The 287,281-nt window shown below is 43.7% G+C and overlaps 9 protein-coding genes and 1 long non-coding RNA gene across 21 annotated transcripts in view; 4 read left to right on the forward strand and 6 right to left on the reverse strand.

The window, feature by feature from the left end:
- Window positions 1-208: 208 nt before the first annotated feature.
- KIFC3 (kinesin family member C3) lies at window positions 209-33,674 on the forward strand. Of its 6 annotated transcripts, none has more exons than XM_081921098.1 (21): window positions 209-1,049; window positions 1,804-1,889; window positions 2,009-2,266; window positions 11,926-12,082; window positions 18,748-18,944; window positions 19,813-19,878; window positions 22,544-22,687; window positions 22,793-23,032; window positions 23,270-23,443; window positions 24,522-24,669; window positions 24,885-25,015; window positions 25,237-25,348; window positions 25,754-25,935; window positions 26,244-26,348; window positions 27,370-27,500; window positions 28,259-28,382; window positions 28,896-29,025; window positions 29,548-29,777; window positions 30,533-30,667; window positions 31,336-31,435; window positions 33,212-33,674. In XM_081921098.1, the coding sequence occupies exons 4-21, from the start codon at window positions 12,070-12,072 to the stop codon at window positions 33,235-33,237; spliced, it is 2,388 nt and encodes a 795-aa protein (XP_081777224.1). In that variant the 5' UTR covers window positions 209-1,049; window positions 1,804-1,889; window positions 2,009-2,266; window positions 11,926-12,069; the 3' UTR covers window positions 33,238-33,674. The 6 variants fall into 6 exon arrangements, with proteins under 6 accessions (XP_081777224.1, XP_081777226.1, XP_081777225.1 ...); XM_081921100.1 differs by lacking the exon at window positions 209-1,049 and adding an exon at window positions 32,421-32,453; XM_081921099.1 differs by lacking the exon at window positions 209-1,049 and having other exon boundaries at window positions 11,923-12,082.
- A 1,358-nt stretch (window positions 33,675-35,032) lies between these two features.
- On the reverse strand, window positions 35,033-52,402 carry KATNB1 (katanin regulatory subunit B1). 3 transcript variants are annotated; one of them, XM_081921122.1, is made up of 21 exons: window positions 52,280-52,398; window positions 50,776-50,897; window positions 50,251-50,530; window positions 49,733-49,863; window positions 47,878-47,995; window positions 47,222-47,322; window positions 46,778-46,819; window positions 45,690-45,773; window positions 45,421-45,536; window positions 44,033-44,104; window positions 43,617-43,767; window positions 43,103-43,290; window positions 42,115-42,245; window positions 41,294-41,344; window positions 40,873-40,949; window positions 40,114-40,236; window positions 39,194-39,343; window positions 38,005-38,081; window positions 37,439-37,513; window positions 36,390-36,506; window positions 35,033-35,785 (listed from the first exon to the last, which is right to left on the reverse strand). In XM_081921122.1, the coding sequence occupies exons 3-21, from the start codon at window positions 50,288-50,290 to the stop codon at window positions 35,653-35,655; spliced, it is 1,977 nt and encodes a 658-aa protein (XP_081777248.1). In that variant the 5' UTR covers window positions 50,291-50,530; window positions 50,776-50,897; window positions 52,280-52,398; the 3' UTR covers window positions 35,033-35,652. The 3 variants fall into 3 exon arrangements, with proteins under 3 accessions (XP_081777248.1, XP_081777249.1, XP_081777247.1); XM_081921123.1 differs by lacking the exon at window positions 50,776-50,897 and having other exon boundaries at window positions 40,114-40,233; window positions 52,280-52,402; XM_081921121.1 differs by lacking the exon at window positions 50,776-50,897 and having other exon boundaries at window positions 52,280-52,402.
- A 648-nt stretch (window positions 52,403-53,050) lies between these two features.
- SS18L2 (SS18 like 2) lies at window positions 53,051-55,856 on the forward strand. The gene is made up of 3 exons (XM_081921854.1): window positions 53,051-53,328; window positions 54,192-54,268; window positions 55,648-55,856. The coding sequence occupies exons 1-3, from the start codon at window positions 53,260-53,262 to the stop codon at window positions 55,739-55,741; spliced, it is 240 nt and encodes a 79-aa protein (XP_081777980.1). The 5' UTR covers window positions 53,051-53,259; the 3' UTR covers window positions 55,742-55,856.
- Window positions 55,857-60,066: 4,210 nt separating this feature from the next.
- On the reverse strand, window positions 60,067-116,948 carry GARRE1 (granule associated Rac and RHOG effector 1). The gene is made up of 14 exons (XM_081921097.1): window positions 116,810-116,948; window positions 84,261-85,582; window positions 79,628-79,834; window positions 78,637-78,777; window positions 78,239-78,334; window positions 77,961-78,122; window positions 75,591-75,749; window positions 72,754-72,851; window positions 72,495-72,620; window positions 67,552-68,582; window positions 65,913-66,078; window positions 64,823-64,957; window positions 63,459-63,537; window positions 60,067-62,507 (listed from the first exon to the last, which is right to left on the reverse strand). The coding sequence occupies exons 2-14, from the start codon at window positions 84,741-84,743 to the stop codon at window positions 62,199-62,201; spliced, it is 3,192 nt and encodes a 1,063-aa protein (XP_081777223.1). The 5' UTR covers window positions 84,744-85,582; window positions 116,810-116,948; the 3' UTR covers window positions 60,067-62,198.
- Window positions 116,949-133,294: 16,346 nt separating this feature from the next.
- Window positions 133,295-167,381, forward strand: GPI (glucose-6-phosphate isomerase). The gene is made up of 18 exons (XM_081921654.1): window positions 133,295-133,526; window positions 145,239-145,329; window positions 146,424-146,492; window positions 149,357-149,476; window positions 150,578-150,661; window positions 150,748-150,894; window positions 152,727-152,798; window positions 155,449-155,493; window positions 156,389-156,442; window positions 158,741-158,801; window positions 159,249-159,292; window positions 160,017-160,169; window positions 160,642-160,771; window positions 161,906-161,982; window positions 164,031-164,159; window positions 165,275-165,350; window positions 165,446-165,512; window positions 166,818-167,381. The coding sequence occupies exons 1-18, from the start codon at window positions 133,408-133,410 to the stop codon at window positions 166,939-166,941; spliced, it is 1,662 nt and encodes a 553-aa protein (XP_081777780.1). The 5' UTR covers window positions 133,295-133,407; the 3' UTR covers window positions 166,942-167,381.
- A 9,107-nt stretch (window positions 167,382-176,488) lies between these two features.
- Window positions 176,489-237,196, reverse strand: WTIP (WT1 interacting protein). Of its 2 annotated transcripts, XM_081922785.1 has the most exons (8): window positions 235,620-237,196; window positions 211,701-211,802; window positions 198,099-198,166; window positions 185,287-185,349; window positions 184,592-184,722; window positions 182,935-182,986; window positions 181,785-181,853; window positions 176,489-181,177 (listed from the first exon to the last, which is right to left on the reverse strand). In XM_081922785.1, the coding sequence occupies exons 1-8, from the start codon at window positions 236,740-236,742 to the stop codon at window positions 181,025-181,027; spliced, it is 1,761 nt and encodes a 586-aa protein (XP_081778911.1). In that variant the 5' UTR covers window positions 236,743-237,196; the 3' UTR covers window positions 176,489-181,024. The 2 variants fall into 2 exon arrangements, 1 of the variants encoding a protein (XP_081778911.1); XR_014171189.1 differs by lacking the exon at window positions 176,489-181,177 and having other exon boundaries at window positions 198,095-198,166.
- Window positions 199,164-202,731, forward strand: LOC309376446. The gene is made up of 3 exons (XR_014171196.1): window positions 199,164-199,230; window positions 199,756-199,857; window positions 202,406-202,731. It is a non-coding gene; the product is annotated as an uncharacterized lncRNA (long non-coding RNA).
- An 8,496-nt stretch (window positions 237,197-245,692) lies between the features above and the next one.
- On the reverse strand, window positions 245,693-258,500 carry UBA2 (ubiquitin like modifier activating enzyme 2). The gene is made up of 17 exons (XM_081922791.1): window positions 258,329-258,500; window positions 255,522-255,605; window positions 255,151-255,221; window positions 254,570-254,634; window positions 254,144-254,244; window positions 253,905-254,026; window positions 252,940-253,007; window positions 252,415-252,536; window positions 251,056-251,155; window positions 250,325-250,485; window positions 249,493-249,586; window positions 249,286-249,398; window positions 249,046-249,201; window positions 248,241-248,337; window positions 247,535-247,640; window positions 247,030-247,163; window positions 245,693-246,619 (listed from the first exon to the last, which is right to left on the reverse strand). The coding sequence occupies exons 1-17, from the start codon at window positions 258,467-258,469 to the stop codon at window positions 246,438-246,440; spliced, it is 1,917 nt and encodes a 638-aa protein (XP_081778917.1). The 5' UTR covers window positions 258,470-258,500; the 3' UTR covers window positions 245,693-246,437.
- A 1,915-nt stretch (window positions 258,501-260,415) lies between these two features.
- Window positions 260,416-267,935, reverse strand: PDCD2L (programmed cell death 2 like). Its single transcript, XM_081922661.1, has 7 exons — window positions 267,753-267,935; window positions 265,759-265,922; window positions 265,153-265,222; window positions 263,575-263,966; window positions 261,916-262,023; window positions 261,658-261,809; window positions 260,416-260,611 (listed from the first exon to the last, which is right to left on the reverse strand). The coding sequence occupies exons 1-7, from the start codon at window positions 267,879-267,881 to the stop codon at window positions 260,481-260,483; spliced, it is 1,146 nt and encodes a 381-aa protein (XP_081778787.1). The 5' UTR covers window positions 267,882-267,935; the 3' UTR covers window positions 260,416-260,480.
- Window positions 267,936-270,183: 2,248 nt separating this feature from the next.
- The window catches only part of LSM14A (LSM14A mRNA processing body assembly factor), a 19,292-nt gene continuing 2,194 nt past the window's right edge, over window positions 270,184-287,281 (reverse strand). The window contains exons 2-10 of one of the 4 annotated variants that reach the window (XM_081922788.1): window positions 286,299-286,462; window positions 283,380-283,512; window positions 280,820-280,939; window positions 279,346-279,522; window positions 278,566-278,631; window positions 277,192-277,371; window positions 275,543-275,705; window positions 273,499-273,739; window positions 270,184-272,065 (exon numbers count right to left, since the gene is read on the reverse strand). In XM_081922788.1, coding sequence (XP_081778914.1) covers window positions 272,042-272,065; window positions 273,499-273,739; window positions 275,543-275,705; window positions 277,192-277,371; window positions 278,566-278,631; window positions 279,346-279,522; window positions 280,820-280,939; window positions 283,380-283,512; window positions 286,299-286,462 — 1,268 coding nt within the window. In that variant the 3' untranslated portion in view covers window positions 270,184-272,041. Of the gene's footprint in view, window positions 272,066-273,498; window positions 273,740-275,542; window positions 275,706-277,191; window positions 277,399-278,565; window positions 278,632-279,345; window positions 279,523-280,819; window positions 280,940-283,379; window positions 283,513-286,298; window positions 286,463-287,281 lie in introns of all 4 variants that reach the window. The other 3 variants (XM_081922787.1, XM_081922789.1, XM_081922790.1) reach the window with 3 other exon arrangements.

The raw sequence follows: 287,281 nt of genomic DNA on the forward strand, positions 1-287,281 counted from the left end.
AGTATTTAGTGGTGGCGCGGGGGAAACCAAAGTACCCTTGCCTTGGCTGGCTTTCGCCGCGCCCAACCCACTTAATGGGGGAAATTGCAGGTTTCTTTTCCAAAAATACCCACCCCACCCCATGCCCGTGTGCTCGTCCCCGGCGCTTCCTCAGGAAGGCCGGAGCAGGCGGAGTTGCCATGGCAACCAGCGGCAAGTAGGCGCTCGTTCCTTGCGAAGGGGGCGGCGGCGACGGCGGCTCCCGCTCTGGCTCTGTCGGGAGCGCGCGCGCGCGTGCGGTAGCATGGGCTGCCTAGACAGCAATGCCTCTGCCATCGGAATCTCTCCCTGAGGCGCCTGTCCCGGGCCGGGCCTTTTTCTCCTCCTTTTTCTAACTGACAGGGTGAAGGTGGGCCTAGGAGGGAGGTCGCTCGGGGACGCTGTTTCTCGGCTGGCCGACAAGCCAACGACGACAACGTCTTCTGAGGGGGTGGGAGGGGCGGCCACGTGCGCGCGAAGGATCCTGACGAGACGCGAGTCAGCCCCGGCCACGCCTGCCTCGGAGCTCCGAGCGAGGCGGGCGGCGGCTCAAGAGAGCGTTAGCTTTTCCTTCTCGGCGAGGGCGAAGCTCCTGACTCGTCAGCGGCCGGACGCAACGCCAGGGACTAGCGCCGTGGCCAGTTTGAAGCGGCTCGCCGAGGAGGAGTTTCCGTGCGTATTCGCCGCCGCAGCAGCAATAACAACGAAGGAATTAGGGAGGTGCTTCTCGCCGGGCCTCTGGGCGCCGCCCGCGTTCGGGACGTGCTGGCTCTCCTCCGGCATTGGTGACCGCGGCGGCCGGCCGCTCAGGCTTCTTGGCACGTCTGAACCGGGCATCTCCCGATTAGCTTGTCTGCAGACCTTTATAAGCTGCACCCTTGTTGCCCATTTCGGGGCGTGGCTTGCTGTTGGAATGTGAGAGGGAGGGCGGCGGGGGAGGTTGACCCGAAACCCAGGAGGGGTTCAGCTGTCTTGGAGTCGAAGCAGGCTCCTGTTTTCGGAAGTCTCCGTCGACATCTCCGTCTGTCTCGGTAAATGTCAGGCTGGGAGGCTGGCATGACAGCCCCTTCCCTCCTTTAGTCAAACTCCCAGGAGCCGGCCCGAAAATTGCCCTGCTTAAAGAGACAGAGGGCTGCCTGTGCCTTCTGGCAGGAGCTGATCCTCCTCTTGTGCTTGTCACAGGGAATCGGCACATCTAGAGCCCAGGTTTGCGTTTCTGATCCCGAATGTGCTAGTCAATGGAGTAATTCTGCAGAGGAGAGAATCAGCAATCCTAGGGCCACCAATGAATTGCAAATGGAAAAGAACGTCAGGGAAGCCTCTGCACGATTGGTATTCTAAATTGAACTTGTTAAGGTGCCCTTTCTGATTACTGCCAGTCCCAGTAGGTGGGCAGAATAGGCACACAGGGCAGCGAGCTACGGTTCCGATGAGTGTTTTTTAAGCCTCCTCTTCAACCACTGACTTTGCTCACCGGAGTGACATCTCAAGCACCTTTGTGGTCAGACACCACAGAGTGAACAAAGGCTGCAACCAGCATCCCGCCCCGAAACATAGGTTGCTAGCTACATTTTTCAGGTGGGGAAACAGCCTTACTCATTTGCAAGTACAAAAGTGTCTAGTGGCAGGCATTGAGCGCTAAAAATGCATCTTTTGCAATCTACAAAAAAAGTAGCACTTAATTCTGGAGCAGCCGAGACATCTATGCATCTTGTCTTTGTTTACTAACTTCTGGGATTTTGGAACTGTGCCTCCTGTTGAAATACCTATTCTGTTTTCTTGCAGATGCCTGCCTTAGAATCCCACGTCATGACCTGGGACCTGCCTGAGTGAGAAACTTGCGGGGGAAGGCACCTCCTACCAAACACAGTGTGAGTGTTGCCTTTTGGATCATCCTCCATGCCTCCTCCACCCTTTTTCTCACTGCTGCTGCTTCTGCCAGGAGAGACTCAGTAACCAGCACTGCTGCATTTCTGGCATTCCATTCTAGATGCCACAGATGAGTGGAGGGTTTCGGAGGAAGAGAGACTAAAACAGACACCAACAATTAGGCAACTCCAGGGCTTGGCAGACAAAGGTGCTATTGCCAGGCTGGAGGACGGAAGACTTTTGTCCCTACTCTTTCCTCCAGAGAAAAGTTACATTTTAACAGCATTGGAAAAACAAATCATTAGCTTACATTGGAGAAAAGCACGTGGCCTCACTTTGTCCTTGTGGTTTTGTTATCTCTGGCAGCAGATAAAGCTGGGTAAGTGCATTTGATTTGATATATTTTTAAAGGGACTGGCTCCTATTGAACTGATGGTGGCTGTTTAGCTTGCCGTCTACACGGTGAGTCAGAACAGCATCCTTTTTCTGGTTCCTCTCTACCGTTGGGATTACTCTAGGGCAGACTTCTGTAACTTGATGTGCTCCAGAGGTTTTGGACTTACTTACATCTGCCTCACCTATATTGTCTACTCCAGCAGAGCTGGTGCTGTGAGAGTTGTGACCCAAAATAGCTGGCGTGTATCAGGGTTTGGGAAGGCTGCTCTAGGGCTAGATGCTGAAGCTCAATTGAGAGAGAAATAAGCAAATAGGGTGTCTAGAATTTTCACATGTATATTTGAACCTCTAACTCTTATGTTCCATATTCTCTCCTGTTTCCTCTCTTAAGTATTGAAAACGTATCACATACAGCAAGGATGACAATCCACTAATGTCACAATATGTCTGAAATTCTGGCAAAGAGGAATGTACAATTGGACCGGATTACCCTTGAGCTGTGCAGTTACCTATATCTTTTTCCATCCTAGTTCTGTGCAGGGCTTAAGCTAGAGTTCTCCAGAGCTTAGCACCAAAATCAAGTTTCAGTGCCAGAACTCAGTCCTGAAACATGTGAAGCTGTAAAGGTTAGAATGCCTTTGGTTACTAATGAGTAAACACATTTTGTCTGTGGACATTTGGGATTGGGGCAAAAGGCTTCAAGGTCAGAGACTACCTTTTCAGGCAAGTTTAGGGATGGCGTGCTATGGTTGTGCATTTCTTCACTGCCTCCATTACGGACTCAGGAGAGATCTGTGGGATCACTTCTCTGTGATAGAGAAGCAGGGAGGAACAGAAGGCACTGCAAGTGTGTTCACTTTTTCTTAATTATTCACATTCTTTTTTCCCTCCTTAAGGAAACTGAGTAAGATGCATAGGACCAACATGTGTCTGACTGGTATGTGTGGAAATAGTTGAGTGATCTGACATTGGGTTAGCTGTGTTTTCCTAATAGAAAGGTCAAAGATTGTCTGTACCTTTATGGCATATAATTTTTTTTTTTTACTTTTTGACAATTAAAGCATGCTTCAAGCAACTAAACTAAAATAATACATAGCAAAGCATTAATTCCATTCCTACTGGCATTGGAAACAAGAATTTTTGGTCATACACCTTTATAGTAATGCTATCGTTTTTATCTGTATTTCTAGCTTGCATCACAAACTGTTTTTTATCCTCACAACAGCCCTGGGAAAGGGAATTGTTTAATAGGTAGAGAGTGTCTGTCCCCTTGTTATGTCCCTACATGGCATGTTAGATGCCACCATATAATAGGATTGCCTACTTTAATTGATTTAATCAGTACAATTAATTGACTAAACTTTAACTGCAGATTGAAAATTGACTTCCTGTTAATCACTGGGAATAACAATGAGCAAATATTACTGAATTCACAGCAGTGAAAAGCCATTCAGCCATGGATGCCCCACAAACTTGTTCTCCCATCCCACCCTTTGTAATCTAATGGATTTTCCTTCCAGTTTGTATCCAAAGCTAGCAAAGAGGGACACTTATAGAGTGGCATCACAAAGGCTTATGTTCTTAGTAGCATTGAAGGCAACTGAAGATTGCAGTCAATGTCAAGGTGCCTTTAAACCTGAATATTTCATAATGCTGATAGTTCTTGACCTCTTTTAGTTCTCGAAACTATTGTGATTCTTTTATGCAACTGTTGTGGGAAGTATCCCATTTCCCTCAGAGTTTGATGAAAATTAATAGTTTGCTTCTGTCAAGATCCCTCAAAGGCAGTTTCATTGAGGTTTTATTAATATAGATATACTTTTAATCAGGCCAGGTGATTAACAATCCTAATAAGTTGCCAGTTCTACCTGATAACATGGAGCATTGATGGTAGTCACTGATGTCTGCACTAGTTTGTTCCAGCCTCCTATCGCAGTACCTTTCAGTGTTCCTTGAAAGCTGCAGATTGGTTTGTTGATTGTGATTCTTGGCCTCTGCACTAATTTAATTGATTAATGCTGGCATCTCTGCTGATATATGGTTGCAAAAAGCTGTGGTGATTATTTAGTGGGATGGCCTTTCTGCCATATTCATGTGCTTCAATAAATAGTTTGTCAGGGTGTTTCTCTTATAGCTTTCAGTGGCACATGCACACATTGTCTATCGTAAAAGTAGTAATTTGATTTCCAGTTTGGTTTCCCACCTATCCCATACAAGGGGAATTTTACTGGGTGGGGTCACTAATTCCTGGATTTCTCTGTGGAAAAATACAGAATATCAAACCTTCATAATACAGAATAGCAGAACATTTGTTTCTATTGCTTTTCCCTTTCAAGTTTGCCCTACAGATCTAGTAGTGTCCATTGTGTATAATATATCACTCTTCCCAGGAGCAAGGAGGAATTACCATATTTTTTGCTCTATCAGACTCACTTTTTCCCTCCTAAAAAGTAAGGGGAAATGTGTGTGCGTCTTATGGAGCGAATGAAGGCTGCACAGCTATCACAGAAGCCAGAACAGCAAGAGGGATTGCTGCTTTCACTGCGCAGTGATTACTCTTGCTGTTCTGCAGGACCTGACATCTTTCCGCAGGGCCTGCAAGACAGAGCTGTTCCACCAGGCCTTTGGTCAGGGCGCAGCCTGACTTCCTCCTCTGGCAATCTGCACAGAATTTTGCTTAACGGTTGCCATCAATTTGATTTTAATTAATTTTTATAATGAAATGTTTTTAGAATGTTGGATTATTTGGTTGTTGTTAGCCGCCCTGAGCCCAGCTTCAGCTGGGGAGGGCGGGATATAAATAAAATTTATTATTTATTATTATTGTTTTCCTCCTCCAAAAACTAGGTGTGTCTTATTGTCTGGTGCGTCTTATAGAGCGAAAAATATGGTATATTTGAGACTGATGTGTCTCTATGTCTCCTCTCATAAGAACATAAAGAGGAGCACTGTTGAATCAAGTCCTAACGTTATTTACACCTCATTTTCCATTGTGGCCAACCAGAACTCTAAGAGAAGCCAAGCAGGAGATGAGTACGATAGCCCTCTCCTATTGTTGTTCCTTAAAGACTGATTTATAGAGGCCCTTCCTTCACTTTCCATGCCCCACCCAAACAGCCATATCGGTGTGTGTGCCTAAGACACAAACATTTTGTAAAAGTTCTATGATCTCCCAGAAATTCTCTCTCTCTCTCTGCTCCCCCCAAGAAGGATAGAAGTAATATTTGAGTCCTATCAATTCAGCAAACATGTATTTATTTTATACAATTATAGTTTCAATGACTTCTCTAAAGCAATGTGGGGCAATGTCATTTGGAAAAAAACGCTGATAATTACCTATTAGCTGCATTCCCCTGCATGAGTCTTAAACCAATGTAGGTTTGTTGTGCCTCAGAAGCACGAGCAGCTTTTTCCTCTCAACAATGGAAAAGGTAGCTATAGATACATTTAAAGCCTTTGATTATATAGAAAATAGGTTTCTCCTGTATCGAGCACCACAAATAACTAATACCATTAAACCCACTTACCAACCCTCTACAGCTAAGGTTAGAATAAATGGCTATGAATTCAAATTCTTTAAAAAAATCTAGAGGTACTAAGAAGGGGAAAGAACACCTAATTAATTTATGGTTATGGAAATTATGGTTATTATGCTGTTTGACCCATTAGCTGCAGCTTCCCACTTAAAGCAACTATTTGGAAACTATCAAAAAGTGGCAGGTTTGCAAATTATTTATAATAAAACTGCATTTTATAGCATTCCTCCACTTAAAATACACTATAATAAATCAGGGATTAAAAGTTCAAATTCACCTGAAACACCTTTGGTTTTAGAGGTCAATATACACTTAGTATACAACCCTTATAATGAAAATAAGGGTAGGGGGAGGTATGATGTGGGAGGTGGGGCAGGCCAGGTAAGGGGCACACTACACGGGCAGTTAGTGACTGTAAGAAAACTAAAATATTTTTAAAGGTAGCAAAATTTCAACCTATCAGTTTTAGGGGAAAAAACCCCTGACTGCGAAAATCCCCCCCCCCTTGACCCAACTGATTTGCTAATAATCAGGCTTCTTCTGGATGTAGTGGAGTCTACTCCGACTGCTTGTCTAGGTTGTTCTCATCCTGAGCCTAGGGGAATTAGTGCAAACACACAGTCCCTTGTCTTGGGCCCTGGTGCTGCTGGGATTAAGAGTACGCCATATGTCTTGGTGAGAATGGACACGGCTGCCAAGATGAGCAAGCACTGGAAGTGAGGAGGCTGGTGTGTGAGGCCTTTCCATTTCTGCTGTCTCTGGGTGCCAGCCAGCCAGAGTCTTACGAGCCTTCCAAATGATAGCTTCCTTCCTCTCAAGTGTTGGGACCATCCCATTCTCCTGCCTGCTGTGCTTTCTTTGGGGATCTGGCACAGGTGCCTGACTTACACAATCTTGGACTGGTTGGGCTTCTTTCCTTGCCAGTATTTCTTCTGACTCTTCGGTCTGCTGTTGGATGACTCCTGATTGCAGCAACCTGTCTTGTCAGCATTATTGAGATCAGACACAACAAAAAATAAAGTTCTTCAAAGAGATTTTCTTTTCTGTATCTAGTTTCGCATCTGATTTGCTGCAGCCTTTTGCTTTATTTATTCAGAACCCTGTAAACTTGCTTTGCTTCTAATTAAAATGCATCCTGATGCACATAAAATGTTTACTGTGAATTAATGCTGAAATTCTTCAGTCTTCCCCAGGTGCTTGATGTGACATCTTTATAGGGTGATAACTTCATTTGCTGCTATTTTGGGCTGTGCTTTCAGTGAGCCTCATAGAAGCAGCTACTCTCACAGCCTTAGTAGTAGAGATAGATAGGTGGGGGCATGGAGTCAGGACAGCTGTTGAAGCTTGGGTGGGTGTGGCAAGCCAGGTGCTGAATTAAGCAGAGGATCAGGAGAGACAAAGACACAGGCTGGTTCTGTGTATAGTTTATGGTCATAGTGTTCTTCGCTGTCATGCATGCCTCAGTGACCTCCAGATTAGATTTTTGTGGTGCATTTTCCGTGGGACTGTGTTGCAGATAGCCTATAGACTTTGGTCTGCAGTGCACTTTCTTGTTTATTAGCTGGTGTTAGGTGGTCCAAACGCAAACTACAGAGCCCCATGCTCTCTGATTTACAAGCCCCAAGCCTAGTGTTAGTAAAGCTCCTTTCTGCAGGTATCTGCTGGGCGATTGAGTTCCTCACTGGAAACTAGGTTGCACAGCCAATCCTGCAGGCTTAATATTCAGTCCTGCTTTTTGCAGGGATTAGCTGCGTGATCCAAGTTTCTCACAGGGAACTAGGTTATGTAGCCGATCTAGTAAACTTGAACTCACCACCTATCAGCTCATAGGTTGTGTAGTCAATCCTTCCTTTTTGTAGGGATTACCTGGACGATCAAGTTCCCCATGCAGTCAATCCAGCTGCATTTCTACATGACTTCACATAGGACGTGAACCAAAGGTTCCTCAATCCTACTATAAAACTCAGAAAGTAAGGTAGACATTTGGGTTAAAATATGTGTTTGAAAAGGCAAGTTCCAGTTCATTTTATAACTTCTTACTTTATATATTCCTTCTACCCTTTCATTATATTTCACCAGATATGTCAATTTCACAATAAGCAACACTTTCCATATTTCATTTAACCATTCAGCAATGTATGTTCTTTCATATGCTAGTCCCTTTGATTCTTGCAGCTATTAAGTTAATTAGAAAGTTCTTGGAAATCTTTTATTACAGTACATCTTATTACAATGACACCAGTTGAGATGATAAATGATAGAATGAATGACTTGGAATTTGTTCTTCCGCCTGGTGAAATATTATAAAATACTCTTGCTGTCTTACTGCTGTCTGTGGATTTTTTAAATCACCTTTTGTCATCTTAAAACATTTCATCTGTGAACTGCCATGAGATCTTTGGGTGCAGGGCAGCATACAATTATTATTATTAATAATGATGATGATGATGATAACCAACCAACCAACCAACCAAAAATAATACTCAGAGGAATCCAATTGAAATTGACCTAAGATAGTCATTAATTTTAATTGCTCTACTCCGAGTGGAACTTATATTGGATACGACCCAATGCTAAGTATGAGCAGTATCTTCACTACTGCTATTCTTGCTTTCCATGACATTTAAATATTCTTTCATATTTTATTAGCTTCTATTTTTTATTCACAAGCAAGTACTTTCACCTGTATATATCTCCCAGTCTTATCATTAGATATTTATTTTCTTTTTTCTGTGGTGCTTGTATATCTGACATTATGTTGCACATTTGACTCCTAATATTATTCCCTAGAATATTTCTTTTCATTCAGCTTATAACCAGGACATTTTTCATAACATTTAATTTTCTGTAAACTTGCGCCTTGCAGCTAAGTTCATGTGCATGTGGTATCATCCACATATATTGTGAATTTACAGTATTGTGAAATATTGTGACAGGGCCTTCTCAGTGGTGGCTTCCCATTTGTGGAATGCTCTCCCTGGTGAGGTGTGTTGTTGACTTTTAGGAAGAAGTTAAATGAATTCTTGTTTCCCCATGCAACCCTGAAATTACTGGTAAAACTGTGTTTTCTCAATGTTCTTAGAAAAACATGTTTAACTGTTTTTTAAAATGCTTTTATACTACTCCAGGCTTCCTCAGACTCTGCCCTCCAGATGTTTTTAGCCTACAGCTACCATGATCCCTGGCTAGCAGGACCATTGGTCAGGGATGATGGAAATTGTAGTCTCAAAACATCTGGAGGGCCGAGTTTGAGGAAGCCTCTACTACTCTGTTTTGTTCTTAGGTTTGCTGCCTGGGGCTTCTTGAGGAGAAAGAGTAAGATATAAGTTGTATAAATAATAGAAAGGATATGTGTGAACTTTAGAATGGTTTCTGAAAATTTACAACACACTGTTTTTTCCTGTGACAGAAATTTGTATTGTGCTTCTCCATGCATTATTCATGCATCCTCTTGTGTCTTGAAATCCGAGAACTTATTCCGTGGAGTTTCCTAAAGTTAGTGCCTACATTTGAAACTGGGCCTGGTGTGTCCTTGCTGGGTCAGTAGAGAGACAAAAGACTTGTTGAATCTCTTCTTCTCTTCAGCTCATGAGAGATGCCTGTGTCTTGGGTTTCAATGGGAAACTTGCCATTCTTCCACTGACCTGGACTATTTTGAGCCGCAGGATTTGCAAACTTCAGAGAAATGTTGGCAGATTGCCAGAAAGAGGAGGGGCTTGCATGCCAGCTTCAGATACTAGAAAACATGGAAGGAGGTAGCTTTTTGACACTAACTATACTGTCTTTGTTGAGATTTAGTCAGATGTGCCTCTGAGATATATATTATTTTTTTAAATCTGTTGTGAAACAACAGGCAGGACTTGCTGTTTTGTGAGCAAAGAATCTTCTGAGGTTGCTATTTTGCTACTGTATGCCCATCTTCTGTGTGTGGAGCAGGTATATTTGGAAACCTGACCATGCAAGTGAGGATGACCTTGAAGGATTTCAAAGTCAGAGATGAAAGAACAAGACTACCTGTCAGGGAACTACCTTTTCTTAAAAATGTAGCAGGGTATTGTTTTTCCTCTACGGGATTGCATGCACCAGCTCTTAATGGAGCTTCCAGCAAGTATATACTTTACATTATTGTTTAAGAGGAAGTCTAGCCAAAGCGTTCTTCCAAGGAGTCAGTGGAAACATTGCTTGTAATTTTTTTCTGTGCCATTCTGAGTGATGCACTGTCCATTCAGGAAAGGAATTATAAAACACATGGGAAAAGTCTGCACATTCACACACCATCAATCATTGGTAGATTGGGAATGTAATACAGTACTGTAAGTGATATAAGTGGATTCTTGAACTGGTTTTTATTGTAGTGTAGTAGCCTGTAGATAGCAGTGGGAGAGGAATTGCACTGCCACAGTAGCTGAAGGAACTTGAGTGCTCTTCACTTCTGACAGTAGCAACATCCTGGAACAGATGGCAGTGAGAGTGAACAGACAGCGGTGAACACAATGGCTGAAGTCATACTTCTCTTCATGTGGTGGAGGAATTTTCTCCTCATGGTCAATGTCATAAACATTCTACTTCAAAAAAAGGCAGGTGAAATGGCACAATCTGGTATCAGTGTGCAGCTGCCCACTTCATTGGCATGGGGGTTGGCAGGCAAGGGAATGTGTTTGTGAAGAGAAACAACATTTTGGGTAACTGGGCCTGTGTCTCTAGATTGCTGCATGCAGTTTGGCCCTTGGTTTATGGGAAGAGGTTGCAAGAAGCAGGAGTTGCAGTAGGAAAAGTGCAGGGGGAGGGGGAATAAAAAGAATGTGGAAGCTGAAGTTGGGCATGTTTCTTGCAAGGGTGTTAAGCTGGTTTTCCATCCATCCATCAAATTATTCTAATGCAGTGCATAGAAAATTATCTTGTACACCCCCTTCACTGGGTTATGGTAGCAAAGGGAGTGATAGGACCAACACATCTGGATTCCCCGTAATCCAATGGATAGTGGTGGTGGTTTTTAAAAGTGGTGGGAAGTTCAATATGACATTTTCCCATCTTTATAGACCATCTTTAAAGTGTTCAGCAACTGATCTGCTTGTTTGATGGGTTTCCAGATTGTAGAGGGCAAAGTAAAAGACAATTCACCCTGGCAATGCTTTCCTCGGTGCCCATCATGTCCTTTTGCCCAGCTTCAGCGGATGCTTCTGTCAACCAAGACAGACAATCTCAAAGTACAATGCTGCCCATGTGTCTCCTGTGTGTGTGGTGTAGTGGTTAAGAGCAGTAGGCTTGTAATCTGGTGAACCGGATTCGTGTCTCCACTCCTCCACATGCAGCTGCTGAGTGACCTTGGGCTAGTCACACTTCTTTGAAGTCTCTCAGCCCCACTCACCTCACAGAGTGTTTGTTGTGGGGGAGGAAGGGAAAGGAGATTGTTAGCCGCTTTGAGACTCCTTAGGGTAGTGATAAAGCGGGATATCAAATCCAAACTCTTCTTCTTCTTGGCACAAAAAACCTCACAGAGGAAGTTGTAGCTATGCAGATAAATGTGGGTTGCTCTTGTTAATAAGCAGGCACCTCCCTGGAAAGTTTTAGACTTCAAGGGATGGGAGTGCATTTCACAATGTGCATGTGGCAGAATTGGATATGCCAAAGTTCTTTCTTTCGGTGCTGACAAATGGCAAGTTGAGACAATAGTTCATGCCTGACGTTGTAGCTAGTGTTCTACTCTGAGTAGACCCATTAAAAACAATTGATAACCAACATGGATTTCCATTAATTTCTATAGAAATAATTTAGCTTGGGGCAAGCCTTGATTCCCCCTCACCCCCATTAAACAAATAACACTCCAGACCTAAGCAAGGGCTGTCAACTATAGTGGCATAATAACTATTCTAACATAGTATTTTTTCTTACTGTGGATCTAATATAGAAAAAAACCAGCAACCATTGTCATATTTGTCAGGCAGAGAAGACGTAAGATATCATCAACAACTTTAATTGATGACAATTCCCCAGGCACTTGAATCATGAATTATTTGCAAATAGTTCTGTATTGGGTTGGGAGTGTCTTAGTGCTGTTGGTATTATTAGCATGCCTCCCATACAAGGGTTTCTATCTTCCCAGCAGGCTCTACAAGCTAAGGTGTGAGAGGCCAGTTGCCAGGTGAAGACTGAGGGAAGCGTTGGCTCCATCGCCAAGCTGGGCACAAGACAGAGGCTGGCAGCTGTTGACAGCTGCTGCGACATCCTGGAGCAGGAGGCTGACGTCAACATGGATAACTCAGGTACAGCAGATGCACAAAACCTGTGCCCGTCTTGGTTATTTGGGAAAGACAGTCTGGGAGTCGATGAGGAGTAGTGACTGGAGTGTTGGATTTGGACTGGGGAGGCCTGGGGGCTGATCTGTTTGGGCAGGAAGCATACTTGGCACCTTGGGGCAAGTCAGGAATTTTCCAATTAAGCTCCCTGGCAGAATAAAACAGGATTTCTGCCATGTGTGCTACTCTAAACCCCAAAGAGGGAAACAGATTGGAACCCAATGGGTTAGTTAAGTAGATATTTAAAATGTAAATGTATTTAATTTGTAATCACTTTTTGATTGGAGTCCCCAAAGCAACATTAATAAAATATGACTTTAAAAATATATATGAAAAAAATGGATCCATATGGATATTGGAAACAGAATGCTAAAATAATTAATTCAAAGAGAAAGCAAAACACAGAAACCAAGAGAAGCAAACACACCTTCCACATGTGGAAACTGGAGACTGTTTAGTTGCTTGGAACATGGTTGGGGAGGACAAAGTGGGTGGAGTTTTGAGCGGGGCCAAGACCTGAGCAGACCTGTGGTGGTGTCTGTCTGCCTCCTCCTCCTCCTCCTGGTTTTCTCTTGCGAGGCTTGCTATGGGGTTTATTTGGAGGCAGGGGTCTGTATGGAAAGGGACAGTTCAGCTGAAGTAGGATTAGGTGTACAGTATAGCAATGTCTTTGTCTGCTTGCCTCTCTCTGAATATTAACATATACATCCCGGTTGATAGGATAGGATACAAGCAGGGGGTGTCTTCATGTAGATATTAATGCTGAGCCAGTGACTTATTGCAGGATTTGTCATAATAAGGGTTTAGTGTCGAATTGGCAAAATCTGTTCCTCCTTTTGCTGTGAATCCTCACATAGGGTGTGGTGATCATCCCCCTCCCTCCCTGTCTCCTTAGCTTTTGGTTTTATGTTCATTGTCCCTTGATGGTGTATGTTGATTAGGAGGCAAGTGAGAAATGAGAGTGCTGAGAGGCTGTTTAGTTCTGCCACTCTTTTGCAGGAACTATGTGTTTGGTCCTAATGTTCTGGAAGTAAGTATTTTGCTGTAGTGTAACTGGCCATAATATTATTTTAAGATGTTACTTTAAAAAGTACTCTGTTTATCATATGAAAGAGAAAGAGACTATTTGAATAAGAGTTGATATTGTTGCTTTTAAAAAGCCTTTTTAACTACCTGAAATTTCCACATTTTCCACAGTATTTTTTTGGGGGGGGGGTGTCAACAGAGCAACTGGCTTTCTCTCCCCATGCCCTCTCATCTGAAAGGAAGTCCATCATTGCCCTATGAATTCTGTTGAAAGTTCCATGCCGTGCACTTGATATGCAGCTGCTTATTCTTCGAAAAGCCCATGTGCAAAAGGCAAAGGACATTCCATGTGAAGTTTGCAGTGGAAACTTGAACTCCAAACTATGTCAGCAGTGCACTAGCAAAAGCTAGTCTGAAACTTTGTCCCTTTGCTGGAGGGATTCAAGATGGTGTATGTGTGCAGACTTTGAGTCCCTTCTTTCAGGTTGAGTCATTGACCTTGTTCACACACCGTGTAAAGCCGTAAGCCATGGTTTGCTGTGCATAAGCAAATCACTCCTTCTCTCAGCGTACACTGAGAGGAAACAAACCATGATCACTGGCTTAAATATGGGATGCTGTGATGTGTGGGCTTCCTCCACCTATTTCACTCCCATTTTTGCTCCTCCGTTTTCTTTCAATGCTGAACTTGTGGTTTACTGGCCAAGGACTTTTTTAAAGTAGATTTTCCAGCTGCAGATATTCCCTGTCAGACATGCCACACCATAAAAGAAAAGCCAAATGAACACAAAGCATTTTTTTCTCCTATGTGCTGTGTTAGTAGTGGTTTCTCCACAGGAGTCAGTATTGATTATTCATTTATGAATTTGCCTTAGTGTAGTAACTAACAGATGCAAAACCAGGAGTACTTTAAGGGGATTTACAAGCATATAATGTAGTGTTGTTTGCCCAAAGATGAAGGTGAAGAAGAATAGGAGGTTCTGGCCAAAAAGAAGGTGTTTTAATATGGTTTGGCTAATTTTGTTTTAAGTATAGAAACGGAGTGCATTCCATCCTTATATAATTTGTATACATGCTGCTCGTGACATTACCTATCATATAAGTGCCTAATAAACACATATGCACATTGTCAGTTTTCTAATGGCACATTTTCCCCACATGTTGTGCCTTACTGCACCCTAAATACCCCTTGTTATTTGACCTCCCTCCAAAAGAAAGAATTGATGCCAGGAGAGAGTTACAGTTCAGCTCTTCTGGCTTCCCTTTCTCTGGTCTTCTGAGCCTTAATTGCCTGAGCTTGCCCAGACATATCAGAGTGAGGAGGTGCTCCCTGTTTTGTGCTGATTTGGAAGTTGCAGCGAGTCCCATTTCTCCCCTTTGTGCGGCCTCACAACAAAGTGCTTCAGTGAAGGAGTGTGAGGAGAGAGTTTGCACGCAAGAGAGAGCATTAAAGCAAGATGGCAACACAGCTTTGACCAGGAGGGGCGAAGAGCACTGCAGACAGAAAAGAGTGAGTGAGGGGCACGGGGTGGAGGGGGGAAAGAATAAGTAAGCAGAAAATGAGTTCTGCACAGAAGCTTATAAAGTGGAACTGGGTGGCATCTTCAGAAGATCCTTTGACTGAGACCAGATTGGTGGGGGTTGCTTGTCTGTTTCCTTATCAGACAGGATAGTAGTTAGAATGTGGACACGGGAAGCCTCCATTCAAGTCTCCACCTATTATGCAAGCAGCTTGCTTCTTGACTTTGGGCTAGCCGCTTTCTCTCTTACTATAGCCTATAGGGTGGTTGACAGGGGAAAGGCAGAGTAGAAATAAAAAGGTAGAATAAATGGTGTATGAGCATCAGAAAGAGTGTTGGATGAGCAGCTGGACATATTGAAATAGTTTATCCTTCTGCAGACATTCGCTTAAAAGTATTGTAGGGGGGAAAAGAATGTTTTAACAAGCCAGCTACACCTGCTGCTTGATGTTTGTAGTGGAACTGGAGTACTCATCCTTTTCCTTTTAATAGAACCACACAAGTGTAACATTTGCAAGGAGTTATTAACTATATTGGGTGCAGGACATACAATTAGGTGATGTGGAATGATGACTAGGAGATGACCCTTCTAAAAAAGGCTGGCACACCAGTTGACAACTCTTAGTGTTGGCCTTGTTAGAGCCCTTTCATTTTTATCCTTGGAGGTCTGAAATGGACTTTACATCCAGGTCAGGGTTGGTAAGATATGCATCTGTTTCCTCCCAGGTATTAGTTCCCAGGTTTTTCTCAGGTGTCTCTCCTGGGCTCAGCACAGACTATGGGAAATCATGAAGCGATGGGTGGGTATGTCACCTGCTTGAGACATGTGCAGAGAAAGCAGCACAGGGTAATTATAATCTGCTGTTACTATTTTGACTGGTTTTTAATTGGTGTGATTTTATCTTGATATTATTTGACTACCTGTCAGAAACTGCAGCGTTGCTATTGTTGCTGTTTTTAATCACCTTTCACATCTCTCAGGGTGATATATAAACCTACAATATACTGAATCAGACCCATAGACCCACCTGACTCCATACTGTCTGCACTGACTGGTAGTCATGCTCCAGGTTTCACACAGGGGTATTCCTTGGCTATTTCAGACTGGATGTGATGGCTGTTAATGAAGCAAGCGCCTGCAAGTGTAGTGCATGCATTGCAGAGATGAAGGTCTTGCCCTTGTCTATCTATTTTCTGTTCTGTAAGCATGTAAAAATATATCTGTACTGACAGAAGGCATACACTAAATGCCTTATCAATTAATATTCAAGCCATGGTCCTGTGATTACCTTAAGTCAGTCAATAAATAATTAAAATTTTGTAATTCCAACCCTACATAACAGTTCAATATTGATTCACCTGAATGTTCCACTTCTGTTTCTTTTACCAAACAACAACATGATCACTTTCAGGATGTTTTTATATGTACTTTGTATATATGTAACCACCTAGACTATATTTTATATAGAAAGTCAGGGCAGAATGTCAGAAATAAATATGAGTATGAGCTGTACCAAAATGTTGCAGTGTATCCTTAGTGTTTGTTTGGTGTACAGTGCGAAGCCAGAAGTTTCTCTTCCAGGCATTAACTTTTGTTGCTTTATTATTTTTTCCTTGTCTTTATGCCTTCAATATTCTGAAGCTCCCAGGGCTGATTGTTGTTGTTTAAAGTCTTTTAAAGTTGGGTGCTTGCATACTTTTTATTTTCTGGTGGCCCAGTTTTACCTGAAAAGCAATTAGCACTTGACCATCCAAGTTTGTTCTTTGAGAGTATGATGTGCATTGGGATTGAATGGCATTTTGGTTGGCTGTAGTGAGACAAATGTTAAATTAACAAAAATTAAACAACTTTCCTTAGCATAAAGATTCAGAAGTGTAAAAAACTTCATCTATGTCTCTCTGTCATACAGCTGTTAACAGCTCAGGAGCTCTTCTTGGAAGCAAAGGAATGACCCTGCCTATAATGCGCATTCACACACAAACCCCAGTTTAGAAGAGGGCATTAAGATAAATCCCTCCTCTGAAAGAGTACGATGTGTGCCTCATTTCAAACAGTCAAGGGCAGATTTGATGCTTTCCTCTTTTGGCCATTGCCTCTATTGTTAGGAGGCTGACCCAGATCTTTTGTCTCCAGTCTTGAGTGTGCTATGGCTGCAGAAGTAATGGAGGAAGTTATGTAAGGTAATCTAAGGAATTCTCCCTGCCCCAGCCTGCAAGGCAAGGCCTGCTGCCCAGCATTGCTTTTTTTTTGCCCTCTGACACCTCTTGGAGCTGCTGAACCTCTGGAGCAACCTGGCTATCTGGCAGTGGGATCTGGGAGCTCTTTCCAGAGCTATGTGCCTGGTCCAAACATGAGTAGTATCTAGCACTAGCAGCAGAGACTTTAAGGGAAACCTGCAATGCCAACTTCTTATGAACAGCTGGTGCCAATAATATGTGGTGTAGTGATGCTATCCTAAAGTTGTTGATCATATAACTATTTCTTAGATAGATATTTCTTCATCTGTCATTAGCTGTTTATTTCTCATATGTAGTGACCCCTTTTTGCTCTCCATTCTTTGCTCCTTTCACAAACCAACCAGCTGTTGGGTGGAGGGGAGGGAGATAGTATTTATTTTTAGTTGCCCACAGAACGACTTGGGTATTTTCGACTTTGCAGAATCATAGGTTCTGTCTTCTGTGTGTTTTTCTTTCTTGCTTATGGTGACAGGAATTCAGACTGCTGTGAGTGAAGAGCTCCTCCACCTGGGGCACAGAGGCAGTGTGGTATTTATCTCTTCTCCATGCTTGTGTGGTCATTGTGTGCATCCCACTTGCCAAACTTCTTCAGGGAGTTTTGGGCAGCAAGAAGTGGTGATGTGGCATCTCTGTCTTTTCTGTCTTACTATGCCATCTCCCCGAGATGCGTACTTACGTCGCTGTGCTTGGAAAGCTGTTTCTCTGTGCTTTTCTGTAAGATCGGAGGCCATTATTTCCATGTGCGAATGAAAAATGCTTTCTTAAAATATGAAACAACCCAGGCTTCACTCAGACATACTCATTTTTGTTAGGTAAAGATGGGAAGGTACAGTAGCTGTGCCTGTCCATTAAAATAATTCTAAAATCAAAACATTAGGGTAACAATTCTCATTATATCCCAACTAAAAAGTCACAAAGCAGTAATCATATTTTTACATTCTGCAGAGCTAGATATTCATTAAAAGGGGGGAAAGCTATTTTGCGGAGGGTGGGGAGAGAGAAAAGCATATGTCCCCTAGGGTATGTGGAAAATGTTGTGAAGTCTGAATTTTGCAACAGTTCATTTGAAGTACAGTCATACCTTGGATCCTAAACGCCCTGGAAATTGCACGTTTTGGCTCCCCAACGCCGCAAAGTGATTGTTCCAGTTTGCAAATGTTCTTTTGGAACCCGAACGTCCAACGGGGTTTCAAATGTTTTGGAAGTCAAACGGACTTCCGGAACGGATTCTGTTCGACTTCCAAGGTACGACCATACATGAGTGGTTATGCAGACTTTGACAACTTTGCTTATCTGGGAGTAATCTCCATTGCAATTAGTAGGGCTTACTTTTGAGTAGACACAGATAGGGTGATGATGATGATGATGATAATAATAATAATAGTTGCACAACATTAGGTGACAAAGCAGATTTCAAGTTGCCCCATGGGCTGTAAGGCCAAAGAGAGGACAATTTACCATTTGAGAATATAAATTTGGGCCAACCTCTTAGCAACTGCTGAGGGTAAATATCTAACATGCAAGGTAATTTTTCTTTGACTTCAGCAGCATCACAGCATTCCTTTCTTTGGTCAACATGCTAATGTTGGGCTTTGTTGGCTGATGGCTCTGCCCAGAGTTTTGGTGGGAGAAATAGCCCGTGGCCTCCGCATACCCACCAACAATCCTTCCTGCAATAATGCTTGGCAGGTGCATTTCATCTTGCATCAGAAGATCTTGCTTTGCAGTTTGTACTGTTCACGGCCCTTCATGGTGTAGCATTCCGCTTCATCACATGCTAATCTTCCCCTCATCTCATCCCTGCCTGGCGCCTGCTCTGCTTGATAATAATTTCCTGCTTTGTTGCAGAGGGAAGATTCTTCAGTGGAAAACGGCCCAGCTTGCCGGGGGCACGTCAGCTTCCCATGGTACAGAAGTTGGTGGACTCTTTGGCCCAGCTACAAGAGGAAAAGTTGCAGCTGCAGCAAGAGTTGTTGCTACTGCAGGAAAAGCTTTCTGCGCAAGAGAGCAGCCAACTCAGTCAGACTGTACAGCTGCAGAACCAGGTATGTTGTCATTCAGGCTCCTTGTAGCGGGACAACATGCATCTCTGCTAGCTATTTTTCTGGGAGCAGCTTGTGGAATCCTTGCCTCATCCTGGATGGCATTCTAGATTAGTCATCCCATCCCAGGAATTGTCTCAGTAAAGTAATTGCGTCATTATAGGACCCCCCCCCCCAAAAAAAAAATACATGGAGAGACCATGCTATGTGCTTGTGATGGTTTTTTCTGCAAAAGCAGTACCTGTGTGTAGTACTTTTTTGAATTCCCTAGTAAGAAACTTTAGAATGGACCTTTAAGAGCACTTCACAATCTGCTCAGTATTTTACCATCCTGAATAAGTTCATGCCATCCACAAATTTGGATACTTGCAGTTTTAGAACAAGAATAAGAAGGCTTAATCTTACCCTACCCCACTAAAAGGTAAACACCAAAACAGGCCAGAATCTTTCCACATCACGATTAAATTAAGATCCTTAAACAGTGAAAAGTAATGTTTCCACCCAGTGAGCTGACGGTGTTGGCTGCAGGAGGGTTTCTCTGGGGAAAGCATTCCACAATTGGGGAATCACCACTGAAAATGCCTTTTGAACTTGTGTTTCAAAAAAGACCCTTAGCATTCACTTTTTCAGTGTGGTTTTAAATAACCAGGTTAGTGTGGTTTAAAGCTAACCTGCAAACTGTTTTGTACTGTTTCTGCTATGGATAAATACTGTATTTATTCTTAATTGTTCTATTATTTTAAATAAGCCACCTGTATAGTTTTATTGATGGTCAGTCTTATAAATTTAAGAAACTTAACTGTCAAGTACATCTGTTTTCCTTCCAACGTGGAAGTGATATGTATTTAAAGCTACCTTTCTGCGTTGGTAGACAGAAAGTCTGAAGGACCAACTCCTGGAGCAAGCACAGGAAATGAACAGGCTCCATTCCGTGTTGGTGAGCTACATAAGCTTCTTTGCACTGCTAACATCTCTGAAAGACTTTCTTCCATAATACATGTATCATGAAAACATTTACATGTAGGCTAAACTATAAACAGAGGAAGTAACTGCTGTTGAACTCCTTTCTGAGTAGGAATGCATGTTACGGCAACAATACTTGTGTGTGTGTGTGTGTGTGTGTGTGCGTGCACACGTGCGCACGTGTGTACAGCTTTGGATTTCTTTACCCCAACTAGGGGATGGTGCTCATGTATGTGACTAAAATTGTTCTGAATGGCTTTTGCAATTATATGTGAAGCAAAACCCTGAAGGTGGTTTAGCACAGGGTTACAAGTTTTGCAAGTTAAATGTGGTGAATTTGACCCACACTGACCTCCATTTTTCCTGAGGTCTCCCCAAAAAAGCATTGCAAGCAGCCTGTTTGCTGGTGTTTGTGGAAATTCAAGATGCTCCTGTAAACAGCTGAGCTCATCACACTTTGCTTATTGATTTGGTCTAGGCAGGAAGGACTGTGGATTCTCCCACTCTTGAGTTACCGTATTTTTCGCACCATAGGACGCACTTTTTCCCCTCCAAAAATGAAGGGGAAATGTGTGTGCGTCCTATGGTGCGAATGCAGGCTTTCGCTGAAGCCTGGAGAGTGAGAGGGGTCGGTGCGCACCAACCCCTCATGCTCTCCAGGCTTCGCACACCTCTCCGCAAGCAGCAGGAGCCCAGCGCTGGGCTCCCGCTGCTTGCGGAGAGGTGCCTGCATGCCGAAGCCTGGGCGCGCTGAGCTCAGCGCGTCCAGGCTTCGCGGACCTCTCCGCAAGCAGCGGGAGCGTTCCCGCTGCTTGCGGAGAGGTGCCTGCATGCCGAAGCCTGGGCGCGCTGAGCTCAGCGCGTCCAGGCTTCGCGGACCTCTCCGCAAGCAGCGGGAGCGTTCCCGCTGCTTGCGGAGAGGTGCCTGCATGCCGAAGCCTGGGCGCGCTGAGCTCAGCGCGTCCAGGCTTCGCGGACCTCTCCGCAAGCAGCGGGAGCGTTCCCGCTGCTTGCGGAGAGGTGCCTGCATGCCGAAGCCTGGGCGCGCTGAGCTCAGTGCGTCCAGGCTTCGCGGACCTCTCCGCAAGCAGCGGGAGCGCTCCCGCTGCTTGCGGAGAGCTGCCTGTTTGAGGGCTGGGGTCGGGGGAAGCTCTAGCTTCCCCCACCCCAGCCCCGCACCTGGGGGGGAAATAATTTTTTCCCCTTTATTTCCCCCCAAAAGAACTGGGTGCGCCCTATGGTCCGGTGCGCCCTATGGTGCGAAAAATACGGTACTTTGCTGAAATCCCCCTCCTTCCCATTGGAAAGGTTAATCCTGTTATCATGCAGATTTTCCCTTAGTATTTATAATCCTTGCTTTACGCTGCTGCTGCTGTTTAACAAACCCTTCCCTTAACCTTGCTGAGGACCATCTCATCTGAGGAGATGACACCTATTTCCAGTAGTGATATGCTCCCCATCATAAAGACAGGACTTGTTTCTGTGCAAGTTCAGTTCTTTCCGCCTGATAAGAATTTCTTCTTGATGCTGGGAGTGGGGAAGCGCAGGGCCACTCCATTTGGAAACACCTGTGGGAGATGTATAAGCTTAGAGACCCTGCCTGGTGTCTGCTTTTCTGAAGGAAAAAAGAGCTGAAGAGGAGTTGCCCATAAACAGCAGGAACCAAAATGCACCCAGCATTGAAAAACACATGCAGGAAACAAAATGAATATGTAATAAGTACAACACAGATATGTTAATAATGAATAACAAAAGCAATAGTCCACACAATGCAAAATGCCAAGTGTACAAATTATAAGGGTGTTACCAGGATTGGTGGGTGTGAAGGAAAATGGCAATTAACCCACCCACACACAGTACTGCTAGATCAATTCAGCTAAATTTATTGAGAGAGTTTGCAAACAAAGTGTAGCCGGTGAGTCATTTTTCTGGGAACGTAGGGAGATGCCTTATGCCACAACAGCCTATTGGTCTATCTAGCTCAGTGTTGTCCACACTGACTGGCCATGACTTTCTGAAAGAAAAGCATGCGCTTTGCCTCTGAGCTATATTCCTTCCTCTGACTGGGACCCTCTAGAAGTCTCCTGGTGTCTTCAAAAGACAGTATTCCTGCATCTAATAGTCTAGATACTTACTAATTTGACTGCACCCAAACAAAAAATAGAGGCAACAAATTTATAATTAAAGCCAATTTAATTATAAGAGTGAATGTGGGATGTTAACTGCACATCCAATCAGATCTCATAGTAAGCATTCCTTCTCTCACTTTATCAATGAAAAGGGTTTTTTGAATTTATTTATATTAATTAGGCACAGGTAACAGTGCTTCTGTAGCTGGTAACCTATTAGAGGAGGAATGATCCACTCATATATTTATATATTGCCTGTTTGTTCTGCTCAAACAAATGGCATGTTTTTGAACATAGATACCTTTGGGAGTTGGTGGGGTGGAAACTTTTGTTATAAATCAATCAATCAATCAATCAATCACACTGTTAATTTTTTCAATGGAAAACTTTCAAGCTTTTCTTGTGATTTCCCTCAGGTCCAGTAGGTGTCTTGCTAGTTAAAGTAGTAAAATTGCTCAGAATGCATAGGTTCCTCTAACACCCTGCCTGCCTCCCATGCCCTTTTTTTAGGGTGGCACAGATCTGGAGAAGCACCGGGACCTTTTGGTTGCAGAAAATGTGCGTCTGAAACAAGAGATGAAGATGTGTGAGGCGCAACTGCAGGAGCTGAAGAAGAAGCATCCTGTGAAATGCGTGGACTGCGAGCACAGCCAGGTAAAAAGAGTTGCTTCTTCTTTCTGCTGGGGTGGGGCTGCAGGCTGCTCAGCTGAAGTCATGTTCATTATATGCTATATTCATTCCTCCCTGTTTACTACTCAGGAGAATGTGAAGTTGCAGGAAAAGCTGGCCCAACTAAAGCAAGAAGCAGAAGAGGTGAAAGGGCGCCTGTCGGAGCTGGACCTAGAAGTGGAGCAGAAAACCAACCGCCTGGCTGAGGTGGAGCTCCGGCTGAAAGACTCCCTAGCAGAGAAGGCAGAGGAAGAGGAGCGGCTCAGCCGCAGACTGAGGGATAGCCAGGAGACAATAGCCAGCCTCAAAGCCCAGCCTCAGCAGATTAAGGTGAGGCAGAATAGCTTGCTGTGAAGGCTTTAGTCCATGAGTTTCCTCAAAGTGAAACTGCTTGAAGAGTTCATCAGTCCCCAGAAGAGCTTCAGTCAAAGATCCAGAGTATCTCTTATTTTCATAAGCTGCCCTCAAGTAGAGTTGTAGAGCGGGAAAGGACCCTAAAGGTAATCTATAATGAACTGTGGCCGTGTCTCACTTCTGTAGCTGTGTTTCTTGCTTTTCCTCCCCCAGTATGTAATCAAGACTGTGGAAGTCGAGTCCTCAAAGACCAAGCAGGCCCTCTGTGAAGCCCAGTCCCGGAACCAGTACTTGCAGGACCAAGTTGGGATGCAGAGACAGGTGCTGAAAGAGATGGAACAGCAGCTGCAGAACTCTCAGAAAGCAGCAGTGCAGCTCAGAGCTCAGGTGAGCACTTTCTGAGTGTAGAAAAAGAGAGAGAAGCAGAGCTCAGGCAACTTGCTCAAAATGATGCAGGTGGAAAGAACAGGAAGCGCTAAGGGTGCTTCTTCATTTGTTGGTGCTTTCTTCTCTGCTTTTGGTCCCTTGCAAGAGACTTATGCATTCTTTAGCTTCCAGGTCCCCCTCTTGCTGTACTTCTGCAGCAGTATCCTCTTCCTCCTCTCTGGGCTCTCTACCTGCTGCTCCAGGGCCCTCTTTCCAGTTCTCTCTCTCAAGCCTCACTGGTGTGCCCAGGGAGGATCATTTGCAACCTGGCCCTGGGTCCTAATACCTTCCTATCGGCAGCAGAAAGCACTCTTTTGATGGATGTTAGAGGAGGGATAGGGGAGAAATTCCATTAAGTTTGCATTTAAAGGCAAACCTACCATATTCATGCTTCCTGAAACCATACATGAACTGAAACAGTTGTCCTTTGAAATTCTCACAATTCTCATATTTTTAATATGGTTCTCTAGCCAAGTAATGTGTATAAAAATTCATATACTAGGATAATTTTTGCACACAAATGCATATATCTCTGAAAATAACATACAAATATAATTTTATTAGGGGAAATTGCACACAAAAATGTGTGTCATAAGAAGAAATTCAGGTTAAAATGCTGGTGAATGTTCATAAGATTATTACAGTGGTACCTCAGGTTACATACGCTTCAGGTTATAGACTCCGCTAACCCAGAAATATTACCTCGGGTTAAGAACTTTGCTTCAGGATGAGAACAGAAATCATGCTCCAGCGGCGTGGCGGCAGCAGGAGGCCCCATTAGCTAAAGTGGTGCTTCAGGTTAAGAACAATTTCAGGTTAAGAACAGACCTCCAGAACGAATTAAGTTCTTAACCCTAGGTACCACTGTATTATTTTTAAAAAACTGCAAACCCATGTAGAAATGTGGGTAACTGAACATAAGATTGGAAAAATGAGAAACAGAGAGGAACTGATTGGAGAGATTTGCCTGCCCTAGAGGGGAGGGAAAGTGGTAGCCTGGCCTATTTACCCTGACAGGTTCCTTTGCTGTGTTTCCTAGGTTACGTTGTATGAGTCTGAGTTGGAGCGGGCCCACGAGCAGATGCTGGAGGAGATGCAGAACATGGAGGAGGACAAGAATCGAGCCATTGAAGAAGCATTTGCTCGAGCCCAGGTAGAAATGAAAGCTGTCCACGAGAACCTGGCAGGTGAGTATCTTCAAGCTGGCCAAACATTTCTCTCAAGGGCCTGGTTTGGCTTTTGAAGAAGCAGCTGCCTTTCAGTTCAGAGATCATTTGAACCAGCATCTGCCTTAATGGTGGTTTTGTTTAAGGAGGAGAAATGCTTTTTGCAAATGAAAATGGCATGGGAAAATGTATGAGTCTGTAGCATTGCCTAAATGTACATTTATTCATCTCCGTAGGAGTGAGGACAAATCTCCTGACTCTCCAGCCAGCTCTTCGAACCCTTACAAATGATTACAATAGCCTGAAGCGGCAGGTCAAAGAATTTCCTGTTCTTCTCCAAGAAGCCCTACAGAGTGCCAAGGCTGAGGTCAGTCCAGCAGCAAGATTGTCCTACTTCCAAATCTCAGGGCTGATTCCCGCCCTCTAAATGGTGTGGTGCTGCACCTTCCCTGTTGGTTGTAAAGTTCCTTTTTAATTATGAGTGGCTCAGTTGAGATGGGAAGATCTGGATGAGATGAGGAGGAGTAAGATTCTCCACCTCGCAGAGTGTGACATATTTCCCCTAACTCTTTTGCCCTTTCTTCAAAGATTGGCCAAGCCATTGAAGAGGTCAACAGTACAAATCAGGAGCTCCTGAGGAAATACCGCAGAGAACTGCAGCTCCGGAAGAAATGTCACAATGAACTTGTGCGGTTGAAAGGTCTGTGGGTCCCTATGTATGGGTTCCTTGAGGGCATGGCATAGATGCCACTTGACGGCCGAGGCTATCTGATAGGAAGCTGAGGTGGTGTTTTCTGGGGTTCCCAGCTTGAGAGTTGGGGGAGCCTTTGCAGTGGAAACATCTTGCTATCTCTTATGCAAGGGATGTTCATTGTGGCTCAGGTGGTTTTGCTGATGGCTGTCTGGATTTGCACACATTCTGCTTCACCAAAAACAAGGTTCTGGAACCTTGGCCTGCCCCTAAATGCCATTAGGAAAGATGGTTCTTTTGGAATATAGCCTAGTGGTTGAGATAACCATCAGCCACTGTGATTGTCTGTGGGGTGGCCTAGGAGCCTAGAAGCCAGCTGTTCTCAGATTTATAAAGCTATAATTTCCCTTTAAGGCAATATCCGTGTGTTTGGTCGTGTTCGGCCAGTATGTAAAGAGGATGGCGATGGGCCAGAAGCTGCCAGTGCGGTGACATTTGACCCTGATGATGATGCCATCTTGCATCTGATGCATAGAGGGAAGCTGGTATCATTTGAACTTGACAAGGTTTTCCCTCCTGAAGCAACACAGGAAGATGTAAGTATAGTCACGGTGTTCTCCTGTTAAGTTAGCAAGAATGTCTGCTGGGTGAGAGAAGGAGGAACGTAGCTCAAAGGGAAACGTCTCATTTGTTGAGTTACTTAACTAGGTAGGAATGTGTTTACCAGCAGGCAAATTAGACATGTTGCTGTTGCTGCAGTGTCTCATCTTCCTCCTTTACTCTATATGTAAAGAGATTGTGATTCATTTAGTTTGGACTTAGTAGTCTCATGGATATGTATGAGCCTGGTGGCAGCAGAGCAAAGTACTCTGCCAATGGCTTACGTAAACTTTGTTTTTTAAAGGTCTTCCGGGAAGTTCAAGCCCTGATCACATCCTGCATTGATGGTTACAATGTTTGCATTTTCGCCTATGGCCAGACAGGTGCCGGCAAGACATACACAATGGAGGTGAGCTGCTTTTCAGTTCCTTTTTAAACGATTTGCTGATTCTGCAGTTTCCATAGCCCTGTTGTGGGGTTGTTCAGCTAGTGCTAAATGCCTATCTATTTGGGGGGTGGGGACTGAATATAAAGCCCATATAACATGTCTGCGAGTGTGTTTCCAAGTTCAGTTCAAGGTGGTGGCTCTCACCTTTTAAAGGTATCCTTGGGCCCACATATCTTGGGGAGCATCTTTTCCCTTATGAACGTCCCCAGTTATTCACACCAACCCAGGAGGTCTTGCCCCATGGGATATTCATTTGGCAAGTCCCTAAAATGTGGCCCTGCAGCTGCTCAATGCTCTTCCAAAGGTTTTTCAGGCTGCATCGTTGTGCAGTTTTAGGTTACAAAAAAACTCACTCCTTCCTGCTCTTACTCATTATAGGGGTGGAGTATACAGGAAAGGGTTACCTCTTCTTTTAGAAGGCAGTGTCAAAACTAGGAGTCAATAAATCTGGTTACCTGTGGTCAACTGGAAAAGGAGGGAACCTTCTCACCAGTCTTGATTCCTCCTTCACTGGATGAGTAGGGTTAATCCTTTGCTCCCACTTGCTCTGCCTCAAGGGGTAGGAGTGGTCCAATTTCCTTTCATTCTTTTGAAAACACCAGTTGCTATTTAGGCTTTCTGGCTGCTGTTTGGGGCAGACTGTGTTGTATAGTGTTTCCATGTTGGCTGAGGGGGATTTGTGGTATAGAGTTCAAAATACTACCTTTTAGCCTTTATAAGGTTTTATTGTTTTTGCATTTTTACAGAAAAACTGTGTGTCCCCCCGCTGCTGGGGATGGCAGGGAGATGGATAGAGGGAAGGGAAATTGATGACTGCACTGCAGAGTGAGTCAGTGATGGTGTGCTGGACGGCCTGGCATGAGCGTGTGTGTGTGCGTGTGTGTGCGCGCACACACACACACACTCTTTCTGGTGTTCCTTTCTTCTTATGTAATGTTAATTCATTGAAGGAACATGATGTCCCTTCCATTTTCCTCACCAGGGAACTCCCGAAAACCCAGGAATCAACCAGCGGGCACTGCAGCTTCTCTTCTCAGAAGTGCAGGCAAAAGCCTCCGACTGGAACTACCAGATCACTGTCAGTGTGGCTGAGATCTACAACGAAGCCCTCAGGTAACCACAGGATGCCAAATACTTCTCAGTATTTGGGTTTTGAATGTCCCAGTAAACAATTTCAGTGGCAGTGGTGGAACAGCTTGTGCTTTCTGCAGGAGAAGCGACCCCGCCCCATATAACAAGGGAATGCTTCATGAAAGTCCAACCTTCTGGCTCCAGTGGTGTTGATGGATGTGCCGATAGGCAGTTTTAATATTCCTATTCAGATGCTCTGGAAACTAGCTCTGGTGTTGAAGCAAGTTTCAGAACTGAGCCCCGAGACAGAATTAGCTCTTGCAGTGGCAACTCTGTTCATCTGTTTTCAGAATTTAGTTCCTCTTGGGTAGCTGCACTCTTAGCCAAGGCAGTTCATTGTAACTCTTTAGAATTTGTTCAGCTAAAAAATTTCCTTTGACTGAGGAATACTTGTTCCATGGTTCTTCCCTCCTTCCCTCCATTAGCTGTTCTCTGCCTCTGTTCAAAGCACTTGGAATGGTGTTGGTATTGGACACTCTTAGGTTGAAGAACACTGTCCTCCTGCAATTTGTAACTTGGGAAGGAAGAATCAGCTCTTTAGCTAAGGAACCTGATCCTGCTGCAAGAGAACCAATGTGGGGGTTTTCTTTTAGCAATCAAATATTGGGTGCCTTATTTGTTACTGTTTCTTCGGCAACTGTCTCTCACCTACAGCACCCCTAACCCATCTTTCTATGCTGGAAAAGTGTCCTTTTGGAGCACATAGCCTTACAAAGATTTTACTTGCCTCTCTCTTTCAGAGACCTGCTTGGAAAGGAGCCACAGGAGAAGTTGGACATCAAACTGTGCCCGGATGGTAGTGGACAGCTCTATGTGCCAGGCCTGACAGAGTTCCCTGTGCACTGTGTAGAAGACATCAACCAGGTTAGAAAACGGGCAAGGCGGCTTCACTTTAAATAGCAAGTCAACCACCCCCCCAGTCTAGGTCCAGGCGAGGGAAGTTCAGAAAGGCTCACTTCTGTAAATGAGATTTACAGGAAGAATAAATGAAGAATTTTAATGAGTATTTTATGACACAAGTACCAGAAACTGCTTTGATTTATAGGATAGGATTATATAAAAATGTGATGTGGGCAGTATTGTGTGCGTTGCACTGTGAAGCTGAGTTTACTGTGCAGCCTGCATCTTTTTTCCTGTTTCTTGGGCTTTGAGTTTTCAGCTGTTTTCATGTGTAACAAATCTTAAGGACTTCCACTGACTATGTGGTGCCAGGGAAGTTCTGCAAAGGCACTCTCTGCTGCTCAGGCATCCTGCTGCCCTCTGAATGGGCACCAAGTGCCTGGGATGATGGTCAGAGAGGGAGGCCTATGTGAGAACTGGCTGCTGAAGACAGGTGTGGCTTGACCATCTCTCTCTCTCTCTGTGCACTTATTCTAGGTCTTTGAATTTGGTCATATCAACCGAGTGACTGAAAGCACCTACTTGAACGAGCACAGCTCCCGATCTCATGCCCTCCTGATTATCACAGTGAGGGGAATTGATTACAGCACAGGAATACGAACCACAGGTTGGTAGAAATTTACTCCTAGTTGTTGTCAACCATGAAGGAAACATGGTCTCCTAACCTAGGTTGTAAGTGAATCACATAGGAAACAGATATGACAATTAATTTTGTAGATGATAGCCAAATGACAATGTAGCTCAGGCCGGTTGATACTTGAGACAAGGTCCAGGAGAGGTCCATGCAGTGAGCCACCAGGTTTAATTGAGCAGAATAAATTGTAAGAAACATTACTGGGCATCACTTTGGCTGGTAGCCAGGGATAGTTCCTTTGCATTGTGTTTGCCACCGTTGTGGACAAACCAGTAACTGAACCCTTGGGTTCTCGACCACCAGTTTCTACATACAGTCAAGCTCTTTGGTTTCTTGGTGATCTTAGAAGGGTGCTTGATCATCGATGGCTCTGGCTGTTGTTTGCCAAGACCCAAAGTCTTGTTGAATACTAATAGCTCAGTCCTAAACATATTTATTAGCAAGTAAGTATGCTCAGGATTGTAGTTCAAGTGTGCCTGACTTCTTTCCTCCTAGGGAAGCTGAATTTGGTCGATCTGGCAGGATCTGAGCGTGTGGGGAGGTCTGGTGCAGAGGGGAGCAGGCTGCGTGAGGCCCAGTACATCAACAAATCACTCTCAGCGTTGGGAGATGTGATCTATGCCCTGCGTTCCCGCCAGGGCCATGTGCCATTCCGCAACTCCAAGCTGACCTACCTGCTTCAAGACTCTCTCAGTGGTGACAGCAAGACCCTCATGATGGTCCAGGTGGGTGCTTCCATAAGAGCCATAATGGAGGGGGGGGGGCTTTCAAGTGACACATAATGAATTGCATATTCAGTGTATTTGGTGCAGTGTGATGCGCCTACTTCTCCTTGAGAGCTATGTCATTCCTGGATGTTTTCTTTTGCTATATTTTTTTATTTATTTTCAATAATATCTGGATACGGAATAATAAAAACGTATTGAGCAGTCCAGATGCTTGTTATTTTAAAGTTAGTAACGGTTATTACAAATGATTGACAAATGCAATACATCAAGTAACAATAGAACAAATAACTATTTCCAGCCCCCACCACAAATAAAATTCTTTGTTAGCAATCTACACACAGTGTATCATATCGTATCGTATTGTCCAGAATAACACTTTAGCAAAAAGGCCGCTCCTGTTTTGACTGCCATGTGCAGTTGTGCATGCAACAACTGGTGTAAGTTCCCTGCCTGCACTGTTTGGATATTTAAAAAATGTTTTGTGTGCTTGGCTGTGTAATCTCAGCCCTGGAGCATTCCCCACCCCCGCCTAAGAAAAAAAGAAAAACCCAGCATAACCCAAAGTTGCAAAGGGCAGCAAGACTCCTTCTGTTTCTCTCCCTGCTTTCCATCTCATGCACCTTTGGGGAAAGGGGACAAACAGCATAGATCTATAAGCGGGAGGCATCAGCAGGAGTTCACCACTTCTCCCTCGGTTCTTTCAGCTTTAAATATGGATAATCATGAATGTTCCCTTTTCCCTCCCTGGTCAGGTCTCTCCTGTGGAGAAAAATACAAGTGAGACACTCTGTTCCCTTAAGTTTGCTGAGAGGGTTCGCTCTGTTGAACTGGGCTGTGGCTCTCGGAGGACAGAATTGGGCTCCTGGACCAGTCAGGAGCACTTAGAGGTAACTGGCCCTCATTGGTTTCATCCTGCTTTCTTATGCAGGAGTGTATCATTGGGCTTATTCTTGCTTCATACTTTGCCTACAGGGAAGTGCTTTTGGTATAATCTGGACACCAGGCAGGTGCTGGTTGGGTGATCTAGTGTAAATAATAACCTACAAGGCCTTTTTCACTTCAGATTTCATATTTCTTAGGTAAACAGAAATAGATATGAGGGGAAATCAGCCAAAACAAATGTATCATGATGTAGTATATAATACTTTTAGTTTGATAAGTTTGCTGTATTCTCTTATGACTTTGTATGTCATATTGAGGGCCGGCCCACCCATGAGACAAGGTGAGACAACTGCATCAGGCAGTAGGATCCACAGGGGCAAACCCCAATGCTGATCTTCCTTACCCCCTTGTTCCTGATGTAGATCTTCCCTGGTGGCATTTGGGGTCTACCTCAGGTGCCAAAATGTCTTGGGTGGGCCCTGGTTATATAGGCTTAACACCAAATCGGTTATTGTGTATGTTACTGCACCAATTTTGGTGTTTTACAGCTTCTATTTTGGAAATGTGATATTGGTTGTACGTAATGCTAAAATCATTCTCATATAAAAATAAAACCACAAACCTCCACAAAGTTAACATAAAATGTTGCAAACTCCTGTGGCGGCTCTTCTAGGCAGACTCATCATCAGTCACAGCACAGCCCTGCATCCGAAGTCAGTCTTCTCCTCGGACTCGGCGAGCGAGTTCACTCCGGGCAAGACTCCAGACGTCAGGTAAGACTTGCATAGAAGCCGGCTCTTCCTTTTGCTCCTCAGGGCACTCTGACTCTCCCAGAGATTCTGAGACACAGTGATGCTCTCTGGGTTTTCATGTAGAGGTGAGCTGAATTCCACAACTGGTGCCTCTGGACACTCAGAGTGTGTGTGCATGTGCATTTGCCAAACTATTGCAAAACTATTTTGAAGATGAGGCCTGCAACAGGGCAAGCCCTCTCCTCACTGCTGCTGTGTAATCATCCAGGGGTAGGAGGGAGGAAGAAGCAGCATAATAGAGGTATCAGGAAGGGTGAAGTAACCAGGAGGCTGATGTCTCATTTACCATAAGATGTCAAGGCACACAAATAGGCCTTGAAACATCCCTCAAGGAAGCAGATCAGACAACCCTCCTGTTCCAGCCACCCCTCCATTCTGTATATACTGTAGGTAGGGGTGGCAGTAGAGAGTGGGATTGATTTGGACCAGGATGGATGCTGGGTGCTTAGAAAATCTTCTGGCTGCTCATGTTCATGAGTAGTGGCTTTCTGCTCTTCCCGGGGCAAATCAGGTCACAATGGCAGGGGAGGGATGGGTGCATAGAACATCAAGTGTATTCCAGGAGAAGCACAGAGTGTAGGGAGCCCTCTATACAACATTCATCTCCATGCACCTTTGCTTTGAGATCAGCTATCCTCATTTACAATTAGAACAGAGATAGTCCTTTTGCCTCCAGCCTCAAATCCATCATTTGCCAGGCACACTCCATGTTCATAAACTTTTCTAGGAAGTTCAAGGATTAGAATTGCTCTTGTTGGATCAAATCGAAGGTTCCAGCAGCCATGCTGGACAGCCAGATGCTGTGAGTAAACTCATCAAGACATGATGGTGTCACCCAGCACCAAGCAGCTAATTGTTCATTAATGCAGTACACGCCCAGCTGCTTTTCCTCTTAATTTATAAATGTGGGGATGCAAAACAAACCTGTTGTCCCATTTGATTTCAGCCTGGAATTAAGAGAAGCTCTGTCTGCCTCCAGGTGAGTGTGGACAGGTGCTGGGTGCTGGAGACTAAGCTGCTTGGCAAGGTGAAGGGCTATGCTTTGGCCAGGGAGGCAGGGAATGGGCACAACCTCTCCTGCTTTCTTGGGGGTCAGGGCTTGTAGTTGATGGCATTTTCACATCTTCAGAATCTGGGAAGTGGCACTGGACCTTGAGAACTTAAGTTTCCACCTTTATTTTACTTTTTAAAGCATGTTTTGATTGCTTGTAACCATGGAGGTGTATTACGAAACCTCTAGCATTCTAGGGATGGAGCCTCAGGGCATTGTATGATAACTCTTCTTTGATCTAATTGTATACTGTACTTAAAGTGCCTGCATAACTGCCTGCTCCTTCATAGATTCCTTTTCTGCTTCAGATCTCCAAATCTGTCGCCAGAGGTGGCTTTCTGACCTACCCCTGACCAGCTTCTCTTTTCTGTTGCTTTAGGAAAGTGCTTCATATTCTGAAACTCTTCCTGTGCAAGAATCAGTAATGCAGTAAACATAACTTGAAGGATCATTTGCCATTAGATTATAGAACACAATTTGTAAATTCTTTTAGTTTTGTATTTTTAAAACTTTATTAGCATGACATTCTGCACAGAGGTTTTGGCTAGAGCCTGGCCAGCTGCCACTCATGGGTGACCTGTTATGCATGTAGCAAAGAGATGGTTGGCACTCACTGTGGATGCAGTGTAGGAATAGAAAGCAAAGTGCCCTAATATTTTCCCTTGGTTTTTTGTTGTTGTTTTTAGGGAAACTGAGGCCAATTCCTGTGTGAAGCAGCTGATTTGAGGAACATGCTTTTTTAAAAGGAGTTTCAGAAACCATGAATACTTTTTAAAGAGACTACTCATCTTCCTGCCCACCTCAGAGGCTAATAGACACTGATTTGGGAGACACAAAGAAAGGGAAGCCACAGCAAAAAGAAGGGTGGTGCCATCTGCCAGCCCTTGAATTGCGAAGGGTCTCTCCATCAGACACACTCCCATCCTGAGAGAAGGTGACATGCCAGCCCCCTGTTGTACCTCATCCGTTGCTGGCAATGGATGGACTTGGGCTTGGATGCAACTGGACTTCAGGAGATGGTTCATCTGCCTATTTGACATGAGGTGAATTTTACTATATTTTTAAAGGGAGAATGGAGGTCCTAGACCCATTCCCATCCTTTTGGCCCTCTGCATTGATTTTTTTAATTTAATAAACTCTTTGCACCAAGATGTGGCTTCCAAGCACCATGTGTTTCTGCTTTTTATAAAACGAACAACTCAGCGGTCTTCCTTGTAGCAGAAAAGCAATAGTGGAAGCAAAATTCAGCGGGACTAGGGCAGAGCTTAACCTGCAACACTAGTACTCACTTCACACAATGAGTAGTTGGCTGGGCCAGAGCAGCTATGAGAATAGCTGGGACTAAAGGCATTTTCTCTGAATTTCATCTTTCCTCCCGCATACTCCAGGTTATTAGAAGTCCTCTAATGAGCTCCACAGAAGGGATCATTGTCCCTGTAACATACAGAATTACTTATTTGCTCCTATTTGTTTTTATTATTGTATTTAAGGATATATCTGTTTATTTTCAGTCCATGTCACTTTTGTCTATGTTCCTTCTGTTTTCTCTCATTTTTCTATGTGTATTTTTTTAGAAGTCTCAAGTATGCATTTCTCTGCAAATTTAATTGTTATGAGGTGATCTATGGCCTGCCTTTTTTTAAAAAAGAAAAAAACACACCTTAGGTCTCCAAGGATCCCACCCATGATGTATACCAAGTGAATTCACTCTGGAATATATACATCAAATTCCTTGAGTATCCCTAGTTTTCTCACTTTCAAATAATAAACTACTCCAAATGTAAGCTCACACCACCCATCAATTCAATACAGTGCTAGGGCCGAGCACTTTATAGAATTAAATGAAATGCAGACATGCCATCAAGCGTATAAAATGAATTAGACAAAACACACAAAGGCAATCATGTAGGGAGATCAGACTAAAATGGCAAGTTGTAAACTGGCATTTACTAAGGGTGTTCACGAGCCAAAAGATTCAATTTGGATATGTATCTGTTGCTTTGTTCATCAGCCCAATCTGTTCTGAGTCAATCTGTGGTCTATCTGATGCTACTTAATTCAGATTCAAATAATATTTAACAAAGCTGTTTCCTCCCTTCTGCTTTCATAAACAGCTATAACATTTTCCTTTTGACACAAGTGGATAAAATTTGCCTCTGGGGTGGATTTAGTCTACAAATTGGACTTAACTTTGTCATTAGCGGACATCCAACACTAGAGGGCATTCACCCCCTCCGTACTTGACTCCACAAACAGGAGAAAAACCTCTGGGTATGTCTCTGGGCTGCTGGGGTAAACAGAGCTGGAGCTACCCGCTTCCTCTCTGCTTTTTCCTAGGTCACTTTGGGGGCCAAGGGTCACTTTCATTTTAAAGAAGAAAAGGGGATAATATATAAAGTAAAGCATTGTAAGACTTTCCTTTTGTGGGAGTTAGAATATGAATCTGTGACCTAAACAAAATTATGAGCTATGGAAGGGGAAAGACACAGAACTACTGTTTTTCAAAATAAAGTTACAAACGTTTTAATGAAATTCATCATAACTTATCAGTTTATGAACAGCAGACTGCAGCGTATTAACAAGAGATGAAGGGGAAAGAGCAGGCCATTCCTCAGTATTGAGCCTTTCCACCATGGAACAAAACAAGAGAGGGCAGCAGTGTGGGGCTCAACTCCTCCAGCCCAAGAAACTAAGCTGCACAGGCAGGTGGTCCCATCCCACCCACTCCTGCCTCTAGTCCAACCACAGTGAGGATGGAAAAGAAGCAGGGCTGGGCTCATCACTAGGGAGTTGGTCCCAAGCACTGTTGGTTGCCAGGGTCTAGAGATGCTGTCCATGGTTGGATTCTAACACAGCATTCCCATTTGCTGCCGCGCGCCCCCGCCCAAGGCAGCTATGTACACAGAAAGGCAGGGGGTCTGTGCCACAGCAGGACAGTCCAGTTTGCAATGTAGCCTGTAAGGCACTGAACATGGAGCACCCAACCCATCAGCCCCCTCCCTTACCTCCTGGAGAACTGTGGAGAGATGGACACCAAACAAAACTACCCGAAGTGGCTGGAGTGAGAGGCCATGGAGGGAAGACGAGCCTCAGGCGGTATGTGTGGATGATGAAGGGCACCACCCCATCACTCAAGGACAGCCATCAGGAGGTGCAGCTCACGGAAGGCACTGCCATGGCGGCCACTGAGTCCAGATTTGTTCTTGATGATGTTGCTGATGTTTTTCAGCTGCTTGTAGCACAGGCGGCATTTGTGAAGCCTGTCAATGGGAAAGAGAGACTGGGATGAAGGAACGGAGGGGCTGCCATGACTGATCAACATCCACCAATACTAAATAATATTATTTAGATGCCCTGCTCTTCTGCATTTCTCAACAAGAATACCGAACTGTTAAATTCAGAACATGCTCTTGAAGCAGCAGCTAAACAAATGTAAAAGAGCATGGTAGATAAACAAACAAAAAGGTTCTTGGAAAACAGAGAAGGCATGCGATCAGTTTGGCCCAATGGGAATATAAAACCCACACCACAACTAAAAAGGTCCAGCTTTCAGTGGATACCTGCTGATTGCTAGCCAGTGCAGGGACACACAGCAGCAAGGCATACAGGCTTTACTGGCAGAAGCCAAATGAGATTTCCCCCTTCTGCACGCCCCCCCCCCAGTAGATAAAGGCAGTTGTGTGGGAGGGAGCCCAGATATTTCCAGCCTAAAAGCAACAAACTGGAACTGTTCAAGATTCTGTGGGGCAAGTGTGACCGAGCTAGCTGTAGGATTCAGGTGTGCAAGGAGGCTTAACTGGTACGGGGGAAGGTTCTGATAGAATTTGCAGCATAGAAACGGAAGCAACAGGGATGCCACCCTACCTCTCTTCTCTGCTAATGTCCACCCCCACGGATGGCGGCGCAGCAAGGATGTCTGTGATCAGGGGCAGAAACCTCTGCAGGATCAACTTCAGAGAAGTGCAGCCTGTCTGGACGTAACTGACAAGAGAACAAGGAGAATCAGAATAGGACAAACGTTTTCACAACTAAACCTAAAATGCAAGTGGAGAAACAGGTGAAGGAGGAAGGGCAGAGCCACAGCAAAATCAGTTGTCCTTCCAGTTTCTTTTCTTGTAAATCTGGATGCAGGAAGTCTTTTCTGCTGGGCACCCTGCATCTGCCCAGCAGGCTGCTGTTAAAAGCAACTGATATTCACATGACCTCTTTCTCACCCAGTTCCTTCTTCAAAATGCAACCACAATTGTATATAAGCGTCAACACAAAGTGATGTACACATAGATGCTGCAACTACTCATGTTTTGAAGTGGTTTTAATATTGGGGCAGAGGAATCACTCCCTGAAAACCACAGCTTGGTGGTTAGTAAAGCAAAAGAGGAAAAACCTCAACACCCAACTTTCTTAGGAAACTCCTGCTTGAACTGCAAACTTCTCTTGTTGGATGGTGGGGCAGCCTGATTTAGGATGGGCCCTTCTCAGTCCTTATTTCTGCTGGTGACATCCCCTCATGATTTAAAGCTTCAAACATGACACCAAATTTGGGCAGAGGGGGAACCCTGACCAATATAGAAGTGCACTGGGACCATGGCGACAGCAAAGTGGGCAATGGTCCCCTTCTGTTCAGCACCTGCAAAGTGAAGTTGTGATAAGCCCAAAGCTGGCAGGCCTGCTTCCCTGCTGGCCCACCTCCAGGCCTGCTCTCTGCTTGGGCAAGTCACAACCCCACTCCCTCCAATAAAAATGCACAAGACATGAACACACACAGGTGTGCAGCAGCTACTGCCACTTCATCAGGACCATCATCAAATGCAAGTTGACAAAACTCTCAAAAGCTGCTGGCTACAGCTAGCCAATAAAGCACTTGATTGATCAGGCACTCTTACTCAAGGACATACATTTGTCAGAAGACTCACCTTTCATATTTGCTTTGCAGAAGTTTCTCTATCTGAGGCAAGATGACTGTGCACAGATCCAGCTTCCAAAGAGACCTGGAAAGAGAATATAGGCTCCAGAGAGATACCCCAACCCATGCCCTGCAACAGCAAACCCCTCTGACCTGCAGAACACTCCAGAGACCTTAGCCAGAGAGCAGCTGCTGGTCTCGGGCTAGATGGACCTCATTCAGGACAAAGAAGCTTCATTTGCTCACCCCAAGGCAGAAAGGAGCCAAAGGATGAGACAGCGGGTGACTCTCAGCCCAGTGAGTCCTCATGAGGGATCTGAGTTATGCCATGGCTCCAAGCTCAGCACAGGGCTAGCAGGTGTAAGCACCAGGTGGCACCACCAAGTCCCACAAGTTTTCATGGGGCAGGACATGGGGGCTGCCGAGAAATAAGGCCTGGGATCCTGTGGGTAACTGCTGGCCACAACCTCCACTCAAGAGGTGAAAAGGGACTTGTAGGTTACCCAAGAAAGGAAGAGGATCCTGAGCCACATGACAGAAAGCATTCCCTTCAGGCAGGAAAGCAAACGAACTCACGCCTTCTGGTTGACGATGTTTAGGAGGTCCACCATAACGGAGAGGTCATTGATGGCCACTGCGGAGTCCACAGATGTCTGAGAAAAAGCAAGAGAGGCAAATCAGGATGAGGGCAAGTCTCCTAGAGATAGACATCATGAAGGCAAGCCAAGTGGTGGTAAAGAAGAACGTCTTCCAAGGCTTTCAGCTACACCTGTACACAGCCTTTGGCAGAGGGGATCAGCCATGCAGGTTTCAGCCCTTCCATCGGACAAAAGAGTCTCTTTATACACAGCAGGCTATATTTTGTCAAGCAAATAGGAACAGGGTCACCTGCCATGATGATGCTCTCTTAGACAGGAAGAATTCAACCCAGGGAAGATCCTGCCTCAGGGGCTGTAAGAGCCATTTCTCATCCCAAAGCTCATCTCCAGGCTAAGACAAGCACTGGCTGAGAAGCTGCCAGAACACACCAAGGCCCCCCAGGGGGCAGCCAGCAGACCTCTTGAGAGGGAGCATTCCCTAAAAGCCACTGAGGCACTTGACAGACCACCCAAAATTAGCACAATTCTTTATGGGACTTCAAGGCTCATGCAAGTGACAGGGATAATGTGGCCATGGAAATGCCCCTTCTGAGTGGAGAGTAAGCAGGCAGCCTCCTCTAGTAGGAATGGCATCCACAAGAGAGAATGTGAATGCCTATTCTGAGTCTGTGTCACATCTTGAGTTACGGGGTCTCCTTGCAGGTCACAGTCCTGCCACCCACCCCACAGCTGAGAATGGTTCTGGGCTACCTCCTTGTCAGGTAGAGTAAGACGGTGTGGAAGCCCTCTCCTTCCAGCATGGGAAGGTGAGATGCTGCTGATTACGCCATAATAACCAACTTGTGGAATGTATTCCTACTGCAGATTCCTCACCCCCACCCTGAATTTCAAATATTTTGGCCAGAAGAAAGGGATGTGTTGGCTGCCTAAGGTCAGCAGGAAGAACAGGAGCCTTCTTAAAAGGCACAGGGCTTGCTCCCAAAGCAGCCCCTCTCCCTAGCTGGAGCAAAAGATGCTCATTCATCATCTTGGTCAACTGATAACAATCAAACTTCAAGCTTTTTGTATCCAAGCTGACAGTGGTGGGAGGTTTGAGATCTGGACCTACTAAGTCCAAAGCCCCTGGAACTGTACTGCTTAACAAAGGCAACGAAAAGGCCACTTGCCTTGATGTCTCCAGTGCTCCACACGGCCCTCACGGTGTCCAAGTTCTTGTGGCGGCTGGTAAGCACCACGCACATGGTCTCGTGTCCCTTCCGGATTTGGGACATGGCCTCTTCATCCACAATCTCCGCCAGGTTTTGGTTGTTCACAGCCTGCAAGGACAGAAAGGAAAGGGAACTTGGCATTGATGGTCTAATTTGTAATGTATTACAGACACAAACACATAAATTATACCTTTTTGTATAGTTTATTACAGTTTTACTTAACACAACTAGAGGCAGAAACATTACTGTTAAAAGAATAGAACATATTAGGTCTATCACTACAATTGGAAAGATGGGGATGCTGGGCTGTGAATTCTTTTCTACCGTCTCCTTGATAAGACTACCTTTGATTTGTTCAGAATCGCTGGCTGGCTCTACTTTTTGTCTTGATTCAATCATACTATTTACTACCCAACCAAATCACTAGCCATACAATTAAATTATTTGTACCCTAGCTGAGAAATATCTAAAGTGTTTAGCCAGGGAGGGGATCTACTACCATCCATGCTCTTGCTAAAGGCTAGTTTCTGATGTCCTTTCATCTAAACATTATCCCTTCTTTTGTGGACCGGTTTACCTGCGGGATTGCCTTACCCCATCTGTGACCTTTTGACCACTTTGATCTGTGGAACTGGCACTGTTACAAGGGTCACAATACAAAATTGCTACTTTAATGCAGCAGCACCCACACTTTGGAACTCCCTGCCTATTGACATAAAGCAGGCACCTTCACTGTCCCCTTTTTGACACCTGCTAAAAACTTCTGAAGCAGCCAAAGAGCAGGGTGTGCAGGACAGGCAAATGACTAGACTTTCCTCCCTGCCCAGGTGACAGCCACTTGTCGTTCCCAATCCCTCTTCTACAGGGAAGAAACTTACCGGCAAAAAGTCAGAGGCCTTCAGCCCGATAGGCTCATTCCTGGCTGCAGGGATCACAGATGGCTCAACCTTGGTCTTGGGGGTCGAGGATGCTATTGGCGACCTCTGAATAGGGTCAGGCTGCTGTGGGAAGTGGAGATGGAGTTAAGGATCAGGTGCAAGATAGGATCTGCTCAGGAAATCCCTGGGTCTCATCTTGCCCACCTCCACCACATTTGGCTGTAAGAAAGAAGCTTGCAGGGAATTCCAACCACCAGAACCAAGATCTGCTGGGGAAGGCCTTTCAAAACCACTTGGAGGTTTTGGCAATTAAGTGGTGTGTATTTTTTTTATTTATAAAAAATGATAGTAATTTTAAAAATCCCCCACTGAGCCCAGCCTTTCCCAATCTGGAGCCCTCCATATGTTTTGGACTACAACTCCTTTACAAATACTGGGAGTCGTAGTCCAACACACCTGGAGGTTGGCAATGGCTGGTCTGGACTTCCTTGCTTAGAACACAGTGACAGGCCACTGCCTCTTTTTCATGCTGCTAGAGCAGGGTTTCCCAAACTTGGGCCTCCAGCTGTTTTTGGACTACATTTCCCATCATCCCCGACCACTGGTCCTGCAGGCTAGGGACGATGGGAGTTGTAATCCCAAAAGAGCTGGAGACCCAAGGCTGGGAAATCCTGGGATAGAGGCACCATCATTTCTGGAGCCAGGGTGGGGGGGAAGCAGGAATAGGAGAGGACACACCAATGGATGCAAGGCACTTACATTCTCTTGGCTTGGCAACGGAGTCGGAATATCTGCCACTTGACTGAGCCTTGAGGCTTCTTTGGCAACCATGGGCTCTGGAGGGAAGAAAAACTATGTTTTCTTACTATCAAGACTGCACAAATAGTGGCAGCAGGCGAGAGCTCTGCCCTAGAAGTCAAAGACTCTGGGCTCTATGGCCCTGGGCTCAAAGGTTCCTGCCACTCCCACCCAAGACAGTCCATGGCTCTCTTGCCCCAAGGGCCGACACGCTGCCCTTTGGAGGCAAAGCTGAAGAATCCGAACTCGAGAAAAAGATAACTCATAACTTCCCCCAGCAACACAGACATTGTAAATGTCCATGTGAAGCCAGCAATACAGTAGATGTATGGAGATCTTCTCTGGTTCTTTCTCAATACTTGAAAAAGAAATTCCAACTCACCATCCTCTGGAGGTGCAGGAAAAGGTTCACTCTTGCTGGGTGGAGTTCGAGCTGAAAAAGACAAAAAAATAAAGCGCCTAACCTTGCACTCCATTTAAGTTACACAAGAAATTAGATGATCCTGTGGTGTCACCTTCATGAGTCTACAGATTGTTTCCACTATGGCAGTAACACTTCTGCATTACAGGTAAAGGGATTAATAAATATTTCTCCCTCTGAGGAAGAAGTGGGTACAGTTATGCCTCTTCACTCCTTCCCACATTTCTTTTCAAGAGACAGGAACAACCATTCCATGTGCTAAAAATGCATCCTGGGAATATTGGGTAGAATTCAGACTAAGCTAGTTGTACTTAGGTTCCACTGAAATCAGTGGGACAAGTTAATAATGACTTCAATGTGACTTACGTTCAGCTAGTTAAGTATGGCTCCAAATCATAGTGTTTTGGTGTGGGGCTTTTTAGCTGGTGGGGGCAGTGTTAGTTATATATTCAGATGTAAATTCTCACTGTGGACTGCCCTCAGATGTATTTGTACAAAGGATGGTGTGCAAATACTTTAACAAACACATGTTGCAAACTTAGATGCTAGTACTCTACCTCTAAATGACTGACCATGCCAGAACACAATATTCAGTAGCAAGTTGTGAACCTAAAATTGCCTCTTGAAGGTCTTTGGAGGCAACGATAAATTAAAACTCTGGGAGAGTCACATGCTTGTTCACAAGTGCCACACAAAGATCGAATATTACAAAATGGGGGAAACAGCGCAAGACACCTTGGTTTGCTTTGTGGCATCACACAGATTACTTCAGCAGCACTCACTTATGGGATTCTTTGGCTGGAAGATCTCATTGTAGTCTTCTGTGTTCTGGATCTCCGCTGTGGATTCCTTATCTTCCCTGTCGTCCTCACTGCTTGGACTGCGCCTCTCGCTCTCTGAGTTGTGTTTCATTCTGTCATTAAACCACAGATATAAGAATACCAGAACAGCCCTGAAGCCAATGGGGGCTAATAATAATAATAATACCCCGCCCATCTGGCTGGGTTTCCCCAGCCATTCTGGGAGGCTTCTAGTACATATAAAAATGTCAAACATTAAAAACTAGCCAATACAAAGCTGCTTTCATTCAGGTGTCTTCTAAAAGAAGAAGAGTTTGGATCTGATATCTCGCTTTATCACTACCCGAAGGAGTCTCAAAGCGGCTAACATTCTCCTTTCTCTTCCTCCCCTACACAAAGTTATGTAGTTCTTTATCTCCTTGACATCTGATGGGAGGGCATTCCAAAGGGTGGATGCCACCACCAAGAAGGCCCTCTGCCTGGCTCCCTGTAACCTCACTTCTCACAGTGAGGGAACTGCCAGAAGACCCTCAGAGGAGGACTTCAGTGTCCAGGCTGAACGATGGAAGTGGAGATGCTCCTTCAGCTATATCTGAAGCCCAGCATCCTATTTTCCCCTAAATGACCAACTGGATGTCCACAAGCAGGACCCGAGAGCAAGAGCAGCCCTCTCCCTTCTTAGGATTCCCAGCAACAGGTATTCAGAGGCATTCTGCCACCACCAACATTGCCACCATGGCTAGTAGCCATTGATGGCTTTATCTTCCATGAATTTGGCTAATCTTCTTTTATAGCCATGTACAATAAAATAGGCAAACAAGTTTTTCTTAGAAAAATCCCCCAGAAGCAATGGAGGGGACCACACAGAAACCATTGAGAACATCCCTTTGCTTTCAGTTTCCATCTCTAAATCCTTTGGCATACAAGGGCTGCCACCTCCCGCCCTCTAAGAGGAGTCTTCCTTCCTTGCCTTTGGGGTTTGCTGCATGTTGTCGTTGGCCTGTCATAGATGCGTCGAAGGGAAGAGCCCGCAGGCAAGGGCTGAGTGAGAGGCTTGTCATCCCGGATCAGTCCACGGGTGCCAGGCCCACATTTTGTGACTCGGCTGAGGTCCACCACAAAGGAAGAGACTGTGCTTTGTGTGAAAGAAACACCAATCTGTGAAGAACAGAAACGAAGTCATGTTCTGTGCAAGTCAACTTTACATCAGGTTTGCAGCCAAAGTGCTCTGGGAAGTCAACAAGAATCCACCTTGGCAACCATGTGAGGGGAACGGGAAGCAAACTCAAAATGAAAACTACCAGGAGACATGAGGAGGAGATGACTCAGGGTCCATTTGCAAGAGTCAGGGGCCAAGTGTGCACTAGGAATGGCCCTGCCATGCTACTGCCAGTGTCAGAAGCACAACTTGTGGCATGTCCACTTGTTGCACCCACTAGCAGAGAAGGAAACCCAAGTCCCTTCCTGCCCCTTCAGTCACTCACCAGTTGATTGTTACAGATAGACAAATCAGCCACCTTGCCCCAATTCACCAAGACCACATCAAAACAGCGCTCAGGCTCCCAGCCATACACTCTCAGGGTATCATGGCAGCCAGCATACAAGCAGCAGCCATCGGGGTTAAACAGCACACACCTGAAGGGGAGAGGGGAAAAGTGAATGTGCAGGTCATCCAGACACTGGTGCAAAACAAGGTGTGCCACTGACATTCTATGTCAGGAGATGGTCACAATCTCTGCTAGCCTTTAACTGCATGCTTTCCTCGCTTCAGCCGCTTGGCCAAACCAGAGCTTGGAACTGAAAGAGCATTAAGAGTCTGGGATCCCCATAGCAAAGTCACACAAAGCAAGAACATGCCCTCATGCCTCTTGACACAAATCACTGCCCAAGTCTGATGTACCTGACAGGAGTGGCCTCCTCTTCAATGCAGCTCACCACCTGGAACTTCTCCAAGTCCCAGAATCTGACTGTTCTGCAAGACAGAAAAAAACCAAACACCTATGTGATCTCCTAGGCCCAAGGCAAGGAGGAGCTAATCCAACACTTCATTATTCATTGGTCTTTGTTTCTAGCAACAGTCTGTAGTCCTAATAAAAATAAGGATGGAGCACAAAAAACAAACAGGTGCAGATGAGTGTCTGGGATTCCAGGCAAGGAACAGAGCACTCAGTTACTCACAAGCTTGCTCTAGCCATGACCAGCCATTAGATCTGTGATAATGATGGCAACCTCATCAGAAACTCCTGTCGTTCTTAAAATCACATGGCGGGACCTAAGAGCAAAGGTGTCCAGAGGCTAGGGCACTTTGGGATTTAAAAGGAAAACACAGCACTCTGAAGTGCCCAGAAACCAACTGGTAACCAGGGCAGCACTGTAACAACCACTCTCTAAGGTCAGTCCCAGCTGCTGTGTTCTAAACCAAATAGAACCAAGTTTGTGAGCTATGTAAAACACTTTCCTGTAATGATAGAGACCAAATCTTTTATCTTACACAAGATGGTGCAGCAAATATATCTGGTGCAGCTGAGAAAAGGCACAGCAGTAATGCTGGGTCAAATATCACCCCTGTGCAGCAAACCTGTTCCTTCAGAAGGGGCGGCAAGGCCATTCAGACAAATTTTACACCTACTCTCAACTCAACAGGCCCACTGTTCATCTACACCATGGGTAGGCAAACAAAGGCCCGGGGGCAGGATCCTGTGCAATCGCCTTCAAAATCTGGCCCGCGGATGGTCCGGGAATCAGCGTGTTTTTACATGAGTAAAATTATTTAAAATGCATCTCTGGGTTATTTGTGGGGCATAGGAATGCGTTCATTCCCCCCATATAGTCTGGCCCCCCACAAGGCCTGAAGGACAGTGGACCGGCCCCCTGCTGAAAAAGTTTGCTGACCCCTGATCTACACCTCCTCTGAACCTGCTTCAGTTCATCCAGCCCATTTATCCAGCATCATTTCAGAGACTCTATACTCTCACCAAGGTTCAAGGAAGAAGAGAAAGAAGATTTGAGAGCCATCAGCATATACCAAACTCCAAAATCTAGCATGATGACATCTACCAAAAGATTCAGGTAGGTATGACCTTGTTCTAGGTTCCAGAAGAGGATAATGAAGAGGCCAGAAGGGCCTCCCTAAACAGGAAATTCAAAAGGTAAGCTGTTTCAATCATCACCAACAATTATTCCAATTCCACAAATGAAAATGTAAGTATCTGCAGCAAATAATTGCAAGTTGCAGATGAGCCACATTACATGCTATTGTCCCCCACTTATTTCCCAACAAGAATTTACCTGTCAGAGCTACCAGAGGCCAACAGGTATTCATTGGGATGGAATTCTACAACGTTGACTGGCCCTGTGTGTCCTGTGAATTCGAACATGATCTTCCCAGCAGCCAGGTCCCACAACTAGATAGAGAAAGAACCTTAAAGTCTTGAGGTTGCCCAACCCCATTCCTGATTGTTTGGCACAAAAGAGCACCTCTTGGTGTGGCAAGCAGTCAAAACTGCCACAAGAAGGAAGGTGAGTGCCAAAGGGGTCTAGCAAAATCAGGCCAGTACCTTCACTGTGTGATCGTCTGCAGACGACGCCAGCCATTTGCCATCAGGGCTGAATCGGAGACAGCGGACTGCTTGAGTATGGCCCTGTAAAGGCAAAACAGACCCAGTTCATTCCTAGCAGAGCTTGGCACTCCCAGGATGAAATAATGGGTCACACACAGGAAACATCAAGGCTGAGCATGTCTCGCAACAACTGTCTTGTTGTGAAATTACTATATTGCAAGAGAAAAAATACAATCCCTTAGACTGTCTTTGCCAACATGGCACCCTCCAGGTGTGTTGGACTGCAACTCCCATCAGCCCCAGCCAGCATGCAAAACATCTGGAGGGCACCAGGTTGGTGAAAGCTACATTTAGACATAGCCAAGATACAGCTTCAAACATTGTAAATATCACTTTCTAGTAAGGAAGGAAAATGAGATTGGATAGGGAAGAGCTTAATGATTTGCCAAGTACTTGGGCTCCTTTAGGAGGGAGGGGAGCCTTTCTCAATTGCTGTGAGGGGCAGCTGGCATGTTAGAGACCAGCTGAGGGCTCCATCAACAGTGGAAAGAAACCATGAATTTTGGAAGATAGGAGTTGAGCACAGAAAAAGGGTTGCCCTGGAAACGAGTCTGAGGGAGCTAAAAAAACAGGAGGAGAAGAGGTTGTACTTTGGGAAGAGGTGCAGGGGGTGCTATAATTCAGTGAGCGAGTGCATGCTTTTTAACTGGAGCACCCTATTTTAAAAAATAATGCAAGGTGGCTGTGAAGGTCAGTACCAAAGTACAAAAAGGATGAGAAGATATTAACTTGCAAGATTAATGGCATCAAGCCTCTCTGGGCACCTTCAAGAAGCAGTACCCAATGGACCCCTCTCCCCACTGGCCCTTCCTTTGGTTGGGTGGGGCCTGAGGGCTGGCAATGTAGACCCTGTTTATGTAATAGACACTGGGAATTTTGTAAACTGGCCAGAACCTGTGGGTGGGATTGCCTCAATGAGCTCTCCAAACTGAAATACTGTAGCAACTGGACATGGAAGAACTCCCAGAGGCAGAAGGAGATTTGAGGGGTGCCCTGCAGACAAAATAATATGCTTTCCTTCTTACCTTGTACCTGAAGACGCAGCCCTTCCTTCTCACGTCCCAAAGCTGCATGAAGGAAATGGACAAAAGCTTTACAATGGCAACTTGGAAGTGTCTTGAAGATCTTCCAAAGCACCGGTCTCCAATTAAAAAAGTCCTGGGGTTGAGGGACATTTTCTAAGAGTATGCAACTATTTGAATTTCAAAAACAGGATATCAGCTGAAGTGCAGAACACACACAAATGAGGTCTTGGGTGCACGATCAGTTCATAGTTAAAGGGCTGGGAAGAGCTCTGCCCACGCCACTGGAAAGCGGCTTCTGGTCCATGAGAATATTGCTGGGCTGCATGAACAACTCCTCAGACTTAATAGAAAACAGCTCCTTACATCCACTGATATGCAGCGCTTTGGGGATCCTGCTGTTCTGAAATACACATGCAGGGAGTGAGGGAGACTCAAAAGTCTTACCTTAATGTTGGTGTCCATGGATCCTGAAGCTACAAAGCCTCCAAAAGGATGAAAGTCTAGGCTGCAGATATTCGCTTTGTGGCCCATTAATGTACGGAGAACTGGATGGGAAAGGGAGGGCAGGGAATTGAGATGCAAGCATGGTGTAAGAAGATGCAGGATTGATACAGTTTTTCAGTTCAGATCAGATTTGCTATTTCAATGGTTCAGTAAAATTCTTTTTTAAAAAAATAATCTGGTTTAGAATGAAATCAGAAAATCATACAAATGTTTTAACGTTTCCCTGTACAGTCTCTTAAAATAGAAATCACACGCATCTACCAAGCACATCAAATTAAAACCTGCTTTTCTATGAAAGTAATGGAGGAAAGATTGTTGACTGCTGAGGTTAAGCACTGTAAACATAATACAAATGGATAAATATTATTGGGGGAAATTATAAAGATCTGAGCGCAAACAAAACAGCTCTTCTTATTCATAGGGTTGGCATCTGAACAGTACCAACACCTCCCCCACCTAGATGGAGGAAGAGGTGCCCCTGCAGTTTTCAAATTGTCCTTCCTTGTGTGCTTTCGCTCTCTCTTTCTTTGCTCTTTGCAAAGTAAGGGGCTGCTGGGCAACCTAAAAAGTGGTAGAAGAATTGGCTCTGAACCTACTTTTGGCAGCTTCCAGATCCCAGATCCGAATGGAGCCTGACTGGGACCCCGCAACAATCAGCTCTTCATTTGTATTAATCTTCACACTCTCCACGGGTGTGGTGTGACCCGTTAGACTCTGGGCAAAATGAAAAAGCAGCAGTGAATCATCTGAAGGTGGCCCACTCCACAGGAAGGCATGCAACAACAAGGACAGCTAGGATGTTTACGCTCATCACACCACAAGTAGTGAAATGATTAGGTGAAAGCCATGGACAGACACTGAAGTTTCGGTACTTCAGCAAGAGCAGAAATTTGATTCCTTCCTATGTTTACCAGAGGCCCTCCGTCAAGTGTCTCTTTCTCACACACATGTCACCTGGTGCCAAACTGGACCTCCTTTATACACCCAGTGAAGACTTCTTCATGTTACATGGTCATTAATTGACTAATAAAATCCAGCAGAATATACACTCAGAAGCACTTCCCCCACAGAGCTTTGCTGCAATAGTGGGAAATCCCATGCCCCATTGCAGGAAGGTTGAAGCAAAGGCCAAGAACCATATAGAGCGTGGCCACCACATTAAGGGCTTCTTAATAGTGCACTAAGCACATCACCCAGAAATGCAGGTTTATGGCTAGACGTCTACCTGCACAAAAGTAAATTCCACTGAGTTCAGCAACTTACTTCTAGAGATGTGTATAATGAATTGCAGCTCAATCAGCTAGCATGAAATGAAGCTGCATCACAAACTTCCCACAAACTATGCAGTAGTACAAAGAACATCATGCTCTGTACTGCAACAGTCGAAATGCCCACTCTAGATTCAATTCTGCAGCACTAGTAAGTTACCATACAAAAAACGAGGGGCAGGGGTGGAAGAGGAGAGAAATGCCCCTTTGAAAAAGTGCAGGGGTTGGATCAGAAGAAAAGTCATTCAAAAGAAAAACTATTTCAAACTGGCCATTGCTGTGGAAAGGGATACCATTGCAGCTTTTTGGCCCTTCCAAGTCAAAGGATTACACACATACTGGGATCTACAGCCACAGCTCCCAAGGCAGCCACTCATACAAGTTTCAATAGCTCAACTTAGCTCCTCATAGGTCAAAATACAGGGGGCAAGGTGGTGGTGGAGAAAATACCTCCAGATCTGCATGAGAAACAAAGGAAGGACACTTGACTGAAACCCTGCTAATGTCAGATCCAACTACTTCCTGGTTTTTGAAGAGACCAGAATGTTATCTTTAGGCCTGGGCGATGTATTGATACATCGCCCAGGACCATTTCAAGGGCCAGAGTGCAATGGCGCCTTTACCTGGTGGTACAGTGGTATCTCTAGTTACGAACTTAATTCGTTCCGGAAGTCCATTCTTAACCTGAAACTGTTCTTAACTAGAGGTGTGCTTTCACTAATGGGGCCTCTCACTGCTGCTGCTGCTGCGCCACTGGCACACAATTTCCATTCTCATCCTGGGGCAAAGTTCTCAACTCGAGGTAACTTCCAGGTTAGCGGAATTTGTAACGTGAAGCATTTGTAACCTGAGGCGTTTGTAACTCGAGGTATCACTGTATATCCTGAGCAGCAGTGCCTGCAATATTCTGCTGGGTGAAGGTGCCATCATGCTCTGTCCCTCAAACTGAGGGAGGAACAATCCACGAGGCACCAGTCAATGCAACTTGTTCTTCCCTCAGCACTTTGGCCTTAACTACACTATACTTTGGCTCACCTAGGTGTATTTAGCCAAATTACCGAAAGCACAGATTAAAATAAACCTCCCATCTCCTGTATAGAAAGGAGGGTGGCTAAAGCTAATACCAGAGGTTGCTCCCTGACTCACATTGCCCACAAGCAAAGAGAAATTAGCCAATCCTTACCATAATGCAGTTCGGCTTGTTAATTGACCAGATATTAACTCGACAATCATCTCCACCAGTTGCAAGGAGCCGACCTGAGCTTTTGCCCAACACAAGTGAAGAAACATTGCTGCTGTGAGCAGTGATTTCCTCTATACAAAAAAAGCAAACGCAGACATGAGCACATTTTATCACATCTCTCTCCTATTACAGCCCCACACAAAAATCAATACATTTAAGCTGGCATTGACTGATGAGGTATACGTGAACAGGTACACATATCTGGTATGTATTGTAGCTTTTTAAGCTAATTATTCTATGTCCACTTGCCTGAATGTAAGCCCTTCTGGCCATAGTAAGATTTTTTAAATATAATTCCACACAAGACACTAAGTCATCAGCTAAGCAACTGGACCAGGTACCTGATGCTAGTGATCAGGAGAACACTGAAACCCAAGTTGTCGAGCAGGAGTGGAAGACAAAATTGCAGGCACTGAACACATCCCGTTTATAAAAGCAGAAGAGTGGAGTTCACTTACGCAGCTTCCAAGCTGTCTTGGTGGCAACTGCAGCTGCCATTGCAGTGATTCTCACACAGCTACAGAAAGCAGTCTTCTTTCTTCTCCCAAAGCTCTGTTTTCATCAGCATGTGTGGGGCTCAACCCCCCAGATACAAGGTTCACGTTTCTGAACTGTCCTGCAGCAGTCAAGGCGATGGCGCTTTTATTTTAAAAATACAAATATGTCTCCTAGGCTTATTCAGTGGCCTATTTCTTCCAGAATGCAAGCAAAATCTCAGGAAGCAGTCATTAAAGTTACCTAGGAGGAAAGTGTTCGGTTTAACCAGTTCAGCTAACACAGCAGAAAAACAAACTACATTAAAATAGAGCTTAGCAGGTTTCTTCATTTATCTTTTTTTTATAACAATAACTTAGAACAGGTACAGTTGTACCTCGGAAGTTGAACGGAATCCGTTTGACTTCCAAAACGTCTGGAAACCAAGAAGCTCCTGCAGCCAATCAGAACCCACGGAACCAACGTTGGATGCAAACCGAAATACTCACGTCCGGGTTTGCGGCGTTTGGGAGCCAAAACGTTCAACTGGTAAGAAGTTCGACTTCCAAGGTATGACTGTATTTCCAGAATTGGGCTGCATACAGTATTAGTCCTCCTCAAAGTGTACCCACTGAAATTGATGAACATGACTAAGTTAGGTACGTTAATTGTACTGGATATATTCCAAGTAGAACGTGGCTGGATACAAGCCAATTATGTTTTTTAACATGGAATGTAAGTGATCAGGAACTCCTACGGTACTTTTCTGTGTATCTTCCAATAACAATAAAAGGTACTTTTGTCATTACATCAATGATCAATAAATTAGAGCAGACTTTGACAACTTGGTGTTATTCAGTTGCTTTGGGATACAACTAGCACAACTATTGGGAGTAGTGCAGAGACAGACAGTGGGGCACAGAATCGATCCTGAAAGCAGGATCCCTAAAACTGACAGGTGGCCTTCAAAAATAGACTTTGTTCACAGCCTGCCTCCAGGAGGGAGGTAAAACTTGTCTGCATGCTCCACTCCTCAATTTACTGTCAAATTTCCACTCACACGTGTAATTTCCAGATTGAGGATTACCACCCCATTGTACAGAACTGCTGAACTGCCTCTGTTACAGGTGGCATATAATACTTATTCCACATTGGTAAGAAATCAATATTTTAGTGTGGTAGGGCCCACACTTTCACAGTACTGTTTTTGGCACCTGCTAATAACATGTCTGCTTAAGCAAGCCTACTCATGTATGCAAGATGCTGACACGTATTTTAATCATTTTTTTTGTTTTTGCTTATTGCCAACCTTAATTACTTTTCAATGTTTTAAAATATTGCCTCTGTTTACTAATAACTGCAATGCTTTATTATTTTTGTAGAACACTTCGAGCTTTTGCTTTTATAATCAAGCAGCATTTAATGAAATAAATAAATACATGTGTGCTGCATCCCTGCAGGTGTTAGGCAGGATGGAGTTTTTATGGGTGACGTAGGCAAGGTGATCTCAGCAGCTTCTCAGAAGAGCCCTGGATCAGGCTAAAGGCCTATTTAAGACCGAGAAAGATCTCCCCCCCCCAAGAACCCCACAAAGCAGGGCACGAGGGCAGCGTCCCTCTCCCAGTCAGCACCTCCCAGCAAGTGACTCGAATCTGAGGGAGCCACCCGAGCTTGTGAACTTTCCCACCCCCACCCCGCAAAGTGCTGTGGGCAGCAGATCCCATTCAGCCCCGAGGAAATCCTTTCTCTTAGGCCAGCCAACTCTTCCCGGGGAGAGAAAGATCCCACCCATCCACCTCATGCGGTGCCCGGAGGAGAAGCAGCCCTCTCTCCTCCGGCGAGGCCTGGCCGGGACCTCCGAGGCACACACCGCCGGACAGGCGGGCACCTGCTCGGAGGAGGGAATGTAAACAGGCCGGCCCGGCCCCGGGTGGCAGCCCGAAGGCCTTCCCGGGCCAGCGGCCCCTCCAGGGAGGTTTCGGGTGGGGGCTGCTGCGGCTACCCACGGCCTACCCCGACGTGAGGCCCGTCTCGGCCGGCCTTGCTTGTCTCCTACCCGCGCACTCCTCCGTCTGAACGGCTCTCAGCGCTCTCCGCCTCCCCCACCCGCTCCCATCCCCCACCCTGATTGGCTGCCGCTTGACAACCGGAGCCCTGGCAACTCACCTCGACCTGGCCTCGCCCACCTTTCGTGCCCCTGACCAATCACGTCCGCTCCTCGAGCCTTCCGGCTCGCCAATCAGCCCAAAGCCCGCCTTCCCAACACAACCGAGGCCCCGCCGTCGTAATTTGTTTTCAGAGCCCGCCTCCACCGGCCCGACTGGCCAATTGCTACGAAGGCTTCGGGGGGGGGGGGAGGGAGTTCTTCTGATACGTATACTATAGACTGAAGGAAGAATGTAGAGTCGCGCGCACTGCAGCTCCCGGGTTAACTTGAGAATTTTGGTTGCAGGCTTTGCTAGTCGGAGAAGCCGCGTCTGTGGTGCGAGTGAGCGCCGATTTGGGAAGAGAGTGGCGAGCGGGCCCCTTAATTAGCACGGTCTATGCTGCAGCCTGACGTGATGGAAATCCACAAAATTATGCATAGCGCGGAGAAAGTAAAGTTTTCCTCCCTCTTCCATCACGCTAGAAATTGATTGGCACACTCTTCCCTCTCATGTTGTTGTTGTTTAGTCGTGTCCGACTCTTCGTGACCCCATGGACCAGTGCACGCCAGGCTCTTCCACCTTCCCTCTCATATACACACATAAATTCTTTCACTGTAGTCTAACCCGTTTAACTGGTCGGAATTTTAAAGACTCGGAAGCTTCTTAGTCACACCGGGATATGGACTACTCTACATTTAATGATCTGCATTCATGTACGGGAGCTTCCGAGGCCGCACAGGGGCAGCCAATCGGTGCAAAGTATTGTCCTTTTGCTCCCATCAACCTTTGCGCCGCGGCCCACTTTTCGCGTGAGGCTTAGAAGCCGCTGCCGCTCCCTCCGCTGGCATGTCGGTGGTTTTCGTGCCGGAGAAACTCCGAGGCAAGGCGGAGGTGAACCAAGAGACGTTGCAACGGGTGAGCGAAAGGGACGGGCCCCATAGAGAGAGCGGAGGGGAGCGTCGCTCACGCAGACCTCTTTTTAACTCCCGTACGCCGCCACAGGAAAGGCAAGAACGTCGGGAGGCGTCAGAGCGCCGCTCTACCTTCTTCTCTCTCTGGTTTCCTGGCCAGGTTCTTTGTATTGGGTTAGTTAGCCGGTTAGAACCGGAAGTGTATTTGCCATTTCATTCCCCGCCTCTTGCAGGCTGCGTGAAGATGGTCCGCGCTGCTTAAAAGCTGAGAGCGTGACGTCAGTGAGCCTGGTCAAGGAACGCCCAGTCTGATCCGCCTGCGCATTAGGAAGGGCAGTGCACTCTGTACATTCTCAGGGTTGAGCGGAATCACTGTCGCTGCGCAGTTCGGCTCCTTCACTCTCCTCGATCATGATCGCTTAGCGAAAGGCATAACAAAGTGCAATAAAAAGCGGTACACCGCCAGAAAGATGACTAAAACAAATGAATAGCATAGTCTGCTAGAATATCCTATATCTTTTGCAGTAACAGTAAACCCTTAACGCTACCAAAAAGAAAACTCACCCTTTAATATTTAAGTCTGTAAGTTGACGACTGAAGTTGACACCGGATATTCTTCACTCACCACTTTAATAATCAGAAATCAGGGGTTATCAGGACACCTGCGGGCCCCATGGTGCTCTTAAAATTGTTCCCTGGTGCCTTTGAAGCCTCTGATCACCCACCCACACACTGCCTCCTTGATCTTGAGATGGTAGTTCACAGTCTATAAAGCATCCTCACAATTATCCAGTGTAATTGTTAAGTAGTTGTTCTTGAACAAGTTTCAGTAATATGCAGTTGATCCAGTGCTGTTGTGACTTTCAGCTGCTTGAAGAAAATGACCAGCTGATTCGATGTATTGTGGAATATCAGAATAAAGGAAGAGCTGAAGAATGTGTGCAGTAAGTAAATTAAATCTAAGAGTCGCCTATTATGCATTTTTCAGGAGTTCATTTTTGTATTTGCTTGATTAAAGCAAACAATCAAGTAATTGTTTAGAGAGCTTGCGTGTCTCATTGCGAGACGTGGTTTTGAATAAATCTCATTGGTCCTGAGCAAATTTACAGGGGAGGTGAAGGAGAACTGAAATCAGGCACATTGTTGCTGAAATAAATACAATTAGTCTGTCAAACACAACTAGACTGTGCAGGGCATTAATGAAAATCTTGTTTATTTTGCTGAATTTAATGTGGGAGGTAATAGCTTGTGGTAATGTGGGACGCGGGTGGAGCTGTGGGTGAAAGCCTCAGTGCCTAGGGCTTGCCGATCAAAAGGTCGGCGGTTCGAATCCCTGCGGCGGGGTGCGCTCCCGTTGTTCGGTCCCAGCGCCTGCCAACCTAGCAGTTCGAAAGCACCCCTGGGTGCAAGTAGATAAATAGGGACCGCTTACCAGCGGGAAGGTAAACGGTGTTTCCGTGTGCGGCTCTGGCTCGCCGGAGCAGCGGTGTCACGCTGGCCACGTGACCCGGAAGTGTCTTCGGACAGCGCTGGCCCCTGGCCTCTTGAGTGAGATGGGCGCACAACCCCAGAGTCTGTCAAGACTGGCCCGTATGGGCAGGGGTACCTTTACCTTTACCTTTAATAGCTTATAGATGTACTGACCCCTTCTTCTTGGCAGCCCTGGACTTCTGAAAGGCCATTGTAATAGTGGCAGTTTTATTTTTAATTTCTTTTCTAATAATCCCTAACATTTCCCCCTTTTGCTGCCACTGCACAAGCTTGATAATTTTATAGAGCTGTGTACCACAACCCCAAGATCTTCCCTGGTTAGACACTGCTAGTTCAGACATCAGTGCGAATGTGAAGTTAGAATGATGTGCTCCAGTGTGCATCATTGCCCACTCATCTATGCCTTTGCAGGAATTAAGTGATCATTAAACATGGACAGTGTTCTCGAAGCTACCAACATGAGTTTGACCAAACTGCGGGAGGCAGTGGAGGACAGGAGTGCCTGGCATGATCTGGTCCATGGGGTCACGAAGAGTCGGACACGACTAAATGACAACAAAACATTGACTTAATTAGTATTTTTTTAAAAAAAACCATTTCCTTCAATTTAAAAATAAAATACTACCAGGAACAGGGGAAAGTAGCTAAGAGGATTCAAAAATATCATTGGCTTCATATTAATTAACAACTCTTCCCTTCCCCCTGCTTTCTCAAGTATAAAGTGAGCAAAATAGAGACCTAAATCCTACTGTCACTTATATGGTGGCTGCCAGAGCAATTCTGTTATTTCAGTTGCCCCAAGGAATCTCATTCTTCTGTTTCTCTGTTACAGACACCAGCACACACTGCACAGAAACCTGATTTATTTAGCTACTATTGCGGATGCATCTCCCTCTCCAAATGCAGGGAAGACTGTTGCAGACTGATACTGTGCTCCTTGGCACACTTGTGAATCCTTGAAGGAAATGGGGAGTGAATCTGGAAGATCCATTAGTCCCCTCCTCTTTAAAGGAGAGGAATAAATCCAGCACCTGATGGAAAGCCAGCTGAATTGTGCTTCCTTAACAGAACACATTCCTGCCTTCATTTCATCCTCTTTGCCATCAACTAGTAAATGCCATTTGCTTTACCTCCCACCTTGGGTGCAAAAGGAAAAATGACATAGTGCACTGCATATTCCTTCAGCTACAATGTCACTGCTTAAAAGGTCAAGGTTGATGGGTATTATTATCAACGTTTGCCATTGCCTCAGAGCATCAGTTCTCCACGTGACATTACATTCTAGCCCACTGACCCATGAAGAAGGTTGGTAAAGAAGGGGTACTTAACATTTTTACATTAAAATCTTATTCCGGATATGGTGAAAAGAGCAAGAGATTATAACAATGTGGTGGTGTATGCAGTTACCCGTTAAGTGCTTGGAAGACAGAATTGTCATATGCCTACTGACAAAAGACCTCCTTTTGCCTCTTATTTGTATGGAATTAAACATTATCACTCGTAAAGGGCACTGCTAAGCTTTGATTACTTTAATGTGTATTCCTTTTCTGTAGTAAAAACCATATTGATCCTGATACATACATGCAGTAGAGGAAAAAATAAAAGATATTTCAACTGGCTGTTTTGAACCACTTAATATTTTCAGATCAATCCATATCTCCATAGTTCTCAGTGTGCTTTTATGAAATATTATTTTCTTTCCCTCCTGGACTGCTAACGTTCTAGCAATGTTTTAAAAGTTTCTTGCTAGTACTTACTGAAAGATTCTAGGCAGTGAACTGAGTTTTTTCCCATGGATTCTTAGGGAAAGGATAGCTGGTTTCGTAGCTTAGCATGAGTTGTTTTCCCCAGCCAATGCCCTCCAGGTGTTTTGGACTAAAACTCATTGGCTCCAGACAATATAGCTGTGCTATGCAGGGTTCATGGAGCTGAAGTTCAAACTGTCTGAAAGGCTGCAGGTTGGGTAAGATTGCCTCAGTAATAACACTTTATGAATGAGTGACGAAAGAGCACCACAGCTGCTTTGGAATGCAGAGGAGCTGGTGCATTGCTGCTTTTCACTTAGAATCATAGAATTGTAGAGTTGGAAGGGACCTCAAGGGTCATCAAGTCCAACCCCCTGCCATGCAGGAATCTCAACTAAAGCATCCCTGACAGATGGGTCATCCAACCTCTGTTTAAAAACATCCAAGGAAGGAGAGCCCACAACCTCCTGAGGGAGTCTATTCCACTCTCAAAACAGCTCTTACTGTCAAACACCCAGAGTTTGCTTGCTCAGTTTATAGCTCCCTTTTATTATTGCTTAAAACTACTTTCCTTGTTTGCTGTAGCCCCAGCTATCTCCCCTGACTAGGCAAAGTAGCTGCTGCCAGAGCACACAATTGTAAAAGAGGAGTGTTGGCATGGGGGATTTCTCTCCTTTTAAAAAAGAAAAAAACCTAAAGCTATACAATGTAAAAGGAACATGGTGAGTTGATGTGAAGTAGTAACAGCAGCTTGTTCTATCACTGAAGCTGGTGGTGCAAAGCCCCTCCTACTACATTTGCACTGCCGGTGGAATGGACCCCTGCCCTCCTGGACCAGGAGTAGTATAAAATGGGAGCTCTCCCCCAACCATGCTTATTAACTAAAAGTTTCTAAGTTATGTTTCCAGTCTATGGTAACAAATGACAGCATATTGATACAAAGGGGTTTCATGTTAGAAATTGTTTTTACTCCCAACTTACAATGAAGGCCACTACACAACACACTCGAGCCAGAGGCAAAGCACCTGTTAATCCTCTCCGAGATGAAGGGAGGCATTCTCTAGCCTCTGCCACTGGCCTCGGGGCCCTGGGAAGCTGTCCATGGCAGCTGTGCAGTTTTTTGCAGCACAGCTGTAGGATACAGCCACACAACAGCTGCATCTAGAATGAATGTACTCTTCAGCAATTCCATATCATTTGGTATCCTGCAAGTGGAGCAGATCCAAGTATTGTAACTTAAAACATACATTTTCAATGTTCTTTCTAACTTTAAACATTACTTTATGGAACTGCTGCTAAATTCACATCGATTGCACCTGATAATGCAGTGAGGTACCCCAGGCAGAATGCTGTATTGTAGCTGGGCAATCAGACCTGTTCTAAAGCAGAGTGAGGCAAGAAGACAATAGTACCTCACTAGTTAAGGCAGTGGGATCAAATAACATTCTGCCATTTTGAATCATGAATTTTCTAATAATAAAACCAAAACTATTTGTCGCAAGTCTGTTAAGCCTGTTAAATTTGGATGAGAACAAGGGCAGAAAGATGGTAGAAAGCGAAGACTTAAATGAACAGAATAGTTAGCGAGGTAAGACATTTACTGCTTACATGGTATGGAACTTAAGTGCTATAGATGCCCACATACTTAAGTGAAACATCAGTACAAGATGCTACACAGGACAGATTGGATAGGTTATGAGGATATAGAGTGCCCATATCAAGCCTTGAATGAGGCAGTGAGACTTCAAAGTGTCAATAGGAGTTCTAGACACTCATGAATGTTGGTCAAAAATTTCCTTCCTGAAGCAGAGACATCCTTCCTGCTCCAGGTCCGACATCTGAAAAAGCTTTGCCACACTATTTATAGACAGCTGTTCTTGCAAACATCTATATTTCTGTCCCTCACCACTTGTGCTGTTGCATTATGGGACCAGCTATAGTTCTGGTACCAACCACACTAGTTACCAATGCCTTTCAACTGAATGCCATCCTATTAGTCCCAGCCAGTCCATGTGAGCTGGCTGGAGTAGAGAGTTCTAGTCCAAAACATCTGGATGAGACAGACTGAGCGAGACCTATAGACAATATACACAATGTCTGCTAGGTAGTAAAGCTTGGGTTAGGAATCCAGATACATTTCCATTCAGAAAATGTGTCCACGTAGCATGTGTTTCATACCCTACACTTGGTAGTATTAAGACTGTGAGCCAGGCATGGCCAAACTTTGGCCCTCCAGATGTTTTGGGACTACAATTCCCATCATCCCTGACCACTGGTCCTGTTAGCTAGGGATGATGGGAGTTGTAGTCCCAAAACATCTGGAGGGCCAAGTATGGCCATGCCTGCTGTAAGCATAGAGGATGCTAGGGACTGAGGCTGGCTTGGCCTAGGTACCAAGTCTAAGGGCTAGCTCAACAAAGAAAATTGATTTTGGAATGGTGTAGGTGAGGTTTTTAATGATCTCTGCAAATGATCCCACATCAGTTCTACACCCACAGCAGAGCAGGAGCTACGGGACTTTTGGTTTCATGTGGCATTGTGAACACATGCTCCTTGCCTATGACTTCATACTTGGTAAGTTAACACTGAAAGAGGCACCTGAATGAAAATCACTGTTATCAAAGTTACACTATGATAGCAGGCTGGAACCCACATGCTTTTGAGAAATTCAAGCAAGTACTTAATCCTTAATGGCACAGGGAGGGGAGAAATCAATTGCATGTCAAGCAGAGGGAACTTCACAAATGCAGCAATGTTTTAAGGCACAAGAGCCTCATTTTTGTAAATAAGTAAAAGAATGAGGGATCAAAAGTGAGATAATCTAACAGTCTTTGTGAGGGGATTCCGCCCCCCCCCCCAATCTAGCCCGTGTTCTCTATCATGCTGTCTTGGTACTAGTGGGAAAAGAGCTGGAGAGCACTTTGTTCCTGCCCTGGAGGCATCTAGCGGCAAGGTATTTGTTTCCGTGCTGCAAGGTTCTTTTAAGCTCCAGAGCAGCCTTCTGCAGCCTGGTGTGTTCCAGCTGTTTGGGTCTCCAAGTCCCATAGGCCCCAGTCAACACAGCCAATAGGAAGGGATGTTGGAAGCTGTAGTCACCAGGTTGAGGAAGACTACACAGAGACGATCAACTGTTGGGTATTAGTACTGAATCAAAGGGATGGTGCCTGCTTTTGCAAGGCCCGGATTCAACAGTTCCTTGCAAGGGGCCTGCCTCTGTCCAATACGACTTTGGATTTTCTTTCCCTACCACCACACACACAAGACCCTCATATACCAACCACGATCCAGCTGCATCTAGAGCGAATGTGCCATCTTTTCAGTAATTCCACAATCATGCCTTATCCTCAAAATGGGACAGACCTAGGGGTATTTCAGCTCAGAGCACGTATCTATTTGTGTGAATGTTGTAATTTGGGGGCTAGCAAGGAAAACTCCACTGAAATTAACTTGCAGCTTGATGGTGCTCATTATCTTCAGCAGAAACCTTATTTTAACAAGATATAACCTACTATTAAAGGTATATCTTTAATAAAGCAAATAAGGTTATTTTTACTTACAGGAGCTTTAAAATTAAAATACAAAATGTACAATTCCAGTTCCAAAGCATTAGCTATTCACAGAAGTACTGCAATAAGGGTAAGTTAACTAAGCACCAAACCCCATGCACTTGGCAGTGTGAAACATCACATGGCAACATTTGGTTGCCAAGTGCAAACAACTTGGGAAAATTACCAGTGTTCAGCATAATTGGAAGCAGAGGATGGTGTAGCACCTACTAGACAGAAACTGACACACCTGTATTTCCACAATTCACTCCAATTTTAGAAACTGCCAGTGCTTGTATTTACCACTCATTTGCAACTGCAGTTTAGATGCTCTGTAGGGAACGTCAACGCAACAAACATCTGTACTTTGACCTGAAATCATTGTGGCATACAACTGCAATAGATTGTAGGGTCCAATATAAGTTTTCAATGGTGTACTCCAGGAAACTAAAAAAAACAAAAAAAAACCCCACTTGTTAAATTCACCAACATTTTTAGCAGAAGGTACAAAACATTAACAATTTACAGACAGAAGCCACACTGATTGTGCAAAGCACATGACTAAAGTTATGCACAGCAAACAACTCTGTAAACATGGTAAGGGTGGGTTTTGAGGAAACATGGTGACAATATCATAAATACAGGCAACATTGGCATCTTCGACCAGCACAAATAGTAACATTCTGGGCCTGCCAAGATGGCCCATCACCACACAAGCAGAAGGCGGGGAGGGGTTCCTCGACTCTGCCCACCCCAACGTTTAGTGTTGTGTATTTTATTTATATATATTTATATATAATTTGGTATCTTTAATATACACATGTACTTCGTTTGTAGAAAATGGGAACTTAAATGTGCTTTTATCTTCATCAAAAAACTATATGCATTTATAACTAATAACCCATTTTACTTGTCAATGTATTAGAATGATATGACTTAAGAAAATATAAAAATAATATTAATACTGTCAAAAACCTTTATACCAGAAAATATTGTGGTTTATAATTACTCTTTCAAAGATGAAATATGAAAATTTAAATAGGTTTTTATAAAGACTTCTCTCACCTCAATTAATATACAATGGGATAACTATACATATTTACCTTTTTTTTTCAATTTAAGCACCAGTCATTCCCCCAGATCCACTTTGGTTGGAAGGTTATTTCCTAATTCCACAGGTTCATTTATTTAATGGCACATATTGACTGAAAGTAGTTACTTTAATAGTTAGCACTACAAAAAAATAGTGTTTTTAAGTTCTCTCTCTTCTGAGCCAGCTCATGTTTTTACACACTAAGTCTAGCATTGAAATAAGACTTTAAATATTTGCAAGTAGTCTTAACTATTCTTTCATACATTTAAGGAGCACTGTATGGATAATGCCTTTGGCCAAATGTAAAAGTATCAAATTGTGTATTCTAATGTAGTGTCAGCCACAGATGAACACAATCCACCCCAAACTACTTTATGGATCTTGAGCTCAGGTTACAGGTGGATTGTGCCCATTAAGTTATGTCACAAGTTACCTGGGCTGGAGTGGTTCCAGCTATTTTTGCATGAAGCAAATAACTGGAAAAAGCTTTTTGCAGTTGTCTGTGCACCACTGTTGTGACCAGGAGCTTGTGTGGCACGTTAACAACTGATGCATTAAAAAAGCTACAGCAGCCGATGTCACCGGAGTGAAGACTTTTTACCTTGTCAATTAGAAATCTAAAGAAAAGGAGTGTTGAGCAAAACTGCTAGATTTGCTTAAAAATGTACTCAAATTTGTTTTAGCAAGAAATGGTAACTATAAATCTATATGAAAAAATAGCTATAAAATACAGTGTTTTCTGTTGTAATAATGTAGCAGTTTGTTAGCAGGGTAGTCCATATACGCTTTGAAAGCATCACAGTTTAGGGCTGTTGTGTGTACGTGTAACACCTTGGCACCATTTGCTCAGCACTCTACAGAGAGAGAATCACCACTAGAAGCTGTCACTCCACAGAACCACCAGAAGAGACAGCCATCACCGCACAACTGTAAAACAAAGCAAATGTTTGTCACATCAAAGACTTTGGTCCTCTGCGGCATTTCTTGCTAGAAAAAGCCGTCAGTACTGATGCATGTAAGATGGCCTGCGTTCGTGCTTGACTGGAAAAGGTTTAAAGCCCTTATTCATCGGTTTGTGCTGAGATGGCGGCGGCGGCGATTGCTGCTGCTGCTGCGCATAGGCAAAAGTGGAGGAAATCCCTGTTGATGGTGTGCAATCGTTGGCTGTGGACCAAACGGGTGACTGCAGGATCTGCATGGTGTCATTCCACTGGCTGGCAGGGCTACTCATCTGGTACAAAGACATGTTTTGACTGGGCAGTGTGTGCTGCCAAGGAGCTTTCGGAGGCCAGGTTTTGGTTTTGTTGTCCTGCAAGAGACCAATGACAACATCTGAGCTTCCTTCCTGCACATCCACTGCCTGGAACCATTTCTGGCCCCGCTGCAAATGTTCCTTAGTATACCACTTTCTTCCACAAGAGTGAATGACAGTCACACAGGAACATTATCAGAGTGCAAGGTAACCTGTCCCACTGATGACTTGAACTCCTGGGGCATCTCCAGAAATCTTGCCCACTGGAGCAGTTTAACTCTGTCCCATGTAAACCACTACATCCTGGACCAACAGCACACATAAGGGGCCCACTCATAGCCCCACCTCCAGTGCCTTCCCTAGAGAGCACTAAAGCCACAGAATCCAGGAGCAGGAAGAGCCGATATTCTTGTCTTTTACAAATGGGAGGGGAGCAATGAAGAAGAAACTCTCCCATAGTTCTTTCTCCTACCCTGGTTAGAACTTGGACTATTATTGCAGTTAGTACCACCTCTTTGCCATTTCTGCAACACTCCAAAAGCACTCCCTTGGGAAGGAGGAAGAGCCACCCAGCCATGTTGCTTGGCAGCCTGTTGGGGTCAAAGCCCTCCTACATAAATCACCACACAGAGCAAAACCATTCACCTGGGAAGTTCTCCCAGCAGCCCAATATATTATCTGGCTTTCAGAGAAGGGGGAGGGGGAAATGCATCTCCAATGGATCTACACCCCCTAAGATCAAAGTAAAAGTGAAACATTTTGAAGTCTCCAATAAATTCCATGGAGCATATTCAGTTGTTTATAATAAAAAATGAAGCAGTGCAGTTTTGCTGGCCATAAAATCTGGAAGTATAGTGAAATTGACTATTTAAAACTGGGCTGAATTCAGGGAACATTGTTACTGAGGGATTTTTTTTTTTTTAAAGAAAAGCCACCTGGAATCCCATCAAAGAGGCCCCCTCCACCATTAGCCACCCAAAGAGAGGCACTATTCAGCCTGATACTTGCCTGACTATGATCATCCACTGTAGAAAGGAGTGGCGGGGAAGGAAGTGTGCTCGGGTCTTGCTCCCCACTGCTGTGTTTCCTGTGGAAATATTTATCCAATGAGAGAAAATGGTCTGTTAGTGTCATGGCAGGGTCTTAAATGAGAAAATATTCTTCAATTCTGACAACACTTTATGCTGTATTTCCGTGGTCAAAATAGAGGGCAATAGGAGTCTTACAACTGAAGTGCACTTGTACTAAGGGCCTTTGCATCTAACCTGCTACTTTCATGGCAATTGAAGGTTTATGGATTAAAGTAAACTTTCAGACACCTAGCCAACAAGGCAGATAGAAGTCTATGGCACAGCAGCAGCTAGGCCGTACTGCAGCCAATAAAATCTGTGGACCAGTGCTTCTGATATTGCACCAAAGCAGAGTTTTGTACTTTTGCAATACTTAATATTTAATTGTCCAGTCCTGCTCAAATAGCTGTAGGATGGTCACAATCACTATTCATTAGGGACCACAGGATTCTTGTCCCTAAGAATAGCTTGGCTTATGCCTTGGGGAAGCCTTCAAGCAGGACAGCAAGGCTACAGACCTCCCTTGGCAGTAGCAGCTCTGCCTCAGCAGCATCTAGTTTTCAGAGGAATAGTATTTATGAACATGGACTCAACGCCAGGCATGCTGTTGTCAAAACTGTGTGACATTGGACTGATTAACTGGACTTTCAATTGTGGATCCTCTTTTCTGTCACTGGGCACTTTTATTAGCTTCATGGTTATTTCACAGCCACAAATCTGGTGCTTGCTGCTGGGTGTGCTCAAGAGGGAGTCACAGCCAATCCACACTTGCATTTTCAAATACCTGTTTGCCACATGTCTAACAATAATTATAATAATAATAATAATAATAATAATAATAATAATAATAAAGCACGCCTGTCACTATAGCAGAGACATAACACATGCAGCACGTCCATGTGGCTTTCCTAGCTTCCACCAATGCAGGCACGTACTAATGAGCAGGTATAAATCCCACAAGACACATTAAGGGAAAAATAGTCAGAACCACAACCAGAAATGGAAGATTATAGCCTATTCCCCAAACCCTCTGGGCCCCGGTTTCTTTTCTTGCTTCTTTCAAAGGGCTGAGACAACTGCAAGCTCAGGCAACATTAAAGGAGAAACAAAACATAGGTGGCAAGACAGCCAAGAGTAGTTCAGATTTCTTTCTTATTTCCAAACCTAGCTTGACCTTGTGACTCACACTTGGCACAGGAAAGTTTTGAAACAGCCTGGCCCTTGCAAGTTAAGGTGGCAAAATCTTTATCCACCAGCAAAACCAAAGATTTTGCCTATTGCTTTGTCAATAATTCAACTCACCTTCTTTGCTTGACTGCAGCAACAATATCTGGCCCTGAGAACATGGAAAACAGACTGTCTCCATTGGCAGAGGAAGTCTCATCACTGGAGCTGGCAGAGTCGCCCTGAGTACCTGACCAGCTGCTTGCCATCTCCCTGAGATGAGAGCAGGGAAGCAATCAAGAGAAAGAGACAAACAGTAGAGATGTGAGCGGTGGCAGGGAGGCTCACCACCTTAGTTGCTCTTAGAACGTTACTGAACCTTCACAGGGCAAGAAGAAAAATCTCCATGAACGCTAACACTAAAATAAAACTAAACTGACAAATTCAGCATCATCTTACAGCATTTATCCCATGGCTTATTCAGGCACTGCATATGGAATCCATATCCCCTCTAAGGACCCAGTACATATTCACTTAACAACCCTTTAAAACTGGCATTACTGCAGCTGCAGCCAAGGTGGTGTCCTGCAGATGTTGTGGACTCCAGCTCCCATCAGCTCCAGCCTGCACAGTTAATGGCTAGGAATGATGGGACCTGGAGTCCAACCGCATCAGAAAGGTGTTACCTTGGCTGCCCTTGCATTATGGCCTCAGAACCAAAGCAGAAAATATCCACATGCTGCAATCCTGAACTTGGAAGAGCTGCAGTATAAATATTATAAACAGGCAACTCCCTATTTGCACAGGGGTTCCGTCATTGTGCGCATCAGAAGTCACACGTAAGCTCATTCTGCCCCCACACCAACCCCTTCTGGGAACGAAAGCAGCACATGTGTTGACAGGTGCATGTCAATTGGGCGCACGCAAAGTGGTCACGCACACACACACTAAAATTTATATACTACTTGATTGTAAAAAAAACCAAAACCCTCAAAGTGGTTTACAAAAAGTTAAAACAATAAAATTGAGAAAAATTCACAACTATACTTTAAAACATATAAAAGTTTGAATACTAAAACAGATTAAAATTACCTCAACTTTCTAAGCATATGGGTAGGTATGTCTAAACAAGATATGTAACTGATGCAGCAAAAATCCCTAATTTACTATATTTTACAGCTGCTTGCAAAGCTGGATGTACACAAGGGTGCCACAGATAGCTCCTTACCCTTCTGTGAAATACTCTGGGAAAGGCCAGGTTCTGTGCGGGTCGTCAGGATGCGGCCAGTTGCTACGTGTGTTGCTGGGGCGACGGAAGTGCTGTGCTTGCCTTTTTTGTTGCATGGCCTGACTGACCCCAGCCACATAACGAGCAAACTCTGGATCAGAGCCAACTGGGAGTAAAAAAAGAAACCTGACAGTCAACTATTGACACACTTGGCTATTTCCATTGCAATGATCCGCCATCTACCCCTCAGACAGACAAACAGAGAGAATATGAGAATGTGTACACATGCATACAAACACAATGGAAGCTAGTCAGTGGTTGGGAATGCCTGTTGAAGCGCTGAAAATTAAGAACTTGATCAGGGAGCGATTTATGTGGGGGCAGGCAAAATATGCTACATAAATCCCTAACATTGTAGCCACCAGCAGAGTAGAGAGGTGGTGGTGACATCATACACAGTGGAAGCCCAAGAAATGCTTCGTCTGTGTGCCTGGCTATCTATCTATCTATCTATCTATCTATCTATCTATCTATCTATCTATCTATCTAGAAGCTTAGATCCTATTTTAGAATGCACATCCAATAGGAAGACAGATCAATACTACTGAAATCCATTCAGTACGCTTAAATCAAGAGGAGGATCAAAGAAATGAAGAATACAAGAAAGGGAGACAACCCAAAGGAAGAGTCAGGCCATACCTCTGCTCCCCTGTCGGGTCAGTCATTGCCTCCAACAACATTGTCTCCAACAACATGGAGCCAAAAAGCTGCCCATGTATATTCACATGTAAGTCCATCATCTCCACATATCATACTGCTATGGAACTTGGCAGCCCATCAGAACTTTGGGGAGACTAATTTCAGAAAGCCTTTGCTATTGCAATACTTAGCATTGCTATTGCTAAGAGAGACTGCTCTGCATCATAAAGATGGAACAGACTAAAGAATGTCTGAAGGAAGCAGATCCAAGAAATTAAGAGGCACAAAAATCCTGCTGTTAAGATGACTTTGTCCAAAGGAATGTTCCCCCTCTACCCAACATACTCTGAAAAACCTCAGCAAGGCAAATCTGTTCAATCCTACTAAGTTGAACAAAACTTGACTAGCAGGATAGCTAAATTGTGCTACCTTGGAAACAGGAATTGGTTGCCACAGACTTAAGTGAGCTAGAAGGCAGGAAGTGGCAGTGAGAGGAGGTGTAGGGAGCACACTTTCCCTTTTTACCCAACCCACAGAACACAGTAGTAGGGAAATTCCTTGTGACTCGTCAACTGTTTGAAGATCTGGACATGGGTCCCACCCACTAAATTAACATATTTGTGTATTTCATAAAATTTATACACCACTTGATTGTAGAAAACTTACAATAATAATAATAAAACAGTAAGATTATCAGTAAGATGACATTTTCAAAAATTACTGCCCTCAAAAACTATCTTTCCTCACCCAATATTTGGCAGACTTTTTTTAAAGGTACCCCTGCTGTTGTTTTTGCTCTTGTAATTCTATAATCTTTCCCATCACCTGCAGAAGACACAAATGGTTTGTGTCTACAGATGGGCAGCATTCAACACATTCAAACACATTACTCAATGAACATGTGGTAGTAGAAGGTTGCATTTACTTAACATGCACACACCTGCAGGATCAAAAGGTAGAAATTCTCCCAACATCCCAAAGATTCCATCACTTTGGTCACGGTTTGGCCACGTGTTGTTTCTAGGTCCTTGCTGCTTCTGCCCCAGCATCTCCGACATCACATTGTCCATGTAACTGTTCACAAGACCCAAACTATACAGGTCAGAGCTCAGGTCAGGAAAGGCATGACTGCTCCACTGAGGCATATGAGACAACCCCGGACCAACAGTCTGGGCTGACGGCTGGCTGGAATTGGTTGGCCACTTGCCAGGTGGACGCTGCTGCTGCTGCTGCTGCTGCTGGGACCCAATGGGCTGCAGCAGGTGCTGATAGTAATGCATTTGCTGCTGCTGCTGCTGCTGGGGCTTTTGTGGCTGCTGCTGCTGCTGTTGCTGTGGCAACCCTTGCTGGAGATGGTGCAAAGGCGTGTGAGACGAAGACTGGGACTGCTGTGGCACGGTGGCTGGCTTCTGCTCTGCTGCTGCCGAAGACGATGCAACCGAGTTTCTTCTTTTCACCAGCGGAGAGGTCTGCTGGGACTTGCCCATGTTGAAACCAGATAGGAAATCTATGACCTCCTGCATTTCTTGGTCGGTTGGTAAATTCATGCCTTTGGCATCCTTGCTGTCATCTGCTTTGCTGCCATTACGCCTGTCAAGGAGGAACCCATTAACAACCTGATGGCTTCCACTCTGTGCCATTGCCTGGGCCGACTCAACAGCCCTGGGGAAGTTACCAATGTTCAGAATACTCTGCAATCGGGCATCCATATTGTTGGGCATTTTTGCTTTATCCTCTGAGTTGTTAGCTATGAAAAGGTTTTTGGAAGGTGTACTAGGAATGGAGTAACTTCCACTGCTGCTTGAACTGGAACAGGATGTTTTCTTTGTAAATCGTGAAGTCAGCTTCGAGAAAGTCCTTTGCAATCCACCCGTCGATTTGCTTCCATTTCCAGATGGTAAGTCAATGTGACCCCCGAAGTCACAGATCTCACGCTGAAGCTGGATCTGAATACACGGCAAAGCCTGCTCTCTGTTTAACAAAAAGAACCCTCTATTTCAGGCAAAAAAAGCAACATTCACCAACTTCAAAACAACTTTACAGTAATTAGGACTAAGGCATGCAATCTGGAGGTATTGAAAAGTATGATAATGTATAAAACAGGGGTGCCTAACCATTTTTGAGTTGGAAGTTGCACTGACCCATGGTCAACACTGCGAGGTCTGTTTATCAAAGTGGGAGTGAACAAAGGAGTCATTCTGTTTTTTGAAAAAGGTCACAAAACTTTTGATATTACAAAATCACAGCAGGGCCTGCAAGAGTGGCCAGTAAGATGATTTTAAAAATGACAAATTTTAGCAGGGGGAACCAACAAAAAACCTTTTGACATCACAGTGGGGTACCTATGGAAGCAGTCATTAAACATTATTATTATTATTATTATTATTATTATTATTATTATTATTATTATTATTTTAAAAAGCAGCAACAACATCATCATCAATAACTTTTTTAAAAAAAATTGACATAGAGGTAGTGGGGGTCTTTGAGGGCATCATTGGGTGGCGTTCAAGTAAGTTGTACTCAGCTTAGACGTACTGAAAATAATGGACCTCATTAATTTCCATGGGTCTACTGTGAGTAAAACTTAGTTGAATACTACCCATTGTATCAAACCAGGGGACCTATGAAAGTGGTAATGTAGGAAAAAATGTTTATTTTTTTGAAATGGAAAATTTGGGATCTTAGAAGATGCCACAACAAAGTTTTGGCATCATGGCATTACAGCAGGGGGACCCACAGCAGCAGTCATTTAAAAAAAAAAAGACAAATCTGAGGGGAGGCTCAAAAAACTTTGTGAGCCAGATGTGACAACCTCCAGTATAAAAGGTTAACCAAGCTAAGGAAAAATCAAAGCATTCACAAAACTGTGGATTAGACAGTCCAATATTTAGTTCTTACTGATATGTGTGAGCTGCCCTATAACTTAGTTTTTTCACAATAAGATGTAAGAGTGTCAAGTATTTATTGATCTTAATTATGTTTTTACTAACCTGTAACTGTAACTGTAACTGTACTCTTGTATGTTGTATCCTGCCTTGTTATACAAGTGTGGATTATATATACTTGAAGAAATAAATAAATGTTGCCTCAAGAAATGAACCACTATAAATCTGTCCGGGTAATATTAAGCTTCTGAATAGGGCTGGGCGTTGTTGGGTTCTCAAAATCACAGTATATCACCAGCCAAACATCAAGGTTTGGCGATAAACTGTGATGTTGTAAAAAGCTGCATTGGCCCCAGCTTGCGAGGTGTTGGATGTAACTGCTGCAGCTGTCACCATGGGGGCTGAGGCGCTTTCACCTTATTGGCTGTGGCCAATACAGCTGGCTACGGTCTGCTGCTGAGCCGGGGGGGGGGGCCGGAAAGGCTCCTGCCCCTAGCTGAGCGAGCCCTGAGTCCCCACCGCTCACACACGACCAGCAGGGGGCCCGGGGTTCCTTGGCCAGGCTCTGCTGGGGGTGGGAGGGCACCTGCCCCCAGCGGAGCCAGCCCCGGTGTCCTTGCCACTCCCGCTACAGCAGCAAGGACCTTGGGGCTCCTTGGCCAGACTGTTGTTTGGTGACATGTGGGCAGGTGACCTACCTTGAATAGGGCGCAAAGCCACCCTATTCACGCCTTGTGGAAAGGGGCTGCTGGAGCCCCTCTGCCGCCTGGCTGCCTTCTACTGGAAGGGTGGGCTTTGTTTTTCTGGAAGGAAAGGCACAGCACACCCTCCCAGACAAAGCAGTCAGACGATAGCAGGAGCAGGGTCGGGGTTCTCTCAGCTGGAAAGGGCAGGCTTCCCAGCTGAGCAGCCCTGATCCCGCTTCTACTCACCAGTGCAGCTTGTTTCTCCCTCTGCCAGGGCAGAGTGCAATGGAAGTTTCACCATCATTGGTGAAACTGCCACCGCTTGAGTCCCTCTGCCTCCAACTCCCGGCTAGTTTGTTTCTTCCTCAGTGCACTGGGCACTGCAGGCAGAGGGACTCAAAAACAGTGACTTTCACCAGCAATATACTGCTGAGTGAAGATGTCATTGCAATCTCCACCCCCCGCCCCCACTACCCGTCCTGGGCGATATATTGATATATTGCCCAGTGCTACTTCTGAACATGGACCTACCTATGAAAACAGCACAACACAGCCAAGTAAACTGAGAAAATGTTTTGTTTAACAAATGCAGCATGCTCAGTGCTCAACTTTCACCCATGCCAGGAGGACACATCAGCCACCCAGCCTGCTGGGTCTATAGTCACGTGAGGTAAAGGAGGTGAGGCAACAGCAGGGAATACAGGCTGCTCCCCTGTGCATAGGGTTGAGATTATTATGTTTTTGATTAGTTCCCAGCAAAGGTTGTTGCTTGGAGAGGGCAGTTCCCTCAGTTTTCTATTGGGAGAGTGTGTTGCTTGCTTGGATTCAACATTATGAGAGGTGATGGGCGATCAAGAATGGGGTGGCAAAGAGAAGCAAATATTTAGTCAAAGCTGGCTTTGTGGGCAAGATGGTGGTGAAGGAATTTAACAGAAGCAGAAGGGAGCAAGACAAGCAGTGCTTGCCCCATTATCCTGCTCCACTGTTTTAGACAATTGTGTTTTTTTAAAAAATGGCAAAACGTTTGCTGTTGTTGCTGAAGTTTGTAAAGTCTGGTGGTAAATAAAATGCTGTTTCCTCTTACATGGCCACCAGACTTTCCTGTTTTACTGATAACTGTCTGGGTAAGGTATTCTTGGACATTTGGTATCACTGGGTATTGAGTTATGCCTCAGCCTAGGACTGAAGGCTAGAGAGGTGATAATCTAAAAAGGTGTGATAATGTTGCTATATGGTGTTGGAGATCAGTGTATTCTGCTAGAGTACTAGCAATCAGGTTATCCTAAAAATAGCAATATCTCCCAATTTTTCATTTTTTGTGTAACCTTCAGTATTTTATGTAAGTAATTAATGGTGTTTAACATTGGCCTCTTTCCAGTTTATGACTGGATGCTGCCTTTCAAGCAAGTTGTGTATCTAGTCTCACCAATTATTTTACAGGCCACATTTCTCAATTACATAAAGAGCTTGCATCAAAGTCTACTGAACTCACTACATGCTGATGGTCAAGTCTTAAGATCTGAGCTTAAACACATCTAGGTATGGACTGACCTCATTTTCCTCCAGTTGCTTATAATTTATTTGGCAATCTGATGGAACCTATTTCCAGCCACTGATCAGCCTAAATTTTCCAATTCCCCTGATCTGCCTTCCTTCCTTTGAAAAAGAGAAGGTCAGGGAATTATCCTTTAAAAAGGAAAGAGAACTGCACTATGCTTATTCATCTTTGCCCTACTCAGCCTAATAACAAGGCAAATTACTCAGTTTGTTCTGGCCTTTTGCTCACATTATAGCTGCTTTTTGTGAGCACATATTAACAAGAAGCAGCATTTCACCATTACAAAGTTTTGCAGCAGCTTTGCTCTGTACCCACAAGTAAGGTGGGGTGCCATCCAGTTCCTGGTGCCATCTGAATCTCACAAGGCCTCCCCTTTGCAGCCTCATCAGTGGTGGCAATCTGCTTCTCTCTCTCTCTTTTTTTTTTGTTTGTTCCCACAGTGCCCAACAATATGTCACTCTGGGGAATTGTGTGAATGTCAAAATGGCAGCTTCCTATCTACCCACTGGGGCTGTGAGGTGCCCCAGCTCAGTCCTCTTGAGGCAGTGGGGCTTCAGCAGATGCCCAGCCATGCCCAGGTACTGCTACCAGTACATTCCTACTACTTAACCTTCAATATTAAGACCTGGTAGCCTTGGCTGAAACTTGTCATTGCCATCTTCTCTTGTCACATGTGACCGAGTATTCCTGAATAAGGTTTCATCAGTGCATAACCCTTATGTGGTAAGAGTGCAGCACAAATCATACCTACCTTCCCTCCTTCCAACGATTTAGGTCAAACACTGCAGTATAAAGCACATCCACTAGTCCCAAAGTCTTCTCTGGATCCAGACTTCTCTGCAGCAGAGACATTGTTGCAGGATCTTCTTTCAGGCACCTAAGGAAACAATTTTTAATAACAAATCTCCTGTCAACAACACTCACTTTCATACCAAAAATTAATGTCCCTATTTATTTATTTGTTTATTTAAAGCTTGCCCGAGATTTCCAAAGTAGTAAGTCATAATTACCATGTTGATGGGACTTGAACCACAATTCTGGAACCTTCTAAACTGATTTGTGGCGCATATGCTTCTTTGTTTTCAATCTGTGCTGTATCCACAACGACCTATTCAAGAAGAAAAAAGCAGTAAGCGATAGAGTAAGACGTCACTCCCTAAAACTAGCAAAAGCACCACCCCACTGCTACAGGGGCTGGACATCAGTCTACTGCATTCAACCACTAGGCAAGCAAGAGGGGCACGTGTAGGGAATTTTAATTGGGGTGCGTGGGTGTAGAAGAATCGTTTCACATTTACTCTGATAAATCCTACAGTGTAACATCTGAAAAGGCCACTGTTAACTAAAAAGAGGAAGGCTTATCTAAAGATTTTTCAGCTGCACATGATCTGGGCCTTTCCTTTTGTCCTCCTTTTGGGAGGGTGGAACTACTTGATATCTAGTAAACCATTTTACAGTTCTACCCTCTCAATTTACTGCCTATGATTATAAAACAAGTTTTCATAATAAGATTATCCTGCATTCTATCTGGACAGTTAAGGTGCTGCAAAATTTGGAATGTTATAAAAAGGAACAGCTTCCTTGCTATCAGCATAGGACAGGGAGACACTGAGGTCTCAGAAAGAACAACAGAGAAATGCCAAGTTCAGAAGTCCTATTCTATGATCTAGTGGAAACATTGCCTGCACAATGCCCATACATTTAAAGGCTCTCCTCCATACCCAATGAAGCCTTGAGATCTTAAAGTTCAATTGTGGGAGTGTATATATCAGTGGTATTTATTTTCCATATTTTCAGGTAGTTATATACCACTCAATATTCAGGATTTCTAAGTGGCATTGTAGTATATGCCAACAGCATTTCAACGGATGAGGAAGCACGTTACCAACTCCTTGTGTTTCATTTATCTAAACAAGCTAATCTCACAGTACAGCCATTTCTCACGCCCAGCCTGGGAAATGACTCCCGACTTCCATTGTTCTGGCTTTACAGATGTTTCCTCCATAACACCCACCTAGAGGACAATCTAAACAACGGAAGATAATGTCTCATCGGTACACCAAATTAAAAGCAATGCAAGTAGAACATAAACATGCAGATATCACTGCTTCTATCCAGCAAAAAAGAGGAGTCTGTGGCAGTTTCTGTCCATCTAATTGAAGTCCCTGCTCTAGTCACATTATCACATGACTTGGGCCAACATCACATATCAAAAATGTGAATGAGAAGACTGATGGCAAGAGCAGATTTCTTAAGAGTCTGCACAGGCAGTGTTTTCAAAATGGCAAATTCCAGTTTAAAAGAAATCATAATTGTTGTACAGTACAAGACCACAAAATAGCAGCAGCAGCAGCACTATTTGGGGGGCCAATTCCTCGACTTCCCATCAACATGGATTTCTTCTCAGAAAGACAGCAAAAGAACACACTGCAATGATCTCTGCAGGTGAAGCAGCTAACTTTCTTGGCTTGGTACCCCTGGAGGCAAACCACCCCTTACCCCCGCTACTAGAACTAAGGCCCTACTTGCACTTATTCCTTCTTTTCAACCAAGCACTGGTACTTCTCATTTTCTTCTACACAAAGGCAACAATTTCAAATCTCAAACACTTGTTTTATTGCTTATGTTATACCTTCCTCCAAGGAGCTCTGAGTGGCATTTCCCCCCTGAATCTAAACCTAACACTCCAGTTGCTACAACAACTCAGCTCTTGGTTACAGTGACCAGAGTTACTTTGAGACTGAGCAGACAAAGAAAAACTATCCAAACGTTGCAATGCCTCTTATTCATTGGAGTCAAGGATCTTGTGCGATAAGGTAGATGGAGATAGTGATTTGTGTGATTCCACACAGGCAAATATGCAAATATGCAAACAATGAACTTCAGGTTGGGAATATTTTACTCTGTGGAATATAAGTTCCCCAAAACAAAAGGGATCACGGAGAAGTTGGTCAATTAATAGCATAATCTTATATACAAATATTGAGTGTGGATCTGTATGGAGCCAAATCTGCAGCATCCATGCACAAGAGGAAAGAATCAGCAGGCTGGGCCAAACCCCAAGCTTTGTAGAGGTACAAAAGCCTATTGGGGATGGGGATGAAAAATGCCCAACGTGAGTTGGTTGTGTTCAGTGGCCATGGGTTACTGACTGTTAGGAGGAAGAAAACAGATGGGGAAGGAGGGGGTATGGAATAGGGTATCCTGGAAAAGGACACAGGTGACTGACTGGCATACAAAACAAAGCACTCTACACAGCAACCATCAACTACAGGTTCCAACATATAGATGATGACCCATACGTTTTTCAGAACTAAATTATATTTGCCACATGTCAGCTATCCCCTTCTTTTTACTCTCCTCACATAGCTGTTCAGCCTGACTCCCTTGCCTCAGAAGACCTTCTGCCTGGAAACCGCTAGCAAAGGAAGATGGTTTCCATCCATGAGCTGAGTATGCTCCAACTGCTCAGTACCATTACCTGCCTCTAGAGGTTCTCAATGGGAGCTGCCACCTTGCAACTACCTGCTGCCAGCAAAGGAGACATCTCCCCTTCACCATAATGGGCTGAGTGAGCTCCAGGTGCTTGACCCGACTGCCTTGCCTCAGAGCACCAAAGCAGACTCATTACCTGGCAGCACCAGAGAAGACCAAGGATGAGGGCAGGAAAGACTGCCTGAACAATCTTGGCACCAAATCGATAAACACATTATTTGGTTTCTTAAATTATGCTTAAACGAGATTATATTGGGCAAATATTTTGGAAGCTGCCCCGAGATATCCTTGGAGCCGTAAAGAACGATTTAAGTATTCTAAAATCAACACTTGTGCCCTCATGGCTACTTACCAGCCCAGCTTGGCCAAACAACAACTGTACAGCCGTCTTACATGCGCCCCGCCATGTAGAAGGGCAAACTTGGTTCAGCACTTCAGTCACAGGAGAGTCATCCCTTGGGGTCACTCCATTATGGCAGCCAGCTTCTTTAATTAGTTGTATCATCGTGTGCTGCAAAAACAAGAACACAAAACAAGATTGCTATGCAGGAAGCAAGCAAGTCATGATGATACCCTTTCCCCACTCCCCCCACCATGCATGAAGGCACTTTGGTAATTAAGCCATATATAAACACCTTACATAAATACTGATGACTGCAGTTATTACTTAAATCAATGTTCAAGTTATGATGGTTCTAGCCCAACACTTCCCCCTGTGCCTGCTGTTTCCAGTGGTCACCAGCACCCTCATTCCAATGGTGATATCTCTGTTTCATACTATATCTGTGTAGATTCCCTGAATTCAGGAGGAAACACACAGCAACCAGGGCTGGGGTTCCAATGGCTTATTAGAAGTAGCATGAGATTATGTGGAATGATAAGAAAGGGAAGGCTGCTCAAGAAGAGAGGCGGGGGTTATCAGATCTATTATTACAAAGAGTGCTGTGGCACTCTAAAACATTTTTTTTTTAAATGATAGAATAGGTTTTCATGGATTATTTTCCACTTCATTGGATGCATGGATTTTCTAATATGCATGGTAGGTGCCACATATTGGAGAATGGAGGCTTAGATGGTCACAGTGTTAAAATATGTATGTGTATTTTTAAAACTTCATATTAGAACCAAATAAAGTCTTAACCCAACTACCAGCTTGCTCAAGAATTTTAGAGTTGAAGGCAACACACTCTGGCCACTGCCATTGGCCTAGGCCCTTGGGAGGTTGCTTCTCCGCAACTCCCAGAAAGGACATCATTATAAGGGGGAGTGTAGCCTGGTCTCATCCAGTGCGGAGGAAAAGTTTGTGTCTTCCTCCCTGCTAGACAGAATATTTGGGTCCCGCTGCCAATTGTCCTGGGACTGCAGAAGCAAATGGAAAGGACACTCTGGTCCCAACCATCGGCCAAAGGAACAAGAGTCACCAACTGCTATTCAAGAGAAGAAGAACAAGGGAAGGTCATCCTGGCCCTAGCTGGATTATAAATAGCTCACCCACTTCCTTCTGGCCTTAAAGAACTGGCCTCCCTGCTACACTATCTCTTCCCTTCCCTTCCATTGAGTGTGCCTTTGTAAGCCCAATAAGATATCCCAGCTGTTTTTAAAACTAATGTAAGGCATTTTGTAAGACAACTGTCTGAAAAGAGGGATAAAATGATAGTAAAAAAAATAATTAAAAAATTACCCAGACGTGATGCAAAAGATACAAAATTAGGACAATCCTGTTTGAAGCTAACTTTTTATGACACAATTCACCATGCTGAAGGTTCAAAACATATCTTTGCAGGAAACCTCTTGCACCAAATAGTGGACCAAATCCTCTATCATAAATCACAGTTCCCTTTTTTCAAGCTCTGAGCTGTGGCCGATTTCTTTCCATACTAAACCAGGCCAATCCATTCCATACACTGCAAAAAAATGTGGCTGACAAAGAACTAGATGCTCTGGAACAGGTAACTCCAGTGCAGAAAGACTGTGCCAACATCATCATCATAGTTACAGCAGCTTAGAACTTTGCAAGGAGAGACTTTGCTCTTGGTTGTGGCCATATGTGAGGATCTGTCCTCTGTCTCTCTTTCACCTCTTCAGACAGAAGTGAGGAGGCACTTCATGACAAGCAGAGTCAACATGTATATAGTCCTACCTCATGTTATGTCCGCTTCAGGTTACGTTCTTTCAGGTTACATCCAGCAGCGATCCAGAAGTACTGGAAAGGGCTACTTCTGGGTTTCGCCGCTCACGCGTGCACAGAAGCACAAAATGACATCACGCGCATGCACAGAAGCGCTGCGGGTTGCACTCTTTTCATGTTGCAAATGGGCCTCCGGAACGGATCCCGTTCGCAACCAGAGGTACCACTGTACACAAAACAAGCTAGCATGTGGAGGGGAAGGAGGAGCATTTAAGACAACTGCCTCTAACTTCTGGAGAATGCTACCAGTAAGCTTTAAGGAAACAAGACACAAAGCAGAAAAGATGCCTCACCGGGGCTGTTAGTCCCTTCAGCCAGAAGGGCTACAATTGGCTGAATGTGACCATTAGCTTTTGGAACACAGTTTCGCTTGCAATCCAGTATCTTTTAAATACCAAAACACTAAATATTTACTGAATAAACTTGCTAAAGTAGGACAAGGTTTAAAATGCTTGCTTTGCATATCTATCAACATGGAGCTTGCTACCAACAAAGAAAATATTACTGGGTTTGATACAGATTTGGGGTACTTACCGTTTTGAGCTTCAGGTTATCTGCCGCCGACTCATTAAAGGATATTCCTTTTAGGAAGTGGGCACCTATCTGAACAGGAACTGTGGGGAGCTCACACTGAATGGGTTGAGAAGGGGTCTGTCTCCGGCCAGTCTGCTGGGCTTCAGCATCACTGCAACACCCCTTTAGAGACAGAACACCAAAGCAATGTGTCAGGGAGAAATCCATATGTAAGCAATTCAGCTTTATCTACAGTAAACATCTTTGCTGGAAAAAGATTGGGGGGGGAGGGTGTTTACCTGCAAACTGGCTTCAATAGATTTTGGGTTCAAGTGGAAGCCAGCCTTCATCGCATATTCACAGTGACCCAAACTTTCCAATGCAGCTTTATATGCCTGATATTAAATAGATATATGTTTAATGCATCACATACCTGAATTTAAAACAACCACCACCCAATATCATCACAAAACCTTCCTAACCTAAAAGAGAAAATAACATCTTCCCCATGATCAGTCACACCCTCCCTTAACTGAGGGGGCAGCTAAAGCTTCCAGAATGTCAGCAGTCTCTGCTGTTGGCACAGAAGCTCTCATTAAAAAGGACTTGCTCAGCAGCAACCCTACTTAAGTCCTCAGACTGCCCTACATATTTTATTCCATACTCACCCAAAGGGTGATATAAAGATATAACTAACCTGCAAAGCACTGTCTATTTTCAAGTTCAATTCTTTTAGCTGGTGCTCAGGAATTGCCACACTCTGGGAGCAGAAGAGTTGCTGGACCTCGATTCCAGCCAAACAGCCATCACAACCCCTTTCTCGTAGCCGTGATGTGGCCTTCAAAGAGGACACAAAAAATGGATAAAACAAAATAGCAGTGGCTCAAAAGTGGCAAAATAAACTTTTGAGCCCCATAGTCACTATGGTGAAAGCAAACAGGAAGGGAAGTGGGTTATTTAATCTAGGTTCAGAATTTAGTTAAAGTTCTCAATTTAATCATCAGATTCGTATGACTGATTTTTCATTGCAGGGGGAGATACAGCAGGGGGACTGCAATCTTTTAAACAAACTCATTAATAAACCCTCATTATGGTAGCCAGCACTACTGTCGAAGTGGGAGGGAGAACTTTGTGTGTGTAGATTACTTTAATTAAATTAATAAATAATTACAGATACCAACACATTAAAAATACATATAAATGTTAAGATGAGTATAAGCTGGGAATTATGCATGAAGGTAACTGTACAAAATTCAACCAATATATGCGCATTCCCTAATGCAGCTAGAGATACCATTTGACTTTACGGAGTACATTATACTCCCAACCACTTGCTGGAACCTCTAGCTTATCATTCTGTGGCCAAAGGCCTGATTTTCTGTAGAATTCTTCAGTCTTTTGGTAGTTTTAGAAACCAAAAGGTTACCAACACACAAGCTACAAGTTACCACCACTATGAAAAGTAAAGCCACTTAGCCAGAACTAAATGTATGTTACCACTTTCAAGCCCTTGAGGTTTTTTTAAAGCTGCTTTGAGGTTTTTTCTTACAATCAAGCAGTATACATTTTTTATGAAATATAAATAAATAGGCTATGCTTGGGAGCTACCTAGCAGCACCTGGGTGGAGACAGAACACTGAATTTTGGACTGTTGACCAAATCCAGCAACACAGCAATTACATCTTTACCTCAGCTGCTCCTCTCCATGACCGCACAGCTTCTTCTAGCTCAATTGTGGGACTTGCACTGGATGTCTCAGCCATATTAGAATTCTTTCTTTCCTGAGCTACAGCTTCCGTAAAACATGAATGAGCCACTGGTTGGACCTTCTGCAATGCTTGGGATAAAAACTGAAAATGAACCTGCATCACTGTCAAGAAACATCGTCCAAGTACCTATGAAAATGAAAAAACAAAAGGATATTCTTTCATTCAGTTATTTGTAAGTGTGTTCTGGTGTTTGAACTAAATTTTCCCATGTGAAAATATCTGATTGACATTCATACAAATACATTATTACCCTACATCTAATCTAAAAATTAATAAAAGCACAAAATGAAGCACTGGTTACTTACACTGAAGGCTCCATCCTGTGTAGCATATTGAGGGATCTAACTGAGTTGCCACTCTTCCCACACAATGACCTAAGTTAGTCATGTCCATTAATTTCAAGGGGTCTACTCTGAGCAGAACTTAGTTGGCTACAACCCAGTATTTTGAGGATTCTGTGGTTAAATGCACTAGACACAATAACTGCAGTAAAGTACATTTGCTTGCCTCATTTTTGGAGTATGTAGCCTGCACAAGCAGCCGTTCAGTCAGGCTATAAGAGAGGGAGACATGGGCCTCCACGGCCCCTTCCATCTAAAAGACCAGTAAATTACAGTTCTCTGTAACTAATAGCTTGTTTCCCCACCCCTACCAATTCCTTTTCCTTTTGTGCCTTTTATATTGTATACCCAAGGACAGAGACTGTATTATCACTGATAACTTTAACTTGCTCTGCAGCCTGTTTCAGCTGAAGAGGGGGATTAAAATGCTTTAAATAAATTTAAATAAGTATTTCAATAAGGCAAATAGATATACGACTTCTTTTTAGAATACGTTTCCCCTTTTAATAAATTCATTTACTGGCTGAGTTTGTCAAAATGCTAACAGCTAATGCTACTTAAGCAGAACTGCTGGTGGTAGTGGCTCCCCCTCCCTGCCCATTCCATCTAGTCTCCCTTCAACATTCCTTTATGATTCGATCATTTCCCCTCTTTGTACAAAGTTTAAACTGAACAGTTTAGGTATGCCGACTGGCCTCTCCAGTGCAGTTTCCTTATTTTAAGAAGTATTCAGCTAGCATACACACACACACATATACGTAAAAAAAAATTGCAATGGTTAAGCCTGTCAATATGATTCTTATGGAAAGAATGACACTCTGATTCTGGGTTCTTACAGAATTCAGTTTATTTAGGCCAAGGGCTACTTGTCTCAAATTATTAGTAAATCTTATTTTAAAAGTTGAAACTGATGAGACTCCAGAGCACACTCCAACAGAAAAGCTCCTTTCTTCTGGGGGCCACTGGTTAAGGCAAACAGCAAGAAGACATTTTGCAGTACTGCAGACTATTTTGCAAGATTGCAGAAAGTGCAACTCTAAAAAAGTGATACAAATACAAATCTACTGTGTTGGTTCCCTTTCTAAAACATTATAACTAAAGGGGGGTGGGGGTGGCAGCAGCGGTGTAGACTGGTATGGCTTAAGAGCCAGCCTCTGTGCTCACCATCCACACCTAACACAGGTGAAGGGAGTTGTTCTCACATTTACACACAAAGCCTGGATAACATAATCAACAAATGGAAGAAACTGCTGCTGCTTCTCACCTCCACCAAACTGCAGCACAAGCAAGAACTCAGGGGCAGGGATGTAGGGCTAGGAGTCTCCCCTGTCTAAAATGTTGGGAAGCTGCTCTCAGTAGTAGAAGACTGAGCTAAATGCAATGGTCTGACTCAGTACCAGGCAGATTTCTGTGTTCCTGTGCTGCTGAACAAAGCAGATTTGTGGACACCAGCTAAAGCGTCCATTGAGTGTTTTATAATGTAACAATATAGAACTAGGATGAAATTCTCTCTGCTTCTTTTCCATCTCAGGGCCAATTTTATTATCTGTTACACAATCAGAATTGTGACACATGTGTGTTCACATACATTTTTGGCTCCATATGTAAGCAATGGATGTATCCTGGGGCCTGGATTCCTGCAGCATACTGATATAGTGCTTGCCTCAAACTTTGTGGTGTGCATTCTGGGAACAGGCAGTACTGATACTGTGTACCTGAAAATTTTATAACATGTCATGCAGCCCCAATTTAAAAAGACAACCCTGTAAGGGCTTTTGAATGTCATCATCTTGCTTACAACATGCTACCAAGAGAAATTAATAGGGAAGTAGGTGAACACTCTTGGGGGCAGCTTTAGACATCATGCAGGTCAGAAGCATGAATGACTTGCACTCGTGACTGTCATTCAAAGCTGCAAGATGCACGTCTTCCCGTATTTTGCAACACTACTTTCCCCCTCCAGGGGGTGGAGACAGACAGGGACGGAAAGAAAAACATACACATCTCCAGGCTTTGGACAAGTCATGGAAATGTTGTGATACAAGCGAGTACAAATGATCATATTTCTGCCTCATGCCACATTGAAATACTGTACACCCTAAGAAACAACAGAGGCTTACCAGGACAAAATCTGCTTTTAACAGTGTTTATCACTTCTCTCTTGTTGAGAAATGAGTGTGCCAATGTGGTGACTGAAGTGCTGAAGACCCATATTCAAAACCCCATTCAGACATGAAGCTGTTAGTGAACTCTACAATGTTCTCTAACAGCAAAAGCCCACCATCAGGTTGAAAAACTTGTATGTATATTTAGTTGAGCCAAAAGAATGTCCTGCATCTGACTACTTATGCGTGTCCTGTACAGATGGCAAAGTAGCACATGTGACACAAGCAACTGCAGCTATGCAACCAAAATAAAGTGGCACCTGTCTTTTTTACTTACTGCAGAAATACTTAAAGGCAAGACGATGTGACAGGAACACACACACAAAACCCCTCAAGATGTAGCTAACAATGGCAATCCTACTGGATAATTCAGCTAAGCTCACTTTCTTAAAAACACAAAATCCTTTTTCAAAACACATCAGCCAGAGCACAAGTCAGCTGATATGGGAGAAAGTGCTCTGAGATATCTAGGTTCAAACTGTTTGGGGCTTTAAAACGAAACACTAGGGCCCTAAATTTGGCTCAGAGGTGGACATGTAGCAAGCGATCCCCTTCTAAAACTTTGCAGATATGATTGGAATGATCTTCCCCAATTAAATTCCTAGCAGCTGTATTCTGAGCTGACTGTTGCTTCTAGGCAGTTTTCAAAGGCTGCCTCCAAAGGCATCCTGGCACCCTACTCTTCTAGAAGATTATGACTCTATCAATAACAGGTTGAAGCCACACACACCCCGCCCTGAACCAAAAACCCCCACATACCCACAGCACCTCTATCTTGTTGGGACTGAGTTGCAGCTTATTAACACTCAATTGCAAATTCTAGACAACAGCTCAGCACTTCCACTACCTCACCTGACTAGGAGAAACACAGCATACTGAAAGCACTCTATTCCAAATTCCCAGATGGCTTTCCCCAATGGCTTCATATAAATATCAAACAGCACTGGAGACAAGATGGAATCCTGCAGGACAAAGCCAGCCATGCTAACTAGAAACTTCCCAAGGGCATTCAGGAATACATTGGATTCTGTAAGCCTCCAAAAGTGTGTCATGTTCCTGAATCTCCATGCTTGTATTTTTAAACTCATTGCTCCTTTGAATGCCTAAGCTATCCATTAAGTGAATGGACTCTGCAGTACCATAGTTACATTTAGCTATACTCACCATGGTGCTTCAAAGATTAGATATTGGTTAAATGGGTTTTTACACCACTCTTCAATAAAGGCTTTCCAATCAGAACACAATAATCAATAGTGGTTTTTGAACGGTACCTGTGCTTATTTTATATACATTTAAGCTGCAATGTAATTCTCAAATACTTTATTTCCCTCTGAACTTACTATTTACATTTTTCTTTACACCTATGTATGTGTATACCTTGCCAACAAAAGATCACACTCCAGTCATCTGATGAAGTGGACTCTAGTCCACAGTTGTGTTTAAGATTCCACAAAACACTGTACATTTAAACGGCTGCTTCTCTTGTGTATATGAGGATTTTTTTCTCAGATTATTAGATAAGATATTGCAAGATACCATATCAATTCAATTTTTTGTTTTAAAAATATAAGGCTGTCACTGTCATTTTAAGACACAAGGCAGACAATAAGAAAGGTGCAGATGTATAATTAATACTTTTTCTATCTTCACTAAAACAGCACAAAAATGGAATGGGCTCCTCCACATGTTGTTGGACTTCTATAATACAACTGAACCTCTGGTTACGTAAACTTCGGGATGCACGCGTGGCAAACCTGGAAGTATTTTACCGGGTTTCGCCACGCGTGCATGTGTAGAAGCAGTCCTCGGGTTGCAGAAACCTTGGGATCTGACCGGACCTCCGGAACGAATCCTATCCACAACCAGAGGTACCACTGTACTTGTCCACTGGCTGTGCTCACTGAAGCTGACAGGAAGTGGAGTCCAACAGCATCTGGGAGGACCACATGTTCCCTATCCCTGGCTTAAACCTTCTCTGCAGGTCTTGCAGATATCAGGCAATTTAAGGAGATGGATAGAAAATCAGTGATATCAGTGTTAACTCACCTCAATGTCCTGTAGGCTGAATTCCTTTTGATCTTTAAAGTTCGCTGCTCCAGCACTCAGTTCCATGAGCATTTTTGCTATTTCTGGTTTTATTGCTGCTGTGAGTCGACTTGCTGCTTCCATGACATGTTCCTGCACGTCTTTCAGTTGCATAGCTGCCTTAGAATAGTGCGAGTTCCGAAATACACTGCTGAAAAGATCTGTAAGGAACGCGCTTGCACGGCAAAATACATTGAGTGCATCCAGATATTTGGAGATTCCCTGCTGGATGTCTGCAATTGGAGTCGCATGGTTGCAGCCGCCAGCAGCAGCCGGAGAAATCAGAGGGGATGTTGTGGCTGGAGATGCTAGAGGTGCACTCAGAGTCTTGCCTAGTTCTGGCACTTGATACTGCTGGTGTTGCTGCACCTTTTGCTTGGACCCGCCAAGCAAAAAGCGCCGCTTGTAGTCCATTTTACTTTCTTGTGCACTGCAGCAATACATAAGGAAGTACTTGACCAAAGGTTCCTTGAATTAACAATCCCTCCTCTTGAATTGCTCCCTTAGAAATAGATCTATGTGTAGCAGTAGTAGAGTATGCACATAATTTTCATAGGAGGCATTTCAAAAACAAAAAAGATAGGTAATTTGTGTCAGCAGTGAGAAAGGCAGCAGGTTTACTGTCTTTGTATTATTCAGTGTTCAAATGCAGCACTGCTGCTATTACAAACTATAATTGTAAAAGCTAGCTATGATAGTTTTTTAAAAATACTTTATTTTCCACTTAGCATTCTATTGTGTGCACTCAAGATACAATTTCAAAGCAGGGGGCAAAACAAAACAAAAAAACCAAAACAATCTGTTGCAGTTTTCCTGCCAACACATTTTTGACACCTGACGTTAACATTAATTTACACTGAAGGAACTTAATTTTTTTCAAAGTAATATAATAGTTAGAAACTGCTTCAAATAGTATTAGGAGGGGATGAGCAAAATCACTGTTCAACAGTGATTGTTAACAGAGACGTCTTTCTTTGAAGAACCACTGAGCCTTCACATCAGCAGATCTAACAGCTTCTGGGTTTGACAGAGCCCGTCAGTCAAATCCGTTTGAATTTCCCATCATAATACTGAAAAAAAATATGGAAATTTGTTTCCTGGAGACTTTGCAAGTACACATTATTCAGAAAAACTGTTTTGTTTTTATTGCAAGTCTTTCCACCTTTCCTTCCGTGTGCTGAGGTAGTTTCCTTTTAACATTAATGAGTAGTGCTTTCAGGGAGCTTCTCTCGATTGTAGAGCCCAAAGGATGCAGAAATGTATTTAAGGCCTCTAGGTCATTCCTAAGCAGGGGGAAAAACAGGAAAAGATTATAGGTAAATGAGCTGTTTTATTTAAGTGCTAAGTCCCAACTCTCTGGGAATAATTCTTTGGAAGTAAACTATTATGAACACATCTGAACATGTTTATTTTCTCTGTGCTTTCATGCAGTCCCTTTCACTTACAAACCAATCCATAGCTTACTTATTAAACCATTCATCTACTTGTAATATATTTAGTATATTCAAATGGGATGCTATAATAATGGATGTTAAAACAAAATACTGTACAGTTGTCTATTGTACTGTTAAGTACACAACCACTGAATAGTTTCAGTCCTACTTGGATGGTCGCTCCCAGAGGGTGGTAATACTTGGGGAGTGCTTTTCAACTCTGTGGAGCCTTCAGTGTGGAGTTTCTCAGGGCTCAATTTTATCCCCGATGCTATTTAACATTTACATGAAAATGCTGAGTGAGGTCATCTAGACCCCAGTGGGCTGTCAGCAATATGTTGATGACACACAACTCTATTACTCCTTACATCTGCGGGTAAAGCAGTGGATGTGCTGAACTGATGTCTTGCCTTGGTAAGAGACTGGATGAGAGCCAACAATTGAAGCTCAACCCAGGTAAGATTGAAGTACTGTTGGTGGGTGGTTCCGCAGACCAGATGGCAGGGAGGTTGCCTGCTCTAGATGGGGTTACATTCCCTCTGAAGGAGCAGGTACATAGCTTGGGGGTACTCCTGGATCCTCTGCTGTCACTTGAGGAACAGGTGGCCTCAGTGGTTCAGAGAGCCTTCCATCAGCTTCGGCGGTGGCCCACCTGCACCCCTATCTGGGCCTGGATAGCCTAACTTCTGTTGTCTATGCTCTGGTAACTTCTAGGTTGGATTACTGCAGCACATTATAAGTAGGGCTGCCTCTGAAGATGGTTCAAAAGCTTCAGCTAGTGCACAATGCAGCAGCCAGGTTGCTCACAGTGACAAGACAGTCTGAGCATATTGCACCAACTGCATTGGCTGCCAATTAGTTTCTGGGCCTGATTGAAAGTGCTGGTTTTGACCTATAAATCCTTAAATGGTTCAGGACTGCAATACCTTAAGTACCGCCTCTCCCCATAGAAACCCAGACGCGGCGTTCATCATCGGAGGCCCTTCTTTGTGTGCCTCCTCCATTTGAGGCCTTTTATGCAGTGGCTTCCCTTTGTAGAATGTTCTCCCTAGGGAGGTTCGCCAGGCACCTTCATTATATATATTTTAGGTGCCCGGTAAAAACAACCCTCTTCAATGAGGGCTTTGGCTTTTTAATATTCTACAGCATTTAAAATGTGTCTGTGGGAGGGGGGTATTGTTTTGCTGTTTTGTTTTATTTATTTTCATGTTTTTATCCTGTATTTTATTCTGTGAACCGCCCTGGGATGTTATAAAAAAGGTGGTATATTAATCAATCAAACAAACAAACAAACAAACAAACAAAACTAACTACCGGGATAGCTAACTAACTACAGTAAATGAGTAGAATTAGATTAAGGATACAAGGAAGGGTGGAGGCGCTGGTGCAGGCTAATATTTGGCCACTCTGTAATCCAGCAGAATGCTTTATTTATTTACTGAATTTATATCTTGCCCTTCCTCCCAAAGGAGCCCAAGTTGACAAACAGATTCACAATTTAAAAACAAAAACAAAGCAAATACTGGCGGTTTTTTAAAATTATTACTCCTGCAGTTCAACTAAAGAAAGAGTAGGTGAAAGAAGGCTAAATTACTTCAAATACTGCAAAATATGTATTTCTCCCTCCTTCAGCTGGGGTTTTGTTTTTAAAGAAGGGAACTCCAATAATGAATTTTATAGACAGCTAAAAGATTGTGATAAAAAGCTGCTTCTTTTGCTGGCTTGCCATGCTCACAACAAATAGCCAAAGGCTGCTCTTTTATGAATATTTTTCAACAGCACTACTGACATTAGTCTTTCGAAACCACTTTAACGGAAAGGTATGAACTCTCCCCTTCACAATCTATAATATACTCCACCTCAGCTTGAATTTAATTTAATTTAATGGATTTATACTCAGCTTTTTGAGAAAATCCTCAATAAAGTGGCTTACAATATTTTAAAATACAAATCCATTTCACGCAACCTTTTAACACAGTACAGTGGACGCTCGGGTTGTGAACGTGCACACACGCGGGTTGCGATTTGGTGCTTCTGCGCATGTGCGACCGCCAAAACCCAGAAGCAACCTGTTCTGGTACTTTCGGGTTTCGGCGGGTCCGTAACCCGAAAAAACGCAACCTGAAGTGTCTGTAACCCAAGGTATGACTGTAATAAATATTAAAATTATCAAAATCATGATAAAATAAATTAGGCATACCCACCCTGATCAAAAGCTTTTGAAAAAATATAGGCTTTTAAAGCCTTCTTAAATACTGAGAGAAATGGTGCCTTCAGGCTCTTTGTATTTGTTCTCCATAACTTCAGAACCACCATCAGAAGGTCCAGTTATCAACCCTCATCAGTCTAATTGCCTTTACTGGCAGGCACTAAAGCAAGGAAGCCCTTCTAGATCTTAAGGTATGGGTCAAACAATACAAGATGATGGTGTCTCTCTGTAGCACACACAGTGTTTTAGAAACAAATTATTTAAGTGGCGTGCTTCCCAAAGTAATCACTATAAGAGAACCCCTATTGCAAACTGACAACATTTTGGGATGGCATCGCTTCATAACATCTTTCAACAAATAGAATGTTAGTAAGCATCTCATGACATCACATGATCACAGCTGATCAGTCGGGGTTTCTACTATTGTTAATGCATTATCTTAAAAATGAACCAGTTATTTTGATTTCTTCATTTTCATGCAATTCTTCAGACCACATATATTTCTGTTTCACATTTACAATTGTTAGCCTTTTATACCAAGCCAACTTCCTCTGATTGTGTTGATGCAAATGGGTTTTTCTAACACTTAGCTACTTTAATAAAATATATGTAACTTGGAATAATTTAGAAAAATCAAACAAAAACACAAATCACAAAAATCTAGAATGCATCACACAACTTTTGTAGTATTTTCTGCATGTACTTGCAAGGTTAGGAATGAAATAGCAGTAAGTAAATAAAGTATGAATACGAGCATAGCAGTGCTTAATAGGTCTTATCTGCAACGACCACAAACAAAATGCTTAGAAACAACCATACAAAACAAATAGCCAAAAAGTTGGGACAGGACTTATATGCATGTAGCTGTAATAGATAAACTTCATGACAAATATTAAAAGGTAGCTGCCAACATCAATCACATCATTACAAGTAAAAAAGGAAGGCATCAACATCAAGGTTTCCCAAATGTGATGAAGAATGCCCATCTATTTGTAAATCATCCTGGGATTTTGTTCAGACAGGATAGCAATCTCTACACAAGATCGCAATTGATCTTCCCCTCTGAATTATATAGCAGATTTGTCAGAGTATTCATTTCAGCTACCTTCAAATCTCTCAATTGTTCTTACATATAAAGTGAACCTTTAGATTTTGCTGTTCAGCAATAATTTTTTTTGCTGCTAATAATATATTATAAATAAGTGCTTTATGCTTCACCAATATGGTTCATGTAGACTTCTACTAAGAAGCATTTCCAGGTTTTACTAAATTTAGGCATGCCCTATCCACCATCCCTATTCCCTGTTTCTGGAGATTATTATCCACCCAGACTGGCTGGGGCAACCCAGTCAGATTGTTGTTGCTACTGCTGCTGCTGCAGCAGCAGCAGCAGACTGCTCTTTCATTATTATGTACAAGACTCCTCAATATGGAAGGTTATGCCTGAGGATACAGACTCTAAACATCTCAGGTCCAAGCCATGATTCAATTCCACAATGTGTTTGCTTGGTGAAAACTAGGTTTCTGTATAAGAAGTTCCAGTTTAAGAAATACACGTTACACACAACCTTAACTATTTCTTCTCTGCTAGGACAACAAAGGGTTCTCAAACACTATGACAAAGCAAAATCAACACTCGCTTATCCTCAGCCCTGAAGACAGCAGACACGCAGGCCTAGGGTAGGTTTTAAAATTGCCAAAGAAAAGTCTTCTGTGAAGCTAAGAGTCTAAAAAGTCAAGGTTGCTGGGAGACAGCACTGCGTTCTATAACAAGGAGTCAACACAAGGCAAATAAAACCACCGCTTTAGATTTTAATCACAGAAATATAAAACCAAACTTCTAATTTTCTAATTCATAGTTTTACTGATAAACTATGCATGGTAATTGTGTGCTGTAACAACAAAAACAGATACAATTTCAATCTGACTTTTATAACTGAAAGAATATTTGTGGGCAGGAGAATCTGCTTTGATTTAAGTGCCATGTACAGATATGCTTAGGTTGGGACTCGCAAAGTCGGAAACCTCTGCAGAAAACTCTCAAACCTCTGCAGAAGAGGGGGAACAATCAACATATTTCATCCCCAAAAGCTTATGGATCCTGGTGTATTCCAGATGTCTTATAGAGGATTTTCCATTGACATGTCCAGCAGTCCAGAACAGTAAAAAAGCAAAAAAAAAAAAACATGCAGAAGAATATGCTCTACCAATTTCAAATCCTTCATAAGATTACAGATGATGAAGAATGCAAGGGAATATTGGCTGCATCTATTCTAAGAATCCAAGCTGCACCATTTTTTTTATAATGGGGAAAGGAGGAAACGAAAAAAAGAGGTGGAAAAGCACAATTTTCAAACCCACCCAGCCAAGTGTACTATGGTAAAAGCTATTTTCTTTGTGTGTGAACCATTAGGATCTGCTGAGACCTCTCCTGGGCACTGGTATCACCTGAACATGCCTAGAGAAGATGGGTGTAGGAGATGCTCTCAGGACGAACAGCTTCCCACAAACGTGTTATGAAAAGCCACCTGCCAGTGCAGTTTGAACCCCTTCCTTGATCAAGCTATACAAAGACATCCCATCCCTGCCTTGGGTCTGCAGACATGACAGAAAACAGCATGCAGAATGAATGCTCTGCGAACAAGACAAAGAGCCATTTTCTTTTCCTGTACATTCGCCAAAATAAATGGGAGCTGTACAAGCGTAGTGTTATGCACTCATAAAGTTCCTATGAGGCACTGGCTTGGACTGGATCCCAACTTGTTTGAGCAGACCCCCCCCCCCGCTCCAGCCAACATTATCTGAGCCACATGAACTGGGTCTAAAATAAGATCTTGAAGTCAAAACACTTTGGATCCTACATCACCTGAACCAGGCACTTCATGGATTGGTTTCTCCTGTAACAGAGGAAGTCTTAACTCCTGCCATCTAATGTGCTGTGCTGCTAGCACAGGGTGGTCCAATGTGTGGCCCTCAAGGCTTTTTTGTGGCCCTCAGCAACATTTGATACACCCCCCACTCCAAAGCAGGGTTGAGGACTCTGACAGGGTCCTAGGTTCCTCCATCATCCTTACCAAAGCATAGCTAGTGCCTTCCCAGCTTTGGGAAGGAGGTCGGAGGGATCTAGGGCCCTGTAAGAGCCTCATGCCTCCTTCCCCAAACTCAGCACCTCACTTAGCTGGCTTGGGAAGGCAGTGGGAAGACTTGGGGGGAGGGCACCAAATTTTGGCCTCGTTCTCTGCCCCCACACGACAAAGCAGTGCGTCAAAGTACTCTTGTAGCCCACTTGATATGAAAAGTTGGACTGCCCTGTGCTAGCACAAAGGCCAAGGCAGTTAGGAAAGATGTAATTGCCCATTTAAGAGTTATTCTAGCCTGATATTCTGATCCATTTAGGTCTGGTAAGAAGCAGAGGATGAAATTACGTATTTGCATATATTTTTCTTTATTGCAAGTCGCTTGGAGACAGTTGGGTGGCAAGTGACTAATAAGTTTAATAAACTAATTAATATAAAAATCAGTAGATCCATGCAGGCTACCAAGTAAAAAAGCAATCATTGCTGGCATAAACCATTGCCAAAAGTCCAGTCCTCCAACCGCTTTGTCTTGATTTTCCAAGCAGCCACATCCCATTCCTATCTCCAAACAGACCACAACAGAAGATCCTACTCAGGTGCTGCTGTAATATACTGCCCAGTAAAAAATGCTTTTAATTCTGCCTGAGGACTCATGACTCCAGCAGCCTCAATGCCTGGGCCTTATGAAAAACCCCAGAATTATCAGGATCAATATCATTAGATGCAGCAACAACTATAGTCAATATCCCACACACAAGCTTTCTGATACCCACTTCGTTAAGGGCACTAAAATACTCTTTTATGAATAATTAATGCTTGAATTAGCTCCCTCCCTGTACCCTCCCCAGCCATTGACTTTTGTATTGTGTCTGTTAGACTATAAACCCACTAGGACTTAAAAAAACAACAACTTTGTAGAGCATCTATAAAATTTTTGCACACATTCAAAACTCCAAATTTCTCCCTTTAGCAGAATGCTCTTACAATACCCCATGTAGTGCTAACATCCTATCCTCATGTTATGGACAGCAAGAGCTTTGCTTTCAGGGTGGAGAAATATTCATGCTCTCTTGTTAACAAGCTGCACAGCACCCCTGGAGAAACAGAATACTCACTTTTGCTGCAGGAAAAAAGGGTAGCTTTATTGTTTGGAACTCTGAAAAATGCATAGGATGTATGAGCACTCTGGTAATTGAAAAGTGCTATGCAATGGCACTCAGTCTCCGTACAGAGATTTTAAAAAAATCCGAACATAAAGATTCAAATAAAAATGGATGTCGACTCTCCACCATTAAGTTTCTTCTGAGTTCTTTCAACCATATTTTGTATATAAAACCATATACAGGGGACACAATGTTCAATTTTTCTGGAACTTCACAAAAATTTGAATGAGGAGAGAAAGGCTAGTAATAGAGACAAGCTTCCGTGTCTGACACCACAAATATATGTGCAGAAAAATAACAAATTTCATTTGTAAAAAATGAAATTTTTGAGCAGCTTAGGTGAGGTGAACACATTAGCTTAGTAGGACTTGCATTCCACTCATTTAGAAGGCTGAGTAACATTCTGAACAGAGCACAAGGCTCTCTCAAAGCACTCCATTATACTCTCAGTCGTGGGGAATGCCAGTCATAACTCATTTGGAGAAAATTTCAAGAGCCTGGCAACACAAGTTGAAGTTGGAAAATGACTTGGAAGGCCTTGGTTTTTCATACTATTCTGACCTGTTTCTCCACATAATAAAAGAATCCACACACTCAAAACACACATCGGAAGAAAGCTTCCCATAAGAATCAGCGTGGCTTAAAAAAGGGAACGTGAGAAAAGCAATCATGCAAGGTCTAAAAATCACCAGCTTACTAAATTATAGCCAAAGAGTGACTTAGCTGATGTACAAAAAATTCTTTAAGATTTCAGTAATATTCCAAATCTAGAAGAGACCAGGCTTTTCTGCCAGTTTCAACAGTGTGGCATTATGAATGAGATTTAAAGGCAGGGAGAAAGAGTGGGAAGGCAAAATAATGCTACTTGTGTCTGTGTCCCTCAACAGATTGCAATCATAGTTGAATCAAACTTCAAGTAGTCAGCAGCCAGGACTCAAGAACATTCTGAACTCATATCAAGAACACACATTCATCAAGCGCCACTTGACAGCCATCAGGCTTCCCCATTTATAGTCCCTGGTCCTAATCCCCCTAATCATACACCTTAACTGGTTTCTTCTGTGTGAACTGGAAACACAAGCAGAGGGCTTATGCACTGAAGCTGCTCATAACTAATCATGTTATATTAACTGTTTGACTGTACTAGTGCAGAGCAGGAACTAAATATTGAACAAAGACTCCCTGCACACTCTTAACTAGCATGTGAGGGAAAGGGCAAGGGAACTAAATACTTCTGCCTTACATGTTAGTTTTGTATGTGTACTAGCTTTGAGGGGGCTTGTTTCATAGAATTATAGAGTCGGAAGGGACCACGAGGGTCATCTAGTCAACTCTCTGCAAAGCAGGATTGTTTTTGCCCAGCATGGGCCTTGAACCCACAACTCTATGAGTCTCATTTTTGTGCGTGTAAATGTTTTGTGTTTTTTTTAATGTGGGGGAGCATTCAGTCCTGACCCTACAATCTGATGTTGCATATGGTCCAGAAACTGATACATCACAAGACATTGCTGATCATGTGTTTTGCCACTCAGAGCAAAGCAGCTGAAGTGCATAAGAATGGAGGGGGGCAGCTCTGCCAAAAACTCTTCACTAGGCAGGGCATGAGAAAGAGATGCCTGCCCATGTTTCAACAATTGTATGCAGAATAAGGAGAAAACTCTGCCCAAGTCACACTCAGAAAGAGAAAAAAGAGTGTAATAATAATAATAATAATAATAATAATAATAATAATAATTTATTATTTGTACCCTGCCCATCTGGCTGGGTTTCCCCAGCCACTCTGGGCGGCTTCCATAGAAACCAAAAATACACTAAAATATCACCCATTAAAAACTTCCCTGAACAGGGCTGCCTTAAGATGTCTTCTGAATGTTAGGTAGTTATTTATCGCTTTGACATCTGATGGGAGGGCGTTACACAGGGTGGACGCCACTACCGAGAAGGCCCTCTGTCTGGTTCCCTGTAGCTTTGCTTCTCGCAATGAGGGAACCGCCAGAAGGCCCTCGGCGCTGGACCTCAGCGTCCAGGCAGAACGATGGGGGTGGAGACGCTCCTTCAGGTATACTGGGCCGAGACCGTTTAGGGCTTTAAAGGTCAACACCAGCACTTTGAATTGTGCTCGGAAACGCACTGGGAGCCAATGTAGGTCTTTCAAGACCGGTGTTATGTGGTCTCGGCGACTGCCCCCAGTCACCAGTCTAGCTGGCGTATTCTGGATTAGTTGTAGTTTCCGAGTCACCTTCAAAGGTAGCCCCACGTAGAGCGCATTGCAGTAGTCCAAGTGGGAGATAACCAGAGCATGCACCACTCTGGTGAGACAGTCCGCGGGGAGGTAGGGTCTCAGCCTGCGTACCAGGTGTAGTTGGTAGACAGCTGCCCTGGATACAGAATTGACCTGCGCCTCCAAGGACAGCTGTGAGTCCAAAATGACTCCCAGGCTGCACACCTGGTCCTTCAGAGGCACAGTTACCCTATTCAGGACCAGGGAGTCCTCCACACCAGCCCGCCCCCTGTCCCCCCAAAACAGTACTTCTGTCTTGTCAGGATTCAACTTCAATCCATTAGCCGCCATCCACCCTCCAACCGCCTCCAGGCACTCACACAGGACCTTCACCACCTTCACTGGTTCTGATTTAAAAGAGAGGTAGAGCTGGGTATCATCTGCATATTGGTGGACACCCAGTCCAAACCCCCTGATGATCTCTCCCAGCGGCTTCATATAGATGTTAGAAAGCATGGGGGAGAGGATGGAACCCTGAGGCACCCCACAAGTGAGGGCGCAGAGGTCTGAACACTCATCCCCCACCACCACTTTCTGAACACGGCCCAGGAGGAAGGAGGGAAACCACTGTATAACAGTGCCCCCAGCTCCCAACCCCTCTAGACGGTCCAGAAGGATGGTATGGTTGATTGTATCAAAGGCTGCTGAGAGATCCACCAGAACTAGGAAACAACTCTCACCTTTATCGCTAGCTCGCCGGAGATCATCAACCAGCGTGACCAAGGCAGTTTCAGTCCCATGATGAGGCCTGAATCCCAATTGGAAGGGATCCAAATGGTCCACATCCTCCAGGCGTGCCTGGAGTTGTTCAACAACCACGCGCTCAATCACCTTGCCCAAGGTGTAGCATCCTTTGCCTGCATCTCTGACTGTGTTAGTGTTAGTGTGCAGTGTTAGTGTGCAGAGACAATGTTGTCAACCCTTCAGCTGTTGTCCAATTCAAAAATACAGCTCCTTTCTAAAATTAGTTGCCAACCAAGTAAGACACTGAGCTTTGGGGTTTCAATTACACTGATGCACTTTAAACAAGGCTGCATCTATTCTGCATTTCCCCACTCTTCCAAATTCTGCACCAAAACAATCCAAATTCTACAATCATATTCAAATTAGTGTGCTCACATAATACAGACATTTATAATTTTTCCAACAACAACAACAAAAAATAGTACAGGCTAAGGGAAGGGTTAACGAAAAAGATTTGATTAGGAGGGATAAGAGGGTCTCAAATTAGCAGCCATTACTGGACAAAGGAATGAAGTCCCATCCACTTTATGGCTATGAAACTCAGTTCATTCTGGCTTCTGGATTTTCTTTTGCATCACACTCTGCCAGGCCTCCTTAAGCCTGTCTGCAACCATAAAGGCTAGTCACCTGCTTTGTAAGTAGCAGATACCAAGATTTCACACTTGCTCAGCACTTCAAATTGTGGAAACCACAAGACACCATAACTAGTGACTTGAGTGAAAGGAAACAAGGAAAATTAGGAGCCATTGCTTGGATTCTATACTTTGTACAGGCAGTGAACATTCTGTGTACATCCAACTGACACGCAACCACCAACATGTGTGGTGCTTTTGGCCCCGGAAGGCGGTAGAACAGGGCAGGGGCAGAACGGGCTTAACGGGTTCAAAAAATTGTCCAGAATCTCTCACTAAAATTGTTTGCTAGACAGCATGTCTAAGCTTTCTAAACTGATTGTGGAGGAGAAAAGCTATTGGCAGGGTACTACTACTACTACTATTACTAACCTGCTGCCACAAGAGGCACTGGTGGCCATCCAACTTGGAAGGCTTTAAAGAAGATTAGACAAATTCATAGAGGACAAGGCTATCAGCAGCCAATAGTAGGTTTTCCCATAGGAATCTGGTTTGTTGCTCTGAGAATAGGATGCTGGGCTAGATGGGCCATTGGCCTGACCCAGCAGCTCTTCTTTTGATTAAGACACTTGCTAAAATACACTAGGGAATTCAAATGTATCAAATTCTCATTTGACACTGGCTTGGAAGCATAATGACAAAGGACGTGGGAGATCCATTAATGGTTCTCCTATTGTGCTCCCACTCTGCAAAAATCAGAGCCCTTTCCTGGCCTGCTTTATATTCGAACACCAGCATCAGGGTGTGTTCCTCCACCCCCATGTGTTTTCCCTTATCCCCCACCACAGTTTCTGTTTGCTCTACAGGAAGGAAAATATAGGTGACAGCTACTGTATTTCTTCTCACTATGATCAAACAAGAGCTTCAGAGTCGTTAGAATTAAATGCCCCCTTTCTCCAGTATCACTGCTCTAATCAAAATCAGAGATTAATTTGGCCCCTAGGACTCAACCTTTCTTGGTTTTTGCCCCCCTCCCCTCCTATTTTATTTACACACAACTGAAAAAATAGGCCAAAGTAGTCCTAATTAACAATAATTACTTCTGAGTAGCTATACTTAGGATCAGGTGGTTAATCTTTTAGACATATCCCTAGAACACAATGTACTTTTTAAAGTACCTGTTGGTATTAAAATTCTGTATTTCAATTTGGCTTTGATATGTTATTGCACAACTGGCTTATTATTTTTTATCCTCTTTAAACTACAATATGCACATTGTTCCACAGTTCTACAGCTACGGTTGGAGTCTCAGTCTTGTTTACATGCTCCATTATCCTCAAATAGCCACCCCCTTAATTTTTTATTGGGTTGGTCAATCAAATCCTGGAGACAGACACTAGTTTTTTGAGAAAGCTGAAAGAAATTCCAAAGAGGGGTCACTGCATCTATGTCCCGCTTTCACCTTGGGTTAACGGACACTGTGCTTTTCAATTGTTTCCAAAACTTGCCTAATAACATCTGACTAGAGACAGTGGTGGGATAAAATAAATGTGTACACACATCATGGGAATCAATGGCCACATGTGCACAAGCCCTGGCTTAATAAACCACAGTGCGCACAAGATGCATGTTAGTGCTCACAGACTGATCACTCTCACTTTGCTCCACCCCTAGCATGAATGAGTTAACAAACCATCGTGTTGCATTTGAACCCTGGATTGTGGTTCACTCTGCCCCAACAAACCAGGAGTGGTAAGCCAACAGCAAATCATATGTTAAGGTTGGCTAGTGATCCATAATCTCAGTTCAGATCCAACATTGAACTATATCAATTCTGGTTTGTTTAGCCGTTCACACAGGGGAGGAGTGAAGCAGCATTCAGGATGTGTGCATCAGCAGAGTTCATGCCTTACTGTTACATGCAAATGCGGCTAGAGTTCTCTCTCAAGCCACTTTCAGCTCTTTAAAGACTATTATGTCTCATTTCAAGAGACACGAGTTAAAAGAGAACACATGGGAAAACCAGAGACTCTGGACTCAACCTCTCATATCTCTCCATGGGATCAACAGAAATGGGTTTACCTCTGTTATGGAGAGAACAGTGAAGTATATCCTCCAACATGCAGTGACCTCTGAAAGACAAGCAACGGTAAGTGTTTAGCTGAAATACACTAGATATCCACCCCTGGTCTACGCTGCAGGTTTCAAAGTGGAATCTGAAAATGAAACCGCAAAGAACTAAGAAGCTGTTTTCTACCTATGCATTCTTCTGGCACTAACTTGGTGAGAGGATGTCACTTCAATAGCCTACTTGTGGCACACAATGTTCTTTTACTTACTGAGGACAGGGGTCAGAGTCACACTAACCCCAAGCCTTCCTTGGCAAGACCAAAAGTATCCAGAGCAACAAGAAAACTCCAAGACAAGGTACTCCTTGACTAGAGTATATAGGGAGAAAATATGAGGAAAGAAAAAGGAAAATGTTTCCTTTGATGAGTGGGTATCTTTAAATCTACAGAATGCCCTATCCCAAGAACTTATTACAGTAACATCACTTCAACTGTCTAAGCTTTAATGAGTTCATGAATTGATTCCTGGGATTCCTTTCTGGCAGAAAGCCCAGTACAAAAAAGAACCTACAATAAAATGCATCACAGGACTATGCCATGTTCCAGTTTCTTTTTTAACCCAAAGGACTTTGCATTGCTTTCTGAAATGAACTTGCATCTGTGCTCATGTGTGCTGGTTTATCTGCTATTCCTAATGCCTCACATTTGTTGGGTGCCTGGTAATAAACTTTGCACTATACATTTTATTATCTATTTAGCTTCTTGAACAAGTCTATTAAGTAAATCCAATCAAGTGAGTTATTCTTGCTCAACATTTGTGTACTACACAACTACATGAGTTTACCTCCCCTCACTTTACTTGCTTCCTTTCAATTTGCCAAGAAACTTCTACAGCATGTGCAAACACAGGTACTTTTATCTTGTACTTCCTCCTATGCCATTTGCCCAGTATGGTCTGTTCCAATCAATATTCCTTAACTAGGACTCATTTAAAGGTACTCTACTTGATCACTCATATACTTTTGAATGATTATCAATTAAGTTTGCATATAAAATAAATATTTATGAAGTAAAAAAACCACATTGTTTTGAAGTCAGAATTAGTGAACATAGTTATTATTAATCAACAGTCAAAGGTTATGGTACATTCTGCCTCTTCTATTTCACTTTGATTAATTTATTTAAAAATAAATGCAAGTTTGTATTTTAAAACATATATAGGGAACAATAAAGCCAAATCCACACTTTGTTTAGAGAATATACGTGTACATTGTAGAAGGTTCTTAGAACAAACATTCACTAAGAGGAGGGAGAAAAGGGGAGTGCCTCTTAAGAGTACGGTATACAGTTGTACCTCGGAAGTCAAACGGAATCTGTTCCGGTAGTCAGTTTGACTTCCAAAATGTTGGGAAACCAAGGCATGGCTTGCAATTGGCTGCAGGAAGCTCCTGCAGCCAACTGGATGCCGCCTAAGCCGTGTTGGATGTCTGGGTTCCAAAGAACATTCACAAACCAGAACACTCACTTCCACGTTTGTGGCATTCGGGAGTCAAAATATTTGAGTCACAAGGCATTCGTCAACCAAGGTACGGCTGTACTTACAACCTATATGTTTACAAGTGCCAGTATGGGGGGCGGAGAGAGAGAACAGGTTTGCAGTCTAGTTAACTGGGTATACCTTTTTAATCTGTTTTTAACTGAATAGGTCAATCAAATAAACATCAGAGCACTAATACAGAATGATTTTTTTTTTCTTTAATGAGATTATTTTCAAATTCATGCAGTTCTAGTCCAATTGCTTGAGCATCAAACATATAAGAGTTGAGGAACTGTTAAAGAGCAGAACACACCAAGGCAATACCTGCAGACAAGGTTTATTTAACTGAACACATTTACTTCTAATATTCAGCACAAAGAAACAGAAGAAGCATTGAAGAGGATAAATTAAGATTTTCATTTATTTATTTGTAAAAAGAAAACCAGGAAATACAGCACCATCAACAAGTATAGTGCTATAGTGAAAAATGAAATACAACCCTACAATATAACTGCATCTGTTCCAGCTCAGAGACGAGTAACTTAAGGATTTATTTCAGGTATTTTAGTCTACAACACTTCACCAAATGACATTAAACACAGACTAGTATCCAGGAATAACAAAGGAGAGACAGAACATGACTAGACACCTACAGCACCCAGCTAAAAATCTTTCCAACACGTCAATGAGCTACACCATATCCTGGACAATGACACTTTCCATTCACAGGCCTTGAGTGTTAGGCCTGTCCATCCCCTAACCTTGAGTGGGTGGGTGGGTGGGTGGGTATTGCCTGTCTGCTCTGTGTGTGTACATAAGAAAGTATGGGATGGGCACACCCACTACTGACATGCAGTCCTCTAAGGGTTTTGCCAATACTGAATGTGATACTCAGGCTGCAAAATGTTAACTACTCCTACAACGAAGTAGGGGTGTATGGGGTGCTAAGGGAGGGGTAGAAGCTTTGGTGGGGGGCACATCATGCTTCTTCTGGGGTAGTTTGTCCACCTTTGGTCCCTACTCTGCACTCAGCTCTTACCTGTGGCTCCTAGAAGCTGTCAGCATGTGCCAGAAATGACTTCAGCTGGCCAGCTAAACCAGGTGAGGGTAGCGGATGGGTCTAAAACCCTCAGTGAGTAAGGGACTTCCCCTGCATACAAAGACAGGCTACAGCAGATTGAGCGAATAAGATCAATAGTGGGTCCAAATGTCAAGAAGGTAGTTCCTTGCATGTGCTGAAGAGGGAAGTGAAAACTCTGGTCCTAAGCCTCCACTGCCTTGCAGGATATTTTTGGAAGAAGAAAGGGCTACACAAATCCAGCATGTATTTGGCCTTACGACGATTGGATGGTGCATTGTTGTATGCTTATTTTTGGCAACTCCTACAGCCAAGCTAGTGCCAAATGTATTGCTCTGCTTTTCTTTGGACCACATCAGTGAGGCTGAGAGAGGGTTTAGTCATCTCTGCAGCCCAAGACCTCAATACACACTGCCAGGCTCGCTACCTGGGGAAGTCACTTCAAAGCTGCTAACAAAGCAGTTTGGCTTCACTCCATATTGTCCCTCCTATCCTCTCAAATGTTTCCTATAATAAAGGAATTGTACCACTACCAACATTAAGGAAATTCTGATTGTTCATTCCAAGATGATAGCACAGGATGATCAGCATTGGACCCTGAGCCTGAAGAGGAGTTATCACTTCTAGAATTATTGCCATCATCTGTAGACCATGGAGTATGCGCAGAATAAACAAACAAACAAAAAAGCTGGTATTGTATCATCATGGACTGATGCAGACTGGTGCAACCAGAGGTGATATCTTTAACAACACAGAAAAGAAAGGGCAATTAAAAGTCTACTGAATGTGATTGCAGAGGCAGAGAATCCATGTTGACTATAAAATTGCCTTGGTGGAAAACCAGCAAATAGCACTGGCAAACAGCACAGATTCACTTGGGAGGTTGTGGACTCTCCTTCACTGGAGGTTTGTAAGCAGAGGTTGGGTGGTCTTCTGTCAGGGATGCTTCAGTTGAGATTACTGCATTGCAGGGAGTTGGACTAGATGACCTTCCAACTCTATAATTCTATGATTCTTCTCCAAGAGTGATGGAGCAGTTGACACTGGTGGAAGAGTGGTGAGCAGTGTCAAAACTAGATCAACCAAAGCTGACTTTGGTGGCAAGATTAAAGGTGGACAAGACAATACCAAGTATCCGATAACAAAGCTAAAAAGCATGATGCAACTACAGGAATGGAATTGTTTTCTTACTCTAAGGGAAATTTTACTGCTGAGGCAGTAGACTATGGTAGGTACTCCTGGATTAGAACCTAGAGGATTCAAGGGAGATGTCTTCTAATCATGAAGTAGACTGCTATGTTATGAACTTTGAGACAAAGAAAATCCTCTGTGTTACAACACGAAACAATCTGATCAACAAAAGGCTGACTCTAGATTTAATCCTTCGAATGCCACTAGGTTCATGAGTGACTAGAGCATTTCATCACAATCAGATGTCAATGAACGACATTCAACTTTACACCCCCTTCCCCATAGACAGAGTGTCATGCATGATATACAGGATTTTCGAATGGACAGATGTCCCCATCAAAGGAAGAAATATTAATAGTAAACAATTACCGCACATGGCTTTTGTTTATGAATTAAGAAACAATTGATAGTGTTTCATAAATATTGCCAATACATTATTAGCCCATGTGTTGCCTTATGTTATGAACTTTGACAGACCCATCAACATGGAAAATTTCTATAGATGTAAAGATTGCCCTCCATAACCCTGAGTGAAGTGTATTCTTCCAAAGCAGGTATAGTCAATGAAGAAGGCATTTGAAACCATTATGAGAAGAAAAATGGGATTTTCTACACCTTTACTTTGAGGATCAGATAATGTGTTCCTCAGAGGCTCTACCAATATTGGGGGGAAGCAAAGATGTGGGGAATTTCTAGTGCTGCATAGTATCAATTCACAAGTGGAGCTACTGGAGTTATCAAGAGTAGTAGTCGACCAATATGGGTCAGAATAGAAACTTATGTTGCTGGTGGAACAGGAGTCTTGACAATCATGTAGCATTTTGACTCAGATACTGTTAACTTGTACTGTCAGTGGTGTAGAGTAAGTGGTCTCATTTTCCATTCAATCTGGTGTACACTATTATTGATGTCTGGACTCCTTAAAATCCAGTATCTTCTAAGAAGTGTTGCATCCAGACAGCTTCAAGTCCCTCCAGGAGAAGATGTCAATGATTCTCTCCAGGTTTGGCAAAACAAATATAGTAGTGTGAGCTTTCCAGCAATGCCTGTGAAGGTCTACTAGTGTCTGGGCTGACCTGAGATGACCTCAAAGCAAGAAGCTTGAAACCATATGTCTCTATTGTGCCATTATTGCTTAGTAAAGCACAAAATATGCTGACAGGATTAAACTTTTTGATCTTCCAAGCAAAACAAGGCTGTTTAAGCCCATGACACTGGCACCTTTAAAAACAACAGCCTATGCAGATGACAAAAATTGAGGGGGGAGGTTTTTGGCAAGACAGACCTGCCAGTAACAATACCCAATAGTATCTCTTAGAGTGCTGAATGGCACTATTTAGTGGGAAGAAATCCCAATGAAAATCCTTGTCATTATATATTTTACATGGCTATTTGTACATATTTAATTTTTTTATATATGGATGTTTTATGATGGCCTATACAGTGGTACCTCCGGTTGTGGACGGGATCCGTTCTGGAGCTCCGGTCAGATCCTGAGGTTTCCGCAACCAGAGGGAACGCTTTTGTGCATGCGTGCGGTAGAGCGCTTCTGCGCATGCAGCAAAACACTTCCGGGTTTGCCGCTTTCGGAACCAAAAGTGGCAGAGGCGCCACTGTACTTGTAATACCTAATAAAGGTTTGGCGAAGTAAAAAAAGAAGAGTAACATACAAGATTTCAACCTTGTACCGCTCAACTTCTTAAGCAATCAGAAGAGCAGAAACTTCTGCAACGTTTCAGGTTTCCTAGTAACTACAATTCTTCTCCCTTTAAGTTTCAGTTTCCTAGGCTGATCTTTTGAACCCCTTTGCCAAGAACAGACTCTGCACAGAATACAACCATATTATAAATAATAAAATAAACACAAGACAGCTGGACTGGTCTATTCAATCACACAAAGTTATTTTGAAACTAGAACTGTTTGTGCTTAAAAAAAAAATCACAGATAAATAATAGTTACAAACCCTTCATAACAAAAAGTATGCATTTCAAAGCCACCAGTTCAGTAACTTGGCTTTGATAGCTTGGGCAGTTTCCCCAATGCAATCCCAGTTTAATTTAGCCTTACAAAAAAGTCACAAAAACAGACAAAAGCTGTGAACTTTCCCTTAATAACAGTGTTGCTACAGTGCTTATCTTGCTTACAAGGAATTCATCATGCATCATTTACTGTGGAGTGGTTTTTTAAAATTGTTTTAATGCACAGAGCTTTGAGTATCATGGAGAGGAATATAAATATTTTAATTTAAGTTTGTGTGCTTGGGTAGTTGCCAATTATTATGTTGGTGCAATACAGCGATTGCAACAATGACTTACAGCAATAGTAGGATAAGTATACATTTTAAAAAATGAACATGAAGCAAAATGAAGTGACTTGCCCAACATATCAATTACAGTGATACCTCTAGATGCGAACAGGATCCATTCCGGAGCCCTGTTCACATCTAGAAGCAAACGTAACCAGCGATGGCACGTCTGTGCATGCACGCGTTGCTTTTCGCCACTTCTGTGCATGATATCGTTTTGAGCGTCTGCGCATGCACAAGCGGCAAAACCCGGAAGTAATGTGCTCCATTACTTCCGGGTTGCCGCGGAGTGCAACTCAAACGCGCTCATCCCGAAGCACATTCAACCCAAGGTAAGACTGTACCTTTATTGGGGTTCTTATGCCTGGCTCTTCATGACCCCCCCCCCAGTATTCATCTTTGTAAAGAACATTGACACCGTGGGGAGAGCACTGCACAGATTAGGGGGGTGCATTACGGAAAAGGCCTGTTCTCCTGTTGCTATCTTGCAGGTACCTGCTACAAACATTTCATTCCTCAGTGGCTGCCACCTTAGAATTCCATGCACTCATCTGTGTACATTTCTTTGTCACCTATGACTACCAGACAACTGCTTGAATATAGGGTGAATTTAAGCTTAACTCAGGGGTCCTTGCCCTTTTTGGTCCCCATTGCACTTTCGGAAATCTAAGGAACTATAATGGGCACAACATAATATCCATCTCATGGAAGAAAAACTAGTATGATCAGAATACATGCAAACATGCAAAATACTTAACACAGCTACGAAAAGAAAAACACAGTCAAAAAAAGCAGGCAGCACCTCCCAATAAACAGGAAACATACTAAAAAAAAACCCAAGACCTCAGTTTTGAGAGACCGGGAAGGACGGGGAGCTTTGGCAGGGGCCAAAGGGAATGTCTCTGAGGGTACAATATTAGGCACCCAAGGCTTAACAAAACAGCCTTTTAATGTGCAATTTCAGTCAAACTCTAAAAATGGGAAAGAATCTTCAAAATGAGCATACATAAATTAGGTACTGTACATCAAATTAGGGTTGCCATTTCAAAGCTTATAATGAATGAACTGCAGTGAAAATATTATGTTCATTTTTCACATGGTCTAGTCTTTCCCCTGCAACCCCCCCCCCCCAATATTCTTAAGAGGGTCTCTTCTCCAGTCTTCAGAGAGTAGCTGGAATTGGGGAGGCAGAAAAGGGTCCTCCTTTCCTTCCACTCTGCAGGTTTAATCTGAAATCTTAAGCGCAGTACTGCACCCAGAGCTCAGAAAATGCTCGCGCTAATGAAATTCCCTGTTGCAAAATGTGCCTGGAACAATTGAAGTTTTGAACACTGCCTCACAGTGATGTTGAGGATATAAAATTAAATAACCATTGCATGGCACTCCCAAGTTCCTTGAGAGCAAAGGTTGCATATGAAATTAAATTCATCAGATGGAACTTTCCCCATAGCAGTGATGTAACGTCAGAGAGCACTTCATCTGATGGATTTCTGCCTAGTGTGCAAATGTTAAATGCATGGGAACAAAGGTGGCAACACTACATAATGTGTTCAACAGGTACTATTCTGGTGTTAATGCATGCAAGAATACAAATGACATGCACACCTTTGCTCCAAGCACAATGCAATTACTGCTCCAGATGACAGAATACCAAGTATTTTATTTTGTTTCAGCATTAAAACATGCCTATTGTGCCACCTCCCACTGTGATCAAGCAGATGAGTCACTTAATGCAACCTCCATGTTGTCCTGATGAAGTTCCCCAGATGTACCTGGTGAACGACACTGAAATAGTATTTCTAAAGCCCACTTTAGTTGCTTCTCTCTACCTCCAGGATGATGTATTATATATAAATTAAAGATGTAACATGGGGGACTGCACAAGAATATGGTCTGCATGGAGGTCCTAAATTTAATCCCCAGGCATGACTTGGAAAGACCCATCTGGAGAGATGCTGCCGGTCAGTGTAGAGACACTACTAAGATTGGCATAAGATAGCTTCCTAAGTACATATGCTAACAAATGCAGCCAGACATGGCCTCCTCTTTCTCAGCAATGTTGCCTATCCTCAAGTACCAGCCGGGGTCTTTCTGCTCTACAGGCAGTGGGGAAACGTCAACAAAGCACTATGACTGTTTGCTTGTGATTGGCTGTGGTGATCTTTGTTTTCGTGTGTGAGTGAGGTGTGTGTGTGTTTTGGATCAGGTTAGCCATATTGATTTGTATGCTGTTGGTGGATTATTGTCAAATGAAACGGATTTGTAAAAATGTTACATGGAAGAGGAAGAAGAAGAAAAAATATGAGGCACTACACTTCTGTAAAACAAGAAAATCCTTAATAAAAAATATTTTTTTAAAAAAAAGCACTATGACTAATAGCATGACCCTGTGCACACCTTTCTTGGCAATGAGCCTCACTGAACTTACTGGGACTGTCTTCCAAATAAGTATGCATATAAGTCTGAAAAAAATGTTTATTAAATCAAGCACCTCCCAGCCTAGATTGATAGGGAGGTGCTGGTAGGGTTAACACCCACTCAACCCCACAGCCTCCTCTGTTCAAAGTAACTGTGAAGGACAAATTCCTGCAGCTATTCTCTTGTGAGCTCTACAGATTTGAGTTGAGCCAAAAGAATGTGAAATGTTACGTTTCCAATTTGCTGAAACATTAGAACTGTGGAGGGATGCCTATGCAGGGACTTTTAAATGGCACTGCCATACCCTCTCTCTCCCACATCTTTTTCTGATTCATGAACCTCAGGCCAGCATAGACAATAGGTCAAATTAGTAGCAAGTGAAAGCTTCTAAGAGCTTGCTCTGTTTGAAATATCAATTACTAACAGCATGGAAATCATAGGTGTAGAAAGAACACTGACTGCATGGCTTGTGCCAGTGTCGAAACTGAAACCACACATAGCAATATACATACATGTGCTCAAAGGGAAGTTAACACAACAAACACTTAAGAAATTGAGATACCTGAAAAGCAGTCAGTTTCCTGGTATGGGTTGAGAAAACTGGATTTGGTTGACAAAATATAATCCAACCTACAATACCCTCTTTATCTCTCTGGACTCTGTTGCAATTATGGACACTTTATTAAAGTCTACATTCCCATGTCTACATTTTGAATAATCTAGCCGTCATTTTCTGGCAAGTATCCATTCTTCAGTTCCAACAAAATGAAAGTACTGGTATGTACCGTAGCTAATGCTTACACTACACAACTACTGGAAATGAGTAAACATGGTGTGCTTTCTTCCTACAAAGCAGGAAGCGAATCTGGTAAAACCATCACTATTTGCATCACATAATATTCTAAGCAATTTATTGTGCAACTCTGAAATGTGCTGGCACAGGATCAAAAACATAGAGCCCTGTGGGAATGTTAATAAGCAAAATAAAAATAATCCATTGCTCAGAAGGGACCACCCCACTTTCTCCTGTTCACCCCACAGGATTCCACTGCGGAAAGAACTGGGAACAACTCATGTGAACCATGCTTTCCTATTTCAGGTCAAAATGGAAGCATACTACCATTTTAGCACAAATATGCCCCATTTTAAGTAATTGGCTAGGGACGCAAAATTGTGCACATGCACGCACACACTTCCTGTTCAATCCATGGCACAGCTTGATAGTTTGAAACACAGAACATAGCATGATGTCTTATACAAAGTCAGACCACTGTTCATCTTGCAGAAGACAATCTACTCCAGGGGTCGGCAAGGTTTACCTCACCTGAGCTAGTTCACTCCAGCGGAAATCCCTCCGTGCACCGGATCACGTGCACCCCCGTGATTTCCGGCATCTGCGTCTGCACAGACGCAAATTCCAGCGCAGCGGAAGCAAGTTCCTGCTCTGGCTTAGTGCAGCGCACAGGGACTCACCAAGAGGGTGGCTTGTTTGGGGGCGGCTCGTGGGCCAATTAAACGACCCCTGTGGGCCGCTTGTGGAAGAAGAGGAGTTTGGATTTGATATCCCGCCTTTCACTCCTTTTAAGGAGTCTCAAAGCGGCTAACATTCTCCTTTCCCTTCCTCCCCCACAACAAACACTCTGTGAGGTGAGTGGGGCTGAGAGACTTCAAAGAAGTGTGACTGGCCCAAGGTCACCCAGCAGCTGCATGTGGAGGAGCGGAGACGCGAACTCGGTTCCCCAGATTACGAGACTACCGCTCTTAACCACTACACCACACTGGTGGGAGATCTCCAGGTTTTAAGACAGAGGACATTCCCAGTCCTGTCTGAAGAAGTTGAGTTGAACCTGGGACCTTCTGTATGCAAAACAGGTACTCATCAATCTACGTCTGGAGGGACAAGAGTTCTCCATCCTTAACATAGTGTGTATGTACTACCAGTGTCTCGTTCTTATGCAGGGAGTGGGGACGGGTGTTGGTGGAGTCCAGTTCCAAAAGGCTGCAGCTATCATGACTGGCAGCCAGTGATGAGAAGTAGATCTGGGGTGTTTGGGGTATTTTGTTAGCAGGGGGAGGGTTGTTTCTGTTAGGTTTTTGTATCTTTATTTTAGTTCTTGTTTGTGGTTTCAAGATCTCAAGCAGTGTCCAAATGCACAGCAAAAAGTCAAAAACTTTTCAAAAATATATAATGTGAAATCACCGAAAGGCGTGAAAAATCTAAAACAAGACTTGCTGCATCCTTCCTAGGCAATGCTAATAGTGCACCTCTATGCATGTATACTGAAAAGCAAGCACCTGTGAGTTCCAAGGACTTACTTTCAGGTAAGGGTGTACAGGAATACAGCCACAAACAATATGAAAAGTGAAACTAGACAAAGACAACGGCATAACTTTATAAACCTCTGTCATGACTCCCCTTGAAGTGAAATAACCAAAGAGAGGAGAGATCAAGCGGCCCATAAAATCTGGACTAGCCTTGTATTTTCAAGCAAAAGGCATATCATTTCCAGAACTAAATTGGAAAGTATTTTTCTTTGCTCAGTCTTCAAAGAAGAAACACTGTGCATCCCTCCCAAACTGCCAATGTGTTGACTACAGATTTACTCCATCATACCAATCCTTCACCACAAGAATGCAACATTCTTTTAACAGCAAAAAAATTTAATAATTAGTGGCTAGACTAGATTTCATATACAGCAACATCTGCAAATCACAGTGTTTCACTTAGCAGATCAAAACCTTTTTAAAACCACAAAACCAAGCACCGGTTTTATTTCAAAACAGCAGAGGTCAAGTATGTTACCTTCCCACACAGATAAGGATTTGTGACTCATCATGTATGCCTTATCACCATACCCAACAGTGCAGTTTGACTCAGGTTTACTAAGTAAGAGAGAAACCGGAGTTTTATTTTCTTATCCTGATGTTTCCATTCTAGTTAGGGACAGGAAAAATGCCTGAACTACTGGGAAGGCCTGAATTTGAGTATCAAGCTACAAGAATGACCTTCATTTCTTATTTACAAATTAACAAATTACCAGGTGTGCATTGTATTGTATCCACTCAATTATTTTTAATAAACTTAAGAAATTACTGTACTAGTCTTCTAAAAACAAAACAAAACAAAAAGCAAAACTTAACTTTTTACTACAACCAGCCTATGTACCAGGAGACTAGAAACAGGTAATGTAAAACCATTTTAAAAAAATGATTTGGGGGTTGGGGCGATGTTCCAGAAAGTGACAGGCCAGCTAATTTCAACTTAGTTCTGGGGAAATTGGTGGACAGCATGATTATCAAGCATACAAAATAATGTGACGGATTAACACAGGTTCAGCAGAGGTAAATTCTGTCTCACTAACCCTGTATAAGGGTAAAGGGACCCCTGACCATTAGGTCCAGTTGTGGACGACTCTGGAGTTGAGGTGCTCATCTTGCTTTATTGGCCAAGGGAGCTGGTGTACAGCTTCCGGGTCATGTGGCCAGCATGACCAAGCCACTTCTGACGAACCAGAGCAGAACACGGAAACGCCGTTTACCTTCCTGCTGGAGTGGTACCTATTTATTTGTTGCACTTTGACGTTCTTTCAAACTGCTAGGTTGGCAGGAGCAGGGACCGAGCAACAGGAGCTCACCCTGTCACAGGGATTTGAACTGCCAACCTTCTGATCGGCAAGCCCTAGGCTCTGTGGTTTAGAGTGTATAGAGTTCTACAAAAGCACATAGATTGGGGTGATCCAACACTGTATACTTAAACTTCCCAAAAAACTTTTAAGAAAGTCCATCATGAAAGCTTCCTGAGTAAACTTACAAGTTATGGATATGGCTTGGTACCTGGTTAAATAACATGAAGCAAAGCATAGAAATAAATAAACACAAAGTTCTCACAATAAAGTGGTGTAAATGGAGCTTTCCCAAGGACCTACCCTAGAACTAGTGATTTTTAACTAAGTTGTAAATGGTCCAGGAATGGCAGTGATATAGCCAAATTTACAGATACTGTACAAAATTATTCAGGGTAGTATAAAGTATAACAGGTTGCAAAGAACTCCAAGAGTACCTCCCAAAACTGTGCATGGGCAACAAATGACATATGAGGTTCAATGCAAACAAGTATAAAGTGAAGTACATTGAAGATAACAATCTTAGCTTTTCCTAATATGGGGTATGAATGATTTATTGGGAAAGAGATTTTTGGTCATGGTAGATAACTCAATGTAAATGTCAAACCAGTATGCAGAAACTGTGAAAAAAAAGGCAAATTCTAGATCACTACAAAAGGCATCAAAAATAAAACTGCCAAAAACATAATGCCTTTATACACACCTGTGGTGTAAGCAAACCTCGAATACTGTGACTGTCCACATACTTGCAGAGCTACTCCATGCAAGAAACTGTCTAACACCCAATAATCATAGCTTGTAGCACAAGTCAGTCAGCAGAGGCAGTGAGTTTGCATCCCCCTGGCAGAAGTGGTTTCTGTAGATCCCCTCTCTGACACCTGTGATTCTATGACCTTCTGGGTTGTATTCAATATTAGTTCTACTCAGAGTAGACTCATTGAAATTAATGGACATACAACTCAAATACATCAATTTCAGTGGATCTATTATGAGAAAAACTTATCTGAATATAAAATCAACTGCTTCCATATAGGCACAAAAGAGACTGGGTTGGATGAGAAGTCATAGTTTTGCTGCATTAACCTGATACCCTACAGATGGGACTGGCCAGTTCAGGATAAAACATTTTCATTAGTACTGATTGTATATACTGGAGTAAGCAATAAATGCAACCAAGGCAAAATCAGTACCGCTTGGAATATTAGGCTATTTTCTGTTATAGTATACAATCTTTCTAACAAAACTTAATTGTTTAAATAACATTCTTAGTAGTGTATCAAACTTGAAAAAAGAATTTTTAAACTTGAGCTGCAAGGAAAAATAAATAAAGCAAAGTTGAAGTCAGACTGGAAGAATGATCACTACTTGTGGTATGTGCACACATCACTTTTCAGGTTTTTAGACTTCTTTACCATTTCAAAAACTTGCAAATCCTGTTTGACAGTTACAATGAGACAAGAGAGTGTACAACATGCCATGGAATCTAAATTTCTCTTTTAAATCTTAAAATAATTGTTTGTCTCCATCTGTGTCTTGGAAGCAAACAAAATTCAATTATAACTAGACTTGCGAGGTGTAGCTCCTTGAGAATGTCTATACATTTAATCTCAGTTACTGCTTTTAAAAAGCCCAGAAAGGTTAATTAACCATCCTTAAATTTCCCACCTTCTCAATCTTGATTTAAAGATAAAGCATCACAGTTTGATATATCAAACCAATTTGACCATCACATCAGAAATTTGTTGTCTAACAAGAATAAGCATTCCCCGGTACCAGAGAAAGTATACAAGGTGACCACACCACACTCTCATGCACACACATTGCACTCACCATATACATGCAGATTATAGATCTACATGCATTTCACCCTCACATCTACACAGCCACACACAACTTGCCTCTGCCCAACTGCATCTCTCCCTCATCCAAACACATTGCATAAAAATCTATCCTATGTAACAGAAACCACACATATACACCTTCCCCTCCACCCTCTCACACACAAAAAGACCACGCATACCGGTACATGCAGTGAAGGATATGCCTGCCACCAGCCCCATGGCTGGCAGCAACAATAAACAGTTCACTCATCCCTTTCCCTTCCTGTGCAACTTTTTTTAAAGCCCCTCAGAGAGAAAGGAAGTGCCCACTCCTAACTCAAAATGGTTGCAGCAACTTCAAGCAAATTGAAGAAATGTGGTTCTTCCCCCACCTGGCATTTGTTTTAAAGAAGTCCCTCCAACAGGGAAAGGAAGTGCCAGCCACCAGTGAAATGAGGCTGGCCAGCAACAGCACACTAACTTGAGTGAACAGGACTATTCCTGATGTACCCTCCTTTTTCCCCCACACACCAATTTTTGTTTAGTTAGGGTTTTTTGCCTCTGCATGGAACAAAAGAAGTGCCCACCACCATGTGGCTGGCAGGCAAGGTCACTCACTCTTCCCCCACTAGATTTTTTTAAACAGGCCTTCCATGTAAGGAAGCATCCACTGTCAACTCCATGTGGTTGGTGGGCGGCAACAGCTCAGTGAATGTCTGGATCAATGCTTCAGATTGCCTCATGGACTGCAAGGGCGGCCTTCTTGGCACTATGGTACCCACAAGTGTTGAGCTGAAAGCCCCTGAAATACAGTTATTTTATAAAGGGATTGCAAACCAATGGGATACATTTCCTGCCTAAGCTGCATCAGATCTAACAGCAGTTCTGGGGCATCTGCACTTACTTTAAACTAGACTTGCCTAGGTACCATTACTCATATGAACAAAACAGGCAGAACCGAGAGCCAATAAAAGAAAAATCCTGCATCTGTAAGAACTTGAATATGTTGGTATTAGACAATACGTAAACCACATATATTCAGCCAGTCACATAAAGACAAAATGCAGATGCAAATATTGAGCATGTCAAAGCAGTTTCTTTTTCAGGACAGGGATCAACAAATCAGTTGTTTATTGTAAGTGGTAAGTCAGGAATAAACCATTGGCTACCACTTGTAGCCCACCCATTGGAATTAATGAAGTAAAATGCTTAGGGGAATGACTATATGAACAGCTCCCACAGGGATTTTTATATATAGTTAATAGAGGAATAACTGATTCATGTTGCAGCTGTATGTACACTGAAGGAGACGAAAGTATGAATCATGCTAATGAGGTATACAATGGAAAGAAAAGGTCACAATGGTTCTTACTATATGCATCTGTATTCACACTATGAGGGCAGGGGGAGAATTATGTCATCTGGACAATTTCTGACATTTAACATTTGGAGCTCAGAGAAACTGTTGATGCAGTGTCCAGGTATCAGCTCTATATTAAGTCCATGTACAATTCCTCCCAAATGAACTCTGAGCACACAGATGTAAAAGGAAGTGAAGGGGTTTAATCTTATGAATACATGGGTACCTGGTTTAACTACACACACACACAGCTCTCAATCACAACAGCCAACCATTCCGCCCAGATGATGCATTCTCACTCAGCAGGCTGAAATGGATTCTTGTAACAATCTCTAAAGAGTAAAAGCTTCAATCTGAAATCATGCCAGAGGCAATATAGACCCATGAATTGCTTCCTAGTATACCTGTGTGTGGGATTAATGAAAACCTTAATTAAGATCACTGTCTATAGCTGTGAACCCAGACACCTCCATCACATACATACTCCTCTCTGTAAGCTACAGTACACACTTTTGATGGGATACACACCTCACGGGGGCGGGCACACTTAACAAATCCCCTAACTGAACACCCTCCCCAAGGAGGAGGAACAGATAGGGCACAGCAGTCAAAGGGTGAACTCACCTGTACCTAGTGCTGCCTCCTAAATCTACTAGAATTTGAACCATGATCTCCTTGATACAACTATCTTGAATGCTAATCTATCTTTACATCAAGTTGGGATTACTTCCTTTGGCCTCACTCTTGCCATTTTCTAGCAGCGAGTTTGCCGAACTAGATCAACTGCATTAAGAACTAACCCCAGTGTACTTTTAGAAGTGAACCACAATGTCATGCAACATGCAATAAAGGCTTATGGTAAACTTTGTGGCAGCTTTTGTAATTAGAATCTAGAATAAAGATCCAACTATCATAAAATCACCCCATTACAGAAGATAGGGGTTTCTCTCATTACAAGCATATGGTACAACTTTAAATTTTTACCAACTGTACAAAGATTTTCTTGGACTAGATGCCCAATTATTACCACATATAAAAGTACTTGAGATCCTTCAGTACAAAAACTTCCTCCAATGTTCAATGCTCATTACCTTCAAATAACTGCATGGGGGGTTCTTAAAGAAGAAAAGCAAAGCAATGCCATTGGTCTGTTTTGCTTCCCTTTCCCCTCTCAGTTGTGAGGGGGAAGAGCAAGGAAAAATAGTCCCATGTGAAGCCTATCCCTATGCTCATTTACTCAAAAGTATGCCTCAAGACTTATGAGACTTGCTTCCAAGTGCCTAGTCTGCAACTATAAACATACAATGCCTCATTTAGAAGCTAATGTAAGAACCAGACCCCATTATAGACAAAAATACTAATTCCTTAGAGCTAAACTCAACAGCCACTTGCTCTACTGCCATTATAATCTGTTGAACTGCTACCATTCATTTCTTAAAACTGTTCCAAGAGCATACCTTATCTGCCAAACAAGTATATATTTACAATCTGTTTCCACACTTCTTTAAATTAGCATTATTCATTTGCATAACACTTTGGTTATTGTAAGATGCAGTGTGGAGACTATCCATCTGGAAAAGCAGAATACTTAATATGTTATCAGAAACCAATGACTATAGAAGCACTACAAAAATGATATGGGGAAGCAAATTCACAACCATGACTCTATAGAATTTTGTATTATAGACAATTTTTAAAATTGAAAATGCATTAACACAAAGAAAGAAATTAAAGCCCCTCGCAAGTGAGGGAGGAGGAGTACTCAGTAATATGTTAGATTTGCACGCTGCAGAATCTGATGTCATGTGCATTTCAGTACTTTTATTCAATAAAGAACAAAGTGAGATTACATATTTTACAACTATGGAGTATACCATTCAGAACTCTATAGTGATAGCATTCCAGTTTAATGGCAAGAATTACTATGTTAAGGGGCTTAATAATGTTCAAGAACACAAATTTTGCTAAAAGTAGTCTGAACTACATCTCGCTTATTGGTATACTTGAAGGAAATTAATGAAAATTCAACCACATTCTAAAAAGCTGTTACTAATATGGTTCTCTCTCAAAAGAGAACTTTTAAAAACTTTAATGTCAACAAAGCAGCTTTATTGGTTCATATTTTTGTGATTAGGTAAAAGACGCTTTTACCATTCTAACAAAACATATACTTCACCCTTGTACCTCAAACAACAAATCATTCACCAAGGGTATTGTGTTAGTGAGGAAATCACAGTTGAAGACAGTTTACCAGGCATTGATAAGATGCTACAACAAACAAAACCTTCAGGGATGTCCCCAGCTTTAGAATAAGCCAAAACCACCCAGCAGTATTACAATCAGCAGCATCCTCACACCAACAAATTAAAGGGATATCCCTACATCACACCTACCATAAATAAGATCACCCTAGAATTGCTAAAACCCACAGATTCAGAAGTAGTTCCAAAACTACCAACACAAGTTCAGTCTTCCCAACCTTTTAAGACCCCAAACTCCGCTTTAGGCTAAACATGCATTGGGGCGTTTGTTTATTTTACCATCTGTAATGTGGTAATGCCGCAAGGGTCAGGCTGCAACCCAGCCAACCAGCTGAAGACCAAGGGATTAGACAATACTTCGCAATGCATGTCAACTTTAAAAGCTCAGGGGGTGGGGGTGAGGTGGATCCTGCCGGCGTTGGAAAAAAAGGGGTTTGCAGGCTAACATTTCCAGTTCCTAGCTTTCCAAAAATGATCACAAGCGCCAGGGAGAAATAGAGGGAGAGCGCTTGTAAGGCAGAGAAGAGGGTGTCCTCACCCAAGCCAGGAATCCCGGGGCCCTTTTCTTGGCCTGTGTGACGGTGTCATGTTTTGCTCTGGGAGGCTGGCTCCAGGGAGCGAGAGAGAGATTAGAGCAGGCCTCCCCCCCTCCCTCTCTCTCGGAGGGCCTGGCACACTAGTATCCAGCCTGCCGGCCTGCCCTCACACGCACTGGCTTTTCTCCCTCCTAGAGAGAGCTGCTGCCCGGAGAGGAGCCTTCTTCGCAGGGCTGGGTCACTTATTCTGCACAGGAAAATGCATTGGAATTCGCGCAGGCGCAGTCCCGCTCGGAATTAGCCCACCTTAAAATAAATAAATAAGAGGAAAAGGGACGGGAGACCGCGGGGGTGGGAGGGTCGCTCCAGAAACTCCTCGACACCCCCTTGCCCCCCCCCCGCACGGACTGCAGAGCTTTCCCCTCTCTCTGAAACCCCCCAAAGCGAGGAGGGAGGAGGATAGGTGTGGGGGTCTAGGCTCCCACAGCGCCCCCTCCCAGGGACTGCCTAAAGGTTTCCCCCACCTCCCCATTCGCTTCCTCCTCCTGCTGCTGCAGCCCCCTCTCCTCAGCAGTTGCCCCCCCCTCGAAGAGGGAAACACCCGCCCCCCCCCCGACAAACACGGGGCCTTTTGCCGCGCGCCTCCCCTTTTCCCCCCTCACAGGGGGCAGCGTGGTTCGTGCGCCTCTCCCCCCCCACCGCACCCCGGCCTCCCCTCATTCCCTCACGACGACGGCGCCCCCTCGCCCGCCCGCCCTCCCGCCCGGCCTCCGTGAGGCAGCTCCAGGCCCGGAGAAGAAGGAAGGCGGAGGCTCCCCGCTCGGTCCGCTCACCTGCCCGCCGCGGCTGACAAGCCTCCCCCAGGCCGAGCGACGAGAGCCGGCCGCGAGCAGCAGCCCCTTCCCCCGCCCCGGCCGGGCTACGCTTCGCTCGGGGAGCGTCGTCGACGGCGGTGGCGGCAGCAGCAGGCGGTTGGAGGCGGCGGCAGTCCGGAAACGCCAACAGCAGGAGCGGCGGTGGCGGCGGCTCCTCAGCCGGGCGCCGAGGGGGAGGGGCTTGGGCGGGGAATGACAGGCTCGGGGGCGGGACCGAGAGGAGGAATGCGGGGGGAGGGGCCGAGCAGTGCTGCATTATTTATTAGTCCTAGTACGTAGTCTTGTTTATTAGTAGCATTAGTGCTGCATTATTCATTAGTAACAAGTATTTTTAATTTTATTTTAATTAGGTATTCATCTTCCGGAGGTGTGGCCGTGCTTATCTCTTGAGGCAAAGAACAGCGAGTCTTGTGTCAAGTTGAAAGCGCGGTCCTAAGCATACCTACTCAGGGGTAAGTCTTACTGCATTTCAGCGGGGCTTACTCCCGGGTTAATAGGGTAGGATGCCTAACACATTTATTCAGGCATAAGGATATTATTATTACCTTCCAGAGGCGTGGCCGCGTTACGTTCTTGCAGCTGAAAACAAGTGGTGTTTTTAAAGGTGCTGGCCTAACTACGGTATGTCTGCTCAGAAGGGTAAGTCCTATTGCATTTAATAGGGCTTACTCTCAGATAAGGCTGCACAACACATTTACTCAGGCATAAGGTTATTATTATTGCCAACCACCGTTTTATTGTGTTTGCATTAGTAACCCTGTTCCACAGTAGTTATTCATTAAAAACATGTAATATAAACATTAAAACAGATTAAATGTGACAACTCCCACACCCAGACGATTATGATTTATTGATTCGGCTTGCATCCCACTCTTCCATTTGAGAGCTCAGAACATCTTCAGTGAACATTATCATTACTCAGCTTCCAGAGGTGTAGCCATGATAAGCGATTGCAGCCCAAAATGGGTCTTGTGGCAACTAAAAAAGTGTTTTCCTAACCATGCCTACTCAGAAGTAGGCTTATTGCATTCAATGGGACTTATTCCCAGTTAAGTGGTTAGGATGCCTATTGCATTTATTATGGCATAAGCTCTGCCTCATATATATGTATGATGTGGGTGTTGTTGACAGGAAGAACGGAAGTATTTGAAATGCTGAGAATCACGTTATTGACAGTGGCCATTCACACATACAAAGCAACAGTTCCTCTTGATAACACAGACATATTTTTGGCATTGGTGTCAATGAACAGCTAGTACAATTAAAAAACAAAACATTGTGTTGATTCAGTCCACAAGTGGTGGCACTGAATCTGCAGCAGTTTCAAGGTGCAGTCTCTTTTTGAAGTTCAAGGGTTTCTGCCTTAAGTTCAGTTCCTTTACACAGCATCCTGGGAGGCTGAAATATTTTTGCACTGGGGAAACAAGACCCAGGGAATTAACTGGTCCCAGAGGTTCTTTGTGTAGCAGGGCTTCTGGAACCAGCCCACCTTCCCGTCCCCTCCTGCATATGCCCTTCTCCTTCTAATTTAGGGTCCTTGGCTCATCGCCTGTGTAATGTTTCTGGGTCAACAAAAGATATAAAGAATTAGGAGTAGTTTTTATAAAACAAGCTTTATTCAGAGTAGTCTCCAAGACCCTCTGCTGGAACTGAAACGCAAGGCCTAAGGAACGGCCCAGGGTCCTGTGACTCCAGAGTAAGTCCTCAGATTGCCAAGCCTTTAACCTTGAATAAGTTATAAAATGTGAACAAAAAATGAAATGATTTTAAAAAACCAACCCATAGGATTATTACTATAGACATATATGTTGATTCTGCTGCATGAACTGCATAGATACAGATACTATGGAACTTAATTGATCTTGACTAATGAATTACACTATACATTTTACACTCTACATTTTAGCACATCTCTCTATAAGTCGTTCTGGAGATATTATCTTTCTGGTAGAACACCTCAATGTTTGTTCCACAATAACCAGTAACTTGTTATTTGCTGGTTTCAGTTTTGGCCTTGACAGACCTTAATAATCCTTTCCAGATAAAATATTCACATGAGCGCCAGTGTTCAGTTTAAATGAGATGGATATCTCATTCACCTGCATAGAGAGGATCCAGTCGCTTTCACTAGTCTTGCTTTTGCTACATCAACATACAACTCATCTGAAATATCTTCAACAGTGTGCACCTGATTTTTCTTTCTCTGGCTTGGTAACACATTTCAAAATTATTCCTACAGTTAAAACAGCTCTCCCCGCTCCCTCATGCTCAACGGTTTAGGACCATGCGGCATTCCACATTTTTTTGCATGGTTCTTTCTTTTGTATTCTTATTATATTTTTATTTATAACCTGCCTTTTTCCCTGACAGAATTTTAGGTGGCCTCTTCTCACAGTGAGAGAAGCTATTTCCACTTTTGAAACTAGCTTCCTTATACACTGCTCCTTAATATGCAGAGTATGGACAATATTTATGGCCTGTGCTTTTACAGTTCATGAGGACCTGCAAATCTGAATAGTTTCACCCAGGGGCAGATCCCTCTCATGCAACAGCTGCTCTCTGAGGTCATTGTCTTTGATGCCACAGATTTATTTATGTTTGTTTATTACATTTATATGCCACCTTTATATTCCAAGCATATCAACGTGGTGTATATGGTTCTCCTCCTCCCCATTTCATCCTCACAACAAACCTGTGAGGCAGGTTAGGCTAAGATGATAACTGGCCCAAGGTTACCCAGTGAACTTCATGGCTGAGTGGGGATTTAAACCCTAGTCTCACAGGTCATAGTCAGCAGCAGGAATCATATCCTGCTAGTATAACTTGGGGACAGAATTGCCCCATACATAGGAGGCAACTCCTAGGAGCCGAGGTCCCTTCCCCCCATAAAATATTTGAGGGCCCCCACAAAGTTAACGGGCATTGTCATTCAAATAGTGTGGGTGGGTGTTGCATCATGTGATTGATTATGCAGGGCTTACCTGTCCCCAGCCCCATGTTTTATCCAAGTTGGCACCCCTGATTCCATATATTAGTTACTGGGTGCAAAACAGATTGCAGATTGCACCCAGGGCTGTTGGGACAAAAAGCAAATTGTGTCTGTTCCCCCATTTAAAAATAAAAGCCAGAGTTGTTTGGGAAAGCAAGTCCCCTATGCAGCAGAGAGCAGAAGTAAAGAGATAACGTGGTAGTCGTTATATTGGCAGAGATGAGGTATAAATTTAGCTGCTGCCCTAGTCAAGAGAAGCCAAATTGCCTAGCGAGTCTTACGTGTTTAACCCACCTAACCTGCAGAACCTGGATCCCATCTTTATATAACAAAAAATCATCTCCCACCTCACCCCCATGGCACACACCTAACTCTGCGTAGGATCAGAAAGCACACTGATTTCAATTAAAGACTTACATGTATGTTTCTGACTCCCATTTTCTCTGCACACTTACCTGGGATGAGCCTCATTAAGCTCAAGTAAACATGCCTAAGCTTGGGCTATTCTTTCTCACACTGAAATCCATTGAGCACTAGAAGTGCTCTGCTTTGGCCTTTAAAGTTGGAGAGAGGACTGGCCATGCCATTTCAGAACTAAAACATGCACATTCCTTCATTTCTTAACATGTGTTTGTGTGGAATGGGGTGAGGCCCAGGTTGTGAATTTGTGATGAGCCCAGCAAAATACTCATTGGGTCCTGCATAGGCCTGAAGCTGGGAGCAGGGGGTGACCCCCCCCAATGTCCTTTTTTTCCAAACAAATAATTAAATTTGTTACAGAAAAATTAAAAACAAACAGGAAATCCTTTGTTTTAGTTTCACAAATGCTATTTTTTGGGGGGTGGGTTGGCAATGGAATCTGCCTAGTATGAAAACATCACATGAGAAGGGCCAGGAGGCAGAACTTAAAATGGAAGGAATTTTGACAAGTCTGGTCAATTTGTTTTTAAGTATCTAAATTCACTGTTGAGGGACTCAGAAGGTAGGCAGAATTTCCCTGCCTGACAAATGAGATGGCAAACAAACACCTGCTATATGACTATGATATCCATTCAAGAGCTATTACTTACTTACTTATCAAACCTTTATTAGGCATTATGCGAATAAAACCATAAAAGAGAAAATAACATATAAAGGCCTTGAAATATATATAAAAGGGCAGCAGTTGGCTACATACATATATATATATATATATATATACATATAGAGTCAATGGTTTTCTTTGTTAACCTGCTCCTTGGAGGACTGCTACCAAAAACTCGGCTACCCCCGCCGTTACCCTTTGGTCAACGTCGGATAGGTAGAGTCCCACACATTCACCTTGCTGGGGTTCCAGACCACCCGAGAGAGGGGACAGCACGCGTTGACGGAGCGTACTGTACAATGGGCAATGAAAGAGAATATGCTCTACAGTGTCCGGGACATTCATAGAACATCTGCAGAATCTCTTGTTTCTAGGAATATTTTGATATCTTCCCCTGACAAATGCTGAGGGAAAAACATTCAAACGGGCCAGCATAAAAGCCCTACGTTGGGCTGGGATTATTAATTTAGTGACGTAATTGGCTCTGCTATCTAAGATGTTTAAATCATAGAATATGGGGGAGCAAATTTTGTTTACAGCTGCCATAATATTTTGTCTCTCGACATCCTTTAGTCTAGTTAGGATATTATGGAAAATGTATTGCTCATTAGAATTGTACAGGGGCTCCAGCTCGATGCCTAAAGATTCAATCTTTTTTTCGAGGTGCTGATACCATCTTGATTTATAGGAGTCATTGAGCAAATCGGCGAGCAGACTTGATGGAGGGCAGCGAAAATGGCAGCGTAACCAGTACTTGATTGAGGTGGACCATGCCCAATATTCCATTGTGTGTATGCCTATTTCTGCACACATTGTTTCGTATTTGATCGTAGCTGGGAGTCCAAGAATACGTCTCAGAAAGCTGGAGTGAATCTTTTTTAAATCACTGTTATATGCTTGGACCCATAGCGGGATTCCATAGAATATCTGGGATTGCACTTTTGTTTGGAATATCTGATTGGCCGCAGGAATAAATTGATTACCTTTCTGATAGTAAAAACGGGCAACTGCTGATGAGGTGCACTTTGCCTGTTTTATGGCGTTTGTGCGATGGGTTGCCCACCCTAAATTGCTCTGGAATAAGATTCCCAGATACCTATAGATTTTCACTTGTTGGATTTCTTGCCCTCTTATTTTCCATTTCTCTAATTTCCAACCATTCGAGAAGACCAAAATTTTTGTCTTCTCATAATTTATAGAGAGTTTGTTGCATTCGCAGTAAAGGATCAGTGAAGATATAAGACGTTTCAGACCCAAGCTCGTTAATGATAGTAGGACAGCATCATCTGCGTATAATAAGAGAGGAACTGGTTTCTGATTAAGTTTAGGGGCATGTGATTCTATTTTTTGAAGGTTATCTGGCAAATCTGATAGAAATAAATTAAATAGAAAGGGGGCAAGGATACACCCTTGTTTTACCCCTTTCGAGTTAGGGATGTCTGATGAAAGGTGACCTTTGGTGTTAAGTTTGACTTGGCAGGTATTGGAAGAGTGTAGATTTTGCATTAGGATCAATAGGCGCTGATCAATTTTTAATTCTGCGAGTTTCCTCCACAACTTTGGGCGGTCAATTGAGTCGAATGCACCACGAAAATCTACAAAAGCAGCATATATCTTAGATTGCCTTTGGAATCTGTATTTTTCAACCAAGTGCATAAGTACAAGACAGTGGTCTAGTGTGGAGCAACCTTTGGAGAAACCTATTTGTTCTTTCCCTGGTAAATTTAGATTTTTCATCCAGGTAAGGAGTTTAGATAAGAGGTGCTTGGCGTAGATTTTCCCTATCACTGATAATAGGCTTATCGGTCTATAATTCCTTGGTTCTTTTGGGTCGCCATTTTTAAAGATTGGAATAATTATTGATCTTAACCATATCTCAGGTATGATCCCATATTTATCTATGAGAGTAAACAGTTGGGCTAAGGGTTCTGCCCACCAATCTATATAGGTCTTAAATAGTTCTATTGGTAGACCGTCTGGCCCAGGAGATTTCCCCGATTTGAAATTTTTAACTATCTCTCTAATTTCCTCTTCCTCTACCCTTGGCCACTCCTGGAGTTTATTAATTTTGTTTTTAGTGGTTTCATTTCCATTAAGTTCACTGTGTAGATTGTTAAATACAGATGTAAAGTATTGGGACCATTTGAATTCTTCAATTGGTGGTAGAGTTAGTTGATTTTCGGCTTTCAATCCTCCGTACACTAAGTTCCAGAACGCTTTGTTGTTTTTACTCTGAATTGAGTCGAATAATTGTAGCCATTTTTGGGTTGCGTATTTCTGTTTCTTTTCGGCCAGAATGTAATGATATTTTCTTTTTTCATCAAGATAAGAGGGCTCTAGTTTAGTGCGATTATTTTTAAATGTTTGGCGCAGTTTTCTTTTTAGCTGGAAGCATTCATCATCAAACCAAGGGCTAGCGCTATGTTTAAGTACCCAAACTTTAGGTGGAGTACTGAGCTCTACGAACATTTGGAAGATTTCATTATAAATTTTCGGTATATCACTGTAGAGAGCTATTATCCTTCAAGGAGGTGGGATTCTGGGAGTTTCTGCTTGCTGTGTTGAGGAACTACTGGCCATGGGGGTGTATTTTTTATGTCTTGTCAGGTGGGGATGCAAAGGATATGAAGCTATATTTTCCCCTGGGTGGAGGAAATGCAGGTCCCCAATTCATCACCACCATTATTACCATTGTAACTTCAAAGCAAACATTCAACACAGGTTTGTTTGCTGGAAGTAAATCCGGAACAGCAACTCTTCTGTGCAAGGCAAGGTGGTGGCACCGTCCTTCCTTGATGAAGAGAACATTGGATCTAACTCTTTGTCTACTATCAGTAGACTGCTGTTTTAGAAGGAGAATGTATCACTGAGAAGTCAGCAAGAAATTCAGCTAAATTGCACCAACAGATTTAGGTAACTCTAAACCTGCACAGCCTCAAATTTCATCATACCCAGGGGTCTACAATGTTTGGCCATACATGGAAGTTCCAGTGTTCCTGTCTTAAATCTTAGGTGTGGCTGGAGTACTCAGTTAGTAAAGATGTTACTTCTTCATTAGAGAAAAAAAATCCTGTTGCAAACTCTGACTCAGCATTTGTAAATGCAGGAGATTCTGAAGGGAAACAGGCAAATGTTTTCCAGGCACACAAAGTAAATTGCCCATAAAAGTGCAATGGATAATTTTCAGAGCAACAAAAGCGAGGATCAACAGGAGAAACTATTCAAGAGGGGAAAACTGTGCAGCCAAGTGGTGGAAAATAACAGATACTATGTGAAATGTATTGCTGGAGTAACTCAGTTTGTAGTGGTCAATCAGTTGTCTTTCAGGGGCGATTCAGGGTGTGAACAATTAGGAGTAGATGCAGGTGGTTAGCTGAATTTTCTATGAGAAAATATTTTTAAAATTGCAACAAATTGTGAAGACTATTCCTGCAAGTGCTAAATATACTAGCCCTGAAATCCAAAATGAAATCCACAGCACGACTCAAACAGTTGTAGATTTTTTTCTGGAGCAAATGGTTTAAAGTACTTGTGTTGTGTTGTTGGTTGATGAGACTAGGGACAAACAAGGCATTGAAGATATAGGGTTATTCCTTATTTTTTAACAACCTTTTTTGTGTTAATTGTTGGCAAGATAATTAAGAATTGTTGAAGTTGCTTAGTGAAAATGTTTGAATGTGCCTAAGTTGCAGGACAACTCCAAAAATAAGGGTTAATTAAAAGCATTTCACAGTTTTGTCTTTAAAAGGACCTGCCAGATTTTGATGTGTTTTTCATCTTTGTTGGAAGCTGTCCAGAGTGGCTGGGGAAACCCAGTCAGATGGGCAGGGTACAATTATTATTATTATTATTATTATTATTATTATTATTATTATTATTATTATTATTATTATTATCATCTGTCCCCTTAAACAGCTCCATTACTTTTTGCCCATCCCTTCCCCCGCCCCCGAACTTTTAAACTGGCTTCAAGCCCGGTCCTGCACCAGGATGTTCCCAATAGACCGTGCCAAAAATGTACTTGGATATTCTGTTACATTACAGTATATTGAAAAAGGAAAAACAGTCGTATGTTAGTAACTAGATGATAAGATGCAATGTTGAGATAATACTTACAAAGGGGTGTGAAGCAGTTGTACATATTATACTTTTGTGGACTCATCCTTCCAACACAGTGCTTCCCAAACTTCCAGTAGCTAAGAGCAGGATCTATTATGGAGATGTGGCAGAATCACCTACCACCAGAAGATAGGTGCAAGCCCAGAGCAGCATAATCACGCAGGGAGGCAGCAGACAGCTTCCTCTGGGTGTGGATGCTTTGGGATTGATTTCTTTCTTGCAGTTTGGGAGTTCTCGATCTCATGAATGGATGCCTAACTTGCTATCGCTAAACAATGCTGTTTGACAATGCTGCTGCACAAGCCAGCTGGTCTGTTAAAAGTAAATGTCAGAAATAATCTTTTCCAGCCATCAGGGCAGGAAGTGTGCCATTGTTCTGCTATCCTGGCCAGCTAAAGCCCCCCCCCTTTTTTTTTTCTTCAGAGAAGTGGTTTAAAGTTATTTGTTGCTAGATGAAACTGCTGACCCACACTTGTGTCCCTAGGGGTATGAATAACAAACTATTCATCAAGTATTGTCCTGGTCAGCTTTACTGTAGGAAAATGTTTGAGGAGGCAGTGATGGCTGGCAGCCTAGAAACCCACATCACTCTCCAAACAAGGCTGCTAGCCATGGCCATAGGCAGGCCCCTCTCTATATATCTCTGGAATGGCAAGTAGGGGCTGGATTTGGCCCTGGGTGCTAATTACTCCTCTATTGATATATGGCCTGGGGTTCCACCGAAAAATGAGTGCCTCTTAATTCCTTTCCACCAAACAACAGAATAAACACCTGGTTGATAGAACTGGAAGGCATCCAACAGGACGTTTAGTTGATCCCATGCTCCGAGGCATCCTCTACTTAAAAGCATCCCTCGTAAATATTTGTCCAACCATACTGAAAACCTCTCAGTTTATTCCAGGGCTGAACCACTCCTAAAAGCAGGAAGCTTTAAGTGACATTTCATTTAAATCTGACCTCCTTCCACTGATTTTCTTGCCTTATCCACTGGAGTTGACCTTTTTCCTTTTTCACCTGTTATTTGCAAACTGTCAACATACATCCAACCTTCATATTCTTTCTCTTGTCTGAACACGCCCAGTTACTCCATCCCTTCTCGATGTAGTTTGCTGTTTTATCACCAAGGAGGTCTCCAGGACTTGACCCCTGCAGCATATGTCCCCCAGCCAGCTTCTCCAGTCTCATCCCCTCTCACCTTTATAGATGGACTGACACAAAGAAATGGAGCATGCACATGATCTAAGATAGGAGGGACACACATGCACAGAGGGACACACATGCACACGCACACCCCACCCAAATAGTCCACACGCATGCCCACACTGCATATCAACAACTCACAAATTCACACACTTTGCATGGAAACACACCAAACTCTCACACTCCGGCCCTCTCATGCACTCAAATGCAGACACACACACATAGCTCTCTTGCATGTGCACGCTCTCTCCACCTGTGAAGTATGCAATCGGTTAAGAGTAAAATACATATTTTCTCCCCGCTCGCTGCCTCCAATCACATTGCTGCAATGGGAAGGTACACACCTGCTAAAGATAAAAGGTAAAGGTAAAGGTACCCCTGCCCGTACGGGTCAGTCTTGACAGACTCTGGGGTTGTGCACCCATCTCACTTAAGAGGCCAGGGGCCAGCGCTGTCCGGAGACACTTCCGGGTCATGTGGCCAGCGTGACATCGCTGCTCTGGCGAGCCAGAGCCGCACACGGAAACGCCGTTTACCTTCCCGCTGGTAAGCGGTCCCTATTTATCTACTTGCACCCGGAGGTGCTTTCGAACTGCTAGGTTGGCAGGCGCTGGGACTGAGCAGCGGGAGCGCACCCCGCCGCAGGGATTCGAACTGCCGACCTTTCGATCATCAAGTCCTAGGCGCTGAGGCTTTAACCCACAGCGCCACCTGCGTCCCCCCTGCTAAAGATACTGGTTACCAAATGGTGGACTTAATTAGAGACCCAGCAAGACAATTAAATAATTCAGCATTGCAAAGGGGCCACATGTGCCTTGCATGCAAAAGGCCCCGGGTTCAATCCCGGGGGCAGCATCCCCTGGTGGGGTTGTGAATGTTCCCTGCCTGAAACTCTGGAGAGCTTCTGCCAGTCAGTGTAGACATGGCTGGGCTAGATGGACCAGTGGTCTGACTCAGTATACGGCAGCTTCCTGTGTTCCTAACACAATCACACACTGTTGCTGTACAATCTCTATGCCTGTTAGAAATATGGTGATGGTAATTCAATGCATTATGTCTAGGGCGGTACTTTGATTGTGGTGGTTTGAATCCCAAGTGACCTTCCTTCCTTCCCATGTCAGCCAGATCAGGGAGCAGACATGGAATGTATTTGTACTAAAGAAGAACAATGTCCTCAACACATGTATTGATCTCATTTTGTAAGACACAGTGATTCAGATGTCTCGAGTCTTGGTTATTTTGCTGGTTTCCATCATGAAACCATTAGCAGAAAGGAAGTCTTTTGCAAAACCACAAAAATGCAGTTTCCAACCTGATGTGTCTGGGAAAGTAATTTGCATGACTTTTGAACTTCAGGAGGAGCCAAGTGCATTCTGTTTGGCTGACTGAGACATGGTTGCATTTTATTAAATGCCAGCAGTGGTCTTGATGCTGTTTGGGACGTGACAGGAGCATGGAAAACTTGTGACCCCAAATATGCCACTTGAGAGAGACAGTGCTTCCTGGACCCAATACAAGAGCATCGTTGCCCCACCTTGCACTCCCTTGCTGCATCAAAATGATGTTCCCAGTAAGCTTCTACTTATCACACACCTGCTCCTCCTAAGTGCAGGAAGCCCTTTCTCCATTCCCCTCGGTCAGAGAGAGAGAGGAGAGAGGCTTTGTTGGTGGCATGGGAGTCCTGGAAATGTTAGGCCCATGGGTGTGGCCAAGCGGGGCAGGGAGGGGCAGCTGCCCCCCAAACAATAAAAAAATCTATAAAAATGCATAGCTAACCGAGGTTCTGCTCCCCACTTGCTACACCCATGGTTAGGCCCCAAGAGTGCATGCTGTTTGTCTGGCCTCTCTATGGCACTTCTTAATTGCCACTTTGGCAGAAAACTGTAGCTCAGTGGTAGAGCCCATTTTGCATGCAGAATGTCCAGGGTTCAATCCCCATCGTCTCCAGGTAGGGGCTGTCTGAAAACCCTAGATAACTACTGCCAGTATGGAGCTAGCTGAACCAAGGTCAGAAGCTAGATAAAGCAGCTTCTGATGTTCCTATGATGTGTTCTTTTATCCTTGGGGGCTTTTAATGTACCGACTTAGAGAAGCCTTCCACTACCTGGTGCCTCCATCATCCACAGCCAACATGGCCATTGGCTCGTTGCATATGTGTTTGCCGTTTGGGCCCTGATACCCAGTTAGTTTGCTGTTAGGAAACAGCACGAGTGTGGCTGCCAGTACCCCAGCCTCCTGGTGCTCATCTTGCAAATCGTTTGGGACCAGGTTATTAGGAGGACCCTCAGCAGAGCTGGCCTGTCCACAAGGCAGGATGAGACAGTCACCTCAGGAAACAGATTTGCCTGTTGTCGCACACCTCCTACTCCCTGGGCTGCTTTGGGCAGTGTATGTGCAGGCAGGTGGCGGACGGTGGCATTTTCAGTTTGGCCTAGGGTGGTGTAACGTCCTGTGTCCAGCCCCGACCCTCAGCCAAACCCAGAGGCCTCAAGGCCTTCCCCAAACCCATAATGACTCTTTGAGAGTAACATAAGGCAAGAGGCAGATACTGATCTATGCTGGGATGGGCTATGGTAGCTCCAGGGTCTTGCAGAGCATAATAATGTCAGTGGGCATATGCTAGACCTGGTTGCCTCAAAGCCATTAGGCACCCACATGCAGCCCATGACCCTCCATAGACCTGGCTCCAGTAACACCCCCCCCATTATTATGAGTATTATTTATTATTTTCTAATCAGACTTGAGTTACAACTATATTGTTTTAATTGTGGAAATTAAAAATCTTACCTGTTTAGCCACCTGTGTGCTGAAACCTGTACAGAACATAAAATTGAATATTTATTCAGAAGGCTTACACCATTAGACAGGCTGCATTGTCTGCATTAGACAGACAAGATTATGATATGCAGAGAACATGTACAAAACAGAATTTGCACGTTGGAGTTTTTTTGTATTGATACTGAGTCTGCACTGGCATCTGCTGGCCAGAACAGACTATTGCATGCAGCAAATTCTGCACCTGAAAAATCCTTGTACCAACCACGTCATGCAATGTTGCTACCCTGATGTCACTTAATAATAGTAAAAATGGTATACATAGAGAGGGAGGGGGGAAATACTACCCATTATGTGTGCAGCTGTGGCATGCATTATGCTTATTTCCCCCATTTTTTTATTGAAGTAAAGCAAATAAAACCCTGATGTCACTTAATCACAGTAAAATTGCGGGGGGGGGGGGGAGTCAGCGTCTCTGCACTGTGAATCTCATGTTTGTAGAATAAATTGTTTTTTTTAATTTTACTTCTTTTTAATGGCTTGACAAATTATTGTTTTTAAAATGCCCCCCCCCTGTTAGTGCTAAAGCCTCTTTCTTCTTCCTCCTCCTCCTTGGTATTTTCATAAAAGAATAGCAATAATAATAATAATAATAATAATAATAATAATAATAATAAATAATTTGTACCCCGCCCATCTGGCTGGGTTTCCCCAGCCACTCTGGGCGGCTTCCACAAAGACCAAAATTACACTAAGATGTCACACATTAAAAACTTCCCTGAACAGGGCTGCCTGTGATTCCACGTATCCCATACCTGACTGGCAATGAAGGGTTGCATTCAATTGAAATTAATAGACCTAAGTTAGTCATGCTCATTCACTTACCTACTCATGTACCTACTCATGAGTAGGACTAGCACTGGCTACAGCCCAACAGGTGGAATTCAGTGTCCTGCTGATACCATTGTCCCATCAGCGCAAGCATTTCTGCTTGCCGATTGGATCAATCTGTCCCTGTGCCACAAACTGTTCTGGGAGTTTTCAATACACCCCACATCCACCACTGCAGCCATTGGAGGGTGCAGGGGAAGAAGGCAGAAAGCCCCATTGTGCTAGCATGACTTGTTGCCCTGGCCCCCACTAGCATAACTGTTTAGTTGAATCCTGCCCTCCGAGCAGTCTATATTCCAGACTGAAGTTACTGTTGTGAAATCATCTTATCAAATGCAAAGAGAGATCCCTCACTGGGGAGGTAGCTACAATCGCTCTCTGCATGCTCACGCCATTTACTTATGAGGCTCATAATTCTGAACCATGTCTCAATTTTAACTCCCTAGGGCACAATATTGCCTGCACCCTTACAAGAATAAAATAAACAAACACCTCTGCTCTACCATAATTCAAAAGTATTTGACATCTATGACCATTTTACAATAATCTTTGAATTTTCATTCATGTTAGGCCTTTAAATAAAGTTCATTTTTGGATCAAGGGGAGTGGTTTTTTTTTACTTTAAATAAAGTTCATTTTTGGATCAAGGGAAGTGTTTTGGTTTTTTTTTACTTCTCTCTGTATAGATAATTAGAAACAAAAAATGCTGTTTAATAATATTCTAGTAAAAAGGGGGGGGAGAAAAGGCTTGTTAGTAATGAACTCATTCTTATGCATTTAGCTCTGTCACATTTTTTTGACATAGTCACATTTATTTAGGATAACAAATAGGGACCCCCAAAAGAGCTGTGCAGAGGGTCCCATGGGCCATAAGTCTGTCGCTGTTTTAGTGGAAATCTAAAGATTACACGCCTTTCTTTTGCTTCATTCTGAGTCAAGCCACCACCTAGGTAAACCTAGGACCTCATTGTGGATGCTCAGGTTGCCCACACATGAGATGTACCAAACAGCAGTATCAGGGGCGCCGACTTATAAAAAATATTGGGGGGGCGGGGGCCCATACCGACTTATAAAAAATATTGGGGGGGCCCAAGACCTCCAAACCGCTGCTGATCGGGAGTGGCTTTGTTTTAACTCATTACTGAATGTATTTTAAAAGGTAACTATCGTCAAACAAGGAAAATAAAAAATACCAACATAATTTTGTGATTTTACAAAGCATAATATAACTAATAATTTTCTTAAATTATTGGGGGGGCGGAGCCCCCCAAAACGAATTTTTGAGGGGGCTCGGGCCCCCTTAGGCCCCATGGAGTCGGCGCCTATGAGCAGTATTTATTGGAACAAAGAAACAAAAATAACAGCATACATATACCATGATGTTCAAAACTCCCCACTTCCTGCTAATGTCTACATGTGTAAATGCAAGTCCACATCCTCTGGTCTTCCCTCACAGGTAACTTCAGGAGACAATACTTTACTTGGATAAGCACACTTTGCTTTACAGTGGTACCTCGGGTTAAGTACTTAATTCGTTCCAGAGGTCCGTTCTTAACCTGAAATAATTGTTAACCTGAAGCACCACTTTAGCTAATGGGGCCTCCTGCTGCTGCTGCGCGCCAGAGCACGATTTCTGTTCTCATCCTGAAGCAAAGTTCTTAACCCGAGGTACTATTTCTGGGTTAGCAGAGTCTGTAACCTGAAGCGTATGTAACCCGAGGTACCACTGTATTGGCCAAGATACAAGAATTGAGGGTGTTGCAGTAAAGCAGATCCAGCAGGTGGCAGCAAACAGGTTTCCATGACACTTGATTTTCACAGCTTCAGTCATAAGAATTTGAGAAGAGTCCTACTGAATGAGACCAATGGGTCCTGTTTTCACAGTGGCCAACCAGATGCTTATGGGAAACCCACAAGCAGAACCTGAGAGCAACTCCACCAAGCCGGTGGGGTCCATGTGTGCATGTGTGTGTATTCAGCAATACAGTATGTCATTGACACAATAATAGTGCATTAGTGATGGATCCATCACACATCATTCTGTTTTATTAGTTGCCCTGCAATGCTTCCCTATGTTCCCATCTGGAGGGACACTCTTACACTGCAGCACAAAAAAGTAAAAAATCTGGAACATTTGTATTAACTTATTATTATTAATGTCATTTCTTTACCACTTGATCTTTTTTGGGGAAAAAATAATCTCAAGGCAGTCCACAATCTACATTTAAACATCAAATAAAACAATCCAGAATAAAACACTACAGAAGAAAGTCAAAATATAAACATCCAAAGCAAGTTAATTAACAGGAAACTAAAATACTATCTTAAAGATTTCAAATTAGAACATTATAAAGGAGGTCAACTGCAAAGGGGGTCAACTACAGAATGCACATGACATCTAAGCTAGTAAAGTGTACAACAAGCTTATCTTAAACATTTCCAGAGAAAATATTACTAAAGGAAGTCAAATATAAAATGCACATTTAAAACAGCATAATTAGCAAGAGAACAAAATATTATAATAAAAATAGAACATCTCTGCTGCTGTTGCTGCCAATCCTGCCAATGGTAGTTTATGGCGGCTGGCGGCTGTGGAAATTCAAGCTTGATGATCTGGGTCTGCACTAAGAGACAGCCAAGGTGGTCTCTGACCTCTTCAGCAGCCTGTCAGGACAGGTGGAAAAGGGCCAGTAAGGCCGGGAGCATGTTTTTCAGGAGTCACAGCTTGGAAAATGCAGAATTCCAGCAGGAAATTTCAGGGCATGCACTGATTGGAAACGAAGGTGTGTGCCCACCCTAAAGCCTTTCCCTAGTAGGAAGCGATCTCTAGTTCCTCTTTACTTAATACCTAGGAGCCTGTGTGTTTTGTTGAAGGCTGGAGCAGATTTGGCTAGGGGTGGGTGGGTGCGTAGCTCTAGAATGTGACTGTATGTATTTTTGTGTGCGTATTTTTGGAGCAACTCCTGCAGAGATGCTACCAGGCTGGTGGTCAAGCTGCCCCCTGCCCACCTGCTCCAACTACCCTGAGAATCACTGTTATTTTATTTAGTATTTATTATTTTATTTAGTTTATATGTTATTTATGTTATTTTATTTAGCATTATGCTGCTCTTCAGACAAAACATCAGAGTGGTTGTACCTAAAAACCATACGTTAAAAAGTTAAAATCACTGTGGAAGGAGGTCTTCTGGACTGCCTGGACTCGCCCCTTGCCCGCGGAGGGAGGCAGACAGGAGGAGCTGCCCGGGCGGGCACTCCATCAGAGACGCGCCCGGCAGCCTCCTCTCCCCGCGAGGGCAGGGCCTCCTCAACCGGCTCGCCACGGGGCGGAGCCTGCTGGGCAGGGGGCCGGTCCGCCCGCCCTCCGCGCCTCCTGCTCAAAAGCGCCTGCTCCGCCCGCCTCGCCTCCTCCTGCTCCGCCTCCGCTTCCCTCTCCGCGCCCGCATCTCCCGCTCGCTAAGCCCGCCACCGCCGCGACGCGCTCCGCCACTCGGCATCATGGCTCTCTCCGCCGACGCCGCCTTCCAGAAACTGGCCGCCTGGCACAAGGCCCACGGTGCCCAGCTCGTCCTCCGACAGCTCTTCCAGGCCGACCCGGAGCGCTTCAGCAAGTTCAGGTCGGTCCCGCAAACGCGCACGCGGCGGGGCCCGACGGGCGGGCTGCTCGTCTCTGGCCGCGCCGGGACCTGTCTCTCGACGGCCATCGCGGGGCAGGGACACCTGCGATGGCCGGGCAGCTCCGCCCGCGAAGTGGCGGCTTGCAAGCGGGCCCCGAGTCGCAGGACGCGCTGCAAAAGCAGCTCCGGGCTCGCCTGATCTTCTGTAGCCCCGAGGCAGGACGAGCGCGCCGTCGGGGCCGCTCCGGTGGCCGCCCGCCTGCTTGCCCTTGACTCCTCCTTGCAACGCGCTACGTGCGGACAGGCACAGCCGCGGCTGCCGGGAGAGCGAGAGGGGCATTGTGGGCCGTTCGCGCGGGAGGCTTCTCTTGCTGAGTCACGGCGAGCCTCCTCGCCTCTTCCTCCACCAACCCAGGGGAGGCCGGGCCTAGGGGGGCACTGCCCCACCGACCTCGGTTAGCCCCCCACCCACCTGCTTGCCCGGCTGCCTTTTTGCTTACTTAACAACCAGCCATAGGGATGGCTTTGCCTGCCCCATTCCTCCTCCGCCGCCTCAGAGGTGCCCGAATGGAGCTGAGCAAAGAGCAGGTTGGGGACAGAGTCTAGAAGCGTTAAGTATTGGCACTTGCTGGTGGTCTCCCTAACTCCTGCCCCACTTCGCCAACCCCCCTTATAATGCACGGAGGGGAAGTGGGGAACGGGGCGTACCATTCATTGCCCGTCGTCTGTGCTATAGCTTGACTCGTGCAACAGATTCATTCAGCATCTCAAACGGCTCTCTGCTCTGCACTTGGACCTTTCGGGTCTTTCTCACCTGCTCCAGGTTGTTGCTCAAAATTGGGCTCCTCCACCTTTTCTATACTGAGGAGCCAGGAGCTGGAATGATGATGGCACATTTCCCTGACATTCAAGGGGAGGGGGGCTGGGGAAGCGATGAGCAGTGCCATAAAAAAAAAAAATAATAATAATTCCAGGTTACAGCTATTATTTTGTCCAGCTCTCAATAATAAAAGACAGCTAAGAAATTTGGTTCTAAACAAATTGTGACAAATTACCTTAAGATTTTTTTGGAGTGGCTCTGAAAGAATCCACTTTGTGATTTAGTAATTACTCGAAACTTAAGATCCTGCAGTGCCAGATTTTGCAAGTTGGTATGGAAAGAATAGAAAATGATTGGTGAACTACTTGGCTTCATTTCAAATTGTTATGTGTTTGACTTACGGGCAGAGTAAGTTGCCCCCCCCCCTTGAGCAGTCAAGTCTTAGCCAGAAAAAGGCCTTCAGCCAGGTAGCCTCTTCTAGATCTTTTGGACTGCAACTCCCATCAGTCCCAGCCAGGACACCTATTTGATACCAGTGCTGATGTGGGTTGTAGTCCAAAACAGTTGGAAAGGGCACCAGGTTGGGGAATTTACTGAAAAGGGATGGACTTGGGACCTTTTGCATAGGAAGCATGGGCTCTCCATTGCTGAGCTGTGTGTAACAGAAGACGCCTGCAGCACACAACCAAGATTGCTTCACAGTTTGTCCACAAATGAAGCCCAAATTAGGAGACTGATTCTGTCATGTACAAAATAAATGCAAAGGGAAACTTAGCAATTGGGGTTTTTTTGGAGTTGGGGAGTGGGTTGAAAACCAGAGTCAGTTGCATTGCCATAGTTTCCAAGCAACTAGAATTATTTCTAGTTTCCATTTCCTCTTTAAAAACAGGGAGCAAATTCTTGTCCATTGTCACCTTGTTTCAGCTTCTACTCCTTTATATACAGCACAATCCTATCTAAGCAAGCCCCATTACTAGGAAATGTTTTAGGAATGTGGCATTAATAATGCTACCTGTGTATAAGTGGCAGACCATTAGATGACATTTTGCACGTTGTGGAATCTGCCCTAAGTTTAGTCATATGGCTAAGGACAGTGAAATGATCAGTAAATGTTTCCTCTTGAGGTTGAATTTCTGCCTTTATATCTTGAGGACTAGGCGATGATTGTGCTTTAAAATGGAAATTAAGTGGTGTGACTCCTGGTTTCCATCTGGTTGCTGCCTATTCCTGACATAGAGCATATATGAGTGTCTCATCTTTCTCTAATGTGGAAATGTTGCCTCCTTATCTGAGGGCACTTTCAGACCCACTGTATTCAGGTGGGATTCAGTCGCATCCTGGCAAATTCCAGGTTGTGGAAATAAAGCTGATTTGGAGCTTTTGCACAACAAATAAGGGACTTCTTGCTATAAGAAATGTGTGGAAAGTGTGGAATGACACTTGTATTAACATCATTGTCCAGCCTCCTTTGGACAAATCCACAAATGACCCACAAACCCACAAATTGTCCAATGCCCCTGCAAATATGGAAGGCAGCTCAATAAGCAGGTCATCTGTGACCCCTGCAGCATTCAGAGGTCATGTTCCTTATTATACAGCATATGGGAGGGGAGCCTGGTGCTCTTTCCCGCTTTCCCTTTCAGCTCTATGTGCTTGCATGTGCTTCTGAAGGATCAGCCAATTTTTACTGGATCTGACGTTTACCCAGATCCTTTGAGAAAGCAAAGACTGTGTCTGTGTGTGCACACTTTGTTTGTTTGCTTAATAATTTTTATTGGAGTTTTCAATGCAAACAACACAGTAAAAGCTATAAAGAATGAAATGCAAAGGCAGATGAAAAAGGCAAATAAAATCTGCACATAGAGGAATATTCCCAACCCCAGAGGTTCCATATTTCATAGCAATTAATTGAAGTAGATGACTTCTCCACTCCATAAACAAAGAGGAACGAGGCTCAAACATCATAGTGCTAATGTACGTTGAAGTATACTAGGCAAATAAGCTTTATCTCTGTTTACCTCTTGATTTATCGGAGACACTCATAGTCACAAGTACTATATTAGTAACACCAATATTGATGACCCTACGTATGTGCACATGCTTTTTGTCTCTCTGTGGGGAGGCTGATCCAGGTGAGGAGGGTGAAAAATGATGGAAGGGTGTGGGGTCTGTGGCACTTACTCAAAAAGCCAAATGTGCCCACAGGCCTAAGAAGGTAGGAGACCCCGGATCTAGATGAAAAGGCCTGGTTAAATGAGCCTTTTGCCTCTGAGTGGCTAGCCCTATCATGACCTAAGGATGCCTCACACATGACTTGCTGCATGGATATTGCTGCGCTGTTTGAAATCGCATTTACACCATTGCTTGCTTTTCTCCACATGTGGATGCACTGAAATACATGTGTCTGCATTGGTGTCACAGATGTACATGTCATGCATGTGATAACTGGTATCGTAGGCACCTCCTGCGATTGGCCTTTACCTCCCGGCCTTCATAATATAAGGCTTTTGTAACTTAAAGCATCATCACTTCATCTCTCACACATGAGGCAGCTTTCATTTTAAACTTTTGTAAAATCTTAGCAGTAAAATGACATGCAAAGCAATATCTTGCTTACTCTGAGTGTGTTCATCATAAGTTTCATAAGGCTGGCATTTGTTGCAAGAGTTACCTAACAGCTTAAAAAGAAAGACCTTTGGGTAGGTTTTACAGTTGCAGCAAAACGTTTACCTCCTACTGGTCATTAGACAAGGGTAATTTTCTGATCTACACTGTTCTGTGAAACATAGTTTATTACATTCGTTTCCCTCTTTCTTCTTCTTCTAGGAAGCTTAAGGTGTACAATATAGTTCTTCCCTCCATATGATGCTCTCAGCAACTCTGTGAAGTAGATTAGGGACTGAGAGTCAGTGACAGACCCAAGGTCACTCAGTGAGGTTCAGGACTCAGCAGGGCTTTGAACTCTAGCCTCCCAGGTAGTCCAGTACTCATAACCACAATCTGGGAATGTGCAATCCCATTCAAGGAAAATTTTGGGAACCACTGAACTGTCAGTTTCCTTAAAAATAATGGAAGGGAATTATTTTCTTCTAATGGCTGGATGATTTTTCCCCAGGCTCACCTATTCAGGGAACCTTTTGTTTAGCAGCCTAACTCTATTCCATTTCGTTCAGAGCACCTGAAGAGCAGATAGCGGGCAGACTGGCCATTATTCCTCCTATTGTATAGTTCCCTGCAAAGTGAACACATCTGAGCATCAGATCAATTTTTGATCTCTCATGAGACTGTTCTAAAGAAAGAGCCAACCCACCCAGTGCCCTGCATTGTTTCCTAATGCCTGCTTAACTGTAGCTAGAAGGTTTGATTTCAGATGAGTTTCTTCATCTGTAAAATGGAAATATGGGTGAATTTATGTGCCTCAGTTTTGCCGAGAGTAAGGAACTGTGATTGGGGTGGAGTCTTATGAAATTTTTTTGAATCATCATGAAATATTCTGCTGCAATAAATTGGTAGCAATCTAATGTAACATGTTATTCAGCTGACTTTTTATGTGTGCCATATAACTTCTCTAGGTGCCAAAAGTAGTTAACAAAAATGCTTGATCAAGGACAAAACTCAATAAAGTGGACTTGGTGTTGCCTAAATGTTACATGTCAACAAAGTCGAAAATGTTTATTTTGATTTTTTGGGGGGGTTACTTGTAATTTTTTTTATATATATAAGATATGTATTAAAGTTTTAAAAAGTACAAAAAGAAAAAGCAAAGAACATCATTTTAAACAAAAAAACAATACAACACATCCCACTAGGTAAAAAAGGATAAAATATAAAAGGAAAAAAAGAAAAAGCAGAGAATTAAAATCCATTAAGCAAAAAACAACAACAAAAAAACAAAGAAAAACAAAGAAAAATACAGCAAATCTTCCCATTTCTTATCTTTCATTAGCTTATTTCCCTGACCTCCTCACCCCTCCCTTTTTTGTATTCTAGGTTGATTATTCATTTCAGCAAATCCTTTCCCTCTTTTCAAATTTTTGTCCTGTAATTTATCTTGATATTGATATAGCTTTACTTTCCCTCCTTTCACCAATTAACAGTCTGTTTTTTCCTAAATCTTTGTAACATTTCTGCTAAAATCACATAAATTCATTCCAACATCATTCTAACATTCATTAATTTTACAATGTTTCTGTAAATAGTCTTTAAATTTCTTCCTTACTTGTAAATATTTTAAGGCAGGACTAGTCAAAAGTGTAATTTACCTTTATTTAGATCTAAAAAGGAAAAAAAAACCTGTAGGAATCTAGTAGCCTGTGATTCTGTGCCTTAAGAACACAAGAAGAGCCATGGCAGGATCAGGCCAATGGCCCATCTTGTCCAGCATTCCGTTCTCACAGTGGCCACTGAGATGTTGGTGGGAAACTCTCAAGCACAAGAGCATTCTCCCCTCCTGCAGTTTCCAGCAAGCGGTGTTCAGAAACATTACTGCCCCTGATTGTGTAGGCAGAGCATGTCCATCAGGTTTACTAGCCATTGGTAGCCTTGTAGTTGCCACTGACTTGTTTTCTGCACAGGGTGAGGATACTATAGCTATTTCCTGCAGACAAGCAGGTGGGTGGTGAATTGCAATGGATTTAATCAGGTAACTGTTTGGTACCTGTTGGAAGCTTGAGTGTCAATGTGTATCTGTCCATGTTGTGTGAATGCTTCATTCTGAGACAGCCATGGAGGCATTTCTCTCTTGCAAATTCTGGGGCCTTGTGTGCAATAATCCTGTTCATTGAAAGGTAGCAGGTGGGTCATGTTCTGTTTCCTGCCCATCCCAGTATTAAGATCACCTGGTTGCCTGGCTGGTTCTTGTAAAGGCAAGATGGAGCTTTGTCTGGTCTAGAAGGGATCTGTGCTCTTGGGCGAGGTGGGCATTCATGGGATCTCTTAATGCAGATTTGTTATGTTAAAGAGGCTTTGAGTATGCATTCTTCCTTTTCATCTGTCACAATGCATCAGTGCACCATGGGGATGATAGTAAAAATAGACTCTGCAAGGCTGAAATGAGCCCATCCCTGGAATTATTCTCAACTGCCTCCAGGGTGTGTGGTGTTTTTGGGGAACCAATAAAAGGCTGCTGAACATCATGCAAGAAGCTGGGCTGCTAGAGTGATATTGGTGGCTAGCTGAGCTAGAAGCTTGCCTAGAAGCTGAAAAAGCTTTATAGGATGCCCTGTCTTCAAGCCACCTTCTGCACCATTTGAGGCTTATATAGAGCAGTTGATACATTCTGGAATAATTGAAAAATAAACCAAAACAGTTTAATCTTCAAACCACACTGAACTGCTATCCCTTCTGGTGACCCATTAGTGCCGGTATAGGGCTTTTGTTTTAAGTCAGCTGCCTTCCCTAACCTGGTTGCCACCAAATGTTCCACATCCCAGCCATGATGGGAATTGTAATCCAAATCATCTGGAGGGCACTAGGTTAGGGAAGGATAGTTTGAGTGATGTCAACCTGCTGGTATTTCACATAATTTGTTACACCACTTAAAGAAACCTCCAAAGCTGTTTGCAACAAGGATAAAACAATAAAATAAGTAAAAATGTAAAAACAGTTACTGTTGAAAAATAATTTAAATCCATGACAAGCTAAAACTAGATTCAAGCACATGTTAACATTCTAAATATCTGGGTAGGCTTGTCTAAAAAAAGTGCGGAGCCTGCCACACTAAAAGATTGATTTCCTCATATTCCACCTGTAGTTTACTTTTCTTAGCTGTGCGGGCATGCAAAACACACATACACCCTAGGTGTCTCAAAGGCCTTGTTTGATATTCGAGTCTTTCTCTGCTTGCTTAAACTCATTGAAAAGCTAAGTCCCCATGGCCTGCCTTCAGGAAACAGCAACTGCTGAAATGGCCTTACTCTTAATGGATACTAGTCTACAGAGAAGTCTTTTGGAGCAGGGACTTCCCAGAGCAACCTTCGTGCAGAGAGAGTGTTATGTTCCCCTGTCCCCAAACCCCATTTGCTCAAAATCAAAAAATTGTTTCTTGTTGGGTCTTGTTTCTTTCCTATTTTGGACTTGCATTTAGTGGTTCCCCAGAGGTAGGCCAGCATGATGGTGCTCTAGTTTTAGACAGAGACCATTTTCAATGTGCTGCTTCTCTTTTTCAGCATAGCAAGGATGTCCTAACAAAACAAAATCAACCGCACTTCCCTTTTCCTACCATCTATCGCGGCATTTCTAGATGGCTGTCATGAACTTTTAGCTGCTGACAGATGTGACCAGCTAAGCCGCCCTTGGGATTAGATACCACTGATTGTGGCTTCTTACATGGCATGCTTTTCTCCTCTTTTTAACCCTCGTTCATCGTCTGTGTTGCACTCCTCAGAACAGCTGCAACACTGAAAACTTCACTATTCCACTATATGTGGGCAGTTCAGAATTCATCTTTCCACTGAGTTTATTGATGTCTTATTTTGATTACCATTGTTTTTATTGTATGGCTTTATGTATTATCGTAAACTGCTTGTTAAAATACAATTACCGTATTTTTCGCACCATAGGACGCACTTTTTCCCCTCCAAAAATGAAGGGGAAATGTGTGTGCGTCCTATGGTGCGAATGCAGGCTTTCGCTGAAGCCTGGAGAGTGAGAGGGGTCGGTGCGCACCGACCCCTCAGCTCTCCAGGCTTCGCACACCTCTCCGCAAGCAGCGGGAGCCCAGCGCTGGGCTCCCACTGCTTGCGGAGAGTTGCCTGCATGCCGAAGCCTGGGCGCGCTGAGCTCAGCGCGTCCAGGCTTCGCGGACCTCTCCGCAAGCAGCGGACCTCTCCGCAAGCAGCGGGAACGCTCCCGCTGCTGCTTGCGGAGAGGTGCCTGCATGCCGAAGCCTGGGCGCGCTGAGCTCAGCGCGTCCAGGCTTCGCGGACCTCTCCGCAAGCAGCGGGAACGCTCCCGCTGCTTGCGGAGAGGTGCCTGCGTGCCGAAGCCTGGGCGCGCTGAGCTCAGCGCGTCCAGGCTTCGCGGACCTCTCCGCAAGCAGCGGGAACGCTCCCGCTGCTTGCGGAGAGGTGCCTGCGTGCCGAAGCCTGGGCGCGCTGAGCTCAGCGCGTCCAGGCTTCGCGGACCTCTCCGCAACCAGCGGGAACGCTCCCGCTGCTTGCGGAGAGGTGCCTGCGTGCCGAAGCCTGGGCGCGCTGAGCTCAGCGCGTCCAGGCTTCGCGGACCTCTCCGCAAGCAGCGGGAACGCTCCCGCTGCTGCTTGCGGAGAGGTGCCTGCGTGCCGAAGCCTGGGCGCGCTGAGCTCAGCGCGTCCAGGCTTCGCGCACCTCTCCGCAAGCAGCGGGAACGCTCCCGCTGCTTGCGGAGAGGTGCCTGCGTGCCGAAGCCTGGGCGTGCTGAGCTCAGCGCATCCAGGCTTCGCGGACCTCTCCGCAAGCAGCGGGAACGCTCCCGCTGCTGCTTGCGGAGAGGTGCCTGCATGCCGAAGCCTGGGCGCGCTGAGCTCAGCGCGTCCAGGCTTCGCGGACCTCTCCGCAAGCAGCGGGAACGCTCCCGCTGCTTGCGGAGAGGTGCCTGCATGCCGAAGCCTGGGCGCGCTGAGCTCAGCGCGTCCAGGCTTCGCGGACCTCTCCGCAAGCAGCGGGAGCGCTCCCGCTGCTTGCGGAGAGCTGCCTGTTTGGGGGCTGGGGTCGGGGGAAGCTCGAGCTTCCCCCGCCCCAGCCCCGCGCCTGGGGGGGGGGAAATAATTTTTTCCCCTTTATTTCCCCCCCAAAAAACTGGGTGCGCCCTATGGTCCGGTGCGTCCTATGGTGCGAAAAATACGGTATACAATTTTTATTGTAAACCACTTACATGCTATTGTTCTGTGAAATAGTGTGTGTGTGTGTGTGTGTGTGTGTGTGCATAAATAAATAAAAATAGACTATCACTTTAGACTGCAGGTGGAAATATTTTTTTTTAAAAAAAACGCTCTGTGATATGTAAACATTTTAATGTAAAGGCTAGAAAAATATTACAGGTTCCTAAGCACCCTGCTCAAGAGCATCATTTCTTGTACTGGGTCAGACTTACAGTCAGTCTAGCCTAGTCCTGTCAACTGATTGGCAGTAGCAGGCATGACATTCTGCTTTTTTAGATTGGGGTGGGCAGAGGGTAGATCTCTGGCTGTTTTGCTATAGGCTTTCTGACTCCCAATTGTTTAGCAGTAGCAACCACAAACCAGTATTCCCCCACCTAAATCAGGCTGTTGACATACTGTAAATACGGCTAACCAGGATCAGACTGTTGTGTCGAGCGTCTGAACAAGTTCAGAAAAGGAATTCCTAAGTTCAGAACGTGCTTATTTAATTCTAACAGTGTGCCCTTTTGCATGTGACTCTGGTTGATAGGTCTTGAGCGTTTTAATAAACTAGTAGATCCAACTAGCTTGGCATCTGGCTCTGTGTGTGTCCAAATGTCTGACATACAGCCTTATTCTAGCAACCTTGGCCACTGCTGCACACAACTCTGAAATAAGTTGTGCAGCTCCATTCATTTCAGTGCAAGCTCTGCAGAACTGAGATGGAGCTATGTAGTGGATTCTGAGCCCCATTAAAAGTGGCATGTGGGAGAAGGGACATGATCCACTGGGAAGCTGAAATAGAGCTTGTGCAAGAGGATGAACAGAAAGTTCTGTTCAGAGTGTGTCTAGGGGTGTGTGGCATTTGGAGTTTTTTTGCTTGGTGTGGCAGAATCTTTCACTTCTCCTAGGGTCTCTCTCTCTCTGTGTGTGTGTGTGTGTGTGTGTGTGTGTGTCTGTGTGTGTGTGTCTGTGTGAGTTTGTAGGAAATTCCTGCAGTGGGTTGTGGCCCATATCTGAATACACCGTAAAGGTGTTTCTTACTTTCCATCAAACTGTGGCGACAAGGGTTCTGGTCAGATCAGGGGAGGCAAAATATACACAAGAACTTGGCCCAACTCTGTTCTTCTGTGGACTCATGGCTGCTGCCTGCGTGACTCATCTCTTTCCACCTGAGTAGCTGCTCTGTATATTCTTGGATGCTGAATTGCAGGATGGGCGCTCAAGCAGAAGGTGCTCTGTCAAGGGAGGCTTCAGAAAACGTCTTGGAGCTTCTGCAAAGCCAGCTGTGGAAATAAAACGGGAGCATCCTCTCCCTACCTGTGTTCCTGAATGGCCAGTGTCTTGTTTCCAGCCTGCCCCACTGAGAGTCAACTTTGCGTTTTCTTAATTAGCAATTCTTTCCCACCTCTGTATTGCAGCAATCCAAGGCTAGTGTTAGAATGTGGGGTTGTAGCCATTGCCATTGGTGTTTTCCTGAGCTCTCTGGCTAGCTTTGAACACTGTAAATCTGCAAATGTGTGTACACACTGTAGGAAGGGATAGCTCTCTTATATTACTCTGAACTCTCTCCAGCCTTAGCCTCTGATGCAGAACGGGCATGTTTGGGCTGGCTGGCTAGCTAAGCCCACATATTTTGGAGACAGTTGAGGATTAGATTATACAACTCCCAAATAGGATTAGCATGTAAATGAGCAGAAGGGATGAACTCTTCTTTCTCCATGAATTTGTTGTTGTTTAGTCGTTTAGTCGTGTCCGACTCTTTGTGACCCCATGGACCAGAGCACACCAGGCACTCCTGTCTTCCACTGCCTTCCGCAGTTTAGTCAAACTCATGCTGGTAACTTCGAGAACACCGTCCAACCATCTCGTCCTCTGTCGTCCCCTTCTCCTTGTGCACTCAATCTTTCTCAACATCAGGGTCTTTTAAAGGGAGTCTTCTCTTCTCATGAGGTGGCCGAAGTATTGGAGCCTCAGCTTTAGGATCTGTCCTTCCAGTGAGCACTCATGGCTGATTTCCTTAAGAATCGATAGGTTTGATCTTCTTGCAGTCCATAGGACTCTCAAGAGTCTCCTCCAGCACCATAATTCAAAAGCATCAATTCTTCGGCGATCAGCCTTCTTTATCTTCATGAATTAAAAAAGGTAAAGGCACCCCTGCCCGTACGGGCCAGTCTTGACAGACTCTAGGGTTGTGCGCTCATCTCACTCTAGAGGCCGGGAGCCAGCGCTGTCCGCAGACACTTCCGGGTCACGTGGCCAGCGTGACAAGCTGCATCTGGTGAGCCAGCGCAGCACACGGAACGTCGTTTACCTTCCTTTGCCTTAAAAATAAAAACCCTACTACTCCACATGCTTCCTTCACAAATCATTATTTACTTTACTTTATTAATTTATATTGGCCCTTTCTCCCAGTGCAAGGCCCAAGGTAGCTCACAGCACCAGTAATAAAAGATGCAACTAAAAACCACACAAAATAAATATTAAAAAGCAATTAAATCCATTGCCCTATTAAAAATATCCATGCATGTTTCTGTGCTGCAATTAGCATTAGATGTGACTCTTCACCTGGGTGGGTGCATTGATAAAAATAATCTTTTGGGAGGGGCACACACTACAGTTGCAGCTCCAAAGTCCAGAGTTGGACAGTACTTTTATTAAGAACAATCAAAGTGTCACAAAATAGTGGCAAGCTTTTGAGTTTTTTGGAACTCTTCTTCAGGGAAGATGTTACAGAAGCAGAAAGTGGAAAGAACAGGAGAAATGAAAAGGTGCAAAAATTATGCTGGAACGAGCAGACTCTGTTGCAAAGTGGAAACTGCAGGCTGATGCCACACTTGATGCCCAGAAGCCCAAGAAGTGAGCTGAGGAAGTCTCTTGGTGCTCTTTGCCTTGAATGTTTATCATTCTCTTGTGACCTGGGGCATGTGAATACAAACAAGCAATGTTGGCTAATATCCAGTAAATCTTGTTTTTTAAAGTCACCCATGTGGTGGTGCAGTGTTTCTGAAAATGTTCACATAACATGATGGCTTGCTTTTAATTCTTTTGGCAGCTTGACCTTGAAGAGTGACCATGGGGATATCTTGGTGGACTATTCAAAGAACTTGGTTACAGAGGAAGTGATGAAGATGCTGATAGAACTGGTAATTCACCTTGAACACGAATCCTATTTATTTAGAGCTTCTGGTTACAGAAATTCCAAAGCTGTTTACAGCAGTGAAGCTGATATAGTAATATAATGTATTGAGAAAAACAAAATCTCGTTATTGCCCTAACCGAGAACATTAAAACTGGGCATGCAAACAAATATGTTTTTAATAAACAGGAAAAGCGTAGTGCAGCTGGTAGTCTGACACTTTCAATGTACATGAAGCTTTACAGAACACCTGAAGCAAACCAAGCTCCAGAACAAAAGTGGACTCTTGTCCACGAATGTCGGTCAGAACAAGATAGTGTTTGTGAGCAAAGGGATATTTCCAGTTTCATATCATGGCCTTGCTTTGCTGTGGTTTCATAAAGCCCAGGATCTCCCTGCATGCTTACGCAGAGCCCAGCTGCCCTGACAACAAATGTAAGGGGCAACCGTCTTGTCCCTGCACTTGAAAACTACAGTCCAGTTGGACGGGGGCGCTTCACCAAATGTTATACCAAAGCTAGAGCCCTCCAAATGCTTAGACTATCTGCTCCCATTAGCCCAGGCTTAACCAGTACTGATGGAAGGTGCCGTTCAAAAACGTTTGGAGGGTTCCAGGTTGGTGAAGGTGATTTGAAGCAACCTGGGGAAGCTTCCAGGGGCCATGTGCTAGGGGTGGGCCGGGGAGGAATGGCAGAGCAGCGAGTGATTTTACACTTGTATAGACTACTTTGTACACACATTCACACACCCCTTTCTAGCTTCCATTCAAGGAAGCCAAGAGGGAAGAGGGCATCAACAGAGTTGGAAGGACACATTCCAAACTTGAACTGGGGGGTGGGAGGAGCTGGGCCAGTAAGTGGTGTGGCTGCAGTAGAATTCAGGGGGCCTGGAGGTCCACATTTAGTCCTGGGGCTGAGGCTCCCCATTCCTGATTTAGAGGATCTTTTAGGTACAGGCAGAGAAGAATGACATTGTGTGTGTGTAAAAGGAAGCTAGTGGCATACTGGAGGGGGTTAGCGAGGGAGGGGTCATCTCTTATGTGACTGGTGGATTTGGAAAGCTGATGATCATATTTACTAAAAGGTCAACTTTTACTTTCAGGCAAAATCGAGGGGCATTGAGAAAGCAAGGGAGCAAATGTTCACTGGAGAAAAGATCAACTTCACTGAGGTATGTCTACTTTTTATTTTTGTCCGTGGGTTCCTGCTCAGGAACAGGGAGCAGTGGTTTCCAGCACACAAAGTAGTTACCTTGGGACTTCTTTGGGCTTCAAGCAGCTGTAGAGGGTTTCTGGAAAATTGTGTGTGTGAGAGAGAGAACCAGAGTCAGAGAGTGTGTGCTGGGTTTTTTGTGGTTTGGGGGACATAAAGACAGTGATCTGGTCACCATCCTATAGATATTTTGCTATGTAGTCCAAGGATTAAATAGTAGACTGGTTTTCAGTTGCCAAATTCATGAATAAATTGTATAGTTTTTCCAATATATCTGGTTTGTTTTTGTGTTAAATGTTTTTTGTAACCACATGAAGCTAAATGTGTAAATAGTCTCATTCTGTCAAAAAGTTTATTGCATCTCTATGGGGACATGCCTCTTCTATGATCTTGAACTGGTTTCATATATTCTCTCCCCCTTTCTGGGCTAATAGTAGCCTTATAGTTGTTACAGATCAAGCTGACCTGATGTGAACAGGATGTGAAATGAATCAGGAAGTCCCCTATGGATCTCTCTCTTTGCTGATTGACCTTGGAGAAACCTCTTTTCTGACAGTCCCGCCATCACCTACATGTGGATCTAAAATCCACAATATAATGCAGAGCTTGATAGAAGGATTGCTATCTCAGTAATTCCTGAATCAGCTCTGTATTGTATTGGTTATAATATAATAACCCATAACATGAAGCGTGTTGCATACTGGGCACTAAGTATTATTCTCAACACACATTCTTTGCCACTGCAAAGCAGAAATGCCCCCAAGTTTTTGTTGGAATTTTATGATTGCTTCACATTAAATGTTAAGGAACTTCTCTGAGATGTGTCAAGTGTGTAAAAGCCACTTCCTCTTCATGGCAACTGAAGCTCCCCTCTGTGGTTTTGGTGTTCATTGTTTTGGTGCGCAGAGCTATCTGAAGGATGGCCTCTGCTGTGTACCAAGACTACCAGAGGCCCCTTTGCATGTCCATTTGCCCTGTGACACGCAGAACGCAAAAGTGAGGGGCATGCTGCCATTTTCCTCAGTAGTGGGTGTAATCGGGTGGAAAGAAAGGAGTGTTTTGTTTGTTGCTTTTTGCAACACTTCTGGCTGTTTCTGCTTTTGTTGCTCTTCTGGAGCTGTTGCTGCAACAGAAAATTCCTGTGTTGGTAAATTGTGGCGATGTGTGTGTGCTTAGATTTATTTTTCATGTATTTGTACGCTGCTGCAGGGACTTCTGTGGTTGGGGATGCAGTATACACATAACAAGTAAATCCTGTTCCATCCACACAGAGGGAACAGTGCAGGAGGGCTACCCACAGGGCTTGAGTGTAACTTGGTCCTCCTTGCCACTACTGTGCCAGAGTGCTTTCCAGCATCACTCTTCCTGTCCTGCCTGCCCCCAGGTGGCAGAATAAATTTCTTCCCTAGGCTGGCCCTTAAGAGCATCAGAAGAGCCTGCAGCTGGATCAGGCCAGTGGTTCATCTAGCCCAGCATCCTGTGGCTGGACCATCTAGCCAAGTAACCTTGATATCTTGTGTGTCCCTTCCTGTGGGTAGGGGGCTGCCATCACTTCCTCCCTCTCTGTCTGCTGTTGTTGAACATTAGATTGTTATAAATAAGTTTGTCATTGCTGTTTAGTAATAAGCCCCAGCTTAACGGCCTACCTGTGTTAGGGGAAGCTACCCATCTCATCTCACTAATTGAACATACATTCAAAGAAGCGGGTTTTGTATTCTAAAACACATACTTCCTAGACTATCTAGATTATTTGAAAAGCAATACGAATAAAGAATTGTGGGAAGTAAACATGCAAGTTTCTCTGTCATAATTTTTGACCTTTAACAATAATTTCTACAGCCTTTTTCTTACTCCCGTCATTTGCCAAATTGGTACTTGGCTGTTTAAAAATGTCTGTTTCCCTCACCCCCACTTCTGCCTAGCGAAGCCTTTTTGGAAACCCCAAACTACACTCTAGTCTGTGGCATCTGACCCAGTTGTGGTTGTTACTGCTTATTTTAGTTTTTAAAAAGATCATTTAAAAAGATCATTTATATCACCTGTATATTATTTGCATGTTTTATAGTATTTGATTTTTCATTATTTTACCGTTTTCAACTCCTTACTGTAAACCCCTTTGAGAGATATAAAATAATAATAATAATAATAATAATAATAATAATAATAATAATAATAAATTTTATTTATATCCCACCCTCCCCAGCCAAAGCTGGGCTCAGGGCAGCTAACAACAAGTGAATGCACAAGATGTTTGAGTGGCTGAGTGAAGGACAGGTGGGTCTTCATGGTTCCAAAGGCAATCAACAACTAGTGGTCCCATTTCCTTCTCCTTCCTGGCTGCTGCAATCTAAATTCCTCTGGTCCTCTTAGCTCAAGCACCTTTTGGTTTAGAAAAGAGACTCAATGCCCAGCATCCTTTGCCTGGGCGGCTCATATGTGCCACCAGACAGTTCTTGTAAAGCTTCTGGAAACTGCAGGAGGGGAGAGTGTTCTTGTGTTTGGGTCTTGTTTGTGGGTTTCCCATAATGAGCATCTGGTTGGCCACTCTGAGAACAGGATGCTGGACTAGATGGGCCACTGGTCTGATCCAGTAGCCAGACTCTTATGGTCATTGCAGAGTTCCCCTTCACTTCTACTGGAAGAAGCGGTTCCTAGTGGGTTGTGTCCCAAACTATAGAAGAAAACCAGCAGAAAGAGAAGAGAAAATAGTTTGCCTTGCTCCTTCAGATCAGTGCCAATCAGTTCTGCTGAGATTCTCGGTTTTGGTAACTAATTGTTGCTTGGCACTATCCATAACTGTCTTGTCCTCTCTTCTCATTTTAGAACCGAGCTGTGCTCCATATTGCTTTGCGGAATCGCTCAAATACTCCAATATTAGTTGACGGCAAAGATGTAGTCCCAGAAGTGAACAAAGTTTTGGAGAAAATGAAGAACTTCTGCCAGGTATCCAAGTATTTGCTGGTTGTGCTCTGTGGATAAGGCAGGTATAATGTCGGCTGTCATGCGGACTAGTAGTCCCTCAGCTCTTTACATATTTCTGTTGGAACAAATCAATGTTTATTGTATAGCAAAAATACTGTCTTCTATATAACGTATATATATTTATATATACTATATAACAGTGTTCTTCATTCTTGGTTCCCCAGTTGTTTTTGAATCCCAACTCCCATGATCCCTGATCATTGGATGGCCTGTGGGAATGATGGGAGCTGTAGTACTGTCCTAAATAGCCCAGTTCTCTCTCTCTGCAAAATATTCCTCGCTGTAGACTTTTTGGCATGCTCTGTAGGGTTGAGAGTACAACTTTTTAAATATAGAGTCTAGTAATGTAGCTACCCTTCGTCATATATACACAAAACTACATAGATTTAAATAACAAAGGTTGTATGAGATCACAGTCCATATAACTGGGCTTCGTATTCAGGAATGTGATCAGCGTTCCTGATCATCTGTTCCCCTCCAGATGTTTTAGACTACAACTCCCCTGAACCCCAGCCAACACTGCTTTGTAGTCCAAAACATCTGGAGGGGACCAAGGTTGGAAAATGCCACTTTAAATAGAATTGGATGCTCTGTTATTTTTTATTTATTACAGTTACTTATATGCTGCTTTCTAGGGTACAATTCCTTCCAAGGCAGAAAACAAGTAGTATTAAATTTAATTTTTTAACTTTAAACAAACAATATTAACTTATTAAAAAGTCACCCGGCTCCTTCCCACAGGGCAGTTGGTAGATGGCCTGGTAAGTGGGAGAGAAACAACCCAGCTGACGCAGGTCGCAAGATGGTCTTTACCCGTTCCCCTCTTTCCTGGAATCCTCCCCACTAAACTAAGCAAGTGGTCCACCAAGCAATTGAAATCTAGCACCCAGTTCCTCACCATGTGTCCACACAGTAAACCTGTGTGGTAGGTTAGGCTGAGAGGCAATGATTGTCCCATCTTCATGGCTGAGTGGGGATTTAGTCTCCCAGGTCCTAGTCCTACATTCTAACTACTGGAATTACTGGAAAGCACTGTATTAAAGGCCATCTTTGTACTTGCAGAAAGTTCGCAGCGGTGACTGGAAAGGCTACACGGGAAAAGCCATCACTGATGTGGTCAACGTTGGCATTGGCGGATCAGATTTGGTGAGCTGTTCTGCTGTGTGACTTCTCCTTGCAAAGGAAGCATTTGGTCTAAATGTTTAGCTGCTCTGACAGCCTTTTCTCTTTAGGGCCCCCTCATGGTGACAGAAGCCCTCAAGCCATATTCCAAGGGCGGTCCTCGTGTTTGGTTTGTCTCCAACATCGACGGTACCCACATGGCCAAAACTCTGGCTGAGCTGAACCCCGAGACTACACTCTTCATCATTGCATCCAAGGTACGTCCCAAGTCCTTTAATCCATCAGCAGCTCATGCCAAGTAGAGGATTAAACATGCAAAGGTGACCTCTCTAGACCAGGCTTACCCCAGTCTGCCCTAGCATCATATGGCCTGGGGTTGATGGTAATTGTTGTCAAATTGTGGGCACCAGGTTGGGAAGGCTGCAGCACATTGCCTTTGCTCATGCCAACCTAGGCAGGGGAGAAGCTTGCCCTTGGTTTATTGAAGTATTTGTTAGCCAGTAGGTTTAGCTAAGCCTGCTGGCTTTGGGCTTAGCTGAACTAGGAGGAAAACACGATAGATGATGCACTGATTTTTCAGACACTTGGCTTTTTATGCAAGCTGTACTTTGCTAGGGTTCCTCAGTATTTTATCTGAGAAACCATAGAGTTGGAAGGGACTCAAAGGGTCATGCAGTCTAACCCCCTGCAATGCAAGAAAAGGCAGGCAAGAGTTTAGGAAGCTTAAGCGGGAAGAGAACTTAAACCTATAGACTTTGTTCTGTGAATTGGAACTCCCCAGTTCCTCTGATTTTTGCTGTATGTTTATGCAATCGTTTTGTTGATGCATTTAATATTGTATTGTGGGTTTTAAGTATTTATGCACACTACCCTGAAATCGACTTTTGGGTAAAGGTGTGGTATAAGACTTATTGAAAAAGAAATAAATCTAGGTTTCCTGCTTGAATGCTGTAGAGAAGACTAGCATCTCATGGCTCTCATTTGCCTGGATGCCTTTAGACAATTGGTTAGGTTTGGAAAGGGATGAATAGCATTTTTTTAAAAAAAAGCTTGCTTTATAAACTAGTCTTTTGTTATATAATGAAAGAATTTTTGGGAGATGGATGGGAGAGGAGGAGGACGTGATGTTGGTCCTTAAAGCTACATTTTAATGGTTGAATAAACTCCAATAGAGCAGGGTGATATTGACGGAACTGCATGACTGGCCATGTCAACGTGTTTCATAAAGGGGGAAATATTTTTTTGCTGATGAGCAAATTGGGACTGTCTGGAAAATCAAGGGGAACAAAGGGCCCCATGTTTAGATCCACAGCAGATCAGTCAGAGCAATTATTGGCTTGAGTGATTTCAAATCTTCCTGCAAGTTTAAAATTAGCAATCATAGGAAGGGCCCCATCAATCTGAATGTTCTCCAGTGCATGCCCTCATTGTAATGAATGGGGCTTGCACAGGTCATTGTCCTGGTGGCTATTACCCAAAGTGTGTGAGAGTTCTAAGTGACTTTTAAATTCTCAAAAGGTAGTCATTGGGATTGTGTGTGCTGCAATTTTGAGGGGAAAGTGCAGATGTGATGGAATTCAGCATCTTGAGAACGTTAAGTAAAAAAGGCAAAGAAGTGCACAAGATGGTTTGTGTTGGTACTATGTAGCTGGCATTGCTTGGGAATTTGAAGAAACCAAAAAATCGGTGGAGTTTTTAAAGGTTCTGTCCGCCATCTTGTTTCAAAATGGCACCCAATTGGATCCAAACGTAAGATGAAAACCCACTTCTCAATCACAGGAATCATGCTAGATTTGGTTATATCTTTTATCTGAATGTGGATGGGCGGACAAAAAACTTTTCAAAATACAGATCTAGAAATAATAATAATAATGTAGGTAAAGATAATACAAATAATTATATTTTATAAAGAAATATTTAAGAACTAGAAACTGCTAAAATGTGTGAGCCAAGGCAGCTCTAGTTGTGCTGATGGGAGCACCTTGGACTTTGCCTGTAGTTTCCTCATTGTGCTTTCTGCTCCTTAAAAGTTGCCTAAGTGGCTTGTCTAAGTCTTTAACTGTTTTCCCCCTCTTCTCTTGGTGCACAGACTTTTACCACCCAAGAAACTATTACCAATGCTGAAACAGCCAAAGAGTGGTTCCTAAATGCTGCTAAAGATGTAAGTGAAAGTTCCTTGGTTATGTGCTCAGTTGTGTAAATAAATTAATCTGTAAAGGGGCAAATGACTAATGTAGATATAAAGGTAGCCAGGAAAGAGATGGGAGTCAGCTTCAGTAAACATTTCCTGCCTTGTCCCATGGAAGCAAATTTTTACTTGTGGTTGGCAAGCCTTCTCCATCTCTAAAATATTTTTGGTGCAAGAGTGTTGGATGCCGTTTCTGCTGTCCTAATTCCTGCTAGGAACTGCTACATGCTTTCGCCCAGGTGGTCATAGAACTGTAGCTGGAATCCTCTACAAAAGTTCCAGCTGAAACTGCAAACTGGGAGCCAGTCTTCAGAATGTGTTTGTCCACCTTCATTGGCATTTAGCTATGGTCCTCTGCACCTATACTAACCACAGTTACCTCCACAGCCATGGTTTGCAAATGCATCTCAAACCATTGCCTCATAGTCTGGTTTATGAGGGAGCCAGGTGACTGTTGGTGGACATGACTGAATGTGGAGAAGGAATGGAGGGCAGGCAGTTTCCTGTGTCATGAGAAGGGAGCATATGCCCCTCAGGCAGACTCCAGGCCTGCAAATGTTGTTGCAGGGAGAGCCTGCGTTCCATCTGCGCAGGCCTGAGGTGTCTTAGCAGACTCCTCCCTGGGAAAGTTTTGGAGCCAGTTGGGCTGCAAGGAAACATGAGAGTAAAGGCAAGCTAGCGAGTGCCCCTTTGATATTTGGCAACTCCTTTGCAGCCTGAAACCAGGTTTTACTTGAGACAGGACTTGGCCTTTTCAAAGGCAGATGCCTGAACTATGAATAGGTTCCCTGAAGTGGAGCCCCGCGTTCTCCAGCAACTTCTAAAAGGATGTGCTGCTTCTTTGCTATAACTATCTTTATCCTGATGGGAGGGGCAGAGTTGCCTGTTTAATGGAGTCTAAAAAAGACACACCGCAGACACTGAACTGCAGATGAAGCTGGGGTTGAGAGGTTGTTAATTGCTGCATGGTATGGAGCAGTTAAACAGCCTTTTCTTACTGGCACATGTTGCTCTTGCAAAATGCCTCCCCACCACCTTCCAATTCTAAAAATGATGAAATCGCTAGGAAGAAACCAGGACAACCCCCCCCCCCAAAAAAAAAAACCCCAGTTCCAATAGGCTGGAATCTGGAGGGCTGGAATCTGGGTTGGAATAATCATCATGGAAAGTTCAGGGCTGGATCCAGCACTTCTGGGGGACTGAAAGCGAGGCAAGCTCAGTGTGCAAGCAGTGGGTACACTACAGTAGGTACACTATAATATTTTTATTTATACTCCTCCCAATATAAGCATACAAAACACACCAAACCATTTCGTGCTTTTTAAAACAAATGTAACTATCTTCAACCCCTAAACTTGCTTTCTAGAATGATAGAATATTAATATACCACTGTTTAATTGATACGCCGTTTAATGCCCAGGAGGGGATCCTTGGCATTGCTTTATGCTCTGCCTCTGTGCCCAACAAGTCTGGTGGTGTTGCTGTTAAATGCCAGGTTGGTTTGATCCAATGCTGTGCTTTTGTAACCGGTGTATGAGCTGCAGCTGGTAAAAAGTACCCCTGTGTGCTTATGCCATCATTGCATGGTGGTGAGCTGTAAAGTCTTGAGAAGGAAGTTGGTTGTGCTCATTCCTCAGGTGAATTCATTTCTGCAGCAGGAACAGTTCCTTCCAGGTTTGCTGGAGTACAACCCACCTCCTCCAGCCCCCATAGGTCAGGAGTGATGGGAGTTGTTGTTCAGAGACTTGGGGAGGGGGTACCATGTTGGGTACCCCTGCTATGTATAAACCGGAGCTCAACTCTACTCAGTTGGTCAGCTAGTAATAATATTTGAGGCAAGCTTAGCTACTCTGGAGAACAGTCAGCAAATGCTGTCCCAAGGGAATACATACTTGAGTTGATATTTATCTTAATTGAATATTAATTGAGGGAGTGGCTTTCATGTTGTGTTCTCAGAAACATTGATTTTCCTCAGCTTATTGATGTTCCTTGATAAGAAGCTCAGTAATGACTGACATGCTCTCCCTCCCAAAAGGCAGTTTGCCCACCTCCTACCTGATTTCCCACCTGGCTGCACCTTTGGTGTTGGGAATGCTCTGAAGTGCAAACTCAATTCATTATTCCAGCTCTTGGTAACACTTTGCAGCCTGTCTGGCATCCCTTTGGACAAGGCCTGTTGCGTAAAGCATAGCAGGAATCTTTTTGTAGGGTACAGGATATCATTGATTCATGTGACACTCTGTAAAAACAAACACACAGGCAGAAAACCAATTTTTGTGGTAGCAACAGTTTTTAGTATGTTAGGTTTTAACATCTTCTTTCACCTGGTGGTTTCAGTAACGTTTATTGTGGTGGTGATTTTAGGAATGAAGGACTTCCCTTTTTTTTAGACTGCTGGCTTTATGATGAGTTAAATTTTGCTGGAGTTTTTAAAACGATGTATGCCTTTGCTGAATAAAGATTCCATGAAAAAAAACCCGGATAGGATATTTAGCCTTGGGGAGGGGGAGCAGCAGTGGTGGTCTCTGAACTTTAGTTATGATTTCCAGGGCTGTCGTGGCAGTTCAGAATATCTTGATTGTTTCGTTATCCAACAATCTTCCTTCCTTCCTTTTCTTTCAAGCCTGCGGCTGTGGCCAAGCACTTTGCTGCCTTGTCTACCAACGGGGTGAGTATTTCAGTTTACTGTAAGTTTTTGTAGTTTTTTGCCCTTCTAGAACAATTTAATAGCAGTGTTGGGATCAAAGTAATGTGATGTAGGAGATCAGTGATGCTAAGTCTCCTGTTGTTTTACAAAACAGCTGTTGCCTTGAAGATGTGGGAACATTTTGATGACTTTAGGTCTTCCCCTACCGAGTTTGTAGCATATTTGAGGAAATTGCATGGCTGGAAGGAAAGGGTTAACCCCCTCCCCTCCATTGCCATTCCTAAATCCCCCAGTGTTTGGCCCACAGCTTCTTGTTTGGGCCACAGCTGAAAATATATGATGGAAATAGAAAGCAGTACTATTGGAATTTCTTGAAATATTCTACAGACTTACAGTGAATTGATCCTACGTGTGCTGGTTCTTAACTTGCCAAAATGGCACTCCTTGCTGAATCGGGTGGGGTCTCCTAACAACTCTCAGCAGCACCCTTAGCAAACTACAGCTCCCAGAATTCTTTGGGAGGTGTCATTGGCTGTTTAAAGTGGTATAATGCTTTTAGTGTATAGTGTGAATGTGGCCTTATTCTTCCTTCTCTCTTTAAGAAATACAGTCACAATAATATATTGGGTGCTCTGTCCCTATAGATGTAAATAGTGTTGCTGAGGGTTTCCCAAGAAAGCTCTGCTTTGATAAACATTCCTACTGCGGCTTCTCAGCCACTGAATGTGTTTTGATTATGTATTTTCCCAACCCTAACTGGAGATCCCATTGAGGGTTGAACCTGGGGCCTTCTTTATGCAAAGCAGCTGCTCCACCATTGAGCCACAGCCCTAGTAACTTTTGCAGGCTTCTCTGCCTAGCACCAATCTGATCTCTAACTGTTGCTCTCTCCCCCCCCCCTTTTCCCCTTTTTTAGCCTAAAGTTAAAGACTTTGGAATTGACACTCAGAACATGTTCGAGTTTTGGGACGTAAGTAAAACCTGCTATGCAAGTCTATCATTGGACAATAGGACAGTGCTTCTCACGCTTCTAGAATTCAGGCTCCCCACATACACGTTTTCCTTCGGATACACAGGGAATCATTGCATGCAGCCTACTTCTGCACCCAGGAACCTGTTGTGAGGCAGCAATGCTACTGAATACCAGTTGCTGGAAGCAACACGGGGGGTGGGGGGAGAGGTCTTGTGCTTGGCTCCTGCTTGTGGGCTTCCCAGAAGAGGCGTCCGGTTGACCACTGTGAGAATAGGAAGCTGGACTAAATGGGTTATCAGCCTGATCCAGACAGCTCTTCTTACATTCTTAGTTTTTTGTTTACTAAAACAACAAACTGTTAATGCTCAAACATACGTTAACATGTACACAGACAGATACACACCAATGGATCAGAGTCTTCTCCTAAACATCCAGAGCCAGTGTGGTGTAGTGGTTAAGAGCGCTAGTCTCGTAATCTGGGGGACTGGGTTCGCATCTCTGCTCCTCCACATGCAGCTGCTGGGTGACCTTGGGCCAGTCACACTTCTTTGAAGTCTCTCAGCCCCACTCACCTCACAGAGTGTTTGTTGTGGGGGAGGAAGGGAAAGGAGGAGGTTAGCCGCTTTGAGACTCCTTCGGGTAGTGATAAAGCGGGATATCAAATCCAAACTCTTCTTCTTGTGTTAACCAAGTGGGGGGAAGGAAAGCTTCCATTACTTTGCCCAATCTTTAAAGCCATACAGGTTGGTAGGCATCACTGCCTCAGGACCTGATAATTCCTAGGAACTGTATATGCCTTCCAGGTGTGAACCTCCCTCCTCAGTTTGGGATAGAATTAAAGTCCGTTCCGCAGCAGCAGCAGCGATGTGCTGACCCCCCCTCCCCTTTGCTAATATTTGCAGTGCGGGGGAGCTTTGATGAAGGGCAGATTTTAGGGGTCACCACCATGAATACACTGCAGAAAGTCTGGCCTCTTTGGCTCTTTTGCTGAGGAACTTGTCAAAGGTCAGGCTAGGAGGCCTCTGAACACATTTCAGTCTAGACAGCTGCTGGTAATAGGAGATAGTTTGCTGCTCCCAACTTCTGGTCTCCATGAGTTATTATAAGCTGTGACATTTTGCCTGATGGGAGCCTACTGTATATAATCTAGGTCAGTAAAAAGGTCAAATGTCAGCCTTGCTTGAGATCTTGAAAGTGGTGCTGGGGCTGAACTTCGACCTTTGAGCTTATCATAAACTGCCTGGCAGTGAAGAATCCAAAGTTCATGACCGTCCAAGGATTTGGCTGCACCTTTTCCTTACCTCATCCTCCTGCCATAGAAAGGTGTCCCTTTCCCACTTCCCATGTGCCAGATTCCTCCTTAAGGTGCCCAAGCTCAGGCGGCAAAGCTCTGCCCCAAATGCATATCCTGAAAGACCTGGCGCTGGGAATGCCCATTCGCTCCCTTTCGTCTGGCCCCTCATTTTTCCCTAGTTTGGTGGGTCAAACTTCCCCTTATCCCTCTTTTCTAAGTCCTAAGAATCCAAAAGTTCCAGGGTTGTAGCTAGTGCTCACTCTACTCATAGTAGACCTATTGAAATTTGTTTGCATGACTAACGTGGGTGCATTAATTTCAGTGATCTGCTCTGAGTAGCTACAACCCACAGTAATTTTGCTTAAAACATCTGTTTTGTGATTTATGTTGTAATGGCCACTGGTGACAAACAATAACAGGCACTTTGGAACTCCTTGCCTCTTGATTTGAGGCAGGTGCCATCACTAGTTTTTGGTGCCTGTTAAAACAACTTGAGGCAAACCTATGCAGGCAAACCTATGAGGCAAACCTATGCAGACATTCAGAAGTTGCATGTTTTATTTTTATTTTGCTACTTTTTCCATCTTTTGCATATTTTTAATATCTCTTTTCTATCAATAACTAATGTTTTATTTTATAAAACATTATAATATATTACATCAAGCAGTATATATATATTTAAAAATACTTGACTGACTTTTCCTGTAAACTCCCCACCCCCAAGTGATATAGAGATGTTGTTACAATGCCTGTTTCTGCCATGGACTCAATCTACAGCCACCTTTGCTCTCCAGACATTTTGGGCTAGAAACTCCCCCATCAGCGACGCTGGCTGTGGGGCTAAAGGAGTAGTTCAAAATATCTGGAAAGCACCCAGTTGAAGTGAATTGGGGGTTCTGTGCTGGAGTGCTTTGCAGAGGAGTCCCTGGTGGTTTGTGCCTAGAATACCTTGATCTTCTCAAATGACTTTCCTCTCACCCTACCCTCTTTTCTGTTTGCAGTGGGTTGGTGGCCGTTATTCATTGTGGTCTGCCATTGGCCTCTCCATTGCTCTACATATTGGTACGTACCCAGAGTTCTTGGCATGATATCTTCTACTGCTACTATGCTGGGCTGATACCTTTGGTTTTGGGGGCTTAAAAAAAAAATCAAGTATATTTTAGAAAGCGAACTACTTTTTTTTATTAAAAAAATTGAGTGGCTCATAACTTTGCAGATAGCTGTTTCTGGTTCTCAAAACTAGAATAGAAATCTAATGAAAATGGGGGCAGGGAGCAGCCTTCTTCTCTTCTTTCCAAATTGAATGCTGTGTTGACTCAGTAGGGTTAAATTGTACAGGCACGTTGGGTTTGGATCATCAAAATCTAAACCACAAACTGCTTTTGAGTTTGACAAACCTAGCAAGCAAACGAAACATTGAGGAATAGAATTTTGCAGTTGTGTGGTTTGCAAACAGGCGTTTCCACTTAATAATACTGGTGTTTGCTTTTTTTAAAAAAATCTATTTAGGTTATGATAACTTCGAGAAGCTGCTTGCTGGAGCCCATTGGATGGTGAGTATTTGGGTATTCTTCACAGATGATTGTGTCTCCACCTATTTGGTGACTTTAAACTAGGATTAGACAAAGTCATGGAGGAGAGGGCTATCAGTAGCTACTAGCCAATTCTGATATGCTTTGCACCGGAAGCAGTAATACTTCTGAACACCAGTCGCTGGGAACCTCAGGAGGGGGAGTGTGCTGCTCTTGAACTCTGGTCCTTCAAGAGAGCTTTCCATTAAGGCCTCAGAATGGCCACTATGAGAACAGGATGCTGGACTAGATGGGTCATCAGCCTGATCAGAAGGGCTCTTCTTAAGGTTTTAACCTGGTTGTTAGCTGGGGTCATGTAGGGCAAGCAAGAAACATCCCCCCCAAAATTCTTAATCAGTCATCTCTCTGGCTTGGTAGATCGCAAGCATTGGTCATACACAGTGAAAATCCATGCAACTCCCATTCACAGTTACAGGAACTGGTTGAAGCACCACTGGCTGAATGGGTTCTTACTTTCCAGTATGTTCAGAGGTTCTAGTATTATCTCCCCCTCTGCCCAGTGCACTGTTGGCTTTCACAAAGTAAAAACTTCTGCTTTCTACTGCTAGCAGCCAGCTCTGCGTTGCTCTAAAGAAGCTGGAGTTTCATGAGTGTGTTTGAAGTTGGGTCCAGGATGGCCCTTGTGTGCTGTAGGTTTGGTTTTGATAACATGGGTGTGTTTTATATCCATTTATTTGCATAACAGGACAATCACTTCCGCACCACTCCGCTGGAGAAGAACGTGCCCGTGTTGCTGGCAATGCTGGGGGTCTGGTATATCAACTGCTTTGGGACTGAGACCCATGCGCTTCTGCCCTACGACCAGTACATGCACCGCTTTGCAGCATACTTCCAGCAGGTAAGGAGTCGTTGTCCTTGGAGTCATTCCCTTGTGCTCCTTATCGGTTGGTCGGCTCTCTGAATCCAGGCTTGCAATCTTAAGAGTGGAATAAGGATCCTTGAATGTACGTTGGGTGCAGGGAAGCATCCACGTTAATTACAGTTTGTGGGTTGTTCCACCAATAAGAGTTGTGGCTTGTTGGGTCACAGGCTGCCAGTGCTGCACTGAGTGTAGGTCTCTGTCCAACCCTCCTGGTGGTGCACAATTAGCTGTGTGTGTCTCCTCTGTTCTGGCTGATTCTAGTACTATGTATGCCTATATATGGTTGCATTGCTGATGTTTTACTGTATGTCTTTTATTGAAATGAGTTTTATTTCATGATTATTATTTTTGTTATACCTTTGCAAGTAGCTTGGAGACTTCTAAGGTGACTAATAAATTGAATTGGTGATGATTTATGTATTAAGTCTGAACTTCTGCTGTCACTTAGGGAGACATGGAATCCAATGGGAAATACATCACCAAGAAGGGCACTCGTGTGAATTACAATACTGGTCCAATTGTGTGGGGTGAGCCTGGAACCAATGGGCAGCACGCTTTCTATCAGCTGATCCATCAAGGTATGTTGAAAAGTGGATCCCATATTCTGAACATTTTAGTAGAGCCAGTTATCCCAGAGTTGGAAGGAGCTTTAGAGGCGGTGTCTCGTCCAGAAAAGGCAATATAGGACGACCAGGCAGGTGCCTGACCAAGCTGCACCTAATAACCTAATAAGAGCAACCCACATATCCAGACAACCTATGCCACTGTTAAACAACAACTTCAGTGTTGTTGATTTCCATGCCTGCTTTCCATAGTTAAACCCAGCTGAAGGTGGCTTACAACATCAAAAGATGTACACACACACACACACACACACAAATATAGATATATATATAGTAGATTATGTAGTCATGATCAGTAAATGAAAACATCTCAGCAAGTATACAATTAAACAATCCCCACATGAGTCGTAATAAGGTCTAACAATAAAAATACACAATTAAATCTTGACCCCCAACAAAAATCTGAGCACCAGTTTCTGTAGTGGGAGCCAGTCAGCCACCCACCCACCCACCCTGTGGCCAGGTGGTAATAGATCAGTTAAAGCAGGGAGCAGGTCATGTAGGACTCCCAGCAAAGATCGTCTTCTCGTGTTCAGTTGAAATCTGCAAATTACACATATTTAAAATTCATCTGGTTTTTATTGCTTATATCCCACACTTCATTCAAGTAGCTCAAGGCATCATGCACAGTCCCCCCCCCCCCCGTATTACCCTCACAACAACCTTGTGAGGTAGGTTAGCCTGAGAGGGGGTTGACTGGCTCAAGGTGATGCAGTGAGCTTCACAGCTGATTTGGGGATCTGAACCCTGGTCTCCCAGGTCCTGACCAGACCTTGTAACCTTCACTAGTATACCACATTGGTTCACGTTCTGTCCTTTGGCGTAGCAGAGAGCAAGTTGATGTATCTCAGGCACTTATTAATCTGGCCTCTGTAATAGTGCTCCAGTTTGATGTGAAGTAAGCATCTGCATAAGCCACTGTCAGTGTGTTGCAGCAGCAGAGATGCCAGGTCACTTAAAACTAAAGCAGCAAATTAGAATTTGTTTCCTAAGGTTAGCCTTATAGAACAAGTTTTCTTAATTATCTCTGTAAAGTAACTTAACTGCATCAAGTGAGACTCTCATAATTTTTATTTTATTTTTTGGTAGGAACTCGTATGATCCCTTGTGACTTCCTCATCCCAGTCCAGACGCAGAATCCTATCAGGAAAGGGCTGCATCACAAGGTGAATGGCCAACAACCAATAGCTTGTTTTCAAAGCAGTTTCTTGCATGTGGGAAAACTTGCATACCACAGAGAAAGCAGATCCTTGCAAGAGATTATTATTTGGAGATGCTTTCATACAAACTCAAGACACTCCCTTGTACAGTGGAACCTCTACTCATGTACGGAATCCGTTCTGGAGGTCCTTTCGTGAGTCGATCTGGGTCGCTGGGAGAAGCGCCGTTCTGCGCGTGCGCATTTTGTGGCTGTGTAGTTCTGCACATCTGCGGACAGCCGCTTCTGCGCATATGCAGACAGCGGCAGCTGCTTCTGCGCGTGCACAAATCATGGCAAACCCAGTATTTACTTCCGGGTTTGACGCGGTCGCGAGTTGGATTGTTCGCGAGTAGGGGCGGTTGTAAGTCACGGTTCTGCTGTACTGAATCAGTTTGCATGTCTGTTGAGCCCAACCTGGACTTCAGCTCCTGCCAGCACAGGGTTTTGAAGTATAGCTGTGTATAAAACAAGTACATTGAACAAAATTGCTATTTGGCATAATTCTATAATATGTATACATACATATGTGGATATATTTTACCTTGTGTAGCATAGTTGGCTTGGCTCAGCTTCTTGCTTTGATGAGATTTGTAAGAAATGAAGCCCAGTCTCTGGGTTCTGAGATTCCAGCATGTGCTATCAGAAGTGAATAGGTTCCATCTTCCTTGCTTTAAAGGGAGGCAGTGGCTAGCAAAGGGACTTGGCAACAGGCCTCCAGCCAGAGATACATTTTTTTAGCACACTAGATGTGTCAACCAGCTTACCAATTATAGGATGTGCTTGTTAGAATTCTGCCCGGTCAGAGGGATGTGCCAGTCTTCCAGGCACCGGCAGAATATTCCTTGTGACCTCCCGGCTGCGCCACTCTGCTGATAAGCAGCCGAGGTCTCGGCAATTCTTCTCAGACTGTGAGAAGAACACACCGTTCTTCCTCTCTCCCCTTTGGTGTCCCCAGGGAGGGGAAAGAAGCAGACAGAAATCTATTTACATCTTTTATTCCTGTCTTTTACTTCAGTACAGAGAAAATATGTCTTCACTCATCAGCAGTTAGAATAAACTCCACTCTCCACCCATGTACATCCTGTACAGGTCATATGACACACTCTGAGCTAACATCCGGTGCTCAGTACAGAATGGACTGCCCCTTTGTGCCCATGGCAACAGTCACAAACTTCCTGTTTGGCTTTCCAGCCACAAGCAGCAGACTTGGCTGCTATAGCCTTTGCTTGCTGCAGCATTGCTGCTTTAGAATAACAGTGCTATCAATTATTGGTTTTGGGGAAGTGGGGGTGGGGTGGAGTTGGGTGAATAATCATGGTTAAAAAGGCAGTTATCCTCATTGTTCCTTTTTGGATTTCACTTCCTTCAATCATAGTATTTGCAATCCTGCCCTAACCATTTATATTTTAATAGTAACTGAAATTGGCACCTTCCAAAATCTGGCAATTGCCAACATGGGCACTACCAGTAAATATTCAATTAATAGCTTAAAATGAGCATTTAAGTTGAAATAAATTCAACAGGGCTAGCTCACTTGCCTTTTTTTAGGTGTTGGCCAATAATTTTGTGGATCTCTGTTAAGCTGGAATCCCAAAATGTGGCAACTTCATTGCATTCCTACCACATGTGCGAGAAGTGCCCCTTATTTTTGCAGCCCTCCAACACCATGGGGTATGAATTGGATTTATATATTTGCCAAGCATAGAGGAGTAAGGTGCCATTTCTGGAATGCTTTCAGTGCAATTTCCTTAAATGAAGCTGGAATTGCTTTGTAGGGAAATTTTGTCCACGTGGTATTCCAATCCTTGGCAATAGAAATAAAAATATTAATATGAACAGTTGTGATATGCAAATCTATTTTATTATGTGTTTTTTAAACTTTTTTTTAAAAAAGGATGGAGAAAATCAGCAGCAGGGTATCTAAAATACGAAAAGGCAAACCACCTCTCTGTCCTAATCCTGGTCACCACAGAAAATGACACAGGCCTCTCTCTCTCTCCCCTTTCCTGCTAGATCCTTCTGGCCAATTTCCTTGCCCAGACTGAGGCCTTAATGAAAGGGAAGACCGCAGACGAAGCTCGTAAAGAGCTGCAGGCTTCTGGGCTGAGCGGGGATGCCCTGGAGAAGATTCTTCCACACAAGGTACCTCAGTTGCAGCACCGTTTCAAGCACCTGGGTGGTTCACAGGCATTGCACCATGGTTTTGCAACTGGATGGATAAACTGAAGGCTAACCAGGGTGACTCCCCTGTGAGGAAAGGTTGCTGTGTTAGGGGCTTCTTAGAGGAAAGGTGAGCAAGAGGTGACATTATAGACGTTGATGAAATTATGGCTACCGTGGAGAAAGTGGGTAGGGAAAAGTCCTGTCCTTCAATAACACCAGAACTCACGGCCATCCAATGAAGCAGAATGTTGGAAGATTCAGGACAGTAAAGAAATAATAATAATTTATTTATACTCCGCCCATCTGACTGGGTTTCCCCAACCACTCTGGGTAGCTCCCAACAGAATATTAAATACACGATAAAACATCAAAGATTAAAAACTTCCCTAAAGAAAGGACTTCTTCACACAGCTCAGAGTTAAATTGTGGAACTTGCTCCCACAGAAGGCAGTGGTGGCCAGCAGCTTTAGATGGCTTTAAAAAACAGTTTTGGACAAATTAATAGAAAAGGCAGTCAGTGGCTATTAGCTGTCAGGGGCAGTAATGTTTCTGAATACCAGTTGCTGGAAACCATAGCAGGGGAGAACACTCTTCTTGCTTGCTGGTTTTCGACAGGCATCTGGTTGGTCACTCTGAGAATAGGATGCTGGACTAAGTGGGCCATTGGTCTGATCCTGCCGGCTGTTCTAGTGTTCTTATGATACTGAGCCACCTACAGGCAAAGACTAGTTTGACACTATGGCCTGAACAGTCATCTGTTTTGAAGTGGTATCAAAATATTTATTGTCTTTAGAGTCTTACAGGGAAGGCAGGTCCCTGCTCCAAGGACACTACAAATCTAAGCCTGTTGGTGACAGCCAGGCACCAAACAAGGGATGAGTATGGGTGCTTGAGCTTTTGCTTTTATGAGCCGTAAGGACCCAAATGTTCAGACACAAGCTTGTTCAAGGGGAGATTTGAAGAAGTGGCACACCCTGTAGCTCTTACGGTTTTTCACTGATGATTTGGCTGTGAAACACTAAGATGCATTATTGACAGGTGTCTGAAGAGTAGAGTGTAATAATAAATGCTTATCTTTTGTGTTTCCTTTATAGGTCTTTGAAGGAAACCGCCCAACCAATTCCATTGTGTTTACTAAGCTTAACCCATTCATCCTTGGAGCCTTAATTGGTAAACGTCTTACTCTTGAGTATTTGTATCATAGGTTGCTTTGTCTTCTATAAGATTCACTATTCATCCTGCCTGTCTTCTTTCATCTGTTACAGCGATGTATGAACATAAGATCTTTGTTCAAGGAGTTGTATGGGATATCAACAGCTATGACCAGTGGGGGTAAGTCACTTTCATGTATATGGGGGGAGGGGCTTTCCTTGCAAAATGAGTCTCTGCTTTCCTAGGGGTTGGACTCCCACTGAACTTGAAAGGAGCCAAGATCAGTCTAGGCCAAACTTGTTTCATAGTGGAAGAATAAGCTATTTGCACCTTGGCCTATTGCTGTAGCAACTTTACTAAAGGATAAGCAGGTATGTTCTTGACAGGTTGGACTGATCTTCTCACACAATTGATGGCAGTGAAGTTTCCCCTTCAGACAACCAAGCTGCACTTACTGAAAAGCCTCCTGCTTTTTTTGGTTATGCTTTTATAAATAAAAACACCCCAAAAAGCAAAAGTTAAACATACATAGGTAAAGGGACCCCTGACCATTAGGTCCAGTCGTGGCCGACTCTGGGGTTGCAGCGCTCAACTCACTTTATTGGCTGAGGGAGCCGGTGTACAGCTTCTGGGTCATGTGGCCAGAATGACTAAGCCACTTCTGGCGAACCAGAGCAGCGCACGGAAATGCCGTTTACCTTCCCGCCAGAGCGGTACCTATTTATCTACTTGCACTTTGAGGTGCTTTCGAACTGCTAGGTTGGCAGGAGCAGGGACCGAGTAACGGGAGCTCACCCCATTGCGGGGATTCGAACCGCCGACCTTCTGATCAGCAAGTCCTAGGCTCTGTGGTTTAACCCACAGCGCCACCCACGTCCCATTAAACATACATAGTTGGAAACATAAACTGAAGGGAATGTATTATTCCCCTTTATTTAAGGGGAATAATCCCACCTTTATTAAGAAGAGCCTTGCTGGATCAGGCCAAAGGGGGTTCATCCAGTCTAACATCCTGTTCTCACAGTGGCCACCCAGGCACCTGTGGGAAATGTGCAAGCAGAATTTGAGCCCAAGAAACCCTCTTCCCCTCCTGTGGTTTCCAGCAACTGGTATTCAGGAACATTACTGTCTCCAAACTGAAGGCAGAGCAATATCCATCAAGATTAGTAACCATGGAAATACACATTCTGGATTGCTTCTTCTCAGCCAGTAAAACTGTTCCCGTCAGTGTGGCTCAACAGCTAGCTAGCATGTATTTGGACTGGGAAGACCTCGGTTCAATCCTGTGCTCAGCCACAAAGCCTGCCCTGTGCACCTCAGGTTGCACTGCCTACCACCGATTGTGTGGTTGCAGGCCTTGCTAATTTGCACCCATGCTGCCCTAAGCTTCTTGGAGGAAAACCAGGTTATAACCAGTGTCTAAGCCAGGCCTTTGGCCTCTAGCCTAAATCCATCCTTTTCCTTCCCTTTGTATGTAAAAACCAGCGTTGAGCTTGGAAAGCAGCTGGCCAAGAAAATTGAGCCAGAACTGGAATCTGATGCACCAGTGACATCTCACGATTCCTCCACCAACGGGCTGATCGACTTCATCAAGAAACACCGGGCCTGATCCGAGGGCAGGAGGGCTGCGTGCCAACGACAATCCAACCTCCAAACACCCAGATCGATGTTGTAGTCTGTGCTTCGTTAACCACTCTTAACCGGAATAGCACTATTTTCACCAGTTCTGGCCTCTCTTCACTTGTTAGCTGTTAACGGTTAGCCTTGTTGCTTTTTTGAGCGTTGTTGCAAACAAAACCTTTTTTAATCTTGTGACACCTGGAAAATGCTGTTTAGTTGCTGTTTGTGGCAGCTGAATTGTAACTGTTGGGTACTGTTCCCCCACCCACTCACTTCCTGCTCCAGCTCCACTCTGTATTGCCTAGATGGAAGCTGCACAACAGGCGGCAGCAAAAAAAAACCCTTTGCCTGCACTGTATCTTGTGAAGCTGGTGCCATTGTGAGACACCCCACCCCAACTTGTACAAGATTATACCACAGTTAACTAAACATGGCTGCTTTGTGTTTTTCTCCTTTTATTTTGAGGTGTGAATGTGGTGTCTAAGCACTTAATGGTTTTGTTGGCTCTTTCCCATGATATAGTTAACCTTTTGGTTTCATCCTGAGCTGAATATATACATGATACATATATGAAGGTTCTCATGCACACAGCCATCAGGAATCTTTAACCTTCGTGAAATTGTCTAATCCTCTTTTTAAAGCCAAGCAGATTTGTGGGAGCACACTATGCGCTGTTCTGAATCTTCCAGCATCTGCCTTCCTTGGAGGCCTATGAGTTCTTCTGTCATGAGAGGGGGAGAAAACTTACATATCCACTTTTTCCTTGCCTTACATGCCTGCCATGCCTCTTTTCTCTTAATTAAACCCCATGTGTCATGATTGTTCTTCATTGGGCAGTTGCTCTAGTCCCCTGGTGGTTTGGGTTCCCATTTTCTGAAGCTCTTCCAGCTCCACACTACCCTCTGCTAATTGTAACTCGAAGAGGGGTCTTCTAACTGCTCTCAGCACCCTTAACGAACTACAACTGTTTAAAGTTGCATGGTCCTGCTTGATGGGCCCTCATTCTGCAGCAGGGCTTGGGGGGGAATCCCTCAGGCCCATTCTGGCATTATAACAAAGTGGTGCCATTAAGAACATGAGAAGAGCCCTGCAGCAGCTGGATCAGACCAAAGGAGGCCCATCTTGTCCAGCATCCTGTTCTCACAGGGGCCTGAACCTCATGGGGAGCCAGCCATTTACATCTCCCTTTTTGTGTGTGTATTGACTCACATGGTCTTGTCATTCTTTTCTGAAGGCAACAGAAGTGTTGAGGAGGCAAAAGCAGGTAAGAGTCTTCTCTGCAACCTGGTGGCCTCTAGAAGTGTTGGACTAAATCTCCCATCAGCCCCAGGTAGCATGACTAACAGCTATGAACGATGGGAGCTGTAGTTCAAATCATCTCAAGGGTACCAGATTGGAGAAAGCTGGCTTCTGGGCCCCTACTTCCTTTTTGTAGCCTCTCAAAATGACTTGAGCCACATCTAAGTTGCTTTTCTTCCAGAATAGCTGCTCAAAAAGGGTCTTTCTCCGTTTGACACGCTCAATTCCCCTATCATGAATTAATTGCAGAGAAGAGAGCTGGAGATTAAGGGGTGCGTTATACAAACACCGCAGCTCAAGGATGGTGAGGCAGTTTTACTGCTCAATACAAACACATGTACAAAGCTCATTTAAACACTTGGTTCAGTCAGACAAGTGGTTTTGCAGGCATTCAGTGTGGCAAAGCTTGAACAAAGATCCACCTGGAGGCTGTTAAATTGAGAGTCCTTCCAACCTATACAACAATAGGTTTAAAATTTCAAATACTCTTTATGGCATATGCTTTTGTGGACTAGAGCCCCACTTCAGATGCATGAAAGAAAAACGTAGAGGTATTTGGTTCAAAGCCCAAGGAGCCAACACAAAACATTAAAACCAAAATCTCAGTGCAGGACCATTTAAAATAGCAATTAAAGGCATCAACTTTGTAGAGAAAAGAGCACCTAAGCCTCCATATGTTGCTGAACTAAAACTCCCAATATCTCTGAACACTCATTCTTGCTGGAGCTGTAGTGCTGTTCAGAAGTAAGGCCCATTGTGTTCAGTGCAACTTACTCCCAGGTAAGGGTGTACAGGGTTGTACCCTAAATCAGGACTAGAATGGTAAGCAAATAAAAGGATATTGCTTGAAGTGACTGCAAAGGATCAAAGGGCAAAATTGAACCAGCCCTTCCACTCAAAATCACATTTTCTCCTTCCTAAGCAATATTGATGCTCCCTTTCTATGAAGGATGATTTATGCCCATGACCTAGTACCTTGAGAGGACTTTAAAGTGGTCAGTTTAAGTTTAACAGCCTTGGTGGTCCTCAATGCCCTCCCCAAATGAAATTAAAACATTCCTCTTTGGCACCTTTCAGTCACATAACGTGCGCACAATAAATGGTCAAAAAAATCTTTCTCGCTATCCCAGCTGTGCTGCATCTGCACCATTAAAGTCTCCCTTCCCCAAATTTTCATCTAAGATAAGCATTATAGCTGCCCACTGGCACTGTGAAAATAAAAGTATGTGCGAAGGCTTAGATGCAATTTCTGTGTGTGTAAGGGTTGGTTATGTGTTAGTTAATTTGGAAGCCCTTTGAAGAATTCTACAAAGGGATCAAAGACAAATGATTAGAAAGATTTCAGCGAACTGAAGAAAGATCGGACCAGATCAAAGGGAGCAGCTGACAGTTGTTGGCTTGCCATGACTGAGCCTGATTCAGCGGCTTGTTTTGTACCTCCTGACTTATATATTCCTGATAGTCCTAAAACAGCATCGTTTACTGTACTATAGGAGTATATGCTGCTAACTTACAATAACATTCATTTGATTTCGCTATCAGTGAAACAACGATGGATAGTATGGAGGAAAAGCTAATTCTGAGTTACAGATAAGAACATAAGTAATGCTTTGCTGGATCAGACCAATGGCCTTCCTTGTTTAAAAAAAAGCTCAGCAACTTTGACCTGAACCCCAAAAAAGAGGGTAGATCACTGCCAGTTTTTAATTCTGTGAGTAGATCGCAGACACTTGAGAGTTGGCCACCCCTGGCCTATCTGGTCTAGCATCCTGGCCTCACACTGGCCAAGAGGTGGCTGTGGGAAACTAGCAAGCAGGATTCAGGTACAAGTGCCCTCTCCCCTTCCTGTGGTTTCCAGCAACTGGTATAAGCATTACTGCATTTGACCATGGAGGCAAAATATAGCCATCTTTGCTAGTAGCCATGGAAAGCCATTTGTCAGTGAATTTATCCAGTCCCCCTTTAAAGCCATTTAAAAGTGGCCATCACTGAATACAGAGGGCAAAGGGGAAGTAGGAGTTTTTAGTCTCAAATTAATGTCAGTTCTGGTATATATATGGAAAAGCCATAATCAGGCAATCACATTTCACTTCATTCCTATACATTATGCCCTGCCCTGCTCTCAAATTTAGACATTTCCACTGAATTGGCTTATATGTAAAGTAGTAATACCCTAGAACAAAGGCCACCTTTCCCAACTTAGCATCCAGTAGCTGTTTTGGACTACAACTTCCATCAGCTTCAGCCAACGTGGCCATGCTTGCTTCGGCTGATGGGAGTTGTAGTTTAAAACATCTGGAGGGCTGGGCTGCGGTAGTCTTTAGTTATTAGTCTTCCCTTACCTGTATATCAAATTGGAGCATCGTAGGATTGTTGAAATTTCCCTGAAGAATGTGAACTATAGTGGTACCTCGGGTTACATACGCTTCAGGTTACAGACTCCGTTAACCCAGAAATATTACCTCGGGTTAAAAACTTTGCTTCAGGTTGAGAACAGAAATCGTGCAGTAGCAGCGCAGCGGCAGCAGGAGGCTCCATTAGCTAAAGTGGTGCTTCAGGTTAAGAAAAGTTTCAGGTTAAGAACAGACCTCCAGAACGAATTAAGTTCTTAACCAGAGGTACCACTGTACAAATATTTTGTACTACAAATAAATTGAATTGTCATTATTTTTAATTATTAAACAAAAACTACTTGGCTAGTACACAGGCATGCTCTGGGACTTTGAAGGCAATTCTGGGGCTTAGAATTTGGGTAACTGGCTACTTTCTCTGTGGCGGCCCCTAATCTGTGGCGCCCCCTTCCCACAGAGGTGCACCCAGCACCTTCATTATACAGCTTCTGGTACAAAGCTCTTTACCCTGGCTTTTGACACTTGTTTTTAGGACCCATCTTATTTTTATGGTTGTAAGGTGTTTTAAACCATTTTGAATATGGTGTTTTAATACTGTAAACCCCCCACCCGAGACCTGAGGGTGAAGGGAAGGCAATAAACAAGTAAACAAGACGACAGTGCGCATGCATCGATAGGACACAGTTGCACAGTTTTTGGTCCATTACAGAGAAGGTTCTTTAACATCCCTAGTTGGCCAGTCATCCCCCCTTTCTGCTGAGAAGAAAAATATAGTCCCACAGAACCCAAAACACTGGGTAAAAGCCACATGAAGGTCCTTGATTAATTGCGGCCTGCCCTTGGTGGCATGGGTGACTGCAGGATGACTGCAGGCCATGAGGCTAGGTAATAGGATTGCCTCAGGTGGCAGATCCATGGAGCAGAAGATCTGGCCTCCAAGGAATGCATTAGCTGCTGCTGCTGCTGATGGCTGCTGCACACTCCTTGAAGGCCAGATTTGCTGCCTCCTTGGCTATTCCCCCCCCATGCCACCTCTACAGAAGCCTCTTGACAAATAGAAGGTGCTGCTGGTCTTCCACCCCCAGGGAGGAAATGGGGGCTTTCCTTTGGGTCTCCTGGGTTCTGCACCTACCTGGTTTGATTCAGAGCAGGCCTGTTTCCTTCTGAGTCCCACTTCAACCGTCAGGTAAAGTTGTTTTGATTTCCTTCCCCCACCTCTCCGATGCAAATCCTTATTCCCCCATTGTTCCCTGGATGGGTGGTTCACCTCAGGCGGCAAAACGTCTTGGGCCAGCCCTGAGCAACTGTATGTGGCCAGTGTTCTGCAGTCATCTCAGTGGGCCAAGAACAGTACAGCCTACAGGACAGACTTGCTTTATAGCTACACAAGGCCACCGCCTGCCACAAGGAGGAGCATTCCAAGGGGGAAAGGAGCTAAGCGCAGAAGGGAGATAGAGCTGCAGGATGTGTCTGCTGCATGGGAGTTAACTGATCATTCCAGTAGGGGTCACCCAGAGACAGTGAGGAAAAGGACTGGGAGACTGATGGATGCCACAAGCATAGGAAGAGGCGACCGCAAGGCAAACTGCTGGGCTGCCTTTGGTTGGGGCAAAGCAAGCGATCAAGAAACATGAGAACATAAGACCAGTGGCCCATCTAGGTCAGTGTTCTCTTCTCACAGCAGCTGACCAGATGCCCACAAGAAGCTTGCAAGTACATGAGTGCAAGCAGCATTTGTCCTTCCTGTGGTTTTTAGAAACTGATATTCAGAAGCATTACTGCCTCCAGTTGTGCAGGCAGAGCATAGCAATCATGGCTCCTCATCATCTATATAGCCTCCACAAATTTGTCTAACCTTCTTTTAAAGCCATTCAAAGTTGGTAGCCATGGCTGCCTACTGTGGGAGAGAGTTCTGTAGTTTAGCTATGCCCTGCATGAGGAAGGACTTTCTTTTATCTCTCCTGAATCTTCCAATATTCAGCTACATGACACAGCTGGCCAGCTAACAATGGAATCCAATGATTTTAACCCTTGCTGGATCCAGGAATTAGAAGGGACTCGGGCATACAGCCTAACCCCCCACCCCAAACTCGCAACAATACGTTGTACAAAACAGCATTTATTATTTGGAACCAACAAGGCACCTGAAATTATTTTCAGAGACAAAGTAATAGCTGAAGCTACCACTTGCTTCTATTTTTTAAAATATGAGTATCATTTAAAAAGGTAAAGGGACCCCTGACCATTAGGTCCAGTCGTGGCCGACTGGGGATGCGACGCTCATCTCGCTTTATTGGCCGAGGGAGCCGGCATTTGTCTGCAGACAGCTTCCGGGTCATGTGGCCAGCATGACTAAGCCGCTTCTGGCGAACCAGAGCAGCACACGGAAACGCTGTTTACCTTCCCACCAAAGCGGTACCTATTTATCTACTTGCACTTTGATGTGCTTTCAAACTGCTAGGTTGGAAGGAGCAGGGACCGAGCAACGGGAGCTCACCCCGTCACGGGGATTTGAACCGCTGACCTTCTGATTGGCAAGTCCTAGGCTCTGTGGTTTAACCCACAACGCCTTCATAAATATGTATATGCATAATCAATCATTTAGGAGGGGGGGATTTATTTGATTTTAATATGATGCAGCCACACAACATAGGAGGCAGATGCAAGGCTCTCTTTGGAAGAGAGATGGAAGGAGTGCTCTAAGATGGCCCCTGTGGTCTTTGTATGTAAATAGGTATGCTGACCTCTGTCAGGAGGAGGGCAGGGAAACATGCCCCGCTATTTCCCCATGATCTCTCAGCAGCATTTGTACCATTAACCATCGTATTCTACTGGAGTGGATGTTTGGGGTGGGTGGCACTGCTCACAATGGTTCCAGTCCCATTCTGAATGTTCTTTTCAGAGGGTTGTGCTTTGGGAGTTTTGTTCAGCCACCTGGAGCCTTCAATGTGGGGCTGCCTTTGAAGACGACAAACAGCATCAGACACAGCAAGAACTCTGTGGTCAGACTGTTGATCAGGGAGGATGGTCTAAACACATAAATCCCATTCAAAGCACTGGTATTCCCTTCTAAAGCCCTATGCGGCTCAGAACCCCAATACCTCAGAAACTTGCAGAAGAGAAGAACAGAAGAAACAGGCAGCTAAAGAATGAGAAAGGGATAGTGAGAAAGAAGATGGTGGCAAAACCTCCCAGGTCTCAAGAGTAGGAGTTTGATGGAATGCGCCACACAATAAATAAGAGATCCAGCCATCTTATTCTTAATAGAAGCTTCTAGAACCATGTGCTTTACTGCTTCCTTGGGGACCCACATTTTTTCCCGTACAGCCAAGAAACCTCAGATCGCCGAGGCAGGGCTTAAAGCAAAAAGGTTATTAGAGTAAACTACCATATAATTAAGATAATTGTGAACAATAACATCATTTAAGAAGAAGGTGGGTTGGGTTACCACAGACGACTCATCATGCCGTCTGTCAATGCTGGAAAGAAAGAGAGACACGCATTCAGCAGGCAAGTCCAGGCAGCAGCTCTCAATGCTGGGCAGAATGTGAGGCATAGAAGGTTGGGCACCAGATGCTGCCAGGTAAGATCAAACAACTGGTGGCCAGGGCAGGTGGGGAGCCTTGCAAAAACAAATTTGTCACAGTGGGGCAGATAGTATCAGCTCCTCATGACTCTAATACAGTGGTACCTCGGGTTAAGTACTTAATTCGTTCCAGAGGTCCGTTCTTAACCTGAAACTGTTTATATCCTGAAGCACCACTTTAGCTAATGGGGCCTCCTGCTGCCGCCGTGCCGCCGGAGCACAATTTCTGTTCTCATCCTGAAGCAAAGTTCTTAACCTGAGGTACTATTTCTGGGTTAGGGGAGTCTGTAACCTGAAGTGTATGTAACCCAAGGTACCACTGTACCACCTTCCCTATCTAAGGCCCTTGGTGTGATTTAGGCTGCAACATCCATCAACTTGGCAAAGGCAGGGCTGGTGGTTCTGCTAAGAGATCCTGGTGGAGGAGATTCTGAAGGTGTTTGAGGACAGGGATTTGAAAAGTCACCAAACAAGACCGCTTGTTACTGCTCTTACCTTGCCTTTCCAGAGGGAAAGACTCTCACAATCCTGCTAGGGTGCTCCTGTACGCTGGGTGTAGGTAACAGAAGATACCTGCGACACTGGATTCTGCAGGAAAGAAAATGAAATCAGGATATATTATTTTGAAGTGCAATCAAAAAGAACCTGATCTAAACTTTGCTACAAATTCTAAAAAGACAAGTGTCGCTGAAGTGAACCAGAAGCACTTGGTTTGCCACAGCTGCTGCGCATTTCAAGACTTCTCACTGGATTGTGTCCTAAGTCTTGCAGAATATCCCAGCCGGCATTGTAAGCAGCATTTAAATGCAATCTTTAACCTTACCTGCATCCTTTTTATCGGTCCAAAAATATCTGGAGCATCTATTTGTGAACCCTGGGCTGTTAACAGATCATGTTGTTTGATTAGGAGACACTTCATTGTTGCTGAGTTTTTGCCAAAAGGAAAAGGGGAAAAAAGCACCTTTTGGGCCAATTACGGTAGTGTGAAGTCTTTGCTTGTTTAAGGCATCTCTAGGAGTTGTTTTTCCTGCTTCACATTCCTCCTTTTGCTCCCTGGCTACTTTTAAAAGCAGCTGAGCAATTGCTGCATTTCCAAACACAAAGAACAATAGCACTTCATGCACCGCAAAGGCCATTGGAGCAAATATTGATCAGGGGGCTTGAATGCTAGAAAAGCTTTTGCAGAAGGGGCACACCCAATATTGCTAGGAGAAAAAAAAGATGAAAAGTCTAGCTGATCACCTGCTGATCTAGAGATTCCAGTCTCTTATAAATGAGGGCGTCTTTTCTAAAGCCAGAAAAATAAATCCTCTTTCTTGACTGGCCTCTACATGACTGGCAATGATCTCATTTCCTCTCTCCCCCACCGATATTTGCAGAGGTGGGTCAAAATAATACCACCCACAGAGATGCATCACTTTGATAATAAAGGTAAAAGGGAGGATTTAGGGATAAGCTGCTGCTGCTTTTAGTAGATTTTAAACCATGACTACCAGATTTTATTTTATTTTAAAGTCCCAGGTTTCCACAGAAGACTTTGATGTATGCAGGAAAGTCAAAGCAGTATAACTAGCTTAGCAGTTTAAGCTCTGAATCCGTTCAGATAATGAATTCTGGATTTAACTTTTATTTTATTTTTTAAGAATCACTTGATAGACTTCTGTCTTTAGGTGCATAACACCACACCTTAAAAATGGGCCTCATTACAATTTTGTCTCCTGTGGGGTGAACCTCTCTTCTTCCCAACTTTCAAAAAGCAGTTGCCAGCAGTAAAATTGCTGATTCAACCATCCCAAGAAGGGAGCTGGAAAAGTGAGATAAATAGTGGTAACAAGAGATGGAGCTGCAGATCTTTTTGACAAATTAAATATGAACAAATCACCAGGTCCAGGTGGCATCTACCAGAAAGTTCTTAAAAGAACACAAGATTTGAAAATGCTGAACACAAATATAAAATTTCTTTCTAAGATCAGCTTACATATGTGAGGACTGAAAAGTGGCCACTATAACCCTTTAAAAAACAAAACAAAACCACTGGCACATTTAAAAGTGTACAAAAGGACAGCTGTTGGAGGGGTGTGTGTGGATTTGTGAGTAAGAAAAGGCTTGTACCATCTTTTCCCCATCTCTTCCACTTTAAATGCCCTGCTTCCTGATGCAGCTTTGCCATTTATTTGTTTTTTAAAAAATAAAAGTTAAATGACAAAATAAAAAGGTTTTGGAGCAGCCTGGCATGAAACACGCAGTATGTTCCCATAACCAATCAATTCCTTCTAGGTAACACACTATAAAATCAGAAGTAACTACAAAATGTCTTTATTGAAAAAAAAAAGCAGATTATAACATCTAAGGTTAAATGAAATTCTGACTTTTAATATTAAAATAACTTAGGACGATAGCAAGCAGCTTCTTTAGATAAATAAATCTACATTTCCCAACTTTAATTCTTCAACAATCAAGGAAACCAAATGACAAGACAAAAACCCGGCAAGTCAATCTATGTACTAACTAAAAGGCCGAAGGTTTTAGAATGATATATACAAACAAGGTTAAACTAACATATTTGCAGCATGTAAACTAGACACGATATACAAATTGGGCATTTAATATATTTCCTACAAAATAAAAATCAACATTGGTCCAAGTTCTTGGAAAAAAAACTATATTCTTTTAAAGAAAATGAAAATAATTCTCAAGAAAAAAACTTAATTTAAGTCAAATTATATACTCTAGTTATGGCATTAGTTGCATGATGAATCACAAACTTTCCTCAGGGCATGAGAAAGCAGCTTTTGTGTGCCTTCTTCGAGCTTTGGTTTAAATTCTTGGACTTCTTGAAATTCTGAATTTCAGAATGTGCACCCTCTATTTTTAAGCAATTCTCTTTTCATTCAAATTCAAAACTACTTTGGTCTTTCCTTTGGAACCTTATAATTTTAAGGGATATGGTGGAACTTCCAAGTAGGCTGTTCTTTTGCATTTTCCAACAAGAGAGAAATGTTGAAGGCAAAATTCCTGCTTTTTTCATTAATGCAAAGGCTAAGCAATGAAACTGAAAGTAGAAAGAATAGGAAAAATCACCAATAAATATTATGGCACAAATGAAAGAAGTGTTCCATCCCTGTTAAATAAGAATTCTCTCGAAGCAAACATAAAAAGCTGCCTCAAACTCTTTGTCCCTCTAATCTAGCCTTCTGGTGCCCTCCAGATATTGGACCCTAACTCCCATCTGAAGGGAACCAGGTTGGCAAAGGCTATTCTAGTTCAGTGTTGCTTCCTGACTGGCAGGAATTCTCCAGAGACACAGGGAGACACAGGCGTTTTGCATCACTTCCTACCTGTACCTTTCAACTGGAGAAGTCTGGGGCTGCCTGCACACTGAGCTATGCGCACCCCCAAAAAAACAACTTGGAGGGAGTTTCTTTTTATACTTTCCAAGGAAAAGAGGTAAAACGTTTCACTCTAATTTCAGTGCACACCATTTCAGAGTCGCTGTGGGAAGCTTTCTGGATGCTTTCTTCTTAACAAAAAATAATTAAGGAAATCTAAACAAGCTCTGTTTTTCAAAACGGAAAGAAAAAAGTTGGCCAAGACACAGCCCACTGAGCCGTGATCAAATTCCGCTTTCTGTGGAAAAACAGTTTATGGAAAATGACTGCATTCTGGACAGGGCAAACTTGGTCTCGCTAGAAATAAAAAGGTTCAGCATCTATACAACAATACAGAACTGTGTAAAAAAAAAAAGACAATTAAAAAAAAGACCTGAAACATTTTTAACAAGTGAAATTAAATACTCCATTCCAACGGATGTCAGTTTAGAACAGTAAAAACAGTAGTGTATGTACATAGTGCGGATGTTGTGCTATTCACTGAAAATTAAGGCAGGAATATGAATTCAAAGGTTTGCCACTAATATGGTCAAGGCACTGGGTAATACAGACTTCCCTGACATGGTGGCCTTCAGATGTTCTAGACTGCAACTCCCACTGTGGTTATAGGGTGGGAAGAGAGGAAGAGAGTTAAATGTATGGTAAATGATGGAAGGAGGTTGGTTTTAGGTGGACTGGCCCCAATCCAGAGAATCACAGGAGAAAAGCATGCACAATGTTGAGCGTTCAGCAGGGATAACCAACACAAATGCTGTTGGACTACAATTCCCACCAGCTCAGGTTAGTATGGCCAATGTTCAGGGATGATGAGAGTTGCAGTCCAACAGCATCTGAAGGTACTTCAATGGCTACCTCTGATGTTCCGAGAAACAAAGCATGCTGTACAAGGGATCCAAATACGACGAGCATCCATCACTCCAGGTTGTGGCATGTACTAGCCTCCACAACCCATGAAACAAGCTGGGCCCACTGGATCAAGACTGTTGTTTCCAACGCCAAGAGGGCCCAAGCATTATCCTGCATCAGTTCAAAAAGGCAGCATTCCTTCCTTGCTGGAGAGAGAACAGGTATATTTTTAATCCATTATACTTTATAATATAAAAAAGGGGCAAAATCTCAAAACTGTTCCTTTGCCATTTATTTTTCCCCTGTATAATTCCAGCAAAACAGTTTGGCACCCTTCCTTGACTGATGCCTTTTAGGTTTTGTTGGACCAGAACTTCCACCAACTCCTGCCAGAGCAGACGTGGTGTGTGAAGCCTGCTTTGAGGGGTTCGGTTTGGTTTGCTTTCAAAATATAACACTGATGTTCTGTTGGCTGTTGTGGCTGACAGCTTGAAAACGAAAGGATCAGATTCTTAGTTTTGCTGAAATTACTGGAGCATACAACTGTTTACAGCAGACAGAAATCTGGCCCCCGCATGTAAAACTTAAAACCAGTTAAAACATGCTTAAGGTCGATAAAGTCTTATGAGTCTACAGAGTTTTGGGTGTTTTGTAGGAGCTCAGGCAAAACAGGAAAACATGAACATTTGAAGGAACTCTTTGTGTTTGTTATTAAGTATCATTTTTACTTCCGCTTGGCCTCCAAGGACATCTCCAAGTAGGTCTGCACATCATAAAATTGTCTCTGGAGAGGCGACGGGTAAAGACTTTCAAGGTGGATTTGGTGAAAATGAAAATTTCAGCATGCCGCTGGCAAATCTATCAGTGACTCCCATCTTCCGCCACCCTGTTTTCCAGGGTGATTGGTTCTTGTTACTGAACTGTCCAAACAAGCTGCTCTTGCCAGACATTCTAGGCGATTACGCGATGTTTAAATGGCCTTTATTAAATGTGGCATGACCCCACTTCAGCCTGAAAAAGCAGTCGGGTGGGATGAGGGGAGAGATGCAGCATATGCCCCTCAGGGCCTCATTGGAAAACTGCTATGTGCTTGTCAAGGGCCACTTGTTTCCTAATAACCTGAAATCAGTTTGAAAATGCTGGGGATTCAATCATTAATAATTTGACCTCCAGAGTTGAGCTTATCAAGAGGCAAGCTGTAAAAATCCAGCATGGAGCACATCAATTCAAAAGGGCCTCTCTGGAAAAAGCATGTCTGCCACCTGCAACTGAAACCACACCATAAATCTGCTGCCCTTAAAAACACACACACACAAAAAAGGCAACATATAATCTAGTACAATTGCAAAACAAGTAGAATTTTGCATAGTCAGGAGGACTGAAGTTATTAGCTGAAATTGGTGTAAAAGCCTAAGAGACTGACCAAAACAAAAACAAAAAACACACACCAGAATTTGAGGACCTGGGAAGCCACTCCTAGTGGCTGTTTATCTGCCACTAGTAAGCAGGGAGTGATGTCCAGAGTGCCAGGGCCAAGTCACTGTGAGGAAAGACATGTTAAAACAGGAGACTCTCATTCCTTGGTTGCCTCTTATTAGGCTTGAATGAGCAAGGGAGCATCACAAGGCAGGGCAGGAACATCTCAGCTCTTAGGCAGCCTTTCAGGTTTCTGCATCCCATCACACCAGCCTTCCTCCCAGACATTTTAGACTACAACTCCCATTAGTCCCTGCCAGCACACCAATAGTACTATTATAAGCAACTATGCCCATAACTATATAGCTGCCTGCCAGCTCAAGGAGGCTATGAGGTCTCAACCTGCCCTGCAGTCTTGGACTATGCTGTAACTGGATCCGGCCTGCATCCCTAAACTGGTAAAATAATGGGCACCAGAACTCCCACACAAGGGATCCCAAACATCTAAGAAACCCCCTGCAAAAATGCTTGTTGCATCAATGATTCCTCAGTGGGTTCAGTTCATATAATATTCTACAAAGAGCTTCTTCCACATCTCTCTTGTTGGCACTATATGAAAGCACCATGGGCTAAGATAATGAATTTCTCCCCCACAGAACAACTTCTTTCTCTTAAGTCATGTTTAAATCTAACCATGACTAAAAAACAAAACAAAACCCAATCCTCTCCTGCAACAACCACCCAGACCCTCATATTGTGAGGTCATTTCTCAAAACGCCTCAAGCCAAGATGCAATGAGACACAGCATAAAAATGTAGCATTTATCTGCTTTCTCCTGCAGCACTGCTGCAAGCGGTTAAGATTCTTGCAGGGACCCAAATTACAATGGGACAACACTATGACGAACGGATGGCCCTGCCTAGCATAGCACAGAAAACAACACTTCTCGCTACACTTTTACAGTTACATCCACGTGGTGCATCATTTTTCAAGTACCCAGTGTCTTGGGAGGAATTATTTAGGCACACACTTTGAGAGGCGCACCTCTCTTTTCAGTCTCAGAAGCAATAAATAAACGTGGCTGCTTTGTCTCTTAAAAGAAGAACTGACAAGTCATCTGTAGAAATCTTCTCCCGCCAACAACGGCCTCCCTCCTGGTTGCAATTTGATGGGGCGCGAAACACCTCAGAGTTCTGTAATGTGCATTGGGTATCCAGGGGGAGGGTGGGGTGGCACTGTCATACTGAGGCGCCTGATGTGACAACCATGGCAAAGCAAGTGCCCCTCTAAAGGATAACAACGGCGGCCTTCTTCGTCATTGAGCTGGAGTCCACAGTCCTAAGAGGAACAAGAGTATGCACATGTTAGACAGCTGGGGAAAACTTCTAATGAAAAGAATCACGTTTAGGCAGCCCTCACCAACCTGGTGGCTCTCCAGGTGTTTTGGACTACAACTCCCAACAACCCTTGCCGGCTTGTGGCATTGATACTTGAGGGGATGTCTTCTCCCACATCAACCATACACCAAGCTCTATCTCATACTCCCTTCTCCAGATTCTCTTGCCACCTAAAGGGTGGAAGCAGCACACAGAGCCTTTTCAGTGGTGGCTCCCAGCTTCTGGAACTCTCTCCAGGGAACCTCACCTGGCCCTATATGTTTAAGTGACTGGCAAGGCTGTCCATTTCGTTTCCTCAGCCTTTTATCCTTTGATGAATTTTTGCTGCTGCTTCCAGTGCTGCATTTTACTGCTGTAAAGTATTTTCCTGATAAAGATTGCTGCTTAATTGTGTTTTAGGAGCTATTGTAAAGCACCCTGACATGTTTTCTAATCAAAATACTGTAAAAATAAAAATGGCGGGTGGGTAAGGCAAGTTGGAGAAGGCTGGCTTAGACCAAGGCCAAAGAGCCTGCCTTATTCAGCACCGGAGAAGCTCCAAGGTTTACCTCACAATGGTAACACTCCACGTGGTAATCCCTGTCCATCGACACCACCCGGATGGTCTCCTCGGAACCCTGATTTGAGGAAGGTAACAAGTAAGGTATGGCAGCATTCTATAATTTCCTCCTCAATGGAAATAGGCCCTCATGGAATCCCCTCCCCATTTTTATTTTTCATTTTTGCAACTTAACAAGAAAATGTCTCTCTACTTCACCCACTCTTTGGACGCTGGCTCTAGTGGAAGCAGAATTGTTCCATTTTTTCCACTCTTCTGTCAGGCAAAGATAATTCCTTGCAAAATTCAGTGTACAACTTAAGGCTGAGGTACAGATTCCCCCCCCCCCCCGCAGAATTAGTCTCACCTAAGAGAACCACCTAACAGTTTGTGTCCAGTACGTTGCTGACTCTTCGCCAATGACCCAGGAGTGGCTTTTAGAGAAAAATGGAATGGATGTTGCTGTGGTTGACTGCTATCCAGGTGCACTTACTTAGGCTGAAAACATTTACTGTTAGCCAGAAAAGCATGTCAGGACCTTGCAGTCAACACATTCGACATCACCAGCAATAAGCAATTCTGTTCAGCACATTGTATTCGTTTGCACAACCACGTAATAAACGAAAAGAAACTCAACGAATATTCTCTGGCTGTCAGTTGTAGCTGGGGGCTTTTTGCTTCAGACAATTTGATATGCTTATGGAGGTGAGTAGCTAAATCTCATGGAGGAAGAGGGCGCATTTTTTGTTTAAAGAACAGACCCGTGCCAAACAGTTCCAAAGTCAGCCTGAGTTGAGATGTGGTTAGAACATCAGATCTGTAGACAATGTATTTTATTTGCAGTCCAGAAGGGAGCAGATCCACCTTAAAAGGCTGTGTAATCTCTGCCGTGAACAGGCAGGTGGATTTTACTAGAAACCTTGCTAACCTACCTTTGAGTGAGTCAGAGAAGGGGATGTGGAAGAACCTGCATTTGAGACAACCACATGTCGCTTGCTTCAAAGTAGCCCTAGAATGATCTCATCATCTTCATTGTATGTGTGCGAGCATCTTAATTCTATGTCAGCAAGTTCAAACAACACTTTTAAAGTATTGCCTTCTTAGTAAATTTAAGGAGGCATAGGGAAGGCTGCAAAGTATATGCAAATGGAATACCATACCTGTGCTGGTAAAATGGGCTGGTTACAGGAAGCACATTTTGGTGCAAAAACCCTAATATGAAAAGATAAAGTATGTCACACTCTTGTTTAATAAAGAAAGCAAAATAAATTTAAGAGAAGGGTGGGAGAATATGACAGCATTTTAACTACAGCTAAAGTTTGGGGTCCCTATAGCAGAAGTCTTGCTCAAGCAGTCTTCTCTTTTGGCTCAAGTCCCAAATACCCGGTTGAGGAGGCACCCTTTCCCTTATTAGTAAATTCACAATGTATCATCACTAAGAGCAAGCAGAATTTCTCAACCTGTAAGCAGGTGTTAGGCCTTCCAGATGTTGTTGAACTACAACTCCCATCAGCCCCTGCAAGCATGGCCAATGGGCAAGGAAGATGGAGGTTGTAGTTCAGTAACACCTGGAGGGTCAGAGGTTCCCCACACCTGTTTCAGGGGCTGGCATTCTAAACTTTTATGAGGCCCTGGGTTCAATAGTTTAAACTGGCCTCCCCCAACCAAGATTCTTTTGGCTACAACACCCATCAGCCCAAGCACCGTATGGCCATACTAGCTGGGGCTGATGAGAGTTACATTCTAAAACATCTGGAGGACCCCAACTTAGAGTAGGCTGGCTAGGAACGTAACAGACTGCTGGATCAGGCTGTTTTTGGAGTGGTCAACCAGGACTCAGCCACCAGTAGCCTTAACCTCCATTAATTGGCCAGTCCTCTTTTAAAAACTATTCAAGTTGATGGCCATTACTGCATCTTGAGGGAATAGGGGTGGAATTTCATAATTTAACTATGTATTATGGGAGGCAATGTTTCATTTTATCTGTCCTGAGTCTTCCAACACTCTGCTTCATTGGGCGTTCCCAAAAGTTCTAGTGTTGTGAGAGAGGGAGAAAAACTTTAACCACTTTCTCTACACCACACATAATATTATAGACCTCTAGCATGCCTTTTCTTACATGCCTTTTCTCTAAACTAAAAAGCCCCAAATATTTTAATTAACACACACACATTGGAAGAGGTGGGGAAACCTCTGGTTTGGAAGGGGCAAACTTGGCTCACCTGGTGTTTGGCAGTTTCCCCCAAACCACACAAAACCTGCCCCGCAACTGACACTGCATGTGTTCTTTCTGAGCAGAGACTGAAAGGAGATTGTACAGAGCCCCCCAGGGAGCCCCAACTTTGGAGGTCTGATACATCAAGCCCTTCAAAGACCACTGATGCTTTGCCTCCTCTTTGGCACTGTAAAAAAGCCCTTTAAAACTGGAGCAGCCAGATGCTATTGGACTACAACCCCCCTCATCCCTGACCACTGGGCCATGGTGGCTGGCCATTGTAGTCCAATAACATCTGGAGGATATCATGTTGGCTCCCCCTAATTTAAAAGGGTGCACTCAAGGCTCAGGACACCTCCTTGTTTAATGCCAGCCTGGCATTCAAGAGCATCTGCTGGAATGTGCAAAATTATTGCAAGGCCTTCTCTCCCTTCGCCCCATTTACTCCCTGGTATCTGAATTTGGTTTAACACTGGATGATGCTTTCTTCTCGGTGCCGTTTTGCAATACCTGAAAGCAACAATCAGCCCTTCCTCATCTCATGCACAGTCCGTCCCCCCTCTTCCTCGTCCCCCCCAACATACAAGGTTCTGCGTTCTCACGTGTGATAGTCTTTCACACAGTAAATATTGTTCTCCACATCTACAGTGAACGGGACGCCATCTAGACATTCATTGCAGACCACACAGCGGAAACAGCCAGGATGGTAGGACTTCCCCAAGGCCTGCAAAATCTGGAAAAGTAACAAAGACAGCCCCAAAATCAATTCTCAATTCCTTGGAGGTATATTACCTACAAATGGGTTGGCATTTGGGAAAAGAGAAGCAACACAGTGGTGAAAGATCTGCTTAGTATGCAGAAGATCCTAGGTTCAGTCCCTGACATTACCAGGTAGAGCTGGTGGTGTTCCCTGTCTAACCAAGTCACTGCCAGCCAGTGTTGGCAATACTGAGTTAGACCAATGGTCTGATTCAGTATAAACACAGCTTGCTGTGTTGTTTCCCTGCTTTCATTGAGCTCTTCACAGTGACCCCAAGGTCTCTTTTCTAGTCAGTTACTGCAAGCTAAGACTCCATCACTTAATAGGTGAAGTCTCTCCTCTTACCACCTCCGCCAAAATCCCAACAACATGAAGGCACCTTACTCTGTCTTGAAGTATTGTTGGCATTTCAGGAAGGAAAGGAAATTTCTTAAGGTGTGTATACATGTTTGGGTGGAGGGGAAGTAAAAGAGGGGAATAGAAACCACACACCCCCCGCCTAATATTATTGCACATTTTAGAAGCCTCTCTTCTTACCATTTCCATTATGAGGTGTCCACAAATGAAGCACTTGTCCGCAGTTTGCTGAAAACCTGAATACTGTTCAAGAAAGAAAGGGAGGGAAAAGGAAAGATGGTTACTTGCTTCCTTCCTCTCTCTTGCTTGTTTTGTTTTACCTCCCAAAGCTCCCCACTCCAAAAATAAGGTAAGCCAGCCAAATCTTGAAGGGCAACTGCCAATCTGGAAACATGGATGCAAAAGAAGAGGAGGAGTTTGGATTTGATATCCCGCTTTATCACTCCCCTTCAGGAGTCTCAAAGCGGCTCACATTCTCCTTTCCCTTCCTCCCCCACAACAAACACTCTGTGAGGTGAGTGAGGCTGAGAGACTTCAGAGAAGTGTGACTGGCCCAAGATCACCCAGCAGCTGCATGTGGAGGAGCGGAGACGCGAACCCGGTTTACCAGATAACGAGTCTACCGCTCTTAACCACTACACCACACTGGCTCTAAACACTCTAAAGCCCTCTAAACACTCATCTTCAGAGGGAGAATAATTATTCTGAGATTCTGCAAGCAGAAATTGACCCTTAATGCAGAATTATGATATTGAAAAAGTTTTTGGTACTTTTGCTAAAGGGGTTTCTTTGAAAACACACAGGAGGTAACTCCAAAGGTAGCTGATATAGCTTGGAAATGAAGAAGAGATGGGCAGCAACACTTTTACATTAATAGATTATACATAATAAATACATTGCACACACAAAAAGGATAGACTGACAGTAACATATAATGAACTAATAAAACTGAGCATCCTTGAGTTAAATTCAGCAGAGTAAACTGGTGGTGATGAAACAAAAACAGTGGCTGGTCAAACTGTACCTAATAAGTGTTTATGGTTGCATCCTTGCCATGGCCGTTGTTCCAGGGCAGATTTTACAATCAGATTATCATTTGATAGACAAATAGACAGACAGACAGACAGACAGACAGACAGACAGACAGACAGACAATAGTTGTAATTGTATTTTCTCAAAACTTTTTGAGAAAAAGGAATGAGAAATATTTTAAAAAGAGACAAACAGCCCGACAAGAAGCTTGCAGGAGATACAGAATGTTGACATTTGGCTCCTTTCCAGGCTGCCTGGAACCCCGAACAGGAGTACTTCCCATATGGGGTGAGGATATGTTTTGTTGCAATTGAAATGGTAGAGTTTAGTTGCAGAAAATGAGAGGGGCTAGTTAAAGACAAGAGATTACGTTTTCTCAGCCTCCCTCAAAATGTAAACATACATTTGTAAGCAGAGTGTGCCAGACAAGTGCTTTGAACACCAAAATGACCGACCCACCACAACCTCTGTGAAATTCCAGCCAGCTAATCTTTAAACACTTATTTGCTAGGGGATGGACTTTACCTCACCTTCCTTCAGTCCAATGTAAATATGATGCCACACGACTGCCCTCTTCTCCCATGCAAAAGGGGTGCTCCACTATTGGCACAGCACTACCCTTTCAATAATGCACTGGTCTGACTTAAGCCACCGCTTAGTTCGGCATTTGATTATTTGAACCAATTTGGGGCTATTGCAGGGATCACTTCTGTGGGGTGTGGGTGTTGAAGTGTATCCTGTAGATAAGACATGGAACACAGTACAAGGGCAGGAAAAGAGGTGAACTTCTCTAGACCACGTCAAATGGCCTTGAAAGCATGGTGGAGGCAGGGGTGTGAGGCCATGCGTCTAGTCAGTGTGCATACAGAGGTGTGTGGGTCTAGGTGCTTGCATGCACACACTAACACATACAAAAATGCAGGAGGTGAATGCAAAAGAAGAGCAGCTACTTTAAAATAAACTACAACAAGCTGGATTTCAACATACAAATTCACTTAAAGCCCCCACAAATTTAAAAATTGCAGCAAATCAAAATTGCTTTTGACCTAAAGCTGATTTTGGATCCAAGATTCTACATAGGTGTGCATGCACCTGTGTTTTTAAGGGAATAATTATTCCTTAGTATTCATTTTTATTCTTTATTACTCTGTTGCTTCTCTGCACTGTATTCGGTGCCATTTTGGGTTTTTTGCACACGCTGCACCAGGCTAAACATGCCCAACTCCCTTAACTATTCCTGAAACCAAGACTTATGAGGAATGGTTGAGGGAGTTGGATATGTTCAGCCTGGAAAAGAGGAATCTGAGAGGAGATATTGCAGCCATCTTCAAATATCTAAAGGGCTGTCACATGGAAGATCAAGCAAGGTTGTTTTCTCCTGCTCTGGAGGCTAGAACCCAAACCAATGACAAGAAAGGAGATCCTGAATAAACATCAGGAAGAACTTTATGACAATAAGAACTATTCAACAGTGAAGCAGACTCTATTGGGAGGTGGTGGACTCTCCTTCCTTGGAGGTTTCTAAGCAGAGGCTGGATGACCATCTGTCAGGGATGCTTTAGCTGAGATTCCTGCATTACAGGGGGCTGGATTCTACAATTCCATGAACTAATCCCAAATTATGTTATCAAAAGTAAATTAAGCAAGTAGTTTTGAATGCCTACTTGCTTATTCTAGATACATAACTGTGGCTGTAACTCTTATATATGTGGCCTTGTTATGCAGAATGGATTTAAAAACAAAGATAGATCTAGACCAGATCTATTTAGCCCATAGCTGTCAAGTGTCCCTTATTTGAAGGGACAGTCCCTTATTCCAGGGCCATGTCCCGCTGCTGTCCTTTATTGATGGATGTCCCTTAAATGATGTCCCTTAAATTTCAAAGGAAGCAGCTCCTCTCCCTCCCTCCCTGCCGGCCAGGGAGGAGGGAGGCTCCAACTATGTCGCTTGGCTGTGTTGCTCACCCAATAAGAAGTCTAAGAACGACTGGGGGGGGTGGAGCTTGCATGCCTTGTTTGTGGCTAGTTAATGCAAGCTGAGGAGTTTTTTGAATGTTGGACGCCATTTTGTTGCACGTGCTGCTGCAAACTTTGCAGTGCAAAGCCAGGCCGGGGAGCCATCTTAAGTTGAGGCTGCATAGGCCTTGTGGTGCATGTGATTCAGATTCTATTCAGTTGAACCTCTGGTTACAAAGTTGGTTGGACAGTGTTCTCAGAGCTACCAGCATGGGTTTGACCAGACTGCAGGAGGACAGGAAGACTGGAATGCCTGGAACAGGTGAGGCTGCAGGTCCCTTATTTTGGCTGCTGGTCCCTTATTTTCAAATCTGTAAGCTGACAGCTATGATTTAGTCTTACATGCTAAAATGGATGTAGTCTTCTTCCTACCAAGGAACTTGGGAGTGTTTGGCCTCATGACATCTTTGCAAGTTAGCCAGGGAAGCTGTTCTTTTTGAAAAGTACGCCAGAATTCAAGACTGCAGTGCGCAGGGATTTAACTCAAATCCAATATCTGGGGGTGGGGAGAGCATGCTTGGCAGCTGTGGGGTGCCTATCGGCAGGTGAGGCCCAACAAACTTTTCCATAGCCCAGCATGAACTGAGTAACCAGGGTGCTCTGGGGGCCCTCAGCAGATGAGTCCATTGAAAAGGTTTCCCTGAAAAATTGAAAGCAATAATGCACAACTGTCCTACACTTTTAAGGAATCATCAAGATCTTCTCTGCTGTCTTCCCTTCTTGCTTTGCTCTCCTCCTTTTTATACCACCAGGAAAATGAAGCACTAGCCTCCAGAAGGCATGGGCTTCTGGCTATAGCGGTGACCATCTGGCCAGCATGTTTCATGAGGCCATGACCTCAGGGCTGAAGAGGAACAGGTGGGAAGGGCAGACGGCAAAGGATTATCAATGGTGTAAGCCTAGCTAATTATCCAAGCCTGTCACTGTGAATTTAACTGAACCATCTGGCTGTCATTTGATAAGAAAGGCAAAGGACCATTTATTGATTAATAGGGGACAGAACTCCTGAAGAATCAAATGGCTTTGGAGGCAGGTTGAAATCATTTATGGTCCCTGGATGGCCATAAATTATGCTATTTAGTGGAGAAAAGAGGGAAGCTGATACAAAATCTATTTTCTATGTGACTAAACCAATTGCATTAAGCCCATATTTTGTGTTTAATGGAATAATTGAGTTTGTAAAAAGGAGGGGGAAGGGGGGAAAGTTGTTTGTAAGAGATGATTTTCCCACTTAAGAAAATAGCCACAAATTCAACAACTGTTTTGGGATTTTCTGCCGTGTTCTGGATTTAACACCAATCTCCCTGCTGTGTACCCATTTGGTGGCTAGAGGAAGGCTCAACTGTCAGAGCTGACTGGAAGGACACTTCCAATCAAACAAACTCTGAATAGCCTATCATGGGGGGGGGGGCCTTTGGATTGGTGTGTTAGGCTGTAAGCCACTCAGGCAACAATGTTACTAAGCAACATTATACAAATCTGATGGATGGATGGATGGATTTCCTATCACTGTTTTGAAATTCAGCCTTGAATATATACATACTCATTTTGAACACACTGTATTTTAAACAGCCTAAAAAGAATCTGATAGAGTTTATACGTGAAATGAACACAGGGCATCTAATCGTCTAATATTAAAACAGACTCAATATAAAATACACATAAGACATACTCCTTCCCTCTACATTTTGTGAATGAATTGTTTATGGGTGTTTTGTTTTTGTTTTTTAAATTGAATTATCCATCTATTAAATGTTGCTTCAAAGAGGAGAACACAATCTCTTCTTTTTCTTTCTGTAAAGCATACATGGGAAAATTTGTGATTAGTGATGCATCCTTGTGTATCGTTGTATATTGTATATTGGAGTGGGTTGTTGTGTAAGTTAATGTTGATTGTTGAATAAAGTTTATTTTAAAAGCAAAACAAAGGAGAGAACACAATCATGGATTTTCATACATTTAGTAAAGAACAGAAAAGGCAGAGGCTAGAAAGAGAAGTATCTTAACCTCAGGATTTTCTCTGAGAAAATGCTCTAGAACACCCTTTCAGTTCATTATCATGCAACCTCAACCTTTGTACCTCCTTGCCTGGGGTTCTAGATCAGCCCCCACCCCAACCAGGTGCCCTGTAGATATTCTGAACTGCAACTCCCTAGGCCAGAACTACCAATTTGGACTACAACTGCCTACAGCTCCACAGCTGGAATAGCTGTGATGCTGGAGTTGATGGGAGGGGTAGTTCAAAAGAGCTGGAGGGCACCAGGCTGGGGAAGATGATCTAGACCAGGGGTCAGCAAACTTTTTCTGCAGGGGGCCGGTCCACTGTCCCTCAGACCTTGTGGGGGGCCGGACTATATTTGGACGACGACGAATTCCTATGCCCCACAAATAACCCAGAGATGCATTTTAAATAAAAGGACACATTCTACTCATGTAAAAACATGCAGATTCCCAGACCATCCGCAGTCCGGATTTAGAAGGTGATTAGGCCGGATCCGGTCCCCGGGCCTTTGTTTGCCTACTCATGATCTAGAGACCTAAGCCTAAAATGCTCTCCCTCGCTCTCTGTATGTGATGGCTTGTATAAACCCCCAACCCCAAACATATCACACATCTAAGAATTGTGAAGTGAAATTTAGAGTGCAAACAATAAACCCTTCTGAGGCTCCTGACGCAGCATAACCACTATTTATTTGAATGGCTTTGTCAGCATTTAAAAGACCTTTGACAAAACCCATAATGACACCACCACACACCTAGCCTAGGATAATGATTCAGATAATGCAGGCTTGCACATGCAGAGTGCTTTCCAATTCAGAACTTCTCACAAGAAAACCCCATGACTGTCTCACTGTTGAGCAGAAATCTCCAATGAGACTTTGCTCCAAAGAATACAGAGAGACAGCGTCCCCTCAGTCAGCTTACATCTGTCAGCATTTCACCCTGTGTTTGGACCTCAATTTTATAAAGGACTGTTTGGTCCAATGTGCAAAAAGCTCTGCTAAAATAATCACAGCTTTGAGTATAAATCCTTCATCATAAAGATAAACAACTCTCATCTTTTTCAGGCCAGTCTACCTTTTCCTTCATGTGTTCTCTGCATTCTTACAACCAGTGCCCTCCATCATTACTTTTTCCCACTTGGACTTTTTGTTTTGTTTTTGCAGTATAGAAACAAAAATTATTATGCTGATTTAACACTGCACAAGTCATCGGCAAGCTCCTCTGTGACTGGAAATTCCCCCTTTATGCTTTTTTTTAAAAAAAACTCTTTGATAGGCAGACCTCCCAGTTTTGCCCAGAGGCTAAAGGAACTGAAAATCTAAAAACTGACTACATGGCTGGCTGCTCTCCTGTTATCTACTCCAGCCACAGGGTGCCTCCCCATCTGATCTCTTGCAGTTCCATTTCTTTTGCTTTTCTTTTTGCAGATGAGCTCACTTCTCTTTCTCCTTAGCACTGTTTTACACCCTATGAGGCAGTCTTGTTAAATGGGACATAGCAATGTAAAAATAAAATAAAAATTAAGTAGCCCCAAAGAAGGGGAAAGAATACGTAGAATCTTATGAGTTGGAAGGGATCCCAAGGGTCATCTAGTCCAACCCCCTGCAATGCAGGAATCTCAGCTAAAGCATCCATGACAGATGGCCACCCAACCTCTGTTTAAAAACCTCCAAGGAAGGAGAATCTACCACCTCTTGTGGGAGTCTGTTCCACTGCCAAACAGCTCTTACTGTCAGAAAGTTTTTCCAAATGTTGTGTCGGAATCTCTTTTCTTGCGGCTTAAAGTTCAAGTCCTACCCTCCAGAGCAGGAGAAAACAAGCATGCTCCCTCCTCCATGTGACAGCCCATAAGTTATTTGAAGATGGCTATCATATCTCCTCCCAGTCTCCCCTCTTCCAAGCTAAACATACCCAGCTCCTTCAAGCGCTCCTCAGAAGGCTTAGTTTCCAGGCCTTGATCATCTTGGTTGCCCTCCTCTGCACACGTTCCAGCTTGTCAACATCCTACGTAAACTATGGTGCCCAGAACTGGACATAGTATTCCAGGTGTGGTCTGACCAAGGTAGAAGAGAGTGCTACTATTACTTCCCTTGATCTGGACACTAAGCTTCTGTTGATACAGCCTAGAATAGCAATAGGCTTTTTTTGCTGCTGCATCACACTGTTGACTCATGTTAAGCTTGTGGCCCATCAAGACCCCTAGATCCCTTTCACATGTACTGCTAGTAAGCCAGGTGTCCCCCATGCTAATTTGTGCATCTGGTTCTTCCTGCCTAAGTTCAGAACCTTACATTTGTCCCTATTGAAATTCATCTTGTTAGCTTGCACCCAGTTAGCTTGAAATCTGTTACGGTCATTTTGAATTCTGATTCTGTCTTCTGTGGCATTAGCTACCCTCCCAGTTTGGTGTCATCTGTAAATTTGATAAGCATCCCATCAATTCCTTTACCCAAGTCATTTATAAAGACGTTAAACAACAACGGGCCCAGGACAGAATCCTGCAGCACCCCACTTGTCACTTTTTTCCAGGATGACGAGGAACCATTAATGAGTTCTCTTTGGGTTTCATCAGTCAACCAGCTACAAATCCACTTGACATTTACCTCGTTCAACCCACTTTTTACCAGCATCCTTGTGAGAATATCATGGGGGACTTTGTTAAAAGCCTTACTGAAATCAAGATTCACTATGTCCACAGCATTTCCCTGAACCACCAAGTTTGTAATTCCATCAAAAAAAGAAATCAGATTGGTCTGGAATGACTTATTTTTGAGAAACCTATGCTGGGTTTTAGTAATCACAGCATCATTTGCTAAATCCTCACAGACCGACAGTTGAATTATCTGTTCTAGATCCTTCCCTGGTATCAATGTCAAGCTCACTGGTCAGTAGCTACCTGGGTCTTCCCCCCCCCCTTTTGAAGATGGGGGCAACATTTGCATGCCTCCAGTATGTAAGGACCTCACCTGTTCTCCAAGAATTCTCAAAGATAATAGGCAAAGGCTCTGAAATTACACCCACAAGCTCCTTTAGTACCCTTGGATGCAGCTCATCAGACCCTGGAGATTTGAATCCATTTAATGTAGCTAGGTGTTCCCTTACTACCTCTTTTCCAATCTTGGGCTGCAGCTCCCTCCTTAAATCATTTATTCTGTTATCCCCAGGTTGGACAGGCTTCCTCAAACTTGGCCCTCCAGATGTTTTGAGACTACAATTCCCATCATCCCTGACCACTGGTCCTGCTAGCTAGGGATCATGGGAGTAGTAGGCCAAAAACATCCGGAGGGCTGAGTTTGAGGATGCCTGAGATTGGGCATTGCTTTCCTTTTGGTTGAAGACAGAGGCAAAGAAGGTGTTGAGTAGTTCCGCCTTTTCTCTGTCACCCAATAGCATTTAACATAATGTTGAATTATGTATATCTGCGGCCAACAGGCAAAGTTGGACCTGATCTGTGCACTGTATATTCAGAAAGCCACAACCTCAACAAGCATGTTTTTTCCTGCATCCACTAGAACTTTAAAAGGAATGTTGACGTATGTAAGGATGAAGAGTAGAGGTTTTTGCATGAGTTTTTGTTTTGTATTGTTTTAAATGCAGTAGCTACTTTTCTGGATTTTAATTGCTTTTGATATATTTATTGTCTTGAAACAATTGATTAATGATGATGATGTTAAGAGGGGTGTGGCTGCTATTTGCCTGTAGCTCCTTACCATAACTCCTAATATAACTTTAAGAGAATTGACATCACACGGAGGAGCCAGGAAAGTGGTGAACGGCTGGTGTGGAATTTAGCTATAGGTGTGCTTGCGATGAAGACTGACACTGAGCTGGATGGGTGGCATGAATTGTTCAGTTGCTTATGAAGCTAAGTGTTTTGCAGTCCGACTTCTGTGAGGGAAGGGAAAGTTGCCAGTTTGACTGCGGCTAAAACCTCACACAAGGGCAGGCTAAGACCAGGAATTGCTCCCATGATGTAGAACAGTGTTTCCCAACCTTTTTTGGGCAAAGGCACACTTGTTTGATGAAAAAAATCTCGAGGCACACCACCATTACAGCCCCGTGACGTCAGCGCGCAGCGTCACGCCGGGAGGGACGCACGAAAGTGTAACTTTCAATTTTTTTCCCTCCCCCTTGCCGGGGAACCTCCAAGCTTTGGGGGTGGGGGGGGGGAGGAGGCAGCAAAGCGAGGGACTGAGGGACTCCTCCAACGACAAGGGTTGGGGAAGAAGAGAAAGGGCTATTCCGCTCCAGTCACGGGAGGGGAATATGTACTGGCCCAACTGGTGTGCAGTCTTCGGAAAGCGGGGTGCGGGAAGGAAGCCTAGGCTCGGGGTCCACCGACCTCGGCGGAGAAAGGCAACAACCGGAGCCGATTACGAGCCGGCGCGTGCGTGCAGCGGCTGGCCTCAAGCTCGGGAAGCTGCGCGCAGCGATGTTGACGCGGGGCGCGCGAGAGCTTGGGGGCGGGGCGGGAGAGAGAGAGAAAGAGTTGGCAGCACCAGGCACTGTTACTTATTGCGCTGCGGACGCTGCCAGCAACTGCGGTGGTTGTGCGGCGGCCGCCGCCGCAGCAGGTCCTCGTCAGTCAGCTGAGCTGCCTGGCGGCGTAGGGAGCCGAGGGGCGGGGCTTCCTTTCTGAAGGAGCTGAGGGTGGGGGTCCTCCGGCGCCTTCGGTGAAACGGCGCCGGCCCAGAGCGCTTCTAGGAGGCTGCCTTTGTGCGCGACGTAAAGCCCTCTTTCCCTCCCTCCAGCCCCGTGTCACATGTGGAAAAGGGGGCTGGATCCAGTGACGCAACTTGGAAAACTGTTAGGGAAGCCAGAGCAGGAAAGTGAGTGGGAGGCGGCGTCGCCGCTTTAACCCACGTTTCCTTTTTGAAAGAGAAACCAGTGTTTCCCAACCTTTTTTGGACTCGCTCGCGGCACACCAGGCAACATCTCGCGGCACACTAGTGTGCCGCGGAACACCGGTTGGGAAACACTGATGTAGAGATGCCAAGACGCAGCAGGCCCCTGAGACAAGGGGGCAGGCCTGTGGGGTGGGGGTGGGGTGAGAATCCAAATACACTTGCCCAGAGCCTCAGAAAGCTAAGATGGCTGGGAGAAGGTGGCCCAAAGGGGCCAGCTGCTTTTTTGTTTTGAAAGACTTCCACCCCAGGCCTCAGACAAGCTCTGCACAGGCCTGCAAGGAGGACACAGAGCAAGGAGTGGACTTGTGTTGAGGAAAAGGGCAGGAGGCCAAAGGCAAGAAGTGGCATAAGAAAGAGCAGGCTCTAAACAAACCACACAGCACTTAAGGTTTAAAAAGGGCTGCTTCTTATGGAGGTTGGGAGAAAGAGACAGGTGTGCTATGGAGGCTCATCCAAAACAGGATGATGCAAGGAAGAGGTGGCTAAGTTTAGATTTGAGCCTTTTATTTAGAACGGGGGCGGGGGTGCTGTCTATTCTCTGGTCCATTCAAAAAAATTGTCTGGTGGTCAGGTGTGTATTTTGTCATCAAAGGACAGCTCTATGAAAAAGTGGACAATGTGGGCTGCACAGCCACCAAGCACACTGAATCCGGCACAGCTGGGATGTGACTTACAAAAAGCCAAAGAGGTATGTTAGCATACTAGCATACTTCCTCCAAGAGCTGGAGTGGACGCTGCTTGTTGAATTTTGCTGCTCTTCTTATACTTCCTGGTCAGGGATATATTTACTTTATTATTGCACCGGTATCCCATCTTTTCTCCAAAGATTTCTAGGCAGCAAACACACTTCTCCCTCTCTCCATTTTATCCTCACAACAACCCTGTGAGGCGGGTTAGCTTAAGAGATAGTGGCTGGCCCAAAGTGATCCAGTAGGCTTCACAGCTGGGGGGGATTTGAACCCTGGTTTCCCAGGTCCTACTCATGAGCTACTTAACACCACCTGAAGCCATGCCAAAAAAACATGATTTCGTTTTTGAGACTTCAACCAATGTGGCCCAGGTATTTCCTGACTCTTCTCTAGAACCATGAAGAAAACTGTTAAGAAAGCTGCTTAAAAACAAAGTACTGTAATATATGAGACTCCAAGGATACCAAAGCATACTACAGAACAATCTACATAGTAACAGAGAACTCAGTTCACCAAATGCTGATCCACAGACAGCCAAAATATACAGAAGAAGGAATGTATCAATAGGCTTTGGGGAACTCCAATGTTGCCAGACATACAACTTTAGGAGAGGGAAAAAACACTGGGACACCCACCATTGGGTGGGGAATGGGAGTGGCCTGGAAAGGGACACGGCTGGCGCCCTGAAGTCCACGCTGCAACATTCTGTTGTAGGTCCCACTTGTGATGGACCAATGGCAAGAGAGTTTATTGAAGCTCCAATTCTGCAGATATTTCCAATCTCACAGCTTCCAAGTCCAACTTATAATTGGCTGGCTACATCTCTCAGACTGTACTGACAACTTAAAATGTAAATGAGATGCAGCTTTTATTCCTAGCATCATGAAAGCCTGGTAATGAGCTCTAGTCCTCCAGCTCCAGCCATGGACCTCACTGCCAGACACTCTGTCTGCTTCAGTACAGTGTGGAAAACATCTCCTCAATCTTTTGCCAGTATCAACAGTGAGTTATTTGGCTTTTCTTTAACCTGGTATTTAAAGGCAAGTGGGTGGAGAGCACCCAAGTTGTTCCTGATTAAAAATAGCAAGCCATATTTCCTTTGCTTCTAATTACGCTGCAATTTATCGACAAAATGGAGGAAGAATGTCTAGTTGGGATTATTTATGAGAGCAAAAGGCAGATGGGATTCTTTTCCCTCTCTAATGAAAGAATGGTCCCCTTGCTGAATGCCAGGCCTGGTCCAACTGCCTAAGCAGCCACAACAGGCAATAGCAGCCACGTTCGTATGTAACACTAAGCTAATGAGTTGTTCCACATTCAACGAAACAGCAGTTTCTTTTAGCAAAGCATGGCTTGTTTTCCATTGGCCTGTTCTTCACTGCTCACCTGATATCTCAAACACCTTTGCAGCACCCTAATACAGCCATCACCCGTTCCCATCCCAAAGCTGGAAGCAGGATGAGGGCGACATGCAGTCAGTCATAGACTGTTTGCAGACGCCAAAGCCAAGAAGCAAGACAAACAATCTTTGTGCTCCAAGTTATCTGTTTGTTTCTGCATTAATAATCCACCAGAAGGCCAAGAGTTACAAGGGACACAAGCACAATTCAGTCCAAAAGAGCAGCAGCAATAATTATAAACACAAAATCCATTAATAGTTGTACAACACACATCTCCTAAAAGGTGATTGGTCTTATTTACCATGCAGTTGATTCAGCCCATGTTCTGTGACAGGAGAAAGATAATATTCACTAATCATGTGGTCTACAAAGAGGAATAGGGGTGGTCCTGGAGGGTGGCGAGGCTAGGCATTTCCCACTTGGGGGGCCGACTGCTCTCCCATTCCCACTTTGCAAAATAGTATTCAAGAAGATGAGGTGCAGCCTTGCACTGACGGTATAGTGCCCGAGGGCCCCCAAACTGCAGAAACCCAGAATGAAACGGAGGGAAAAGACATTCCAAGGAAGAGGTTGTTGGACTAGCCCAAGGTCAGGATGGCAGATGTGGGGATGTTGCATCATCGCTGAGGGCAGCCTACTCGCCAGATTCTGGAATTCTTGTCATTATTGTTTGCTTTTCTGTATACACCATAATTGCTGCTTAAATAAAACGGTTACTCATCTGTCAATCTGCAAATTTTCCTTTGCTTGTGCTAAGCTCCCCACCGTTGGGGCTCACAGTGATGACAGACAAACGGAAGTTTCACAGGCCTCCCCTTTTGTTATGACTGGCATCCACCCTCCTAACCACAGATGTCTGAGCTGAGGGCTGCCATATTTTGTCATTTCCCTCCCCTGCTCCCCCACTGCCAAAAAAGACACAGAAAGCCCTAAAATCTTACTTACTAGGAAGTCTTCTTCACAGTAGACTTTTCCATTGACGTTGTAGAAGGCTTTCCCTCGTAATCTTCTTCCTGTTAAAAAGATTGCACAGTCAGAGCCATAATACCCCAACTTAGAAGTTGTTAGAAATAAGGAACAGAAATGGAGATGAGAGACAATTTTATGGATGACATTCTCTAGAATATCTTAGGGAAAAAAGCCCCAATTAGTGCAACTGCAGAGATAATTTATTCAATGTTGTTGCTTCAGTGGTACCCATGGGGCACTTCCATTTATCTAGGGCAGGGCTCCCCAAACTTTTAGGGCCCAGGAGCACATTTTGACATCAAAGAAACTTTTGTGAGCACAACAAAGTACCAGTTTCACAGAAAAGAAATGGGAAATGCTCAGACCTCCCACCACCACCAAAGAAAAGAAAAACCATTCATATACATATTACAAGTAAAACACGGGGGGGGGGGGGAGCAGGCCCCTCCCCACCTCCAAAGCAACATTTCCAATCTAACATGCAAAACACTCACTCAATTTTAGAAATAAAAATTGGGATGCAGCAGGGGCCCTTGGCAGGTAACAAGCTCTTGAAGGCATTGGGATGACCACGGGGGTCACATTAGGAACCACAGATCTAGGAAATGAGGAAGTCCATTTATTTGGGTTTAAATCACTGCTTATTTGGGGATTAATGCATTAGTGAATGATCCTGTTCATTCACCCCCTTATTGCAGAGATATTGCTCAGTGTGAACGCATCCTTGAAAGTTATTGGTGTTATTAGTAGTGATGATGCGGGGCTTTTGCATTTTTCCACAGAAATGTTTTGTATTTCTCAAAAAAAATGTGTTGCTTTGCAAAACTACTTAAGAGCATAATGAATACAATCCCAGCCAAACTCTGCGTTTTTCAAAGATTTAAAACAAGACACTTTCAAAATGACTGCCCCTACCAAGGGTTGGTAAAGATTTTGCACACTTGAAAAATTCCAGATGAATACAACTGTGATATCAAAATATTCAGAAAGGGTCAACATACAGGGGACCTTGGTCTCCATCTATGCTTTCTTTTCATCTTTCTCAGGTATTGGGAGAGACACTTCAGTAATCTGCAATGGCTAATGATCAATACAACATAACACGAAAGTAAGATCTTCCAAGGACACTTCTGTTCACATGCCTCGGAGAAAGGCTTGTTTTTTTATTAGTTGTTTTGTAAATTTTTGTTGCTGGATTAAAATAATAATAATCTCAAGACAAACAACAGAAGCAGTGGGTGTGTAAACTAAAACCCAAAATACACGTAATCTAAAACTTTATAATCTATGCAACTGCTCCTGAGCCTGAACTTTAGAAAGACACAGAAAAGCTTCTGGGCCTGCAACTGCCCCTTTCTCCAACACCCACCACAAGCAAGGGAGGCAGGAAAGGAGGGCTTTCTCCCCCTTTCTTGAGATGACACAGAAGCCCTAATTTTGCATCCAAGTGCAACAGCTTCCAAAAGCCTTTTGTTGTCATCTTGTACTCTGCAATCCTCTGCCAACTATCACAGAAGCCGCTGGAATTTGGGCTACATCAAAGACTATTTTCAGGGGCAGGGGGGGAGAAGGGAGATGGAAGGGCTGGCTTTGGCATCCCTCTCACTCACTTAAAAATGGCTCCTTTTCCCAGGCTCTGCCATGCCCTTCAGCACGAACAGCTTGTACTAGCTTGTTCAGAATCTACACCCAGATGGAGGCCAGCAGCGAGCAAGAGCTAACCTGCAAGTCAATGGTAAAAGAAAGAAAGAAATTTTGGGGTAGGATGGGGGAGTAACCTGTTTTGTTTTGTTCTTTTTAATGCACAAAGGTGACATGCTTGCATCAGGCATTAATTAACTTGGAAGAACCACGGACACCCCAGGTTTCACAATCAAGAGATAATTCAGACATGGGCTTTGACACAGGAAGTAAATTAAAACTTCTGATGAGAAGTCTCAGTGTTTGCATCCTCTCCCAACGTTGACATTAGGGTTCAAACAGCTCCTTGGAGCCACGGACCCATCCTTGTACACTTATGCCAGCCTTCCCCAACCTGATGCCCTCCAGATGTTTTGGACTACAACTGCCTGGCTAGGGGTGGTTGCCAGGAGCCCCATGGAGACATCCTGGTGGGATTGGTCAGAAGGAGAGGAAGAATGGGGCAAGGATGTAGAAGGAGATTCTCCCTTCTTTCTACAGCTTCCATTTACTGAAACTCACGCTCATACATTCTGGATGAAAAAAAGAACAACCCAGTCAGAATCTCTGAATGAACGTTCTCCCTTGATGAGAAAGTGAAGGAAGTGGAATCAACCCAGCCCTTGCCAACCTGCCACCGTCCAGATATTCCAAAACATCTGGAGGGCACCAGGTTGGCAAATTCTGTCTCATCCAATCCTTTTGCCTAAAAGGAATTCATGCAGTTGACTAAAATTAAGGCATCTAATAAACAAGACAGAACAGGTATTTCTGCCAGTGGATTTTTACTTTAAAACTTTAGGAATTGAAGCTGAAGACACCTATTCCATTCACTGTACAGTTGGCTACATGCTGGCAATAAAAAGAATGTTGATCCATAACAGAACATGTAAAGAGGGGAGGCAGAGTTTGCTGCTCACTCTCCTGATGCAAAATAGGTATTTGCTGGTGTCCATGATTAAGGGGTCTGGACCCCTTACATTATAAATTATACATTATCAGTATAATGGAGCAGGAAGTATGCAGTCTTTTAAGGAAACTGGCAGGTTCTTTATGCTCTCAGCCTACAAAGCAAGTTTCTAACCCACATGGGATTTAGAGAAAAATCTGAGAATGTAAGTTGTTGTTTTTTTGCTGATAAAAAACCATGCACAACTGAAAGCAGAGAATTTTTGTGGTCAGGCTTTCTAAATACATGCCCTGGGTTCCTAGACCATCCTGCCCTGATTCCATTCCCCTCACTTTTCCATAACTTTCAATACTTTTCTGAGTGTCTTCCAGGAACTCCTACACCTGGGGGAAAAAGTAAAATGGCCCTCCATAGAAGGCTGTTAGAGCAACTCATCTGCAAATTGCATGAAGCACACATATATGAAGTACGTTAATGCAGATTTTCTCAATTTGCATGAGACGCCCTAGATGGTAGGATGGTGGGTACTTCGTACTGTCCTAAAGCCTCCAGGTGTCAAATTCAGTTTTAGAAAAGAAGTTCAGCAGTTTGGTCTCAATACTTGAAGTAGCCCTGGAAACAAGTCCACAAAAGAGTCCACAAGAGTCTTATCATAGGTGAGCAAGTATTTATAAGTGTATCTTCAAAGATCTCAAAACAATTCCTTGTCACAATACATTGTCTGCCGGTATCAGAGCCTAAATGTGTCAGGAATTCTGTGAAAGTGGTAATTTTCACCAGGAATTTCTACAACTGCAGAATTGCCTCTTTATAAGGCAGATGCCACAAACCTGCAGCAGTCTCCTGGCAAGGGATATAGTGTCACAACATGAAATACATTTTCCCTTACTCTTTGCAGCAGGATTTTCTTGGGACCTTCACCTCAGGAGTATTTCCCTAACACAAGGCTTCCTTCCTTCCTCCTCTTGTGGTTTTACCTGGATAGAACCCTCTGGCACAGCAACCTGGTTGGACTAGTTTTCAGAAATGCCCAGGATGTGGCTCTCCATTTCACACCTGCCCATGCACTTGGAGAACAATAGCTCATTTTGCAATGCCAGGCTGCAAAATTCCATTCAAGACTGGCACAGGCAAAGAGGGATCCTTATAGGTCTATTAAGAAGTGCTTTAAAAATGCATTCAGTGTGCTGTTAAATCATGAGTTGCTCATCACATACAACAGCTTATTAAGAGGCAAAAATGTGTAATTATCAGGCATGGGACTACGGTTATAGCTGCCCCGTTGGGGACTCAGGAGTTTATCATCTGGAAGGTTAGAAGCATTCATCAGTTGTTGAACAACAGAGGGACCCACTTTCCAAATCAAATCTGCAGCAACAAAGCAGTCCCACTCTCCTTTCAACAAGATGCAGTGCAGTAGTAAATGCAAAAACATCTGAAGGGCCCCAGCTTTAGGATGACTTAGGGTACCCCTAGTGTGGTGTACTGGTTAAAGTGTCAAACTTTACCCGGGGAGCCCAGGGTAAAAATCCCCACTCAGCTATGAATCTCACTGGTAGTCTGGTAGCAACACCTCAACACCTTCCACATGCATCAGGAGGATTTTGGGAATCACATGGCAGGGCAGAATTTCCAAAAAAGATATGCTCTCCCAAGCACACATTCCCAACATGTTCACACTCTTTTGTTTCAGTGACGTCTACACTGGCTTGGTAATGTTCACAGAATGGAAGATGGAAGGATCCCCAAGGAAATGCTCCACAGGGAACACCAGGCCCATTGGTAGAACAACTCCGTGATACAAAGATGCCTGCAAACATGACATGAAGGCTGGCAATATCAACCCCGCCATGTGAGAATCCCTTGCAGACAACCGCAGGGCTTGAAAACAGTCAAGCTGTGTATCTATAGCAGTGAGCAGTTATAGAGGAATGAACGCTGGGAGGAACACGGATGGAAGAATTTCCATGGTGCATCTGCAGCAGCACAACCGGTCACCTTCATTTGTCTCAGCTGCAACAAAACATGTCTCTCCCACATCAGTCTCTACAGGCACAGCAACCTTTGACTTCATCTCCAAAGGCGTAATCCTCCATTGTCTCCCAAGACAGATGGATGCCAACCAAGAATTTTAGTTTCTGTTGACTCTTCCTCTCCTCCTCCCAACTTTCTAGATCTGAACATGAAAGTAGTGGGAGGAGGGAATCAAACGCCATTCTCCTTCCAAAATAAGGAGCAAAAGGGATTTGCTTTCAATCCCATGAATTCCAAAATAAGGAGCAAAAGGGATTTGCTTTCAATCCCATGAATTTTAAGGGTGTCTGAGTAAGCCTTTTAGGATGCAGACAGAATTCAAAGTATTTCAGTAATGGGTCATATAGGGAGGATATTCCCAGCATTCCTTACTCCTTTAACCTCAGGAATAACATTTTTTGAGTGTGGGAAAGAAAAGTAAGAGGATTCTCGTGTTGCCTCTGGTCCTCCAGGGTGAGCCCAGACAGGAAACTGCGGCCCTAACAGGCTTCATAAGATGACTAAGGAAATTCCATGCCCTACACAAAGAATCAAACCAACTTCATTCCACATTTGAGACTTCTGTAGGGAACCTTTCAAGCATCTCTCCAGATCTGGAAGGCTGAGGAGACCTCCTTTGGGTGGCTTCACAGGGCAGGAAGATAAATCAGGAGTTGCTACTCTCTAGCATATTTACACAACCACCACATGTTGATCAGGGTTCCCTCTACCTCGTGGCACTTCCAGAATAAATTAGACTTTTTAAAAATAAATTTTCACTAATTTGCTGGGTGTCAAGTACACCAATACATCATCTTTTGTAGGTTTTCCTTAATAAGATAACAGGCAGAGAAATTCATGGTTTCCCCCCATAATTTTTCCAATGAGGACAATTCTATGTTGTAACCAATATCTATGGCCCATTTTGTCATTGTCACCTTTACCATCTCATCTTTGGCCTCCCACTCCAGTAGCAGTTTATAAATTTTCAAGATTAATTTATTACCCTTTCCTATTGCAATTTTTTCAAATTCTGAACTCATTTCCACAAATATCTTTTCCTTATTGTCTCTTTTATATAACTCGTTCACCTGAAAGTACTGAAATCAATCTACAGTATGATCCAAAATCTCTTCTCTCTCCTCCTTCTCTAAACTCTGTAAGGTGGCCCACTTCTCATCCATGTTCAACCTTTTCACTGAGACCACCTCAGTTGGTGATATCCATCTTTGGGGTTTTCTCTCTAAAAAATCTATTGGGGTTTTCTCTCTAAAAAATCTATGTGTCTCTGCCAAACCATGTATGTCCTTCTACTTATGACATGGTTTTGGAAACCTTTGGGCACCCTTGATTTGTCATAATGCAGATATGCATGCCATCCAAAGCATAGATCAAAACGTTCTAAGTCTAAAAGATTGGTATCTCTTAGCTCCATCCATTCTTTCATCCAGTAGATGCACACTGCCTCGTAATAAAGTCAGAGGTCTGGAAGGGCAAAACTCCCTCTTTCTCTTATGTCTGTCAGATTTTTATACTTAATTCAGGGTTTCTTTGTTTGTTTAAAAAACTGTTAGCCCTGGCTTAGGTGGTGGTTAGAGAACTGGGGTTTCATTACAGGAAGCAAAATACCTCAGACCATCACTGTGTATCATTACAGCCCATAAGGATTAGAAACTTGCTTATTACAATGAAAGCAGAGATTCTCCAGAAGCTGAATTCTGCACCTATAATTACACTGTATTGCTGGGCTCCTGCGGAACGGCAGCACACACAATGCCCTGTTGAGATGCCTTGCCTACAGCACCTCATGTGAGCTGAGCAGATTCTTGGAACAGATGGAAGTGGCAGTTCAAAACATCTGAAGCAGGGGTCGGCAAGGTTTACCTCGCCTGAGCCAGTTCACTCCAGCAGAGATCTCTCCGTGGGCTGGACTGCGCACTCGCCCATGATTTCCGGCATCTGTGCCTGCACCGCACTGGTTTGGCGTAGTGTGTGGGAACTTGTTGCGCAGGCGGCTCGGTTCAGGGGTGGCTCGTGGGCCAGTTAAACGACCCCCATGGGCCTTAGGATGCCTACCCCTGATCTGAAGGGCAACAGGTTGGCAGAGGCTGTTCTAGAATACGCAGGGATTCCAGGGAAAGGTGGAAAAGCTCCAAAAGGTAAGGAAGTTTGAAAGCTAAGCTCTAGCTGAAGGAACCAGTCAACAGGGAGGTCTGCCCTACAACCAAGATATCTGCAGGAAGCAAGTCTCCTTGTATACATTCAACTCCCCACCCCCACCAAAAAACCTTCCCAGTACCTGAAACAAAGGTTGAGAGAGAATTAATTCTGTGCCAAAATTCCTCTCAAAATGAGATACTGCACCTTGGCAGGAGTTGCTATTCACAGGTTGCATCAGTGTTGGAAACCCAAATCACTAAGTGGATACCACAGGTCTGGCTGCAACAATTTATATTCTCCTTAGTGGGATCCCAAACACAGAATCCCTTTTCCACCTGCACTCCCTTTTGACTAGGAGGAATGCAGGATCAGATCCCCAAACATACATGTTCTGTTATGCTAAGGTTCCTGTGGCTCCACTCCAGAGGGAACAAACATACCTTTACTTATTTTTTTCTAAAAAGGAATTGTAGTTTCAACTAACAGGCCAGAAAAAGCTGAAAAGACCTTTTGTTACGGAGGGCAAAAATGTCTGGAGTATAATTGTACAAACACTTTCACATTTTCTGGACTAAAACTGATTGCATTCTAGTCCGTCCGCCCCCCCCCCCCAATGCATCAAAAGACACTGAAATATTTTAGAATTCTTTGCTGCTGCCTAATAAAGATGGAACTGGAGGCAAAGTCGCTATTTAAAAACAAAATGAAATAAAGCTCCTAGAGCAGCTGAATCCCAGGAATAATTTTGCAAAGACAGGGAACAATCCACCAACAGTTTTTCCCTCATAAGCCCCACAAATGGAGGGGCGTAACACACGTAACTCTCTTTCCTTTCAAACAGACCCTATTGCAGTAGAAGGAGTGTCTCCAATATTTGCCCGAGATCCTTTAAAGAAAGACTAACACAGAAAATGGGGCAATACAAAACAAAAATCTCACAGCGCTATTTTTCAGGGAGCTTGCATATATTTAGTTACTAAAACTATTAGGATGCAAATCTCAAAATGTGCAAGCCTTCACTTAGCCAATAAATACAGAAACTGGCATACATTGTCCTTGCATAATAAAAGGCTCGCTGGTAAAATAGCAGGAGCTCTACGTAAATAAGCAACATTCTTCTTGGCTGAGGTCACTGACTCACTCTATTCTACTTCACCCCAGTCTGGAATCTGACAATTTAAGTATGGGAGAGGGAGGCACTGCCACTCTTCAGCCCCCTCCCCGTACACACACAGACACACACACACACAGCGGATTTCATTTTAAATGCAGTTTTAAATCTTAAAGAGAGGCATCCTATGACAGTAGCAAGACACAAATATTTTAATTAGGGATATGAAAGGCTTGTGAAATTATCCTAAAAAGACAAAGGAAATGCCACTCACAATTCAAAGTTTAGGAAAATGTGTCCATGTTGTGTATGTGTAGATAGGTACCTCAAATGTACTATGTTTACTGTATATTTTATCTATATTCATGAGACAAAGTACGACCAGTTAGAATTTCTTTTAGAAATCCGTTGGCTGCATTGCACACTATCAACAAGCACAGGGGCTGTATGTCGGCAACAGAATATGGCCTTGGGCCCAAGTTTAGCTTCTTGGGAAACTCAGCTATTGTTTATTTTTATTGTTATTTTAAGAAAAGCATGTTTTTAGATTTTGGACCTCTGAAAATGCACTTGAAAGTATATGAGCAGGACGAGGAGGCTGAATATGAGTGCTTTGAATAGGAAACATTTTCTGAGCACATACAGGGCAGGATTCTGCCCAAAATGTATTTACGGTGGTACCTTGGTTTACAACCATAACCCGTTCCAGAGATCTGTTTGTAAACCAAAACAGGTTGAACCCAAGGCACGCTTTCGCCAATGGGGCCTCCAAAAAAAAAAAATTGTTCGTAATCCAAAAAAAATGGGTTGTAATCCAAAAGAAGTTTGCAAACTGGGACACGCACTTCCGGGTTTGACGTGTTTGTAATCCAAAATGTATGCAAACCAGACTGTTTGCAAACCAAGGTACCACTGTATTAATTTGAAAATGTACAGAATATTCCAAGGTGACTTTCCGGATACAATAAAATCAGTTAATGAATATCTATAAAACATAACTAAAAGCATCAGTAAAGCATCAGTAGATATTGGTTGGTTTAAATGAAAGTTCATGATGAGCAGTCCTGCCTAAGTGGTAAAGGTAAAGTGACCCCTGACCATTAGGTCCAGTTGCGGACGACTCTGGGGTTGTGGTGCTCATCTCGCTTTACTGCCCAAGGGAGCCGGCGTACAGCTTCTGGGTCATGTGGCCAGAATGACTAAGCCACTTCTGGTGAACCAGAGCAGTGCACGGAAATGCCGTTTACCTTCCAAAAAGAAGGGAGGGTGGTTCCTGACAAATCTCTACAGGCAGCGAGTTCCACAGGGCAGCAGGGACTGTTACCCTAAAGACTCAGTCCCTAGCGAAGGCCAACTGATCCCACGGGCCAAAGTGCCCCATCAGAGGATCTCCGGGATTGAGGTGGAGGATCGAATGCAACAGAATACAGAGCAATTGCATTGAGAGGCTGTCATGTCCGGTTGCGAATGGGATCCATTCCGGTGGACCGCTTCTGCGCATGCGCACCAAAACCCAGAAAAATACTTCCGGGTTTGCTGCGTTCATATCCCGAAGTTTACATATCCAGAGGGAAATGTAAGCAGAGGTACGACTGTAATTGCTAATCCTACTATTGGAGCATAGTGGAGCTACTTGTTCAGTTCATATGGAGTGCCAGTGATGCTCCAAAGGCCTAGCTAGGCCCACATGAACTGAGTGGGCATCCTGAAGCCTCAAAAACATGCAGGGATGGCATGACAGAAACATGGGGTCCCTCAGCCCAAATATATATAGAAAACATCCCTTAAGAAAGTTGAGGGGGGGTGGGGCAAGGCGAAATCACTACTTTAAGATAATATTTCCCTTATTAAAATTCTTTTTTTACTGAATTTATACCCCACCCTTCCTCCCCAAGGAGTCCAGGGTAGCAAACAGATAGACAGTTTAAAAACAAAAGGAAAGTGGTCGTGCTTTTACAATCATGTCTCTGCTAACTAGCTTTCTGTTGAAATTCATTCTCTCTCTCTCTCTCTCTCTCTCTCTCTCTCTCTCTCTCTCTCTCTCCCTCCCTCCCTCCCTCCCTCCCTCCCTCCCTCCCTCCCTCCCTCATTGATTGAATTTATATATCGCCCTATACCTGGAGGTCTCATGGTGGTTCACAGAAAAGATCACAATATATAAAATAAAAACAATAACCCAAAAACACCTCCCCAAAAGAGCCACATTTTAAAAGAGTATAGGATGTCAATCAGATCAACCAAAGTCCTGGTTTTTGCCTGGCACCTAAAGGTGTATAATTAATGTTCTTTGGGAGACTGTGGCCCTCTGAAACATTAAGCCAGAAATAACCATTTGTTCCATTTTGTGATTTCAAGAATGAACAGAAGTAAAAACACTGCTATGCAGAGCTCAGGCCAAAAGCCAGGGTCAAGTAGTGCTCTTTCAGAGGTCCCCATGGACAAGTCTCTGCAGCTAACTTTGGGCTAACTCATGGAGAAGGCGGAAGGGTGGCTGTTTGAGCAGGCCTTGCGCCAAGCCAGCCTCTCAGATCAGCCACTCAGCTGCAGCCACGTCCCGACATCAGTTCCAGTTCCCACAACCGCTTGACATAATGTGGGATTGTTTTTTTAAGCATCCTAGGAATGTTAAAAATATATGATCAAGGCAGTGGGAAGTGGGAGGTCATGCTAGGGGGGAGGGGGGCAAGAACCCACTCCCTTGGGTAATTTTTGTATTTTCCATCTACCCTTTCATTAATAGTTAACACAGCATTGTTGGATGTGGAGAGAGAAGGGCCACAAATCACACCCAAGCAGACCCTATGCCAGGGCATTATAAACAAAAAGTTCTGTAGCCATCCAGTAACAAATAAATATAGTTACAGATAGGTAGCCGTGTTGGTCTGCCATAGTCAAAAAAAAATAAAAAAAAATCCTTCCAGTAGCACCTTAAAGACCAACTAAGTTAGTTCTTGGTATGAGCTTTCGTGTGCATGCACACTTCTTCAGATACCTCATACCAAGAACTAACTTAGTTGGTCTTTAAGGTGCTACTGGAAGGAATTTTTTTATTTTGTTTTAAATAAATATAGTAGTAAGTTTCATATGACTGCCCATCGACAAACGTTCCCTGGAGGGCTCGCAAATATTATGGTATCAAAAATGCAACACAATAGCTAAAATCAATAAAAAACAGTAAAAGACAGCAAAATATTTCCTTGTAACAGATACAGAATAAACTGATTACAGCTTTTGTTGAAACGCAGTCATAACAGTTCAAGGTTAATTTTACTACAAAACCCTGCAGCAAGAAAAAACAGAATTCAGCCGCCTGGTTGCTCAGGACCTTTAAAAATGTGGTAATTTATGTCCCCTCCTTCCACCATGGAGCTTAGGGTGGTGTTCATGGCTCTCCCTATGCCCTCTCATTTTATCCTCCTAACAACCCTGTGAGGCAGGCTAGGCTGAAAGAGTGGCTGGCCCAAGATCACCTAGTGGGCTTCATGACAGACCTGGAGGATTTGAACTCAAGTCTCCCCAGTCCAAATCCCATACTCTAATCAAAACACAACACTAGCACAAGCGTCTTAGGCAAACCGTTTGTCTACTATTGGCTTCTGCCAACCGTTCAGGTATCAGAAAACTCTCACCTTTCCTTATTTTTCTTTCCTCTAGGAGGAATGTGTGTCATTCTTTTGGCTTTTCCACACACTATAGGACTTCCAATAACATTTTGATTAAGTTCCTCACCAAATATACACGAGTAAGCCCAGTGCTCATGGAATGTGCAGAGGTCCTACAACTCCCATCAGCCATAGCATCATATGGTCATGGTGACTGGGGCTAATGGAAGTTCTAGTTCAAAACAGCTGGAGCACACCAGGTTCACAAAGCCACACTGATCAAAACTAGGGAGATGTGTAAGGTGGAGGCAATGTGTACAGGTGGCCTCAATTTATTAATTCGTTTATTCATTCACTCACTCACTCACTCACTCACTCATTACGGATTTATCCATGCTCAGTAACAACTGCTCTCTGGCTAATGAAAAAAACATGCTTTAAAAAGTTAAAAATCACAAAATCCATGTACCGTAGCACCTCAGTTTAAGTATGTAAACAGCCCTTTTTACATACTTTTTGGTAGACGAATTCTGCAAAACCGGAAGTAGTGTTCCAGTTAGTGGACTTTACCTCGGTCTATGAATGGAAGCTGAACGGTAGAAGGGCACCGGTGATGGGAGGCCTCATTAGGGAAAGCGAACCTCTGTTTAAGAACAACTTTAAGAATGAACTTCCAGAATGGATTAAGTTCATAAACCGAGGTATCACTGTAAAACTGTATCAATAAGACGAGGGGAGGATGGATTTTTAATTGTAAAAACTTCTTTAAATCTTTTTACCAAACAACACCCCCCCAACACATCCACATAAATAAAATTCTTTTTTAGAAGCACTAACTCTAAAACATCTGCTTTATTTTATGCCATCTTATTTTTATTTTGCTGCTTATGTGCTATGTTTTATTGCATGCCACTCTGAAATTGTTTTTCCAATAAAAAGGGATAGACATATTTTAAATAAATAAATACTCATTTTAAACCAGAGAAGTCTACAAACTATGGCAAGCAGCCATGCAAGTCCTACAAAGTTATACAACCACATTAGCAACCACCCAGAAAATCTAACAGATTTTAAAAACAGAGTTTAAAAGGCCCGTGAAAATAAATATATATTTTTTTCCTTGTGTCAAAGAGTCATTAAAATAGGTGCTGGGACAACCCCTCTGCAGAAGGTACTCCAAACCTGAGAGGCTGCTCCTGAGAAGGCCCTTATCACCTTAAATATTCTCCAGTATCTGTGCAGGTAGATCTCATCTTAGGTTGATTTTATATGCATGATCACAGCTTTATGCTGATAACAGAAAAATAAATATATGGGATAGAAGAACAGGGAAACCCCGTGGAAGGGTCATCTGAGATCTCACAAAATCTCACAGGACCTCATTGGAGCCTTAGAGGACCTTCTAGAGTCCTCATGCAACTCAGAGGTGGTTTTAGGGTAGCATGATTGGTTCAGCCGCACTGAATACTGCACTGTAGGGGGTGCTACAACAATTCTGTAGCATGGAGCATGAGAAGGGGGGGCAGGGAGAGAGTCAAATTTTAAGGTGCTGCTGAAATTTGAGAGCCCAAAGTCTGCTACTGCACAACATTCCCAGTTCCTGGTAAGCAAGGAGGGCAGTTTTAAAAAGCTCCCTGTCTTGCATGGGGGGGCAAGGCCTGCTCAATGCAGGCGTTAGACATTTAGAGTTCCAGGAGTCATTCTGGCTTTGCACGATTTTGCTTATATACACAATAGCCAGGAATGAAACCCCTGCATATCATGAGACCTGCCTGGACACTTTGGAAACATAGCAATAAAAATGAAGCGTCACTTTCCAGCCGAAATTTGACCACCACAGGTATTCTGCTCTACAGTGGGTTAAGCAGAGCACCAGTCGCCTCACTTCTGGTAAAATCACAGCATCACTACTTTTGCAATCCATTATAACCTGCGAATCCCCAAGTATTCCTAATTTCACCTTCATTTTACACATTTAGACCTTCGATTCATCAAAATGCCATGCACGCAGTGAAGGCACCCCAAGGGGCAGGCCTCAAAATCCAACAGTGACACAAGTTAAGGCATTTTTTTGCAAGAGGCCATAAAAGCACGCGACTTACCACAAGAGCAGCATGTAAAGCAGTTGGTGTGGTAGAGGTTCCCCATGGCCTGGCAAGCCTGGCTGGCCCCGTATACCCCCTTTCCGCACTTGATACAAATGCCTATGGAGAAGAGAGAGAAGGAAAATTAGAACCCAATAGAAATCCAACTAACAGCTGCAGACGCCTGACCAGCAGGCACTACCAACCCATGAAGCCAGCTGTTCTTATTGCTCAATAGGTGCCAGGAGTTATTTATTTAATTGCATTTTGATCCCACCTTTTTTCTCCAAGGAGCTCAAGGTGGTAAACATGGTTCTCCCCTTCCTCATTTAATCCCCACAACAACTCTTTGAGGTAGGTTAAGCTAAGAGGCAGTGACCCAAGGCCCAAGGTCACCTAGGGTGCTTCATGGCCAACTAGGGATTTGAACCCCGTTTCTCCCAGGTCCTAGTCCGACACTAACCACTACATGAGTGCTCTCCAACCTTGGGTCCCCACAAGCTGTCGGACTACAACTCCTATCATTCCCAGCCAGTTTAGCCAGTGGTCAGAGATTATGGGAGTTGTAGTTCAACAACATATGGGGACCCAACACTGCACTATCCCACACAGGCTTTCAGTCATTTATTTCAGCATGGAACGTTGCAACTATTAAGTGCTAGAAACTGCTCCCCCCCACCCTTGTTCCTTAAGAAGAAAAGAAAAGACAACACACACAAAAGCTAAATTTCCAAAAATTTAATTCTGAGAGGGGTAGCCAATGCCGCTAAAGACAGAATCAGGATTCCAGATGATCTTAAGAGATTGGAGAACTGGGCCCCAACTAACAAAATGAATTGCAATACGGACGAATGTAAGAATAAGATGGGGGACACCTCGCATGCCAGCAGTAAATGTGAAAAGGATCCAGAGGTTTAGTAGACCACAAGCTAATGTGAGTCAACCATGTGATGCAGCAGCAAAAAAAAGCCAATGCTATTCTAGGCTACATCAACAGATGTAGTGTATAGTGTTCAGATCAAGGGAAATAATAGTACCACTCTCTTCTACCTTGGTCAGACCACACCTAGAATACCGTGTCCAATTCTGGGTGCCACAATTTAAGAAGGATGTTGACAATGGCTTCAAGTTACACAATAGGACATTCTGACATCAGGAAGACCTTTCTGCTGGGAAGAGCTGTTCTGACAGTGGACCCATGAGAGGTGGTGGACCCTACTTTCTTTGAGTTTTTAAAGCAAAGGTTGGATGGCCATCTGGCATATATGATCTATTTGCAGGGGGGTAGAGTCCCTTACAATTCTATGATTCATGGCTCAGCGTATCTGCTCAAAACAGAACTTGCACGCCACAGACATGGGGGAGTAGGGCTGAGCCAGAGCTGTGTCATTTTGCAACACCATCTATCTATGTATGGAACTTTTCAGGCTAACATAAACAAAGACATACTGGCCCTATCTTGAGATTCCAACTGTAAGAGAGGCCACTGACGGAATTAGCAGATGCAGCAAAGAGGGCTTGGTCTTCATTTCAGCTGAGCCTGAGGAACAAAGGTGTAGTCTGCCAAAAGAAGGATGGAAGAGGTGGCTTTGAAGAAAGGTTGGAAGAACATGGATGTCCTGGGAGAAGTTCTAGGCGTAACGGACACCAAGGGAGAGTCAGAATATTGAAGGAGAGGAGGGCATTTGCAGGAATATAAGGTAGAAATATTGGGGAAAGCATGACTGGGAAAAGCTACCAAGACAGTGGTTGGTTCTGTTCCTTTTTGTAGGAGTGGTGGGCTTATTAGAAACAACCCATCTCAAGAAGCCAACAGATTCCCTAGGGAGTTTCCATCAGGTATGGCGTCAACAGACTTGTGCAGTTGACACCAATGTTCCTAAGTGGACTCTTGCTATAAAGAGAGTAATTGACAGTTGACTGCAACACAAGTTGAATGTTCATAAACTCAGTAAACTGCAGCTGAAACCCACTTTACAGCTTGGCACATGCAACTGGCACATATACTGATACATACAGGAGCTTTCTCTGTTGTGCACACACCCCTTCAATTATGGAGTGTCCTTCCCCTACCCTGGAAGGGCTGATGGTGATGAGTCTAAAGGGATTCCACCATCAAGCAAAAATAATCTTCTTGTTCCAGGAAGTTGGGAGTAAAATAGTAAAAGCACCCTGTGGTTTTAGTACGTTGCTGTTGCTGATAGTTTATCTGGTTGGTTTCATCATTGTGGTGTATTTGAAGTACAGTGGTACCTCTGGTTACGTACTTAATTCGTTCCGGAGGTCCGTTCTTAACTTGAAAACCACTTTAGCTAATGGGGCCTCCCACTGCTGCCATGCCACTGTGCGATTTCTGTTCTCATCCTGAAGCAAAGTTCTTAACCCGAGGTACTATTTCTGGGTTACCCGAGGTATTATTTCTGAGTCTGTAACCTGAAGTGTCTGTAACCTGAAGCGTATGTAACCCGAGGTACCACTGTATTGCTAGAAACTGCCCCACTCTACAGTTTTAGAAAATAATAATAATAATACATTACACATGTCTACCATCATGTCTAAAGACCCAAGTAGTTTTGAAGCAATGGAAATGAGATCTTCCAAAAGGAGGTGTTTACAATTCCCAAAGAGGAATACGCAATACATACTGTGTAGAACAGCCCAGCAAATGTCACCATACAATTACACTGGAGCACAGTAGTGTACAAGCAGCACTGCTCAATGCTGCCTCAGCTGAAGTTTCTGTCCTATTAACTAAGTTTATTTTTGGCCATGCAAACAGCTCTTTTAGAGTCCTCTGGCACCTCGCTGCCGCCATCTGCACTCTTTCAGAATCTGAGCACATCAGTGACTGACTGACTGCTGCTGCTGACATTTCAAGCCAGGAGAAACAACCCCTTTGATTCTCCTGTTCTCATTCCAAAGATGGCAGAAGTCCATTTCCTTGCCTTTTGAGAGCTCATTCACAAACACAGCTAGATGCTGCCCATCCTTTTGCAAATTCATTGACAGTGCTCTCTCTCCTGGGAAACACTGTGGCATGAGGATCTGTTGCCCATTACCCCTGCTTCCAAAGCCATTAGTCCAACAGGAGCAGATCACTGGCAATTTCAATTCATTTCACCAAAAAACACAGCACTGAACAGCTGCCAGGTTGAAAATTATGTAGCTTAAGCAAGGTGTATTATAAATAATATAACAGGGGTGTACTGTCCACCCTGCTGCTCACCCTCCCTAAGTGATCAGGTGGAGGTAATCTCAAATGTGATATTAGAAAACCCTCTCATGGTGGTTATGGTAGAACTTGTATATTCACACTGATTCATGTTATAGGTTTTAACAACAGCAACGGCAGTTTTCCAGCTTTTTAGTTCTATGGGCAGCATTTCATACTGTAAACAGAGGCGGTCTTTGGAATAAGGCACAACCATAGACCAAACATTATATTGTGTCTACAACGCAATCCCATACAGGTGGGAATTTCCTCAAGGTCTGTCATTTACCTATAAAGGAAAGAAGGTAAGAATCAAAACGCCAGAAGACCACCAGAAGTTCCTACACGACAACGAGGAGGACCTCCAAAAGAGAGCCGTAGATTCTTGGCCTCCACCACCGGGATTACCACCAGGATCCACACCATCTGGAGGCGGCCCGGCACCACAGCTTCCGGAAAAGGAAGACAAATTAGATACCCAACTGTGATATCCAAGAAGTAGACCGGGATGTCTCTACAGCTTCTTAGCTGGAATATAAATGGCGGGAATTCTCCAGAAAAACGCAGAAAAGTATTTCATATTTTGAAAAAAGAACAATTGGACATTATTTGCCTGCAAGAAACACATGTGACAAGACTCCATAGAAAAGTGCTAATTAATAAAAGGTTAGGCCAAGAATTTATTTCATCGGATAAAGTTAAGAAAAGAGGAGTGGTGATCTATGCAAAGGAGAACTTGTCCCCAAAATTTGTATTTAAAGACGAACAGGGCAGAATTTTGGCAATTGAAATCCAGACACAAGGAGAAAAGTTTTTAATCCTAGGAATCTACGCCCCAAATGATGGAAAATCGGAATTTTTTAAGAAGCTGCATGAGATTATGCTGGACTATTTGGACTATAACAACATTATCATGTTGGGAGATATGAACGGTGTCGCCTCAGTGAATATGGATAAGTCACAAAGTGCTAATATAACGAAAGATGGCAGACTTCCAAAAACCTTTTTTGAAATGACTGACAATTTGGATTTGATCGACATATGGAGGATCAAGAACCCTCTAGGGAAAGAAGGAACTTTCTTTTCTGAGGCCCATATGACATGGACGCGAATCGACCAAATATGGATAACTAGAGGGCTGGCACCTAAGACCAGAAAAGTGGAAATCTGCCCAAAAACCTGCTCCGACCACAACGCCTTGAGAATGGAATTGAGACTAAATACAACCGGATCGTTCAGATGGAGAATGAATGACGCCTTGTTAAGAGATCAGGAGATTGTTAAGAAGGCCCAAAAAGTTTTAAAGGACTATTTTGAAATAAACTTAAAGACAAATGTGGAAAAAAGAATAATCTGGGACGCAAGCAAAGCAGTGATAAGAGGGTTTCTAATACAACAGAACACGATTAAAAAAAGACTCTGGAATGAAAAGAAGGAGAAGATCTTGGAGAAAATAAGAGAAGGAGAGAGAAAACTGAGATCCAGGCCCAAATCGAAGGAAGTATTGAGAGAAGTGAAGTTTTTCCAGGCACAATATTCGAAACTGATAAATCAAGAGGTGGAATGGAAAATTAAACAAATGAAACAAAGATCCTTTGAATCTGCAAACAAATGTGGAAAATTGTTAGCCTGGCAGTTGAAAAAGAGACAAAAACTTAACACAGTTACAAATCTAGAGATTGAAGGTAGAATGGTTCAGAAACCCGAAGAAATCAGAAGGTCCTTCCAGAAATATTTTAAAGAACTCTATTCTCAAAGGCCACAAAAAAGCTCAGAGGTGGACCAATTTGTTATAACTAATGGATTACAAAAAATACCCCAGGAAATGAGAGCAACCCTGAACTGTAATATTACAACCCAAGAAATTGAATGCGCCATTCAGAACCTCCAACTGGGCAAATCTCCGGGACCTGATGGGCTTACTTCCAAATATTATAAGGTACTGAAGGACTCATTGACACAACCATTGCTGGAAGTTTGCAATCAGATTATGGAGGGGAGGAAGGCACCGGAAACGTGGAAAGAAGCCTTCATCACGTTGATCCCAAAACTAGAATCTGAAAAAACTCAACTTAAAAACTACCGTCCTATCTCACTCCTAAATGTGGATTATAAAATTTTTGCAGACATTTTGGCAAGTAGGTTTAAGAAAGTCTTAAATGAAGTTATTCATAAGGACCAAGCAGGCTTTCTCCCTGGTAGGCATTTATTTGACAACACAAGAAACATCATTGACATTTTGGAGTTTTTACAGATTAATTCAAACACAAGAGCGGTGTTGATTTTTATTGATGCGGAGAAGGCCTTTGACAACATTTCTTGGCTGTTTATGAAGAAAAATTTGGAAAGGATGGGAGTAGGGCGGGGGTTTGAAAATGGAATAGAAGCAATTTATTCAGAACAAAAGGCCAAATTGATAGTAAACAACGTGGTGACAGAGGAGTTTAAAATTGAAAAAGGGACACGACAGGGGTGCCCTCTATCTCCTCTGCTGTTTATTTCAGTTCTGGAGGTGCTACTGAACATGATCAGAAACGACCAGTTGACACAGGGAATTGTGGTCGGAGAGAAACAATATAAACTGAAAGCTTTCGCAGACGACTTGGTATTAACATTACAGGAGCCAGCCTCTAGTACTAAAAGAGCGTTAGAATTAATTTCTGATTTTGGTCGGGTGGCGGGATTCAAGCTGAATAAACAAAAAACTAAAGTTTTAGCAAAAAACTTGACAACTACTGAAATAGAGGAGTTCAGAAAAGAAACAGAACTAAATGTGGTTAAAAAAGTAAAGTACCTAGGGGTCCATTTGACCTCCAAAAATTTGAATTTATTTAAGGACAACTATGAGAAATGTTGGTCAGAGATAAAAAGAGATCTGGAAACATGGTCAAGATTAAAACTTTCCTTGTTGGGCAGAATAGCTGCCATAAAGATGAATGTATTGCCGAAAATGCTATTTTTGTTTCAGTCCCTCCAGGTCGTGGATAAGGTGGAATGTTTTGGAAAATGGCAGAGGGATTTATCCAAATTTGTCTGGCAGGGCAAAAAGCCCCGAATAAAGTTTAAAATACTAACAGATGCGAAAGAAAGAGGGGGGTTTGCCCTGCCGGACTTGAGGTTATATTACGAAGCCGCAGCCCTCTGCTGGTTGAAGGATTGGATCTTATTGGAGAACACCGATGTCCTTGACCTGGAGGGATTTGATAATGCTTTTGGGTGGCATGCATATTTGTGGTATGACAAGGTTAAAGTTCATAAATTGTTCAAAAACCATATTGTCAGAAGGGCAATTTTCATGGTCTGGTCAAAATATAAAGACTTATTGGAGAGTAAAACTCCGAGGTGGCTCTCACCGATGGAGGCCAAAGCACGTAAAAGACTCAATATGGAGGCCCACTGGCCTAAATATTGGGAAATAATTGAAAAAATTGGAGATAAATGGAGGTTACAGAGTATGGAAAAGTTAAAAAACAAGGTGCGAGATTGGTTGCATTATGCTCAAATTCAGGAAGTTTTTAAAGCAGACAAAAAAGTGGGTTTTCAGGAGGAAAAATCGAAACTAGAAACAGAGTTGCTTGAGCCAAAATCCAAGCTAATTTCGAGAATGTATAACTTGCTGCTTAAATGGAACACACAGGATGAGATTGTCAAATCCTCTATGATAAAGTGGGCACAGGATTTGGGGCATAACATTATGTTTGAAGACTGGGAAAGGTTATGGAACACCGGAATGAAATTCACGGCATGTACTGCCTTGAAGGAAAACATTATGAAAATGATATACCGGTGGTACATGACCCCAGTCAAGCTTGCAAAGATATATCACCTGTCTGACAATAAATGCTGGAAATGTAAGGAAGAGGAAGGGACATTTTTACACCTCTGGTGGACCTGCCCGAAAGTGAAGGCCTTCTGGGAAATGATACATAATGAACTAAAAAAGGTGCTGAGATTCACCTTACCTAAGAAACCGGAGGCCTTCCTTCTGGGCATGGTAGACCAGAGGATGGTCAAGAAAGATAGAATTTTCTTTATGTACGCTACTACAGCAGCGAGGATTCTGTTGGCAAAGCACTGGAAGACACAAAATCTACCCACATTGGAAGAATGGCAGACGCAGCTGATGGACTATATGGAGTTGGCTGAAATGACTGGCAGAATTCGAGACTCGGGAGAAGAAGAAACGGAGGAAGTTTGGAAAAATTTTAAGGACTATTTGAAAAAGCATTATAAGTTGTATGAATGTTAAAAAATGCTCCTTTCTAGGAAGGTATAGCTTCAGTATCGGCAAATTTCTGAATTGATAAATAAGACACTATAAGACAGAAGTGAGGTAACGAAATATTTTTATTGTGTGGAAATTAAAAATTAATGCAATTGTATCGAAATGTTTACATCAGATAACACGATAAAATGGAAGATATATTGTTATGTACAAAACAAGTCAACAAATTGCTGAGGTTTTGGTTATACAGGGAATGCAGTGCTCGGGAGATGGGGGAAGTCCATTGGATTCATGGAAGTATGTATTTGAAAGTGGAAATTTGTTTATTAAAAACCTAATAAAATATTTATAAAAAAAACAAAAAAAAAACAAACATTATATTGTGTCAGTTCAACAACTATACAGAAGGATCTTTTACTACTAAATCAATTAAGGGTGCATTCAGATGTGGGGAATATTGCATTAGTTTTTCTGATGATAATGCTCTGCACTTCTGTCCTGTTTACAAATGTTCCTCTCACACTGCAGTACCTATTGTGATATGACACTGGGACTGTTCAACTAGTATGCCAGCATGTCACATTGAATTTCACCACACCAGTGGGTGTGGTATGAAACAATAATAGACATCACTGAAAAAGGTCACCCTCCCTCATCCCTTCCACACATGCACGCTGCTTCTGTTCACCCATGAAAACAGCAGGAAAAAACTGTATACTGTATACCACCTCAAATTTCACTACTTTACTCCCATGATTTTCAGGGTTAAGAGGACTGCAATTGGTTATTTTCTGGAATCAAATAACATGGAAATGAGCACTAAACACGTGCAACATCCTGTTAGTTCAAATATAATGTGGAAACCTAAGAGTTTGGGAAACTTTGGGGAAATTGAACAACAGTCTATCAGGGGAATAAAACAAGGTTGCCTAATGGCAATTATCCTGTTTAATAATTATATAAATGACATAGTCCATATACTGGAAACAGAGGATGTGGGCTCACCTGTTACATACGGCAGAAAGGTTTAGAATTTAATGTATGCAGATAAACTAGTGTTAATATCTCTTACCTGGTTAGGTGTGAAGAAACTACTTAAAAAGGCTTATAGTATATTACAAAGAAGATAAATTATATTGAATCCAAAATAATGTTATTTGGACATTGCTCACCAAAACATAACTGGCAAATAGATGGGCACACAATAGAACAAGTCTATATGTGCAAGAATTTTGGTATTCTCTTTGAAGAGAATTTATACAGTACTGGAAAGCACACTGGGAGTCTAGCCAAGCAAGTGAGTGGAGCAATACAAAAGTTTCCCCCCACCCCCCAATACAAAAGAGTGAAGTCAACCCCTGCTTTGAAAACATTTCAAGCCAAGGTGGTTTCCCAACTGCTGTAGGGCTCAGAGATGGGGTGGGGGAATAAAATGTGGATTAAACTACTAGAAATAGAACAGATTTATTTATTTTTAACGAAGACTGTTAGGTCCCTCACCTCCCAGAATGCCAGCCTCTGTCCCTTGGCCATAGATGGACTGGGCCACCACTGAATTAAGGACAGAAGTGGCACTACTGAAATCTCATAAGCATATACAGATCTCATCAGAAGAATGGGACATCATCTTTCAAGCAACATGGGAAGTCAATGTGAAATTATTCAAAATCTATTACAAAAGTATAATCTGCCAGAATCATTTAGGCCCACTTAGACAAAAAAAGAACCAGGGAACAGGTTTTTACAGCTCAGAATTAATGCAGAAACCTTCTGGCCCTATTAAGAGCTTTTGAACTTAAACAGAGAAAGGTCTTTACTTATTTTGAATGTATAACCCTTATAGAAAATTGGTTATTTTGTCTCTCTTCCTCTGCCTCCCCACTCCCCAACCCACTTCTCTTGTTACTTCCCACACTGTCAAGATAAAGAAAGTAAAATCCTTGTGGCTGGGACCTGCCCTTTTAAAGATCTACAATATACTGTATAACACCACATACAGTTATATAAATAAAATGTTTATTGATAATTTAAATAGGACTCTGAGTCTTAACATACTTAACAGAAATAAAATGCAGAGCATACATACATATTAAGCCGGCACTAACTTTGCTTCAGGAGCAATCTAAGTTTCTTCTTCTGAGTAACACAACACTGCATTCCTGACAGAGAGATACAGGGATGGTGAGCAGATAAAACACTGAAAGACTTGGGGACGCAGAAGCTTCTCATGGGTGTCCCAGATGTGGGGAAATTGGGAATTTCTGGGGATGAGCTATTAAAATTCTTACTTAAATCTCAGGACTATAGGCCACAATCCTCCATTCCACTGAGCATTGAGGCAGTTAAAGGAAAGGATGGTACCTCATAGTGCAATACAGTTCAAACTGAGACAGAAGCTGATGTTCTCAGGCTGTATGTGATTGATCATACTACTCAAGAACAAGTACATCTTTGCTTGTAACTGGGTTGTAAGGTAAAGAAGGTAAAGGACCCCTGGACTGTTAAGTCCAGTCAAAGGCGACTATGGGGTGCAGTGCTCATCTCACTTCAGGCTGAGGGAGCTGGAGTTTGTCCATGGACAGATTTCCAGGTCAAGTGGCCAGCATGACTAAACCGGTTCTGGCACAACAAAACACTGTGACGGAAGCCAGAGCACAAGGAAACACCATTTGCCTTCCCGCCACAGCGGTACCTATTTATCTACTTGCACTGGTATGCTTTCAAACTGCTAGATTGGCAGAAGGGAGGACAAAGCAATGGGAGCTCACCCTGTTGCGTAGATTCAAACTGCCGACTTTCTGATCAGCAAGCCAAAGAGGATCAGTGGTTTAGACCACAGTGCCACCCAGTCCCAATAACTGGGTTGTAGCGTATACTAACTGAAGTTAGAGAAGACTCAGTTAAATTAACAGACTCAAATAAATAATGTCCATTAATTTCCATGAGTCACAGGCTGGAAAAAGGCCCTAAGAATGTCCACTGAAGCCATCAGCACAAGCACCACACAAAACCATTACTCAAGGGAGTCTAAAGAGGCCAGATCTAAAACAGGTCTAAAGAAATCTAGCGAGGACACTAACCAGATAATGAACCTCCCCACCCAATTCATATTTCCCCATTGATGCCTCCTGCTCTTCCCCTTAGGAATGAAATAAAATCATCAACACACTGGCTTGGGGACAGGAGGCAACAAAATGAGTACTTATCTCTCCACTAACTTTATATGCATGAATGTGCAAAATGTCTAGAAATTGTGGGTGCCAAGGGCACATTCCAGCAAAGGAAAAGGCACTCGAGGGAGTTGCACAGCAAGGCCTTTGGGGCGTGTAGCCTAGGGAGTGTCTCAAGGGCCAGATGGAGAGATTGGAGGGCCTCATTTAGCCTGCAGGCTATGGGCCCCATTCTCATGACATAAGAGGTGTCCTGCTGAATCAGGCCAAAAGCCCCATCTAGCACAGCACATCCTTTCTCCAGCAGTGGCCATTGAGATGCCTGTGAAAAGCCCACAAGTTGGGAATGACTAAGGCAGCTGCCATCTTGTTTGAGCCCATCATATGGTACTCAGGTACAGGGCCTCTGACTGAATGCAAGGGCCGGATTGGGCTATCATAGCCAATAGCCACTAACACACCCACCCTGCATAAATTCACAGAAAAACCACCCACGTTGCTAGTCCTCACCACATAAAAATAGCCTTCTGGATCAGACAGCATCCTGTTCCTATAGTGTCCCACAAGATGCCTGTTGAAAATCTGCAAGAAGGACCTGACTTTGAGAGCCCTCTCCCCTCCTGTGACTTCCAGCAACTGGTACTCTCTCTCTGAAGTGTTACTACTGCCTCTGATTACTATGGAGGCAGAGCATAGACATCCTGGCTAGTAGCAGCTATTGATGGTGGCCTTACATTGCATGAATTTGGCCAATTTTGTTTTACAACCATCCAAGTTGGTAGTACGTTTCACATACAGTGGTACTCAATTCTGTAACTGCAAGAATGTCACTTCATCCCACATTGCTTGGCTCTGTTGTGAAGGCATGAACAGCCTCCAGTGGTTTTGTGTTAGGGGCAATGTCAAAGCTCCTTCTGTGCTACTTGCCCTGGACAAGACTGGACACTTGATACAGTGGTATCTCGGGTTACAAACACTTCAGGTTACAGACTCCGCTAACCCAGAAATAGTACCTCGGGTTAAGAACTTTACTTCTGGATGAGAACAGAAATCGCGCATTAGCGGCGCAGCAGGAGGTCCCATTAGCTAAAGTGGTACCTCAGGTTAAGAACAGTTTCAGGTTAAGAACGGACCTCCAGAATGAATTAAGTTCTTAACTCGAGGTACCACTGTAATGCAGTAGGAAAGTCCAGCAACATGAGTGGAACAAATCCAGCAACTCACAGGATTTCTGAAAGTCAGAGCTGATGGAAATGGAACGGCTGTCTGGCAGAGAATCACACCATGCTGGTGATCTTACCAAACGTACACTCACCCACCCAGGTTGGTAAACTTTACCCTCATCAACCCCACAAAAGCTCAAAGCAGATAAATCAGGCTCCACCAAACGGCAAAGAGGTTATAGTTAGAACAGCACACCAGGGATCAGGATCTAAACCAGCTTTGGAGCCTCTAATTCTGGCACAAGCTACTTCCCTTCCCAACTCCATTCTCAATGTGTAATTTGAGATTATGACACCCTGAGTGGACACAGAACCCTCCCTCATTCATGAGAGCACAGACAGCTTGGGGAAACTCTGAGCAGAGCTGCATAGATGCTGGCCCAAGTCCGGTTTCTGTATTTTGGGACTACAACATCCCATGGTCTCAATATCAAACTATTTCAGCAAATGAAAGTTCCTACTCCTTTAACCCTCACTGAGTTATCATAAAACACCTGCTTGCTTTGTAATGGCGGCAGTGTGGTGGGCTGTATCAACTTTGTAGTAGTGAAATATTCAGTATTTGCAGATGTTTGTGTACTTTTAAGCTATGTTCCTATGGTATGTGGATTAACAGCAGAACAGCAAAAGTGGACAGTGTGAGCCTTTACTGTTGCCAAGAGACTTATGCTTCAAGCCTAGGAGGATAAATATCCACCACCAATGGTTTGAGCACCTCTTCAACCATGCTACATTTCAGTGTATAAACAGTAATTTCATGTGCATATACTTTTTGGACATCCAGATGCTTATATCTTAACATGTATCATTTCAGGTGGCTATTGTATTCTCAGTGTTAACTGACACTGTATAGCATGTTTTTCCTGTCTTTTTTAAAATCTTAGTTTGCCCCCCTCCTTTGTTAAATTTGACACTACAAATATGTAAGCACAATGCACAGAGACCGCAATTAGTTTACAGCTGCCCATCATCATATATTCTATGGGGAGGCTGCATGTTACCATCTACTGATGACAAACATGCCCCACGGCTCCTTTGCTAGGGTGGGGGTTTGAGCCCAGATTCCTAGGTCAGACTCCTCATATTAGATCAGCTCCCACATAAATTTAACCATTCTAAAATCCTTTGACAGCTGTTCTGCTTCCTGGAATAGGGTTCCAACTGGGTTACACCCCATGTATTTTCCTCTGCTTCACACTGTTCCCAGGAGACAGAGATGTTTCCTGGCTCCAGCAAGTCAAGGAAAGCAAACCACTTAGGTTTTTTATTTTTCAAAAATAAAATAAAATAACCTCAACAACAACCCTGACACAGTCAGATGATCTTCTTGGGAGATGCCCTCCTCCTGTTTCCTTGCAGACAGTCCAAATGTTTGAAACATCCCAAGTTATGTTATTCTTCAGATAAAGGATATTTCAAGACACAAAGAAAACACAGTAGCTTTGGCTGATTGCTAAATGAAACCACATGACTGTTGGGATAGGGCTGGGCTTAGCGGTTTGGTGTTGTTTAAAAAAATGTCCTGATGGGTTATAGCATCTTTTCCCAGTGTTTGCTGGCTCTCACCACCAATTCCATTACTGGCTGCATCCTAATAGAATTCAGAGGTTGTTTTTTATTAAAAAAGATGGAATGAGATATCAGCAGGAAGAACGCACTCCAGTAAGAGAAGCCAGATCTGCCACACCACATGCACATTGTAGGTTTGAGCCAGTCCACCACAGACATGGCACTTGCACGTAGAGGAATCCCATTGGGCACAGCAGGCCTGCATTCAGCACACCAGCCCATGACTAAGCCTGCATGCCTGCCATTCCTTGTAACAGGAGCAGCCTGGTGTTCTAAGTACTCATACCCAGAGGAGTGGTAGGGCTGTACTATTGCTTATGGCAGCCTTCCCCAACCTGGTGCCCTCCGGATGCTGAAATCAACAACTCTCTCCATCCCTGCCCATTGGCCATGATGGGGGTTAAGGGGAGTTGAAGTCCAAAACCTCAGGACAGGTGGCTGGAAGACTGCTTTATGAAGATCCTCTCATGTGCGAGGACAGCATTGAGAGTGGGACCAGAGTGGGACCAGATCCATTCTTGTATCTTGAAAGGTCTGGGATATTACCTCCCCTATAAGTAGGCCAACACCCAGTATTTAACATAGCATATTGAATTAATTCAACCAAAGTAATGACAGCAGCTCAGGAGCTCAGGATCAATGGGAATGCCTTCTCCAGACCAGACCAGTCTCTGCTCTGCATAAGAGGCCTTGTTAACATAGCCTGAAGATACCCACCTCATAGTGGAGCAGAGTAGGGCATTCTCCACAGTGACACCTACCTTCAATATAGCCCCCTAAAACAGGTTTGCAGACCACATTATGAAAACGTGATGAAAGACTGTAGCTCCACAGCAGAGCACACACTTTGCACGCAGATAATCCAGTTTAATCCCCAGCATCTCCATTTTAAGTTTTCAAGCAGACAGAGCATGAGAAAGCCCCCAAGGCTTTAGAGAGGTGCTGCCAGTCAGAGTGGGCGAGTCTGATCTAGATGGATTATTAGACTAATTCCCCATAAGACAACTTTTGGATGTTTATACAGATATGGGATAGTGTAAGATGTGGTAAGTTAACTCTGCCTTGAACCTTTAAACTCAATGTGCAGCAGCTGTGAAAAAGGCAAACTCCAAGCTAGGGATCATTAGGAAAGGAATTGGGGGGCGGGATGACTGCCAATGTCAAATTTATGGTTCAATAGCATTTGGATTACTGTGTGGAGTTCTGGATACCAAACCTCAGCATGGATATTGCAGAGTTGGAAAAGGTGAAGAAATGAGCAAGTAGAATGATTAAGGGGATGCAGTGACTTTCTTCATAGGGAAGAAAGATTGCAGTGTTTGGGGACTTCTTAATTTAGAAAAAAGGGCAGTAACAGGTGAGGTTATAGACGTTTATAAAATTAGGCATGGCACGAAGAAAGTGGACAGAGAAATGTTTTTCTCCCTCTCTCATAATGCTAGAATTTGTGGATATCCAATGAAGCTGAATGTTGGAAGATTCAGGACAGACAAAAGGAAGCACCTCTTCACACAGTGCATAGTTAAACTTTGGAATTTGCTTCTACAGGATTAGATAAATTCATGGAGGAGTGTGCTATCAATGGCTGCTAGCCATGATAGCTATGCTGGGTATCCAGAGGCAGTAACAGCTCTGAATCCATTGCTGGAAGAAAGCCACAGGAGGAGTGAGCGTTCTTGTGCTCAGGTCCTGCTTGCCTGCTTCCTACAGGCATCTGGGTGGCCACTGTGAGAACAGGATACTTGGATCAGATGGGCCTAGAGGGCAGATTCTCATGTTCCTAAGAACAGTCCTGCTGCTCAGTACTGGCTACCGCAGACAAGTCAACCAAGGTCAGATGCCCACAAAAATACTTTCTTCAACAAAAGCAGCCTTTACTTAAAAAAAACCCCTTGTGTTGGCTGATATGAAACTGGAACAAATAGACCAGTGAGGCTGACTGAGGGTACTGGCTGGCAGATGGGAGCGGCAGGTTGGTCAAGACAGGTTTACTTTCACCCCTGGGTCTGCAGTTTTATGATTTGATTCATATTGCACTGATATATGTAAGCTGCTTCAAGGTTACCTGTGACAGAAAGCTGTATTCAAAAAGCCCTAAATAAATAAACGAAAATAATTAAGTAAATGCTTCCATGGATCTGCACTTAATTTATTTGCTCTAGTACACACAACTGTTGAGCGTTCTCTTCAATACTACGATTTGTTTTGGAAGATCACAACGACAGCATCATTTGCACCATCAGGTCAACATTTTCCTCCACAAAACTGGCACGCGAAGCAGCAAGATGAAAACCATCCCAGCAATTTCCTCCTTTGGGAAAGGAAAGGATAGCTGGTGCCAAGATACTCTTCCAGACACAGAATGAATACCAGAAGCATCCCACAAAACTCAGAATGCTACCAGAATGCTTTTATAATTCTTATTTAACAGTGTTTGTATATTGCTTGATTGCAGAATTAGCTGCATTGCTTCCACAAAGCACAGTAATTGGAAACACTGAAATCTCTGGAGATGGACCTACAGGGAGGATGAGTCAACATGCCAAGGCTGGCAAGATATATTCTTGTGATACACGCAGCCAGCCGAGAAACAGCCAGTAACAGACAGTTAGCAAAGCCCAGCCCACAGATTGACAAGCTCTGCTCTGAGTTACCAGCCATGAAACCAAAAGCCTGCCAGAGTCATTGTTTTCTGGCCAGCTAAGCAAGATCTACCTAGGGCAAGGAATGTGGCTGCCAGTCTCTCTCCCATTGCCGATTTTGCACCAGTCATTCTTCAGAGGTAACCAAGAGTTCACACTTTGCAAGCCACAGAACCACTCTGTGATCCATCACTGCAACCAAGAACATTTAATTTCGTAGTTCATGAAGGCAGCAAGCCAGAGGAGAACTCATTATCCCTGACATGCTATCTTTACATGTGCAAGAGCTTCTCCTCTCCATCATGAAAGGCCACACCTACAAGACACAGATTGAGTCCTACTGTAAACATTAGGAACACTAGACCCCTCACCCATTTTCTTACCTCCTGCCTTCTCAGAACTAGGCAGGAAGAAGGGAGGAAGTACAGTTGCTTATTGCTGACATATACATCCAAGGAAATATTTGACTATTTTACTTAGAGACACCTAGGGCAAATGGGTATAGAAAGCCTACATATGCCCTTCACGCAACTGATGAAAAGCCAAAACCCAAGCATGTTTATACTGCAGCTTTTAAGCTATAGCATTCTGATTAAAGTGGAAGCAATTATGAGAACAGGTTCTCCTTGCCCTGGGACAATGGCATTCAATCTACTTAGCTCCAGGGCATACTTTACACAGATACTTGTTTGCCATGAAGTCCTGCACTCTCTAAAGATCAGCCAATATCCACCTGATGCTCTAGTTTTAGACTACAACTCCCATCAGCATGGCTGTGCTGCCATCAACCCCAGCTGTTGCTTCTTCACACTTGTTTATTAATGTTTATTGTTTCATTTATTGCCTTCTAAACCACCATCTCAAGGCAATTTACATATAAAACAATTAAGAATAGTTAGAAACACAAAAACAAGGAATGCATGCTCTTGAATGCCCTCACTACCCCCATGTGAACTTGGGTTACAGCCTAAACTAGAATACCAAGCAATCTCCTTTAACTGCAGCAATAGAGGGGAAGATGTGATGGGCACGCAGGGGGGCTTGGCATTTGGCCAATTATAAAGGATTTGGTCAACTGACCAGTCAAATACTCATAGGGTCATAGAATCACACAATCTAGTCCAACCCCCTGCAATGCAGGAATATGCAGTTGTCCCAAACGGGGATTCAACCGGAATTATCAGTACCATGCTCTAACCAACTGAGTTATCCAGCTGATCATACATTTTTAAAACTATTACCCATATGTGTGTGTGTGGGGGGGGTATTTTAATCATCAACAAAGCTTGGCACCCATGTTCCCCATAAAAGCAACCAATCTCGTGAAACAATGAAAATTAAAGTTGCTTCTAATAGTCCCATTACATTTTATAACATTGTTAAAAGATTAGGTGAAGGAACATTTGATTTCCTAATTCTCGCGAAGGTGGTAAAACCTGTGTCTGTGATGTACCACCTCAGGCAGCAAGTGGGGTGGGGGGAGAACCACAAGATGGAATGCACCTCCAAATAGTATTTAAAATCCTTTCATATGGAAGACTAGCATGTCAGGGAGGAAAATTCTCTTTGACCTGTGTAGGTAGGTAGGTAGGTGTTTTCCTTTCCTGCAGGGCAGCCCTCCCAACACACAAGCCCCTACCTACATTCTGAAGTGGTACACAGCCAAGACAACAGATGGAGGCCGTTGGTGAGCCCTAGGCTTCCATCCACCTCCCTATAGTCTGCCTCCTCAGAAATGATGTGGGGAAAGGGTAGGGAGAGCAGCTTACCTCACAAATGGTACCACTGTGAAGTACTAGAGACACACACTACCACCTATGAGGTGGCATTCTAGGTTTCATGGGCCATTTAGTCAAATAATTAAGGGGCCAATTGATGCTGTCATTCAGGGAATTCTATCTGCTCTCAAATGATATTCGCACTGAGGAATCCCTGACAGAGTGAAAGGCCATCTTGACTTCCCAGAAAGGAGGATTCCATATATGAGTCCTGTCATCAGGGGCCACAGCAGAAAAGCACCCCTGGCTTTCCAATCAGTTCCTCAGAAACCAACCCATCAGGTGACCTCAAAGAACAATCTTCTAAGGGCAGCCCGACACAGAAGTACAGCCAAAACAAATTTAATAACATTTAGAAAGCAACGCAAATAGCATACCAACTAGAGCTAAAACTTGAGAGACCCACATTCAATTTCCCAGTCAGTCACAAAGTTCACTGGGTGACCTTAGCTCTCAGCCTATCCTACCTCACAGGATTGTTGCAAGGATGTACTTGGGAGGGATAACTTTTGAGTTCCTTGGAGAGAAGGGAAGGCATTTGCTATGAGCAAATCAATGTAATGCAGTTCCCCTTAGCCTGGCAGGACAATTCAGAAAAAGTTACAGCAGATTGCCTCAGCAGAGTCTGACAAGATTTGCAGTTCAGATCCTCAGGTTGGCATCAAATTGGCAAAGGGTGGTGTACAATTCTGAAAGGTGCTGAGAGGTTCAGTGCTCCAGCCTCTGAGCCATTCCTGGCATCAAGGTAACTAAAACCATTTCAGTCCCAAAACTGGATTGGATGGCAGACTGAAATGGGTCGACAGAAGTAGCATCACCCCAAAAATCCTGAACTTGAGTCAACAGTCCATACACATTGCCCCAAAATGGATAATGGTTGATCCATGAAGGGTGAGAATCTTTCCACTCCTATATTTTTCCATAAGAAACAAAATCCATTTTTTAAGAACACCTGTTTCATACGATCAGTAACATAGTGACTACATCACAGTAATCCTAGGTAGTCTTGCTTTACCAGGACCACAAAAGCATGCCATACTCCCAGAAAGCTGCTCCAAGCCAAGAGCAAACTTTGACTACAGCTCGTAGTTAAGGAGGAAAGAGCTTAACCATGATCCCGGGTTTGGACAACACACTAAGCCAAATTTTGGCTTAGCTTCTCCCTGCATCTAAACTATACAACAAGATGCCCTCCACAGCTGGTATTCAGAGGGAGACTCTTCCACAGAAGATGCAACATCTCAATTCACCGCATGAACCACGTTAAGAGATGCAGGCAGGCCTATACTTCCAGATGTTAAGCAATCTATGTGCAAATACTTCTCTTTCTGCAGTGAAAAAACCTTCCAACTCAAGCCCCGATCTACCCAATTCCTGGCTGAAAGACCTTGCATGACTTCTCATGTTTCACAAGTCTAGGCAGCCCCATCACTTGCCATGGAGTAGCTAATCTAGCCTCTGGCCCCCAGGCCACGACAGTCTTCTCTTGCTTGGTTGCTTTCCTCATCGAAAGGAGAGAGCTCTACAGATTTTGCAGCCATACCTTAGGCTAACCTTCCTCGTTCTGGTGCCCTCCAGATATTAAAAGACTACCAGTTCCCCTCAGACGTGCCTTAATGGCTGGGAATGACGGGAGTTTGTAGTCCAAAGCTATCATAGAGTTGGAAGAGACCACAAGGGCCATCGAGTCCAACCCCCTGCCAAGCCATCAGGCTGCATCAGTGGTGGAGATGGGAAGCTGTTTCATCAGGAACCTCCTACTCTTGAACTGTGCCAGTCGGTCGCTGTAAGAGCAACTGCTTAAGAACTGTTGCTTGAGTTTGATTCCCTCCCCTCTTCCTCCTTGTTCCTTTCCCCTTGTGTGTTGTTTTCTTTTTCAATTGTAAGCTTCAAGGCAAGGACTGTCTTGCTTTAACTCACTGTATACAAGCCACTCCAGAAGCCTCTATTTTTGCGGAAAAGGCAGAGACAAATGGTCTATCAATGAATCATAAAACACCTGGAGGGGACTAGTTTGGGGAAGCTTGCATTATGCCCCTTTAGCACTGTGAACAGCAGGGAATGAAATCTTCATTCAAGAGCTGCAGGACATGGAGAAACACTGCTTCAAATCTCTTATGCTCCAGCGCTTGGGAGGTGGAGGGACTGCCAGCAATTGCACCAGGACCCAAGCCAGAAGGGAGGCAGACTCTGAGGTTATATGAAAAGAGAGAGAGAGGTAGGTCTCTAAACCCTCCTAGAAGGAAAGTTAGGAAGCAAAGTGGGCATGTACCCTTCTAAACAATTTCTGTGAGTTGAGCTAGGCTGACTTCTCCCACCTGCCAGTGAGCGCCGTCAAGAGCTGTAACTGATAGAGGAGTTGTTTGGACACCACACTCTGGTATCCCTAGGGTTCCAAAGATGTGCTTTTCTCTCCTGTAGTGTACAGGCAACTCTCAGTTTGTAGCATTCAATGCATGCATCACCATGCATGCCATGTTTGGCACCTGAAGAGGGCAGAACGGGGTGGGCTTACACGCACTCTGCAGATGTGCACAATGACCCGGGACGTAACCCCCCTGTAAATGGGTGTGTGTTGCCTGCACTTTTCTACTCTGCTAATGTCACATTTTCTAATCCTTAGATTCTCTCTTCATTTGCCCTCCCTTTCTTCCTGGGAACCAGGATGACTCTTTCCTGTGGTGGGTTTATCTGAGATCAGGTACACCCTCTAAATCTGTTTCTGCAAATAATACTCCACAGTACATGCAGGTGAATGTTAAAGAATCTCCCTGCCCCCCCCCCTTAAAGCAAAATGTAAAAACTTCACCAAGAGGCTTAGACACGCCTCTTTCGGTATAGGACCTAAGCTCCAGGCACTCATGAAGAATTCACTGTGTGGTTAGCTTACAGTACAAAATCCACCTCAAATGCCCCAAGCCTCACCTTTCTTCCGGTTAGAAACTCTTCACTTAGCAGAGCAGCAGTAGCACAGGCAACCAGACCAGGCAGGCATGAAGCCCTGCAACTTTTCAGCCAGCATGCCCCTTATAGCAAAGGCCAAAAGTGGCTCCTGCACAGCTCACACAGCAGTGCAGCAGGTTAGGGACAAAGCACTGCCACCAATTTCACAGCAGGGACAGCAATATCATTGCCTAGATCACCATTTGCCAATCCCCTGCCCAGCACATAAGTAAGATTTTTGCACGCGAGAAAGAAAACTACCAACTAAGCTAAGCAAAAGAAGAGGCCAAAGGCCCAACCATCACTTTTACTTTGAAAAGTTTCAATACGACCAACCAGAACATTATAATAGTGAGCAAGCTTCTGAGCCCACCAGAGTTGTTAAGCAGAGTTCTGAAAGTTAAGCAGCGGGCAGAGGGGAGATTTTGTTTGTTGAATCCAGAATGTCTCGCTGCGTTGGTCACATGTTCATTTCTTCCATCTCGCTCAAAAATTTGGGAGTGGCGCAGGAGAGGGCATTCTTTGAAGCAGCCCCTAGAATGTGGAATTCCCTCCCCACAATCTAGTGTGGTGTAGTGGTTAAGAGTGGTAGTCTCGTAATCTGGGGAACTGGGTTTGTGTCTCCACTCCTCCACATGCAGCTGCTGGGTGACCTTGGGCTAGTCACACTTCTTTGAAGTCTCTCAGCCCCACTCACCTCACAGAGTGTTTGTTGGGGGGGAGGAAGGGAAAGGAGAATGTTAGCCGCTTTGAGACTCCTTCAGGTAGTGATAAAGCGGGATATCAAATCCAAACTCTTCTTCTTCTTCTTCCCCACAGAGGTCACCTGGCACCTTTACTATATTTGTTGTTTGTTCTTTAGTCGTGTCTGACTCTTTGTGACCCCCTGGACCAGAGCACACCAGGCACTCTTGTCTTCCACTGCCTCCCACAGTTTGGTCAAACTCATGTTGGTAGCTTCGAGAACACTGTCCAACCATCTCATCCTCTGTCGTCCCCTTCTCCTTGTACCCTCAATCTTTCCCAACATCAGGGTCTTTTCCAGGGACTCTTCTCTTCTCATGAGGTGGCCAAAGTATTGGAGCCTCAGCTTCAGGATCTGTTATTCAAATGATTTCCTTAAGAATGGATAGGTTTGATTTTCTTGCAGTCCATGGGACTCTCAAGAGTCTCCTCCAGCACCATAATTCAAAAGCATCAATTCTTCGACAATCAGCCTTCTTTATGGTCCAGCTCTCACTTCCATACATCACTACTGGGAAAACCATAGCTTTAACTATACGGACCTTTGTCAGCAAGGTAATGTCTCTGCTTTTTAAGCTGCTGTCTAGGTTTGCCATCGCCTTTCTCCCAAGGAGCAGGCATCTTTTAATTTTGTGACTGCTTTCACCATCTGCAGTGATCATGGAACCCAAGAAAGTAAAATCTCTCACTGCTTCCATTTCTTCCCCTTCTATTTGCCAGGAGGTGATGGCAAATAGCTTTATATAGCTATTTATATTATTATATAGCTTTCAGCAAATGCTTAAGATGCACTTCTTTACCCCTGACCTTTGACACCTGAAATGTGTGCTTCCAGGAGTTGGACCCACCCTATTCTTGAGAATGTAGCATGTTTTATGTGCTTTTAATTTTGAATTTTAAATTGTTGCAACCCCCGCCCCCCAGGACTCACTGGTGAAGGGCAGGTAACAAATATAATGATACTACTACTACCCCTACCATTACCACCAATAATCCCCTCTCCATCTGGCCACAGAAGGACTAGAAGCCTGGTGAACTTTGGAGATGACAGGAGCACCTATTTTGATCAATCCCTTATCACACATCCTTGCAAATAAATCATGGGTCCTCCTAGTCCTCAGCTTATTTACTTGAAGCTGGTTGTTAGCCTTTGAAGACCTACTCTTGTATGTTTATGCCTCAACAGCTCAAAAAAGGGAGGGGGGGACACAACAAATTCTCATCCAGCTAACAAAAGATCTGCTTGCTACTTGCCCAAAGACAAGCATGCAAGTAGATATTTGCACCCGACTGTAGCTTCAGTCTCTGTTCAGCAAAACACAAACGTGAAACATTTCAAATAAGTTAGCAACCCTGAAGAAAGTCAGTGGAATGCAACAGTCATTTCTTCCGGCACCTAAGAATTAAGGAAGAGGAATTTCTGCAGCCCTTGCAAGATTTGCCTGGGCAAAAACAAGGCACACAAGGATGCGGGTAGTCAGAAATGGGAGCAACATGTTCCAAACATTTTCTAAGCACTAAGCTTGCATTTGCTTACTCTCACCTTCTGCTATCCTCCCCTCTTCTCCCTTTCCTGACCCCCACACCAGCTGCATCAAAGCCTAGACTGTAAGCACCATGGGGCAGGGAACAAACACAGCTGATGATACTATTACCCCAAACTGATTCATTTGACTTAATGTGAAATTAAGAAACATGCTTGCAGCCACACGCTCTCAATGAGAATTACCATGACTAGACATGGCTGGGATTGCGCGACAGAAGCCGCCCTCAGGAGGCACCCACTTATTATTTTAATTGAAGAGGATTTGAGTGAATTGCAAATGAGTCTAGCAAGACCCTATGCTGGATTTACACCCCCACATACAAAAGCAAATTTAAAAAATGAGCACACTTTAGAGCACCAGCTTTGTATGCAGAAGGTTCAGGGTTCAAGTCCTGGGATCTCCAGCTGTGGTTGGTAAAAATTCCTTGCCTGGAAAATCCTGGAGGGTCAATACTGAATTTGATGGACCAAAGACAGAAGGCATCTAGGCCTACTGGTGTGGTGTAGTGGTTAATGTGTCAGAATACTAAGCCCTGGGAGACCAGGGTTCAAATCCCCACTCAGCCATGAAGCTCCCTGGGTGACTTTGGGCCAGTCACTGCCTCTCAGTCTAAAATACCTCACAGGACTGTTGTGGGAATTAAACATTAAGAAATAAGCAGAAGGTGCCAGGTTCAGTCCCCAGGTAGGGCTGGGAGAGACTTCCTGCCTGAACCCCTGAAGAGATGCTGCCAGTCTGTGTAGGCAACACAGGCTCCATATAGGAATATGGCCTAATAACTTCCTAAAGCTGTAACTCTTTGGAGAGCCTCTTGCCTGCTTCCTCTTGAATGCCACCGTCGCAAGAAGAACCCCCCCCCCAGTCCTGTCCCGCAAAGGCACTCACCGAAGTACTCCTTTTTCATGTGCATCTCCAGCTCCTTCTCCAGCTCCAACGTGAGCGCCTCTAGCCTCCGCTCCACCTGGCTGGGCCCGCTCTCCCTCGACGGCGTCACCTGGTAGGGGAGCCGGAACTTAGAGACGGCCGCCGCGCCTTTGGCGGCCGGCGAGCCGTAGGACAGCGAAGAGACGGCCGCGTCGGGGCCCCCGAGGGCAACCGGCGGCGCCTGGGCGTGCAGCCTCGGGTAGGCATCCGCCGCCGCCTGCTCAGCCAGCAACAGAAGGCCCTCCTCGGGCAGGAGCGAGGCCCGCGGCGACGGCAGCTGGAACTCCGGGTAGGCGCCCATCGAGCCCCGGGAGCTGCGCGAGCTGTGGCTGGAGATGCTGGAGCGCGGGCTGGCCAGAGCCGCCGCGATGGCCCCCGACGCCATGGCCGCCGCTGTAGCCGGCCCGGATCCGTGGCGCCCAGCCGCTGAGGCTGCCACCTCCAGCTCGACGGCGCCGGCCAAGGAGGAGCGCGGGCTGATGTGCCGCTGGTCGTAGCCCATGCTGATGCCGCTGGTGCGGTTGCTGCTCGGCTTACTCCCGCTGCCACCCCCGCCGCCGTCGGAAGAACTGGTCAGGCTGGCGCGCGGGCTGGAGTGCTTGCTCGTGTCGCTGGCCGTGCTGGCGTAGCTGGAGCGCGGGCTCAGCGCCGAAGACGCCTCGACGGCCCCGGCTACCAAGCTGCCCCGCGGGCTGGCCAACGGGCCGCCGCCACCGTAGCACGTCGAGGCCCGCGGGCTGGCTCCCCCGCCGCCGCCTCCTTTGCCGCGCGGGTAGCCTTCGGCCGAGTAGCGTTTGTAGCAAGGCAGCGCTACTTCGGAGCGCGGACACGAGCCGTCCTCGGCGCCGCCGTTGAGGGAGCGCAGCGGGAGGCACGACGACTGAGGAGCCTCTGCCGACGGGTACGGAGGCGGCGGGCCCAGCGTGGTGCATCCGCCGCCGCCGTTCAGCTGCTTCTTGGCCCGCCCGTCCAGATCCGACGGCGGCTGGTGGTCTCTCCTGCGGCGGCCGAGCCCCTCGTCGTAGAGCGCCAGCTCCGCCATCAACTTGCTGGCTTTCCCCAAGCCCTCCTCGTACCTCTCCATGCCGGCGGGAGGAGGAGGAGGAGGAGAGGCGCCGCCGCCGCCCTCGCGCGCTCCAGACGGCAAAGTTTAGCAGAAGCCGCCGCGGCCCGACGCCCGGTGCCGCCTCGCAAGCGCTGCCTCCGGCTACAAGAGAGTCACCTCCCGGGCATCCCGCCCCGAGGCTCTCACCACGAACCGAAGCTCGCCAGGCAGGCAGAGCGGCCGGCGGGTGGGGGGCGGGAGGGAGAGGCGGCGTTGTCGGGGAAGCGTCCCCGCCCGCCTGCGCGAAGTTTGCTGGGGCCAGTCAATGGCGCGCTCGGCGGAGGAATTTGCACTTCGAGGCTGCCCGGCTGGCTGACTGGCCGGCCTCCTCCTCCTCCTCGGCTCGGCTCTTCCCCGCCCGGCTGGGCTCCAAGATCCGGGGCGGGAGGGCCCGAGGCAGCGCCGGGCTGCTCCTTTGTGCGGCGAGGGAGGGAGGGACTTCTTTGTGTGGGGCAGGAATGCGAGGAGGAGGAGGAGGAAGGAGACGGGGCGCTGCGTCCCTCTGGAATGTAGTTAATGCCGAAGCCAAACAATGACTTTAACCAAGTCAGCCCCCGAGGGGGGGGGGGACGCCGGGCGGGAGGAGCCGCCGCTGGAGGAGCTGCCCCCCCCCCCCGCATTCCCTTCATGTGACTGCGCTCCTCTAGCAGGGAGGGAGGACGCTTAAAAGCAGGGGGGATTCTTTGTGCTGCACGCTCACACCTTGGGAAAGGCCCTACTACTCACTCTTCCATGCTCCCGGATGCTGCCTCGCCAGAGCCCATTGAATGCCGCGCCCCCCCCCCCGCATGGGACAAGGCCTATCCCACCCACCCCTGACTGTGCGCCCTGTGCCAAGAGGACCCATGGAAAAGCCAGAATGGTGACAGGGCTTCCAAGCACACTGGCCTGCTTCTGCCAGCCATTCCCTCCATCACTTGTGCTGACCTGCAAGGTCAGGTCTGGCCTACCAAAGCCCCCTTCCCCATACAGGTCTCCAGAAGGTGTGTCTCATGGTTTCCTTTTTTACTGCTTTGAGCATCTGCCAGGAATCCCTCTCTCGTTGCATCCACAGTCCTAGAAGGCAGCAAGTTATCCCCACACAAGTTAGGGCCCATGGGGAGACTGTGAGAATGGCAACCTTCCCAGTTCACACAGGCACACATCCATCCTTTTCTTTATCTATGCTGAGTTGTATGTCCTTGATCAGTAGCGGCTGAATGCGTGAACTAGGTCCGCAAAGAAGCATTGAGTGTACACAGTGCTGTTTTTCTAGAAAAAGGTGCAGGAACTTTCCCTTGTTGTCTTATCATGGCAATGGCGCCCACCTGAGAGGGGCCGGAACTGAGTTCTGGCTGGGGAAAAAAGCCTTGAGTTAGGGAGGCAGAATGTAAGTTCCGTTTCTGGTGCTCAGTCTGGGAGGACACATTCCTTCACAAGACAGTGTGCTGCGTCCTGCAGGCACATGAACCACCCTCCGCGTGGAGCTAGCAGTTCCTGCGAGCAGCACCTCATAAGAACAAAGAAAAGAGGGTCTGCTAGGTCAGGCCAATATTCTGTTCTCACAGGGGCCAACTGGACGCCCCAGTAGGAAACCAGCAAGCAGGGTTCAAGCACAAGAGCCCTCTCCTCTCCTGTGGCCTCCAGCAACTGGCATTCAGAAGAGGAGGAGGAGGAGTTTGGATTTGATATCCCGCTTTATCACTACCCTAAGGAGTCTCAAAGCGGCTAACATTCTCCTTTCCCTTCCTCCCTCACAACAAGTGCTCTGTGAGGTGAGTGAGGCTGAGAGACTTCAAAGATGTGTGACTAGCCCAAGGTCACCCAGCAGCTGTATGTGGAGCAGTGGAGACACGAACCCAGTTCCCCAGATTACGAGTCTACCACTCTTAACCACACTGGCTCTCTGCTACCTCTGACAGAGCACAGCTATTGCAGCTAGTAATCAATAGCTCTCTCCTCCATGAATTTGTCCAATCCTCTTTTAAAACCATGCAGGTTGGTGGCCATCATTGTCTCCTGTGGGAGCAAGATCCATTGTTTAACTATGTGCTACATGAAGAAGCAGCTGTTGCGAGTTGCAGATGTAAGAGGAGCCCAGCAGGTGGATGGGTCTGCCTGGTCCAGCATCTTGGTCTCACAGTGGCCAACCAGATCCTCGCAAAGGGAAACCCACAGCCCTGCCACACTCCCACACCAGCCCCTCGGAGCCCCAGGATTGTGTGAACTGAGCCAGAGGGTCTGCAACGCATAGGGCTGCCTCTTCTAGAATCCGGCCATGCTCACGAGCCCCTGGACCCAATCCAGGTCCCTGTTGTAGCATGTTCCTGCTGGGCTGACCCGTGTCTTAGTCATGCTTACAATACTTCAGTGGGTCTACTCTAAGCATGACTAAGGCAGGGCCCATCCCTCCGAATTGAAAAGGCTTCATTCCCAGATAAATGTGAGCCTGGTTTCTTTCTACTGAGCTTTTTTGTTTTTTCACTAGGCCTAGGAAAAAGAGGTGCCAGAACTCACCACAAACACTTCCATTGTTCTCTTAGAATGGCAATGGCACCCACCTGAAAGGAGAACCTATTTGCAGCCCCTTCTACCCAGATAGATATCCTTCTGCCAGTTGAGTCCAATGTTCTCCCATCATATGCATATTTACTTGGCAGTAAGCAGGAAGTACTTGCCTGAAACCTCTTGAATGTGGAGGGTAGCGGTTGGGGGATCTGGTTAAAGAGACTACTTGCAACCTCTTGTTGAAGAAAAATAACAAAACTCTTTATTATAGGAAGTACATAACTTAGATAGGAAAGTTTCTGGTTCCAAGCCAGCTAACAAAGCTGAACAAAGGCAGCCAACCATGCTGGCCTGTTTGTTGTCAGGAGGATAGATTCAGGTTCAAGGTCAGATAAGTGAGAGAGGGGGGACATTGGAGAGGACACAACTTTGGAATGTCAGTCTTAAGATCAAAGATCTAAGGTCAAATATACAGAGACAGTTTAGGAATCTGGAAGTCTCCCACTCTGTTTTAGCCCCATGCGAACCCCTTTTTTGCTAACTGAGTTGCAAAAGACTTCTAGCATAAATCCCCAAATGTTGCTGAAATTGATACAGATATTATATAGTTTTTAGGTTGGAATCCTAAAAACTGAGCTCGGTGGGGCTTTGTTCTGAATGGATGTACCTAAGATAGTACTGTTACAGTACAAGCCTATACATGTCTATTCAAAAGTAAGTCCTGTGGAGCTAATTGAGACTTATTCCCAGCCTACTTGGCTATAAGATTGCAGCCTAAGGATTGCAGCCGCTTTGTTATTTTGAGAGCTTTAAAAGAATGTTATTGTTTTATAATTTCATGGTTTAAGTCGTCTCAGGGTATTAGTTTCAGGCAGTGAAAGGCATTTAATAACATTACTTTTTAAATCTGTATGTTATTGCTGTTAGTTCCCTTGAGTTCCGTTTGCTGGAAAGACAGGATAAGAATATAACACAAAAAATGTGCTATATATTAGTAATTCATTTGCCGCCTCTTAATGCAAATAATAAACTCTGTTTGCAAGTTCCAATTCTTTTGGAAATAATACATTATTTTGAAGCAATAAATGCCAAAAGGTAAGCACAGATTGTTGAAAAGTCTGGTCCCAAGTCCAGACTGAAGCACCTGGATTCTTCTTCTGAACCCAAACTGCAGGGGGTTTTGCTTATGGAATTGCTGATGCAGTGACTGCCCCCCTTTCCCCCACCTGCGCTCAGAGCAAGATATTGCACAAATGGTGCCATTTGGTTGCTGGCTGCTCAGCTGTCTGGACTCGGTGTAACCAGACCAGCCCCTGTACCAGGCCAATAACATTTTATCCTGTTATCATTCTTAATTAAACATTGAATGCGAGTTTGCTCTTGAAGAGCACAGCTTAAAACCTCCCAGAGGTCACATACAAATGTCAAGGACCCAGTGGAGAAAGATGTTGGATGAAGAGTCCTGCTCTTTTACCCTCATGTGTCTTACTCGGGAAGTGTGAGACTACAGAGCCCAAAATATCATAGCGCCCAGTGGATCTTTCCCATCCTGCCATGTATAAGAACACATTTTCTTTCCTGCAGGATTCATAGGCAAGGGTTGTTGTTAATGCAATGGAAGCCTTGGTCTCTTGCTGAAACGATAGAAGACTAGTGGAGTTCTGAAAATTATGATTGCTGCAGTAAATACAGATTTTTAAAATAATTTTTAAAGTCTGGACAAAGTGGGTCATTTTAAGAAGCAGGTTCCAGAAACAGCAAAGTTCAGAAAGGCCAGTCCCATGTGGAAAGAAGGTGGTGTTGAACGGTTTAGTCTGCAGCCTTCAGCAACCTGGTGCCCTCCAAGATGTGTTGGACCACAACACCCACCCACCCCCAGCCAGTGCTGGGGACAGCCTTGAAGGGATTGTGGCCCATGAGCTAAAGAAGTTTGCCCAGCGCTGCTCTGGAGGTACAGCTGGCTCCCTTGTTGAATTTTTGAGCTTGGCGTGAAGACATCCCTTCTTGCAAGATACTGTATACTCAGAGCATTTTTATTCCTTGAGGCTACTTTAAACCACACCAGCTGTAGCAGCCCTGTTTTCAGCTCCTGGCACTTGATGCTAATATAGAATTATATTGATCTATTTATTGCTTTGGAATAAACTTTGGAACTCAGATATCAGCAGCGCTACATATTTTTTTCTTTTGTGGACCAAGAGGAACGTCAATATTTAGTAAAAGAAATGTGACTTCACACATTCTGGGCAGATCCAATAAAGCCCTCTTCTGGAAGACAAGGGTATAGTTCATCTTCTAAAAGACATTTAATTTGCTTGTTCCTATACAGCTACATTTCTGCCTGCCTTCTCCTTAACTGCCTTGGAGCATGTGCCACCAGAAGAGAGAGAGGGAAGGGGCTATGTTTAGGGGACTGGCAGAGCCCGCTGCTCAAAGGTCACTACTGCACAGCAGACACTTTCTGCTTTCGGAAGCCATTGAGACTTTTGTGACACCAATTCCACTCTCATGGCATCTCTTTTACATCTCTAGCAACTGGCAACTTGGCTCATTCTGAACTCACCAACCCACTCAACCATAGTTCACTGTTATTTCCGCGCAATGACTGAAGATGACATTTTATATAGGTGTTGCTTCATCACCTATTAGTTCTCAACCCACACCAGAAGGAGGCATTCAGAAAGCCTTGGGTTTCTCTGTGATGACTCTAAAGCACAGAAAAGATAGGCAAGGATATTGGGATGGACCGATTTAAACTAGCAGGCAGAGGCAATCAGGAATACTTTCCACATAAGCCCAGCAGTGAAATGGATGACAGTTGTGCAGGCCAGGTGACCCACCAAACACAACCCACCCTTCATGTGTCCTCTTTGTTTTGTGCTGCCTAAGTATACAACAAAACCGAAGTTTCATTCTGCTGTAGATGAGCTGCATTCAAACTTGGTGCTTACAATGTTTGTTGGCCTGATATAATACAATCACCATTCTCCCCATTGGCTAACACCACAAGCCAAAAAACCGCTTTGTCTAAGCCTCTTTTTAAGCCATCCAAGTTGGTCCTGTGGGAGTGAGTTCCATAGTTCAACTATGTACTGTGTCAAGAGGTACTTAAAAAATCCAAAAACTGTCCTGAATGTGGAATGCAGCTTGGGAATGAGTTACTTATGCACTCAGCTTTCATCTGGCACTCACAATCTAAGGCAACACAGCCTGGATTCACTGTTTGTTAATTCTCTCTCTCTCTCTCTCTCTCTCTGTGTGTGTGTGTGTGTGTGAGAGAGAGAGAGAGAGAGAGAGAGAGAGAGAGAGAGAGAGAAGTGGTCTATTATACAAAGGTAGCATTTCTATTCTTTGCTCTTGTCTTGCCCACCACTTGCTCAAAAGAAACTGTAGCCCTTGTGGGACTGAATGGGTCCTAAGCCTTCCCTGCCCCAGTGCTTCAAACCAAGATCCCAGGAAACTGATGAGAGTCTTCTCGAGTCCCTTATCCTCTTGGACAATCTCCACGGAGCAGATGCAAAACTGACATAGGTCTGAAAAATATACAAGCCATTTTGTTTTGCTGACCCCACAGCGATAACTGGCATACCATTTTTCACTTCCCACCAGCCATCAATGCAATTTAAATTCTTACCATTCCTTCAATATTTGAATACTGATAGAGCTAAGCGCCAACCACACAAAGAAGCAAAAGATACAGCTATGATTGATGCTTCATAAATACCTCTGATTAGATAAGAGAGAGACAAAAAGCATCCCTTGGGATTTAGGGCGCTCTTAGTGCTGTTTATGTAGGAAAACAAATACAGAAAAGCAGCTTCACATTCCAGCATCCCAAAATAAAGAAAATCACTCCAGACAGTTGTTTTTAAGCATCTGACAGATCTTCGATCGGATCAAGTTTTAAAATAATTGATTCTGACAAGAATAGTAGGTGCTGCTGTCCAGCTGACGTCTTTTGGTTCACTACAAAAGCTCTGCTTTTGCTTAGATGAAGTGCAGATAATTGATCACCCCACCCAAATAAACTAGTCTCTTGTCCATCATTGAGTGTGAATCTGTTCCTGCACCAAGTGGCTGACAAGAGTTACTAAAGTCCAGAGAACTCCATGGGAGACACTTAGGCAACCTGTCTGACCTTGTGTTTTAGGAAGACAGAGTGGAGTCGGCTTTTTATACATCAAAATAATAATATCTATGCCAGGGGTCAGCAAACCTTTTCAGCAGGGGGCCAGTCCACTGTCCCTCAGACCATGTGGGGAGCTGGACTATATTTTGGAAAAAAAGAAGAACGAATTCCTATGCCCCACAAATAACCTAGAGATGCGTTTTAAATAAAAGCACACACTGTACTCATGTAAAAACACCAGGCAGGCCCCACAAATAACCCAGAGATGCATTTTAAATAAAAGGACACATTCTACTCATGTAAAAACACGCTGATTCCCAGACTGTCCTTGGGCCGGATTTAGAAGGCGATTGGGCCGGATCCAGCCCCCGGGCCTTAGTTTGCGTACCCGTGATCTATGGTCATGAAAGACCCCATCTGCTGCAAGGATTACCTTGGGAAAGTTTTGGTGCAATAAGAAAAGCTACATTACTTATTATTTTTATTACATCTGTATTCCACCTTTTTTGTAAAGCTCGACATACACAGTCCTCCCCTCCCCATTTTATTCTCACCACCCTGTAAAGTAGGTTAGGCTGAGAAACAGTAACTGGCCCCAAGCCACCCAGTGAATTTTGATGGCTGAGTGGGGATGTGATCCCTGGTCTCCCAAGTCCTTGTCTGACACCCCGACCACTAACCCACACCGGCTCACATTGCACTTGCGCTTTGTGGGACCCCTCTGAGCAGAGACTAGGGTGCCTGTTGTTAGGAGTTCTGGAGTTCTTGGAAGTGGCAGCCACTCACTTATAGAAGCAAAAGGGGCCATTTTGCAATGCTACCAGTGGGGGGGGGGGGGCACACACACCTGGTGGCAAGGTCTCAAACTACAGCCTTTTTTTGCCCCACTTGATATTTGCATTGGAAGGTAAACTTCCATTAGCGGGTTGAGACTTCCATTGCCAATCTGCGCTGAGATTGCAGCAGGCCAGTGGTTAGCAGGGTTCTGTGCTGCATCAGACTCTCGACACCTACTGTGTTGCACTCAGTGCACTTTGCCAAAATTATCTACATGCTGGAAAGGAGGGGTTGTAGATGCAGAATGATCACTTACCAATGGCAATGCAGTGAACTCACGGCTGCGGTGAACACTTGGCAACTTCCATTCTCACAGCTCCAGCAGGCCAGCTGTTCCACTAGATTAGCTCTCCGACTAATCATAAGCAGCCCAAAAGCAGGGAGGGTGCAGGGTCCAACACCTGCTATCCCTTAACAAAACAAAACCACTACCAATAATAAAAGCATCCTGTGGACCACCCATTGGGCCACTGCTAATAAATGCATCAATAACCTCATCCCTGAGAAGCCATCTGTTAGGCCAGCAGTCAGGAAGGGGGGGTGCAATAGCACAGCCTGCACTGAAGGGACAATCTGTGGCACAGAGCAGGATGACTCTGACCAACTTATTAGAAACAACACTATTTGTCAGTTTCCCCATAGCCAAAAGGTGTCTTGCAGATCAACCAAGTTATAGCGTATCAATTATGCAAAACAGTAAAAAGACAGTTATGGAAAGAGGAATCATTGCTATTTGCATGATTAATATAGGTCACATAATTCAGCTTTTCAGTGTGTAGAATCTGGATGGCTCAGCCACCAAGGCCACACGCGGGCCCTGGAGGTGACCGGCCAATTCTAACAGAATCAAAAGAAGTCAAACTAAAGAGTTAGAACACCAACATCAGGTGGTGATCTTTTTAGTTTCAATAAGCAAATATTATGCAATAGGTGCAGAAGACAGAATTTGAAGCATCAGCACTTGTGAAAAATGTGTAAGCTAACAGACTGCTTTGAAGTACTTCCAGAAAAAAGTATCCTTCCCAACTCTTCCATTTGATTATGGATACTTGAGTTAACTTTGTGTTTAAAGTCGATGCTGAAAGAGAATTATTCAGGTTTAAGGTGAAAACTATTTTTACACCATCTAACATCTTTGCAAGGACAACCACAAGCCTGGTCCAGAGTAGGCAGGGTGGATGCCAAGGTAGTAGTGAGCACTAAACTGAACACCCTGCCCTTCTGCCTTGGTTTATTTCTGCTACAAATCTACTTCTGAGCAAGGGTTCAGGCAGCAGTGGTGGTGGAGAGAACAGCAAAGACCAGCCACAGTCAACTTCTTAAGTGTTCCTGACTCAGTCCAGGAGAACCACAGACCTCTGTAGTAGTTGGTCACTTGTAACATAGCCAGGCAAACTTTACACAGCCATGAAACTTTCACCTAGGAAGTTGAATCCAACCCCTGGGTAGTGGAAGAATAAAGACTATCAAAAAACCGCAGTGACAAAATGTTTTATTAAAAAAAACCCTCCCTTTTCAATTCCAACAAAGGATGTTTTCAGAAGCCCTGTAGGATGCTTAAAACTATTATTAGTACTGCTTTAAGTATGAAGACTGTATACTTTACAAATCCTCAACTTTTCATATAGGTGGGCTTTCAAACAAATGTAGCAAATAGTTTGTCTGTTGTTTTGGTCCATCAGATGAATGGTAGAGTAGCATTAAAGTTTTACAAAACATCCCATATAAATAACCTGAAGCTGTAACAGTACACCAAGATCCGTTTCTGACACTGACACATCAGGCAGTACTAGCTGACAAATCAACATTGTTTTACAGTAATGTACATTGTGCCGGCTGACTGTTTGAAACGTGACACATCTTTGCTTTCAAGGTTTTGGTTTGAGGGTGTGAAAAATGGCGAGAACTAGGCTAGGCTAACAAACAGTAAGAATTAAAAACCTCTCAGAAGTCACCAAGTGATAAAACCATTTCAGCAAACAGGAGTTATCTTATTTTCCCATAACAATCCATCTTTCAGGCATTATATAATTAGACATGCTTCGTTTTCATGCCCACAATGCTTATAAACTAGATGTCTACTAAATCTTACTAGAGAAGTTCTAAGTCCTACCAAGCGAAAATGGGAAGATACTGCAAGCCAGAGTCCTAGTTGTGGACATTTTGCACACCCTAGCAATCATCCTATTGGCACGTCCTACTGGTTGGAGCATTCTAGCACTCAGTCTAGTGCTATCACATCATCCTGCTCTTCAGCCAATTGTTCTGAGCGCAGCCGTTTGGTGCCAGTGTATTCCTTCTCATCCAGCTTCCTTTTCCGGCTCTTGCTTTCTGTGTCATCAGCATTGCTTGAAGAACCTTCCTCAGTCTCAACTATCAGTACATCATCATCTTCCTCTTGAGCTGGAAAAGAAAAGAGTCACTGCAGTGCAGCCTAGCGCTGTTGTTTTAAATATCGGCTTAACATAAATAGGCTAAATGTTCCACACTTGTACCTAAAATGAGGCACATGACTGTTTTCAAATATTCAAGACAATGAATGATACTGAGAGTGATGGCAAGTTGCCATCTTAGAAAATAATGGGCCAGCTCAATCAATATATGCATGGTCCCTCAGTGAGTTAAGATATATCAATTGGATGTGCAAAAGCTAAAGCAAAAATTGTAGGGGCTTAAGTGAATTTTCAAGATCCAGGAAAATTTGTAAGGCTTTATAAAGGTATATCTTGCATCCTAGAATTTTAAGGGGCTGCCAGTACCTCCAAGCAGCTGTAGGTATGTCGATACTGTTCCCTCCCACTGCCAGTGTTTACCTGTTGATGTTGAGGGCTGTGCCCCATCATCACTTCCATTGGTGATATTCTTAGTGACTGGCTGTTCTGATGGTTTGGGACCAACAACTTCATCACCAACAACTTCAAACTCCACATCTTTCCCAAGCTCCTCACTGATTAAAAAAAAAAATGCAGAAAAAAACACTCAGATGATGGTCAAATGAGCCAAAACACTACGGGGGCCAAATAAGAGGCAGTTTCTGAAATGGCTTATTCAACCTGAGGTGCTGGCTTATTCAACCCTTGCTTGCCTAAGCACCACAACACTCAAAGGCAGTTATGGATGCTGTGCCAATGGGGGAGGGCCTGGAAGTTATTCTTGCATATTAGAGAACGCTACTGGCTCTCAATTTTGTGTTTTTCACAAATGCAGAGCTGGTCTCTGTATTAGCAAGACTTATATCACTTATTTAATCTGAAGGTTCTTTTGGCAGAGTTGCAGTTTCTGGTTCCGATAGCACTCTAGGAAATCAATGGCCTTCACCTGTGCAGTACGTTGATCAGCAGCGTATAGTCTTGCAGAAAGTCATCTGCTTGCAGCCGACTACCATTTCGGATCCCAAAGTCTGACAACTTCCTGTGGTTATTTGCTGAGGGGGACATGGGGAAAACAGGAGAAAAACAGCATCAGGTACTCTGTGGAAACATCAGTCACCTCCAAGGCTTTTCTTAACTCAAAACACTCAAAAGCAAAGGAAAAGTAAGCAAAGTAAGGCTGCTAATACCTACTGATCTATGTTAAAATTTTATACATCATGTATACTCTTTTCTTTGCCAGAAATATGGAAGGCTGCACACTTCAAAGCCAGCAGCTACACTTAAGAAAACCTCCCAGCTTGGGAGGCTGGGCTATGGGATCATTTCTAGCGGCTTGCTGATATCTCCGTTCCTGGTTTGATTGCTAGTACCTGTTGTCGGACCCCTAATAATACATGACTGCAGCCAGGATTGCATTGTATAACCCAAACAAAATCCTCCAAATCTGAGAACTATAGTAATGAGGGTCCAACTACAGCTTGGATAATATCCACATCTATGGATCACCTGGCCCAGAGTACCCAGAGGCAGACACAAGGCTACACAGTGTTGGCACATTGTGTGTTTGCTGCAGTGCACAGGACATAAAGTGTAGAGCTTCCTTAAATGTCAGGCTGACTTTTGACCACACCAGTATCACTTTCATTTCATACCTTCAGTTTCTCCTTCTTCGGAGGATATCAGAATAGTCCCCTTTCCATCTTCTATCTGGACATCAGGTGCTACCATATTGAATTTTTCTTTCACTATCTGAAAGGATGCAAGGGGGGAAAAATCTAGAAGCAAGACACTGAAACAATAATCCTTTTCCAAGACTTATACCCTACCACTTCTTATACATGATCTAAACAACACTTTCTACTAGGGATGTGCACCAGCCACAAAATTCGCCTGGCATCTATAGTGTTGGTATGCAACCCAACCTATTTTCAGTCCGTGTCTTTCTGGTCTGACTAACCATTTCTGGCCAGATGAAATCTGTTAAATCTCAAGCCCCATCTCTCTGTGTGACTAGGGTGTGGGAGCCTCCTGCTTTCTTCAGCCTTAGAGTCACATACCCTTTCTGGACATGTGCCAGCGGTGAGTGGGGCCAGAGAAAAAAGAGGGTGGAGCAAGGAATGTAAATGTGGCCTTTATACAGGACACACACACACTTACGGTACCTCTCTATCCTCCATTTAGTCAAACAAAAAGCAAAATCAAAGAGCAGGGGAAAATTCCAGCTACCAAGAAACCCTGAGGGTGGGTGTGAAACAGGATGAGTGAGAGGCAACGCTTGAGGAGAGTTCCAAGGGCCAGGCAGAGAGGTTTGGAGGGCCGCACGTGGCCCTTAGGCCCAGGGTTCCATACCTGTGTTTTAAGGCCTAAGGTGCAGAACAGAGTCTGCAGATTAGCGATTTAGGAACGGTGCTTAAACTGAAAAACCTAAGAGGTGGATGAAGGGAGAGGCTCATTCACCTTATCTTGTAGCGTCAAAACTGTGACTTTGTTGACATCAAGTTTCACTGTCACCTCTGGCTTACTTGCACACACATAGCAATTGGGATTAGGAGGGTCCAAAGCGCAGGGGACAAGTAGCTTCTTCCTTGGGTTTGGTTGTTTATTAAGGAAGATCTTCAGAAGATAAGAAAAAAGGGAATCAGTTATCCAGCATGAACAAGCAAAAGAGAAGAGAGAGGAAATCAACACCACACTTACTGCTCTGCACTGCTCTATTTTTCCTGAGAGAATCTTTAAACCCTCCAGCACAATCAGACCAGCTATTATGGCATTAGTGGTAGCTATTGCAGGAATGATGTTTCCTGCCATTGCTGTGGAAGAAGCAGAAATAAGGAGTTTATGCAGCATATTAAAACAAGGACAGAGCAAATCCTTCAAGAAAATAAATATAAGCTTTCCACTTACATTTGATATCAAATCTGCTCTTCATGCTCATACTAAAGATATGCATTCTGAGGTTCGCAGCAGAAGTAACAAAGTCCATTGCAGAAGGATCATCCTGTTAAATAGTCATTTTGAAGTAAAATAGAAAATACCGATCATTTTAGAGTGAACAGAAGCATTTCTGGAACTTGAAAAAAATAACTGTATAAAATAAGCTTGACCTCAAACTCTTTTAACACATTACTCATATAACACACCCTTCTAATTGTTAAAATTGCTATAAGTACCAAGTAACAGTTCTGTAATGCAACTTAATATGACTAACTTTTATTTTGTGGCCACACTGACAGCTGAGCCATGAGTCCAGCATTTCCATCCCTTGAAGTGGTGAGATACTAATCCCCCAAGAATGTAAAAATCAAGTAGTTCAATCACAGCAATGAGCCTTTGAGATATAGTTTGATTATACTGCTTTTCCAATAAAAACCATGGGAACAGATAAGTTTCTAAAGATAGTCCATTATTGTATATATAAAAACATATTTAAACAGAATCTCTCTTCATCTATGAAGTATCACTTATACTCCCCATTTTTTATTGTGCCCTACACCACTCATTGTTAAAATAAAGTTTTGGAGAGAGGTACATTCATCCATAAGGTACATAGTTTCTAGGTCCAATTCAAAGTGAAAGTCTTCTCCTTTAAAGCCCTTCACAGTATCCCATCTAAACTGCACATCTGAGAACACTTACCCCTAGTGTGCTAGGCATATCTACTATTAGTGCTGTGCTAGAATCCAAACATTTTCACTCCTCTGCATGCAACACATCCCCAAACGTTTGCTGAACTAACCTTGTCCCATATAAGTTCAGCTCCATCACCTTTTTCCGCTAGTTGAGCTCTCAGAGTCTCTACGCTCTTAGAAAACAGACGTGCGTAGCTCTTGACATCCAGAACCTGTTGGTCTTTCAAGCCCAAGGAAGGCTCATTCTGTTGATCAGATGTGCTGTTTTCTTTAAAGGAAAGGACGCGAGAAACAGTCTTTAAAGTCAACTTGTTTTGTTTTCCCATCTATACACACATGTCTTTAAGGAGTCAGCAAATGCTTCCACTGTTACCAACATAAGTCTGAAGCTAATTCAGTAGCACAAATGGCTGATTTACTGGATTTGTAGTGAATATGTGAAAAGCATATTGTCTGAGGAAATTTGGAAGTGCAGCTGCAGTACCTCAGGGTCAGAGGTAACCATATGGTCCCCTCCAGATGTTGCTGAACTACAACTCCCATCATCCCTGACCACTAGCCATGCTATGAGTCTAGCAGAATCTGGAGAGCACCCCATTGGCCAGCCTTGATGCACACTATAAACTCAGATGTCTTCATCGATCAATATCTTATCCCAGCTGCTATCACACCCCAAACTATTCTTTAAATAGGGCGGATTCAGGAACCACATCCCAACACCAAAACTAAGCACCTGCAACAGCTCTGCAGCAGTTCAATAATAAAATTCATACTTTACCTTAAAAGTAGACAGCCCAACTGTTAAGTATCAAAGAAAGGCAAATAATAATATGCTTACCCTGATTTTGTATTTCATTCCAGTCTAGAGGAACTGGAGGTTTCCTTTTCCTCCAGAGCTTATCCATTGTTAGCAGATATCTGATGTCATCTTTGAAAAGCTAGAAAATAAGATTTAGAAGAGAAGCCTACTATCAACTGATGTGCTTTCAAGAGTACATTTCAGATCTACTAACATTTAATATTGAACACCAGTGCATATTCATCTAGGCACCCAGACCCCGTATTTGTATGAGAGGATATTTGTTTTATACAAATATCAATAGTCTTGTGATCAGCATGTTCTCACTACAGGATTCATTCTAGGGGCTCTGCTTACTGAAGTGCAACACAATTAGATCGTGAGGAAAGTGCAGGTTGGGAAAACATGGCCAGTGCGATATCTGGGTTTATTGAAACATGCTTAATTCTGGCAACCAAACTCTTGGAAACATATTTGAAGCTGCAGAGTGAAATCTTGCACATGTTTGACCAGAAGTAAACTTAGCAAAGTAGCATTCACACTTTTCAGAACAAAGTTGCAGACATACTCTGCTCTGTTTATAAATTCTAAAGATTTCATTAATCCAGCCTTGTATATCAGAACTAGAGAAGGTATTGCATGCCAGTGTCCTTCTCCTTCCAGTCTGCAGCAAGCTTTTGTTAACTCAACTCCTTTTATTAGCTGATATCTCATGATGATGCAGAACAGGAGCAGCTAACTTAGCACCCTTCAAATGTTGCAGACCAGAACTCTTTATCACTGCTGACCAATGGCCAGTCTAAAACATCTGGAGGGCACAAAGTTTGTTATTATATAGACCCTTGACCAATTACTTGTGTCCTTTTTATTTTCTGACAACCTTCTCTAACCCAAATGAAAGACCACAGGGACAAGAGGAGGATAGGTGTGTTGCTGGTCACGACTGACCCTACAGTGTCCTGAGTTTTAGCGCTCTGCCATTTGCACAGGAAGAGGATTCGGGCTGAAAAATCCAAATGCACCTTGCTGTATTTATTTTATTTTTTAGTCAAGTTTATATACCACTTCAAATAAAAATATCCAAGCCGTGTACACCATTAAAAGCATACAACCGGATAATGTTGTATAAACTATGATCCTTCATTGCATGGGGTTGGACTAGATGACCCTTTGGGTCCCTTCCAACTCTACAATTCTATGAAAACAAGCAACTAAGTTGAAATCCTGAGTAAACAAATAGCCAGGCACTGAAATATCCACACAGTCAATGCTTGCCTAATGTGAACAGTTGATGAAAAGCAGATGCAAGTGTAAAGCAAATCTTACAACATGTCTGCCCCTGCTTAACAGTGCCATAAAAAGAAATTTCTGCAAATGCCACTGACTTAAGACAAATACCTTAGTGAAGAGTTTAACCGAATCATATCCTGTTGATTTAGCCCATTCCTTGGTTGAAACACGTTTAATATCACCATCTTCATTAGATGCTCTTGCTCTGGCCTCAGCTTCTGCTGGCTCCCCTGTCAATAAGATGACATTTTCCATTTGCTATCAAGATCATTCACGTGGCACAGATACAATTTTACCAAAAGAGGGAAACCTAGTCAGGAGGTTTCTTCTACTTTTTCAACAAACTAGTCTACTAAAGAACCAGAATGTTACTTGAAATATTCAGAATGTTATGGCTCAATTAATGAACCAGGATTCAAAGCAATACTAATGTTGGTTATTTAAGAGTAAATATTAACCAACTACTGATGGTTCTCCTGTACGCAGCATATACACAGAACTTTGCAACTCTGCAGCTGAGAATCAAGGAAAATATTATTCTGTGGCAGCTGGTACCCAACCAGAAGTTGCACAGCTGATAGAAGGACTCCCCAAGAGAAGCACAAAATTGTCTTTTCTTTTTTTTTAACTTACAAGCAGCTTCAGGATCAGCTCTGTCAGGAGACACTTCTTGATCAGCATCTTCTTCTCCAAACAGCTGACTACATTTTAAAACACAAATGGTGGTTAGAGACTGAAATGTCTTTGCTTGAATAATCTTGAAAGCAAGTTATTTATGGTAGTGCTATGTCCAGCTGTTAACATAAAGGTTTGGTTTTAGTCATTAAGTTGCTCTTCCAAATAGCATGCTTTATTTTTTTTCTTTGCAAACTGCTTTAAGACACAAGGAAAGTGGGGTGTAATTTTAAAAAAACCAACACTAAGGGAAAAGTCAATTTATACTGCAACAGAGCTCAGAGATGTTTCACATCCAAACCATTCACACAAAATTGAGAAGGTAACTAGCCCTGACAAATAGGAACTGCAATAAAACTCTGTACTCAAACTCTCTTCAAAGGAGAGCATGCCACTCCCTCCTGCATTTCATATTTCTTTTTCAACTGCTACTATTCTAAAGCTACTGAGCATGCTCAGTACTCGCTGGGCTGCTTTTCCCCAGTTTTTACATTTCAGTTTTCTTTTTCAAAGTTATATTGTACTTCTGCATAATGCTGAGGTTCCCTCTAAACATGCTGATAACTCCCCTCTTGTTTCTTAAGGAATCCATTTTTGCTACAATCCTGTTGGCACTTGTATAGGAAGGAGTGATCTCTATGGATTATCAAAACATATTAGATATCTTTTTATAGGAACAAGCACTCAAGGCAACCTACACACAACAGACCAGACCAGCCTGATGTTCTAGATTTCCCGTAGCTGCATCGTAGCACCTAACTAATCTGCCAGACACACAAGGCCATCAAATTCATGACTCTTCTACACTTTGCAAAACAACCACGACAGTGTATTAGGTACAGAAAAGCTGGATCTAACCAGTTTCCCCTGGTGCTCACAAATCAGATCACTGAAGAACTTTATGGTTAAAAAAATTAGCTTACTTGAACAAATACTTTGCCCACACAATGCAGTGGATTGGTTCAGAAGGAGTGTTGCGAATAGTACAACCTGGAAAGGTCTTCTGAGTTGGTTTGGGCTGACATTCATAACATTCCGTCACTCCCTACAGAGGGGGAAAGGTAGAAAATAATTTTTCAATCATGTTTCCATTGTTAGTTGAAAACCACACTTAAGGGATCATAATACTACAGCATATGAAAACACAGTATCATTGCCACACCTTTTTGATAACTGTTACTTGTCCAAGGTAGCCTGCAGTTCCACTTTCTATGAGGGGGACATCAGCTGCCAGACACATCCTGTTCACATGGTTACGGGCAGCTGTAAACAGAAGAAGAGTCACTGATTTTCAAATGCAAACTTTCTTATCCCCTCCTCCTCCTCAGGTAACCCAAATAAGATATGTTCAATACTGCAACCTCACTGTACAGCGGGGAGAACATATGTAGCATTTTTGATAGGACTTCTCAGATTGCATTAAAAAGTACAGTTTGTAAAGATACCACTTGTCCCAATAGTCCCAATAGACTATTAGGAATCCAGCCTTGCACAGTCTCTCAGTTTTCAAGCACATTCATGTCAGAACAGAGACATTTCAAAACTCCAGGTCTCAGTTGTCTCACATTATAGGAAAGATAAACCATACCTCTATTATCCAAGGCATTCATAACTAGGGTAAACTGACGAAAAAATTCCACATTATAGTCAGGGCTGCAGAAAAAGAAGACAAGATCCAGTTTAGGGGGTCAGTAAATAAATGCCTGTTGATATTGACGTGACAGGTGCATATGACCACATGAATACAACATCTGCCAAACAGCACATCACAATATTTTCTGGTTGCACTAGTTACACCAACCATCACACAGCACAAATAAAACAAGTAAAACTTTTAAAACAGCCATTTTCTGCGTCCATGGAGAAAAAAATAGTTTGGGGAAAATAAAAGTAATTGTTTTATTACTGCATTGATGGCTCATTGACAGGGTATTGTGTCATTTCTGTAAACGTTTGATGTATGCAAGATCTGCCTAGGACCCAAATGGAAATAGTTTGCTTTTTTCTTATCTATTCCCCACCCAGAACAAAATTGCCTGTGACATTTCCACTAATGACTAACAGTGTGGACACCCATAGCTAATAATTGTTTGGGGTATATGTCACTTTTTGTGGGCTTTTTTTCACAAAGCAGATACAAATTCCAAATGTAAAAAGAATCAGACATACTTCATTACGCTGTCATGATAAGCTATAATGTTAGCTCCAGGATGAAACCTTAACACACTTTCCTTGGCAACCTGCAAGACAACAAGAACACATACAGATAATTTTTACTAATCTAGTCATCTTAAACCTCCTCCTATGAGTTAGAAATAGCCTTATTGATTTTTTACAAAAATGTTCAAGCACCCAATTATCTTCTGAGCTTTGAAGATAATTCTGTTTCATGTTTGTATTATGATACAAACATATTAAATATATAAAGGAACATATCATAAAGTAAACATTAGCAGATGCCTAATAGGTATTCTTCTAAAGTTGTATCAAAAACAATACTGAATTAAATTGTGAAAGCTGCACTTTGAAATTCCTCTTACCTGAGCTTTTGATCTTCCAACATGCTTCTTCTGAAACAAGAATTGCCTGTTGAGATTGCTGACATCAATAGTATCCAGATCAATCTAGAAATAGATTAATTACAAACACTTCATATTTGTTCCGATTAACAAAACTGTACCTTGTCTTTATCAGAAATCAGTGTCTTTAAAAAATGTGCTGCCCCCATTTGATCTACAGCTATAGGCTAATTAAAACCAGTAGAAATAGAATTTTATCAAGTTTTTTTTCTAGGACTATAACACTTCAAACTACAAATGGAGGATGGGCAGTACATCTACAGGTTTTTCCAGCATATAATTCATTGACAAATACTGAGCTTACAGCACATCACAGAAAACAGAACAAGCCTAGCCATACTACCCCATTCTTGAATTCCAAAGTGGTGTACTGTATTCTAAAATAGAGTTCCACTGTCTATTTTATGGTAGTCAAGAGGATGTAAAAAAGTTAAAAGAAACATGGCAGCAATGATTTTGAAACCAGAAGCAACATTTCTGCCATACTTCTTGTCCTCAGTTCTGAAAAAATGCAGTGTGGCTTAATAGTGCATTTGATTTCCTAGACTTTACCATGGAATAATCAACTAGCAACCTAACTGGTTCTATTTGCATCATAAAATGAAATTAGTCAAGTTCTGACATGACAATCTGATCTAGTGGGCAATGCTGATCCACATACTCTGGTCTATTCTGACTACAGAAGAGTGATAACTCTATTGAAAATGTGACTGGAAAATTCAACCATATTGTTGAAAAATTATATATGTGAAATTGCAAAAGCAGAGATCACCAACCTTTTTGGATCTTAAGTGTGTATGTGTACATTTGGATTTTCTGAATGAATGCCACAGGCACCACCTTCTCCAGTTGCTTCTCTCCCAATTCCTTTCCTCTCACCCTACCAGTGGCTAGTCTCCTCCCACTCCTCTCTCCCTCTCTTTGCTTTTCCAAGGGGCATGACTAATGTGTGATCCAGCAGAATTAAAATGGAACTTGTTGAATTTGAATGGTTTTACCTCCCCTCAAACATCCCTAGTATTAAAGCTGTTGTCCGTAGACTGCACACTAAAAATGACAAAACGACTGCTTGCCAGCACCACCGACAGGCCCTAATGCATTTTCATATTTTATGATGGGATGAGCTATGTGCTGGGGGCAGGGACATTAAGTGCTCACGCCCCAGCAGCTGATAGGCTGGACTTAAAATACACACAACAAATGCTTTGGTGGACAGACTCTTAAATCCATCAACTTTTTAGCAGCACCCAGACAAAGACCTCTGGGAAGATGACAATAATAACTGAAGGTTACCCCCCATTGTTTGAACCTGACATCTGCTAGAAGGTATATTGACTCCATTGAATTCATTCTTCACTATCAGTCAATAGCTGCAAAAAGACTTCCCCACCGTGTTTATCACCATGAATCTTTACAAAACTTTATGACTACCAATTCAGTATAATGGTGAGTGTTGGATAAGGACTAAGTTCAAATCTAAGTGATTCAAATCTCCACTTAGCAATGAATGGCTGAGTGTGGGCCAGTTGCCATCTCTCAGCTTAGCCTACCTCACAGGGCTGGTGGGAGAATAAGATAGGAACACAGAGCCATACATGCCACACTGAAGGAAGGAGATAAAAATGTAACAGATAAATTTGGTTTGATATTAGTGGATCAAACCAAGAGCCCATCTAAGTCTAGCATCCTGTTCCTAGAAGCAGCCAGCCAGATTGTGTAAACTGCCCTGTGATCTATGGTTGAAGGGTGGTATACAAATTTAATAAATATTAATAATTACTATCATTATTATTAATGATGATGGTTCTGGAGCTCACAAAGACAGCATTATTTTATCTAACAATCTGGTACTCTGTGTCAGCACAAGAACAGCATCTGCCAAGCCTGAACATCTATAAAGACTGCTTGATCAAAGACTCATTCTGGCAAACACTATGTCTACAAAAATAGCCCATCAGGTGCCCCTCAAAAACCCACAAGCAGAACATAAACAACCACATACACTCTGCACTGTGTCTGTAGCAACTGATCACTCAGCAATAGACTGCTCCTAGGAAGCTAGTCACAACCATTGGTGGATCTGGAACTACAGCACATCAACAAAGCCTCACTCATCACAGAGAAAGCTATTAGAATCCCTGATCTGTAGCAACATGCAGTGGTCAGAGCAGTGTTTCTTAACCTTGGGTCCTCGGATTTTGTTGAGCTACAACTCCCAAAATCCCTGACCAGTGGTTCTGCTAGCTAGAGATGATGGGAGTTGTAGTCCCAACAATAGCTGGCGACCCAAATTTGAGAAACACTGGGTTAGTGTCGGACCAGGGCCTGATTGGCCATCATGAAGCTCCCTTGGTGACCTTGGGCCAGCCAGTACCACTCTAAGCTTAGCCTACCTCGCAGGGTTGCTGTGGGGGTTAAATGAGGAGGGGGAGAACCATGGAAGCCACATTGAGCTGCCTGGAGAAAAACGTGGGCTATAAATGCAACGAACGAAGGAATCTGCCCTGCCCTCCGCTACCCAAGAGGCTGAAGCGGCGCCACTTCGCGGGGGGTCCGGCCTTGGAAATGAAAACAACAACGAAACCCCAATCCAAACAAGCGCGATGGCGTCACATCCCGAAGCCCCTCCCCCTCTCGGGTGGGGGAGGGGGACGCTGAGGCGACCCAATAAGAGCCGGCCGCGGGAGATAACGGCCAGGGCGGGCTCCGCTTTGCTTTTGGTTCCCTTCCCCGGAGGGCCTTCCCCGCCGCCGCCGCCGCCTCCTCACCACGTCGATGTTGGCGAACCCTGTGAGCACCAGGTCCTTGAGGAGCTCGCAGCCGATGCCTCCGGCGCCCACCACCAGCAGCCGCGCCCCGGCCACGGCCTGGGCCAGCTCTCCGGGCAGGGCGGCCGCCGCCACCGCCATCGCCGCTGCCTCAGAGGCCGACGGAGGGACGCGGGCGGGAAAAAGAAGGCACCGAGTGAAGCGGAGTCAGCGCCTTCGCGCATGCGCGGCCCTTCCCCTCATGTCCTCTCGTCGGGCGCAGCCGCGCTCTCGCCGTCATGGAGCGGGAAGCCCCAGAGCGGCGCCTGCAGCGGCGGCGCGACGACTCCTAGCGGCTGGGAGGAGGTATAGCCCATACGCAGCACCGAGCGAGAGGCAGCGTGGTCTTGTGGTTAGAATATCGGCCTAAGGATGGAGAGATTAGGGTTCGAATCTCCACGCTGCAGTGGAGCTCACCTGTCTCACCATCTCTCAGCCTTACTTACCAAGCAGGGTGGTTGTGGGGATAAAAACGCGCGGGGGGGGGGTGTTTTGCGAGTGAACCAACGTGGTGCAACAGATAGGAACCTAGGAGACCCGGTTCCTACTCAGCCATGAAGCTCCCTAGGTGACCTTGGGCCAGTCCCTCCCTCCCATCTCAGCCTAACCCACCTCACAGCATTGTAGTGGGGATTAAATGAAGATGGGGGACAAAGGAAGGTGGGAGTTGAATGCAATAAATCAATTAATTAAATCGTGCCTGTGGATTTAAGGTCCTTGCAGCAATAAATAGGCCACCAGTTGGCAACGTTAAATGCTGGAGAGAGGGTGAAGCCTTCGCAAAAAAACTTGCACATGGGAACATCATGGTATGGAAAGGAGGCAAAGGGAGATGTAGGCAACCCTACCATCCCACTCAGGTGCTACAGTCTACATCGGTCTTGCCACTTAATTCTGGTGCACAGGACATTTTGTTTCCTGTGGCAGAGTAGTTGCTGCCCCAACTCTGCACATCAGACTGCAGAATACCCCAGATCATGTACAGAGTTGATTCTGAAGAAACATTTTATTCTGAAACTGCACAAATGGGCCCTAAAAAACCAAAAGGTTAAAGTTATAGTCTGCATACACCCTGCCCGCATGCTCTAACTAGACACCCTTCCTCATTTTACTTTCAGCCTTCATCTTGCCTTTCTTGCTGGTGGTCCACTATGCCTGAGCTTCTAAGATGCTCTCCAGTTTCCATATACTATTTTTATTTCCCTCCTATCTTAAACATTTGCATCAAGGAAGAAGAGTTTGGATTTGATATCCTGCTTTATCCCTACCCGAAGGAGTCTCAAAGTGGCTAACATTCTCCTTTCCCTTCCTCCCCCACAACAAACACTCTTGTGAGGTCACTGGGCCTGAGAGACTTCAGAGAAGTGTGACTAGCCCAAGGTCACTCAGCAGCTGCATGTGGAGGAGCGGAGTCACAAACCAGGTTCCCCAGATTATGAGACTACTGCTCTTAACCACAACACCACACCTGTTCTCAATAGTTTAGGAGTAGCTAAACTATTGGTATTTCAATTTACAGCAGAACAGGGCCACATGTGAGCAGGATCTGAGCATCACTGCCTCCTGTGGGAGTGAGCTGCATAGTTTGACTATGTGCTGCATGAAGAAGGACTTTATTTTATCCATCTTGAATCTTCCACTGTTCAGCTTCATTAAATATCCATGAGTTCTGAATGATGAGATTTCCTCTCTCTTACATTTCTCTACAGTGGGAAACCATTGTCAATTATTGCCCAGAATTTGGAAAGCAGAGGTGCATTCCTCCCCACTGAGTTAAAATATATCACTCAGAGTCAAAAGGAATCATGCTATGTAAATGCTGACATCACCAACGTGCAGCCTACCAGACACTTCAAACTACAACCCCCATCAGCTCCAGTCATTCCAGAATGTCTGGAGGGCACCAGGTCGGTGAAGGCTTGTAGAAGAGAGCAAGAATTGCTAGAGAAGTACAAACCTCTCTGTCTCTGCGTGAGTTATAGTTCTGGGCATGCTACTCATCAATTCACTGATCACAGACTGACTAAACAGAAAGCTGGCATCTCAACCAAGTTGTTACTGCATTTATTTTTTATTTTTTTAAAAAACACAGCTACAAGGAATTAAATAAAATCTATTTAAATAATTTCTGATCTGGATCTTCTTGTAAAAAAATAAATTCTTCCAAGGCTGTTGGCTGATTGGCCGGCCAGCAGCTCTTCTCACAAGTATACACCATTGCTGTTCCAAATTCCACTGACACATCTGGTGAGGGGGAAAGAGGGGGAAAGAAAAGCATTAATATTATTATACTCACCCATACATCTGCTTTGTATGCGGAAAGTCCCTGGTTCATTCCCTAGTGGTTCCAGGTACAGCTGGGAAAACGTATTTGCCTGAAACCCCCGACAGTTGATGCCAGTCAGTGTAGACCAGGGTGGCTCAACGTGTGGCCCTCAAGGCCTTTTTTGGCAGCCCTCACAACATATGACCCCTCCCCCAGCCCTCACACTGCCTCCCCAAAGTTCAGTAAGTGAGGCACTAGGCTTTGGAAAGGAGATGTGAGAGGTCTGACAGTGTCTTAGAGTACTCCATCCTCCTTTCCAAAGCCTAGTTGGCGCTTTCCCAGCTTTGAGGAAAAGGCTCTAGGACCTCTGTCAGAGCCACATGCCTCCTTCCCAAAGCCCAGTTCTTTGGGGATGGAATCAAATTTTGGCTCTCCTGTCCCACTTGTGACCATGGGTGTAGCCAGGCCTTTTGTGGGGGGGGGGGCAGAACCTCAGTTTGCTATGTCTTTTTATTGATTTAGGGGAACAGCTGCCCCAAGCATGCAACAAGGCAGTGTACAACCCATAGGTTCTTGCAGCCCACTTGGTACGAAAAGTTGGCCCACCCTGGTGAACAAAGCAAGCTTGACCAACAGCCCGACTCCGTAGAAGACAGCTTCCTTTGTTCCTATGGAGATGTTTCTGAAAAGTTCATTTAAAGCACAGAAATGAATATCTCCTTTGGATACCACCGTTGTTTTCTCACAATTCAATTGGTTTTCCTCAAAAAAAGAGAAGAAAAGTGTTTCTTAGATCTTCTTTTTGTTTCTGCGAACATACGTTTCGAGGTATTTTAAAATAATTTAAGATACGCTGTGCGCAAGTTCATAAAATGAACGGGAGATGAAGAAAAGGAACATTGGAGGAACCCTGAAGCTGGATGAGACCAAAGGGGGCTAATCTAGCCCAGCATCCTCTTCTCCACTAACCAGATGCCCAAGGGAATGATTGCAAACTGAATTCTTTAATGAAAGGGCTTCATACCGTCAACTCTTGTCTTGAGCATGCTGACCAAGGTGGGCATAAGCTGAAATTCAAAGATCCTCTTGCTTTTGCAGATATTACAAGGTGGGGCTGCTGACCCAATGTCTGTTGAAGGGCAGGTGATAAATAAAGGCTGGCCACCCCAGGAATACCTAATGGTTAAATGAGGATAGTAGAAAGTGTGTATAAAGACAGGCTAATTTCATTTCTGCTAAAGACCTATTCTCCATCACAGAGAAATGGAAATGGTCAGCCTACCTTAAGATCTGTTCCGGGCAGAGAGAGATCCTTTTCATGAACTTAAGGAACACCTGGTGTCTCTTTTCGGCTTCACTTTTCTCATACTTCTCACCATCGGATGCGTAGCTAAGCATGTGGGGGGGGGGGAGAAATTGCAAATATTACAGTAACTGTGAAATTACCAGAAGGACAGCACAAACTGTGGGATCTTTTCTACTTAACAGAAAATGAATAAATCAAGTGGGTATTAGTTGAGCAGCCGTGTCAGTAACCAGACACAACAATCTAGGAAGATGGCTTGATGCATCAAGCTCAGTACTGTCTAAATTGGCAGTGGCTCTCAGGGTTTCAGGTGTGGAAACTTTCTCAGCCTTACCAGGAGATGTTGGGCATTGAACTCTGGCAACTCCCACCTGCAAAGCAGACCCTCCGCCACGGAGGCCCTTTCCCAAAATGTCACATCCAACTTTAATTTCCATGCACCCATCCAGCACAAACCAACCATTATACTGAAAAAAAAATACTAAGGGTTTACCTGTACTAGTGGATGGGATATTGTTCTGGGATTGGGCTGCGTAAGCCAAATAACGTATTTAGAAGCTATCTAATACTGACCACTGGGTTGCCTTTTTTCAAAACATGAGCACTGGCCAGCAGGGGCAGTAAAACAGCATTCCCCAACCTGTTGCCCTCCAGATGCTTTGGACTACAACTCCAATCAGCCCCAACATCATACATCCGTGATGGCTGGAGCTAATGGGAGTTGCAGTCTAAAACATCTGGAGAGCACCAGGCTGGGAAAGGCTGTTCCATTATCAGCGGAGACTCTCAGTGGCTGAAGTGCAGTACAAGACACATTTTCAATGAAGATAAAAACAAAATTCTATCCAGTGACCATGTCTATTATAAGTAGGTAGAAACAGAGTTATCTAAAGGCCCTTGACGACATCTGAAATGCACTCCTGGTGACACAAAACAGAATTGCGACTGAAAACTGATAGAATAGCAGTCCTGCAATACAATGATTAGTGTTATAAAAAGGAATAAGACATGGAAGACATGGACTTATCTAGTAGTCACAGTGGCTGTTTGGGGTGTGTGTGTGTGAGGAACACCAAAGCATCTTTGATGCTAAATCTACAGATAACTGCTTTAAATCCACATTTATGTGGTGCCAGGCACTATTAAATCAAAAGAAAACCAGCCACATTGAGATGCGATTTTGCCTGTAAATTCCTTCACAATCAACACATTGTTCTTTGTATATTGGCTATAAAATTCAGAATCAAGAATATGACTAATGCACCTGGATCAGGTCAAAGGGGGTCCATCTAGTCTAGCATCCTGTTCTCACAGTGGCCAACTGTGTGTCTGTAGAAAGTGCACAAGCAGGACATGAGTGCAGCAGCAGCAGCAGCCCTCTGCCCACACATAACCCCTTACATACTGCCACTGACCATGGAGGTCTGGAGATGTGTCAAGGGACTGGTCTGCCCCTTTTTGGTTTTACTGACCTTGGAGCTCCGATACCTGTTGGGTAAGAGTCATGGAAGATACTGCTGCAGCAGAGAATGGGAATCTGAAATGGGCTTTCCGGTTTGGGAGCTCCCCAAACCAGAGATTTCTAGCGGTTTCCTGCTGTAACACTTGCACACTAGCCCCAACTCCACGGCTCACCTTTCCAACATCAATTGTTCCAAATCAAGACCCTCCCTCTGCTGATACTCCTTCAAGAGTCTTTCGGCATGGCCTGTATCTTCATAGCAGAGGATGTCGTCTTCTTCCACAACACTGATGTAGTAAGGTTGGAACTCAGGGACACAGGTGGGCATGATTTGCTCTTCCCCAGGTGGATTATGGGAGTGCAAAGGGTGGGAGGCACTGGGGGGTGCTTCCAGGCTGAGACCCTGAAACTGTGCTGCGCAATCTCCTCTGAGCAAAGAGTCTGACACTGCAAGCAAGTCACGGCTGTGGCCTGTAGTGTATTCAGAAGCAGCCGCTTCACTGCCTTCTCCCCAGTCATCTGCCTCCTCACACCAGTCCTTGGCTGCAAGCAGACATTCTTGCTTCTGTGAATACAAGGACACAACTTTAGACAGGTTTCAAATCAAAGGTCCTGGAAAGAAGCTGACATTTGACATTTTATAAGTAGTACAGCACCACAGAAATAAAGCAAGAATTTCCAGAGGGGTAGCTGCTGCATGAGTCTGTTGCAGAAAAACAACAACCAAAAGCTTTGTTGCACCTTAAAGACTCGTTTTTTCATGGGTGCCAGTGGTAGGCTCCAGCCTTCAAAAAGTGATGTCATCAGAACCTCGTTACTTTTTTTAATGATAGCTTTAATTATTTTTTTGAAAATAATGTCTCCCCCTTAACAAAGTATCTCGAGGTATACAGTGAAAATGCAGTGTAAAAATACACCGTCAGTAGTCTAAAGCGTAGAATATTATTTAACCAAGAGCAACCAAAAAGGTTTGGATGATTATGAGAGTTCAGGGTTGTTTTTCTTCTCCATGTAATCCATAAAACTACAACATCAGTTGTAAACAAGTCTCTGTCTTTTAGTCATATTTTGTTTGTCAATTTCTCTATTAGGGCCACTTGTCAAATTCTTCTAAGCCGATTCAATAATAGGCTATAATATACTTACAAAACTGAGCTATATGAAACTTGTTCATTTTAAGGTACAACAAAACTCTTTGCAGTTTTTACTACATATATAAGCAGGATTAAACAGCACACTCTCCCTTAACACATGCACAGGGAGTCCCCTTGATTGCTATAGATCAACATACACATAGCATGTATTTTCATCCTCATGCCGGCATGCTAAGCAGGAAGGTTTAAACCTCCTCCCCTCCCACACATGCCATGATGCCAAGGGGTGTGAGAGGGAAATCATCCATGCCTGTTTAGGAGCAGCAGGCAACATTGTGCAGCTGATATGTTTGTAAGAGGGAAGAGATACTAAAAATCTCAGGTACAACAAGGCCAAATGTCAGTTACCTTTGGCCACATGCTATTATTACCTAAAGCAGGGGTTGTCAACCTGGTCCCTACCGCCCACTAGTGGGCGTTTCAGGATTCTAGGTGGGCGGTAGGGGGTTCTACGGCACAAGCTGAATCCTCCTTTCATCGAGCGCTGGTGGGCGGTAAGGAAATTTTACCATCAGGAAAGATGCGCTAGTGGGCAGTAGGTATAAAAAGGTTGACTACCCCTGACCTAAAGAAAATGTCCCTGATGGTGCACAATACCTGCTTCCATTTGCAGTCTTGCATTTCTTTTCCTTGCACTTGCAGATACTGGGACCGCAACACCTTCCAGCTTTAGATGCGCAGCAAGCCAAGCAGGACGAAAGAAATGGAAGTCATGTTGGTGAGTCAAAGTTTTCAAGTTTCATAGTATTACCACTAGCGTAGTGTAGGGGGCTAAAATATAAATCAGGCAGTCCGTGGTTTGACTCCCTTCTCCATCACTGGGTGGTTTTGGAAAGACAAAAAGCTACCTTACCTTATACTAGGCTCAGACCATATTTCTCAGTATTGTTTACACTGACTGGCAGTGGCAATCCAGCATTTCAGAAAAGAGTCATTTACTTTCCTACCTGTAGATGCCAGGGATTGAAACAGGAACTTTCATGATACAAGGCATGAACTCTACCCATGGGCAGATGCCACTCTCACTAATCTGCAATAAGGGATAGAACTGACTTACCTTGCAAGGTTGGAAGGATTGCTGAGAGAGCTTCGAACATGCTATAAAGTATTTATTTTTTTACTTAAGTATATGACTCTAGCATCCAAGAGCCACTTTCAGCACTGCCGCAATCACAGAGCAAAGGCAAATAAACTGCTACACACCTTTTGGAGTTCCCCCAGCAGCTTTTCATTGTGCAAGCAAACACGTTAATGATGCGGTGGAACGGTGAGCCTTCAAGGGGGCAATAGATCTGAACAATGTGTGTCAAGCCAGCCTTGCAAACCTCACAGGCAGGATGAACCAGAGTGACTGAAGGGACACAGTCCTAGGGTAAAAAAGGAAAAAGAAGTAGATTATTTTTAAATTGTGTTTTCAGCAAAAAGACCCTCCCAAAAGTGGCTCAGATTTGGCACTGGCATTGCAGCACTTGTCCCTTAAAACTACTCTCTGATCTGCAACACTTCCATGTTCTACTCATCACAACAACCCATTAATAAAAATGAGTATGGTGGTGGTTCAACAATTATGCCACATACCGGTATGTCTTTTTCAGATATCATAATTAGCCACAGTTTGTCTCAAAACAAGCCACTTGGATCACCATTATGACGTGACATGTAACCTGAAGCTTATGCTTCACTTCAGAGTGAAGTTTTGTTTTCAATTTTATTTCTGGCTAACCCGTTATGGTTTAACAAACAAACCATGGTTTAGGTTCAGACAACATGACAAGTTGCACTGTGGTTTGCTTGAGCTGCACGGGCACCATATGTGTGGGGCTGGCCGGCGGGGAGGCAAGAACTGTGTGGTAACTTGTGTAGCAGTGAGGAGGCACATTTACGATTAAATCATGGTCTAAGATCAAATCAGGATTTAAAATGGTCTGATATGAACTGTGTCCTATTGTAGCATGCAAACCAGTCCATCAGGTGGCAGTGGCCACTGGTTTAGATGGCTTTTAAAGGGAGATTAGAAGGCTTCATGAGGAATGAGACATCTACCGATGGCTACCAGTCATTCTACGGAGTCTTTAACCAAAATGCAAAGACTCTTATGAAACAGGATGCAGAGTCTGGAGCTTTTCAGTTTAGAGCAAAGGCAACTAAGAGGTGACATGATACAAGTTTATAAAATTATACTTGGCATAGAGAAAGTGGATAGAGAAAAGTTTTTCTCCCTAATAACACTAGAACTTACGCACATCCAATGAAGCTGGATGTTGGAAGCTTCAGGACAGATAAAAGTATGCACTTCTTCACACAGCAGAGAGTTCAAACTATAGAACTTGATCCTACAGGAGGCAGTGATGGCCACCAAGTTGGATGACTTTAAAAGAGGATTAGACAAATTCATGGAGGAAGGGGCTATTGATGGGTACTACTTGTGATGGCTATGCTCTACCTCTACGCTTAAGAGGTAACAATGCTTCTGAAAAACAAATGCTGGAGTCTACTGAGGGGAGAGTGCTTTTGTGCTCAGGTATGAATAGCAGTTAGCAAGGGAACAACAGGAGGGAAGGGCCATCGCTTTCATGCTCTGCTTGGAGAACTCGTGGGGGAGTAGGAGTCAGAAGGCCTCTTTGGCACAACCCTCCTTTGGGTTCTTATCCCATTACTCTATTCAAGGAAGTGAAACACAGAAAGCTGCTTTGCAGAGCCTGCCCAGGAACACAGGGGTTACTTTCCAGGCAGACTCAGAATCAGAGATGCCGGGGACTGAAAGTGGTACCATATTTAGGGTACGTAGAGCATAAGCTATATATAGCCCTTCCCTTCAGAAATCTGACTTTCGGACTGAGGTTTAAAGCCCAAGCAACGTCGTCCACAGCTGGTTGCACAGCCACTGAACGGCTTTGCAGCAGACACTTCCGTGCCATCTCCGAGCCTTTTTTCAGCAGCGATTCCGTTTTTTTGCCACAGCTACCCTACCTGCGGGTTCCTGGACTCACACTGGGCTTTACTTCCGAGTAAACTCGCATAAACTCGGACTGAGAACCGAGGTGAAGGGACGATTTTGGGGCCTTTTTTTTTTTGAAAAGAGGTGGGGGGGAGGCGGTTTCTCTCTCTCGCTCACCCCCCCCGGCAAAGGCACCGAGGAAGTTCAGAAAGGGCCCCACGACCACTCCCTGCCACGCTGCCCGCCGCCGCCTCCTCACCGCAGAGCCGCCCACTTTGCTCGCCGCCCCGTGGAGCTGAAGGAGACCGGCCTGGCAGGAGCCCGTCGGCGGCACAGCCGCATCGCGCAGGCCCAGGAGCACCGGAGGAGAAGCAGCGCCAGCCGCCATGGGCAGAGCGACGGGGCAGCCCGGCCCTCGGCGTGACAAACACGTGGGGCCCGGGGGAAGCCCGGAAGCCGCGGCTGCTGACGTCAGAGTTTACGTGCATAAGGCAGCCGGGGCGCGCCAAAGCTCCTCAGTTCGCGAAAGCCTCCCGCGTAAGGAGGATGGAAGGGAGTTGAGCAGGGGGAAGAGGGAAGGAGGTGGAGCTCCAGGCAGACCAGGATGGACGGGTGGGAGGATGGGCATCGCCTGTGTAGCTTCCTCCCCACCTTAGACTCTCGTTCCCAGCACCCCTAATTCGCCAACCCGCCGCTAGGAGCAAAACACCGGGGGACGCTATATACTTTTTTTATTGCATGCATTTCTACATATGCCATTTATCCAAAAGAGTTCAGGGGGAGCACACGGTTCCCCCACCTCCCATTTAACCCTTACAATAACCCTGTAGGTAGGTTAGGATGAGAGACAGTGGGTGGCCCAAGCTTTTAAATAGCTAAAAGACACTGAAGGGCACCAGGTTACAGAAGGCTGACGAAATCACTAGTTAGGATAAACTGTGTTCTTTAATAGCGCGAGATCTTAGCTATTCTTAACAAAACAAAAAACCGCATGCACACGTGGAATTTATGAGTGCTGTTAAAATGTGCTTTCGTTCCCCTTTTCTTCTTAATTAGTGATCTTTAGTGACTTCTGGGGCAGTCCTTCCATTCTGAGAGGAACGAAGGTTGCTAGACAAAAAGCAGCCCACGCTGAGTGTTCTGGTACTAGCTTAGTGCCATTTTCATATTTATTCAAACCAAGATTACCGTTTTCGAATGTATGAATTTGCTGGACAATCATCTATTCCAATTCGCTTCTCCAATGACTAAAAGGTATTGAATGACAGCTACACAGGGCTCTTTCTGAAACCTACTCCCTTTTGTCTCCTCCCCCATTCTTTACCCTTTGCCATCTAATGAAATTAGACCAATGACCACCAGTTATTCACCCCAGCCTTAATGCATCATTCAAAACCTGTGACTAGGCACCCACAGATCTTATTCTACTATAGACTTATGTGTGCTGATAGAGAAGGCATATACATAAGCAGACATACTAAGCAATACCACTTAAATGAAGGTCAGAGGCTTCCACCCCAGGCATCATTTGGAAATAAGCCCCAATGAAGAACATGTAACATAATTCTGAATAAATATGTGTAAGGTTGGATTGTCATTACAGTCTGGAGATTTTCAGAAGGAAGGCATGCTAATTACTAGGCAAAACTGTGTTTTTCCATGAGATAGAAAATAAATGTCCAGGCTCTTTCCATAAATATTAATAATTTCAAAGTGAACAAGCTGCAAAATTCAGGTTCATGCTGGGCATTAAAAGGACCGTGGATCATCCCAGTGAAATAAAAGATGGCAAAACTTTTCTAAGTTTGTGGTGACCCCGATTTCCTGCCCCTTTGTACCAAGCCTTAATATGAAAACATGTACTATCTCTCCCCCCCATTCTTTACAAAGAAAACAGCATTTAATAAGTTTGCAAGAGGTTCCAAATTCAGATTTAGATCATGTATGTATTCAGATGTCATTTAAAACCATATTAATTTTATGAGAAAAAAATATAGCTAAAATCTTTTAAAAATCCAATTTGCATATATATATACGAAAAGCAATTTGCATATATATATACGAAAGCAAATATATATATATATATATATATATATATATATATATATATATATCACAATTATAGTAAAGGTAAAGGTACCCCTGCCCGTACGGGCCAGTCTTGACAGACTCTAGGGTTGTGCGCCCATCTCACTTAAGAGACCGAGGGCCAGCGCTGTCCGGAGACACTTCCGGGTCATGTGGCCAGCGTGACAAAGCTGCATCTGGCAAGCCAGCGCAGCACACGGAAACGCCGTTTACCTTCCCGCCAGTAAGCGGTCCCTATTTATCTACTTGCACCTGGGGGTGCTTTCGAATTGCTAGGTTGGCAGGCGCTGGGACCGAGCAACGGGAGCGCACCCCGCCGCGGGGATTCGAACCGCCGACCTTTCGATCGGCAAGCCCTAGGCGCTGAGGCTTTTACCCACAGCGCCACCCGCATCCCTGATCACAATTCCTTCCAGAGTTGAAAGGTTACAGTATGATGAAAGAGAACACTTAAAGGAAATAACAGGGTTTATCCCATACACTGGCACAATACTAAACAACGGACTCAAAATCAGCAATATTAAATTGGATCCCCCCCCCCAACCTATTCAGGGCAGGTTTACAAAACAAGGATAAGCTAGAAAAAACTTTCACAAAGACAGTTTTTATTGAACTGTTTTATTCTGGCTCAAAATAAAAGCCCCATTTTTCTGTAGCAAGGTACACTGAAGGTATGTCATGCTGCCGTTCACTGGGGTAAAAACACACCCCAACTAGTAAACCCAAAGGATTGGTAGATAGGACGAATTCATACCTTCACAGAATGTCTCATTGGTATTTACAACGTATCTGGTTTAAATAAACTTGGGACACCTCATACAGTATACATACTTATTGCGACATTACAGCACTTGCCTTTTGTCTAAAAAAAATAAATCAAAACTGCTCAGTATCATGATTTGTGGATCCCAAAAAGGCATTGTTGTTAACATGCAAAATAGTACTAAACAATAGTATCTAACTTCTACTGCTTCCAAATACTTGACCTCATAAGTAAACCAATTACAAAATACTTCCTTATAGTGCTATACAAAAAGATATAAAATTATGATTCTATCACTTAAATATTCCCATTTTCTAACAGTGCAGTTATCCACATTTTATCACTACTGAACATAAAGGAGAAACAAAAGAAGATCAGCAAATTAGGTAAAAATTGTTTAATCTTTGGATCCCTTTATTCCTGTGGCTTTCATACACACATACAAAATACAAGTTACCAAATTACTGTTTCTAATTATAACTTAATGTCAAAAAAGTCATAACTAGTATTTCAGAATTGGCAAAAGTTTACTCCATACCAAATCACTGTTGGGATAAGAATAAGCAGTCAATGTCTCCAAGCTACAGTTCATCAAAACTCAAGCAATTGCAAACACTAAATAGTCACTTTTAAATTGAGTATGTCAACATTAAAACAGAGTCAACATTTCAAGAATCAACACATGGAGACATGTCATTTTTATTCCGGGCACATCAAAGGAAACATAAGAACTTGTGTGTGCCTGGGTCATTTTTACTTCCAAGAATTATCACTAATATGAACTGTGAATTGTGACATGAGTGTTGAGGTTTGTCTTCATTTGAAAAAAGCCCATTAATCTGGTCAAATCCTGCAATATGCCAAAACCTACAAAATGAATTTCTTGCAAGAGAATTATGTTATCCAGTTTTTATATAATGGAAGAACATCTAAAATGTTTATTTTTAGTCAAAATATAAAAATCAAACAAGTTTAAAGCTGAACAGCTATGAGGAACCGCCCCTGCAAAACAACTAATGTGTGTGGTGTGTTTGTGTTTTAGCATTTCAACCCAGCAGGTTTGTAGACTTAAAAATGTTTATTCTTAAAAAATTAGTTGCTTTTATACAGCTATACAAAGTCTTTAGTGTTTCTTTGGCAATGGGATAATCATGGAATTTTACAACTATAAAAAGTTTTCCTTTGCCTAAGAAACAGGATTTACTGTGTTTACATTGTTTTTGACTGACAAAAATCAAGTTTTCTATTGCCCAGCACCCTATTTGACAAAGAGCACAACCATCTCAAAAGGGAGATTAAAGGATTTCCAAAAACAACCTTCACTGGCTCAACACACTCACAGTACTGACGGCCTTCTGCATACAATTGTCTTTGCAGCCTGCAGTAGTAATCAAATACAATTTGATAAATTCTTTTTGTGATGAAAAAAATACTTAAAAACTCCACTGAAGTACTGCTTTATATTTTAACTCTATGTAAGAAATTACTTAAGTCTTCTATCTCAAATATATTTAATGCTCATTGTTTTTGAAGATGGCCATTTTTCTCCAAAAAGAGTTCTGCTCCAAACCCCTTTGAAATTAAAAACAAACCCCAGTGCTGGTGACGAGTTTTACAGCAAATTAACAATTCTTTGCAAAGACTGACACATTCTCTGGATCGTGAAGATCTACAGGTCCACCTGCGTTCAACTTCAGCTATGCAGCAACTTTGTTGTCTTTCTAAAAAAAGAAAAAAGAAAAAAAATTACTTCCCAACCAATGCCAGTTTAGTCAAATTAATCAAGAACAGGAACAGATAAAAGGCTCAAACTAGAGAAGGCAACGTTAACAGTATTCAAAATGGGGCCCAAATCTCTCTAGATTGCATCAGTCATAATTCCGGTTAGCAAAGTCAATTCCAAAATGCCTTCTAAAGCTAGAAATCACTGCAAGAGTGGCTTACTCTTGTGTGCAGAATCCTCTGTAGCTCAACTCAGCTATAGGGTACCTCAGGGACCACCAGATCTCAGCTCAATCACAGAGCTCACCTGCAGGAGCGCCACTGGTTGTTCCCCAAGTTGGCAAGGCTCATTTGACAAGAAGAAATCAAGCCTTTAGTGTCACTGGCCAGAGTTGTGGAATACTCTGCCAATAGAGATTCAGAAGGTGCCTTTTAAACACCTGCTGAAAACTTTTCTGCTTTTCTACTCTGTCAGGTTTTGCAGGCAGGCAATTAAGAATACATCTTTCCACAATAATAAGTTGATTTCAGAGTTCAACTTTCTTATATGGGTTTTACTACATATGGGTTTTATGTACAATTGTTGCACACCACTCTGATATTTTCTTTAAACAGCTGTACATGGTATTTTGTATACATAATTTTTTTAAAAAATCCTTCCTCACAAATAATGATAATATGGTTGTCCAAAGAAATAAAAATATTGCATCGGAAAGAGAATATACAAGAACACATTTTATTTTAATGCCTTCAAAGATGCTATGCTTGAGAGAACAATTGTTAAAATGTTTCATGCTGACAGAAATCTTTGACATGTTGGAACAAGAAACTACGTCTACAGATGTGGCTGCAACTTTTTCTCCCACAACCAAACAAATTAACCAAGGATGGTTCAATGGCTAGCATGCAGTCTAGAAATTCACACTAAGAATAAAAAAAGGAGGCAAAAATATATACAAGAATGTTTTGCTTCATATATACTTTTGTGTAGAACATATAAAAGTGTATTGATGCATAAAAAGAACTACACTTTAGGTTAACTAAATCTGAATGGCTGCAAAGAAAACTCATGCCCAGTATTTAAGAGATTTTATGAGATATGTTTTTTGATTCTCTCATCCAGTGTTAAACATATGTACTATTATTGCAGTTTTTTCAAGGTTTTTGTCATACTTTTTGTATTTTTAATGAAATAATGAGTGGCTGTATCTTGTTCTGATTGTGTGGCATTGTAGCTATTTTTATTTCTGGAATTATTGAATGCAGTGCCTATGGCTATAAGCAACAGATATAGGGTGGGGAACTTGTAGCCTTCTTAGGCAGTTATGAACTACAGCTCCCATCATATTGCTGGCTGGGCCTGGAGTTGAAGTGCCTCAAGTGAGAAGGCCACCAGTTCTTCATCCCTGCAGCAGAGTTCGTAAGCAATTACCCTATATTCAAAATCCGCAAATTCTCTGCCGCCACGTCCACCTCTGAATCCACCACGAAATCCTCGAGGGGCGCCATAATTTCCTCTTGTGCCTCCACGTCCTCTTCCACCCCGGAAGCCACCAACTCCTCCTCCACCTCCTCTACCTCTGTAGCCCCCCCGGCCACGGTTTGAACGCAATGGAATTCCAAATGTCTCTGCATTTAGTCTTCTTTCTTCAGCCCAGGTTGGTCTTCGGTCTCTGAAACATGCAAGTGACAAGAACACTAACTCCAGATCACTATCATTTTCATCCGAAGGAGTATTGATGCCAAAGACAGTTTGACGTTTTTAAGCTGCTTAGTACGTTAATATGCACACAGTGAAATTGCACAGTAACATCACTGTGCAGGAGCGGCATTCCAAACTCCACTTTTGGAACATTTACATTGAGAGCATGGCAAGAGTGAAAAAGCGGTTCCTCAAATCAGAACCAAGTTATATCATCCCAATTACCCATTGGCTGCCTGAGTGAAGAATTTCCTGGTTAATGTTACTAGCAGCTGTCAGATTAGTTATCACTTGCCTCATGAGGTCTCCTGATGTTTTACCATGTGAGTCATGGCTCGCCAATATCTGGAACATAGCTTTATCAGAATGCTTGACCAGACACAGATGGGTGGCCTGGGGAGCTGCTAAATCTGCTAATTACAATGCCAATTGGTTTCCCTTACATCAGGCACATTCAACTGGTCGATCGCGATCCACTGGTAGATCACAGGATAAAATAAATTTGCCAAGGTCTCCCCACCCCGAAATAAAATAAAATAAGCTCAACAACTCTTGGCAATGACAATGGGTAGATCACTGCCAGTTTTTTAATACAGGGAGTAGATTGCAGTCTTTTGGGAGTTGGACGTGCCTGCCTTACAAGAACAGGGAGATATATTCCCATATCCTTCCAGCTTCTCATTTTTTGTTATGGCAGAGGTATTTAAATACAATTTGCTTTCGTGGAGCAAGAGTGTAATTTGGTACACTTCTTTGCTGTTATTATTTCATTCCGCAACTCTGTATTGCTTTTTCTCTGTTCCTTTTTTTGGTGTCTTGTATATATTTTTAGTGAAAAGTTTACTGTTCCTTAAGACATGTTGATCCACTGAAGTGGCTCCTACTAAATTAGCTGAGGGAGCACCATGTAAAAGAAGAACCTTTCATGCTTTGGGAGTAATACCAACTCATCTGCATCCAGTTTCAGTGAAATTAATTACAGGCGATTCCTGATATAGATGCAAATAAAAATGCTGCCTGTTTGATACTTAAGAAGAAATCAAATAGAAAAGTAACAAAAGGTTTACAGCATATCCCCTTTCCTCTATCAACCCAAGGCCAAAATAATCAAGTCTTACGGAAGGCTCAACCTTTGCCAAGAGCTTAGATACACCAGAAATGGAAGGGGATATATGATTCCGCAATGTTTTCACTTTTGAACATCCACTGCAAATTTAAAAACACATCTTTACCAACAAATCTGGTCCTTGCAAGATCATGGATTATGGTTTGCTACTTCCTAACAAGCCATGATCAGGAAGCCAATAAACCATGATCCCTGGTTTGAATGGGAAGTAATGGGAAGTCAAGGCTTCCTGGCTATATGGAAGAAGTGAAGTAGGAGCAACTGGGAGAGTATAAGAATATATAATAATAATTTATTATTTATACCCCACCCATCTGGCTGAGTTTCCCCAGCCACTCTGGGCGGCTCCCAATTGAGTGTTAAAAACAATACAGCACACTTCTCATTCACAGAAGGCCTGGTATATCATTATGCACAAATGCAGCCAGTCTCGACCTCTCTGAACTACAGTGTATCCAACCCTCTTTGAATTACAAAGCTGTTACTTCGTTTCGTTAACGAAGCCAAATATTTTGCATGCAGCAGTAGCAGCATTACATAGGTATAAGGTACAGCGTTTCATTCTGCATTTTAGTATCCATGGATCTTGCCATTTGGAAATTATATTTTCTGCTTGCCCAGTGGACTGCCAAAAAACAAATTAGGTACCTATTGTCATCACAGGAAATGTTATCAAAGAAAGACTTGGTTTTGTCATAATAGCAGTTGGGTCCAAGTGGATCCTCTTCATCTGCATTGCCTTCACTGTTCTGGGTATCAACACCTGAGTCACCTTTATCTTCCCCATTTACAGGCTTCTCTGGTTTATCTTCTAATGAATCCAGGGGGTGAGAAGAAAGGAAAAGGATAACCTCAGTGAACAATAAATGAAAATGCATCTTCAAAGAAAAGCAGAAAGTGACTTGTGTATAATGCTAGAAGGATGTTATAGATCAGCACACACAAAAATAGCTTGCCATGAGTTAAGACAACAGCTGTCCCCTCTCTCCCTCTTGGTTATTCTCCTTCCTACTGGTCCTCTCCAACAAACAAGACATTGCTGTAAAAATAGGAAAAAACTGCACTCCCTGTCTGACTTTGGATGACGCAAGTTGTCTTCAAGATGAGAGCAGCACAATTACAGCAAGTAAAGAAGTGACAGAAGAGAATGTGGCAAATCACAAAGGGAGTATACTTTTAAAAAGCACTCCTTTAATATCTGTTGCAAGCCTTCCTTGTAAGACTTTAATCCTGCCAGGAACATCAATACATAAACTTTAAAAAGTGCTGCAAATTTGTCGAAGCGATACTTGATTGCATGAACTGTAGGGCTAGCAGCAGAACACACTGCAAAGGGCAGGATTACAGCCCACTGCAGGTTGTGTAAAATCAGGACCACAGAAAATAATAAAAATGCAAGGAAAGGGGAAGTTAATCAACAGAATCTATACAAACTGCAGAATTCAGAATTTCCTAGGTTGGGAACAAAAGTTTAATTTCTAATAATAATAATAATAATAATAATAATAATATCATCTTTATTGTCATTGCCCCCTCTCGGGGACAACGATGGAACACACACAGCACTGCTTATCATTCCCTTCCATAATGTTTCTGATCACCTCAGGGAGGAGGAAAAGAAACAAGAGAAAAAGGAGGCAATGAATTATAATCATAGACTTTGAATACATCTAAGTGAAATCTCTCTTTTCATCTGAACCTATACATCTTAACTTCAAAACACTGCAGGATTAGCCTAACTTAACTCTCAACCTTTACAGGAATAAGAACCCTACGCACAACTCCACATAAAATGAAGTACCTTATTTTTCGCCCCATAGGATGCACCTAGCCTTTGGGGGGGGGAATAAAGAAAAAATGTTTTATTTCCCCCCCAGGCGCTTGTGGGGATGGCAGCGGGGAGAAGCGCTCTTCTCCCCGCCGCCAGCCTTCAGACCAGGTCCGGGGACAGAGGGAAGGCGCGCTGCGCCTCCCTGCTGTCCCCCAAGCTTGTGGGGCTGGCGCTGGGGCTCTCCAGGCTTCAGCGAAAGTCTGCATTCGCCCCATAGGACGCACACACATTTCCCCTTCATTTTTGGAGGGCGAAAAATATGGTGTACGATAGCACAAGTACGAAGGGTTTATCTTTCCTTTTTTAAGAACTTTGATTAAAGAGTTTGAAACAGAAGTCAGATTTCCAAATTACATCTAGTTTCCATTAACTACCAGTCATTTAGATCCCGTGTCTATAGAAGGCTCAGGTTTACCTGTAGTTGACAAGACAGTCATTATTCCCTTGAATCAGCATTTCAGCTTACCTTTCAGTTTTAGTTTGTTGTGAAATTCGCGATCTATTTCCTCTTTATTGAATTGTGCATTAGCACTTTCAAAGTCAAAGTCCTTCTCAAACTTCATTGGAACATCCCGTCTAATACCAAATCTTCCTCTGCCTCCCCGGTGACCCCCACGGCCCCTTCGTGCTGAAGGTGCACCTGGAACTGGGGAAAAATAGGTTTTGAAGGGACCTATAAACAAAAGACCTGCAGTTTCAGATTTGTTCTTGTAAGCAGCAACATAAAACTACTATACATAGGACGGATGGAGAGCTTTCTGTTTGCCAAGCAGATATGATTACCAGACACCTGGCTGATCAAGATATATCATCTTCCATTGTTACACTTTCTGTCACTATATACCTTGAAGCCCCATCATATACTTTTCCTAATAACCTAAGAGCAGTTCTGCTGAATCAGGCCAAAGGCTTATCTAGGCCAGCATTCAGTTCCCACACTGTTCAACCATATGCCTCTGAGAAGTCCACAAAACAGGACACAAGTGCAACAGTCCCTTCCTGCTTGTGTCCCCCAGCAACTGCAATTCAAAGGCAGGCTGCCACTAGTACTAAAGCTGCCGATAGCTTTACTCTCCAGGAATTTGTCTAATCCACTTTTAAAGTTGGCAGCCATCACTACATCTTGTGATATAATTCTAGAGTTTGTTTATTTATTAAGCTTATACCCTGCCTTTCTTCCCAAAGGAACCCAGGACAACATAGTTTTTAACTATACAGTGGTACCGTTTTTTAACATTTCGGTTTTCAAACACGCCTCGGAAGTCGAACATGCCATGTGGCTTCCGAATTGAGGCTTTCATTTTGAGTTTTCAGTTTTCGCACGTTTCGGAACTCAAACGGTCTTCCAGAATAGATTACGTTCGAAAACCAAGGTACCATTGTACACTGTGTAAAACCCTTTAAAAGGCTCTGATGTCCTACAACAATCAATCCCACAAGACCAAATCCTTTCTTTTTTTTATTTTAAACCCATTGCTTATCTATTTCACTAGAGGGTCATAACTCATGACTCAGTTCAGAGGTAAATGAAATAATGGTTTCCCATTATGAGAACACATAGCCACAGGTGCTGGGCTTGTGCATGCTGCACCTCACCCATCCTCTGTGCATGAGAAAGAAGGTACTTCTTTTTGCTGTTTGAAACAAATTGCTCTATCCTATTAAGCTCAATCACAGGAACTGTGGTTTGTTTAGGCCAGTTAATTAGAACATCATTTGACTATTTTTCCCCAACCAGCTGCAGTTTGAACTAGTTTCCTATATTTGGGTCTGGTTCAACAAAAGTGACTTTTAAAAAGCACTAGAGTTTTTATCCTTTCCAAAAACAAATTCAGTTTACCCATTTGACGTTTGTTTTCATTTCTCAGATGCTCTGCTTCAGATCTTGAAATCTTGTGTGCTTCAGCTAAGAACAAAGAATGCAAAGAACATTTTGTTATTTTTCATTTTCTGTATACTAACTGCGAGCATGTAAGTAAAAAATCTCTAAGGGCTGCATCAGGGCAGTACTGCCCTCTGAGAAGAGTGTGGGGAAAAACCCCACAAGTTAACCCCACTTGCCAAGCAAGCTGAGACTCCTATGCTGACAGAAATATTTCCCCAACCCACAATAAAAGCATTCAGGCATAAGCCTCACTTTACTACAAGCCATGCCATTTTACTGCAGGGTATTCTCGGTAGTGGTGCCCACCCTGTGGAACTCCCTCCCACCAGATGTCAAAGAGAACAACTACCACCAAACTTTTAGAAGACATCTGAAGGCAGCCCTGTTTAGGGAAGCTTTTAATGTTTGATGTATTATTGTATTTTAATATTTGGTTGGAAGCCGCCCAGAGTGGCTGAGGAAGCCCAGCCAGATGGGCAGGGTATAAATAATAAATTATTATTATTATTATTATTATTATTATTATTATTATTATTAGTCTTGACTCACAAATTTGTGTCTTCAGTGTCCACACTCAAGACACTGAACTTTAAAAATAGACATATGGGTTTCAAACTTTGAATCCAAACTTTGACAAAAGCAATTGCTAAGACACTTGCAAAGAACAGCTTTTTCACTTTGGCAAGAAGTATCAACAGAGCTTAAAATAATCAAGGTCCAAAGGCCGAGTTCTACCTCTTCTGTGCTCCTGATTTTCCAATGATTTTTGACTAGCAGACCCTTGAGGTCTGGCTGAAACAGGACTCCTTCTCCCAACTGGTGCTGAAGCAGATAAGTGGGTTCCTGCTGTTTGTACTGCCTGCTCCAGGGTTGGGCTCTTTCTCAAATGGTCTAACGAAGGACTTGAGCGACCTGAAACAGGAATGACAACATCTTATGCCCAACCTTAGCATAAGTATTACTTTGAAGTCAATTATCTGCTTTCCCTAGTCAAGACAACTATGTCCAAAGAGGAAATGTTTTTGCAACTTTAGCTCCACTAACCCAAGACTTAGGTCACATATATACATTGATTCTCCTTCAATTTTCAAAGGAAAAACAGGGTGAGATAGCTCATCTTTACCAATGCAGTTATTAGCAAATGTCTGTCACCCAGCTACTCCCTTAGATGTCATGATTTCTTAAAATAAAATAAGCACTAACAGTGAGTAGTATGGATGCAGAAAAAAATAGATATTGAAATAGTATCTAATTTAGCTGTTTAGGTGAGGCAGATCTTTTTATTTATCGGCTTCAGTCCAAGAGTCAGTGGCCCAGTTTGGATGCCACTATAAACCATGTTTAACGGCTTGCTATTAATGCAGACAATGTTCCTCCCTAGCAAAGGCAAGCCATAATCTCTGGCTCTGCTCTAGGTTCATAGCTTGCAAGCCAAAAAACAACCACTGGCTTCACATAGTAGTCTGTTTGGAAGAAAAATCACAATGATCCCCAGGGGTTGAGATTTGTTGTCCCCACTAGCAGAATACACCTAAAAGATTATTCAAGCAACTTGGACCACAAGCTCACTTTCAGTGATAGGAGACAAGGCTAACTCTGCACAAAGAAGCAGAAGAGTGGTTCACATGTCATGCTAAATCATGGCTTAGCAATACATGCATGAGGAGGAAGGTATTGCCATGAGTCTTTGGCTAGTGCATTCCTCCTGCGCCATGTTTGCATATCACACTAACAAGGGTTCATCACAACAGGCTCAGCAAACTGAAGTATCACATGTGGTCTGCTTATCCTTCATGAAACAGGGAGGACTTTGGAAGCTCCCCTCCCCACACTTTTCTTGAATCTCAACTTTTTGTAGTTTACTAAAAAAAATTAGCCAATTTCAAAAAAAGACACATTCAAATCATGGTTTCAGAAGTTGGCTTGCTCCAACCAATTAGTTTTTTTATAAATCACAATACCTGGTTTGGGAAACACAATAAAGCAGTGATTCAAGGAAAGCAGAATTAAAAGCTACCAAGTCTTCCTTCTTGCAACATGGTAGGAAAGCTGAAGAGGCAGCACAAGAAACTGAGGTTCATTACAGCTAATGCATGTTGTGGTAAACCAGAAAAAGAATATATTTCACAATTGAACAACACACTATGGCAATGCATTCACCTTCTTAATCAAAAAGATCAAGAATCTGACTGACACCACCAGCCTTTACCTTGTGAGAGCTGTGTTTTTAATGACCTTGCATCAGTTGTAAAAGTGGAACCAACTGCGCTGCTTTGGGACAAGTTAGCATTGGCTGAAGTTTCAGTTCCAAAAGATGTCAGTGAACTTCCTGCATGAAGTCAGAAAATAGATGTCAAGCCCCTGTGGTGCAAGGCTACACTTGCAGCACTGTCAATGAACTTCAATGTACCAAAATGTGCAGCTACCCTGTTTTGCCTCAAGCAGCTCTAACCATTATACAAGGATTCCGAGAGTTCTCCATTAGTGACCTGTAGCCACTACTACCAAGTACTCTTCAGGAAAAGCTGCATGGTTCTAAAAATGTTGAGTCTTTGTACGGCTAAGGGGGCTAACCATTTAAATTGCCACTCTTAGACTAAGGCCAACTGACCCAAATGTTAACTAACTCATGTGACAAATAAAAGATGAAAAATTTTATTAAAGCAGCTAAGAAATATCAAAACCACTTCTCAAAGGCTACAAACAATTATGTGATCATGTCTGTGCTAATTTTCTGAATAAAGAAAAGTGTTTTATTAACAGCAGAAATCTGTAGAGATGTCAAAGTATATGCAGAGTAAGTGGTTGAGTATAAGTACAAATACACCACACGCAGCTGAACCACATGTGAAACATGTGACTATTTCAGCTCAGCTGACAAGAAGGCTGCTGTTGGTGAAAGACACTTGGAATAGATCTCCAAATTCAGTTGTGGCCAAAATTTGAGAAGCATGAACTGAAATTACAGTTTACTAGTTGCCATATCCAAAACTGCATTTATAGTCAGCAAAAAGTTCTCAACGGAAGTACAATATTAAATAAATTACACACAAATTATATTCACAAATTAGCTATGGCAGTCTGTCTCCTGATATTTTTACTGTTTTTAAACAATCCATTTTTCTTGCTATTAGGCCCCTGTTTTATTCTTCTCCTTTATGTTATTACTGCGATCAGTCAGCAAAGTGAGCCAGTGTACCTATTCACGTATTCCCTAAGGATAACATCAAGCTAATAAGACTGTTAAACTTGGGCTGCTCCTCTCCCTCAAAGCTATTTGAAAGTAATCTTTGATCTATTTATTTTAATGTGGTATCTCTCTAAACATATACACTGCACGTAAAGTTGTTTCAAGAAAGATTAGAGGAGACCATCATCAGCAATATGCTATGATTAACTATAAAATTGTAACTTCCTGAAGCTATAGCCCAGATAACCTCTCCCATAGTCATGGAGCACACTTTAAACTCTTACTAGGTTCACACCACAGCTTAGCAACTTCTGAACAAAACCACTTTACAAACTGGAACCTGATGCAGAGATGTCCAGTGACATGCCTGGTGAAATTCTTGTTTCCCACCCACAGGACAATGCTTACTAGAAAAACTAGTAGAGAGAAAGCATAATGTTCACAATACTCAGATGTTTACAATTTACTGGATTTGGCCAGAGTCCAATATTTATAAATGTGGAAAAGTGAACCTGACAGTGTAGTTTACTTATACAGGGGTTATGTTCACAGGGACAGTGCATATACGTGAAATTGTGTACAGTGGGTAACACCATCTAAAAAGCTTGTAAACGCCTCTCTGCTAAAAATGCTCCCTCCAAACCTCCCTCTCAAATGCCAACTCCGCACAAGCCTCAAAGGTCAGTGCAAAGGCTACTGGGATTACTAGCCATTTCCCCACTCTTCTTGTGACATTTTTGCAGTTTTGTCATTCTTTTTGCACTGTTTTTGCTCTTTTCATACTCTTTTGCAGTTTAAATCAATATACCGTATTTAATTATTTCCCAGCACCACTCATATATGCCATTGCGCACAAGTCAAACATGCATAAGTGGGGAGACACCTATACTACTATTTTCACACTGGGCATGTAGGAAATTTCAGTCAATCCAAGAATGAAGCAGATATGCTCTTGCCTCCCACCATCTTTCCACCAAAGATCCTTTAAACACAGTAAACCAAGAATCTCAGCACACAGTCCCCCATCCAATTTGAAACTATACTAGATCCTGCTTAGCTTTACAAATGTGCTAGCAGTTTAGTATGGTTTAAGGACTGCAGTTTTTGCTCCTGAGCATCAGCTGCCACTGGGTTGAACTACATCAATGTCCCAATGCTGCTCCTACAGGTAACCCCTTTTATCTTCATTGTAAACAAGATTCCAAGTACCCCAAAGAACTGCCATCAACTCTGATAGTCTTATAAAGCAGATCTGCCAAAATGAAAACATTTACCAAAATGGATTTAACATGGACTACTGTGTGCCTACTTGGCCACAAATGTGTCCTGCACAAGAAGAAAGAAAATAGCAGCAGCCAAAGAACACACTGTCCACATTAGTGAAGCTTGCAAAGGAGAAATTATTGAGGGGTAGGTAGGAGGGTAGCCTGGGGAATGTGGCTTTCTTGGGTGAACATGCTTTCATTAGATCAACTCAGTAAATGTGAATTTTACCCTATGGGGTGGGAACAGTATATACTTGAAAATATTTTAACATTTATATGCTTGCCAAGAAAAGAAGTTTAAAATGCAAACATACCAACACCAACAGCGCCAAATTGCTGGCCCACTAATGGACTTGGACTAAACTGGCTGTAGGCTGGCATTCTGCCAAAAGGACCGTAGGAACCCACAGATTGGAATGAAGAAGTAGAAGACGATCCTAGAGAGGACTAAAGAAAACCACATTCATGGAAGACTATCAAAGCAGAAAAAAACAATTATCATGCTGCATTAAGTTAGCAATAAAATCAGAGTACAAGACCCTTTCTTGAACTGGGTTGCATTAGGAAGTGAGAAATACAACACATTCCAACTGATGTAAGAAAATGAATTTATTTACCAAATGTGTGCTTATTTTCCAGATAACATAGCCATTTAAATACTCAGAATGGCATGGATCATCCAAAATAAAATAACTAGTTCTTCTGGTCCCTTCACTGCGAGAAGTGAAGTTACAGGGAACCAGGCAGAGGGCCTTCTCAGTAGTGGCACCCTCCCTGTGGAATACCCTCCCATCCATGTCAAGGAAATAAACAACTACCTGACTTTTAGAAGACATCTGAAGGCAACCCTGTTTAGGGAAGTTTTTGATTGATTTTTTTATTATGTTTTTAGTTATGTTGTAAGCCACCCAGAGTGGCAGGGGAAACCCAGCCAGATAGGCAGGGTATAAATAATAATAATAATAATAATAATAATAATAATACCACCTCTGTAGTGTATGCTTGATGCAATGGCAAAAATCAAAGACAGACTGCTGCTTATTATTAATAAGTAATATTTATACCCCACCCATCTGGCTGGTGTTTTTATTGAAAACATGATTGGAACCTATCCTATTAGAAATATGGGCTAAAATTTCTAGGTAGTGTAAATGATTGTGCTGTACAACAGTTGGTCATGGAAACAATCAGAAAGGTAGCAAACTCTAGACTTAAGTGGCACCATGTTGCAAAATGAAACTGTTATTGAACTGACTGCTATATAATTCAACAGGTGAACAATTGCCAAGAAATTCAAACGCAGTCGCATTTGACTTTAAAAGAGGAAACTTCCCCAAAATGAGGGGGCTGGTAAAAAGGAAGTAGAAAGGGAAAATGAAGAGGCTTAATAGAAGCTGAGATAAAATGTATACTGCAGACCAGGGAAGATACAACCAGGGCCAAAAGGATGGCAGCATGGTTAACAGAGTCAAGGAACCTATTGGAGACAAGAAAGCTTCCTTCAGAAAATGAAGGGTCTTGTTCAAATTTGGAGAACAACAAAAATAATACAAAGGCTGGCAAAAGAGAAGAGAAAAAAACTTGAGGAGCCATTCTCTTTAAAAATTTATAGGCAATGACAATGTTTTGTGTGCGTCCAATTGTTGTGTGACCACTGATGCACAGCTCCTTTAGTACCCAGAAGAGGGCTGAACAGGGATGGGCCAGAATGGGCTTATGCGCACTCCACTGATGCACATGGGGGAGTTAACAAGCATGTAGAGGTGATCCAGTTAATGTTTTGTATTTAGACTTTCAAAAACTTTTGATTAAGTCCTTCACCAAAGTCTCCTGAGTAATCTTAGCAATCATAAAATTGGAGGAGAGGTCCTCTTATGGATGAGTAACTAGCAAGAATAAATGGACAGTTCTGTCAATGGACGGATGTAGAAAGTAGAATCCCTCAAGGACTGGTATTGGGATCTGTGCATTTTAACCTGTCCCTAAATGATCTGGAGTAGGCGGAAGCAGTGGCATATCTAAGTTTGCAGATGGTACCAAATTGGGGCTTAAAACAAAAAGGGATCGGGAATTGCTTCAAAAGGGTCTCTCCAAATTGGGTGAATAGGTAGTAAAAAGGCAAATGCAATTCAATGTAAGCAGTGTAGAGTGATGCATATTGGGGCAAAAAAACCCAACAAAAAACAACAACCCCAATTTCCCCCTAATTTAACATATATTCTAATGGGGGTTGAACCATCAGCAACTGTCCAGGAATGAGTCCTTGGAGTCATAGTGGATAGTGATGAAGATGTTGACCCAGTGTGCAGCTGTGATAAAGGTGAATATGCTAGGGATCATTAGGAAAGGAATTGAAAATAGAACTGTCAAGATCATAATGATGCTATACAAATCTATTTTGAGATTGCACTTGGAATACTGCAAATGGTTCTAGTTGCCATAACTCAAAAAGGGCAGTATAGAGCTGGAAAAGCTTCAGAAAAGGGCAATCAAAATGATTAAGAGGCCAGAGCAACTTTTCTGAGGAAAGATTGCAACATTTGGGTCTTTTGAGCACAGAAAAAAGGTAAGAGGGGACATGACAGAAATGTGTAAGATCATGCATAATTTGGACATAGTATGATTGTGCAAGTTATGTAGAAAGTAGAGAAAGCTTTTATCCCTCTTTCATAATACTAGAACCTGGAACCAGTCAATGAAACTGAAGGCTGGAAGTTTCAGGAGAGACAAAAGAAAGTACTTGTTCACATAGGGGCTAGTTAAACAATGGAATTCACTCCCACAAGAAATAGTGATGGCCATCAATTTGGATGGCTTTAAGAGAGGATTAGAGAAATTCATAGTGAATAAGGCAATCAATGGCGGCTAGAGATGCCAGCAATGGAGGTAATAAGCTACTAAATGCCAGCTGCTGGGAATGACAATTGGGAGAGTGCTGCTGCGCTCAGGTGCTGTTTGCAGGCCTCTCAGTGGGAAATGTGTTGGCCACTGTGAAAAAAGGATGCTGGACTAGATGGGCCTTTGGTTGGATCCAGCACGGCTCTTCTTATGTTAATATACATTTTGTCATTAATAACTTTGTGAAAAATCTCTTGAACACATATAAATAACTTTCCCCCCTAAACAATATAAGATGATCCAGATCATACAGGTTCAGGTATATGCACACCAAAACTGATCAGAGGGTATAACTAGACATAGCTAAAGCTACAACTGCTACATGGTGACTATACCTGAACGATAGCTGGATCCTGGGGCAGAGAACACTGTGGTTTGGGTGGTTCACAAACAGTTAAATCCTTGATATCACTGCCACGGAATATAATGTATTCAAATACTTCGTCACGAGGTGGTATAGGCCGATCAGTTGGTCTATCTTCTGTACCAAAAGAACGAACTGCAGGAAAAAACAAACAAATTTTATCATGTATCATCCAATACTTTCTCATAATATTTACACATAGACAAGTAAAAAGTTTGCATCAGTTTGGTCTAACGCATCATGTGACAAAGTGCAGCTGAATATTCATTAGGTTCACTACACTGATACTTTCAAAAGAGCACTTTCCCCCCCAAGTCAGCTGAATTCATTCAGATCAAGTCTATTTGCATTAAAAGGTCAGCAAGTCATTTTTCTTGATTTACTTCATACAAGCTTACACAAAAGCAGGCAATCTGTAAATTCCCTGGGTGATCGTCTGAAGGCACTGTTTTGCATGGTAGCCTAAATAATGCAGAATGGGCAGCGGCTTGCCCAGAAAAGGAGGGGGCAGAGAAAGGGGCATCTGGCGAAGTTAGTTACTAATGTTACTATGGCAAGGTGTGTTGAGGGGAAGCAGAGTCTGAATTAGGGAGGAGTCATAGTTCAGTTGTAGGCACACACATACACAAGCAAAGGTCATCTTGGCCCATAAGAAAAATGGAAAGCTTTGCAGGTTTAATTTCAATGAGTTCTATGCTGAGGTAGGTCTCGATGGAATAATGCATAAGGACGGAGGCATACATAAGGTTAAGCATAAAGAGGTGAAAAGGATCATAATGAACAAGGGACAATCTTAAGAATTTCTAGTTTATGTGCCTTGTAAGCAGTACTGAAGTGCAGAAGCAAGAAACTAGACAAAGAAAATAGAAAGAAAACACTTTGTTCACAAATGAGATGAAAATGTATGAGGCTCAGTTTGATTTGATTGATATGAAGATACAAAAAAAAGGGCAC

This window comes from Podarcis melisellensis (genome assembly GCF_964234715.1).
Source record: "Podarcis melisellensis genome assembly, chromosome: 8".
NCBI lineage: Eukaryota > Metazoa > Chordata > Lepidosauria > Squamata > Lacertidae > Podarcis > Podarcis melisellensis.

Excerpts from the sequence above, each read along its gene's own strand:
- GPI (XM_081921654.1), top strand. The coding sequence starts at position 133,408 with ATGGCTCTCTCCGCCGACGCCGCCTTCCAGAAACTGGCCGCCTGGCAC. Across the intron at positions 164,160-165,274 it reads AGAAGATTCTTCCACACAAG|GTCTTTGAAGGAAACCGCCC; the intron begins GTACCTCAGTTG and ends TTTCCTTTATAG. Across the intron at positions 165,513-166,817 it reads AACAGCTATGACCAGTGGGG|CGTTGAGCTTGGAAAGCAGC; the intron begins GTAAGTCACTTT and ends TGTAAAAACCAG.
- UBA2 (XM_081922791.1), bottom strand. The coding sequence starts at position 258,469 with ATGGCGGTGGCGGCGGCCGCCCTGCCCGGAGAGCTGGCCCAGGCCGTG. Across the intron at positions 253,008-253,904 it reads TGGGCAAAGTATTTGTTCAA|TCAGCTGTTTGGAGAAGAAG; the intron begins GTAAGCTAATTT and ends TTTAAAATGTAG. Across the intron at positions 249,399-249,492 it reads GAGCAGATTTGATATCAAAT|CAATGGCAGGAAACATCATT; the intron begins GTAAGTGGAAAG and ends CTTCTTCCACAG.
- KIFC3 (XM_081921098.1), top strand. Across the intron at positions 25,016-25,236 it reads TACAGAGTGCCAAGGCTGAG|ATTGGCCAAGCCATTGAAGA; the intron begins GTCAGTCCAGCA and ends CTTTCTTCAAAG. Across the intron at positions 29,778-30,532 it reads AGACCCTCATGATGGTCCAG|GTCTCTCCTGTGGAGAAAAA; the intron begins GTGGGTGCTTCC and ends CTCCCTGGTCAG.
- WTIP (XM_081922785.1), bottom strand. The coding sequence starts at position 236,742 with ATGGAGAGGTACGAGGAGGGCTTGGGGAAAGCCAGCAAGTTGATGGCG. Across the intron at positions 182,987-184,591 it reads TGTGTGAAAGACTATCACAC|GGTTTTTGCACCAAAATGTG; the intron begins GTGAGAACGCAG and ends TTTTCATATTAG. Across the intron at positions 181,854-182,934 it reads AGCCCATTTTACCAGCACAG|GGTTCCGAGGAGACCATCCG; the intron begins GTATGGTATTCC and ends TCCTCAAATCAG.
- SS18L2 (XM_081921854.1), top strand. The coding sequence starts at position 53,260 with ATGTCGGTGGTTTTCGTGCCGGAGAAACTCCGAGGCAAGGCGGAGGTG. Across the intron at positions 53,329-54,191 it reads ACCAAGAGACGTTGCAACGG|CTGCTTGAAGAAAATGACCA; the intron begins GTGAGCGAAAGG and ends TGTGACTTTCAG. Across the intron at positions 54,269-55,647 it reads AGAGCTGAAGAATGTGTGCA|ACACCAGCACACACTGCACA; the intron begins GTAAGTAAATTA and ends TCTCTGTTACAG.
- KATNB1 (XM_081921121.1), bottom strand. The coding sequence starts at position 50,290 with ATGGCAGCTGCAGTTGCCACCAAGACAGCTTGGAAGCTGC. Across the intron at positions 45,774-46,777 it reads GCTGCGTCTTCAGGTACAAG|GGCCATACTCAAGCAGTCCG; the intron begins GTAAGAAGGAAA and ends TTGCCTTTACAG. Across the intron at positions 44,105-45,420 it reads GCCTCTGGTAGCTCTGACAG|AACAGTCAGATTCTGGGACT; the intron begins GTAAATTCTTGT and ends TCTGTCTTGCAG.
- PDCD2L (XM_081922661.1), bottom strand. The coding sequence starts at position 267,881 with ATGGCGGCTGGCGCTGCTTCTCCTCCGGTGCTCCTGGGCCTGCGCGAT. Across the intron at positions 262,024-263,574 it reads GAACAATTGATGTTGGAAAG|CTACGCATCCGATGGTGAGA; the intron begins GTGAGCCGTGGA and ends CCACATGCTTAG. Across the intron at positions 261,810-261,915 it reads TGCCCGGAACAGATCTTAAG|GTATTCCTGGGGTGGCCAGC; the intron begins GTAGGCTGACCA and ends TTTAACCATTAG.
- GARRE1 (XM_081921097.1), bottom strand. The coding sequence starts at position 84,743 with ATGTATTGCTGCAGTGCACAAGAAAGTAAAATGGACTACAAGCGGCGC. Across the intron at positions 78,335-78,636 it reads AAATAGACAGTGCTTTGCAG|GCATATAAAGCTGCATTGGA; the intron begins GTTAGTTATATC and ends ATTTAATATCAG. Across the intron at positions 64,958-65,912 it reads CCAGAGTATTTCACAGAAGG|GGAGATGGCAAGCAGCTGGT; the intron begins GTAAGGAGCTAT and ends CTCTCATCTCAG.